This window comes from Mobula birostris, chromosome 32 (assembly GCF_030028105.1).
Source record: "Mobula birostris isolate sMobBir1 chromosome 32, sMobBir1.hap1, whole genome shotgun sequence".
Classification (NCBI taxonomy): domain Eukaryota; kingdom Metazoa; phylum Chordata; class Chondrichthyes; order Myliobatiformes; family Myliobatidae; genus Mobula; species Mobula birostris.
This window is the reverse complement of record NC_092401.1, coordinates 30,904,511-31,192,868: the sequence shown is the minus strand read 5'-3', so window position 1 is coordinate 31,192,868 and position 288,358 is coordinate 30,904,511. Positions and strand designations below refer to the sequence as shown.

The following is a 288,358-nucleotide window of genomic DNA, read 5'->3' as shown; positions in this document are numbered from 1 at the left end:
CTTTGGTGGAAAATTGAAATGTATACTACCTCAATGTTAGAACATAGTATGCACTGAGAAAGTAACTTTTTTGTCTTGATGAACAGAGGCATGAAACAACTTTCAACTTACTCATACTCATGTGGGAAGTGAACCAAAGGTGTTTCCGTTAGGTTTGCAGTAAGTGCTTTGGAGTAAAATTGAAATGTATACTATTTGTATTGTCTTAGTATTGTAAGCACTGAGATAACAACTTTTTTTATGTTGATGTGTAGAGCCATGAAACAACTTTCAAACTACTCATAATCATGTGGGAAGTTAACCAAAGGTTTTTCCATTAGGTTTGCAGTCAGGACTTCTGAGTACAATTGAAATGTATACTACTTTTATGTCAAAGCATTCTACTCACTGAGAAATCAACATTTTTTGTCTTTGTGTGCACAGGTGTGAAACAACATTCAGACATCTCAGAATCATGTGGGAAATAATCTCTGGTGTTTCCATTAGGTTTGCAGTAAGTGCTTTGGTGTAAAATTGAAATGTATACTATTTGTATTGCGTAAGCATTACATGCACGGAGATAACAACTTTTTTGTGTTGATGTGCACAGCCATGAAACAACTTTCAAACAACTCATAATCATGTAGGAAGTTAACCTAAGGTGTTTCCATTAGTTTTGCAGTAAGTACATTGGTTTAAAATTGAAATGTATACTATTTGTATTCTCAAAGCATTGTACGCACTGAGAAAACAACGTTTTTGTCTTGATGTGCAGAGCCATAATACAACTTTCAAACAACTCAGAAACATGTGGGAAGTTAACCTAAGGTGTTTACATTAGGTTTGCAGTAAGTACTTTGGTGTAAAATTGAAATGTATACTATTTGTATTATCTAAGCATTATATGCACTGAGATAACAGCATTTTTGTGTTGATGTGTAGAGGCATGAAACAACTTTCAAACTACTTATGATCATGTGGGAAGTTAACCTAAGGTGTTTCCATTAGGCTTGCAGTAAGTACTTTGGTGTAAAATTGAAATGTATACTATTTGTATTGTCAAAGCCCTGTATGCACCGAGAAAACAACTTTTTTGCCTTAATGTGCAGAGCCATGAGACAACTTTAAAATAACTCAGAAACATCTGGGAAGTTAACTTATAATTTATCGCTCTGGTTTGCACTCTGCACTTTGGTGGAAAATTGAAATGCATTCTACCTTAATGTTAGAATATTGTATGCACTGAGAAAGTAACTTTTTTGTCTTGATGAACAGAGGCATGAAACAACTTTCAAACTACTCATACTCATGTGGTAAGTTAACCAAAGGTGTTTCCATTAGGTTTGCAGTCAGGACTTTTGAGTACAATTGAAATGTATTCTACTTTTATGTCAAAGCATTCTATTCACTGAGAAATCAACTTTTTTGTATTTATGTGCACAGCTATGAAACAACTTTCAGACATCTCAGAATCATGTGGGAAGTTACCCTAAGGTGTTTCTATTAGGTTTGCAGTAAGTGCTTTGGTGTAAAATTGAAATGTATACTATTTGTATTGTCTAAGCATTGTATGCACTTAGATAACATCTTTTTTATATTGATGTGTAGAGCCATGAAACAACTTTCAAACTACTCATAATCATGTGGGAAGTTAACCTAAGGTGTCTCCATTAGGTTTTCAGTAAGTACTTTGGTGTAAAATTGAAATGTATACTACTTATATTGTCAAAGCATTGTATGCACTGAGAAAACAACTTTTTTGTCTTGATGTGCAGAGCCATGAGAGAACTTTCATACTACTCAAAATCATGTGGGAAGATAACCTAAGGTGTTTCCATTAGGTTTGCAGTAAGAACTTTGGTGTAAAATTGAAATGTATACTATTTGTATTGTAAAAGCATTGTATGCACTGAGAAAACAACTTTTTTGTCTGGATGTGCAGAGCCATAATACAACTTTCAAACAACTCAGAAACATGTGGGAAGTTAACCTAAGGTGTTTCCTTTAGGTTTGCAGTAAGTACTTTGGTGTAAAATTGAAAAGTATACTTTTTGTATTATCAAACCATTGTCTGCCCTGAGTTATCAACTTTTTTGTGTTGATGTGTAGAGGCATGAAACAACTTTCAGACATCTCAGAATCATGTGGGAAGTTAACCTATTGTGTTTCCATTAGGTTCGCAGTAAGTGCTTTGGTGTGAAATTGAAATGTATACTATTTGTATTATCTAAGCATTATATGCACTGAGATAACAGCATTTTTGTGTTGATGTGTAGAGGCATGAAACAACTTTCAAACTACTTATAATCATGTGGGAAGTTAACCTAAGGTGTTTCCATTAGGCTTGCAGTAAGTACTTTGGTGTAAAATTGAAATGTATACTATTTGTATTGTGAAAGCCCTGTATGCACCGAGAAAACAACTTTTTTGCCTTAATGTGCAGAGCCATGAGACAACTTTAAAATAACTCAGAAACATCTGGGAAGTTAACTTATATTTTATCGCTCTGGTTTGCACTCTGCACTTTGGTGGAAAATTGAAATGTATTCTACCTTAATGTTAGAACATAGTATGCACTGAGAAAGTAAGTTTTTTGTCTTGATGAACAGAGGCATGAAACAACTTTCAAACTACTCATACTCATGTGGTAAGTTAACCAAAGGTGTTTCCATTAGGTTTGCAGTCAGGGCTTTTGAGTACAATTGAAATGTATTCTACTTTTATGTCAAAGCATTCTATTCACTGAGAAATCAACTTTTTTGTATTTATGTGCACAGGTATGAAACAACTTTCAGACATCTCAGAATCATGTGGGAAGTTACCCTAAGGTGTTTCTATTAGGTTTGCAGTAAGTGCTTTGGTGTAAAATTGAAATGTATACTATTTGTATTGTCTAAGCATTGTATGCACTTAGATAACATCTTTTTTATATTGATGTGTAGAGCCATGAAACAACTTTCAAACTACTCATAATCATGTGGGAAGTTAACCTAAGGTGTCTCCATTAGGTTTTCAGTAAATACTTTGGTGTAAAATTGAAATGTATACTACATATATTGTCAAAGCATTGTATGCACTGAGAAAACAACTTTTTTGTCTTGATGTGCAGAGCCATGAGAGAACTTTCATACTACTCAAAATCATGTGGGAAGATAACCTAAGGTGTTTCCATTAGGTTTGCAGTAAGAACTTTGGTGTAAAATTGAAATGTATACTATTTGTATTGTAAAAGCATTGTATGCACTGAGAAAACAACTTTTTTGTCTTGATGTGCAGAGCCATAATACAACTTTCCAACAACTCAGAAACATGTGGGAAGCTAACCTAAGGTGTTTCCTTTAGGTTTGCAGTAAGTACTTTGGTGTAAAATTGAAAAGTATACTTTTTGTATTATCAAACCATTGTATGCCCTGAGTTATCAACTTTTTTGAGTTGATGTGCACAGGTATGAAACAACTTTCAGACATCTCAGAATCATGTGGTAAGTCAATCTAAGCTGTTTCCATTAGGTTTGCCGTAAGTGCTTTGGTGTAAAATTGAAATGTATACTATTTGTATTGCCTAAGCATTGTATGCACTGAGATAACAACTTTTTTGTGTTGATGTGTAGAGCCATGAAACAACTTTCAAACTACTCATAATCATGTGGAAAGTTAACCTAAGGTGTTTCCATTAGGTTTGCAGTCAGGACTTTTGAGTACAATTGAAATGGAAACTACATTTATGTCAAAGCATTCTATTCACTGAGAAATCAACTTTTCTGTCTTTATGTGCACAGGTATGAAACAGCTTTCAGACATCTCAGAATCATGTGGGAAGTTAACCTAAGGTGTTTCCTTTAGGTTTGCAGTAAGTGCTTTGCTGTGAAATTGAAATGTATCCTATTTGCATTGTCTAAGCATTGTATGCCCTGAGATAACAATTTTTTTGTCTTGATGTGCACAGCCATAATACAACTTTCAAACAACTCAGAAGCATGTGGGAAGTTAACCTAAGGTGTTTCCATTAGGTTTGCAGTAAGTACTTTGGTGTAAAATTGAAATGTATACTTTTTGTATTATCTAACCATTGTGTGCCCTGAGTTAACAACTTTTTTGTGTTGATGTGTACAGGCATGAAACAACTTTCAGACATCTCAGAATGATGTGGGAAGTTAAGCAAAGGTGTTTCCATTAGGTTTGCAGTAAGTGGTTTGGAGTAAAATTGAAATGTATACTATTTGTATTGTCTTAGTATTGTATGCACTGAGATAACAACTTTTATGTTTTGATGTGTAGAGCCATGAAACAAATTTCAAACTACTCATAATCATGTGGGAAGTTAACCTAAGGTGTTTCCATTAGGTTTGCAGTAAGTACTTTTGTGTAAAATTGAGATGTATACTACCTTAAAGTCAGAACATAGTATGCACTGAGAAAGTAACTTTTTTGTCTTGATGAACAGAGGCATGAAAGAACTTTCAACCTACTCATACTCATGTGGGAAGTTAACCAAAGGTGTTTCCATTAGGTTTGCAGTCAGGACTTTTGAGTACAATTGAATTGTATACTACTTTTATGTCAAAGCATTCTATTCACTGAGAAATCAACTTTTTTGTCTTTATGTGCACAGGTATGAAACAACTTTCAGACATCTCAGAATCATGTGGGAAGTCAATCTAAGTTGTTTCCATTAGGTTTGCCGTAAGTGCTTTGGTGTAAAATTGAAATGTATACTATTTGTATTGTCTAACCATTGCATGCACTGAGAAAACAACTTTTTTGTCTTGATGTGCAGAGCCATGAGACAACTTTCAAAGAACTCAAAAACATGTGGGAAGTTAACTTAAAATGTATCCCTCTGGTTTGCAATCTGCCCTTTGGTGGAAAATTGACATGTATACTACCTTAATGTCAGAACATAGTATGCACTGAGAAAGTAACTTTTTTGTCTTGATGAACAGAGGCATGGGACAACTTTCAAACTTCTCATACTCATGTGGTAAGTCAACCAAAGGTGTTTCCATTAGGTTTGCAGTAAGTACATTGGTGTAAAATTGAAATGTATACTATTTGTATTATCTAAGAATTGTATGCACTGAGATAACAACTTTTTTGTGTTGATGTGTAGAGGCATGAAACAACTTTCAAACTACTCATAATCATGTGGGAAGTTAACCTAAGGTGTTTCCATTAGATTTGCTGTAAGTACTTTGGTGTAAAATTGAAATGTATACTATTTGTATTGTCAAAGCCCTGAATGCACTGAGAAAACAACTTTTTTGCCTTGATGTGCAGAGCCATGAGACAACTTTAAAACAACTCAGTAACATGTGGGAAGTTAACTTATAATGTATCCCTATGGTTTGCACTCTGCTCTTTGGTGGAAAATTGAAATGTATACTACCTCAATGTTAGAACATAGTATGCACTGAGAAAGTAACTTTTTTGTCTTGATGAACAGAGGCATGAAACAACTTTCAACTTACTCATACTCATGTGGGAAGTGAACCAAAGGTGTTTCCGTTAGGTTTGCAGTAAGTGCTTTGGAGTAAAATTGAAATGTATACTATTTGTATTGTCTTAGTATTGTAAGCACTGAGATAACAACTTTTTTTATGTTGATGTGTAGAGCCATGAAACAACTTTCAAACTACTCATAATCATGTGGGAAGTTAACCAAAGGTTTTTCCATTAGGTTTGCAGTCAGGACTTCTGAGTACAATTGAAATGTATACTACTTTTATGTCAAAGCATTCTACTCACTGAGAAATCAACATTTTTTGTCTTTGTGTGCACAGGTGTGAAACAACATTCAGACATCTCAGAATCATGTGGGAAATAATCTCTGGTGTTTCCATTAGGTTTGCAGTAAGTGCTTTGGTGTAAAATTGAAATGTATACTATTTGTATTGCGTAAGCATTACATGCACGGAGATAACAACTTTTTTGTGTTGATGTGCACAGCCATGAAACAACTTTCAAACAACTCATAATCATGTAGGAAGTTAACCTAAGGTGTTTCCATTAGTTTTGCAGTAAGTACATTTTGGTTTAAAATTGAAATGTATACTATTTGTATTCTCAAAGCATTGTACGCACTGAGAAAACAACGTTTTTGTCTTGATGTGCAGAGCCATAATACAACTTTCAAACAACTCAGAAACATGTGGGAAGTTAACCTAAGGTGTTTACATTAGGTTTGCAGTAAGTACTTTGGTGTAAAATTGAAATGTATACTATTTGTATTATCTAAGCATTATATGCACTGAGATAACAGCATTTTTGTGTTGATGTGTAGAGGCATGAAACAACTTTCAAACTACTTATGATCATGTGGGAAGTTAACCTAAGGTGTTTCCATTAGGCTTGCAGTAAGTACTTTGGTGTAAAATTGAAATGTATACTATTTGTATTGTCAAAGCCCTGTATGCACCGAGAAAACAACTTTTTTGCCTTAATGTGCAGAGCCATGAGACAACTTTAAAATAACTCAGAAACATCTGGGAAGTTAACTTATAATTTATCGCTCTGGTTTGCACTCTGCACTTTGGTGGAAAATTGAAATGCATTCTACCTTAATGTTAGAATATTGTATGCAGTGAGAAAGTAACTTTTTTGTCTTGATGAACAGAGGCATGAAACAACTTTCAAACTACTCATACTCATGTGGTAAGTTAACCAAAGGTGTTTCCATTAGGTTTGCAGTCAGGACTTTTGAGTACAATTGAAATGTATTCTACTTTTATGTCAAAGCATTCTATTCACTGAGAAATCAACTTTTTTGTATTTATGTGCACAGCTATGAAACAACTTTCAGACATCTCAGAATCATGTGGGAAGTTACCCTAAGGTGTTTCTATTAGGTTTGCAGTAAGTGCTTTGGTGTAAAATTGAAATGTATACTATTTGTATTGTCTAAGCATTGTATGCACTTAGATAACATCTTTTTTATATTGATGTGTAGAGCCATGAAACAACTTTCAAACTACTCATAATCATGTGGGAAGTTAACCTAAGGTGTCTCCATTAGGTTTTCAGTAAGTACTTTGGTGTAAAATTGAAATGTATACTACTTATATTGTCAAAGCATTGTATGCACTGAGAAAACAACTTTTTTGTCTTGATGTGCAGAGCCATGAGAGAACTTTCATACTACTCAAAATCATGTGGGAAGATAACCTAAGGTGTTTCCATTAGGTTTGCAGTAAGAACTTTGGTGTAAAATTGAAATGTATACTATTTGTATTGTAAAAGCATTGTATGCACTGAGAAAACAACTTTTTTGTCTGGATGTGCAGAGCCATAATACAACTTTCAAACAACTCAGAAACATGTGGGAAGTTAACCTAAGGTGTTTCCTTTAGGTTTGCAGTAAGTACTTTGGTGTAAAATTGAAAAGTATACTTTTTGTATTATCAAACCATTGTCTGCCCTGAGTTATCAACTTTTTTGTGTTGATGTGTAGAGGCATGAAACAACTTTCAGACATCTCAGAATCATGTGGGAAGTTAACCTATTGTGTTTCCATTAGGTTCGCAGTAAGTGCTTTGGTGTGAAATTGAAATGTATACTATTTGTATTATCTAAGCATTATATGCACTGAGATAACAGCATTTTTGTGTTGATGTGTAGAGGCATGAAACAACTTTCAAACTACTTATAATCATGTGGGAAGTTAACCTAAGGTGTTTCCATTAGGCTTGCAGTAAGTACTTTGGTGTAAAATTGAAATGTATACTATTTGTATTGTGAAAGCCCTGTATGCACCGAGAAAACAACTTTTTTGCCTTAATGTGCAGAGCCATGAGACAACTTTAAAATAACTCAGAAACATCTGGGAAGTTAACTTATATTTTATCGCTCTGGTTTGCACTCTGCACTTTGGTGGAAAATTGAAATGTATTCTACCTTAATGTTAGAACATAGTATGCACTGAGAAAGTAAGTTTTTTGTCTTGATGAACAGAGGCATGAAACAACTTTCAAACTACTCATACTCATGTGGTAAGTTAACCAAAGGTGTTTCCATTAGGTTTGCAGTCAGGGCTTTTGAGTACAATTGAAATGTATTCTACTTTTATGTCAAAGCATTCTATTCACTGAGAAATCAACTTTTTTGTATTTATGTGCACAGGTATGAAACAACTTTCAGACATCTCAGAATCATGTGGGAAGTTACCCTAAGGTGTTTCTATTAGGTTTGCAGTAAGTGCTTTGGTGTAAAATTGAAATGTATACTATTTGTATTGTCTAAGCATTGTATGCACTTAGATAACATCTTTTTTATATTGATGTGTAGAGCCATGAAACAACTTTCAGACATCTCAGAATCATGTGGGAAGTCAATCTAAGTTGTTTCCATTAGGTTTGCCGTAAGTGCTTTGGTGTAAAATTGAAATGTATACTATTTGTATTGTCTAACCATTGCATGCACTGAGAAAACAACTTTTTTGTCTTGATGTGCAGAGCCATGAGAGAACTTTCATACTACTCAAAATCATGTGGGAAGATAACCTAAGGTGTTTCCATTAGGTTTGCAGTAAGAACTTTGGTGTAAAATTGAAATGTATACTATTTGTATTGTAAAAGCATTGTATGCACTGAGAAAACAACTTTTTTGTCTTGATGTGCAGAGCCATAATACAACTTTCCAACAACTCAGAAACATGTGGGAAGCTAACCTAAGGTGTTTCCTTTAGGTTTGCAGTAAGTACTTTGGTGTAAAATTGAAAAGTATACTTTTTGTATTATCAAACCATTGTATGCCCTGAGTTATCAACTTTTTTGAGTTGATGTGTAGAGGCATGAAACAACTTTCAGACATCTCAGAATCATGTGGGAAGTTAACCTATGGTGTTTCCATTAGGTTCGCAGTAAGTGCTTTGGAGTAAATTGAAATGTATACTATTTGTATTGTCTTAGTTTTGTAAGCACTGAGACAACAACTTTTTTGTGTTGATGTGTAGAACCATGAAACAACTTTCAAACTACTCATAATCATATGGGAAGTTAACTAAAGGTTTTTCCATTAGGTTTGCAGTCAGGAGTTTTGAGTAGAATTGAAATGTATACTACATTTATGTCAAAGCATTCTATTCACCGAGAAATCAACATTTTTATCTTTATGTGCACAGGTATGAAACAACTTTCAGACATCTCAGAATCATGTGGGAATGTTAATCTAAGGTGTTTCCATTAGGTTTGCAGTAAGTGCTTTGGTGTAAAATTGAAATGTATACTATTTGTATTGCCTAAGCATTGCATGCACGGAGATAATAACTTTTTTGTGTTGATGTGTACAGCCATGAAACAACTTTCAAACTACTCATAATCATGTGGGAAGTTAACCTAAGGTGTTTCCATTAGGTTTGTAGTCAGGACTTCTGAGTACAATTCAAATGTATACTACTTTTATGTCAAAGCATTCTATTCACTGAGAAATCAACTTTTTTGTCTTTATGTGCACAGGTATGAAACAACTTTCAGACATCTCAAAATCATGTGGGAAGTTAACCTTCGGTGTTTCCATTAGGTTTGTAGTAAGTGCTTTGGTGTAAAATTGAAATGTATACTATTTGTATTGCAAAAGCATTGTATGCACTGAGAAAACAACTTGTTTGTCTTGATGTGCAGAGCCAGAATACAAGTTTCAAACAACTCAGAAACATGTGGAAAGTTAACTTAATATGTTTCCATTAGGTTTACAGTACGTACTTCTGTGTAAAATTGAATTGTATACTATTTGTATTATCTAAGCATTGTATGCACTGAGATAACAGCTTTTTTGTGTTGATGTGTAGAGGCATTAAACAACTTTTAAACTACTCATAATTATGTGGGAAGTTAACCTAAGGCGTTTCCATTAGGTTTGCAGTCAGGCCTTTTGAGTACAATTGAAATGTATACTACTTTTATGTCAAAGCATTCTATTCACTGTGAAATCAACTTTTTTGTCTTTATGTGCACAGGTATGAAACAACTTTCAGACATCTCAGAATCATGTGGGAAGTTAACCTAAGGTGTTTCTATTAGGTTTGCAGTAAGTGCTTGGTGTAAAATTGAAATGTGTACTATTTGTATTGTCTTAGTATTGTATGCACTGAGAAAACAACTTTTTTGGTTTGATGTGCAGAGCCATAATACAACTTTCAAACAACTCAGAAACATATGGGAAGTTAACCTAAGGTGTTTCCATTAGGTTTACAGTAAGTAATTTTGTGTAAAATTGAAATGTATACTATTTGTATTATCTAAGCATTGTATGCACTGAGATAACAACTTTTTTGTGTTGATGTGTGGAGCCATGAAAAAACTTTCAAACTACTGATAATCATTTGGGAAGTTAATCTAAGGTGTTTCCATTAGGTTTGCAGTAAGTACTTCGGTGTAAAATTGAAAAGTATACTTTTTGTATTATCAAACCATTGTATGCCCTGAGTTAACAACTTTTTTGTGTTGATGTGTAGAGGCATGAAACAACTTCCAGACATCTCAGAATCATGTGGTAAGTCAATCTAAGCTGTTTCCATTAGGTTTGCCGTAAGTGCTTTGGTGTAAAATTGAAATGTATACTATTTGTATTGCCTAAGCATTGTATGCACTGAGATAACAACTTTTTTGTGTTGATGTGTAGAGCCATGAAACAACTTTCAAACTACTCATAATCATGTGGAAAGTTAACCTAAGGTGTTTCCATTAGGTTTGCAGTCAGGACTTTTGAGTACAATTGAAATGGAAACTACATTTATGTCAAAGCATTCTATTCACTGAGAAATCAACTTTTCTGTCTTTATGTGCACAGGTATGAAACAGCTTTCAGACATCTCAGAATCATGTGGGAAGTTAACCTAAGGTGTTTCCTTTAGGTTTGCAGTAAGTGCTTTGCTGTGAAATTGAAGTGTATCCTATTTGCATTGTCTAAGCATTGTATGCCCTGAGATAACAATTTTTTTGTCTTGATGTGCACAGCCATAATACAACTTTCAAACAACTCAGAAGCATGTGGGAAGTTAACCTAAGGTGTTTCCATTAGGTTTGCAGTAAGTACTTTGGTGTAAAATTGAAATGTATACTTTTTGTATTATCTAACCATTGTGTGCCCTGAGTTAACAACTTTTTTGTGTTGATGTGTACAGGCATGAAACAACTTTCAGACATCTCAGAATGATGTGGGAAGTTAAGCAAAGGTGTTTCCATTAGGTTTGCAGTAAGTGCTTTGGAGTAAAATTGAAATGTATACTATTTGTATTGTCTTAGTATTGTATGCACTGAGATAACAACTTTTTTGTCTTGATGAACAGAGGCATGAAAGAACTTTCAACCTACTCATACTCATGTGGGAAGTTAACCAAAGGTGTTTCCATTAGGTTTGCAGTCAGGACTTTTGAGTACAATTGAATTGTATACTACTTTTATGTCAAAGCATTCTATTCACTGAGAAATCAACTTTTTTGTCTTTATGTGCACAGGTATGAAACAACTTTCAGACATCTCAGAATCATGTGGGAAGTCAATCTAAGTTGTTTCCATTAGGTTTGCCGTAAGTGCTTTGGTGTAAAATTGAAATGTATACTATTTGTATTGTCTAACCATTGCATGCACTGAGAAAACAACTTTTTTGTCTTGATGTGCAGAGCCATGAGAGAACTTTCATACTACTCAAAATCATGTGGGAAGATAACCTAAGGTGTTTCCATTAGGTTTGCAGTAAGAACTTTGGTGTAAAATTGAAATGTATACTATTTGTATTGTAAAAGCATTGTATGCACTGAGAAAACAACTTTTTTGTCTTGATGTGCAGAGCCATAATACAACTTTCCAACAACTCAGAAACATGTGGGAAGCTAACCTAAGGTGTTTCCTTTAGGTTTGCAGTAAGTACTTTGGTGTAAAATTGAAAAGTATACTTTTTGTATTATCAAACCATTGTATGCCCTGAGTTATCAACTTTTTTGAGTTGATGTGTAGAGGCATGAAACAACTTTCAGACATCTCAGAATCATGTGGGAAGTTAACCTATGGTGTTTCCATTAGGTTCGCAGTAAGTGCTTTGGAGTAAATTGAAATGTATACTATTTGTATTGTCTTAGTTTTGTAAGCACTGAGACAACAACTTTTTTGTGTTGATGTGTAGAACCATGAAACAACTTTCAAACTACTCATAATCATATGGGAAGTTAACTAAAGGTTTTTCCATTAGGTTTGCAGTCAGGACTTTTGAGTAGAATTGAAATGTATACTACATTTATGTCAAAGCATTCTATTCACCGAGAAATCAACATTTTTATCTTTATGTGCACAGGTATGAAACAACTTTCAGACATCTCAGAATCATGTGGGAATGTTAATCTAAGGTGTTTCCATTAGGTTTGCAGTAAGTGCTTTGGTGTAAAATTGAAATGTATACTATTTGTATTGCCTAAGCATTGCATGCACGGAGATAATAACTTTTTTGTGTTGATGTGTACAGCCATGAAACAACTTTCAAACTACTCATAATCATGTGGGAAGTTAACCTAAGGTGTTTCCATTAGGTTTGTAGTCAGGACTTCTGAGTACAATTCAAATGTATACTACTTTTATGTCAAAGCATTCTATTCACTGAGAAATCAACTTTTTTGTCTTTATGTGCACAGGTATGAAACAACTTTCAGACATCTCAAAATCATGTGGGAAGTTAACCTTCGGTGTTTCCATTAGGTTTGTAGTAAGTGCTTTGGTGTAAAATTGAAATGTATACTATTTGTATTGCAAAAGCATTGTATGCACTGAGAAAACAACTTGTTTGTCTTGATGTGCAGAGCCAGAATACAAGTTTCAAACAACTCAGAAACATGTGGAAAGTTAACTTAATATGTTTCCATTAGGTTTACAGTACGTACTTCTGTGTAAAATTGAATTGTATACTATTTGTATTATCTAAGCATTGTATGCACTGAGATAACAGCTTTTTTGTGTTGATGTGTAGAGGCATTAAACAACTTTTAAACTACTCATAATTATGTGGGAAGTTAACCTAAGGTGTTTCCATTAGATTTGCAGGAAGTACTTTGGTGTAAATTTGAAATGTATACTACTTATATTGTCAAAGCATTGTAGGCACTGAGAAAATAACTTTTTTGTATCGATGTGCAGAGCCATGAGACATTTTTCAAACAGCTCAGAAACATGTCTGAAGTTAACTTAATATGTTTCCATCTGGTTTGCACTCTGCACTTTGTTGGAAAATTGAAATGTACACCACCTTAATGTCAGAACATTGTATGCACTGAGAAAGTAACTTTTATGTCTTGATGAACAGAGGCATGAAACAACTTTCAACCTACTCATACTCATGTGGGAAGTTAACCAAAGGTGTTTCCATTAGGTTTGCAGTCAGGCCTTTTGAGTACAATTGAAATGTATACTACTTTTATGTCAAAGCATTCTATTCACTGTGAAATCAACTTTTTTGTCTTTATGTGCACAGGTATGAAACAACTTTCAGACATCTCAGAATCATGTGGGAAGTTAACCTAAGGTGTTTCTATTAGGTTTGCAGTAAGTGCTTGGTGTAAAATTGAAATGTGTACTATTTGTATTGTCTTAGTATTGTATGCACTGAGAAAACAACTTTTTTGGTTTGATGTGCAGAGCCATAATACAACTTTCAAACAACTCAGAAACATATGGGAAGTTAACCTAAGGTGTTTCCATTAGGTTTACAGTAAGTAATTTTGTGTAAAATTGAAATGTATACTATTTGTATTATCTAAGCATTGTATGCACTGAGATAACAACTTTTTTGTGTTGATGTGTGGAGCCATGAAAAAACTTTCAAACTACTGATAATCATTTGGGAAGTTAATCTAAGGTGTTTCCATTAGGTTTGCAGTAAGTACTTCGGTGTAAAATTGAAAAGTATACTTTTTGTATTATCAAACCATTGTATGCCCTGAGTTAACAACTTTTTTGTGTTGATGTGTAGAGGCATGAAACAACTTCCAGACATCTCAGAATCATGTGGGAAGTTAACCTATGGTGTTTCCATTAGGTTTGCAATAAGTGCTTTGGTGTAAAATTGAAATGTACACTATTTGTATTGTCTAAGCATTGTAAGCACTGAGATAACATCTTTTTTGTATTGATGTGTAGAGCCATGAAACAACTTTCAAACTACTCATAATCATGTGGGAAGTTAACCTGAGGTGTCTCCATGAGGTTTGCAGTAAGTACTTTGGTGTAAAATTGAAATGTATACTATTTGTATTTTCAAAGCCCTGTGTGCACTGAGAAAAGAACTTTTTTGCCTTGATGTGCAGAGCCATGAGACAACTTTAAAATAACTCATAAACCTCTGGGAAGTTAACTTATAATTTATCGGTCTGGTTTGCACTCTGCACTTTGGTGGAAAATTGAAATGTATACTACCTTAATGTTAGAACATAGTATGCACTGAGAAAGTAACTTTTTTGTCTTGATGAACAGAGGCATGAAACAACTTTCAAACTACTCATACTCATGTGGTAAGTGAACCAAAGGTGTTTCCGTTAGGTTTGTAGTCAGGACCTTTGAGTACAATTGAAATGTATACTACTTTTATGTCAAAGCATTCTATTCACTGAGAAATCAACATTTTTGTCTTTATGTGCACAGGTATGAAACAACTTTCAGACATCTCAGAATCATGTGGGAAGTTACCCTAAGGTGTTTCTATTAGGTGTGCAGTAAATGCTTTGGTGTAAAATTGAAATGTATACTATTTGTATTGTCAAAGCATTGTAGGCACTGAGAAAACAACTTTTTTGTCTTGATGTGCAGAGCCATGAGAGAAGTTTCAAACTATTCAAAATCATGTGGGAAGTTAACCTAAGGTGTTTCCATTAGGTTTGCAGTAAGTACTTTGGTGTAAAATTGAAATGTATACTATTTGTATTGTAAAAGCATTGTATGCACTGAGAAAACAACTTTTTTGTCTTGATGTGCAGAGCCATAATACAACTTTCAAACAACTCAGAAACATGTGGGAAGTTAACCTAAGGTGTTTCCTTTAGGTTTGCAGTAAGTAGTTTGGTGTAAAATTGAAAAGTATACTTTTTGCATTATCAAACCATTGTATGCCCTGAGTTAACAACTTTTTTGTGTTGATGTGTAGAGGCATGAAACAACTTTCAGACATCTCAGAATCATGTGGGAAGTTAACCTATGGTGTTTCCATTAGGTTCGCAGTAAGTGCTTTGGTGTGAAATTGAAATGTATACTATTTGTGTTGTCAAAGCTTTGTATGCACTGAGAAAACAACTTTATTGACTTGTTGTGCAGAGGCATGAGACAACTTTCAAAGAACTCAGAAACATGTGGGAAGTTAACTTAAAATGTATCCCTCTGGTTTGCAATCTGCACTTTGGTGGAAAATTGAAATGTATACTACCTCAATGTCAGAACATAGTATGCACTGAGAAAGTAACATTTTTTGTCTTGATGAACAGAGGCATGAAACAACTTTCAACTTACTCATACTCATGTGGGAAGTCAACCAAAGTTGTTTCCATTAGGTTTGCAGTAAGTGCTTTGGAGTAAAATTGAAATGTATACTATTTGTATTGTCTTAGTTTTGTAAGCACTGAGATAACAACTTTTTTGTGTTGATGTGTAGAGCCATGAAACAACTTTCAAACTACTCATAATAATGTGGGAAGTTAACGAAAGGTTTTTCCATTAGGTTTGCAGTCAGGACTTTTGAGTACAATTGAAATGTATACTACTTTTATGTCAAAGCATTCTATTCACTGAGAAATCAACATTTTTGTCTTTATGTGCACAGGTATGAAACAACTTTCAGACATCTCAGAATCATGTGGGAAGTTATACTATGGTGTTTCCATTAGGCTTGCAGTAAGTGCTTTGGTGTGAAATTGAAATGTATACTATTTGTGTTGTCAAAGCTTTGTATGCACTGAGAAAACAACTTTTTTGACTTGATGTGCAGAGCCATGAGACAACTTTCAAAGAACTCAGAAACATGTGGGAAGTTAGCTTAAAATGTATCCCACTGGTTTGCAATCTGTACTTTGGTGGAAAATTGAAATGTATACTACCTTAATGTCAGAACATAGTATGCCCTGAGGAAGTAACTTTTTTGTCTTGATGAACAAAGGCATGAAGCAACTTTCAACTTACTCATACTCATGTGGGAAGTGAACCAAAGGTGTTTCCGTTAGGTTTGCAGTAAGTGCTTTGGAGTAAAATTGAAATGTACACTATTTGTATTGTCTTAGTATTGTAAGCACTGAGATAACAACTTTTTTTATGTTGATGTGTAGAGCCATGAAACAACTTTCAAACTACTCATAATCATGTGGGAAGTTAACCAAAGGTTTTGTCCATTAGGTTTGCAGTCAGGTCTTTTGAGTACAATTGAAATGTATACTACTTTTATGTCAAAGCATTCTACTCACTGAGAAATCAACATATTTGTCTTTATGTGCACAGGTATGAAACAACTTTCAGACATCTCAGAATCATGTGGGAAGTTAATCTAAGGTGTTTCCATTAGGTTTGCAGTAAGTGCTTTGGTGTAAAATTGAAATGTATACTATTTGTATTGCCTAAGCAATGCATGCACGGAGATAACAACTTTTTTGTGTTGATGTGTACAGCCATGAAACAACTTTCAAACTACTCATAATCATGTGGGAAGTTGACCTAAGGTGTTTCCATTAGGTTTGCAGTCAGGACTTTTGAGTACAATTCAAATGTATACTACATTTATGTCAAAACATTCTATTCACTGAGAAATCAACTTTTTTGTTTTTATGTGCACAGGTATGAAACAACTTTCAGACATCTAAGAAACATGTGGGAAGTTAACCTTTCGTGTTTCCATCCGGTTTGCAGTAAGTGTTTTGGTGTAAAATTGAAATGTATACTATTTGTATTGCAATAGCATTGGATGCACTGAGAAAACAACTTTTTTGTCTTGATGTGCAGAGCCATAATACAACTTTCAAACAACTCAGAAACATGTGGGAAGTTAACCTAAGGTGTTTCCATTAGGATTGCAGTAAGTACTTTGGTGTAAAATTGAAATGTATGCTATTTGTATTATCTAACAATTGCTTGCACTGAGATAACAAATTTTTTGTGTTGATGTGTGGAGCCATGAAACAACTTTCAAACTACTCTTAGTCATGTGGGAAGTTAACGTAAGGTGTTTCCATTAGGTTTGCAGTAAGTACATTAGTGTAAAATTGAAATGTATACTATTTGTATTGTCAAAGCATTGTATGCACTGAGAAAACAACTTTTTTGTCTTGATGTGCAGAGCCATAATACAACTTTCAAACAACTCAGAAACATGTGGGAAGTTAACTTAAGGTGTTTCCATTAGGTTTGCAGTAAGTACTTTGGTGTAAAATTGAAATGTATACTATTTGTATTATCTAAGCATTGTATGCACTGAGATAACAGCATTTTTGTGTTGATGTGTAGAGGCATGAAACAACTTTCAAACTACTCATAATCATGTGGGAAGTTAACCTAAGGTGTTTCCATTAGGTTTGCAGTAAGTACTTTGGTGTAAAATTGAAATGTATACTATGTGTATTGTCAAAGCCCTGTATGCACTGAGAAAACAACTTTTTTGCCTTGATGTGCAGAGCCATAAGACAACTTTAAAATAACTCAGAAACATGTGGGAAGTCAACTTATAATTTATCGCTCTGGTTTGCACTCTGCACCTACTCTGCTCAATATAAAAAAAACAAACAAAAATCTTAACCGGAAGTTAACTGCTATGCGGCCATTTAAGAAACTGCTACTCAGTACTAGTTCTTAAAGCAATAAATGCGAAAACAGTTCTTAAAGTGGTAAATTCAAACACAGTTCTTAGAATGGTAAATTCGAAAGTCCAAGAGATTTATACAGTCAATTAGGAGAGACTTTCCTGAAGTAAAGAATTTCTCCAAGACACAAAGTCACACCAGTGTCAGCGGGATCCTGCCTTGTCCGTAGGGTTCACAACAATGCAAATAAAATGGTTTAAAGGCACTGACCTTTACCTTTTGATACTAGATCCCGCACAGCCTTTTCTGCCACTTTTAGCAGAGGCTATCTCATGCAGATCACTCTTTCTTGAACGAATTCAATAAAGGTCGATCCTTTCAATTGTCGAACGACTCCTTCAGGTTCCTGTCTTCATTATCCAATACTACTGAAAAGATACATCAACAAACCAGGCAGAAATTGGTTAAACTGCCGGTCCAGCACTTTTGTGCCTCACAATAGAACATAAAACTCCGTTTTAAATCGAAATTGCGTCATAGGGCAAATACGCAGCGGAGCGGAGTATCTGACTAACGTTCTAACTGGAAAACCCACTGCGTCACCTCAGGGGTCTCCTTTTATACCCGTGGTGAACATGTCATCACGTGACCTCACATCGGCGGGAAAATTACATCGGGTGACCTCCAAAAGACCATTACATCATCCTCATAAGACAAACACAAGATATCCATGAAGTATGTAATAACTCCCTCCAAAAAAAATTTTTGGTCTTTTAAGAGCAAAATTTTAACATTTAACTATTTACAAAAAAAAAACAAATGTATAAAATTTACAACATATACAGTATCATCATACAGCACCCAACCAAACTAATATACAGTAGGAGTGTTACAAAGGTTAAAATATCACTCCATAAAATTTACATTGTACATTTAACATCTAGACAGACAATCAGCGATCACATTATCTTTACCTTTAATATGAATGACCAAAATATTATACTCTTGTAACATTAAACTCCAGTTTAATAATCTTTTATTTTTGTTTTTCATCTTACTCAAAAACACTAACAGATCATGATTGGTGTAAACTATGAATGGTTTCTGAGTAGTACCAACATACACTTCAAAATGCTGTAAATCCAAAACAAGAGAATAATAATTCCTTTTCTATTATTGAATAATTCCTTTGATAGGCATTAAATTTCTTAGAAAAGTAAGTTACCGGACAATCAACTTCATCACCCTCATCTCTTTGAAGTAACACTGCTACTGCAGCTTCACCACTAGCTAATGAAAATGGTTTTTCAGAGTCAGTGGATTTGAGCACAGGTTGACTGCATACTATAATTTTTAATTTATCAAAGGCCTCTTGACAAGGTTCTGTCCAATCAAACTTTTCATTTTTCTTCAAGAAGTTAGTTAATGGAAGAGCAATGTTCGCAAAATTCTTACAAAATTTCCTGTAAGATCCTACCATACCCAAGAATCTTCTAAGAGTTTTCCGACCAGTTGGAGTGGGCATTTCTAAAATTGCTTGAACTTTTGCCTGAACAGGAGCTAAATTTCCTTGACCCACAACATAACCAAGGTAGGTCACTGCAGCATGGCTAAATTCACTTTTAGCTAAGTTAATAGTTAAGTTAGAGTTTGAAAGTCTTTCAAATAGTTTCTCCACCGCAGTAATATGTGCTTTCTAACTATTATTTCCTGTAACTAAATCATCAATATAGGCATCTGTATCTTTTAACCCATGAATCGCAGAATTAATCATCTGCTGGAAAGTACCTGGTGCATTCTTCATCCCAAATGGAAGAACATTATATTCATATAACCCAGATGGGGTTACAAATACAGAAACCTCTCTACCTCTATCTGTCAATGGAACACACCAATAACCTTTTAACAAATCAATCTTTGTAAGGAACTTTGCTTGTCCAACTTTATCCACACAATCATCTACCTTAGGGATTGGATATGCATCAGTTTTTGTCACAGCATTCACCTTCCTGTAATCTGTATAAAACCTAATTCTATTGTCTGGTTTAGGCACCATAACATGTGATTATCTCCAATTCGAATTAGAGGGTCTAATAATATTATTCTCTAACATATACTTAATTTTTTGTTTAGCAAGTTCACATTTTTCCCTATTCATCCGATATGGATGTTGTTTTATGGGTTCTGCATCTCCAACATCTACATCATGCGTAGCTATGATGGTTCTTCTAGGAACGCCTGGAAATAAATCCCCATATTTAAAAATTAACTGCTTCATCTACTCTCTCTGCTCTGGCTGTAAATGAACTAATTTCTCATCAATATTTTCCAGAAATTTTGAGTCTGGTAACCTGGCAGAAATAATGTTGGGTTTAAAATGAGTTTCGGATGAATCACCTATTATGTTTTTAGAAAGATCAGACTCATTATTGACCACAACAGTCACAGTAGCAGCTTCTCTCCCATAAAATGGTTTTATCATATTTATATGACACAGCTTGTGTTGCCTTTCTCTGATCTGGAGTTTTAATCACATAATCCACATCATTTACTTTAGATTTAATCTCATAAGGAGCATGAAATTTAGCTTGTAATCGGTTCGTTTGCATGGGGAAAGGAACCAACACCTTATCCCCAGGCTTAAATGACCTCATTCTAGCATCTTTATCATACCATGTTTTCATCTTCCCTTGAGCTGATTTTAAATTTTCCTTGGCCAAGCTTTGTATAATCTTTCCTTAAATTTCAAAACATAATCCAGCAAATTAGTGTGTACCTCTTTGTTACAGGTGTCCCCCGCTTTTCGAATGTTCGCTTTACGAAACCTCTCTGTTACGAAAGACCTACATTAGTTACCTGTTTTCACTAACAGAAGGTGTTTTCACTGTTATGAAGAAAAGCAGCGTGCGATAAAAAGGCAGTGTGTGCCCCGAGCAGCCACTCTCCCCCGGATTCGGAACGGCATTCTCACCGGCATTGCTTAAACACGTACCTGTGAGCAGCCATTAGCAAGATGAGTTCTAAGGTATCAGAAAAGTCTAAAAGAGATTGTAAGGGTGTAACTAGACATAATTAATTGTGGTGAACGAAGTAAGGACAAAGTGAGTTTGGCTTGTGGAAGTTGACGAAGATGATGTTGAAGAGGTTTTGGCATCCCATGACCAAGAACTGATAGATGAAGAGCTGATGCAATTGGAAGAGGAAAGGATAACAATCGAAACTGAAGGAGTAATGATAAAGTACGACTTTAATTTTGAAAGGGTATGCCGGTTTAGGGCATATTCGCAAGATGGTTTGAGTGCTTACATCAAACTGTATGATCTGAAAATGCGTGAGGCTAAGCAGTCAAGCAAGCCTTCCACATCAACCACAGCAGATGACGAACCTCGACCTTTGACATCGAGGCAGGCAGAGATAGAAGAAGATGACCTGCCTGCCCTAATGGAAACAGACAACGATGAGATGACACCCCAGTGTCCCATCACCCCAACCCCCAGGCTGCGGACAGATACCGATTCGCGGAGAATGCAGCGCTAGCTGGGAGGTACACAGCACATCTTTAAGAAAAAAGCCGAAATAAACATGCTAATTAATTAGGTGCCGCCTGGCACGTAATTGTCGGCCCAGATCAGAGGCGATGCAATTGGCAATTGCTACCTTGATCTGATTGTATTTCCTTAGGCAATCCAAAATAAGTAAAAAATTTTATTAGAGCCGTTGTCACAGTTTTGTCTATAATATTCCTAAGAGATATTGTCTCGGGAAACCTAGATGCTGTGCACATAATGGTCAGCAAATATTGATGTCCAGTTTTAGTTTTTGGCAATGCGCCTACACATTCTATAATAATTTTGGAGAATGGCTCACCAAATGCTGGAATCAGTTGTAGTGGGGCCACTGGAGTAACCTGATTAGGTTTACCCACAAATTGACACGTATGACACATTCTGAAAAATGTCACCACATCTTTTCTTAAACTAGGCCAGTAAAAATGTTTAAAAACCTTGTTCATAGTTTTCTTTACAGCTAGATGACCACCCAAAGGAATACTATGAGCCATAGTTAAAATCTCATTTCAATAAACTTTTTTTAGGAACAACTACCTTGCGATTAACTTCCCGTTCCTCACTTGCAGGAATTGTTGGTGATCTCCACTTTCTCATTAATACTCTCTTTTCAAAATAATATCCTACTGCCACCTTCTCAATTTCACTATCTGGAAGAGCTTGTTCCTTTAATTTAACTATCTCAGGATCTCTGCCCTGCTCTGCTATCATCTCCTTCCAAGATAAAAATAAATCTTCATGGTCAGACTTGCTACCAAAATCCTGATCAAATAATGAAGGTAAGAAAGTTTCTGACACATCCTCAAAATTTGCATCCTGAGTTGAAAAGTCATGGGTAACAACCTCATCCTGTACCTTAGTCTTCCTAGCTATAGCTCGGGTTACAACACAGGAAGAATCTGTGTTAGAATCCCTCGTGTGGTTCCTCAGAAATAGGCTTTATTGTCAAATGTACTTCAGGAAAAACTTGTCCATTAGCTAAGTCATTCCCCAACAGTAGAACAACATCATTCACAGGTAAACTGGGTTGTAGTCCTATTTTAACATGCTCTGTAACTAACCCTGACCTTAAATTTACTCTATGTAAATGTACTGGCATAAGGGCACTCCCAACTCCTCTTATATAGTTTACCTCACCAATGTCACACTCATCACTAAACTTTCGAACACTGTCTAACATTAGTGATTGAGAAGCTCCGGTACCTCTAAGTATTCATATTGGTACAGTAGTGGATCCCTCTTTCAAGGATACAAATCCTTCGGTTGTAAAAGGTTCATATCCCCTCTTAACTTGGTCAGGCTCTGACAAAGCTTCATTGATACTTATCAAACTCTGTGGATTTACAGGTGTTTCAATTTGCTGCACACAAGCATCTGGGACTGCTTCCTTCTCTTCCTTTTTCAATCGAAAACAGTTAGCTATTACATGTCCAGGTTTCTTACAATAATTACAAGTAATACCAAAATGTCTTTCCTTCATACGTCTCCCTTCATCCTTACTTTTTTCACTAACTTCAGATTTAATTTCTGGTTTACCTTGACTCTCTGTGCTATTTTTCCTTTTAAAGGTTCTATCTGGAGAAAATTTATTCTTATGAATTAAAGTATACTCATCAGCTAATTTAGCAGACCCCTGCAATGTAGCAGTATCCCTTTCATTTAAGTATGTCCTTACTTCAACAGGAATGGTCCTTTTAAATTCCTCCAGTAAAATCCACTCTTTTAATTTATTATTCTCCCCATTCACATTTTTAGAGGAAACCCATCTCTCAAAACACACAGATTTCTTGTAGGCAAATTCCACGGAAGTTTTCTCCACAGATTTCTTCAAATTTCTGAATCTTTCTCTATACACTTCCGGGACCAACTCATACGCTTCCAATATATGCTGCTTCACAGTATCATAATCAAGCACTTGCTCAGCATTTAAAGCTGTATAAACTTGTTGTGTCTTGCCTTTAATTACACTTTGCAACATCACTGCCCATTGCTCTTTCAGCCACTTTAAACTCACAGCAACAATTTCGAAATTCTGGATATATTTGTCCACTTCTGTCTCACTAAATGGAGGAGCCAAAATAACCTCACGACTCGCTACAAGCTGTTTCTTAGAAACAGAATACTGATTTCCCATCCTTAAATTCTCCACCTCTAGCTCAAATTTCCTCTGGTTTTCAGCTTCTCTTTCTTTAAATTCCCTTATATTATTTTCCTCTCTTTCAGCCATTTCCGCTTTAAATCGTTCAAGCTTTATCTGTTCAAGATATAACTGCATTTCCAGTGTACTCATTGGAAACCTTCCGAACACCTCATCGTCAAACTTTCCCATTCTTATATAATGCTCAGCGATTTTTCTCTGAGTTACTGGCTTTGTTGTACCCTTCGTAATTCCTTTAATATGCAACCTTTTAGCAATCTCCAACACCTCAGGTTTTCTCGCATTCCCTAAAAACTCCGGGTCAGGCGAATCCATAAAGTCGTCAATATTCATTGCTGCTGAATGCCACCCAGACACCAATCAAACAAAATAATTGGGTATTTCCCTATTCCAAATCAGGTTGATACTTAAACAAGCACTTAAGCTCAAAATCGGAACATATCTGAATGAGCCCCCAAGTTTATGTCAGTGACCGGCAAAAATGAATATAGAATTAAATTGAGTCAAGTTTTATAAAATCAATCAAACATTTATTAAACTCTGCTCAATATATAAAAAAAACAAATGAAAATCTTAACCGGAAGTTAACTGCTGTGCGGCCATTTAACATACCGCCACTCAGTACTAGTTTTTAAAGCAATAAATGCGAAAACAGTTCTTTAGAATGGTAAATTCAAACATCCAAGAGATTTATACAGTCAATTAGGAGAGACTTTACTGAAGTAAAGAAGTTCTCGAAAACACGACGTCATGCCAGTCCCAGCTGGATCCTGCCTTGTCCGCAGGATTCACGACAACGCAGATAAAACAGTTTAAAGGCACTGACCTTTACCTTTTGATACTAGATCCCGCACAACCTTCTCTGCCACTTTTAACAGAGGCTATCTCATGCAGATCACTCTTTCTTGAATGAATTCAATAATGGTTGATCCTTTCAATCGTCGAACGACTCCTTCAGGTTCCTGTCTTCACTCTCTAATACTACTGAAAAGATACATCAACAAACCTGGCAGAAATTGGTTAAACTGCCGGTCCAGCACTTTTGTACATTACAATAGAATGTAAAACTCCGTTTTAAATCGAAACTGCATCATAAGACAAATACGCAGCGGAGCAGAGTATCTGGCTAACATTCCAAATGGAAAACCCACTGCGTCACCACAGGGGTCTTCTTTTATACCCGTGGTGAACATGTCATCATGTGACCTCACATCGGCGGGAAAATTACATCAGGTGACCTCCAAAAGACCATTACATCATCCTGTGACAAAAGAACCAGTTATCAGAAGATTGATGCTGATAAGAGGACAATGGGGGAACATGCAAGGTGCTAATAAGAGAGAGACGAGAGAGATTACCGAAAGGAGACACGGTTCCGAGTATTGTCAGAGACCGGTGGCTTTGAACCCTGAACTGTTTGAAGTTTGATGGACAGGCGATACCTCAGCAGGGAGATAAAGAGGGACAGGTTCGCTGAGGCAACAGACACACGACTCCACGAGGTAACGAGACCCTGGAAGCGGTGTACCCCCACAAGTTGGTGGGAGTTTTTGAGGTCTGGACGCGGGACCAGCCATAGACGCACAGGGTAGAAAGATACGGCCGGCAGGAACCTGATGTGTGTGTCCACCCTTGCCTGGGTGCCGTGTTCACCACAGAAGAACGGTCGTATCTGGAACGGAGAGGTCACAGTCGGTGACCCCAGAAGACATTACAAAGGGCTCGCCCGAAAGCTAACTGCGACCACTATCACCTCACTACCCTGAAACTCACTGTGACTACTATAAGCTCCACGGTCTGTGGTCTATGAATCTAGCTGAAGCATAACCATAGATCTGTTGTCTGTGGTTTGTGGTCTGTGATCACTGTCCCATCTGTTCGAAAAGTGTTCTGCGGTCTGTTGTCTGGATATTGGTCCCAGTGAATTTCAGGGGAGTGAACGCATTGTGGTCACTGTGAATTTGAAGGTACTGTGGGGAAAGTGGTCCGGATGAGTTTGGGAGTAGTCTCCCAGTGAGTTTCAAGTTAGTGTGGTGTTACACACCTCATGAATATCTGTTGTCTATGGTCTCTAGCTTAATCTCTACTACCATCCGGTAGTAGACTGAAACTCACTACCAACCCTGAAACTCATCCGGACCACTGTCCCCACAGTACCTTCAAACTCACAGGAACACAATGCGTTCACTACCCTGAAACTCACTGTGACCACCATCCCCACAGAACTCTGAAACTAACTGGGACCCCTATTCCCAGTCTACCAAAAAACTCACCTGGGACCACTACCCTGATACTCAATGGTAGAATGTCCTCACACTACTCTGAAATTCACTGTGACCACTCTCCCCTCACTACCCTGAAACTCACTTGGACCACTATCTCCACACTACCCTGAAACTCAGCCGCATTACTATCCCCACAGTACACTCACTGGGACCACAATGCGCTCAATACCCTGAAACTTACTGGGACCACTATCCCCACACTACCTTTAAACTCAGTGTGACCACTATCCATAAACTACCCTGAAACTCACTGTTGTATTCCCTATCTTTTGTTTTTGCATGAGCTTTGACTTATCTTGTCAGCCACAGTTGTACTATTTTGCCATTTGAGTATTTCTTCTCTTTTGGAATACACATGTCCTGCACCTTCCTCATTTTTTCCAGAGACGCATGCCATTGCTGCCTGCTGACATCATTGCCAGCAGCTCCTTCCAATTTACTTTGACCAATTCCTCTTTCATAACACTGTAATTTCCTTTACTCTACTGAAATACTGCTATGTCACAATTTATTTCTTCCCTATCAAATTTCAAGTTGAACTCAATCATACTGTGATCACTGTTTCCTAAGGGTTCTTTTACTTTAAGCTCCTTAAGCGCCTCTGGTTCATTATGTAGCACCCAATCCAGTATAGCTGATCCCCAGAAGGCTCAATGACAAACTGCTGTAAAAAGCCGTCTCTTCGGCATTCAGCAAACTCAGTGTCTTGAGATTCATTATCAACCTGATTTTCCCAATCAACCTGCATAATTATAATCTATACATACAAATAGTCTCCCATGACTATTATAATATTGCTCTTCTGACACGGCTGTTGTATTTCCTGTTGTTATCTGTGGTCCACCTCCCAGCCACTGTAATGCCATCAGGATCTACTTACCCTTGCAGTTTCTTAACTCAACCCACAAGGAGTGAACATCTTCTGATCCTATATCATATCTTTCTACTGATTTGATGCCATTCTTTACCAGTAGAGCCATGCCACCCCCTCTGCCTACCTTCATATCACTCCGATATAACGTGCAACCTTGGACAGTCAGCTCCCAACTACAACCATCCTTCAGCCACAATTCAGTGATGGCCACAACATTATACCTGGCAATCTGTAATAGTGCAACAAGTTCATCGACTTCATTTTTTATATTCCATGCATTGAGATATAAAACCTTGAGTACCATATTTGCTTCCATTTTTGATTTTGTATCCCTAATGTACTGATTCTCACGCTGTTGGCTGGAACTATGTCCCATCACCTGCCTGCCCTTCCTGACAGTCTAACTGTCTAACGCCGTCTTTACTTTTTTACCATCCGTCCTATCCTGAGTCCCTTCACTCTGGTTCCCATCTCCCCCTAAACCCTCCCCAACTGCTCCAACAAATCTGCCTGCAAGATTATTTGTCCCCATCAGGTTCAGTGCAACCTGTCATTTTTGAACACCGGCGTGAAGAACACACAAACACCATTTATTATTCCAGGTACAGTAAGAGAAAAACAAAAAAGAAAGCTTAATAGAAGCCAACCCAGAGTCAACATCTCCTCCGAGCCGAAACCTCCTTTGAGCCTGTCGCTCCTACTCTCGCCACTGGCCTACTCCCGACAATGGCCGCTCTGCTTGTCCCTCCTGCACTCTTATTTAGCTTGTGGTTCTCTGCTCCCGCCGCTGATGGGGCCTTTGTAATATTGACTCTTTATTCATTTCCAGAGATTCTGCCTGACCTGCTGAGTACCTCCAGCATTTTGTGTGTGTTGCTTTGCAGTTCCAGCAACTGCAGACTTACTTGTGTTTATGATCAGTCTCTCTCCTGTACGTTTCCTCATTGCCCTCCGAGATTCTGCTAACAGTTGTTTTATCTGTGAATTTACGGACAGTGTTGGTGCTGTGCTGAGCCACAAAATTACAGATGTAGAGAGAGTTAGCACACATCCTGAAGGTGTGCTAGTGGTGAACGTCAGTCAGTGAAGAGGAAATGTTATTTCGAATCGTCACTGACTGTGGTCTCCCAATGAGGAAGTCAAGGGACCATGACTGTAAAAGTGATCCCTGGATGGACTCTGTCTTTACTTCTTGCTGCCTTAGTAAAGCAGCTGGCATAATAAAAGCTTCTCTCAGTCCAACAGTCTCTCTCTTTCCACTCTGCCACAGGCAGGAAATGTAAAAACCATGACGGCATGTACCACCAGTCTCAAGGACAGCAGAGGCCTCACAGTTATAATATTATTAAACAGATCCCTCGAATGATAATGTGGACTCTTGACCTCACAAACTACCTTGTTCTGATCTTGTATCTTATTGTTTGCCTGTTCTACACTTTCACTGCAGCTCTTACACTTTATTTTGCATTCTGCTATTGATTTCCTTTGTTCTACCGCAGTGGAGTGTGCAGTGATTTGTGTGTATGCATGGTAGACAAGACAAGATTTCACAGTATCTTGGTACATGAGACAACAATAAGCCATTTCCAATTCCAATAACTGTTGCCTTCTGTTGGTTTTTAAAAGCTTCCCAATTCTCAAACTTCCCACTAATTTTTGCTCCATGTTATGCTTTGACTTCACCACGGTTGTGTTATCTTTCCATTAGACGACTTGGTCCCTTTTGGGATGCACATATCCTGTGCCAGGGACTGAGCCTCAATAGAGGGATATCATTTTAAAACGGACATGATGAGGAATTTCTTCAGCTGGAGAGTGGTGAATCTGTGGAATGCTTTGCCACAGGCATCTGTGAAGGCCAAGTCTTTATGTATATGTAAGGCAGAGGTTGATAGATTCTTGACTGGTCAGGGCATGAAGGGATCTGGGGAGAAGGCAGGAGAGAGGAAATGAGAAGAAAATAAGATCAGTCATGATGAAATGTCAGAGTAGACTCCAAATTGTTTAATTCTGCTCCATTGTTTTATTGTCTTAAACCATGACCTTCAGTTGTAGTCTCATCCAACCTCAGTGGAAATAGTGCTTGCATTCACTCTGTCCGTACTTCCGTACTACTCATAATTTGTTTACCCTTGTGAAGTTGCTCCATAATATTTTACATTCTCAGGAATAAAGTCCTAGCTTCTTCTACCTTTACCTGTAACTCAGGTCCTCCAGACCTGGCAACATTCTTCTAATTTTTTCTCTGAACTCTTACAACATTATTTACATCTTTCCAGTAGGTAGGTGACCAAAAATGCAGACAATACCCCAAACTGAGCCTCAGCAATGTCTTCTATAATTTCAACACAACTTCCCATCTCCTGTACTCAGTACATTAACTTAAGAAAGCCAATGTGCTTTTATCTACCCGTGACACCACTTTGAGGAGTTATGGATCTGTATTTCCAGATCTCTCTGTTCTACTGCACTTCTTTGTCCCCGACCACTTACTGTATAAGACATCCCCTGGTTGTCATCCCAAAGTCCAACACCTCATGTTTGTCTATCTTAAATTCCATCTTCTATTTTTCAGCGAGTTTTTCCAGCTGGCCCAGATCATGCCGCAGGCTTTTAATGTTCCCTTTCTTAACTTTGTTTAATCATTCACTGGGTTATTTATCTACAAAATAATCAACTTTTTATTTGAAAAATTGATCTATTACTCAACATGTTACTTTCTTTAACAAAATGCAATCATTGATGGAGAAGATCCTGAGAGGCAGGATTTATGAAAATCTGGAGAGGCATAATATGATTAGGAATAGACAGCATGGCTTAGTCAAAGTCAAGCCGTGCCTTATAAACCTGACTGAATTTTTTGACGATGTGACTAAACATATTGATGAATGTAGAGCCGTAGATGTAGTGTATATGGATTTCAGCAAGGCATTTGACAAGGTACTGTCACAATGGCACCGGCAGTGGGAGCAAGGGTGGACCCAAATGCAAGACACATCTTATGAGGTTACTTAGATTTAGTTTATTGCTCGATACCATGAGAGCTAGGCGGGAGCAGGAGTAGAGAACTGGACAAAAACTCAGGACTACTACTAGGTTGGGACTAGAGTCTGGGCTAGGACTCGTAATTAGATCCTAGAACTAGTGGAGACATGAAGTGGCTAGGGTATGGACTCCGAGCCAAAGACTGGGCAAAGACCCAGTACCTGGGTCTTGCCTCAGGCTCAGACCCCAGAACCAGGCAAGGACATGACATGGGCTAGGGAGAGGAGGAACACGGGAACACAGAGTCTCGGTCTCAGGGAGCAGGTACATGGAACCATGGACACATACACAGAACACAGAGTCGAGACCCCTCCTTGGGTACAGGACATAGGGCCTGGACACTCACACAAAACAGAGAGCCGGGACCCCTCCTTGGGTACAGGACATAGGGCCGGGACTCATGACCCTCTGCGGGGCAATGGCAAGACGGCCTGACTTACCCCACGGAGGCGAGGACAAGACAAGACAGAACATGACCCCCCGCAGGGCAATGGCAAGATGGCCTGACTTACCCCACAGAGGCGAGGACAAGACAAGACCACGTGCCTCCCAGGTGCCAGGGTCTGGAATGTCTCTGACCGGGTGCACGACATCCTGGTACGAGAGGGAAAACAACCAGAAGTCATGATACATGTTGGGACCAACGACATAGGCAGGAAGAGGGATGAGGTCCTGAAGTGCGAGTTTCGGGAACTAGGCAGAAGACTGAAGAACAGGACCTCAAGGTGGTGTTCTTAGGATTGCTGCCAGTGCTACGTGACAGTGATGGTAAGAATGGGAGGAGATGGCAGTTGAATGCGTGGCTGAGGAGTTGGTGCGGGGAGCAGGGTTTTAGATTTTTAGATCATTGGGATCTCTTCTGGGGAAGGTAGGACCCGTACAGATTGGATGGGTTGCACCTGAACTCGAAGGGGAGCAATATCCTTGCAGGTAGGTTTGCTAACATGGTTCGGAAGGGTTTAAACTAATTTGCGACGGGGATGGGACCAAGAGCAATTGAGCAGTGAAAGAAGTGCATGGAGTAAAGCCAGATCTAACATACAGAGAGGCTTTGAGGAAAGAGAAGCAGAATAAACGGTGTAAAGACAGTAAGGTAGAAGGGCTGAAATGTGTGTACCTCAATGCAAGAAGCATCAGGAACAAAGGTGATGAACTGAGAGCTTGGATACATACATGGAATTATGACGTAGTGGTCATTACAGAGACTTGGCTGACACCAGAGCAGGAATGGATTCTCAATATTCTTGGATTGCAGTGCTTTAAAAGGGATAGAGAGGGCGGAAAAAGGGGAGGAGGGGTGGCATTACTGGTCAGGGATACCATTACAGTTACAGAAAGGGTGGGTAATGTAGTAGAATCCTCTTTTGAGTCAATATGGGTGGAAGTCAGGAACAGGAAGGGAGCAGTTACTCTGTTGGGGGTATTCCATAGGTCCCCTGGTAGCAGCAAAGATACAGAGGAGCAGATTGGGAGGCAGATTTTGGAAAGGTGCAAAAATAACAGGGTTGTTAATAATGTTATTAATATTAACTTCCCTGATATTGATTGGCACCTGATTAGTTCCAAGGGTTTAGATGGGGCAGAGTTTGTTAAGTGTGTCCAGGACGGATTCCTGTCATAGTATGTGGACAGGCCGACCAGGCGGAATACCATACTAGATTTAGTACTAGGTAATGAACAGATCTCTCAGTGGGTGAGCATCTGGGGGACAGTGACCACTGCTCCCTGGCCTTTAGCATTATCATGGAAAAGGATAGAATCAGAGAGGACAGGAAAATTTTTAATTGGGGAAAGGCAAATTATGAGGCTATAAGGTTAGCACTTGCGGGTGTGAATTGGGATGATGTTTTTGCAGGGAAATGTACTATGGACATGTGGTCGATGTTTAGAGATCTCTTGCGGAATGTTAGGGATAAATTTGTCGCGGTGAGGAGGATAAAGAATGGTAGGGTGAAGGAACCATGGGTGACAAGTGAGGTGGAAAATCTAGTCAGGTGGAAGAAGACAGCATACATGAGGTTTAGGAAGCAAGGATCAGATGGGTCTATTGAGGAATATAGGGAAGCAAGATAAGAGCTCAAGAAGGGGCTGAGAAGAGCAAGAAGGGGGCATGAGAAGGCCTTGGCGAGTAGAGTAAAGGAAAATCCCAAAGCATTCTTCAATTATGTGAAGAAAAAAAGGATGACAGGAGTGAAGGTAGGACCGATTAGAGATAAATGTGGGAAGATGTGCCTGGATGCTGTGGAAGTGAGCGAGGTCCTCAATGAATACTTCTCTTCGGTATTCACCAATGAGAGGGAGCTTGATGATGGTGAGGACAATATGAGTGAGGTTGATGTTCTGGAGCATGTTGATATTAAGGGAGAGGAGGTGTTGGAGTTGTTAAAATACATTAGGATAGATACGTCCCCGGGGCCTGATGGAATATTCCCCATGCTGCTTCACGAGGCGAGGGAAGAGATTGCTGAGCCTCTGGCTAGGATCTTTATGTCCTCGTTGTCCACGGGAATGGTACCGGAGGATTGGAGGGAGGTGAATGTTGTCCCCTTGTTCAAAAAAGGTAGTAGGGATAGTCCGGGTAATTATAGACCAGTGAGCCTTACGTCTGTGGTGGGAAAGCTATTGGAAAAGATTCTTAGAGATAGGATCGATAGGCATTTAGAGAATCATGGTCTGATCAGGGACAGTCAGCATGGTTTTGTGAAGGGCAGATCATGTCTAACAAGCCTGATCGAGTTCTTTGAGGAGGTGACCAGGCATATAGATGAGGGTAGTGCAGTGAATGTGATCTATATGGATTTTAGTAAGGCATTTGACAAGGTTCCACACGGTAGTCTGATTCAGAAAGTTAGAAGGCATGGGATCCAGGGAAGTTTGGCCAGGTGGATTCAGAATTGGCTTGCCTGCAGAAGGCAGAGGGTGGTGGTGGAGGGAGTACATTCAGATTGGAGGATTGTGACTAGTGGTGTCCCACAAGGATCTGTTCTGGGACCTCTACTTTTCGTGATTTTTATTAATGACCTGGATGTGGGGGTAAAAGGGTGGGTTGGCAGGTTTGCAGATGACACAAAAGTTGGTGGTGTTGTAGATAGTGTAGAGGATAATCAAAGATTGCAGAGAGACATTGATAGGATGCAGGAGTGGGCTGAGAAGTGGCAGATGGACTTCAACCTGGAGAAGTGTGAGGTGGTACACTTTGGAAGGACAAACTCCAAGACAGAGTACAAAGTAAATGGCAGGATACTTGGTAGTGTGGAGGAGCAGAGGGATCTCAGGGTACATGTCCACAGATCCCTGAAAGTTGCCTCACAGGTGGATAGGGTAGTTGAGAAAGCTTATGGGGTGTTAGCTTTCATAAGTCGAGGGATAGAGTTTAAGAGTCGCGATGTAATGATTCAGCTCTATAAATCTCTGGTTAGGCCACACTTGGAGTACTGTGTCCAGTTCTGGTCACCTCAGTATAGGAAGGATGTGGAAGCATTGGAAAGGATACAGAGGAGATTTACCAGGATGCTGCCTGGTTTAGAAAGTATGCATTATGATCAGAGATTAAGGGAGATAGGGCTTTACTCTTTGGAGAGAAGGAGGATGAGAGGAGACATGATAGAGGTGTACAAGATAATAAGAGGAATAGATAGAGTGAATAGCCAGTGCCTCTTCCGCAGGGGACCACTGCTCAATACAAGAGGACATGGCTTTAAGGTAAGGGGTGGGAAGTTCAAGGGGGATATTAGAGGAAGGTTTTTTACTCAGAGGGTGGTTGGTGCATGGAATGCACTGCCTGAGTCAGTGGTGGAGGCAGATACACTAGTGAAGTTTAAGAGACTACTAGACAGGTATACGGAGGAATTTAAGTTGGGGGCTTATATGGGAGGCAGGGTTTGAGGGTCAGCAGAAAACTGTGGGCCAAAGGGCCTGTACTGTGCTGTACTATTCTATGTTCTATGTTAACACGCATGAACACCAGACAGTACCTATTTAGCTCCGGTGATGGAATGCCACCAAAATGCAGGCGGGGGTTGCAGACTAGGGCTAGAGGCAAGAGGGGCGGAGAAGGGATTCAGTCAAGGGGGTAGGACAGGAATCACAGACCGACAGGGCCAGGACTTGACTTAGAACTGGGAAACCGCCAGGGCCAGGACTCGACTTGGTGCTAGAATGCTGCCAGGGCCAGGACTCGACTTGGTGCTAGACTACTGCCAGGGCCAGGACTCGAATTAGGGCTAGACTGCCACCAGGGCCAGGACTCGACTTGGTGCTTGAATGCCGCCAGGGCCAGGACTCGACGGTGCTAGAATGCCACCAGGACCAGGACTCGACTTGGTGCTAGACTACCGCCAGGACCAGGACTCGAATTAGGGCTAGGCTGCCGCCAGGGCCAGGACTCAACTTGGTGCTAGAATGCCGCCAGGGCCAGGACTCGACTTGGTGCTAGAATGCCGCCAGGGCCAGGACTCGACTTGGTGCTAGAATGCCACCAGGACTAGGACTCGACTTGGTGCTAGACTGCTGCCAGGGCCAGGACTCGATTTAGGGCTAGACTGCCGCCAGGGAGAGGACTCGACTTGGTGCTTGAATGCCGCCAGGGCAAGGACTCAACTTGGTACTAGAATGCCGCCAGGGCCAGGACTCGACTTGGTGCTAGAATGCCACCAGGACCAGGACTCGACTTGGTGCCTCCGAGTAGTGGTGAGCTCTCGACTCGGTCTGGGAACAGTAGACAGCGGTTCTTGATTCCCACCGGTGGGTTAACTGACAGACCCACTTCGGTGAGGAAACTTTGCAGGCTTGCTTTAGCGGGGTAACTTGACAGGGTTGCTCCAGTAAGGAAAGGCTAATTACTGGCACTCGCTTCGTGCGGAGACTAGGCCTGCTCCGGCCAGATGACATTGGCATGCTGTACCTTGGTGACTTGCAGATGCTCTCCCACCGAATGGCTGAAAGCCGGAGACTATAAACTACCGGTTCAACCGAGCGTTAATTGCCTCTAATCACCAAAGTCGAGGGACATGGGAAAACAGGGAATCAACGGTCCTGATCGTAACGTAAACAATGTAAATTTAAAGGGACCCCGGTCCTGACCATGACAGGTACCCCATGCAAGGCTTATTGAGAAAGTAAAGAGGCATGGGATTCAAGGGGACATTGCTTTGTGGATCCAGAACTAGCTTGCCCACAGAAGGCAAAGAGTGGTTGTAGATAGGTCATATTCTACATGGAAGTCAGTATACCTCAGGGATCTGTTCTGGGACCCCTACTCTTTGTGATTTTTATAAATGACCTGGATGAGGAAGTGGAGGGATAGGTTAGTAAATTTGCTGATAACGCAACAGTTGGGGGTGTTGTGGATAGTGTGGAGGGCAGTCAGAGGTTACAGCGGGACCTATAAGATGAAAAAACTGGGCTGAGAAGTGGCAGATGGAGTTCAACCCAGATAAGTGTGAGGTCAAATATGATGCCAGAATATAGCATTAATGGTAAGACTCTTGGCAATGTGGAGAATCAGAGGGATCTTGGAGTCCGTGTCCATTGGACAATCAAAGCATCTGCTCAGGTTGATTGTGTGGTTAAGAAGGCTTATGGTGCATTGGCCTTCATCAGCCATGGGATTGAGTTTAAGAGCTGAGAGGTAATGTTCCAGCGATATTGGATTCACAGACATTGTGCCTTCTGATTCCCCAGTGGACTCAAAGTGAGTTGTCAGCGGGTTCTGGTGTCTGATTTTTATGTTGGCAGGAGGAATGAATTCCAGTAGCCCCCCTGGGTTCATCAATTGGTGAGAATGGTGTTAGATGCCCAGTGTTCGCCACTGCTGAGTCCAGAGTTCGAAGTCTTCTTGTTCGGTGACCAACATGTTCTTGGATCCATGCCAACGATCAATTCCGGGGGAAAAATTGGGGTTCTGGAAGTTGAGGCCCAGAAAGTGGAATATGTGGCAACACTTTGGGCAAGTCCCCAGCACAACATGACATGTGTTGGTTGTCAAAGCAAACAACTCATTTCATTATCTGTTTCAATGCATGTGTTACAAATAACCTTGAATCATGAATCTTGTTGAATTCTGGACTTCTGATCGAACTTTGTGGTCTGACGTGCACCTCCACACTTTCTCCTGCACTTCCTCCTTCCACCTCTCCCTCACTTACCCATACCATTCACAGTCGGCTGATCCCCACTGAATCTTCTACTTCGCTCTCCTCTGATCCACTCATCTCCTGATCCCTTCCCATTTGTCCCATTGTACTTGGGTAGTTCACCTTCTATCTCCATGTTCTGCCACTACTCATACAATTCTTTACATGGACTGAATTCTCGATCAAAGTTGCTTCTCTCCTTACCCTTGTTCACAAATTTTTTTCCAGTTATCTGGTGATTCAAAAGATTTAAAAATAAATTTCGAGCTTCAAGGTTGGATGTGAGAAAAGAACATAAGGAATAGGCCATCTGGGTCGTCAAGCCTGCCCTGCCAGTCAATAAGGTTATGACTGATCTGGCCCACCTGCCCACCTCCGCCCACCTGCCATTTCCTCAAAACCCTTAATTCCCCACCTATGCTAAAATCTCTCTCACCGTGTCTCAAATATATTTACTGAGGTTGCCTCCACTCCTTCATTTGGCAGAGAATTCCATAGATTCACAACTCTCTTGTGTTTTCTATGTTTCTCTGGGAAAAGCAGTTTCTCCTCATCTCCATCCTAAGTCTACCTTCCCAAATCTTGAGGCTGTGTCCCCAAGTTCTAGTCTCACCTACCAGTGGAAACAACTTTCCTGCCTTGATCTTATCTACCCCTTTTATAATTTTATATGTGTCTGTAAGATATCTTGTCAATTTTCTGAATTCCAGTGAGTACAGTCCTTGGCGACTCAATCGCACCTTATAGCCTAGTGCCCTCTTCCCTGGAACCTGGTGAACCTCTTCTGCACTGCTTCCAAAGCCAGTATGCTTCTTGCTTCAAGTATGGAGACCAGAATTGCATGCAGTACTCCAGGTGTATCTCACTTAACCTATCTATATCTCTCTGCAGACTCACTGTATCTGCTGCACAGTTTGCTTTTCCACTTAATTTAGTATCATCAGAAAACTTGGATACACTGCACATGGCCCCCTCTTCCAGATCATTAATGTATATCATGAAAAGTTGTGGGCCCAGCACCGACCCCTGCAGCACACCACTCACCACTGATTGCCCACCAAAGTAACACCCATGTATCCCAACTCTGCTTTCTATTAGTTAACCAATCCTCTATCAATGTTTATGTTGGCGCATGGCCAAGTGGTTAAGGCTAGTGATTTGAAGGTTGCTAGTTCAAGCCTTGGCTGAGGCAGCGTGTGTGTCCTTGAGCAACACACTTAACCACACATTGCTCTGCGACGACACCGGTGCCAAGCTGTATGGATCCTAATGTCCTTCCCTTGGACAACATCAGTGGCGTGGAGAGGGGAGACTTGCAGCATGGGCAACTGCTGGTCTTCCATACAACCTTACTCAGGCCTGCACCCTGGAAACCTTCCAAGGTGTAAATCCATGGTCTCATGAGACTAACGGATGCCTATATATATCAATGCTTATACAACTCTGTGCATCCTTATCTTATGGATAAGTCTTAGCGAATGCCTTCTGAAAATCCAAATAAATAACGTCCATATGTTCCCCTCTATGCTCTCGTTATATCAGAATCAGGTTTATTATCACTGGCATGTGACATGAAATTTGTTGACTTAGCAGCAGCAGTTCGATGTAATACGTGATCTAGCAGAGAGAAAAGAAATAATAAGTAAAATAAAAATAATAATAACAGTAAATAAACAGGTAGATCAATTGCATATGTTGAATAGATTAAAAAATGTGCAAAAACAGAAACACTGTATTTTTTTAAAAGTGAGGTAGTGTCTGAATGTTGCAGAAAAAATCTCAGGAGCAGCAGACAGAATAGATCAGACTGACCCAGAGAATAGTTTCAGACTAAAGGATTTTATTTACATGATATCATGGACAGCCTCCTTCCTCCTAAGTGTGGTGCTTAGGGGCTCTGCTTATCTTGCAGACACGCTTCATTATATAGGCGCAGTGTACGTGATGAAAAGCACTTAACAATAACATTGCTTGACTGTGAATTTAGCACTAGATTTTGACAAGCAGTGAGACTTTGAACTTAGGACTAGATTTCGACAAACAGGCAGATGACATAAATGTGGAGCCATAGAATTCTTAGAAACATAGAAACATAGAAAATAGGTGCAGGAGTAGGCCATTCGGCCCTTCGAGCCTGCACCGCCATTCAGTATGATCATGGCTGATCAACCAACTCAGAATCCTGTACCTGCCTTCTCTCCATACCCCTGATCCCTTTAGCCACAAGGGCCATATCTAACTCCCTCTTAAATATAGCCAATGAACTGGCCTCAACTGTTTCCTGTGGCAGAGAATTCCACAGATTCACCACTCTCTGTATGAAGAAGTTTTTCCTCATCTCAGTCCTAAAAGGCTTCCCCTTTATCCTCAAACTGTGACCGCTCATTCTGGACTTTCCCAACATCGGGAACAATCTTCCTACATCTAGCCTGTCCAATCCCTTTAGAATTTTATCAGTTTCAATAAGATCCCCCCTCAATCTTCTAAATTCCAGAGAGTATAAGCCTAATCGATCCAGTCTTTCATCATATGAAATTCCTGCCATCCCAGGAATCAATCTGGTGAACCTTCTTTGTACTCCCTCTATGGCAAGAATGTCTTTCCTCAGATTAGGGGACCAAAACTGCGCACAGTACTCCAGGTGTGGTCTCACCAAGGCCTTGTACAACTGCAGTAGTATCTCCCTGCTCCTGTACTCGAATCCTCTTGCAATGAATGCCAGCATACCATTCGCCTTTTTCACCACCTGCTGTACCTGCATGCCAACTTTCAATGACTGGTGTACAATGACACCCAGGTCTCATTTCACCTCCCCTTTTCTTAATCGGCCACCATTCAGATAATAATCTGTTTTCCTGTTCTTGCCACCAAAGTGGATAACCTCACATTTATCCACATTAAATTGCATCTGCCATGAAATTGCCCAGTCACCTAACCTATCCAAGTCACCTTGCATCCTCTTAGCATCCTCCTCACAGCTAACACTGCCGCCCAGCTACGTATCATCCGCAAACTTGGAGATGCTGCATTTAATTCCCTCATCTAAGTCACTAATATATATTGTAAACAACTGGGGTCCCAGCACTGAGCCTTGCGGTACCCCACTTGTCACTGCCTGCCATTCTGAAAAGGTCCCGTTTATTTCCACTCTTTGCTTCCTGTCTGCCAACCAATTCTCTATCCACATCAATACCATACCCCCAATACTGTGTGCTTTAAGTTTGCACACTAACCTCCTGTGTGGGATCTTGTCAAAAGCCTTTTGAAAATCCAAATATACCACATCCACTGGTTCTCCCCTATCCACTCTGCTAGTTACATCCTCAAAAAGTTCTATGAGATTCGTCAGACATGATTTTCCTTTCACAAATCCATGCTGACTTCGTCCGATGATTTCACCGCTTTCCAAGTGTGCTGTTATCACATCTTTGATAACTGACTCTAGCAAATTCCCCACCACCGATGTTAGGCTAACCGGTTTATAATTCCCTGGTTTCTCTCTCCCTCCTTTTTTAAAAAGTGGGGTTACATTAGCCACTCTCAAATCCTCAGGAACTAGTCCAGAATCTAAAGAGTTTTGAAAAATTATCACTAATGCATCCAGTATTTCTTGGGCTACTTCCTTAAGCACTCTGGGATGCAGACCATCTGGCTGTGGGGATTTATCTGCCTGTAATCCCTTCAATTTATAAGACCATAAGCCAAAGGAGCACAAGTCCGCCATTCAGCCCATCGAGTCTGCTCCACCATTTTATCATGAGCTGATCCATTCTCCCATTTACTCCCACTCCCCCGCCTTCTCACCATAACCTTTGATGCCCTAGCTACTCAGATACCTATCAATCTCTGCCTTAAATACACCCAATGACTTGACCACCACTGCTGCCGTGGCAACAAATTCCATAGATTCACCACCCTCTGACTAAAAAAATTTCTTCGCATTTCTTTTCAGAATGGGCGCCCTTCAATCCTTAAGTCAGGCCCTCTCGTACTAGACTCCCCCATCATGGGAAACAACTTTGCCACATCCACTCTGTCCATACCTTTCAACATTCGAAATGCTTCTATGAGGTCTCCCCTCATTCTTCTAAACTCCAAGGAATACAGTCCAAGAGCGGACAAACGTTCCTCATATTGTTAACCCTCTCATTCCCGGAATCATTCTAGTCAATCTTCTCTGTACCCTTTCCAACATCAGCACATCCTTTCTTAAATAAGGAGACCAAAACTGCCCACAGTACTCCAAGTGAGGTCTCACCAGCGCCTTATAGAGCCTCAACATCACATCCCTGCTCCTATACTCTATTCCTCTAGAAATGATTGCCAACATTGTATTCGCCTTCTTCACTACTGACTCAACCTGGAGGATAACTTTAAGGGTACCCTGTATGAGGACTCCCAAGTCCCGTTGCATCTCAGAATTTTGAATTCTTTCCCCATTTAAATAATAGTCTGCCCATTTATTTTTTCTGCCAAAGTGCATAACCATACACTTTCCAACATTGTAATTCATTTACCACTTCCCTGCCCTTTCTTCCAATCTATCCAAGTCTCTCTGCAGACTCTCCGTTTCCTCAGCACTACCGGCCCCTCCACCTATCTTCGTATCGTCAGCAAACTTAGCCACAAAGCCATCTATTCCATAATTCAAATCGTTGATGTACAATGTAAAAAGAAGCGGCCCCAACATGGACCCCTGTGGGACACCACTGGTGACTGGCAGCCATCCAGAATAGGATCCCTTTATTCCCACTCTCTGTTTCCTGCCAATCAGCCAACGCTCTATCCACGTATGTAACTTTCCCGTAATTCCATGGGCTCTTATCTTGTTAAGTAGCCTCATGTGTGGCACCTTGTCAAATTTACCTAACACTACTTCCCTACTAACATGTATTTCCCTCAGTTCCTCCAACTCACTAGACCCTCGGTCCCCTACTATTTCCGGAAGATTATTTATGTCCTCTTTAGTGAAGGCAGAACCAAAGTAATTATTCAATTGGTCTGCCATGTCCTTGTTCCTCATAATCAATTCACCTGTTTCTGAGTGTAAGGGACCTACATTTGTCTTAAGCAATCTTCTTCTTTTCACATATCTATAAAAGCTTTTACAGTCAGTTTTTATGTTCCCTGCCAGTCTTCTCTCGTAATCTTTTTTCCCTTTCCTAATTAAGCCGTTTGTCCTCCTCTGCTGGACTCTGAATTTCTCCCAGTCCTCAGGTGAGCTGCTTTTTCTGGCTAATTTGTATGTTTCTTCTTTGGAATTGATACTATCCCTAATTTCCCTTGTCAGCCACGGGTGCACTACCTTCCCTGGTTTATTCTTTTGCCAAACTGGGATGAACAATTGTTGTAGTTCATCCATGCAATCTTTAAATGCTTGCCATTGTATATCCACCGTCAACCCTTTAAGTTCATTTGCCAGTCTATCTTAGCTAATTCACGTCTCATACCTTCAAAGTTACCCTTCTTTAAGTTCAGAACCTTTGTTTCTGAATTAACTATGTCTCTCTCCATCTTAATAAAGAATTCCACCACATTATGGTCACTCTTACCCAAGGGGCCTCTCATGACAAGATTGCTAATTAACCCTTCCTCATTGCTCAATATCCAGTCTAGAATTGCCTGCTCTGTAGTTGGTTCCTCGACATGTTTGTTCAGAAAATCACCCCGCATACATTCCAAGAAATCCTCTTCCTCAGCACCCTTACCAATTTGGTTCACCCAATCTATATGTAGATTGAAGTCACCCATTATAACTGCTGTTCCTTTATTGCACGTATTTCTAATTTCCTGTTTAATGCCATCCCCAACCTTACTACTACTATTAGGTGGCCTGTACACAACTCCCACCAGTGTTTTCTGCCCCTTTGTGTTATGCAGCTCTGCCCATATCGATTCCACATCCTCCCGGCTAATATCCTTCCTTTGCATTGCATTAATCTCCTCTCTAACCAGCAATGCTACTCAACCTCCTTTTCTTTCATGTCTATCCCTCCTGAATATTGAATATCCCTGAATGTTGAGCTCCCATCCTTGGTCACCCTGGAGCCATGTTTCTGTGATCCCAACTATATCATATTCATTAATAACAATCTGCACTTTTAATTCATCCACCTTGTTATGAATGCTCCTTGCATTGACACACAAAGCCTTCAGGCTTGCTTTTACAACACTCTTAGCCTTTATACAATTATGTTGAAAAGTGGCCCTTTTTGATTTTTGCCCTGTATTTGCCGGCCTGCCACTTTTACATTTCACCTTACTACTTTTTGCTTCTACCCTCATTTTACACACCTCTGACTCTCTGCACTTGTTCCCATCCCCCTGCCACATTAGTTTAAATCCTCCTGAACAACAGTAGCAATTGATCCCCGTAGGACATGGGTTCCAGTCCAGCCCAGGTGCAGACCGTCCTGTTTGTACCGGTCCCACCTCCTCCAGAACTGGTTCCAATGCCCCAGAAATGTGAATCCCTCCCCCTTGCACCATTTTTCAAGCCAAGTATTCATCTGATATATCCTCCTATTTCTACTCTGACTAGCACGTGACACTGGGAGTAATCCAGAGATTATTACCTTTGTGGTCCTACTTTTTAGTTTATCTCCTAACTCCCTAAATTCACCTTGTAGGACCTTATCCCGTTTTTTTCCTATATCGTTGGTACCTATGTGCACCACGACCACTGGCCGTTCACCCTCCCACTCCAAATGTCCTGCAGCCACTCAGAGGCATTCTTGACCCTTGCACAAGGGAGGCAACATACCCTCCTGGAGTCTAATTTGTGGCCTCAGAAATACCTATCTATTCCCCTTAGAATCGAGTCCCCTATCACTATAGCTCTCCCACCCCTTTTCCTTCCCTTTTGTGCCGCAGAGCCACCCATGGTGCCATGAACTCGGCTGCTGCTGCCTTGCCCTGATGAGACATCTCCCCCAACAGTATCCAATCTGTTTAGGAGGGAGATGACCGCAGGGGACTCCTGCACTACCTGCCTACTGCTGCGCTGCTTAGTGGCCACCCATTCCCTTTCTGCCTGTGTAGCCTTTACCTGCGGTGTGGCCAACTCACTGAATGAGCTATTCACGACTTTCTCAGCATCGCGGATGCTCCAGTATGAATCTAGTTGCAGCTCCAGCTGCTCAATGCGGTCTGTCAGAAGCTGCAGCTGGACACATTTCCTGCACACATAGTTGTCAGGGACACAGGAAGTATCCCTGATTTCCCACATGCTGCAGGAGGAACAAACCACGGGGCCGATCTCAGTTGTCATGACCTATCCAATACGCTACAGCCTCGCTGCCTTCTTTGCTTCAAATAAAATACCGCTGCAGACCGTTCTCCTTTTAAGGGCACTTACCTGGCCTTACCTCACTTGGTATGAAGCTTGTCCTCAGCTTCTGCTCGCCGAAGCCTCTCAAACCAAAGCCTTCCTACTCTGTCTCCCACTACTCCGTCGCCCGCTACAACATCACCCGCTCCGTCAAACTGCTCTCTTTTAAATACTCCCACTGCCTCACGGACCGACTTGCATGCGCTTGCGCAGTCCTGTCTCGATCAACCGCCGAGAAAAACTATATCATATTCATTAATAACTATCTGCACATTCAATTCATCCACCTTATTACAAATGCTCCTTGCATTGACACACAAAACCTTCAGGCTTGCTTTTACAACACTCTTAGCCCTTATACAGTTACGTTGAAAAGTGGTCCTTTTTGATTTTTGCCCTGGATTTGCCGGCCTGCCACTTTTACTTTTCACCTTACTACTTTTTACTTCTACCCTCATTTTACACCGCTTTGTCTCTCTGCACTTGTTCCCATCCCCCTGCCACATTAGTTTAAATCCTCCCGAACAACAGTAGCAAATGCTCCCCGTAGGACACTGGTTCCAGTCCAGCCCAGGTGCAGACACTCCTGTTTGTACCGGTCCCACCTCCTCCAGAACTGGTTCCAATGCCCCAGAAATGTGAATCCCTCCCCCTTGCACCATTTTTCAAGCCACGTATTCATCTGATATATCCTCCTATTTCTACTCTGACTAGCACGTGGCACTGGTAGAAATCCAAAGATTACTACCTTTGTGGTCCTACTTTTTAGTTTATCTCCTAACTCCCTAAATTCACCTTGTAGGAGCTCATCCCGTTTTTTACCTATATCGTTGGTACCTGTGTGCACCACGACCACTGGCTGTTCACCTTCCCACTCCAGAATGTCCTGCAGCTGCTCAGAGATATCATTGACCCTTGCACCAGGGAGGCAACATACCCTCCTGGGGTCTTGTTTGTGGCCACAGAAATGCCTGTCTATTCCCCTTACAATTGAATCCCCTATCACTATAGCTCTCCCACTCCTTTTCCTTCCCTCCTGTGCCACACATTCTTGTTTAGACTTTAGCAAGGACTCTAGCTAAGTTCTAAGGCTTGCGACTAGGTTAACCCCTATATATACACAAAGATTCTTAAATTCTTTCACAATTCCCCCCTTGTTGATCCTTTCAGATCAACACTCCTCATGAGGTATTTCCTCCTCTTCTTCATAGGGGGGTTCATATCTCTCCGGGAAGAGTCTTTCTTTGCCAGGATGTACCTCTTCTCCCCACCAGTTTCCCCTACTGCGCATTTCTCTCCCCATCTGGGGTATCATAGAGACATGTGCAGGTCCAAGTAAGGCTTTTTTCAACTGGAAACAACACAATCATACTGCTCCACATACACAGCACCCTAAAACACATACCATTACCACTATAATTATCCCATGGGTAATCCAGCTTCCCCAGCCAGAAAACCTTCCCTCTGTTACTTCCCACCATTTCGTTCCTGAAAAAATATTCTTAAACTGTTTCCTTATCTTCCTAATCTCCTTAATCACTTATTTGACTTAGGTCAGTTATGTTTTCTGAGGCATCGGGAATATAAGTACAACATTTCTGCCCTACCACGGCGCATGTCCCTCCTTTTTCAGCTAAGAGCAGGCCCAGGGCCCTTCTATTTTGCAAGGCTACCATCCTAGGGGCAACCACCTCTGTTGTTAGGTCTTCCACTTGCGTCTGCACGTCAGTTAGGGCATCGGCAGAGTCATTGGCCAATTTCTCTAGAGCCGCTAACATATTAATAATTTCCCGTGAATTTCAGGTCACACCATATAAGGGAAATGTTATCATCCAAAACCTTTCACTTTCCGTTATCCCTCACTTACTTTGCCTTCAATAAGGGTGTTGCGATACATCTTTTATGGGATGCATAGAGGGCACTATATAGGCTAGATAACAGCAGCCCATCCAGTTTCCTGGGGGCACATTCCCACTTTCGCCTGGCAGCCTTGGAAGCCAGGGATAAGCTCTTTCCCCACATACCCAGTAAGTCCCATTAGGAGTATGCAGTGGAGGACCCACCCTCTGTTCAGCACAAGAGCTATTACCCAAAAATGTCCCATTTTCCCCAGCTGTATTACAATAACAAATTCTATTTCCAGTTTCGCAAACACGAGGAATTCTGCAGATGCTGGAAATTCAAGCAACACACATCAAAGTTGCTGGTGAATGCAGCAGGCCGGACAGCATCTCTAGGAAGAGGTACAGTCAATGTTTCAGGGCGAGACCCTTCGTCAGGACTAACTGAAGAAAGAGCTAGTAAGAGATTTAAAAATGAGAGGGGGAGGGGGAGATCTGAAATGACAGGAGAAGACAGGAGGGGGAGGGATGGAGCCAAGAGCTGGACAGGTGATTGGCAAAAGGGGTATGAGAGGATCATGGGCCAATCACCTGTCCAGCTCTTGGCTTCATCCCTCCCCCTCCTGTCTTCTCCTATCATTTTGGATCTCCCCCTCCCCCTCCCACTTTTAAACCTCTTACTAGCTCTTTCTTCAGTTAGTCCTGACGAAGGGTCTCGCCCTGAAACGTCAACTGTACCTCTACCTAGAGATGCTGCCTAGTCCGCTGCGTTCACCAGCAACTTTGATGTGTGTTGCTTCTATTTACAGTTTTCTGTGTATTTACTAACTCAAAGAAGGGTATCCTTTTCCCATCTGATGGGGTACAGAGGAACCATCCATTGAAACATCTACAATCCCCTTCACTGCCATCACAGTCCTTCATCATCTCCTGCCATTCTCTTGTTCTAACGCTGGAACAGGATGTGTTAAGTAGGTTCATAAACTGCACAGAAAGCATTTTGCTTCCGTTCAGGGGAACCCCTTCCACAGACATTCCTTGGGCGGCATGCTGAGGTATCTTTACACACACCCAACAAGAGTCCAACTCTTCACTTTGATGACTGGCATAAGTGTGACATAAAGACAAAAAGGTATTTTTGGACAAGGCCACACTAACTCCCCCAGTATCAGTCCCCACTAAAGCATCTGGCTTGTCAGCTTCATGCTTTCTTATCTTCCAACTCCTGGTGCGGTTTGCACCTAGTAGCGTGAATCAATTTTCCTTTTCCTTCAACCTTCACCGTAGTTTGGGTTGTTAGCGGTGTCACGTGACCAGCAACATTGAATATCAATTGAGCCAGGATTTATAAAAACAAATAAACATTCATTAAACTCTGATCAACAATAGTGAAAAATATTCAAGTGAATAATTTAACCCGAAGTTAACTGCTATACGGTAACTCTGGAACCGTTCCTAAAAGGGTAAATGTGAAAACAGTTCTTAAAGTAGTAAATTTGAACACAGTTCTTAGAATGGTAAGTTCGAATGTCCAAGAGATTTATACAGTCAATTAGGAGAGACTTTCCTGAAGTAAAAAATTCCTCAAAGACGTCACGTTACTGCTGATCCCAGCCGGAACCTGCCTTGTCCGTGGGATTCACGACGACGGAAATAAAACGGTTTAAAAGAACTGACCTTTTCCTCTGGCAAATACACTATCCTTCCTACTTTAGCAGGGGATATCTCAGTTGCAGGTCACTTTTACTTGAACGAAGATTCAATAAAGGTTGATCCCCTCCAAAACTGCCAAACAATATCAGCTTTACACGACTTGGCGAATTCCTGTATTTTGGTAAGGTCTTCATTCTCCAATACTAGTTACAATAGAAAGTAGAACTCCAATTTAAAACGAAACTGTGTCATTAGCCGCATAGGCAGCAAAATGGAGTATCTAACACAAAACTAAACTGAAAAATCTAACTGCGTCGCCAGGGGTCTCCCTTTTATATACCTGTTGAGAACAGGTCATCACGTGACCTCCGCAAGACCATTACATCATCCTTATAAGACAGTCACAAAATGTCCATGAAGTATGTAACACCCCCCTCCAAAAAAATTTGGTCTTTTAGGAGCAAAGTTTTAACAATTAACTATTTACAAAAAAAATACAAATGTATATAATTTGCAGCATACACTGTATTATCATACAGCATCTTGCAAACTAACATACAGTAGGAGTGTTACAAGTGTTAAAATACCACTCCACAAAAAAATTTTACATTGTACATTTAACATCTAGATTGACAATCAAAGGTAATTATCTTTACCTTTAATATAAGTTATCAAATTATTATACTCCTGTAACATCAAACTTTAGAGTTTGATTTGTTTCCTTAACCATTTTCTTTAACTGAGCCCAGACCTACAACATAACCAAGGGGAGTCACAGTGGCATCACCAAATTCACTTTTAGCTAAGTTAATAGTTAAGTGAGCTTTTGAAAGTCTCTCAAATAGTTCCTCCATCGCAGTAATATGTGCTTTCTAACTATTATTTCCTGTGACTAAATCATCAATATAGGCATCTGTATCTTTTAACCCATGAATCACACTATTAATCATACGTTGGAAAGGACCTGGTGCATTCTTCATCCCAAATGGAAGAACAGTATATTCATATAACCCAGATGGGGTTTCAAATGCAGAAATCTCTCTACCTCTATCTGTCAATGGAACACACTGATAACATTTTAACAAATCAATCTTTGTAAGGACTTTGCTTGTCCAACTTTATCCACACAATCCTCTACCCTAGGGATTGGATATGCAACAGTTTTTGTCACAGCATTCACCTTCCTGCAATCTGTACAAAATCGAATACTATTGTCTGGCACCATGACACACGGAGAACTCTAATTCGAATTAGGTCTAATAATATTATTCTCTTAAATATACTTAATTTCTTGTTCAGCCAGCTCACATTTTCCCTGTTCATCCGATATGGATGTTGTTTTATGGGTTTTGCATCTTCAACATCTACATCATGTGAAGCTACGGTGGTTGTTCTAGGAACATCTGGAAATAAATCTCTATATTTAAAAATTAACTGTCTCATCTGCTCTGGCTGTAAATGAGCTAATTTCTCATCAATATTTTCCAGAATTGTGGAGTTTTGTAATCTGGCAGAAATAATGTTGGGTTTAAAATGAGTTTCAGATGAATCATCCATTAAATTTTTGGAAAGATCAGACTCATTATTGAGCACAATAGTCATAGTAGCAGCCTGTTTCTCATAATACAGTTTTATCATATTTTATGACACAGCTGTGTTGACTTTCTTTGATCTGAGGTTTTTTATTACATAATCCACAACATTTACTTTAAATTTAATCTCATAAGGACCATGAAATTTTGCTTGTAATCGGTACGTTTGCACTGGGAAAAGAACCAACACCTTATCTCCAAGCTTAAATGACCTCATCCTAGCCTCCTTATCATCCCAAGTTTTCATCCTCTCCTGAGCCGATTTTAAATTTTCCTTGGCTAAGCTACAATCTTTATGTAATCTTTCTTTAAATTTTAAAACATAATCCAACAAATTAGTGTGTACCTCTTTATTAATCCACTGTTCTTTCAACAAGGCCAAAGGTCCTCGAACTCTATACACAAACACAAGTTTAAAAGGACTAAAACCTAATGATTCCTGTACTGCCTCCCATACTGCATAAAGTAGTAAATGTACACCTTCATCCCAGTCCTTTTCAATTTCCACACAATACATCCTAATCATAGTTTTGAGGGTAGAATGGAATCTCTCCAAGGCTCCTTCCGATTCTGGATCATATGCAGAGGAGGCAATCTGTTTTGCTCACAGTTTATAAACTATGTGCTGAAACAATCCAGACATAAAATTACTACCTTGATCAGATAGTATTTCCTTAGGCAACTCAAAAAAAGTAAAGAATTTTATAAGAGCCTTTGTCACAGTTTTGGCTGTTATATTCCTAAGAGGTATTGCCTCTGGAAACCTAGATGCTATGCACATAATGGTCAGCAAATATTGATGTCCAGTTTTAGGTTTTGGCAATGGGCCTACACAATCTATAATAATTTTGGAAAACGGCTCACCGAATGCTGGAATCGGTTGCAGTGGGGCCACTGGAGTAACTTGATTAGGTTTACCCACAATTTGACACGTATGACGCGTTCTGGAAAATGTCGCCACATCTTTTCTTAAGCTAGGCCAGTAAAAATGTTTTAAAACCTTGCTCATAGTTTTCTTTACACCTTGATGGCCACCCAAAAGCATACTATGAGCCATAGTTAAAATCTCATTTCGTTAAACTTTAGGAACAACTACCTGGTGATTAACTTCCCGTTCTTCACTAGTAGGAATTGTAGGTGATCTCCACTTCCTCATTAATACTCCCTTTTCAAAATAATATCCTACTGGCACCTTCTCAATTTCACTATCTGGAAGAGCTTGTTCCTTTAATTTGATAATCTCAGGATCTCTACTCTGCTCTGCTATCATCTCCTTTCGAGATAAAGACAAATCTTCATGATCAGACTTACCATAAGAATCTTCATCAAATAATGAAGGTAAGAAAGTCTCTGACGCATCCTCAAAATTCGCATCCCAAGTTGAACAGTCATGGGTAACAACCTCATCCTGTACATCAGTCTTTTTAGCCATAGATCGGATTACAACACAAGAAGAATCTGTGTTAGAATCCCCCAGTGGCTTCTCAGAAATAGGCTTTATTGTCAAATGTACTTCAGGAAAAACTTGTCCATCTGCTAAGTCATTCCCTAACAAAAGAGAAACATCATTCACGGGTAAACCGGGTTGTAGACCTACTTTAACAAGACCTGTAACTAACCCTGACCTTAAATTTACTCTATGCAAATGTACCGGTATAAGGGCACTCCCAATTCCTCTTATATAGTTTACCTCACAGATGTTACACTCATCAATAAACTTTAGAACACTGTCTAACATTAGTGATTGAGAAGCTCCAGTATCTCTAAGGGTTCTTATTGGTACTGAATTGGATCCCTCTTTCAAGGATACAAATCCTTTGGTTATAAAATGTTCATATCCCCTCTTAACTTGGTCAGACTCTGACAAAACTTCATTAGTATTTATTGAGCTCTGTGGATTTACTGGTTTTTCAATATGCCTCTAGGACTGCTTCCTTCTCTTTCTTTTTCAATTAAAACAGTTAGCTATTACATGTCCTGATTTTTTACAATAATTACAAATAAGACCAAAACGTCTTTCCTTCACATGTCTCCCTTCATCCTTACCTTTCTCACTAACTTCAGATTTAATTTCTGGTTTACCTTGAACCTCGGTGCTATTTTTCCTTCTAAAAGTTCTACCTGGAGAAAATTTACTCTTATGAATTAAAGCATACTCATCAGCTAATTTAGCAGACTCCTGCAATGTAGCAGTGTCCCTTTGATTTAAGTATGTCCTCACTTCAGCAGGAATGCTCCTTTTAAATTCCTCCATTAAAATCAACTCTTTTAATTTATTATACTCCCCATTCACATTTTTAGAGGAAACCCATCTCTCAAAACACATAGATTTCTCGTAGGCAAATACCAAGTAAGTTTTTCCCACAGATTTCTTCAAATTTCTGAATCTTTCTCTATAAGCTTCCAGAACCAATTCATAAGCTTTCAATTTATGCAGTTTCACAATATCATAATCAAGCACTTGCTCAGCATTTAAAGCTGTATAAACTTGTTGTGCCTTGCCTCTAATTACACTTTGTAACATCACTGGCCATCTCTCTTTCAGCCACTCTAAACTCAGAGCAACAATTTTGAAATTTTGGAAATATTTGTCCACCTCTGCTTCATTAAATGGAGGAGCCAAAATAACCTCACGACTAGCAACAAACTGTTTCCTAGAACCAGAGGACTGATTCTCGGACTTTAATTTCTCCATCCCTAGCTCAATCTCCCTCCTTTCACTTGCTTCTCTTTCTTCAATTCCCTTTTCCTATGGGCTTCTCTAGCCTCGAATTCCTTCTGTTTATTTTCAGCCTCTAACCGACTTCTTTCCAAATCAGCTTCTAATTGCTTTAAATTTATTTGTTCAATATGTAACTGCATCTCTAGATGACTCAATGGAAACATATCTAACACTTCTTCATCAAAAACACCCAACTCTTTATAGTGTGCCACGATTTTTCTCTGAATTACTGGGTTTGTTGTAACCTTCATAATTCCTTTAAGATCCAACCTTCTAGCAATCTCAAATACAACACCCTTTCTCGCCGTCGCTAATATCCATACTCAGTATACTCTTTACTGACTATGAATAGGGCCTCTCAAGTAACAGTTGCTCGATGGTCCAAGTCATCCACTGTTCTTTCTTAAAGTAACTTGTATCACTATTTAACAAATGAGTCCAGCGAATCCAGCTACACAGTTACCATCTGACATGGAAGACTACGTTGACTATGCCATGTAAGAACAATAATATGACTTGATGATACAAATTATTTCAAAGCAACACCTTTATCAAAGGCATTCTATACATACATAAAGAGCAAGAGCGTATAGGGAGAGGGTTGGACCAAAGCGGGAATAATTACTTGGATGCAGAGGATTTGCATGAGGTCCTTAATGAGTACCTCACATCAGTATTTACCAAGGAGAAGGACATAGAGGAAAGAGATCGGTGCTGAGAGTAATAATTTGCTGGGGCATTTCAAATTAAAGGAGGAGGTACTGACAGGCTTCTTAAAGAGCATTAAGGTGGATAACTCCCAAGCGCCTGATGGAATGTACCACAAATTATTGAGAGGCAAGAGAAGAGATTGCTAGGGTATTGACCACGATCTTCTTTTCCTCTCTAGCCACTGGTGAGGCCCTGCAGGACTGGCAAGTAGCTCATGTATTCATGAAGGCTTATTTCTTAGGCTGTTAGAGTTGGAAGCAAAATATTTAGTACAGATCTGCCACAAAGTAAAGGCAGTTTTCTTCTCACTCTCGAACTGCCATTTTTAGATGATTTCTCTGACAGTTAAGAAATGGGAGAAGCCCTCTTACTTCCTATAGATGCATGCTAAAAATTCCTTTCTTTGTCCAAAGAATTCTACAAACTCAGTTTTTTTCAAGATTGGTACCAAAACTTGTTGGATCTCAGCAATTTTTGGGAGTTTAGGAATAAGCAAAAAACTTTGCTTCTTTATAATCATTTATTTTGAAATTTAAATAAAGATACAGAGCATTTGAGCTTAGTAAGATACCTGAAAAGCAAAGCAGACAAAAAAAGATGAAGACGGCATCTTTAAAAAAAATCTACCAACTTTATACTCCAGATAACAGAAATTCCTCAGATAGAAATAATCTAGTGAACAGGTTACTCAATTAAAACAACTATAATACATGTGTAATGTGCTAATACTTAGTCAGTGAAAAATGAAAAGAGTCCAATATATTTCTTTTTTTTAAATTTTATTTTTATTTGGATAAGGAATTCACAAATATCATGTACATTTTTCACACACATAACCTTTTCCATTTTTTTATATGTATAAAACTACAATTATTTATACATTCTTAAGTACACATTGAGATGATATAAAAGGAAAATAAACATTTAAATAGATAATTATGTACTGTGGTAAATCTAACCTATTAGGCTAAGTAATGGAATTAGTTGTTAAGAAAAATAGTAATAATAGTTTCCATATAACCCTTCTGGACCATTTCCACTGGTCCAAAATGTTGTATATAAGCCTATGTATCAACCATTGTAGGTGTTTATATCCTAATTTGTTCATGCTTGCTCCTGCCCGCAGACATAATTATCCAATCCCTATGTACTTATTTACTTAATGTTTTCATTTTTTTTATCCCTTTCCCAAGTCTTTCCCTTTACTTGTGTTAATTCTCTATTTTCCAAAACAAAACAAAAAAAAAACAAACATTTAGACTGGGGTGCTTATGTTAGCAATATTACTGTGTTGATGAGAAGAGCAGTATAAATCATTAGGAGAGTCATCTAAAGTCTGCTCGCATTGGGGTTACATATTCATCCATTTGTTCCAGATTTGATGAAATTTTTCTTTTTGAGTTCTCAGGGAGTAAGTCAACTTTTCCATTTTAAATATTTCCAAGATAATTTCGTACCAATCTTCTAATGTAGGTGGTATTGGATTTAGCCATTTTCTAGTGATTGATTTCTTACTTGCCACTAAGAGGGCCTGCAGCAACTTTATATCTTCCTTCTGTTCAAGAAACAATACATGCCCCAAATAGAGCATCTCAAAGTTCAGAGGTATCTGGGACCTAAGTACCTTAACTAATGTTCTATGAATACCTTCCCAAAATAGACTTAATTTAGGGCAATCCCAAAAAATATGAAAATGATTTGCCTCCTTGGAGCCGCACTTTCTCCAACACATCACATTTGTATCTTTATATTTTTCCTGATATGGGGTCTTGAAGTATCTTATAATGTTTTTCCAATAATGTTCTCTCCAAGTCAAAGTATTAGTCGAGGACCATTGAAAGCTGCAGATTTTCTCCCAAGCCTCCTCTGAAAGTACCAACCCCACTTCTTTCTCCCACTTCTCTTTAATATACAGTGTATTTACATTTTTAGCATGGGAGAGTGCATTATATAATCGAGAAACTGATTTACTAAGTATTGAACTGCAAGCCGAATTCAGAATCTTGAAAAATTTTAATTCTACTGTTGATAGGTCTGTATATCTACAACTCTGGTTAACATAGTTTCGTACTTGAAGGTACCTAAAAAGGTCATTATGTTCTAGGCCATGTTTGTCCTGCAGGATTTGGAAACTTTGTAATACTCTTTTATCTATAAATGAGAGGTAGGTTGTAAGACCTTTCTTTATCCATAGCTCAAATCTTTTATCTCCTCGTTGGGAAGGAATTCGGTATCATATGCACACCACCTAAAGAGTTTTAACACGTTATTAATTCCACATGAATTAACCACCTTCTGCCATACTTTTAATGTAAGATTTATCCAACTGTTTTTAAATTTTTCCAACTGGTCCATCAATCCTTTCTCAGCTATTGAGGCCTGAAGAGGAAAGCTGTTAACTAATCCAAATTCTATTTCCTTCCATCTAGCCTTATATTCCCTATTACACCAATATAACAGAGGGGTTATCTGTGAGGCATAAAAATAATTTCTCAGGCAAGGAAGAACCATACCTCCTCCTTCCTTCCCTAACTGTAAGGTGTTATATCGAATTCTAGGTTTCTTTCCTTGCCAAATGAAGCGGGAAATCCATTTGTCCCATTCCCTGAATTGATTATCATCCACCTCCACCGGTAAAGTACGGAAAAGATACAATAACCGAGGAAGAATATTCATTTTTATAGTATTTATCCTTGAATTTAAACTTAAAACAGGGATAAGATTCCATCTATGCATATCTGCTTTTATCTCTGAGATTAATGGCCCATAATTTACCTGTGACAGTGTTGAAAGATCCTTCGGCAGTGTTATTCCTAAATATTTTAATGATTTAGCTTCCCACTTAAGATCATATGTATCCTGCAATTTTTGGATGGTGTATAATTTAGGGACATAACCTGCGTTTTCTTTACATTTATTTTATAACCTGATATTTTCCCAAAGTCATCCAACAGTGTAAACAATCCTATAAATGATTTTTCTGGTTCACTCAGATAGACCAAAACATCATCTGCGAATAACGCCACTTTCTGTTCAATCCCTGCCACCTTGATACCTTTTACGATTTCGCTCTGTCTTATTAGTTGGACAAGCAGCTCAATATATAGCGCAAAAAGGAGAGGAGAAATTGGGCATCCCTGTCTAGTGCCTCTCTCTAAGATGAAGGAGTCAGAGAGGTCCCTATTTATCTTAATTTGGGCTGTAGGGCTGTCATATAGAGTCTGAATTACTTTAATAAACTTTTCTTGAAAGCCGAATCTTCCTAACACTCTGTATAGGAATGCCCAACTAACCGAATCAAAAGCTTTCTCAGCGTCCAATCCTACTACCATTGTCTCTGTCTCGTTCTTATTAACCTGTTTCAATATGTGCAGAGTTCTCCTTATGTTGTCCTGTATTTGTCTTTGTTGAATAAATCCAGTCTGGTCTAAGTGGATTAGGCCAGGTAAAAGCTTTTCCAATCTGCGCGCTAATATAGATGTAAATAGTTTGTAATCTAAATTAAGAACACTAATTGGCCGATAATTGCCACATTCTAGTTTATCTTTACCCTCTTTAGGAATAACTGAAATAATCGCTTCTCTCCAGGAGGGTGGAGTTTCTCCTCTCTGCAAGATCCAATTAAAGGTGTTAATGGGGCTAACTGTGTCTTCAGGGACTTGTACCACTCTGAGGTAAACCCATCAGAACCCGGGGACTTTCCAGCCTTTAACCTAGAGATGGCCACGTTCAGTTCTTTGACAGTTACTGGTTCTAATAAACTTTCATTTTGTAAATCTGTAAGCTTAGGTAGATCTAAAAAATTCAATACACTATCTATATAGGGCTCATTGGGGGCCCGGGGTTGGGAGTACAGCTCTCGATAATATGTTTCAAAACTCTCTTGAATTTTCCCTATTGTACTCTCCACAAGCTTTGTCTTTGGATTCTTTATTTTATGAATTGTATTGTCTGCTTGTTTTCGTAATTTATATGCTAATAATCTAGCTGATTTACCTCCTACTTCATAATTCTTTTGTCTCAGGTAAAGAAAATTTCTTTGAGTTTCCAACGTATAAATATCGTCAATTTCACTTTGCAATTTCCTAATTTCCTGTTTTCGATTTGAATTACTTTTGTTGCTATCTACAACTTGAAGTTGTTTTAATTTTCCTTGAAGGTCTGCTAATTTTTGTGCATTGATTTTTTTCATGTGAGTGGTAATGGAAATAATTTTCCCTCTCAGTACAGCTTTTAATGTATCCCATAAGATCACTGGTGATGTTTCTCTCGTGTCATTAAGGTCTAGGTATTCTTTGATTTCTCCCCTTAATCTCTCCATTACTTTCGGGTTATTGAGTATATGTGAGTTTAGCCTCCATAGTGTTTTCCTCATTTTCCTTTCCAGGATTAGAGACATAGAGACTGGGCTATGATCCGACAGATCAATTGTTGCAATATTACAGTTTTTTATCCTGAGTCTATCTGTATTAAAGATAAAGAAATACTCTATCCTTGAATAGGCTGAATGAGGGAAAGAGTAATATGTATAATCTTTACTAGTCGGGTATAATTCCCTCCAGACATCTATAATTCCCAACTCCTCCATCAATGAATTCACTTTCCGAGTCAGAGGTTTATTCTGAGTAACTATTCTTGAAGAATCTAATATAGGATTTAATCTAATATTAAAATCTCCTCCACAAATTACTACCCCTTGAGAACTGACCATTAGGTCAAAAATGTGTCTATAAAATGACCATTCACAACCTGGAGGAGCATAAACATTCAGCAATGTTATTTCTGTACCTTCTATTCTTCTTGTGATTTTTATGAACCGTCCTTCTTTGTCTCTAGTCTCTGAAATATGTTCATAATTAAGAGTACTTGATATTAAAGTAGCTACCCCTCTTTTGTGACTCAATTTATATGATGAATAAAATACATGCTTAAAGCCCATCCTTTTTAATTTTCCATGTTCAGATTGGCTCATATATGTTTCCTGGAGGAAAGCTATTTGTGCCCTCTCTTTTTTCAATTTAGACATAATCTTATTTCTTTTAATTGGATTCAAAACCCCATTAACGTTATAGGAAATTATTTTTACCAATTCAGTTTGCATTTTTCTCTAGTAGAAAAAAAAACACTCTCCTTTTCTAACCAAACAGTAAGCAATCCCTTCTCAACAGTAAACCAAGACATATAACCACACCCTAGACATTTTTGAACGTGTAACATTTGAAAATTTTTCCCGACTTCCCACAGTGAGGCCTGAGCACCGACCCGCCTCAGTTCAGAGGGATAACCTCTATCTTCACCCTGTGTTAGAGGGCCCTCAGCAGTTTGAATAATCATAGAGAATTTTCTCCTATTTATGTCTCGACCAAATTGCTATCATTCAAGTTATTCCGCCTAGTTTATTTTCAGTTACCAGTTTTCATTTTACCTTTAAGTCCGATTTACTCTTTTCAGTCATTTCTCTTAATTAATCTGTGTTCTCTGTACATTTGCGTCTGAATATTTGCAGCTTTTCCTTGTAGTTTGACACTCTGGTTCGTGTGGAGCATCCTCGCCCCACTAACTGCCACGACTTCTGCCGAATCCTCTCCAGTAGCGACTCCGGTTGGGTGATAACTTTAATAGGTAGTCCCCGGTCCGCCAGGTCCAATGTTGCCTCCTCCACCGTAGCGTAAGTTTTTGTCCTTTCGTCGTAAAAGACTCTCAGCCGAGCTGGATACAGGGTCTGGAATTTGATGTTGTTTTCCTTCAGGATTCTCCGTGTTTCCGTATATTCCTTCCGTCTGGCAAGAATCCCCGGTGCGTAGTCGTGGTCTAAACTGATTTTACAGTTGTTCCACATGAAACCTTTATTTTGCCATGCCCTTTTAAGCACCTCTTCCTTCGTTCTGTAACTGAGAAATCTGACCAGAATCGATCTGGGCTCGGCGCCTGCTGGAGGCTGTGGTGCCAACACGCGGTGAGCTCTTTCTATCTGTAGGTCTTTTGCGGCCGGTATATCAAGGTTCTCTCTAAGTAGCTTCTCCACGAAGGGAATCGTCAATCCGGGTTTACCTTCAGTTCCTTCGGGAACTCCGTAAATCCTCACATTTTCCCTTCTCGAGCGGCCTTCTTGATCTATTAGTTTCCACTGGAGCTGGTCTTGCAGCTTCAGCATTTCTGCCATCACCTCCTCTGCGTTTTGTAGCTTCTCTTCATTTCCAACAATCCTCGCTTCAGCTTCATCTATCCGCGAGTTAGTTTTTACTATTTCTCCTTTAATATCTTCCAGCTGTTTGCTGTTATCTTGTCGGAACTCGCGAATCTCTCCGAGAATCAAGGACAGAGGCACCGATTCCCCCTCATTATCTCCGTCCTGGCTTGCCGTGGGGGAGCTAGGCCCGTCGCCTTGCTGCGTCTCTTTATGTTTATCAGCCTTCGGAGCGGACTTTTTAATCTTGTTCTTAGACATCATCCTTGCCCCTTTTATTAATATAGTTATGCAATATTAAGTATTTGTCTAAATTCGATTATGGGGCAGTTTACCTTTTTTTGTCGAGAGACCTTTTCCTTACGCCGCCATTCCCTTGATGACCCGGAAGTCCCCTCGAGTCCAATATATTTCAGGGCAGGTTTGCTGGAGTTGATTGGGAAGATCTAAACTAACTTGGCAGGGGGATGGGATACAGAGTGATAATGCTGAAGATATGGTGGTTGGTTTACAAAGGCAATGTGTTGTGAGAATCTGAGCAAGGAGAGGCCCTTGACAGGGCAAAACTGGAGTCAACTATCATGAGGATAGTCAGAGGCTTTTTCACAGGGCTGAAATGGCTGGCACAAGAGGGCACAGTTTTAAGGTGCTTGGAAGCAGGTACAGAGGAGATGTCAGGGATAAGTTTTTTAAGCAGGGAGTGGTGAGTGCATGGAATGGGCTGCAGGCGGCGGTGGTGGAGGCGGATACGATTGGGTCTTTTAAGAGACTCCTGGATAAGTACATGGAGCTTAGAAAAATAGAGGGCTATGGGTAACTCCAGGTAATTTCTAAGTTAAGGACATGTTTGGCACAGCTTTGTCAGCCGAAGGGCTCGCATTGTGCTATAGGTTTTCTATGTTTCTATATTTCAAGAGGATGAGTTGCAATGTAAAAGGTAGAATACAGGACTGGAGGTTTTATATTTGAATGCACACCGCTTACAGAAGAAGGCAGATGTAGTGCAGTCACAGAAGTATGTATGTTGTTGTAGACATCATTGAATCATGGCTGGAAGAAGATTATAGCTGGGAGTTCAGCGTCCAAGGATATACATTGTATTGAAAAGACAGGCAGGAAGGCAAAGGGGATGGTGTGGTTCTGTTAGTAAAAAAATGGAATCAAATCATTACAAACAAATCCAGTCCTGATTCAGGGTCTCAGCCCAAAACATTGACTATTTACTGTTTTCCATAGATGCTGTCTGGCCTGTTGAGTTCCTCCAGCATTTCGTGTGTACTACTCAAATCATTAGAAAGAGGCGACATAGGGCTGGAAGTAGTTGAATCATTGTGAGAAGAGCAGAGGAACTGTAAGTGTCAAAATATCCTGATGGGAGAATATTCAGACATAAGAATTTACTCTCCAAATTACAATGGGAGATAGAAAATATATGCCAGAAGGACAATGTTAAAACAGTTACAGGGCATTGCAATATGCAGTTAGATTGCAAAAATCTGGCTGGTGCTAGGTCCTAAGTAGGATAATTTCTAGAATGCCTACGAGATAACTTTTTATAGCAGCTCATGGTTGAGCCCACCAGGGGATGAGTGATTCTGCATTGGGGGTTGTGCAATGAACCAGAACTGATTAAAAAGCTTAAGGTAAAAGAACCGTTTGGGGAAAGTGATCATAACAGGATCAAATTCACCCTGAAACTTGAGAAGAGGAAGCTAAAATCAAATGTATCAGATTCACATGCATTCTTCTAAATTCCCATGAGTACATGCCCAAAGCTACCAAACATTCCCAAATGTTAACCTCTTCATTCCCAGAATCATCCGCATGAACCTCGTCTGGGCTCTTCAGTGACATCTCATCCTTTCTGAGATATGGGCCCCAAAACTGTTGGCTATACTCCAAGTGTGGCCTGACTAGTGTCTTATAAAGGGTCGGCATTATCTCCTTGCTTTTATATTCTATTCCCCTTGAAATAAATGCCAACATTGCTTTAGCCTTCTTTAGCATAGGGTCAACCTGTAAATTAACCTTCTGGGTGTCTTGCACAAGGAATCCTAAATCCCTTTGCACTTCTGATGTCTGATTTTGCTCTCCATTTAGATAATAGTCTACATTTTTGTTCCTTTCACCAAAATACATTATCATACATTTCCAAACACTGAATTCCATCTGCCACCTTTTTTTGCCTATTCTTCCAACTTGTCTGTCGTTCTGCAATCACATTGCTTCCTCAGCACTATCTCCCCCTCCAGCTATCTTCATGTCATCAATAAACTTTGCCACAAAGCCATCAATTTCATTATCTAAATCCTTGACAAATAATGTGAGAAGTAGCAATCCCTATACTGACTGCTGAGGAACACTACTGGTCATTGGCAGCCAACCAGAAAGGGACCCTTTAATTCCAATTCATTGCTTCCTACCTGTCAGCCATTCGTCTATCCATGCCACGATCTTTCCTGTAACATCTTAGGATTTTATTTTGTTAAGCAGCCTCATGTATGACATCTTATCTTGCCTTCTGAAAATCCAGTAAGTGACATCCACTGCCTCTCCCTTGTCCACCCTGCTTGTTACTTCCTCAAAGGTCTAACAGATTTGTCAGGCAAGATTCCCCTTTAGAGAAACCATGCTGACTTTGACTCATTTTATCATTAGTCTCCAAGTACCTCAAACCCTCATCCTTAATAATGGACTCCCAACATTTCCCCAACCATTGAGATTAGGCTGACTGGCGTATAATTTCTCTTCTTTTGCCTTCCTTCCTTCTTAAAGAGTGGAGTAACATTTGCAATTTTGCAGTCCTCCAGAACCATGCCAAAATCAAGTAATTCTTGGAAGATCATAACCAATGCATATGCTAATACCTTCAGAAACCTCTTTCTGAACTCTGGAATGTAGTCCATCTGGTCCAGGTGACTTATCCACCTTAAGACCCTTCAGTTTGTACTTTTTCCTTTATAATAACAATGGCATTCTCTCCTACCCCCTGACTCTTACAGACCTCTGGCACATTGCTAGTGTCTTCCACAATGAAATACTTATGAAGTTCATCTGCCATTTCTTTGTCCCCCATTACTACCTCACCGGCATCATTTTCCAGTGGACCAATATTATATGCCCTATCCTTGGCTTTTATGCAGTCCTTAACTTCCCTTGTCAGCCATGGTTGTCTAGTCCTGACATTTGAGAATGTCTTCTGTGGGACATATCTATCCTGCTCCTTGTGAGCTATTCCCAGAAACTTCAGCCACCTCTGCTCCGCTGTCATCCCCACCAGTGCCCTCATCCAATCCACCTGGACAAGCTCCTCTCTCATGCCTCTGCAATTCCCTTTATTCCATTGCGATACTGATACATCTGACTTATGCCTCTCCCTCTCAAATTCCAGTATGAATTCAATCATATTATGATCACACAACTCCTAACAGTTCCTTTACCTCAAGATCCCTAATAAAATCTGGATTATTACACAACACCCAATCTGGGATAGCCTTTCCCTGAATAGACTTAAAAGCAAGCTGCTTCAAAAAGCTATCTCATGGGCATTTCAACAAAATCCCTCTCTTGCGAACTGACACCAACCTAATTTTCCCAATCCCCTTGCATATTGAAGTCCCCCATTACAATTGTGACATTACCCTTATCACATGCCTTTTCCGGATCCTTCTGCTGTCTCATCCTCACATATTGGCTACTATTTGGAGGCCTATATCTGATTCCTACAATGGCATTTTTACCCTTGCAACTTCTTAACTCCAAAGATCTGACATTCTCTGACCCTATGACACCTCTTCAATTCAATTCCATCTCTTACCAACAGAGCCACATCACCACCTGTGTCTTCCTGCCTGGCCTTTCAATACAGATCATATCCTTTGATATTAAGCTCCCAACTATGGCCTTCTTTCAACCACGACTCAGTGCTGCCCACAACGTCATACCGACCAATCTCTAATTATGCCACAAATTCATCCACCTTATTCCAAGTACTACATGCATTTAAGTACCTTCAGTCCTACATTCTTCACCCTTTTGAATTTTGTCTCTTTGGTACAATCTAACTCTTTGCTCTGTCTGCATTTGTACTCAATCACTGGCTTGTCCTTCCTTACGTTCATATTACACCCATCATCTCAGAGTTGTTGGTGCGTGGAATGCATTGCCTGAGTCAGTGGTGGAGGCAGATACACTAGTGAAATTTAAGAGACTACTAGACAGGTATATGGAGGAATTTAAGATGGGGGGGGTTATATGGGAGGCAGGGTTTAAGGGTCGGCACAACATTGTGGGTTGAAGGGCCTGTACTGTGCTGTACTATTCTATGTAAATGAGTACTTATTGTTGAGGGGGTCAGCAACAGGGCTGTTGTCCACTATCTGATGTTTTCTCTTTCCTCTCTTGACAGTCACCCATTTACCTGTCTTCTGTAGCCTTGGGTAACTACCTCCCTGTAGCTCCTGCCTTTCATATCCTCATTTCCCCTAACAAGCCGAAGGTCATCGAGCTGCAGCTCCAGTTCCCTAGCACAGTCTCTAAGGAGCTGCATCTCGATTCACCTGGTGAAGATCTGGCCATCAGGGAGGCTGGAGATCTCCAGGAAATCCCACATCTGACACCCAGAACAGATCACTGGCTGTGCAGACATACTTCCTATTCTTTCAAGAGTTAAATAAGAAAAAGAAATAAGAAATAAACTTACCTACTTCCCTTGCCTCTGCCTGTTCTCACCGAAGCCTGCTGAGCCAAAATCTTACCACTCTGATGATGACTGCTCCGCTAGGTGGTACCTCTCATTTATGGAGGCTGTCTTTTTCAAGCTCCATCCTGGACCTGTGCAGGAACTCTTCTACTGCATCTGTGCCACCGTCCAATCAGCCTATGGTATTACAAGAAACATACTAGCATAGATAAAACAGTGGTAGAAGCAAAGAGTGGATATAAAAGGAACCTTTTCTGGTTGGCTGCCAAAGAATAGCGGTGTTCCACAGGAGTCTGTGTTGGAACCGCTTCTCGTTACATTTATATGTCAACGACTTGGATGATGGAATCAATTCCTTTGTTGCAAAGTTTGCAAAGATAGGTAGAGGGACAGGTAGTTTTGAGGAAATAGAGAGTCAACAGATGGACTTAGGCAGATTAGGAGAATGGACAAAGAAGTGGCAGATGGAATGTTGGGAAATGCATGGTCATGTACTTTGGTAGAAGAAATAAAAGTATAGACTGTTTCTAATTGGAGAGAAAATTCCAAAATCTGAGGTTCAAAGGGATGTGGGCATCATTGTACAAGATTTCTTAAAGGTTAAGTCAGTGGCAAGGACTGAAATTGATGTCGCTAATTTCAAGAGGACTAGAATATAAAAGCAAGGATGTAATGTTGAGCCTTTATAGAGCACTGGTGAGACCTCACTTGAAGTATAGTGAGTAATTTTGGGAAAGGGTGTGCTAATAATAGAGAGGGTTCAAAGGAGGTTCATGAAAATGATTCCAGGATTGAATGTTCTGTCCTCTTGAATGTTGAAAGGCCTCGATAGAACGAATATGGAGGGGATGTTTCCTATGGCAGGAGAGTCTCAGACCAGAGGACACAGCCTCAGAATAGAGGGATGTTCTTTTAGAACGGAGATGAGGAAGAATTTCTTTGGGGTGGTGAGTCTGCGGAATTTGTCATCACGGGCAGCTGTTGAGGCTAATTCTTTATATTTAAGGCAAATGTTGATAAATTCTTGATTGGTCAGGGCACAAAGGAATATGGGGAGAAGGCAGGAGATTGGGGCTTGTAATGTATTGTGTGAGTATTGGTAACATCGAAGTGCGTATGACGTCAGGATGTGGAGAAGTAAAAATGGAAGTCTGGTGAGTAAACGTGGTTGTTCAATCTACAGCGGTGTCCAAGTCACATCAACATTACATGGTGTCAGAAGAAATCGTGAAAAAAGAGGAAGGGAAGACACGTAAAAGATGTCACAGTTACAGCCACTGTCAAGTTTAAGCCAACGAGGTAATCTTGCTGAGAGCTGGAAAATATGGATCCAGAAGTTTGAGCTGTTTTGCATCGCTAACGGCGTAGCTGAAAAGACAGAGAAAGTGCAATGTGCTACATTTCTGCACGTGGTGGGAGAAGAGGCAATAAAGGTTGGTAACACTTTTGTCTTCCAAGATGACAAGCAAGATAAAATTGAAGTGTTGAAGAAAAAGTTTCAAGATTACTGCGAACCGAGAAAAAACCTACCGTACATCTGACACAAGTTTTTCACGAGGGCTCAAGGACCAATAGAGACCATAGAAGCCTATGTAATAGATTTAAAGAACAAGGCAAAAAACTGTGAGTTCAGACAACTGCATGACTCTTTAATACGTGACAGAATTGTATGCGGCATACGGGATGATCAAGTGAGAGGCTATTGAGAGAGGCGGATCTTACATTAGAAAAGGCGATTGATGTTTGCCGTGCCAGCGAGATCACGTCAAGTCAGGTTAAAGTGCTCAATGAAGAGATTGAAGTGCACAAAATAAATACTGTGAAAACTGACAAGAGTAGGACAAAGCCACTCCACCAAGCTACTATGAGGTGGCAAAGGATGCTTCTCAGGCTACAGAGGTACACTCTCACAGTCACCTATAAGCCAGGAAAAGTACTGTACATCGCTGATGCTTTGAGCCATGCTTACCTCAAAGAGCAAAAGGAAGAGTTGCTAGGAAGAGAGCTGGAGGTCAACTGGGTTACATCTCAGCTACCCATCTCTGAGGAGAAGTTGAACATGTTCAGGAAAGTGACTGCAGATGATCCTGGAATGCAAATGCTAAGAGACATTACAATGAATGGATGGCCAACAGAAAGATGTTCCAAAGGATATGTGGAAATACTGGACATTTAAAGAGGAAGCAACACACATCAAAGTTGCTGGTGAATGCAGCAGACCAGGCAGCATCTCTAGGAAGAGGTACAGTCGATGTTTCGGGCTGAGACCCTTCATCAGGACCGAGGAAATCAGCTATGCATCAGGATTAATGTTCAAAACGGCAAAACTCATCGTACCAAACCAAATGAGACAGGAAATGCTCAACAGAATTCATGAGTCACACCTGGGGATAGTGAAATGTAAAGAAAGAGCAAGGAACATTTTCTATTGGCCAGGCATGTCAATTCAGATAGAGAACATTGTGTCTCAGTGTGCTGTCTGTAACGAAAACAAAAACAGCAATCCGAGAGAGCCACTGCTTCCCCACCCACTACCAGGAAGACCATGGGAGAAGATTGGCACAGATCTCTTTCACTACAATGGTGCAGAATATCTGCTTTGTGTGGACTACTATTCAAAATATCCGGAGATCACCAAGTTAAGTGATACGTCCAGTCGAGGTGTCATTACCGCAATGAAGTCGACATTCGTAAGACATGGTATTCCAGATATTGTCATTAGTGACAATGGTCCACAATATGCCATTGGTGAGTTCAGAGGATTCTCAGAAAGCTGGGAATTTCAACATGTTACTTCCAGTCCTGGGCACGCTCAGTCTAATGGACAAGCAGAGAGAACTGTACAGACTGTCAAGAACATGCTCAAGAAGGCACATAGCAGCTTGAATACCGCAACTCACCGATTGAGGGTGTGAGGTTCTCTCCTGCGCAGCTGTCGATGGGACGTTGTCTGAAGTCCAGACTGCCAACATCCACAACTCTACTGACTCCTGAAGGTAATGTTCAAGTACATGACAAGCAAAAGTACAAGCAAATAAACCAAAAGATCTACCATGACAGACATACAGTACAGTTGCCAGATGTGCATACAGGTGAAAATGTCAGAATACAGAGAGGAGACACTTGGCAACCAGCTGTGGTTGTGAACAGACATCAGCAGCCAAGATCCTTCATAGTTTGCACGCCGGATGGAAGAGTCTACAGGAGGAACAGGAAGCATCTGCTGAAGACAGGTGAGAGGGAGTTTCCACGTACAGATGCACAGGACATTTCCACGTATACAGACATGGAAACAAATGACACCAAGAGTGATGCAGACCACAAAGACACAGAGGCCACTCGAGAGACTGACATTGATGAAGGACAAGCACAGTCACAGTGGTATCACACACGGTCTGGGAGACAAGTCAAACTTCCAGCTAGATACAGAGACTAGACATACATACAGTCTCACACAGTTTGAGGCAAAGTCACACATGTTATAAGTTACAAGGTGTGAAATAAAAAGTTTATTAGTCTATGTTAGTAAAAGAAAATACATTGTTGTTAGTATTGTAAGATACAATGCAGAATACAGTACAAGAAGGTAAGTTTTTTAGTTTATATCATGGTTGTTGCACTGTAAGAAGGGCATACCTAGAGGGATTGTTTTGGTAATTCACAGAGTTGTAGAAAAAAAATAAATCTTGAGAAGGGGGATGTAATGTATTGTGTGAGTATTCATAGCATCAGAGTGCGTATGATGTCAGGATGTGGAGAAGTAAAAATGGAAGTCTGGTGAATAAACGTGGTTGTTCAATCTACGGTGGTGTCTGAGTCACATCAATATTACAAGGCTGAGAAGAAAAATGGATCAGCCATGATGAAATGGCGAAGCAGACTCAATGGGCCAAATGGCCTAATTCTGCTCCGATATCATGGTTTTATATGTAATTGCTATACCATCTCCTGCCAGTAGGTGGGGACAAACCACATATTGTGAAAACTGCATGAGTTAGTTAAAATTAAAAATTCTAGTTCTTTTTACTGCCCTGGTTGCAACTACAATTTTAATCTTATGTTAATTCAACAAATATGGTGTAAAAAGTTTAAAAAAACAACTGATTCCAACAGATAGTTGGTTTATGAACTGAGGAAGTGTGTAGTGTGACTGCTAGCAAGGAGATGTGACGATAGGGCAAAGTTGCAGTCAACAGGATGAGTTGCAATGTAAATGCATGTAAAATTGAAAAGGATGAAATGACTGAGGGTGTTATATTTGATTGCATGCAGCAGTAGATGAACGTGTTGCACAGTTAGAAATGAATGAAGATTATAGCTGGGAGCTTAACACCTAAAGATACAAATTGTATCAGAAAGACAGGCAGATAGGCAGAGGGTGTAGGGTGGCTCTGCTGTTAAAAAAAAGAAATCAAGTCATTAGAAAGAGGTGACATAGGATCAGAAGATATTGAATTGTTGTGGGTAGAGCTAAGAAACTGTAAAGGTAAAAAGAACCTGGTGAGAATTATATGTCTGAACAGTAGCAAAGATGTCATCTACAGATTACAATGGGAGATCGAAAATGCATGCCAAAATAGCAATGTTATGATAGTCACGAGGGATTTCAATATGCAGGTAGTTTTGGAAAATCAATTTGGTGCTGTATTCCAAGAGGGGAAATTTCTAGAATGGCCGATGAGATGGCTGTTTAGAGCAGCTGCTCAGATTGGGTGTAGTGCAATGAACTGGAATTGATCAGAAAACTTAAGGTAAAGAAACCCTTGAGGGTCAGTGATTATAATATACTAGATTTATCCCTGCAATTTGAGAAGGAGAAAAAGGAGTGTGAAAAGACTAAATGGGATAAAATAATGTTCAAATATGTTCAGGAAGAGTCCTTAATCAGTAAAAAGAAGTCTCAATGAGAGAGTGTGCGATACTTGATCTGCTATTAGGGAATGAGACAGAGCAGATGACAGCAGTTTATGAAGGGGAGCACTTTGCACCTAGTGATCATAATGCCGTTAGTTTCAAAGCAAATATGCAAGAAGAAAATAAGTCTGGTTGACAGGTTGAAATTCTAAATTGGAGAAACACCAATTTTGATGGTATCAGAAATGATCAGTCAAGTGTGGGTTGGGACAGGCTGTTTTCTGGAAAAAGTATACTTAGTGGTGGGAGGCCTTCAAAAGTGAAATATTAAAGTACAAAGCTTGTATGTGCCTGTCAGAAGAAAAGGTAAAGAAAACAAATGTTGGTTTTCAATAGATACTGAAAGGCTCTGGTTAGGAGAAAAAGAGATGCAAAGCAGGAATAGGCAGATGGGAAGAAATTAGGTGCTTATGGAGTATAAGAAGTGCAAGAAAATACTTAAGAAAGAAATCAGGGGACTAAACTAAGGCATGAAATTGCTGTGGCAGACAAGATGAAGGAGAATATTAAGGGATGCTACAGATATGTTAAGAACAAAAAGGATTGAAAGAGGCAAAATTAGTCCTCTGTAAGATCAGAGTGGTAATCCATGTGTGGGGCCAAATGGGATGGGGGGGAATCTTAAATGAATTTTTTGTTTCTGTATTTACTCAGGAGGCAGACACGGTGTCTAGAAGTGAAGGAAAGTGGCATCAACTTCATGGATCAATACAAATTACAGAGGAGTTGTTTGCAGTCCTGTGGCAAATCAGTGTGGATAAATCCCTAGGGGCTGACAACGTGTTCCTTGGACCCTACGGGAGACAAGTGCAGAAATTGCTGGAGTCCTTGCAGAGATCATTCTTAGCTACAGGAGAGGTACCAAAGGATTAGAGGATAGCCTAAGTTGGTTCATTGTGTAAGAAAGGCTTTACTTATAAACCACGACATTATAGTCCAGTGAATCTGATCAATAGTGGGAAAGTTATTGGAAGTTATCCCAAGGGATAGACATGAACTGATTAAGGACAATAATCGTGGCTTACTGCATGGTAGATCATGCCTAACCAATCTTATAGAGTGTTTTGAGGAAATTATCAGGAAAGTTAATGAAGGCAAGGTAGTGAATGTTGTCTACATGGATCAGAGGGTGGAAGTAGATGGTTGCCTCTCTGACTGGAGGCCTGTGACTCGTGGTGTACTGCAGGGATCAGTGCTGTGTCCATTGTTGTTTGTCATCTATATCAATGATCTAGATGATAATGTGGTTGACTGGATCAGCAAATTTGTAGATGACACTAGTTAGAGGACGTAGTGGACAGCAAGGAATTTCAACCATGGTTTGAAGTGATCTGGGTTAGCTAGGAAAATGGGCTGAAAAATGGCAGTTGGAATTTAATACAGACCTGTGCAAAAATTAGGATCAACTAAGGTAGGTCTTACACTGTGAATGGTAAGGCACTGAGGAGTGTTGTAAGACAAAGGATCTGGGATTCAGTAACTGAGTTTTAAGGAAAGATAGAATAGCTTCACACTTCATTCCATGGGTACATATAAGATTGAGAGAAGATTTAATAAAGAAATCAAAAGAATGGGGGGTATAGATATGGTAAATGCAAGCAGGCTCTTTCTACTGAAGTTATGTGGGCGGATACCAGAGGTTATGAGTTAAGAGCGAGAAGTGTGAAGTTTAAGGGGAATGTGAGCAGAAACTTGTTTATTCAGAGGGTCATAAGAGTGTGGAACAAGGTGCCAGCATAAATGGTGTATGCAAGCTCGATTTCAACGTTTAAGCAAAATTTGGATGGTTGGGGTATGCAGGGCTATGCTCCCTATACAGGTTGATAATGTAGGCTGTTTAAATAGCTTTGGCATGATTTAGATGCTAATGTCTGTTTCTGTGTCATACTTTTCTATGACCATCAATCTAAAGTCAGATGTATCAAAATTTCAGTGGAGTAAAAGGGAATTACAGAGGCATGAGGGAGGAGCTGGGTAAACGCCAGCAGGGATGATGGCAATGTAGTAATGGCTGGAGTTTCTGAGAACAATTAGGAAGGTGCAAGATAGATATATCCCAAAGGGCAAGAAGTAGTCTGAAGGTGTGATGATATAACTGTGGCAAACAGAGCTAAAGAGGGGGAATATAATAGAGCAAAAATTAGTGAGATGTTAGTGAATTGAGAAGCTTTTAAAAACCAACAGAAGGCAACTAAGAAAAGGAAGTCATTACAAAAAGGAAAAGGTAGAACACAAAAGTAAGCCAGCCAATAATATTAAAGAGGATTCCAAATTTTTTTCAGATACATGAAGAGATGCGATTGTAGATATTGTCCTGCTGGGAAATGATGCTGGAGAGGTAGTGATGTGGGACAAGGAAATGGCGGATGAACTGAACAAGTCTTTTGCATAGGTTTTTACTGTGGAAGACACTAGCAGTATGTCAGAACTTCAAGAGAGTTGCAGGCAAAGGAGATTTAAGCTATTAATGAATACTTCACTTCGGTATCCACTATGGAAAAGGATCTTGGCGATTATAGGGATGAGGTGTTCTTTTCATGAAATTCTGCACCCTTTTATCTCCAAACATATCTTTGCTCTTTGCGACCAAAATGTTCTATTTTAACTTCATCAGTCCACAGGACTTGTTTCCAAAATGCATCAAGCTTGTTTAGATGTTCCTTTGCAAACTTTTGACGCTGAATTTTGGCCGCAATGAGCAAAGGTATGTTTGGAGAAAAAAGGGTGCAGAATTTCATGAAAAGAACCCCTCTTCAACTGTTAAGCACGGGGGTGGATCAATCATGCTTTGGGCTTGTGTTGCAGCCAGTGGCACGGGAAACATTTCACTGGTAGAGGGAAGAATGAATTCAATTAAATACCAGCAAATTCTGGAAGCAAACATCACATCGTCTGTAAAAAAGCTGAAGATGAAAAGAGGATGGCTTGTACAACAGGACGCTGATCCGAAACACACCTCAAAATCCACAATGGACTACCTCAAGAGGCGCAAGCTGAAGGTTTTGCCATGGCCCTCACAGTCTCCCGAGCTAAACGTCATTGAAAATCTGTGGATAGACCTCAAAAGAGCAGTGTGTGCAAGATGGCACAAGAATCTCACAGAACTAGAAGCCTTTTGCAAGGAAGAATGGGCGAAAATCCCAAGAATTGAAAGGCTCTTAGCTGGCTACAAAAAGCGCTTACAAGCTGTGATACTTGCCAAAGGGGGTGTTACTAAGTACTGTCCACGCAGGGTGCCCAAACTTCTGCTTCGGGCCCTTTTCCTTTTTTTGTTATTTTGAAACTGTAAAAGATGGAAATAAAAAAAGTGATCTTGCTTAAAATATTAAAGAAATGTGTCATTTTTAACTTTATGCCTTTTGGAAATCAGGTCATCTTTTACTGGCTTTGCTACTCACAGTAACAGAAATTTTGATTGGGGTGCCCAAATTTTTGCATACCACTGTACATGGAGCTTAGAAAAATAGAGGGCTATGGGTATCCCTAGTAGTTTCTAAGGTAGGGACATATTTGGCACAGCTTTGTGGGCTTCTTGTTTGAGATTGGCTCATAATATTGGACTGCAATAAAGCCTTTTTCTAGCAATGTAGTTAACAATTGAAATTAATCATTTAGAAACATAGAAAACCTCCAGCACAATACAGGCTCTTCGGCCCACAAAGCTATGCTGAACATGTCCTTGCCTTAGAAATTAGCTAGAGTTATCCATAGCCCTCTATTTTTCTCAGGTCTATGTACCTGTCCAGAAGTCTCTTAAAAGACCCTATCGTATCCGCCTCCACCACTATCGCCGGCAGCCCATTCCACACATTCACCACTCTCTGCATAAAAGACTTACCCCTGACATCTCCTCTGTACCTACTTCCAATGGTCTTAAAAATATGCCCTCTTGTGCCCTGGGAAAAAGCCTCTGACTATCCACACGATCAAAGCCTCTCATTATCTTGTACACCTCTCATCCTCCGTCGCTCCAAGGAGAAAAGGCCGAGTTCACTCAACCTATTCTCATAAGGCATGCTCCCCAGTCCAAGCAACATCCTTATAAATCTTCTCTGAACCCTTTCTATCGTTTCCACATCCTTCCTGTAATGAGGTGACCAGAACTGAGCACAGTACTCCAAGTGGGGTCTGACCTGGGTCCAATTTAGCTGCAACATTCCCTCTCGGCTCTAAATCTCAGTCCCACAATTGATGAAGGCCAATGGCGTATGCCTTCTTAACCACAGAGTCAACCTGTGTAGCAGCTTTGAGTGTCTTATGGACTCAGACCCCAAGATCCCTCTGATCCTCCACACTGCCAAGAGTCTTAAAATTAATGCTATAAGTCAACACTATTACAGTTTGGCGTGTTCCAGAGTTCAGAGTTCAATTCTAGTACCATTCTGTAAGGAGTCTCTATACGTCCTTCCCATAGAATGATTGAGTTTTCTCTGGGTGCTCTGGTTTCCTCCCACAGTCCAAAGACATACTAGTAGGTTAATTGGTCATTGTAAATTATCCTGCGATGAGGTTAGTGTAGGTTACATAGAAACATAGAAAATAGGTGCAGGACTAGGCCGTTTGGCCCTTCGAGCCTACACCGCCATTCAGTTTGATCATGGCTGATCATCCAACTCAGAACCCTGTACCAGCCTTCCCTCCATACCCTCGATCCCTTTAGCCACAAGGGCCATATCTAACTCCCTCTTAAATATAACCAATGAACTGGCCTCAACTGTTTCCTGTGGCAGAGAATTCCACAGATTCACCACTCTCTGTGTGAAGAAGTTTTTCCTCATCTCGGTCCTAAAAGGCTTCCCCTTTATTCTCAAACTGCGACCCCTTGTTCTGTACTTCCCCAACATCAGGAACAATCTTCCTGCATCTAGCCTGTCCAATCCCTTTAGGATGTTATATGTTTCAATAAGATCCCCCCTCAATCTTCTAAATTCCAACGAGTATAAGCCTAGTTGATCCAGTCAGGGATTGTCAGAGACGGACGGCTGAAAGCGACAGAAGGGCCTACTCAGTGCTGTATCACTCAATAACATAAGATAAATGAAATAAGTGGATACCTCACCATATCTGAAACATTAAAAATGAGGATTTTCATCTGCATGCTCCCATAAGAGCACTGGAGGAAATATAATAAAACATTTAAAATTTGCCCAATTACCATTTAGTATCCAGAGATACTTGTTTCATGAAGAGATCCTTTTGACCTGAGATGTTAAAGTTTCATAAGCTGATAGACTGTTGCTAAGCACATCCTGGGAATGATTGAGATCAGCGGAAGAATTATTTAGATTTTCAGACTTAAAGGAATCTTTCTTAACAGGCACTGAAAACAACACAAATAGTATAAAATAATGAAAACTTGTTAAGTAGTCTGACTGACGCCAACATGACTGTCCATATCCTTGGAAACTGAAGCTTAGCATTTGTACTGCAAAGCCTGTCCCATCATTCATCAACACAGGGATTCTGCAGAAGCTGGATATTGAGAATAACACATAAAAAAGCTGCATGAATTCAGCAGGTCAGGCAGCATCTAAGGAAGTGAATCTAAGGAAGTGAATCTAAGGAAGTTTGATGTTTTGTGCTGAGACCTTTATCAGAACTATTCAACCTGAAGATACTGGTCTGTTCCAGATTTCAGCTCTTGCATTCAATTCCCCCAGTCTTTCACAAAAGTATCAGCTTCTTCTCCAAATACCCTCGTGCTCAAACCTCCACTCCACTCGATCACCCAGTCTCTCCCACACTGGATAAAGAATTGCAAACATTCACCCTCCATAGAACTTTGAACAGAGTTATACAGCTCTTGTTACATGCACGTGCATTTCAACTCTTCGAGTGATAATGCAGAAAGTTTGAAGTTAATAACTCATCTCCTTCTTCCTTAGGCCACAAACTTATCAATCACCCCTGCTGTGGACCACTTCTGGAGGTCCAAGACGCCGACTTCTACAAAGAATGGATCTGTATGCTCCACGACTGCTGGACTAAGTGTGCAAATGTAGGAGGGGACTATGTTGAAAAATAAATGTGCTTGGTTTTCTAAATTGCCTCTTTCTACCTTAGGCCACAAACTTATCAATCATCCCTCGTAAATGTTATCAAGGCCAGGCTGCATGCAGGTATGGAGAGTTTTATTACTGTAGGGTTGTGAATGGAGTGGAACACTAAACTATCAACCACAAATTTTGATTATATCTTGGATCAAAATTAATTGAAGAATTACCTGAAGGCAGTCACAGATGGCTCTCTAAAACACACATTTTAAATTTTCAATGCTCAACTCGGATGTTCCACACTATAAGAAGGTCAGGTAATTATAAACTTTATTTGCTATTGTTCATAAGCTATTGCTTCTTCAATTGGATTTTACTGATGGCAGACGGAATACAGAGCAGGGAAGTGCATGGCCATGAAGTAATAAATGCTTAGACTATTTATATTTTTATATAAATGGGGAGCAAATTCAGAAATCACAGATGCAGGATGCCCTGAATGTTAAATTGCAAATTAGGTCGATGGTAAGTAAGCCAAATGCAATGCTAGTATTTATTTAAAGAGGACAATAATATAAAAGCAATGTTATAATGCTAAGGCTTTATAAGGCAATAGTCAGATCGCATATGGAACTTTCTGAGGGATTTTTGGCCCTTTCTCTATGTCAGGTATTGGAGAGAGATTTACAAGAATGATCTTGGGTATGAACCTAGAAGTGCAAGTTCATAGTTCCTTTAAAGTGACGTCAGAGGTAGATAGGATGGTGAAGAAAGCATTTAGTATGCTGGTTTTCATCAGTCAAGGATTTGAGTATACACTCAATGGTCACTTTATTGGATACCCCTGCTCATTAATGCAAATATGTATCAGCAACTCAATGCATTAAAGCATGCGCACATGGTCAAGGGGTTCAGTTGTTGTTCAGACCAAACATCAGAATGGAGAAGAAGTATAATGTAAGTGACTTTGACCATGGAATGAATGTTGGTGCCAGACTGGGTAGTTTAACTATCTCAGAACCGCTTATTCCTGGGATTTTCATGCACAAGATTGTCTAATGTTTACAGAGTGGTGCAAAAAATTAAAAGAAATCTGGTGACTGGGAGGTTTGTAGCAAAAATGTCCTTTATGGGAGTCAGGGGAGGATGACTAGACTGGTTTAAGTTGACAGGAAGGTGACGGTAACTCACATAACTATGCTTTACAACAGTAGTGTAGAAAATGTGTCAAATCTTGAACATACACTCAGTGGCCACTGTGTGTAGCAGTTAGGAAACTATAAAATAACATTTAAAACAGTAGTGAGGCCCCACCCTGATCAGAGTACAAGTAGAGTCTGGTCAGAATACCTAGTCTGCATGGACTAGGTGGGCCGAAGGTCTGGTTTCTGTGCCGCGGTGCTATATGACTCTATAATTGAGATGGTAGTCCAAGTTGCAGAGTTCCTCAGTGTTACTTGGAAATTCCCAAAATAAGAATGGAGTTGGTGAGTCAGAGAAATAAGGGCGGAAACAGCAGTGATCTCCACCAGTGAGGCAACAGAACTGAAAGCGATATGAGAATTAATCATGAGAACTGTGGGGGAGACTTTATTACATGTAGCATTTTTAAGTGCTTTTCCAGGAACAAGTTCTGGTTCAGGCTCAAGGTTCTAAAATTTTGCTCTAATTTCTGTACAGCTAGGAAAAATCACAATTCCCTAATGTTTCACGATTCCTCTCAATTTTGTAATGGGGGTTGTACAGAATATTTGGCTCCAGCCTTGGTCAAAACGTCAGATGAGTCTGATATTCACAATAACTGTCAAATCTGGATTGTGTCTCCCTTTGGTCCCAGACAGCCACCATAGTGATTGAAGAGCAAAACACTACATGTCATGGAAATCTGAAATGAAAATAAAATCCACTGGCAATCTTCAGAAGACCAAGCTAAGACTTTGGATTTCATTTTTTCAGGTCAATGACATTACATTTAAAAGATTGTGTCATTTTTCATGAATAGTTGTCACATTACCTGTATTTTTCTATATTCATCCCTCAGAGCATTACTCTCAAATTAGCAAAGGCAGAGTCTAAACAGGAACAGCCAGCTTATTTTTGTCAAGGGCAGATCCAGTCATTAAAATCCTTTGAAGAAGTAACAAAGTGTATTTATGACTGCAGAGCAGTGGATATGATTTAAATAGATTTTTCAAGGTCCCAAACGGTTCAGAAGGTTGGGGCCTATGGCATGTTGACAAACTGGATCCAAAATTGACTTGGCAATGAGAGTCAGAGGGTTATAGCAGTGGGTTGCTTTTGAGGTTGGATGTCTGTAACCAGCAGTGTCCTACAAGGATCACCACGATGTTCAAAGTAAAATTTACTATCAGGGTTGTGTGTGTGAGTACATAATTGTCACCACATACAACTCTGGCATTCTTTTTCTGCAGGCAGACTTAGCAAGTCTTTAGAACAGTAACTATAAACAGTATCAATGGTCATCAGACTGTGTAAATGCAGATATAAATAATGAACAATACATAACAAGCATGAAATAACAAAATAAAAGAGTCCTTGAAGTGAGACCATCGGTTGTGAGAACACCAGAAGTAGAATGAGTGTTCAAGAGCCTGATGGTTGAAACTGTTCTTGAACTTGGTGGTGCAAGTTTTGAGGCTCTTGAACCCCCTACCTGATGGCAGCAGTGAGAAAAGAGTAAAGCCTGGAGATGATGGATACTGCCTTTCTATGGCAACATTTCATGTAGATGTGCTCAATGGTTGGGAGGGTTTTACCTGTGATGTACTGAGCTGAATCCACTATGATTTGCAGGATTTCATGCTCAAAGGTATTAGTGTTTCCATATCAGTCCATAATGCAGGCAGTCAGCACACTTTCCACCACACATCTGTAGAAATTTGCCAATGTTTTTGATGACATTCTGAATCTCCGCAGACTGCTGAGGAATTAGAGGTGCTGTTGTGCTTTCTTTGCAATTATATTTATGTGATGGGTCCGGGACAGGTCCTCTGAGATAGTGACACCCAGGAATTTATAGTTACCAATCCTCTCCACCTCTGATCCACTAATGATTACTGGCTCATGAACCTCTGGTTTCCCTCTCCTGCTGTCTTCAATCAATTCCTTGGTCCATTGCTAGCAGTATTAGGACAACTGCTGCTGTTATATAGGGGTGTATTATAGACCACCTAATGGGGACCGAGAACTGAAGGAGCAAATTTGTAAGGAGATGGCAGATATTTGTAGTAAACACAAGGCTGTGATTGTGAGAGATTTTAATTTTCCACACATAAACTGCAAAACCCATTCTGTAAAAGGGCAGGATGGTTTGGAGTTAGTCAAATGTGTGCAAGATAGTTTTTTGGAGCAATACATAGAGCAATACATATGAGAGAAGGGGCAGTGTTGGATCTCCTGTTAGGGAATGAGATAGGGCAGGTGACGGAGGTATGTGTTGGGGAGCACTTCGGGTCCAGTGATCACAATACCATTAGTTTCAGTGTAATTATGGAGAAAGATAGGACTGGACCTAGGGTTGAGAATTTTGATTGGAGAAAGGCTAACTTTGAGGAGATGCAAAAGGATTTAGAAGGAGTGGATTGGGACAATTTGTTTTATGGGAAGGATGTAATAGAGAAATGGAGGTCATTTAAAGGTGAAATTTTGAGGGTACAGGATCTTTATGTTCCTGTTAGGTTGAAAGGAAAGGTTAAAAGTTTGAGAGAGCCATGGTTTTCAAGGGATATTGGAAACTTGGTTCGGAAAAAGAGAGGGATCTTCAATAAATATAGGCAGCTTTGAGTTAATGAGGTGTTTGAGGAATATAAAAAATGCAGAAAGAATCTTAAGAAAGAAATTAGAAAAGCTAAAAGAAGATACAAGGCTGCTTTGACAAGTAAGGTGAAAATAAATCCAAAGGGTTTCTACAGTTATGTTAGTGGCAAAAGGATAGTGAGGGATACAATTGCTCCCTTGGAGAATCAAAGTGGATGGCTATGTGCGGAGCCAAAAGAGATGGGGGGTGGATTTTGAACAATTTCTTTTCTTCGCTATGCACTAAGGAGAAGGATATTGAATTGTGTAAGGTAAAGGAAACAAGAAGGGTAGTAATGGAAAGTGTGATGAAAGTACACATAGACTAAGATGTTGACTGTCCTGTGCTATCACCAGTGGGATCAACAGTTGATCTGCCACCTGTCTTCAGGAGAGAGATAAGTAAGACAATGGGGCAGCATTTGGAAATGTTAATGAAGAGACGAGAGAGATTAACGGAAGGAGACACCGGTCTGGGTATTGTCAAGACTGGTTTGCTTTGAACCTGAACTGTTTGAAGTGATGGGCAGGCAATACCCCAACAGGGGGATAAAAAGGGATGGGTTCGCTAAGGCAACAGACACCACACGAGACACCACACGAGACACTACTCAAGACACCACACGAGACACCACTCACGACACCACGAGGTATCGAGACCCTGGAAGCGGTGCGCCCCCACAATTCGGTGGGAGTTTTGGAGGGCTGTTCACAGAACCAGCCAAAGACGCACAGGGTGGAAAGGTTCGGTCGGCGGGAACCTGGTGTGTGTGTCCACCCTTGCCTGGGTGCTGGGTTCACTGCAGAGGAACGATCGTATCTGAAAACGGAGGGGTCACAGTCAGTGACCTCAGAAGACATTACAAAGGGCTCGCCCGAAAGCTAACTGCGAGAAATATCAAAGGTCTGTTGAATCCGATTTTGAATATCAGCATTTGCTCTCTCTCTCTCTCTCTCTCCAATGGCATGCAATGGCATGACAGCGATTACTGCGAACTGAACTAAACTGAACTCTGTCACTTGTGATTGATCATTTTACCCCTAGACTGCGATAGAGCTTGATTGATCCTATTATCCCAGTTCTGTGTACATGTGTGTTTATTCATTGCTAACCTGTTGCATTTATATCCGTACTATTAGAGTACCGTATTGTTTATTTCTTTAATAAAACTTTCTTAGTTCCAGTAATCCAGACTCCAACTGAGTGATCCATTTCTGCTGGTTTGGCAACCCAGTTACGGGGTACGTAACAAAAGTATGAAATTAAAGAAGAGGAAGTATTGGATCTTTTAAGGAATATAAAAGTGGATAAGTCTCCGGGTCCGGACAAGATATTCCCCAGGACCTTGAGGGAAGTTAGTGTGGAAATAGCAGGGGCTCTGACAGAAATATTTCAAATGTCAGGAAGCAAAGAGTGGGAATAAACGGGACCTTTTCAGAATGGCAGGCAGTGACTAGTGGGGTACCGCAAGGCTCAGTGCTGGGACCCCAGTTGTTTACAATATATATTAATGACTTGGATGAGGGAATTAAATGCAGCATCTCCAAGTTTGCGGATGACACGAAGCTGGGTGGCAGTGTTAGCTGTGAGGAGGATGCTAAGAGGATGCAGAGTGACTTGGATAGGTTGGGTGAGTGGGCAAATTCATGGCAGATGCAATTTAATGTGGATAAATGTGAAGTTATCCACTTTGGTAGCAAAAATAGGAAAACAGATTATTATCTGAATGGTGGCCGATTAGGAAAAGGGGAGGTGCAACGAGACCTGGGTGTCATTATACACCAGTCATTGAAAGTGGGCATGCAGGTACAGCAGGCGGTGAAAAAGGCCAATAGTATGCTGGCATTCATAGCGAGAGGATTCGAGTACAGGAGCAGGGCTGTACTACTGCAGTTGTACAAGGCCTTGGTGAGACCACATCTGGAGTATTGTGTGCAGTTTTGGTCCCCTAATCCGAGGAAAGACATCCTTGCCATAGAGGGAGTACAAAGAAGGTTCACCAGATTGATTCCTGGGATGGCAGGACTTTCATATGATGAAAGACTGGATGAACTGGGCTTGTACTCGTTGGAATTTAGAAGATTGAGGGGGGATCTGATTGAAACGTATAAAATCCTAAAGGGATTGGACAGGCTAGATGCAGGAAGATTGTTCCCGTTGTTGGGGAAGTCCAGAACAAGGGGTCACAGTTTGAGGATAAAGGGGAAGCCTTTTAGGACCGAGATTAGGAAAAACTTCTTCACTCAGAGAGTGGTGAATCTGTGGAATCACCTGCCACAGGAAGCAGTTGAGACCAGTACATTGGCTACATTTAAGAGGGAGTTAGATATGGCCCTTGTGGCTACGGGGATCAGGGGGTATGGAGGGAAGGCTGGGGCGGGGTTCTGAGTTGGATGATCAGCCATGATCATAATAAATGGCGGTGCAGGCTTGAAGGGCCGAATGGCCTACTCCTGCACCTATTTTCTCTGTTTCTATGTTTCTAAATTTGCAGATAGCACCAAGATGGGGGTGTAGTGGACAGCAAGGAAGACTATGAGAGCTTGCTGCGCGATCTGAATGAACTGGAAAAATGGGCTGAAAATGAAAGATTGAAATTAATGCAGACAAGTGTGAGGCATTGCACTTCACAATAAATGTAGGTTTTATACAGTGAATGAGAGGACACTGAGGAGTGCCGTACAACAAAAGGATCTGGGAATACAGGTCCATTATTCATTGAAAGTGGTAGCATAAGTAGAGAATGTCATAAAGAAAGCTTCCTCCACTTTGGCCTTCATAAATCAAAGTAATGAGTACAGGAGATGGGATGTTATGTTGATGTTGTATAAAATGTTGGTGAAGCCTAATTTGGAGTACTGTGTGCCATTTTGGTCACCTACCTACAGGAATGATGTAAATAATGTTGAAAGAGTACAGAGAAAATTTACCAGGCTGTTGCTGGGACTAGAGGACCTCAGTCAGAAGGAAAGATTGAATAGGTTAGGACTTTATTCCTTGTAACACAGAAGATTGAGGAGAGATTTGGTAGGAGGTATACAAAATTATGAAGGGTACAGATAGGGTGAAGGAAACAGGCATTTTTCACTGAGGTTCAATGGGATTACAACTAGAGATCAGAGGTTAGGGTTGAAAGGTGAAAAGTTTAAGGGGAACATGAGGGGAAACTTCTTCATTCAGATGAACGTGAGAATGTGAAATGAGCTGCCAGCAGGAGTGGTGCTTGCCATCTCAATTTCAACGCTTAAAATAAGTTTGAATAGGTGCATGATGGTCGTAGTAGAGAGGGCTATGGTCCCTGTGCAGGTTGTTGGGAGTAGGCATTTTAATTAGTTCATCTATGCCAAATGGCAGCAAAGTTTCTGTAACTCTACCGTGGTAGGAGATAAAGGGTGGTAGTGGAGAGTTTGATATTCAGGTTAGAGGTCTGTGACCAGTATGCCACAAGAATCAGTGCTGGGTCCTCCATTGTTTGTCAATTTGGATGTGAATTTAGGTGGCATGATTAGTAAACTTATGTTTGACACAAAAATTGGTGGTATAATGATGAAGCTTGTCTAAGGTTTTAACAGCACCAAGTTCCACTGGGTAAATGGACAAAAGAATTGGAGATAGAATTTAACTCTGACATTTGGAGTAATATACTTGGAGATGTTAAACCAGGACAGGACTTGCATAATGAATGGCAGGGCCCCATGAATGTGGTAGAAAGTGGCAACAGAGGTAGGTAAGGTGCAGAGAAAAGTTTTGACATGCCTGCCTTCATCAGCTGGGGCACTGATTACAAGTGTTAGGATGTCATGTTACAGCTGCTGAGATGGCATCTGGAGTGCTGTTTGCAGACCTGGTCACCACACTATAGGAAAGATGTGATTCAGCTGGAGAGGGTGCAGAAAATATTCAGCAACATGTTGACATGTTGCCCTGACTGGAGGGCTCAAGTTATAAGGAGAGGCTAGATAAGCTGCAATTGTGTTCCATGGAAAAAAGGAGGCTGGGAAGGGACCAGTTTATAATTTCATGAGGGGCATAGAAAGAGTTGCTGGTGGTGGAACCACACCCTACCTCCTCCTCCCGCCACACACACCAGCTTGGGAAAAAAGCCAAAACAAGAGGGCATGTGATAAGGTGAAAAGAGAAACATTTTAAGGCGGCGGGCAAGGAAGTGGTGAGGATGTAGAATGAGCTATCAGATGAAGTGATAGAGGTGGGTAACATTACAGTATTTAACATCTTTTGCTGGGGATTATTTGTTCATATTTCCTTATGGTAAGTGTGCTAGTGTATAGAATAATCCCACTTCGCACTGATAATCTGTGCTCCCCACATAACCATCTCCATCACCTAGATTCTACTATTCCCTCCTCCACACTAAGAGTAATTTACAGAGACCACTTAGCCTATAACTTTGAAGTCTTCAAGAGTGGCCAGAGGTAAAAACAAGTAAACTGAACGCATATAGCATGATTGAACACTGATCAGGCTATGTTTAAATATCCAAGTTGTATTGAGTGTAGGAATGGGTTGAGCAAATGGTCATTGTTAGCCATTGCCAGTCCACTAATATTCCTTGGAATGAAACTGCCTAGTCTATCATGTGTAACTCAATCCTCAACTGTCGGTCTCGACAATGATCCCAGAATAGCATCAGTCCCCTTGTTGATAGAATCAGGTTTATTACACAATATTGTTTTGATGCAAGCAGGACACAGCAAGGGAAGAAGTGTTTTCATATTTACTTGCTCAAGGTTCTCTTGCATTCTCTCAAACAGTATACAATCTGACTTTTGAATTTTGTAATTCAATATCTTCCTTGAATATCTGATTTTGTTTATCTGTTTCTGTGCAAACTCTCAAGAGTTTGGTCTGTCTATGTAAAATTTATGTAAACTCGATCCCTACCCTAAACTTTCAGGGCAAGCTTTCACTCATTTCTTAACTTGAGCACTTTTTTCTTGGCTCCAAAGATATTGGTCATGTACATATACTCGAAATGCCCACTTATCCATTTATTAACTCTTTTCCATAGATGAACCAGGAAGTTGATTAAGTACACATTAGAAACACTGTCACATTGCTGCAAATGATGTTAACCTTTGATGTGCCACCTGAATGGTTACCATTATTTTACCTCAGATGGACAAACAACATTTTCTTCAATTTCATCTTTACATCTCACACAACCAGCTTGGAGGAAGTTAAAAGTAACACCCCTCCCATGAGTTCAACTGAAGTGCAATCTTCACCTAACTCAGGAACATTACAGCAAAAAACCGCATTTCCTCTCTCAGAAGTGACTTACTGCAATAACTAAAAAGGTGTTCTTTCCCCCTTCCTAACTCTCTCCCTCTACTACTCTCGCTAGTGTTCTCCTTTTGTCGCACGCAGGCTCTTTCCTGCTCGCTCACTCATGCTGTCTTGTGCACCCTCTTATTCTTTACTGTGTGTGCTCTTTCATGCTCTCTCTCACACTCTTGCCCCGTTGCCTCGCTGAGTGCTGAATGGCCGAATCCTGTCAGCTTTATCAAGTGAGAAAACCACAAGCTGTTCTTCTGTTTCCCAAGACCCACTCTGCTATAATAGCACTTAAACTTTGTCATTAGCTACAGATTACCCAATGGGTCAGTGAAGAGAGCAGTCTTATTAGTGAACAAAGAACTGACCATTACATCATCAAAACATAATGCAACAAATTCGTTGAAGGTGTTCCAATTACCTGACAGTAAATTGTAAAGTAAATTTGTTTTGGCCATAAACAGAATTGAGTGACATCAGTGTCTGCTGCTTCTTCTCCTACTTCTCAAGATGATTGCCCAAGGCACCGATTCTTCCTCGGCGTTCAATTAGTTGCCCACTTTTTACCCTTTCAGAGGTAGAGGATCAATTCTTGAGTTTATTCAAAGTAGATCAATATATTTTCTAGATATTAGGGGATTTGGGAGACAAGAAAGTGGCAAATGTTCAGGGGATATTTGTGTGGAGTTCTGCATAGGTACGTTCCAATGAGACAGGGAAGTTATGGAAAGTTATGGAAGTACGGAAACTGTGGTGTACAAAAGCTGTAATAAATCTAGTCAAGAAGAAAAGAAAAGCTTGGAAAAGTTTCAGAGAGCTAGGTAATGTTAGAGATCTGGAAGATTATAAGGCTAACAGGAAGGAGCGTAAGCAGGAAATTAGGAGAGCCAGAAGGGGCCATGAGAAGGTCTTGGCGGGCAGGATTAAGGAAAACCCCAAGGCATTCTACAAGTATGTGAAGAGCAAGAGGATAAAACATAGAAACATAGAAAATAGGTGCAGGAGTAGGCCATTCAGCCCTTCGAGCCTGCACCGCCATTCAGTATGATCATGCTGATCATCTAACTCAGAACCCTGCACCAGCCTTCCCTCCATACCCCCTGATCCCTTTAGCCACAAGAGCCATATCTAACTCCCTCTTAAATATAGCCAATGAACTGGCCTCAACTGTTTCCTGTGGCAGAGAATTCCACAGATTCACTACTCTTTGTGTGAAGAAGTTTTTCCTCATCTCGGTCCTAAAAGGCTTCCCCTTTATCCTCAAACTGTGACCCCTCATTCTGGACTTCCCCAACATCGGGAACAATCTTCCTGCATCTAGCCTGTCCAATCCCTTTAGAATTTTATACGTTTCAATCAGATCCCCCCAAAATCTTCTAAATTCCAACGAGTATAAACCTAGTTCATCCAGTCTTTCATCATATGAAAGTCCTGCCATCCCAGGAATCAATCTGGTGAACCTTCTTTATACTCCCTCTATGACAAGGATGTCTTTCCTCAGTTTAGGGGACCAAAACTGCACACAATACTCCAGGTGTGGTCTCACCAAGGCCTTGTACAACTGCAGTAGTACCTCCCTGCTCCTGTACTCGAATCCTCTTGCTATAAATGCCAGCATACCATTCGCCTTTTTCACCGCCTGCTGTACTTGCATGCCCACTTTCAATGACTGGTGTATAATGACACCCAGGTCTTGTTGCACCTTCCCTTTTCCTAATTGACCACCATTCAGATAATAATCTGTTTTCCTGTTTTTGCCACCAAAGTGGATAACTTCACATTTATCCACATTAAATTTCATCTGCCATGAATTTGCCCACTCACCTAATCTATCCAAGTCACCCTGCATCCTCTTAGCATCCTCCTCACAGCTAACACTGCCGCCCAGCTTTGTGTCATCCGCAAACTTGGAGATGTTGCATTTAATTGCCTCATCCAAGTCATTAATATATATTGTAAACAACTGGGGTCCCAGCACTGAGCCTTGCAGTCCCCCACTAGTCACTGCCTGCCATTCTGACGTGAAAGAATAGGACCTACCAAGTGTGACATTGGGAAAGTATGTATGGAACCGGAGGAAAAAGCAGAGGTACTTAATGAATACTTTACTTCAGTATTCACTATGGAAAAGGACCTTGGTGATTGTAGTGATGCCTTGCAGCAGACTGAAAAGCTTGAGCATGTAGATATTAAGAAAGAGGCTAGAGCTTTTGGAAAGCATCAAGTTGGATAAATCACCAGGACCAAATGAGATGTACCCCAGGCTACTGTGGGAGGCAAAGGAGGAGATTGCTGAACCTCTGGCGATGATCTTTGCATCATCAGTGGGGATGGAAGAGGTTCTGGAGGATTGGAGGTTTGCGTATGTTGTTCCTTTATTCAAGAAAGGGAGTAGAGAAAGCCCAGGAAATTATAGACCAGTGAGTCTTACCTCAGTGGTTGGTAAGTTGATGAAGAAGATCCTGAGAGGTAGGGTTTGTGAAGATTTGGAGAGGTATAATATGATTAGGAATAGTCAGCATGGCTTTTGTCAAGGGCAGGTCATGCCTTACGAGCCTAATTGAATTTTTTGAGGATGTGACTAAACACATTGATAAAGGAAGAGCAGTAGATGTAGTGTGTATGGATTTCAGCAAAGCATTTGATAAGGTACGCCATATAAGGCTTATTGAGACAGTAAGGAGACATGGAATCCAAGGGGACATTGCTTTGTGGATCTGGAAATAGCTTGCCCACAGAAAGCCAAGAGTGGTTGTAGATGGGTCATATTCTGCATGGAGGTCAGTCACCAGTGGAGTGCCTCAGGGGTCTGTTCTGGGACCCTTATTCTTCGTGATTTTTATAAATGACCTGGGTGAGGAAGTGGAGGGATGGGTTAGTAAGTTTGCTGATGACACAAGGGTTGGAGGTGTTGTGGATAGTGTGGAGTGCTGTCAGAGGTTACTGCGGGACATTGATAGGACGCAAAACTGGGCTGAGAAGTGGCAGATGGAGGTCAACCCAGATAAGTGTAAAGTGGTTCATTTTGGTAGGTCAAATATGATGGAAGAATATAGTATTAATGGTCAGACTCTTGGCAGTGTGGAGGATGAAAGGGATCTTGGGGTCCGAGTCCACAGGACGCTCAAAGCAGCTGTGCAGGTTGACTCTGTGTTTCAGAAGGCGTACGGTGTATTGGCCTTTGTCAATCGTGGAATTGAATTTAGGAGCCGAGAGGTAATGTTGCAGCGATATAGGACCCTGGTCAGACCCCATTTGGAGTACTGTGCACAGTTCTGGTCGCCTCACTTCAGGAAGGATGTGGAAGCCGTAGAAAGGATGCAGAGGAGATTTACAAGGATGTTGCCTGGATTGGGGAGCACATGAGAATAGGCTGAGTGAACTCGGCCTTTTCTCCTTGGAGCGACAGAGTATGAGAGATGACCTGATAGAGGTGTATAAGATGATGAGAGGCATTGATCGATCGTGTGGATAGTCAGAAGCTTTTTTCCCAGGGCTGAAATGGTTCCCAGAAGAGGACAAAGGTTTAAGGTGCTGGGGAGTAGGTACAGAGGAGATGTCAGGGGTAAGTTTTTTTACTCAGAGTGTGGTGAGTGCGTAGAATGGGCTACAGGCAACGGTGGTGGAGGCAGATACGACAGGGTCTTTTAAGAGCTTAGAAAAATAGAGGGCTGTAGGTAAGCCTAGTAATTTCTAAGGTAGGGACGTGTTCGGCACAACTTTGTAGGCCGAAGGGCCTGTATTGTGCTGTAGGTTTTCTATGTTTCTAAGGAGAAGTATACAGAAGGGTATGGATAACATCTACCTTGGTTTGAGGTCTTGATAACTAATCACTTCTCAACTGGTCAACCACTTTGTTTGATGATAGAAATGCCTTAGGTGATCTGAGAAATAACAAGACCCAGATTGACCATTCTCATACTGCCACCTTTACTCCAACTTGGTCCACATTGCTGTGAGTGATCTAACTTCTAGAAACATAAGGTTGAAGTTTGAGCAGAGATGGGAACTTTAAGTTCTGAAAGGTACGAATGAAGCAGACTGTCATAGCCCCTTGCAAAACAGGGAATAAATTTCCAGTGACATTGACCTCTCCCAACTCAGGACTTCAAGTCCAGGCAGCATCTTTGAAAATCTCTTCTGCACTCTTTCCCCCTTGACAATATCTTTCCCATCACAGGTGACCAAAACTGTATATAATATTCCAAGTGCAGCCTCACCGATATCTTACATAATTGTATCAAAATGTCCCTACTCCTAAATTAAATGCCCTTAATGATGGAGGTCATCGTGCTAAGTGCCTTCTTTACTATTCTTCAGAAAATAGACTAATGTTGATACTGGGGAAAAAAATTCAAAAATTTGAAGTGCAAAGAGAATTTGGAGTCCTCATGCAGGATTCCCTAAAGGTTAACACGTAAATTAAGTCAGCGGTAAGGAAGGCAAATGCAATTGCAGAATGGGCAAAAAAGTGACAGATGGAATACAGTGTTGGGAAATACATGATCATGCATTTTGGTAAAAGAAACAATAGTGCAGACTAAATGGGGAGAAGATTCAAACACCAGAGATGCAGAAGGACTTGGGAGTCCTCATGCAAGACACCCAGAAGGTTAAATTTACAGGCTGAATCTGTGGTAAAGAAGGCAAATGCAATGTTGGCATTTATTTCAAGGGGAGTGCAACATAAAAGCAGGGAGATAATGCTGACACTAGTCAGGCCACACTTGGTGTATTGTCAACAGTTTTGGGCTCCAAGTGTTGTCACTGGAGAGAGTCCAGAGGAGTATCACGAGGATGATTCTTGGAATGAAGGGGTTTACATATGAAGAGCATCTGGCAGCTTCGGGCCTCTACTCACTGGAATTTAGAAGAATGCAGAATGCGTGGGAATCTCATTGAAACCTAACAAATGTTGAAAGGACTAGATAGGGTGGATGTGGAGAGGATGTTTCCTGTGGTGAGTTTATCCAGAACTAGAGGGCACAGCCTTAAAACTGAGGGGTGATCCTTTAGATCAGTGGTAAGGAGGAATTTTTTTTAGCCAGAGAGTAGTAAATCTGTGAAATGCTCTGTAACAGACTGTGGTGGCAGCCAAGTCCATGGGTATATTCATGGTGGAAGTTGATTGCTTCCTGATCGATCAGGGCATCAGAGGATATGGTGAGGAGGAAGGTGGGTGTATAGTGTTGAGTGGGATCTGTGATCAACCATGATGGATTGTCGCAGAAGAACTGATGGGCTGAATAGCTTAATTCTGCTCTTATGTCTAATACTGTAATGTTAGCATTCATTTTGAAAGGAATAGAATATAAAAGAAGGGAACTAATGCTGAGGTTTTATAAAGCATTGATCAGACTGCAGATGAAGTGAGCATTTTTGAACCCCTTATCTAAGAAGAGATATATTGGCATTGGAGAGAGTCCAGAAGAGGTTCATGTGAATGATCTTGTGAAAAGGTTAATGCTTGAGTGTTTGATGCCTCTGTGCCTGTACTCGCTGGAGTTTAAAAGAATGAGATGGTATCTCATTGAAACCCACTGAATATTAAAAGGCTTTGATAGAGTGGTTGTGGAGAGGATGTTTCTTGTAGGGGGAGCATCTAGGACCAGAGGGCATAATCTCAGAATAGAGGGACATCCCTTTAGAGCAGAGATAAGGAGGAATTTCTTTAGCTACAGTGAGATGAATCCATGGAATTCATTGCCACAAATGGCTGTGGAGGCGAAGTCAATGTTCATATTTTATATGAAGGTTGATAGGTTCTTGACTAGTCAAGATGTTATGTTAGGTAAAATAAATCAGTCATGATGAAATGGCAGAGCAGAATCTATATGTTAAATGGCCTAATTCTGCTTAATGCCCAACTCTGCAGCCAATTTTAGTGAATTCTGCACTTGCACTCCCAGATCCCTCTTTTCTACAACACTTGTCAGTGTCCTGCCATTCAATATTCAAATCCAATCCTAGTTTGACTGTCCAAACTACCGTTTGCACATCACCTTATATTTTTCTAAGATGAAATTCATTTGCCATTCCTGAGCCCACCTCCCAAACTGATATCTTTGTACCTTCATCACCATTGACGGGACTCCTAGTTTAATATCATCAGTAACATTTACCTCCAAATCATTTACATAAATAATGAATAACAGAGGTCCCAATACTCACCCTGGGACATCCTACCAGTCATGTCACAGGCCTTCATTTGGAGAATTGACCTTCAACCATCATCTGTTTCTTATTACCGAGCTAATTCTGAATCCACATCACTAGTTCTCCCTGAATCCCATGTAACTTAACCTTCCAGATTAGCCTGTCATGTGGGACCTTGTCAAAGGCCTTTCTGAAGTACATATAGACAACATTCATTACCCTGGCTTAATATGTGCTTTAGCTAGCTCTTCAAAAACTCCAAAAGATTCATAGACATGACCTCCCACACACCAAAAGCACACTAATGATTGATCAGACATTGACTATCCGAGCTCATGTGCAAACTTGGCTTGTTAGCCACATAACTCAGCGGTGAGAAGGCCACCTTTCTTAAACAACATATCTCTCAGACACGAGGAATTCTGCAGATGCTGGAAATTCAAGCAACACACATCAAAGTTGCTGGTGAACACAGCAGGCCAGGCTTCTGCAGATGCTGGAAATTCAAGCAACACACGTCAAAGTTACTGGTGAACGCAGCAGGCCAGGCTTCTGCAGAAGCAGGAAATTCAAGCAACACACATCAAAGTTGCTGGTGAATGCTTCTGCAGATGCTGGAAACTCAAGCTTCGTCAGGTCCTGATGAAGGGTCTCAGTTCAAAACATCAACTGTACCTCTTCCTAGAGATGCTGCCTGGCCTGCTGCATTCACCAGCAACTTTGATGTGTGTTATCTAAGCTCAGTATGATTTGGGATCATCCAAAGCGGAAAGTTGGGATGTCTTAATTAACAGAACCCCATGGAACATGAGGGGAATACGCATAGTGCTTGCAAGTTGGAGATGACAGATAACTGGGTTGACACGTCGCAGGATTTTGAACAGAACATTACAATGAGGAGCCAATTTTCATGATTCAGCCCACATGGGGAGACTCTAATTGAGAACCAGGCCCACTGACTGGGACAAAATGCTGGTCCCTGTCTTCTCCAGTAGTCTTCTTGTTGCCAGGAATTGACCAATAGCATTTCTCTCACCTTAACACATTTCTGGCAACATCTCAAGATCAGTTGGTCTGCTGATGGAACCCTCCACCTCCACCTGTTGTTCAGGGAACAGCGGAGGATGGTATACGAGTTGACATACAACAGGGTAGACGAACGCTGAAGTGTGTTGTGTGCAAGCTCCTCCCAGATCAGGTTGTCACTCCAGGTGGTAGGGTTCCCTGAGGATAGACATCAGTGTGTTCTTTCCAGGTCCTGGTTGAACCTCTTTATTTGCCCACTGGTCTGTGGATGGAACACAGATGACAGACTGGCAGAGTCCCCAATGAGCTCGCAAAGGCCTTCCAAAACCTAGAGGCAAACTGGGGGCCATGATTGGAGATGATGTCCTGGGGAAACTGAGTCCTGAAGACATGCTGCAACATGAGGCTGGTGGTCTCTGAAGCTGATGGTAGTTTGGGAAGGGGTATGAGGAGGAAGGCCTCAAAGAATTGGTCTATGACCACCATGATTACTGTATTACCCTGAGGGCCAGTAACAAAGTCCATCAAAATGTGGGACCAAGGGTGAGTAGAAATGGAGAGAGGTTGAAGCAGTCCTTGAGGCTGTGCTCAGGATTCTTTATTTTGTGTCCAGACATCACATGCTAAGACAGATCCTCAGACATCTTTGGCCATGCTTGACCACCAGTAAAATCTCTTGACAAACTCTAGGGTATGAGACATTCCTGGATCAGAATCAGAATCAATTTTAATATCACCAGCATGTGTCGGGAAATTTGTTAACTTAGCAGCAGTTCAATGTAATGCATAATATAGAAGAAAAAAAATAAAGAAATAAATTACAGAGTAAGTATATTGAATAGATCAAAAATAGTGCAAAAACAGAAAAATATATATTAAAAAGTGAGGAAGTGTTCACAGGTTCAATGTCCATTTTGGAATCAGATGGCAGAGGGAAAGAAGCTGTTTCTAAGTTGCTGAGTGTGTGACTTCAGGCTTCTGTACCTCTTACCCAATGGTAACAATGAAAAAAAGGCATGCCGTGGGTCCTGGGGGTCCTTAACAATGGATGCTGCCTTGAAGATGACCTGGGTACTTTGTAGACTAGAACTCAAGATGGAGTTGACTAAATTTACGACCCTCTGCAGCTTCTTTTGGTCCTGTGCAGTAGCACCCTACCCCCCATACCAGACAGTGATGCAGCCTGTCAGAATGCTCTACGTGGTACATCTATAGAAGTTTTTGAGTGTTTTTTGTTGACATACCAAATATCTTCAAACTCCTGCTGTCTTGCTGTCTGTATAGCTGCATCAATATGTTGGGGCCAGGTTAGGTCCTCAAAGATCTTGACAGCCAGGAACTTGAAACTGCTCCCTCTATGAAGATTGGTATGTGTTCCTTCCTGAAGTCCACAATCAACTCTTTCATCTTACTGACATTGAGTGCAGGGCTGTCGTTGCAACAGCAACAGTTCATATATCTTGATCCAGTATGCCCTCTCTTCTCCATCTGAGACTCTACCAACAATGGATGCCAATAATAGCTTCTACCAACAATGGATGCCAATAATAGCTTCTACCAACAATGGATGCCCACCTAGGTTCGAAGCATGTCCCCATTTGAGCACTTACAAATCATCAGGTTTGGAATCAAAGATACATATGGGAGGACCATTATACGGGTCTGCCCCATATTGCCCTTGAGCTCGGCAGATTATCAAATCTATGTTCCAGCGGATGGGCACCACCATTCTGGCGCTGAGAATACTTGAAGGGTTCTTTTCCCCATTAGATGCTTTGAACTGTTGAGAGATTGCGTCTCCTTTTTGACTTTTTGAAACCTGGACAGTAAGTTATAAGGAATAAAGAATAGGGACCAACGTGCTTGCCTGGAATTCAGCCTCTTCATATCCTAGATGTAGGCTAGGTTTTTGTGGTCATTTCACACTACAGATGAATATGATCAAACCTGATCATTTGTAATTACTTAAATGGGGACATGCTTCAAACCTAGGTGGGCATCCATTGTTGGTAGAATCTATTGTTGGTATCCGTTGTTGGTAGAATCTCAGATGAAGACGAAAGGGCGTACAGGAGCAAGATATACCAACTGTTGCAACAACTAATGTTGTTGCAACGACAGCCCTGCACTCAATGTCAGTAAGATGAAATATCCAAACGTTGCCTCCACTCCTCCAGTGCCAGCTTAACAGCCAGCAAATCCCGATTCCTGATGTCATAGTTTGTCTCACCAGGAGAAAGACAAAGAAACATAGAGAACCTATGTCTTGTGTAGAAGGCACAGGAATGCAGTTTTGGGATCCAAAGCAGTTCATTAAAACAAGATGGTCCCTACTCCCATGTCTGATGCATCGAACTCCACCATGAAAGGTAAGTCTGTGTCCAGTGGAACTGGGATAGGTGCAGATTTGAACCTCTGTTTTAACTCTGCCAAAGCTGCCTCGGCGTCCTAGATTCCATCAGAGGCCTAATAGATTTCTTTGTGAAGTTGCTAAGCAGTGCCTCACTGAACAGAATTTGTGGATGAACCATTTGTAAAAGTTGGCAAAACCTAGAAATTGCAGGAGTTGTTTCATGGAGGTGGTTTACAGCCAATTCCACATATCTGAGGCCTTACTGTAATCGATTTGTTGGTTGCCAATAGATATAACAAACTCGAGGAAGGAGAATATTATTACATGGGATTTGTGGTTCTTGAGTTTGACAAATCATTGATTCTTTAGAAGATGTCGTAGAAGCTCTTGAACGTGTTGGACATGTTCTTGAGTCACCTGGGAGAAAGTAAGGAAATCTGATAGGTCAACGACAACTAAGTGATGTAGTGTCTCCCAGAGCACATCATTGATGAAGGCTTGAAATACTGATGGGGCATTTGTCAACCCAAAAGGCATGACCTGGTATTCGTAGTGGCCCAAAGAGGTGTTGAATGCTGTTTTTCATTCATCTCCCTCACGAATGTAGATTAGGTTGTAGGCTCTACCGAGGTCCAATTTGGAAAATATTGTAGCTCCCTAGAGAATCTCAAAGGCAATGTTCATGTTTTAACAGTGATTTTGTTTATTCCCCTATAGTCTATGCAGGGCCTGTGACCACTATCCTTCTTGGTGACAAAGAAAAACCCGACCCCAGTGGAAGATTTAGACGGTTGAAAAACCTACATGCCAGAGCTTCTTGGATGTAGTCCTCCATGGCTTTTCTCTCTGGAGGCAATAAAGAGTAGAGCCGATCCGAAGGAGGGCAATACCCAGTACCCTGTAGCAGATCGATGGCGTGGTCATGGTAAGGTGGTAGAGTGGCGGCCTGTTTCTTGCTGAAGACCTCCTGCAGGTTTGCATGTTCTGGAGGTACTCTAGACAAATCAGATGAACCGAGATTAGAAGTGGAAAGTTCAACAGGTAATTCAGCAGGCATGTTAGAAGTAGTCTCAGAAGTTGTTTCGGAAGTAAACCCAGGAGGTATTTCAATAGGTAACTTGGAAGGTGTCTTATGTTGCTTTTGGAGGCATTTCTTTTAGCTCTGGTTTGACCAGTGTAGAATGATGACAGTCGTCCAATTGACTCTCAGGTTGTTCAAAGGTTCAGAGATTCAAAGTACATTTATTATCAAAGTATGAATGCAGTATACAATCCTGAAATTCATTTTCCCCACAGACAGTCACAAAGCAAAGTCCCATGGAACCAATCCATTCAAAAAAAACACCAAACATCAAACGCTGCTCCAACCCATGTGCAAAAAAAATCACTCAAATAGCATAAAAAAAGAGCAACAAAACACAAAATCAAAAGGCATATTTCAGTACTGTTCTGCTCATTGTTCACTATCTGCAGGGTGCTCCAATTCAAAAATCGCCCAAAAGTAGTACTAAAAAAGAGTGACAAAAACTAGAACTAGAAACTAGAACACATCATAAAAATAAATTATAGTCCAAATCTACAATCTGTGTTGATTAAACTTTGCTCTGGGATCATCTGCTGGAGGAGATGCTGCAAATGGACCCTTGGTATAACCATATAACAATTACAGCATGGAAACAGGCCTTCTAGGCCCTTCTAGTCCGTGCCGAACATCTAGTCCTATCTACCTGCACTCAGCCCATAACCCTCCATTCCTATTCTGTCCATATTTTTTTTTAAATGACAAAATCGAACCTGCCTTTACCACTTCCACTGGAAGCTCGTTCCACACAGGTCTGAGTAAAGAAGTTCCCCCTCGTGTTACCCCTAAACTTTTGCCCCTTAACTCTCAACTCATGACCTCTTGTTTGAATCTCCCCTACTCTCAATGCAAAAAGACTGTCCACATCAACTCTATCTATCCCCCTCATAATTTTGAATACCTCTATCAAGTCCCCCCTCAACCTTCTACGCTCCAAAGTTTTGGTATGACCCTTTTAAATGTATCGCACTTGCCAACTGTTCCTTTGCAGTTAACTCAGTCAACCCAAGCTAGATCCTGTCTAATATCCTCCATTTTAAGAACTTAACCTGAAGAACTGTTCGCTCTGTTCCCATGATTATTATAAAACTAATAGAATTGTGATCGCTGGACCAGAAATGGTGCCAACAGCCATCTCAATTACCTGGCCTCCTCATTCCCTAACAGGATGTCTAGTATTCCTCCTTCCACACATTACATACATATATATAAATTTATCTTCTTTTGCATATTGGTTGTCTGTCAGCCTTTGTTTATGTCTAGTTCTTCAAAAATTCAATTGTATTTCTTTATTTTCCCATAGTTGCCTGCAAGAAAATAAATCTCAATGCAGTATATGGTAACATATACATACTTAGATAACTAATTATGATCGTAAATGACTTTGACATGGGTTGTGATTGGTTTTATGTGAAACCAAAGCCACCACATAGACCACGCAGCCAATTGACATGTGTCTGTGTGGTTAAGGTCCATGTGACTGCATGTGAAGTCCAAATTTCTTCCATACTTGCATCAGATTGAAGCTGGCAATCTGCTTGGAGAACAGCTGTAACCCTTCAGTTTAGAGCTGAGTTATTTTCTGATTGAGTGTGACTCCAAACAGTTCTGCTTTGAAAGCTTTATATATGTTCTATTTTGAGAGACAGGAAATGTGACATGATTGGCCGTTCCAGGCAATACACAAAATGAAACTTTTGCTGTGAAACCCTACAGATTGGTTTGAGACGGAAATGAAAACAGTAATAACAAATGACTTTACTTAATCTGATCCTTTTGTATCTTCAGAATAACAACACATGCATTTATGTAGCACTTCTAACATACAGAAACATTTCAAAGTCACAACAGAAACATAGAAACACAGAAAACCCTACAGATTACAGATCCTTAGACCCACAATGCTGTGCCAAACATGTACTTACTTTAGAAATTACCTAGGGTTACCCATGGCCCACTATTTTTCTAAGCTCCATGTACCTATCCAGAAGTCTCTTAAAAGACCCTATTGTATCTGCCTCTATCACAGTCACCAGCAGCCCATTCCATGCACTCACCTCTCTCTGCGTAATAAACTTACCACTGACATCCCGTCTGGAACTCTTTATGGTCTAAAGTTGTTGATCACAACTATTAGGAAAAAGGATAAAGAAGTTTTGCTTAAGAAACACATCAGAGTAATAGACTCATAGGAAAGTACAGCAGAAGCAGGCCTTTTGGCTCATGTAGTCCATACCAAACCATGTAGACTGCCTACTCCCATTGATAGTGGAGGATGAGGCTTTTCATTCTAGGACGAGGGAGATGTCTTCCTTTTTTAAAGAAAGGGGCTTCCCTTCCTCCACTATCAACTCTGCTCTTAAATGCACCTCCCCCATTTCACGCACATCTGCTCTCACTCCATCCTTCCGCCACCCCACTAGGAATAGGGTTCCCCTGGTCCTCACCTACCACTCCACCAGCCTCCAGGTCCAACATATTATTCTCCGTAACTTCCACCACCTCCAACGGGATCCCACCACTAAGCACATCTTTCCCTCCCCCCTGTCTCTCTGCTTTCTGCAGGGGTCGCTCCCTATGCGACTCCCTTGTCCATTCGTCCCCCCCATCTCTCCCCACTGATCTCCCTCCTGGCACTTATCCGTGTAAGCGGAACAAGTGCTACACATGCCCTTACACTTCCTCCCTTACCACCATTCAGGGCCCCAAACAGTCCTTCCAGGTGAGGCGACACTTCACCTGTGAGCCGGCTGGGGTGATATACTGCATCCGGTGCTCCCGATGTGGCCTTTTATATATTGGCGAGACCCGACGCAGACTGGGAGACCGCTTTGCTGAACACCTACGCTCTGTCCACCAGAGAAAGCAGGATCTCCCAGTGGCCACACATTTTAATTCCACATCCCATTCCCATTCTGACATGTCTATTCATGGCCTCCTCTACTGTAAAGATGAAGCCACATTCAGGTTGGAGGAACAACACCTCATATTCCGTCTGGGTAGCCTCCAACCTGATGGCATGAACATCGACTTCTCTAACTTCCGCTAATGCCCCACCTCCCCCTCGTACCCTATCTGTTATTTATTTTTATACACACATTCTTTCTCTCACTCTCCTTTTTCTCCCTCTGTCCCTCTGAATATACCCCTTGCCCATCCTTTGGGTCCCCCCCCCCCGCCTTTCTTCCTGTCCCATGATCCGCTCGTATCCCTTTTGCCAATCACCTGTCCAGCTCTTGGCTCCATCCCTCCCCCTCCTGTCTTCTCCTATCATTTTGGATCTCCCCCTCCCCCTCCAACTTTCAAATCTCTTACTCACTCTTCCTTCAGTTAGTCCTGACGAAGGGTCTCGGCCTGAAATGTCGACTGTGCCTCTTCCTAGAGATGCTGCCTGGCCTGCTGCGTTCACCAGCAACTTTTATGTGTGTTGCTTGAATTTCCAGCATCTGCAGAATTCCTGTTGTTTGCGTAGATAAATCCCTAGGACCTGATAGGGTATTCCCTCGGATCTTGAAGGAGACTAGTGTTGAAATTGCAGAGGCCCTGGCAGATATATTTAAAATGTTGGTATCTACGGGTGAGGTGCCGGAGGAGTGGAGGATAGCTCATCTTGTTCCGTTGTTTAAAAAAGGCTCTAAAAATAATCTGGGAAATTATAGGCTGGTAAATTTGACGTCGGTAGTAGGTAAATTATTGGAAGGAATACTAAGAGATAAGATCTACATGTATTTGGATAGACAGGAACTGATTAGGGAGAGACAACATGGCTTTGTGCGTGGTAGGTCATGTTTGACAAATCTATTACAGTTTTTCGAGGAGGTTACCAGGAGAGTGGATAAAACGAAGGCAGTGGATGTTGTCTACATCAGGAGTCTCCAACCTTTTTTGGCCAGCGGACTGGTTTAATATTGACAATATTCTTGCGGACCGGCCAACCGCGGTGAGGGGGTGTTCGAGTAGGGTTAAACTCACCTCAACATGTCTTTTACAATTAGGGTTGCCAACTTTCTCACTCCCAAATAAGGGACAAAAGTAGCAGTCAAATCCCGGCAACACACATCAAAGTTGCCGGTGAAGGGTCTCGGCCTGAAACGTTGATTGCACCTCTTCCTACAGATGCTGCCTGGCCTGCTGCGTTCACCAGCAACTTTGATGTGTGTTGCTTGAATTTCCAGCATCTGCAGAATTCCTGTTGTTTGAGTCAAATCCTGGGACACTTTACCCCAGGAAACATTACCATGACCATGAAGCCTTGCGCGGGCACTTGTGTGCTCATGCGTGACGTGCGCATGCGCGTAGGTGCCGGATTTTTTCCCCCACAAATCGCTTTTGCCTTCATTTTCCCGACTACACTGTACATACATTATTTCTACTTTATATAGGCCGTGTATTTATCATATCATTCCTGCTTTTACTATATGTTAGTGTTATTTATTTTCGGTTTGATGTGTTATTTGGTATGATTTGTTAGGTTATTTTTTGGGTCTGGGAACGCTCAAAAATTTTTCCCATATAAATTAATGGTAATTGCTTCTTCGCTTCACGCCATTTTGGCACAAAAGGTTTCATAGGAACGCTCTACCTTAGCGGGGGAAATATGGGTCAAACCAATTTAGCCCAATATACGGGATGTCCCAGTAAATATGGGACAGTTGGCAACCCTATGTTCAAGTTCAACAGTTTGTGACAGGGAATGAGGAAAGGTGCAGCTGACTCACATCGTTTCTTCAAGGCCCGGTAGCAAATGCTGGTCTACGTGGACTTCAGTATGGTCTTTGACAAGGTCCCCCATGGAAGGTTAGTTCGGAAGATTCAGTCACTAGGAATACATAGGCAGTAAATTAGATTAGACATTGGTAAAGTGGAAGAAGCCACAGAGTGGTAGTGGAGGATTGCTTCTCTGAGTGGAGGCCTGTGACTAGTGGTGTGCCACAGGGATCAGTGCTGGGTCCCTTGTTATTTGTCATCTATATCATTGATCTGGTTGATAATGTGATAAGTTGGATCAGCAAATTTGCTAATGATACAAACACTGGAGTTGCAGTAGACAGTGAGGAAGGCTTTCAAAGCTTGCAGAGGGATTTGGATCAGCTGGAAAAATGAGCTGAAAAATGGCAGATGGAGTTAAATACAGTCAAATGTGAGGTATTGCATTTTGGAAGGACAAACCAAGGTAGAACATACAGGGTAAATGGTAGGGCACTGAGGAGTGCAGTAGAACAGAGGGATCTGGGAATACAGATACAAAATTCCCTAAAAGTGGCGTCACAGGTAGATAGGGTCGTAAAGAGAGCTTTTGGTACATTGGCCTTTATTAATCAAAGTATTGAGTATAAGAGTTGGAATGTTATGGAGAGGTTGTATAAGACGCTGGTGAGGCTGAATTTGGAATATTATGTGCAGTTTTGGTCACCAAATTACAGGAAGGGTATAAATAAGATTGAAAGAGTGCAGAGAAGGTTTACAAGGATGTTGCCAGGACTTGAGAAACTCAGTTACAGAGAAAGGTTGAACAGGTTAGGACTTTATTCCCTGGAAAGTAGAAGAATGAGGGGAGATTTGATAGAGGTATATAAAATTATGATGGGTATAGATAGAGTGAATGTAAGCACGCTTTTTCCCATGAAGCTAGGGGAGGAAAAAACCAGAGGATATGGGTTAAGGGTGAAGGGGGAAAAGTTTAAAGGGAACATTGGGGGGCTTCTTCACACACAGAGCAGTGGGAGTGTGTGAATGAGCTGCCAGATGAAGTGGTAAATGCAGGCTCACTTTTAACATTTAAGAAAAACTTGGACAGGTACATGGATGAGAGGTGTATGGAAGGACATGGTCCAGGTGCAGGTCAGTGGGACGAGGCAGAAAAATGGTTTGGCACAGCCAAGAAGGTCTTACAGACATATGGAGACATTTCAGGTCAATAAGTGTTTCTTTGTTTGCAATCAACCCCAGTCTGACGCTCCAAGAACACCATTAATCTGAGCTGCATTTTAAAATCAGTCTATGATCCACATTCAGATCTGAAGACTGATTGCTGCTGAAATTAATATTTGCTATATTCCATTACTCCAAAAACCATCCTAATATGGCTAAAGAAATTCCTCCTCATCTCTGTTCTAAGAGGACCCTCAATTCTGAGGCTGTACCCTCTGGTCATAAACTCACCCATTATAAGAAACGTCCTCTTCACATCCACTCTGTTGAGACTTTTCAACATTCAATAGGTTTCAATAAGGTTCCCCCCTCATTCTTCTATTTTCCAACTAGTTCAGGCACAGAGCCATCAAACATACATTAACCTTTTCATTTCCAGAATCATTCTGCTGAGCCCCTCAGAAGCATCTCCAATGTTAGCATATCCTTTCTTAAATAAGAGGCCCAAAAGCTGCTCACAATACTTTAAGAGAGGATTGACAACCATCTTATAAAGCTTCAGCATTACATTCTTGCTTTTATATTTTCTCCAAACATACCTTCGCTCATTACGGCCAAAAAGTTCCATTTCAACTTCGTCAGTCCGCAGGACTTGTCTCTGATGCTGAATTTTGTGGTGAGGATGCAGGAAAAGTTTTCTTCTGATGACTTTTCTATAAAGGTCATATTTGTGCAGGTGTTGCTGCACAGTAGAACAGTGCACCACCACTCCAGAGTCTGCTAAGTCTTCCTGAAGGTATTTTGCAGTCAAATGGGGGTTTTGATTTGCCTTTCTAGCAATCTTATGTGCAGTTCTCTCGGAAAGTTTTCTTGGTCTTCCAGACCTCAACTTGACCTCCACCATTCCTGTTAACTGCCATTTTTTAATTACATTACGAACTGAGGAAACGTCTACCTGAAAACGTTTTGCTATCTTCTTATAGTCTTCTCCTGCTTTGTGGGCATCATTTATTTTAATTTTCAGAGTGCTAGGCAGCTGCTTAGAGGAACCCATGGCTGCTGATTATTGGGACAAGGTTTGAGGAGTCAGGGTATTTATAAAGCTTTGAAATTTGCATCACCTGGCCTTTCCTAATGATGACTGTGAACAAGCCATAGCCCTAACAAGCTAATTAAGGTCTGAGACCTTGGTAAAAGTTATCTGAGAGCTCAAATCTCTTGGGGTTCCCAATCTTTTGCATAGTGTTCCTTTCCTTATTTCACACTAAAATTGTACAAAACAAAAATAATACAATGCTTAAAATGTTGAAACAAATGTTTCATCTTTAACTTTATGACTTTTGGAGATCAGTTCATCTTCTACTCACTTAATTATTCACAGTAACAGAAATTTTGACTAGGGGTGCCCAAACCTTTGCATTCCACTGTAATAAGAACATAAGAAATAGGAGGAGGAGTAGGCCATCCGGCCCATCAAGCCTGCCCTGCCATTCAATAAGATCATGGCTGTATTCCATCTCGTCATCCTTAACAATTAACTCTAACATCTTCCCAACCACTGAGGTCAGGCTAAATGGTCTATAATTTCCTTTCTGCTGCTTTCCTCCTTTCTTAAAGAGTGGAGTGGCATTTGCAATTTTCCAGTCCTCTGGCACCATGCCAGATGATTGGAAAATGATTTATTTAAATTATCTTTCAATGATTTTTGAAAGGTAAGTTCTAATGCCACTTTTACAATCTCTAACACTGCCTCTCTAAGAACCCTAGGGTGCAGTTTATCTGGTCCAGGTAACTTATGTACCTTTAGATCTTTCAGCTTTTTGAGAACCTTCTCTCTTGTAACTCTAATTGCACCTACTTCTCTTCCTTCACACACTACAACGTCAGGCATACTGCTAGTGTCTTCCACAGTGAAGGCTGATGCAAAATACTTATTTAGTTCACCAGCCATCTCCTTGTCCCCCATTATTATTTCTCCTGCTTCATTTTCTGGCAGTCCTATGTCCACTCTCATTTCTTTTATTTTTAATATACTCGAAAAAACTTTTACTATTCATTTTGATACTATTTGTGAGCTTGCTTTCATATTTTATCTTTTCCCTTCTAATGATTTTTTAGTTTCTCTCTATAGGTTTTTAAAAACTTCTCAATCCTTTATCCTGCTACTAATTTTTGCCTTGCTTTATGCCCTTTCTTTTGCTTTTACAATAGTTTTGACTTCCCTTGTCAGTCATACTATTTTATCACTTGAGTATTTCTTCATTTTTGGAATGTGCTCTGCACTTTCCTCATTTTAACACTTGCAGTTTTTAACTCCACCCACAAAGACTCAATATTCTCTGACCCTGTGTCACATTTTTCTAAAGATATAATTCCATCTCTTATTAACAGAGCCACACCACCGCCTATGCCTTCCTGCCTGTCTTTTCAATACAAGGTATATTAGATTATATTAGATTAGATTAGATTAGATTATGAGGACATGCAGTCCTCTTTTATTGTTGTTTAGTAATGCATGCATTAAGAAATGATACAATGTTTTTCCAGAATGATATCACAGAAACACAAGATAAACCGACTGAAAACTGACAAAAACCACATAATTATAGTATATAGTTACAACAGTGCAAAACAATACTGTAATTTGATGAAGAACAGACCATAGACATGGTAAAAAAAAGTCTCAAAGTCTCTCGAAAGTCCCATCATTTCACGCAGACGGTAGAAGGAAGAATAAAAACCCTTCCTGCCATGAGCTTCCAGTGCCGCAAACTTGCTGATGCAGCATCTTGGAAGCACCCGACCACAGCCAACTCTTGAGTCTGTCCGAAAACTTCGAGCCTCCGACCAGCCCTCCGACACCGAGCATCGAGCACCATCTCTGCCGAGTGCTTCGGCTCCGGCCCCGGCAACAGGCAACAGGCAATAGGCAAAGCCGAGGATTTGGGGCCTTCCCCTCCGAAGATTCTCGATTGCACATTAGCAGCGGCAGCTAAGCAGGCATTTCAGAAGTTTCTCCAGGTGTTACCCCCTGCTTTTCACGTCCGTCTCCATCAAATCAGGATTGTGCACAGCCCCTAGTTAACACATACAATATCATTTTGGAGCGGCCGCGCGCGCTGCGTCAAGCCGCCATCATCTCCTCTCCCTCCTTTGATATATCCTTTGACCTTTGAGCTCCCAACCATGGCCTTCTTTCATTCATGGCTCAGTGATGCTCACAATGTACAACTGACCAATCTCTAATTGCACCATGTATTCGACCAATTTATTCCGAATGCGATGCGTATTTAAATACAGCACCTTCAGTTCTGCATTCTTTGCCCTTTTGTATTTTGCCGCTGTGATACAATTTAACTCTTTAATCTGTCTGCATTTGTACCCAACGATTGGCTTGTCTTTCCTTACATTCATGTTATATCCATCATCTTCCTGAGCTCTACCATACTGGATCCCATCCACCTGCCATATTATGTTAAACGATTCCCAACAGCTCTATTAAATCTACCCGCAAGAATATTGGCCCCCCTCAGATTCAAGTGCAGCCTTTCCCTTTGTACAGGTCCCACCTGCCTCAGAAGAGGTCCCAAGTCTTCAGAAATCTGAATCCCTGACCCCAGCTCCAATCCTTCAGCCACATATTTATCTGCCGCCTCATTCTATTCCTATTCTCACTGTCATGTGACAAAGGCAGCAATCCCGAGATTGCTACTCTTGAGGTCTTGTTTCTTAGCTTCGTTCCTCCCTCCCTATATTCTTTTATTCAGGACCTCCTCTGTCGTTGGTACTAATACATACCACGACTTCTAGTCGCTCACCCTCCGTTTCAGGAATATGAGGTCCTGCTAGCATGCAAGTGAAGGAGAATTCCAAGAGATTCTACAGGTATATGAAGAGAAAGAGGGAGGATAACAAGGCTCAAGATAGGTCTAGTTGAAAATCAGCAAGGTTATCTATTCTTAAATGGAGTTTGTGCATCAGTATGTACTTGGGAGACAGACACTGAGTTTTAGAACTGAGGCATAACAGGATTTATGTCATGGATCATATACTGATTAGAGAGGAAAATATACTTCAGATTCATATTCAGATGTATCATATGTACATTGAAACAACCAACAAGGATGTGCCATGGGCACTCGCAAGGGTCACCACATATTTTGGTGTCAAAATAGCAACCCTACTTTGCTAGGCAGACCAACATGGAATACAATAAAACGGAACACAGCAAGCAACAAAAGAACCACCGCCCCCTTACACTCTCCCTCCCTCCCCCCACACACACATGAACAGTTTATCAACTTCAGGACAGGCCTCCAATCCTCCATGTCTCCAGGCTTCAGCCATCAAGCTAGGGTCTGACAAGATGTTGCCTTGGACCCTGTGGGAGGCTAGTGCACAAAATGCAGGAACCTGGGCAGAGGTAGTTAAATTGTCCTTAGCCATGGGTGAACTGGAGAATAGTTATTTTTTCATGAAAGCTCTAAGAATAAACCTGGAAATTATAAGCTAGTGAGCCTGATTTCAATAGTGCATAAATTATGGGATGGTATTCTAAAGGACTGCATATATAAGTATTTGGATAGACTGATAGAAACATAGAAGACCTACAGCACAATACAGGCCCTTCAGCCCACAAAACTGTGACAAACATGTCCTTACCTAAGAAATTACCTAGGATTACCCATAGCCCTCTATTTCTCTGAGCTCCACATACCCGTCCAGGAGTCTCTTAAACGACCATCTACATGACTATCCACATGATCAATGCCTCTCATCACCTTATACACAGATTAAGGTCAGTCAACATGGCGTTGTGTGTGGGAGGTTATGACTACCTGCAAGAAGTGCATATGGCTGCAGCTCCTTACAGATTATGTTAAGCAGCTGGTGCTGGAGCTGGATGCACTCCAAATCACATGGGAGGCTGAGAATTGATTTGCAGAAGTTACAAGGAGGTAGTCACTCTGAGGTTGTAGGAGGGAGATTGTTAGGGAAAGGAAAGGTTGTTGAGAAAAATACTGTAGATCTACAAAAAGCCCCAAGCAGCATTTTCTTTTTTCGATATTGAGAGCACCACCTTGGATGTGCTGTCATTTATCTTTGTACCCAGACAAACATGCCCATCCTAGCATATGAGGTCAGATCTGATGGATGGTGGATGAGATCCACAGTGAGATCCAACGTCCAGGAAGGCGGTACTGCAAAACTCCATGGAGAGCAAAAGGCTGACAAGGCATAAGAGAAGTCATTGTCATCCACTTCAACCAAGGAAGACCCCAGTTTGTGATGCTTGTTTATTGCACAGAGGCTAGTAAAGTCAACCGGAAGAGTGAGCTGAAAACAATTTCTTCCTCTGCCCTTGGCCTCAATGACTCAATCTTTTTAATCTGGTTTCGTGCTTAAATCGGACAAACATCAGTTTGTTCCCACTCTCAGGGCCTGCATTCTTGAAAGTCCAGTTCATCAAATATTTAAAGCTACCACAAAACACCAGGTTGTACAGACAGTTCAAAAGCAAATTAAAGGCTGTGGATTATGGTGAATGTAGTCCAAAAAAATTATATTTAAGAGAATGGTTAGTAGTTTTGTTTGCTGCCTGTAAAGTGTTGCAGTGTCTCGCCAGCACCATCTTCACAGAGGAACAGATTTGTAGGCAGATTCCACAGCCTTTGACTCCTCCCCCTCCCCCTTAAGAATGCTACTGATCTGATCTGAGAAGGTTCTGATGCTGGTACCTGGAAAGCATGTACCATCCGAGAGTCTCATTCACATACTGAGAACCCCGAATCAATGAATCCCCGATCACTCTTCTCTTCTCTCTCCTCTTCTCTCCTCTTCTTCTCTCCTCTTCTGCCTCCTCCTCTTCTGAACCAGGCTCAGTGCCCAAGACCTGACTAGTGTGGCTTTCCCTGGTAGTTGATTCCTTCCACCCAGCAATATCTAAAATTATATACTTGTTACTGAGGGCAACAGTCACAGGGATATCATGTTCTCTTTCTCTTTCCCTCTCTTTCTTAAGTGTACGACCCCATCCCTTATACTCCTTCAGAGGTTCAGTTGTTCCCAGCTGCGTGTACAGCACTCTTTTCTGACCAGAGCCTCAATATCCCCAGATTTTTCTAATCCTGCCAGCCTTGCCCCTCACTCTAGCAGGAATACATTGGCCTCGAGCTCTCACTGAGACAGACAGCTAGTTAATGGTGGTATATGTCAGATGCTTACCTCTGGTCTGTTGGAAATAATTGTGATAGGCTGCCAGATATTACTTATTTAAATAGCAGGAATGTCTGTCCAACATAAATTAGTGTGATACTAGTGTAAACAGAAATAAGATCTGACCCGACTAGTACGTCAAGAGCAGGATGGTATTGGAAATAACAAATTAAAACCAAATGGGAAGACACAAAAGGGGAAATTCGCAACTCTGCATTTGCCAATAATGTAATAACAAAGTGAAATATCACAGTTGATGATGCTATCACAGTAATTTTCGCACATTGTGCAACTGTTCAGAACTTCTGTGTTATTTTCAAGAGATGTCATCATCATGGTAACAAGGTCATTTTCTCACATAGGGAGGCGCCTGATGACTTGACTGATATCAGAGGCTAGAAACAGCATAACTTTGAGACATCAAGTGATAAACTAAAAGTTGGATGGGAGTGGTTTTGAGGCAAAGATGAGGAGTCTGGAAGTTGAAGAATTTAATGTTCATTGAATTCTCCAACTTGCAGTAAACTGCTTCCCCCTTTCCCCCTCCTCCTAATCTACTTGGCCCCTCCTCTGACCTGCATATATAACCATATAACAATTACAGCATGGAAACAGGCCATCTCGGCCCTTCTAGTCGGTGCCGATCTCCTACTCTCACCGACCTGCACTCAGCCCATATCCCTCCATTCCTTTCCTGTCCATATATCTATCCAGTTTAACTTTAAACGACAACATCAAACCTGCCTCAACCACTTCTGCTGGAAGCTCGTTCCACACGGCTACCACTCTCTGAGTAAAGAAGTTTCCCCTCATGTTACCACTAAAATTTTGCCCTTTAACTCTCAACTCATGGCCTTTTGTTTGAATCTCCCCCATTCTCAATGGAAAAAGTCTATCCATGTCAACTCTATCTATCTCTCTCATAACTTTAAACACCTTTATCAAGTCCCCCCTCCACCTTCTACGCTCCAAAGAATAAAGACCTAACTTGCTCAACCTTTCTCTGCAACTTAGGAGATGAAATTCATGCAACATTTTAGTAAACCTCCTCTGTACTATCTCAATTTTATTGACATCTTTCCTATAATTTGGTGACCAGAACTGTACACAGTACTCCAAATTTGACCTTACTAATGCCTAATACAATTTCAACATTACATCCCAACACCTATACTCAATGCTCTGATTAATAAAGGCCAACATACCAAAAGCTTTCTTCACCAGCCTATCCACATGAGATTCCACCTTCAGGGAACTATGCACCATTATTCCTAGATCCCTCTGTTCTACAGCATTCTTCAATGCCCTACCATTTACCATGTATGTCCTATTTTGACTAGTCCTACCAAAATGTAGCCCCTCACATTTTTCAGCATTAAACTCCATCTGCCATCTTTCAGCCCACTCTTCTAACTGGCCACAACTCCACCTGTCTTAGTATCATCTGCATACTTACTAATCCAATTTACCACCCCACCATCCAGATCATTAATATATATGACAAACAACATTGGACCCAGTACAGATCCCTGAGGCACACTGCTACTCACCTTCCTCCAATCTGACAAACAGTTATCCACCACTACTCTCTGGCATCTTCCATCTAGCCACTGCTGAATCCATTTTACTACTTCGATATTAATGCCTAACGATTGAACCTTCCTAACTAACCTTCCATGTGGAACCTTGTCAAAGGCCTTACTGAAGTCCATATAGACAACATCCACCACTTTACCCTCATCAACTTTCTTAGTAATCTCATCAAAAAATTCAATAAGATTTGTCAAACATGACCTTCCACGCACAAATCCATGTTGACTGTTCCTAATCAGACCCTGTCTATCCAGATAATTATATATACCATCTCTAAGAATACTTTCCATCAATTTATCCACATGTGTGCATCTACCCATCACCCACACAACTCCTCCCATGGCTCCCAATTACACTCCCCAGCTCCCTCCCTTGGTTGCAGCTTCTTTCAGTCCTGTGCAGTAGCCCTTCCATACTAGAGAGTGATGCAGCCTGTCAGAATGCTCTCCATGGTACAACTATAGAAGTTTTTGCGTTTATTTGTTGACTTGTCAAATCTCTTCAAACTCCTAATAAAGTATAGCCACTCTCTTACCTTCTTTATGACTATATCGATATGTTGGGACCAGGTTAGATCGTCAGAGACCTTGACACCCAGGTTCTCCACTTCTGATCCCTCTATAAGGATTGGTATGTGTTCCTTCGTCTTACCCTTCCTGAAGTCCACAATCAGCTCTTTTGTCTTACTGATGTTGAGTGCCAGGTTGTTGCTGCAGCACCATTCCACTAGTTGGCATATCTCATTCCTGTACACCCTCTAATCACCACCTGAGATTCTACCAACAATGTTTGTATCATCAACAAATGTATAGATGGTACTTGAGCTATGTGTAGCCACACAGTCATGTGTATGTAGAGAGTAGAGCAGGGTCTAAGCACACACCCCTGATTGTCAGCGAGGAGGATATATTATCACCAATCCACACAGATTGTGGTCTTCCAGTTAGGAAGTCAAGGATCCAATTAACACTGCAATTAGTATAATCCTTGTTCTAGCACCTGCATTGGGCAAGTCCACTGTGTTGCTGTAACATATCCCTTCCAAAACATTGCCAAAAGCAATCCTAATGATAATCCATAATGAGATTTCTGGTGATATTTTAAGGCCTTTCACATTTCATATCATCTAGGACAGAGTGAACTTGACTATAGAGAGCAGTTATCTCCAAAGCTAACTGTATAAGTCTTCTCTAGGTTCCCATGCTGTTTTCTGTTTCCTGCTGGATCCGCTGATTCCTGTTGAACTTCAGATCCTGTCCTGGTTAAATAAAATCCAATTCAATACCAGAGCTAAACTTCCTTCATGTCAACTTCATTATTCTCACTCTATGAGCTTGAGTCATGATCAATAGATGGAAATGGAAATAGTCCTGTTTCCATTTGTGGTCTTTGCTTCTCCTAATCTGTTACTAAAAGTCAGCAAAGGAACTAAACACGCTTGTTATATAAGTCAATGCTGCTTTGTCTCCAAACAACGCACTTATTGTTGTATTTTCTGTTTAACTAATTTGTGTGTTCTTGTCTTCAGTTCTCACCTTTCTCCTCAATACCTAGATGATAGCTCAAAAAGAGGTTTTCATTGGGTTATCTGCTCAGAATTCCTATAATCTGAATTACAGGGATAGGTTGAATAGGTTAGAACTTTATTTGCTGGAGTCAGAAGGATGAGAGAAGTTCTTAGGAAGACAAAAGTATAAGGGTATAGATAGGGTGAATGCATGGAAGCTTTTTCCCCTGAGGTTGGGTGAGACAAGAAGTAGAGATCATAGGTTTAGGGTGAAAGGTGAGGTATTTAAAGGGAATCTAAGGGGGACTTCTTCACTCAGAGGGTGGTGTGAGTGTGGAATAAACTGCCAGTGGGTAGATACAGGCTCAATTGTGACATTTAAGAGATTTGGATAGGCACATAGATGAGGAGGGTATGGAGGATTATAGTCTGGGTGTAGGTAGATGGAACTAGACAAAAGTCCAAGCTGGCACAGACTAGATGGGCCAAAGGGCCTGTTACTGTGCTGTAGTTCTTTATGACTTTAATCCTTTTTTCTCAGCTGGACTTCAGACATGAACACTCCGTCATCTGCATTATTGATTGAAGTTCAGGAGCAGCCACCACCAGCATCCCTATGGTACATGTTGATAAATGCTGTGTGTTATTTGGTACAAATTTTGATATGTAGTGTACCAGTTGGAAAATACTTAAATAACAAATTAAATTGAGCCATGAAATATCCTTGGTGAGTAGGATTGGGGAGAATCCCAAGACATTTTATTTGTATATTAGGAGCAAGGGAGTAGTTAAGAAAAGGGTAAATGAAAAAAAGTTATGAAAAAATGAGAGAATATATGCGCGGATCCAGAAGTAATGGGGTATATTTGACAGAGTATTTTTCACCTATATTCACAAAGGAAAAGAAAAATGAATCATAGTAAGGTGTTGATATTTTATGGCATGTTAATATGAAGGAGGAGGATATGTTCCATGTGTGATCACTCGATTCAAATATGATAAGGTGATACGTATTGGTGGATCCTCAGGTGGATGCAGAGGCAACCTTTAATGAAGAATGACTGCGCATGACTTTGTTTAAAGTGGGGAGGATGATAGATTGGGGTCAGGATCCAATGTCATAGAATTCAAGACAACTAGAGACTTTCTCCACCTTCACTGCCATTGTTATGTGTCATCATTTCCCACCAGCTCTCCTGTTGAGATCTTGCTTGGATCACTCTTTGTCTGGAAACACCCCCTGGACCCAACCATTATGGGTGACTCTGCTAGGAGCTAAGTGACAGAGAGCTAAACTCCAGACGACATTGCTCTCGGGATCTCGGGAACTCACGAACCTTGGGTAAGATTCCGTGTATACAGAAACATGAAGGTGGATAAGCCTCAACGGCACAAGGAAATGATGAAGATGATTGAAGACGATGGGGCAGTGGATGGCGTCTACATGGACATTAGTAAAGCATTTAACAGGATACTCACGGTTGGCTACTAGAGAGGATTAAGTCATATGTGAGTCTGCGATGATTAACTTATTAGATTGCTTATTGAAGACAGAGATTGTGGTGGGTAGGTGTGCTTCTGACTTGAGATCTGTGACCAATGGTTTGCCAGAAAGATCTGTACAGTATAGAAGAGATTTGGATTCAAATGTAGATGGTCTACATAGTATACTTGCAGATGACACAAAAATTGATGGACATGTGTATAGTGAGGAAGGTTGTCAAAGAATGCACAAGAATATGGGTCAGTTGGTAATAATGGAAGAAAATGGCAGATTGAGTTTAAGTGAGATACGTTTCACAGGGAGTTCAAATGCAAGATGAAAGTATACAGAAAATGGCTGGATCCTTAGGTGTTTTGATGTACAGAGGGATCTTGTTTGCAAGTCCAAAACTCCCTGGAAGTGGCAACACAAGTAAATAGAGTGGTAAAACAAAGACATTCAATGTGCCTCCTCAAAATTACATCTGTGCTTTTATTTTCTAGTTTTCTTGAAGTGAGTGCTAACATCGCATTTGCCTTCCCCACCACAGACTCAACATGCAAATTAACCGTTAGGGAATCTTGCACAAGGATTCCCGAGTCCTTTGCACTTGAAAATTGTCAACCATTTCATTTCTTCTACCAAAGTGCATGACTATACACTTCCCAATACTGTATTCCATGTGCATTTCTTTGCCCATTCTCCCAATCTGTCCCAGTCCTTTAGTAACCTCACTACTTCTTCAAAACTACGTGCCCTTCCGATCTTCAGATCAACTTCAAACTTTCCAACAATGCCATTAATTCTATCAACATAATCAGTGACATATAACGTAAAAAGAAATCAGCCCTGACACAGACCCCTGTAGAATACCACTTGTCAACGGCAGCCAACCAGAAAAGGCTTCCTTTATTCCCACCTTTTGCCTCCTGCCAATCTGCCACTGCTTTATCCAGGCAAGAATCTTTCCTGTTCAGAAGGCTTTTGGAATGCAAACACTGAGTTCAAAAGTCAGGAAGTATTGTTACAAATTTGTAAAACTTTGCTTAGGCCACATTTGTAGTATTGAATACAGTTCTGGTTCCCTCACAATTGGAAGAATGTTGAGGCATTGGAGAGGGTGGAGAAGAGATTTATCAGTATGTTGCCTGGTTTAGAGGGTACGTGCTATCATGAAAAGTTGGTTCAACTTGGGTTATTTTCTCTGGAGTAGTGATGTCTGAGGGGAGATTGAATGGAGTTTTATAAGAGTATGAGAGGCATAGATAGAGTAGAGAGGGAGTATCTGTTCCCCAGGTTAGAAATGTCTAATACCAGTGGGCGTGCATTGAAGATGAAAGTGGGTAGGTTCAAAGGGGATGCCTGGAATGTGCTGCCTGATATGGTGGTAGAGGCAAATACATGAGACATTCAGATAGGTACATGTACGTGTGGAAGATGGAGGGATATGAACATTGTCTAAGTAGGTGAGATTAGTGTATTGTACTGTTGTATGTACTATGTTCCATGAAACTTTTTATTCATTTTAATGCACTTCAATCACATATCTCATCAATCTATTTCCTTTACAATAGCATTGGAGAGAGATAGGAACAGACAAGTTAGAAAAGCGTGTCCTCATAATCTAATCTAATCTAATTGGAGTAAGGGGAATTATGAGGCTATCAGGCAGGAAATTGGAAGCTTAAATTGGAAACAGATGTTCTCGGGGAAAAGTACGGAAGTACTGTGGCAAATGTTCAGGGGATATTTGTGTGGAGTTCTGCATAAGTACGTTCCAATGAGACGGGGAAGTTATGGTAGGGTACAGGAACCGTGGTGTACAAAGACTGTAATAAATCTAGTCAAGAAGAAAAGAAAAGCTTAGAAAAGGTTCAGAGAACTAGGTAATGTTAGAGATTTAGAAGATTATAAGGCTAACAGGAAGGAGTGTAAGAAGGAAATTAGGAGAACCAGAAGGAGCCATGGGAAGGCCTTGGTGGGCAGGATTAAGGAAAACCCCGAGGCATTCTACAAGTATGTGAAGTGCAAGAGGATAAGATGTGAATGAATAGGACCTATCAGGTGTGACAGTGGGAAAGTGTGTATGGAACCAGAGGAAATAGTAGAGGTACTTAATGAATACTTTAAATTAGCATTCACTGTGGAAAAGGATCTTGGTGATTGTAGTGATGACTTGCAGCAGACTGAAAAGCTTGAGCATGCAAATATTAAGAAAGAGGATGTGTTGGAGCTTTTGGAAAGCATCAAGTTGGATAAGTTGCCTGGACTGGATGAGATGTACTCCAGGCTACTGTGGGAGGCGAGGGAGGAGATTGCTGAGTCTCTGGCGATCATCTTTGCATCATCAATGGGGACGGGAGAGGTTCCGGAGGATTGGAGGGTTGCATATGTTTTTCCTTTATTCAAGAAAGGGAGTAGAGATAGCCCAGGAAATGATAGACCAGTGAATCTTACCTCAGTGGTTGGTAAGTTGATGGAGAAATTCCTGAGAGGCAGGATTATGAAGATTTGGTAAGGTATAATATGATTAGGAATAGTCAGCATGGCTTTGTCAAGGGCAGGTCGTGCCTTACGAGCCTCATTGAACTTTTTGAGGATGTGACTAAACACATTGATGAAGGAAGAGCAGTAGATGTAGTGTATATGGATTTCAGCAAGGCATTTGATAAGGTACCCTATGCAAGGCTTATTGAGAAAGTAAGGAGACATGGGATCCAAGGGGACATTGCTTAATGGATCCAGAAATGGCTTGCCCACAGAAGGCAAAGAGTGGTTGTAGATGGGTCATATTCTGAATAGAGGTTGGTGACCAGTGGAGTGCCTCAGGGATCTGTTCTGGTACCCTTACTCTTTGTGATTTTTATAAATGACCTGGATGAGGAAGTGGAGGGATGAGTTAGTAAGTTGCTGATGACACAAAGTTTGGGGGTGTTGTGGATAGTGTGGAGGGCTGTCAGAGGTTACAATGGGACATTGATAGGATGCAAACACAAAATACTCTGCAGATGCTGGGGTCAAAGCAACACTCAGAACACGCTGGAGGAACTCAGCAGGTCAGGCAGCATCCGTGGAAACGATCAGTCAACGTTTCGGGCCGGAACCCTTCGTCATGACTGAAGAGGGAAGGGGCAGAGGCCCTATAAAGAAGGTGGGGGGAGGGTGGGAAGGAGAAGGTTGGTCGGTTCCAGGTGAAAAACCTGTAAGGGGAAAGATAAAGGGGTGGGGGAGGGGAAGCAGGGACGTGATAGGCAGGAAAGGTGAAGAAGGTATAGGGGAAAACACAATGGGTAGTAGCCCTCACCTCTCAGTTCTGGTTTCCTCACTACAGGAAGGATGTGGAAGCCATAGAAAAGGTGCAGAGGAGATTTACAAGGATGTTGCCTGGATTGGGGAGCATGCCTTATGCAAATAGATTGAGTGAACTCAGCCTTTTCTCCTCGGAGCGACGGAGGATGAGAGGTGACCTGATAGAGGTGCATAAGATGATGAGAGGCATTGATCGATTGTGTAGATAGTCAGAGGCTTTTTCCCAGGGCTGAAATGGTTGCCACAAGAGGACAGAGGTTTAAGGTGTTGGGGAGTGGGTACAGAGGATATGTCTGGGATAAATATTTTACTCAGAGAGTGGTGAGTGCGTGGAATGGGCTGCCGGCAACGGTGGTGGAGGCGGATATGATAGGGTCTTTTAAGAGACTTTTGGATAGGTACATGGAGCTTAGAAAAATAGAAAGCTATAGGTAAGCCTAGTAATTTCTAAGGTAGGGACATGTCCGGCACAACTTTGTGGGCTGAAGGGCCTGGATTGTGTTGTAGGTTTTCTATGTTTCTATGTTTCTAATCATCTATCATGCAATAAGCAGATTTGGAAAGTAGGTATTGCCAACAAAGGATTTCCAGAATTCAGAGCATATGAGTAGAATCAGATGTTGCAGGATCTCAAGGGTGTACTCCAGACCTGAATTCATACGTAGGTTTAAAGTTAGTGGATTAATAGGTTGTGGGCCGTGGGAGGCAGGCTGAAGCTGGGTTTCTCTCCTCCCCCATTTGGGTGTGTCTGTGACTTCATCTGCTGAAGTTCTGCCAAGTGATCTCAGTGGTGTGAAAAGGAAGGGAGCAGTGTCTGAGTGAGATCACTGCCGAACAGTTACAGTTCAACACTTTTGAGAACACCATGCAATTGGGATACAGCTACCTGATGCTTGGTATGTTACATGAAATTGATCTCAGAAAGATTATTCTGTAACACAGTGTTTTAACATTTTTAGACATGTAAAGTTAGTATCTTTTTCTGCATGAATGATTAATTTTCTTGTTTGACCTTTCTCTCGCTGTCAATCTCATAAGCATATAATTCCCCTTGCCTCATCTGTTTAAGAAATCATTCCTTCCTTTTCTCTTAAAATATATTAGATAGTTAGACTTTGACATGGCTCTGCAATCTTTGGTGTGAATGTTTATGTCCTTACTCTTTGCTTCTTTTCTCTCTTCATTCCTTCATGCTCCCTTTTTTTTATTATTGTGGCTATATTTTTTCTCTAGCACCTCAAACCAAGATCACGGCATTTCTCCATACTCCATTTTCCACAGTTTTTATTGAACATGTGAATGTTCCACCAGCTGTCTGAACACTCCTGTGAACTAAAAATAGCAATCTTTTCATATGTACAGTGGTGGAAGTGACTGGGAAACAATGAATGCCGATCTGAGCAGTCTCCGAGAAGCCCACAGCTCTCGGGCAGCTGCTGTACACAGGCCACATTAAGCAGTTCTCACTCTCATTTTGATTGTATCTTATTGTAAAACATTCACAAAGTGGTCAATTTGAACTGTAAAATCTCATTTCTGAATACAAGAAATTTTTAGACTGAATTGTAAGTTTAAAAAACTATTTGATCCTATTTTGTCATTGGAATTGGAATAAATTGAATTCACACGACATGTATATTGGCTGGGCAATGTGTTGGTGTAAATGCTTAGAAATTATTTGTTAATTATCACTGGGTTGTCTCCTCTTGAGCATTTCACGCTGAATGGAGACCTGACAGAAGTTTATAATATTATGAGTGAGTGGCAGACATCGAACAAAGTCTTTTTCCTGGGTATAGAAGTCAAATACTAAAGGGCATAGCTTTATGATGATAGGGAAAACTTTAGAAGTGATTGCAGGGCAAGTTTTTTTAACAAACAGTCGTGAGTACCTTGAAAGTGCTGCCAGGAGAGGTGGTGAAAGCCAATACATTTAGCCACACTTGTGAACGTGAGGGATATTGATTATATGCAGACAGATGGGAGTAGATTGAATTTGCATGGTGGCCAGTCAAAGGGATTTCTCTGTTCTGTCAGTAACAGCAGCACCTTCTATACCCAGAGGATAGTGAAAATGTGAGTGAACCCTACATGTTTTGCTAGTTAATTGATGTAATGGCTCACATCTGACTGCTCAGCACATCAGACCGCTTTTGCTGAGGCTCTAGGTGATTCCTTGTGTGACTGCGGGGAACACATATTAAACATGACTGATTCCAGACCACCAGGACATCTGTATGTTCTCTTAATACAACTACTCTGTGGTACTTTTACCTCAGACCCCTTGTAAATATTTGTATGCACGTACTCATTGGCTGAGGCATTGAGTGTACATTTGGATGCCATATTACAGTTGTACAAAACATCGATTATATTTCGTTGGACTATTATGCATATTTCTGGATGCCACATTTCAGAAGAATTGTGGTATCAACAGAGAGAATGCAGGAGAGATTCACCAGGATATTGCCTGGCTTAGTGGGCTAGAGTTACAAGGAGAGAGTGAACTTCACTCTCGTTGAAGGCTGAGAGATGACCTTATAGAGATTTATAAAGTTATAAATGATTGAGAGGATAGATATAATCTTATTTACAGGGCCATGGAGTCTTGAAGAAAAGGAAATAGATTTAAGGTGAGGGAGAGGAATTTAAAGAATATTTAAGAGTTAGGTATTTTACACAGAAGATGCTGGTTGTCTGAAACAATATGGTAGAAGCAGATGCAATTACAATCTTAAAGTGATTCTTAGACAGCCCTTGGATAGGAAAGACTTGGAGGAGAATAGGCTAAATGCAATTAAGAGGAGATTTGGTAAAAATGGTTCAGCCTTCCCAACAATATCGACCCTAAAGCTTATCTACACTAATTGCATTTGCCTGCATTTAGCCTATTCTCCTCCAAGTCTTTCCCACCCAAGGACTGTCCAAGTGTGGTCTGGATAGATTGTTTAATGCCAAAGGGACGCTTGGTAAGTGAGAGGCTTTCAAAAGTCAAATATTCAGATTACTGTACCGAGTTTGTATGTTCCCATCAGAATAAAAGGCAGCGGTAACAGGCTTATGGAACCTTGGTTTTTAAGAGATATTGAGACCCTGTTTAAGAAAAAGACGGTGTATAGCAGATATAGGCAGACAAGAACAAATTAGGTACTTGAGGACTGTAGAAATACAGGATAACACTTCAGAAGGAATTTAGGAGAGGTAAAAGAGGCTGCTCGAGCAGACAGAGTGAGGGAGAACTGTGAGAGCTTCTACAGATTATTAATAGTAAAAGGAAATTGCAGGGGCCCTAGTAGAGATATCTAAAACATCTTCAGTGACAGGTAGGGTACCGGAAGATTGGAGGATTGATAATGTTATTCCGCTGTTTAAGAAAGACTCTAAAAGTCAACCAGAAAATTATAGGCTGGTGAGCCGGGCATCATTAGTAGGAAAGTTATTGGAAGATATTCTAGATATATGAGTATTTGGATAGACAGGGACTGGTTAAGGATAGTCAATATGGCTTTGTGTGTGGTAAGTCATGGCTAACCAATCTTATAAAGTTGAAGAAGGCAAGGCCTATGACAAGGTCAAGAAGTTCAATCACTTGGCATTCCAGATGAAGTACGAAATTGGATTGGACATTGGCTTCATGCAAGAAGCCAGCGAGTAGTTGTGGATGGTTGACTCTCTGACTGAAGGCTTGAGACTAGTGGGATGATTCAAGGATCGGTGCTGGGTCGCTGGTGCTGGTAGCTTGTCGTCTGTATCAATGAATTGGATGATAATGTGGTAAACTGGATCAGCAAGTTTGCAGATATCACCAAGATGTAAGATCACCAAGGGCTGTAGTGCACAGCAAGCGACAAAGCTTGTGGCAGGATCTGAACCAGCTGGAAAAAATGGCTGAAAAATGGCAGATAAAATTTAATGCAGACAAGTGTATGATATTGAATGTTGGGCGGACGAGCCAGCATAGGTCTCATATGGTGAGGGGTAGGGCACTGAGGATTGCGGTAGAACAGAGGGATCTGGGAATATAGTTCCATAATTCCTTAAAAGTGGTGTCATAGGTAGTTAGGGTCATAAAGAAAACTTCTGACAGATTGGCCTTCATAAATTAATATAATAAGTACAAGTGTTAGTATGTTATGTTGAAATTCTATAAATCATCTATAAATAATTTGGCATATTGTGTGAAGTTTTACTCACCTACCTAGAGGAAATATGTAAATAAGATTGAAAGATGCACAGGAAATTTACAGAGATGCTGCTGGGCCTCAAGGACCTGGGTTGTAGGGAAAGGTTTGATCCTAAAGAAGATAGTGCCAGTGGACAACGTGATCAACGGCAGCATCCTTCAGGCGATTCACAAAGCTACTTTTTTACTTCCCTTACATCTTCTTTTTCTATCAAATGTGGTTCTGCTACTGTTGGAGCCTGAGATCAAGACTTAGGTGGTGTGTTTTTGGGCGATTTGAGCAATCTGGCACTTCACTGTCTCTGGGGGTATTTTCGAGCAAAGCGTGTGGTCTTGAGGCCACAAAGCCTCACTCGAACTTTTTGTTGCTAATTGTGCGATTTGTGTGTTTCTTTTGTGCATGGGCGAGGTTTGATGTATATTCCTTGAGAGGGGGAATGCCATAATAGTATAATAATGTCTTATAGAATTTCAGCATAACATATGGACACATTGTTTCATGGCTGTTTGTGGAGAAGATGAATCTCAGGGTTGTATACTGTATTTTGATAATAAATGTACTTTGAATTTTTGAATCTTTATTCCCGAGGATATAACATAGAAACATAGAAAATAGGTGCAGGAGTAGGCCATTTGGCCCTTCGAGCCTGCACCTCCATTCAGTATGATCATGGCTGATCATCCAACTCAGAACCCTGTACCTGCCTGCTCTCCATACCCCCTGATCCCTTTAGCCACAAGGGCCATATCTAACTCACTCTTAAATATAGCCAATGAACTGGCCTCAACTGTTTCCTGTGGCAGAGAATTCCACAAATTCACCACTCTCTGCGTGAAGAAGTTTTTCCTCATCTCGGTCCTAAAAGGCTTCCCCTTTATCCTCAAACTATGATCCCTTGTTCTGGACTTCCCCAACATCGGGAACAATCTTCCTGCATCTAGCCTGTCCAATCCCTTTAGGATTTTATACATTTCAATAAGATCCCCCCTCAATCTTCTAAATTCCAGCAAGTATAAGCCAAGTCGATCCAGTCTTTCATCATATGAAAGTCCTGCCATACCAGGAATTAAACTAGTGAATCTTCTTTGTACTCCCTCTATGGCAAGAATGTCTTTCCTCAGATTAGGGGACCAAAACTGCACACAATACTCTAGGTGTGGTCTCACCAGGGTACATCCCTGCTCCGATACTCGAATCCTCTTGCTATGAATGCCAGCATACCATTCACCTTTTTCACTGCCTGCTGAAACTGCATGCCCACTTTCAATGACTGGTGTATAATAACACCCAGGTCTCGTTGCACCTCCCCTTTCCCTAATCGGCCACCATTCAGATAATAATCTGTTTTCCTGTTTTTGCCACCAAAGTGGATAACTTCACATTTATCCACATTAAATTGCATCTGCCATAAAATTGCCCACTCACCTAACCTATCCAAGTCACCCTGCATCCTCTTAGCATCCTCCTCACAGCTAACATTGCCGCCCAGCTTTGTGTCATCTGCAAACTTGGAGATGTTGCATTTAATTCCCTCACCCAAGTCATTAATATATATTGTAAACACTGGGGTCCCAGCACTGAGCCTTGCAGTACCCCACTAGTCACTGCCTGCCATTCTGAAAAGGTCCCATTTATTCCCACTCTTTGCTTCTTTTCTGCCAACCAATTCTCTATCCACCTCAATACCATACCCCTAATACCATGTGCTTTAAGTTTGCACATTAATCTCCTGTGTGGGACCTTGTCAAAAGCCTTTTGAAAATCCAGATATACCACATCCACTGGTTCTCCCCTATCCACTTTACTAGTTACATCCTCAAAAAATTCTATGTGATTCGTCAGACATGATTTTCCTTTCACAAATCCACGCTGACTTTGTCCGATGATTTCACCGCTTTCCAAATGTGCTGTTATCACATCTTTGATAACTGACTCTAGCATTTTCCCCACCACTGATGTCAGGCTTACCGGTCTATAATTCCCCAGTTTCTCTCTCCCTCCTTTTTTAAAAAGCAGGGTTACATTAGCCACCCTCCAATCCTCAGGAACTAGTCCAGAATCTAAAGAGTTTTGAAAATTTATCACTAATGCATCCACTATTTCTTGGGCTACTTCCTTAAGCACTCTGGGACGCAGACCATCTGGCCCTGGGGATTTATCTGCCTTTAATCCCTTCAATTTACGTAACACCACTTCCCTACTAACATGTATTTCCCTCAGTTCCTCCATCTCACTAGACCCTCGGTCCCCTACTATTTCGGGAAGATTATTTATGTCCTCCTTAGTGAAGACAGAACCAAAGTAGTTATTCAATTGGTCTGCCATATCCTTGTTCCCCATGATCAATTCACCTGTTTCTGACTGTAAGGGACCTACATTTGTCTTAACCAATCTTTTTTCTTTTCACATATCTATAAAAGCTTTTACAGTCAGTTTTTATGTTCCCTGCCAGTTTTCTCTCATAATCTTTTTTCCCTTTCCTAATTAAGCCCGTTTCTCTCAGTCCTCAGGTAAGCCGCTTTTTCTGGCTAATTTGTATGTTTCTTCTTTGGAATTGATACTATCCCTAATTTCCCTTGTCAGCCACAGGTGCACTACCTTCCCTGGTTTATTCTTTTGCCAAACTGGGATGAACAATTGTTGTAGTTCATCCAGGCAATCTTTAAGTGCTTGCCATTGCATATCCACCGTCATCCCTTTAGGTATCATTTGCCAGTCTATCTTAGCTAATTCACGTCTCACACCTTCAAAGTTACCCTTCTTTAAGTTCAGAATCTTTGTTTCTGAATTAATTATATCACTCTCCATTTTAATGAAGAATTCCACCATATTATGGTTACTCTTACCCAAGGGGCCTCTCATGACAAGATTGCTAATTAACCCATCCTCATTGATCAATGCCCAGTCTAGAATGGCCTGCTCTCTAGTTGATTCCTCGACATGTTAGTTCAGAAAACCATCCTGCATACATTCCAAGAAATCCTCTTCCTCAGCACCCTTACCAATTTGGTTCACCCAATCTATATGTAGATTGAAGTCACCCATTATAACTGCTGTTCCTTTATTGCACGCATTTCTAATTTCCTGTTTAATGCCATCACTACTACTGTTAGGTGGCCTGTACACAACTCCCACCAGCGTTTTCTGCCCCTTAGTGTTACGCAGCTCTACCCACATCGATTCCACATCCTCCCGGCTAATGCCCTTCCTTTCTATTGCGCTAATCTCCTCTCTAACCAGCAATGCTATCCCACCTTTTTTCTTTCATGTCTATCCCTCCTGAATACTGAATATCCCTGAATGTTGAGCTCCCATCCTTGGTCACCCTGGAGCCATGTCTCTGTGATCCCTACTATATCATATTCATTAATAACAATCTGCACTTTTAAATCATCCACCTTGTTATGAATGCTCCTTGCGTTGACACGCAAAGCCTTCAGCCTTGCTTTTACAACACTCTTAGCCCTTATACAATTATGTTGAAAAGTGGCCCTTTTTGATTTAATTGAGGTTAATTATGAGGTAAATGCAAGCAGGCATGCATTGAGGTTGGGTGAGACTACAACCAGAGGTCATGGGTGCTACGATACGCACCGGACTGCACCAGCTCCGGAGCTTAGGCACTCCGACTATCCAGAATATGGATAACTGGTGTGTCCCCTTTAAAAGATTCAGGCCCATTCTGATGACTAGTGACCATGTTTTGGCACCAGGATTTTAACATTTAGAAAGCATCTGAACTGAGTTTCAGTGCTCAACCATCAGTCCTACTTTGGATTCTCATTAAGCATTGAGTTTAGAACCCCGAACTCATCTCAGTCTCTGTATTGTGTCTTAATTCTAGTCTCGGATACTCCAGCACTTGGGTCCTGACCACCCTCGCCTTGGTCTCTGGTCACTGTGCGTTAAGGATGAATGTGAAATGATTAAGGGGAACATAAAGGGGTTTTTCTTCACTCAGAGCATGGTGAGAGTATGAAAGAAGCTCCCAGCAAAGTTCTGTCTGGGGTTTCAATTTTAACATTTAAGAGAAATGTTGATAGGTACATGGATGAAAAGTGTATGGAGGGCTATGATCAGGGTGCATGTCAATGGGATTAGGCAGATTAATAGTTCAATACAGACTAGATGGGCTGAAGGGCCTGTTCCTCTGCTGTAGTGTTCTATGACTCCATGACTCCAGACTCCATGTCTGATATGCACTGCAGTGGTTTCCACTGGGACAAATTGTCACTTGAGTGAGGTAGAAACTGGAACTGGCCAGGCTGTGCCTTTTGACAGCACCATTTGACAGGGTCACAGGGTTCAGGAAAGGGGAAGTATGGCAGAAACGGAAGTTGCAAAAAGTTGATTGATTTTCCTTTTACCAACACAAATTGATGTGACTGATGTGAGTTTGTTTCTGGATCCAGAAATTTGACTGTGTGATTTCACTGTGATGAGAATATACTCCATAGAACCAAGTTATTCCTTCCTCCTTGCAAGTGCACCCCACACGCTCTTTGAACCTTCATTAGTCAGAGTACAAGAGATTGCAAAGTCTGATCTCCCGGGCAATTATCCCAGCAGCAGAACACATATCACTTTGTGCTTGCAGTTTCGTTTGCATACCACCACCACAGAGAGCCTTTTGCAAGCAGTTGCTAGCTGGCCGAGATAATATACTGAACTGAGAGGATTTGACCTCTGACACTATTTTTTGTGACCATTTGGGACATTTCTTAGACAAACTGAATGTCAGCAGCCCACTTGTGAAAACACTGGATACAAGAGACAGAAGAAATTCTGCAGGTACTAGATCCAGATGTCAGCATTCTCCGGCAGGCACCTCCTACTTCCCTTAACCCTCCCGTCGGCAGCAACACAACCCCAGCTCTCTGCATTCTCACTGACTCCTTCGACTCCCATTCCCTCCCACCCTAACTCATCCCTGGGCCCCAGATCTCACATTTCCAGTTCCCTATTTACAACTTCCCAACTCTGCTTCTTGGTTCAGATTATGTGAAACTCTATTGTGTCAACCTACATGTCATCAATAACACAAAATACTCTGCAGATGCTGGGGTCAAAGCAACACTCACAACATGCTGGAGGAAATCAGCAGGTCAGGCAGCATCTGTGGAAACGATCAGTCAACGTTCGGGCCGGAACCCTTCGTCAGGACTGAAGAGGGAAGGGGCACCTGGAACCTACAAGCCTTCTCCTTCCCACCCTCCCCCTTCCTTATAGGGCCTCTGCCCCTTCCCTCTTCAGTCCTGACGAAGGGTTCCGGCCCAAAACGTTGACTGATCATTTCCACGGATGCTGCCTGACCTGCTGAGTTCCTCCCGCGTGTTCTGAGTGTTACATGTCACCGATCTTCAGTGTGCTTAGACTCATAAAATACACAAATACACAAATCCATCCAATATACTGTTGCTAGTTAGATCATTGTTCAGCCATTCCATCATGGCTCACTTATTCTCTCTCTTCCTGGAGAGAGTTCTCCTCCTGCCCCTATTCCCACCTGGTGTCTGGTCCTATCCCCAACTGTGTCTCTCTCTGTCCACCTTTCTACTCTCCTACTTGTGCTTCACGACCCTGATGCTTTTGAGATAATGTTTTGTTTCTATTGAAAGCTTGCCATTTAATCTGTTTCTGCTGTCCTTCCAAGCAATTCATTCCAGACTGAAACAGCTCCCCCATTAAAGAAATTCTCTTTATCTGTCCCAGTTATTATACTTCCATACCTACCAACCACAGGAAGGTGCCTCCCTCTATCCATTCTCCCAAAACGTTTGTGGTTTTGAACAATTTCATTAAATCTTCCCATAATGAAGTGCCGGTTTTCCATACAGGTCATTTCACAAAACAATTCCTTATCATTTATGCCAAATCTTTGCACACCCACCATGACCTTAGATTTGTTCATAAGAGCCAAAGCAAGTCAAATGTTGGTGACCATGTTGACGCAGAATAGCCTCCTGACTTGTGACATAAATTTGTGCTTAAGTGCTACCCTTATCTAGATGTTCAGTTACTGCTGAGAATATGGATCACAGCGATAAGATAGGTAATCATTGGTTTCTCCGATAGGCTGCTGAGAGGCCATTTTAAGACAATCACAGCTGTGTGGAGCAAGCCTTGATGGATGGAGTAAAGCACATTAGATATGTGTTCAGAACAAATTAGTAAGCCAGTAATGTTGAGGAAAGGTAAAATCCACCATTCTTCTGTTTTAAGCTCATTCCTGCTCATCCCCAATGTGAAATTGAGAAGTTACTCATATCTCAGTAATGTTAATCATATCTTATTGATGTAGTTCACTAGAAGAATAATATCAAAGTTAATGGGAAAAATTAAAGTTTTACATTATTGGAATTCAGCTTCAATGTTCATGTTTAGAACGAAGTTGTGATAAGATCTGGAGCCAAGTGACCCTGGTGAAACCCTGATTGAAGGCTCAAGTTTAATCCTACATCCCAATTATGTGCTGGTTGGTAAATTAACGGGCCACTGTAAATTTGTCCTAATGTGTGGGTGAATGGTAGAAACCGAGGGAAGTTGATGGCCTGTAGGGAGGGTTTTGAGCAAAGGGAATACTATAAGATTAGTATAAGTGTGTAGTTGATGGTGCAGACTCTGGTATTTTGGAATGGCATCTGTCTCAAACTTATGTATAACTGTACTTGTAACACAATGACTCAGTGCTCAGGCACTTAACATGCTGTAAGATTCTTAGGAAAGAAGCTGTGAAAGCACCAACACATGGAGTATCTTCACCATCTGAACCTCAGTTCATGGACTGTACTACCTCCTGGTGGGCATTGCTGAGTCCAACAAAAGTAGGTAATCAGACATTGAAAGAATATATTTGAAATTCTCACCTCATGGCTTCTCCTCTACCCTGTCAAGATGGTGCCAGCACATAATGCTTCCTCAGGTGATATCCTCCAGTTAGTCCACAAAACTATCTATTTCACTTCTTTTACATCTTTTATTTTAGATGTATTTCTGGTAATGTTAGAGCTTGCAATTTACAGTTCGTAGATCGATTGAGAGATCTCTGATGTCTCTGAGAAAATTCCAGGAGGCAAGCAGTCTCAAAGAGTAAAAGCTTAGAGATGGGGAGCGAACCTATGATCGACCCCCTTTAGTTGCTGATTAAAACTTCAAGAACATTGAGGCGAATACATTGGCAAGCAAGTATTCAGCGTCGACTACCCATCTCTCGCTCGTTAATGCTGGATAAGTGTCTGTGTGTGACAGACCTCTTGCTCACTGCTCCCAAAGAAAAGCCTCTATGTTTCAGTGGTGTCTCCCTCTCTCCCTTGAAGCTGTTGAAGGATGTTACCAAAATTATGCAATTTATGGTTGGACTGTGAACTGTAGTTCAAAATGGACTCTTTTGGTTATATGATTTTTATTATCTTCTGTGTTTTTACACATACTGACTTGTTGCTGTTGCTGTTTGATATGATTTGTTTTTTTTGTGTGAGGGAGGGTTGTGGTTTGAAGTTTGATGTTCTTGCTATTTGCACGATTTATTTTTGGCATGGGGGGTGGGTGATGTTCTTGTTGCTATTGTGCAATTTGTATTTTTTGCGGGGGTTGATGTTTTTCTTCAAATGACTTCCATTGTTTTCTTTGTTTCATGGCTATTGATCAGCCATGATCATAATAAATGGCGGTGCAGGCTTGAAGGGCTGAATGGCCTACTCCTGCACCTATTTTCTATGTTTCTATGTTTCTATTTGGAAAAAATGCTTCTCAGAATTATCACACATACTTTGATAATAAATGAACTTTTGAACCTTTGCCATTGAACCTTTTGATTCCATTCCTCTATGTTTGTTCATAGCTCCAATACCCTTAGACAATTTTTATTCACTTCTTTCTTCAAATTCAGTCTAACTACCACACATACACTTCACCCATGGGATCACCAAATCTGGTTCCATGTGCCCTTGACCTCTCTCTATAATGGTCCTCATTATTACCTTCTTTAATTATCAGGCACCAGCATCTACAGCCTTTGGGTACCCAGTTATCATCCGCCGCCCTCCAGCTTCATCTTCACCCTCCCCACCCCTAACTTGGATCTATCCACACCACTCCGTGCTTCCTTTCTCATTCCCTGCTTCCACCATCACCCACCTGTCTTTGTCTCCAAACTCAACCCTGGTCTCTCTCACTCATTCATCTGGGTCCTCACCTCCCGTTGGTCCACCAAAAATCACCAGCCCATGTCTCACCCCTCTCCCTCTCCTTTTTGTACTGGCCATTTCCCCTCTCAGACCTGATGCAGACTCCTGATCCAAAACGTTGACAGTTCCTTTCTCCACACTGATTCTGCTTGACACATTGAATTTTGCTTCAGTTTCCAGGATCTACCTTTGTGTTTCTCTTGTTTTACTCTGTTCGTCATCAAGCACATGACAGATCATCATATTGTTCATGTGCTATGTTCTATATTAATTTTCATGTTCCTGAATTGATCATTCCAAGTTCACTGTCATCTGTGTGAAGAAATTACTTTTCAGCTCACTTAGGTCACCTCTTCTTCTGATATTGTTGACCTAAGTTCAAAGATTCCACAGCCAGGCAAAATATTTGCCCTCCTTCCAGCTTATCGAACACTCAAGGAAATTTCCATTTCCATTTTCTATCACTCATTCTGCAACTTCCTCAAGAAAATAATATACAGACAGTGCCTAGTTCCCCTGTGGCCATTCCCCTCTGTCACCACTTTGAATTCTCTTGGTAGGGAAATGACCTATGGGTAAGCTGTAGTGAACAGATCTCTGGCATTAATTCTGGCTCTGTGGTTCAGAAGGGAAAGAGGAGAAGAGGATAGTAGTGGTGATAGGGAATTCAATAGTTAGCTGAACAGACAGGAGATTCTGTGGACATAAAGAAGACTCTCAAATGGAATGGTACCTCCCAGGTGACGTATTAGATCATTAACATTTTAGATTGATGGCGATTGACATCCTAGATTGAGTCCATAGTATTCTTATGGGGGATAGAGAGCAGCTGGAGGGCATAGTATGTTGGAAGCAACGATATAGCTCGAAAAAAAGGTGAGTTTCTGAAGAGCAAATATAGGGAGCTACGTAGAAAGCTGTCAAATACTCCTCATGTGTTAACCCCTTCATTCCCAGAATCATCCTCGTGAACATCCTCTGGACACTCTCCAATGACAACACAATAATCCTTTTCTGGTTGGCTGCCAGTAACTAGTGGTGTTCCACAGGTATCAGTGTTGGGACCACTTCTTTTTATGCTGTGTGTCAATGATTTAGATGATTAAGTAGGTGGCTTTGCTGCCAAGTTTGCAGATGATATGAAGATTGGTGGAGTAGAAGGTAGTGTTGAACAAACAGCAATGCTGCAGAAGCACTTAGCCAGATTAGGGAAATGGGCAAGGGAGTAGCAAATAAAATACAGTTTTAGAAAATGCATGGTCATGAACTTCGGTAGTAGAAATAAATGTGCAGACTATTTTCTAAATGGGGAGAAAGACAAAAATCCGAGATGCAAATAGTTTTGAGAGTCTTTTTGCAGAACACTCTGAAATTTAACTTGTAGGTAGAATTGGTGGTGAGCAGGGCAAATTAGAAAGGAATGACATAGGATCGGAAGGTGTAGCATCTCTATGGGTTGAGTTAAGAAATGGCAAGGTAAAAGGACCCTTGTGGCAGTTGTATACTGGCTTTCAAACAGCAGCCAGTATGTGGATTACAAATTACAGCAGGAGATAGAAAAGGTGTGTCAGAAGGGCAATGTCATGATAATCGTTGGGGTTTTTAACATGAAAGTGGATTGGGAAAACCAGGCCAGTACTGGACCTCAAGAGAGAGAGTTTGCAGAATCTCTATGGGATGGTTTTAGAGAAAGCTTGTTGTTGAGCCCACTTGAGGATCCGCTATGTTGGATTGGATGTTGTGCAATGATCTGGAAGTGATAAGATGTTTAAGGTTAAGGAACCCTTAGGGAACAGTGATCACAATATGATCAAGTTCACTTTGAAGTCTGAGAAGGAAAAAATAAATTCCAATGTGTCAGTATTTCAGTGGAATAAAGGAAATTACAATGGCATGAGAAGGGAACTGGCACAGGTTGACTGGAAAGGGACTCTAGCAGGAAGAACAGTAGAGCAGTAATGGCTGGAGTTTCTGTGAAAAATGGGGGAAGTGCAAGATAGATATATTCCAAATAAGGAGAAATTGTCAAATGGAAGAAGGACAAAACGGTGGCTGACAAGTGAAGTCAGAGCCAAAATAAAAGCAAAAAAGAGGGCATACAAGGAAGCCAAAGCCAGTGGGAAGATGGAAGATTGGGAAGCTTATAAAAACTTGCAGAAGGAAACTAAGAAGGTCATTAGGAAGGAAAAGATGAATTATGAAAGGTAGCTGGTGACTAATATCAAAGCAGACAATAAAAGCATTTTTAAGTATATAAAGGGTAAAAGAGGGTAGAAATAGGACTATTAGAAAATGATGCTGGGAATATTGTAATGAGAGATGCAGAGATGGCAGAGGAACTGAATGTGTATTTTGCATCATTCTTCACAGTGGAAGACATCTGCAGTATACTGGACATTCAAGAGTGTCAGGAAAGTGAAGTATATGGAAACTATGTGAAAATTACAACTGAGAGGGTGCTCAGGAAGCTTAATGGTCTGAGGGTGGATAAATCTCCTGGACCTGATGGAATGCACCCTCAAATTCTGAAGGAAGTAGCTGGAGAGATTGCAGAAGCATTAACAATGATCTTTCAAGAATCGATAGATTCTGCATTGTACCAGATGACTGGAAAATTGAAAATGTCTGTTATTTAAGACGGGTGGGAGGCAGCAGAAAGGAAACTATAGACCTGTTAGCCTGACATCAGTGGTTGGGAAGTTGTTGAAATTGATTGTTAGGGATGAGATTATGGAGTACCTGGAGGCACATGACAAGATTGGCCAAAGCCAGCATGGTTTCCTGAAAGGAAAATCCCGCCTGACTCACCTACTGCAATTTTTTTGAGGAAATTACAAGCAGGGTAGACAAAGAAGATGTGTAGATATGCTGTACTTGGATTTTCAGAAGGCTCTTGACAAGGTGCCGCACATGAGGCTGATTAGCAAGATCCCATGGAATTACAGGGGAGTTACTAGCATGGATGAAGCATTGGCTGATAGGCAGAAAACAGAGAGTGGGAATAAATAATATTCTGGCTAGCTGCCGATTACCAGTGGAGTTCCACAGGGTTGGTGTTGGAACCATTGTTTTTTATGATGCATGTCAATAATTTGGACTATTGGATTAATGGACTGGTGGCTAAATTTGCCGATGACACAAAGATAGGTGGAGGAGCGAGTAGTGATGAGGAAACTGAGAGCCTGCAGAGAGTCTTTGATAGTTTAGGTGAATGGGCAAAGAAGTGGCAAATGAAATACTACGTTAGACAGAGGTGGAAGAAATAAACAGGCAGACTATTATTTAGATGGGGAGATGCAAAGGGACTTGGAAAGTTTGTGCAGGATACCCTAAAGGTTAACCTCCAGGTTGAGTCGGTGGTTAAGAAGGCAACTGCAACGTTGGCACTCATTTCTAGAGGTATAGCATATAAGAGCAGGGATGTGATGTTGAGGCTGTATAAGGCACTCATGAGACCACACTTCGAGTATTATGTGCAGTCTTGGGCTCCTTATTTTGGAAAGGATATACTGACACTGGAGAGGATTCAGAGAAAATTCACAAGAATGATTACAGGGTTACAGCATGATGAACATCTGGCAGCTCTTGAAACATTTTTAAATATTGAAAGGCCTAGACAGAGTAGATGTGGAAAGGATGTTTCCCATGGTGGAGGAGTCCAGGACAAGAGGGCACGGCCTCAGGGTAGAGGTGCCTCCATTTAAAACAGAAATGAGGAGAAATTTCTTTAGCCAGATGGTGGTGAATTTGTTAAATTTATTACCACAGGCAGCTGTGGTGGTCAGGTTGTTGTATGTATTTAAGATAGAGCTTGATAGGTTCTTGATTGGACATGACATCAAAGGCAACTGGGAGAAGGCCAGGAAGTGGGGCTGAGGAGGGGAAAAAAAGGATCGGCCATGATTGAATGGCAGAATAGGCTCAATGGGCCAAATAACCTAATTCGGCTCCTCTGTCTTATGGTCTTAATGCGTTATGGAATTCATATTGCAGCAATATAAAACTCTGGTTAAAGCAGACTTGGAGTATTGTGTTCATTTCTGGTCGATCATTATAGAAAGAATATGGAAGCTTTAGGAAAGGCGCTGAGGAGATCTACCAGGATGTTGCCGAGGTTAGAGAACATGTCTTATGGGGATAGTTCAACGAGCTAGGGCTTCTCTCTTTGGAGTGATGGAGAATGAGATGAGACTCAATAAAGATATATAAGATGATTAGAAGCATAGATAGAGTGGACAGCCAGAGAATTTTTCCATGGGTAGCAATGACGAACACAGGAGGACATACATTTAAGATCATTGGAGGAAAGAATCTGGGGTCTTGTCAGAGATTAGGGTTTGGTTTAGAGAGCGTGTAACTGCCTATGGTAGTGGTGGAGACAGACATATTAAGGATGTCAAAGAAATTCTTAGATAGGTACATAAATAAAAATTATGGAGAGCTATGTGGCTTGGAAAGACTTAAAAGATTTGGCCTATACTGTGCTGTACTGTTCTAAGTCCTATATTCTCTCTTTCACTGGAAAATAGATCTGTTTTTACGTAAGGAGACCAGTATTCTTTGTGCTGTCTCTGTAAGGAGGTATTTTATTAGCCAGAGAGTAGTAAATCTGTGGAATGCCCTGCCACAGACTGTGGTGGAGGCCAAGACCATGGATATATTTAAGATGAAGCCGATCATTTCCTGATCGGTCAGGGCATTAAAGGATATGGCAAGAAGGGACGTGGATGGGTTTGAATGGGATCCAGAATTATCCATGATGGAACGGCTGAGCAGACTCAATGTCTAAATGGCCTAATTCTGCTCCTATGTCTTATGGTCCCATGGTCTAAGGGAGCTTATCAAATTCTACCAACCACACTTTTTATTACTCATAGATTATTGTACATTAAACAGAGGTAACCACCTGGTTTCATTACTTTGATTAGAATTATCTCCAAAAGCTCTTTTGATTGGTTGAAGGGAATGTGAGTGAGGCACTTATTGAGTACTTTGCTTCTGTATTTAGCAAGGAAAAGGATATGGAGGACCTGGAGATCAGTGTTGCATGTATAAATGTATTAGTATGTTTAGAGGTCAAGGACAAAGAAGTATTGGGCCCCCTAAGGTGGAGGGGCAAGTAGTGTTGAGGAAACAGGTAGGCTGCAGAAGGATCTAGACAGATTAGGAGAATGGGCAAGAAAGTGGCAAATAAAATATAATGTTGGAAAATGCACAGTCATACACTTTGGTAGTAGAAATAAATGTGCATGCTATTTTCTAAACTGGGAGAAAGTCCAAAAATTTGAGTTGCAAAAAGACTTGGAAGTCCTTTTGCAGAACACCCTAAAGGTTAAATTGCAGGATGAATCGGTGGTGAGGTAGGCAAGTACAATATTAGCATTCATTTCAAAAGGTCTTGAATACATGATCAGGGAAGTAATGCTGATGCTTTATAAAGCACTGGTGAGGCCTCACCTTGAGTATTGTGAACAATTTTGGGCTCCTCATCGAAGAAAAGATGTGCTGACATTAGAGCGGGTCCAGAGGCGGTTCACAAGGATGATTCTGGGAATAAAAGGGAATATGAGGAACGTGTGATAGCTCTGGATCTGTACTCACTGGAACTTAGGGGAGATCTGAAAGAGTTTAACAAGCGTATGAGAGGCATAGACAGAGTATCTGTTTCCCAGGGCTGAAATGTCTAATACCAGAAGGCATGCATTGAAGGTGAGAGGGGGTAAGTTCAATATGGATATGACTGGTAAATTTTTTACTCAAAGAGTCAGATGTCCATAATGCACTGCCTGGTACAGTGGTAGAGGCAAATACTTTGAAGGTTTTTAAGAGACGTAGGCACGTAAGGATATGGTCATGGAGTAGGTAGGAAAGATTAGTATTTGGGTGCTTTGATTTGCTTTTTAGCAACATTGTGAGCTAAATTGTGGAAACCATAGAAAGGGTGCAGAGGAGATTTACAAAGATGTTGCCTGGATTGGGGAGCATGCCTTAAGATGATAGGTTAAGTGAACTTGGAGCGACGGAGGATGAGAAGTGACCTGATAGAGGTGTATAAGATAATGAGAGGCATTTTTTGTGTGGATAGTCAGAGGCTTTTTTCCAGGGCTGAAATGGCTAGCATGAGAGGGCACAGTTTTAAGGTGTTTGGAAGTAGGTACAGAGGAGATGTCGGGGTAAGTTTTTTTATGCAGAGAGTGGTGAGTGCGTGGAATGAGCTGCTGGGGATGGTGGTGGAGGCAGATATGATAAGGTCTTTTAAGAGACTCCTGGACAGGTATATGGAGCTCAGAAAAATAGAGGGCTATGGGTAACCCTTGGTAATTTCTCAGGTAAGGACATGTTCAGCACAACTTTGTGGGCTGAAGGGTCTGTATTGTGCGGTAGGTTTTCTATGTTTCTAAATGGCTTGTTCCTGTTTCGTACTCTTCTATGTTTAATGCTCTTTGCTCTTTCCCGCTGTAAGGAGAATCAGCAAGCAATGATGAATTGTGCAGCCTTTAGACTCATAGTCAGAGAAAATCATGTTACAGAAACAAGCCCTTCTGACCAAATAGTCTGTGCCGAACTATTTAAACTGCCTGCACACAATTGATCTGCACCCAGACCATAAGACCATCAGCTATAGGAGCAGAATTAGGCCATTTAGCCATTTCATCATGGCTGATTCCAGATCCCACTCAACCCCAAATAACTGCCTTCTTGTCATATCCTTTGATGCCCTAACCAATCAGAAAATGATCAGCTTCTACCTTAAATATATGCACAGACTTGGCCTCCACCACAGTCTGTGGCAGAGCATTCCACAGATTTACTACTCACTGGCTAAAAAAAATTCCTCCTTACCTCAGTTCTAAAGGGTTATCCCTCAAATTTGGGGCTGTGCCCTCCAGTTCTCAATACCACACCATAGGAAACATCTTCTCCATATCCACCCAATTAGATTAGATTAGATTGAGGACACGCAGTCCTTTTTTATTGTCATTTAGTAATGCATGCATTCAGAAATGATACAACTTGTTCCTCCAGAATGATATCACAGAAACACAAGACAAACCAAGACAAAAAAACTGACAAAAAACACATAATTATAACATATAGTCACAACAGTGCAAAGCAATACCGTAATTTGATGAAGAACAGACCATGGGCACGTTAAAAAAAGTCTCAAAGTCTCTCGGAAGTCCCATCATCTCACGCAGATGGTTGAAGGGAGAAACTCTCCCTGCCATGAGCTTCCAGCACCGCAAACTTGTCGATGCAGCATCCTGGAAGCACCCCAACCACAGTCCAACTCTGAGTCCATCCGAAAACTTTGAGCTTCTGACCAGCCCTCCGACACCGAGCACCGAGCACCATCTCTGCTGAGCGCTTTGACCCCAGCCCTGGCAACAGGCAATAGGCAAAGCCAAGGATTTGGGGCCTTCCCCTCCGGAGATTCTCGATCGCACAGTTGCAGCGGCAGCAAAGCAGGCATTTCGGAAGATTCTCTAGATGTTCCTCTGTGCTTCTAGTCCTGATTGAATTTTTTCAGGATGTGACTAAACACATTGATGAAAGAAGAGCAGTAGATGTAGTGTATATGGATTTCAGCAAGGCATTTGATAAGGTACCCCCTGCAAGGCTTATTGAGAAAATAAGGAGGCATGGGATCCAAGGGAACATTGCTTTGTGGATCCAGAACTGGCTTGCCCACAGAAGGCAAAGAGTGGTTGTAGATGGGTCATATTCTGAATAGAGGTTGGTGACCAGTGGAGTGCCTCAGGGATCTGTTCTGGTACCCTTACTCTTTGTGATTTTTATAAATGACCTGGATGAGGAAGTGGAGGGATGGGTTAGTAAGTTTGCTGATGACACAAAGGTTAGAGATGTTGTGGATAGTGTGGAGGGCTGTCAGAAATTACACCGGGACATTGATAGGTTGCAAAACTGGGCTGAGAAGTGGCAGATGAAGTTCAACCCAGATAAGTGTAAAGTGGTTCATTTTGGTAGGTCAAATACAATGGCAGACTATAGTATTAAAGGTAAGACTCTTGGCAATGTGGAGGATCAGAGGGACTTGGGGTCCGAGTCAATAGGATGCTCAAAGCAGCTGCACAGATTGACTCTGTGGTTAAGAAGGCGTACTGTGTATTGGCCTTCATCAATTGTGAAATTGAATTTAGGAGCTGAGAGGTAATGTTAAGCTATATAGGACCCTGGTCAGACCCCACTTGGAGTACTGTGCTCAGTTCTGGTTGCCTCACTACAGGAAGGATGTGGAAACCATAAGTGTGCAGAGGAGATTTACAAGGATGTTGCCTGGATTGGGGAGCATGCCTTATGAAAACAGGTTGAATAAACTTGGCCTTTTCTCCTTGGAGCGACGGAGGATGAGAGTTGACCTGATAGAGGTGTATAAGATGATGAGAGGCATTGACCGTGTGGATAGTCAGAGGCTTTTTCCCAGGGCTGAAATGGTTGCCAGAAGAGGACAGAGGTTTAAGGTGCTGGGGAGTAGGTAAAGATGAGATGCCAGTTTTTTACTCAGAGAGTGGTGAGTGCGTGGAATGGGCTGCCGGCAATGGTGGTGGAGGTGGATACAATAGGGTCTTTTAAGCAACTTTTAGATAGGCGGAGCTTAGTAGAGGGCTATAGTTAAGCCGAGTAATTTCTAAGGTAGGGACATGTTCGGCACAACTCTGTGGGCTGAAGGGCCTGTATTGTGCTGTAGGTTTTCTATGTTTCTATTCAATCAGTTTCAATGAGGTTCCCCACTAATTCTTCAAAATTCCAGTGAGTACAGGCCTAAAGCTGCCAAACGTTCCTCATATGTTAACCTCTTCATTCCTGGAATCATCTTCGTAAACCTCATCTGGACTCCCTCCAATGACAAATAGTGGATGCATTAGTGATAGTTTTTCAAAACTCTTTAGATTCTGGACTAGTTCCTGAGGATTGGAGGGTGGCTAATGTAACCCCACTTTTTAAAAAAGGAGGGAGAGAGAAACCAGGGAATTATAGACCGGTAAGCTTGACATCAGTGGTGGGGAAAATGCTAGAGTCAGTTATCAAAGATGTGATAACAGCACATTTGGAAAGCGGTGATATCATCGGACAAAGTCAGCATGGATTTGTGAAAGGAAAATCATGTCTGACGAATCTCATAGAATTTTTTGAGGATGTAACTAGTAGAGTGGATAGGGGAGAACCAGTGGATGTGGTATATTTGGATTTTCAAAAGGCTTTTGACAAGCTCCCACACAGGAGATTAGTGTGCAAACTTGAAGCACACGGTATTGGGGGTAAGGTATTGATGTGTATAGAGAATTGGTTGGCAGACAGGAAGCAAAGAGTGGGAATAAACAGGACCTTTTCAGAATAGCAGGCAGTGACTAGTGGGGTATCGCAAGGCTCAGTGCTGGGACCCCAGTTGTTTACAATATATATTAATGACTTAGATGAAGGAATTAAATGCAACATCTCCAAGTTTGCAGATGACAGGAAGCTGGGCGGCAGTGTTAGCTGTGAGGAGGATGCTAAGAGGATGCAGGGTGACTTGGGTAGGTTAGGTGAATGGGCAAATTCATGGTAGATGCAGTTTAATGTGGATAAATGTGAGGTTATCCACTTTGGTGGCAAAAACAGGAAAACAGATTATTATCTGAATGGTGGCCGATTAGGAAAAGGGGAGGTGCAACGAGACCTGGGTGTCATTATACACCAGTCATTGAAAGTGAGCATGCAGGTACAGCAGGCGGTGAAAAAGGCGAATGGTATGCTGGCATTCATAGCAAGAGAATTCAAGTACAGGAGCAGGGTTGTACTACTGCAGTTGTACAAGGCCTTGGTGAGACCACATCTGGAGTATTGTGTGCAGTTTTGGTCCCCTAATCTAAGGAAAGACATTCTTGCCATAGAGGGAGTACGAAGAAGGTTCACCACATTGATTCTTGGGATGGCAGGACTTTCATATGATAAAAGACTGGATCGGCTAGGCTTATACACGTTGGAATTTAGAAAATTGAGGGAGGATCTTACCGAAACGTATAAAATCCTAAAGGGATTGGACAGGCTAGATGCAGGAAGATTGTTCCCGATGTTGGGGAAGTCCAGAACGAGGGGTCACAGTTTGAGGATAAAGGGGAAGCCTTTTAGGACCGAGATGAGGAAACACTTCTTCACACAGACAGTGGTGAATCTATGGAATTCTCTGCCACAGGAAACAGTTGAGGCCAGTTCATTGGCTATATTTAAGAGGGAGTTAGATATGGCTCTTCTGGCTAAAGGGATCAGGGGGTATGGAGAGCAGGCAGGTACAGGGTTCTGAGTTGGATAATCAGCCATGATCATACTGAATGGCGGTGCAGGCTCAAAGGGCCGAGTGGCCTACTCCTGCACCTATTTTCTATGTTTCTATGTTTCTACATCCTTTCTGAGATATGGGACCAAAAACTGTTAACAATACTCCATTCTCCTCACATCCCCATACCATCCAAACTTCACTTAAATCTTGAAATTGTGCTCGTATGTACCACTTGCACTAGCAGCTCATTCCACACTCCCACCACCGTCTGTATGAAGAAGTTTCCGCTCATGTTCCTCTTAACCTTTCCATCTTTCATCCTTTCAACCTCCAGTTGTAGTCCCACTGAACCTCAGTGGAAAAGCAACACCCACAAAACCGTGGAGGAACTCAGCAACACACACAATATGCTGGAGGAACTCTGCAGGCCAGGCAACATCTATGGAAAAGAGTACAGTCGATATTTCGGGCCAAGACTCTTCAGCAGGACTGGAGAAAAAATGCTGAGGAGCAGATTTTAAAAAGTGGGAGAAGGGGAGAGAGTAACACAATTTGAAGGAGAAGGGATGAAGTAAAGAGCTGGGGAGTTGATTGGTGAAAGAGATACAGGGCTGGAGAAGGGGTGTCTGATAAAAGAGGACAGAAGGCCATGGAAGAAAGAAAAGGGGGAGAGGAGCACCAGAAAGAGGTAATGGGTGGGCAAGGAGATAAGGTAAGAGAGGAAAAGGGGATGAGGAATAGTAAAAGAGGAAAGGGGAGGAATTACCGGAAGTTCGAGAAATCGATGTTCATGCCATCAGGTTGGAGGCTGTCCATACGGAATATAAAGTGTTGTTCCTCCAACCTAAGTGTGGCCTCATCATTACAAAGAAGGAGGCCATAGATAGACATAGCGGAATGGGAATGGGGAGAGAAGTTACAATGGGCGGCCGCTCTGAGATCCCGCTTTGTCTAGCAGACGGAACGTCTCCCAATCTACGTCGGGTCTCAATGTTATACAGGAGGCCATACCGGGAGCAGCAAACATAGTAAATGATCCCAAAAGACTCACAGGTGAAGTGCTGTCTCAACTGGAAGGACTGTTTAGGGCCCTGAATGGTAGTGAGCGAGGAAGTGTAAGGGCAGGTTCCGCTTGCCAGGATAAGTGACAGGCGGGAGATCAGTGGGGAGGGACAAATGGACAAGGGAGTCATGTAAGGAGTGATCCCCGTAGAAAACAGAAAGTGAGGCGGAGGGAAAGATGGGCTTGGTGGTGTGCTCCCATTAGGGATGGCGGAAATTGTGGAGAATTATGTGCTAGACATGGAGGCTGGTGGGGTAGTCGGTGAGGACAAAAGGACACCTTTTGGTAGGTTGGCAGGAGGATGGGGTGAGAGCAGACGTGCGTGAAATGGAAGAGATGTAGTTGAGGGCAGTATTGATGGTGGAGAAAGGGAAGCTCTTTTCTTTGAAGAAAGAGGACATCTCTTTTGTTCTGGAATGAAAAGCTTCATCCTGAGAGCAGATGCAGCAGATTCAGAGGAATTCAGAGAAGGGATGGGAGAAGGTATATTCCAGGTAGCTGTGAGGGTCCATGGGTTTGTAATACAAGTAACAGGGTTGGAGGAGGTCAGCTATGCTCTTTTCCGTAGATGCTGCCTGGCCTTCTGAGCTCCTCCAGCATTTTGTGTGTGTTGTTTGGATTACCAGCATTTGCAGATTTTCTCTTGTTTGTAAGGAACTTGGTAGCTTAGGCAGCACTTATGGAAAAGTTGACATTTTGGGCCAAGACCCCTCTGCAGGACTGAGAGGGAAGGGGTGAGATGCTTGAATTAGGTGGGGAGAGGGGAAAGAGGATTGCTAGAATGTGATATGTGAAGCCAGCTGGTGGGAAAGGCCAAAAGCTGGAGAAGAGATAGGGGTGGTGAGTGAACAATAGGAGAAAGGGAAGTGGGAGGGAATCCAGGGGGAAGTAATAGGCAGGTGAGAAGAAGTAAACAGTCAGAGTGGGGAATAGAAGGGGGGGGGGAGAATTTTTTTCACCGGAAGGAGAAATCTATATTCATACCATCAAGTTGGAGGGTACCCAGGCAGAATATAAGGTGTGCTCATCCACCCTGAGGGTGGACTCATCTTGGCACAAGAGGAGGCATGGATTGACATGTCGGAAAGGGAAGGGGAATCAGAATTAAAATGTTTGGCCACTGGCAAGTCCTGCTTCTGGTGTATAGTGCAGAGGTATTGGACAAAGAGGTCCTCCAATTTACAAAGGGTCTCACCAACATAAAAGAAGCCCTATTGGAAGCACTGGACACCATAGACAACTCCCGTAGATTCATGGAAGAACTGTTACCTCTCCTGGATGGTCTGTATGGGGTCCTGAATGGAGGTGAGGGAAGAGATGTATGGGCAGAGGTAGCACTTAGACCTCTTACACGGATAAATGACTGGAAAGAGATTACTGGGGAGGAACAAATGGACAAGAGAATCACGAAGGGAGCAATCCCTGTGCAAAGTGAAGCGGGGGAGGTAAAGATATACTTAGTGGTGGGGTTCCTTTGGAGATGGTGGAATTTGCAAAAGATATTGTGTTGGATATGGAGGCTGATGGAGCAGTAGTTAAGGACAAGGAGAGTCTCTATCACCTTTACAACACCAGAAAGATGTAATGAACACAGATGTATGGAAAATGGAGAAGATGCAAGTGAGGGCAGCATCAATAGCAAAGGGAGTGAAACCCCAATTTTTAATGAAGGAGGACATCTCAGATGTCCTGGAATGGAAAGCCACATCCTGGGAACAGATGAGACCAAAGCGAAGAAACTGAGACAGGAACAGTATTTTTACAGGAGATACTGTCAGGAGAATTATAGTCAAGACAACCATGGGAGTCAGTAAGTTTATAAAAGATGTCAGTTGATATTTTGATTAAGAGATGGAGACAGAGAGATCAAGAAAGGGGAGGAAGGTGTCAGAGATGGCCCAAGTGAACTGAAGGGCAGGATGGAAATTAGAGGCAAAATTGATGAAATTGGCAAGCACAGCCTAGGTGCACAAAACAGCGCCAATGCAATTGTCAATATAGAGAAGGAAGTGTTAGGGGGTATGACTGGGGAAGGCTTTGAACATAGACTGTTCTACATAGCTGAAGTGAAACACTTCACACTTGTCTGAAGTAAATTCGACTTGCAATTTCTCAGCCTATTTTGCCAGCTGATGCAGATCTCACTACAGGCTCTGATAATCTTCCTCACTGTCCACTACACCCTCAATCTTGGTGTTGTCCACAAATTTGCTGATCCAGTTAACCACTTTATCATCCAGATCATTGACGATAAACAAACATAGATGAGAAACAAACAATGGAGCCAGCACCAGCCCCTGAAGCACTCCACTAGTCACTGGCCTCCAGTCAGAGAGGCAATTACTGTATGTACTAGCACTCACTGGCTTCTCCCACAAATCCAATGTCTAATCTATTTTACTACCTCATCTTGAATGTATATTTTTCTACTACTTACAAATCAATTGGATGTCACTGGGTAGTCCATATCTGTTTTTCATCATGATTTGCCCCTGAGTTTAGGAGGCATGTAAGAATTGTCTACATAACAGAGGATTTGGGGTCACAAGGGGCCAACCCAGGTAAGAGGGACAGATTTCTTTTTCTGAAGACCGTCAGTGAAATGGCTAAGTCTTAACCATTATGGTTAAGTAGCCTCATGACCACTTTTTCTAGAACTCATGTTATTTCAACTCCACTTATTATGATGTGATTTTTTGTCCATACTCAAGATTATTCTTTCAGTGATTTATCCATCACTCTACATGGAGACACAGGGGCTACAGATGCAGGAATACGGAACAACATAGAAAACAATGGAGGAACTTAGTGGGCAATCTGTAACTCAGATGAAGGGTCACAAACTGAAATGTTGACCGTCCATTCCTCAGAGTATATAAAGCTCTTCATAAAACTCTAGTTAGGCCACATCCGGAGTATTGCATAGAGTTCTGGTCACCCCATTATAGGAAGGATGTCAAGGCTTTAGAGAGGGTGCAGAGGCTGTGGGGAGATCATATAGAAGTCTATAAGATTACAGGAGGCATAGACAGAGTTGACAGACGGTATTTTTTTTCCTCAGGGTTGAAATGTCTAAGGGTTGAAATGTCTAAGGCCAGAGGGCATGCATTTAAGGTGAAAGGGAGTAATTTCAAAGGAGATGTAAAGGCTAGTTGTTTACACAGAGAGTGGTGCGTGTTGGGAATGCACTGCATGGGGTAGTGGTAGAGGCAGATATGTTAAAGTCTTTTAAGAGAAATTTAGATTGGCACATGAATGTGAAGAAAATGGAATGATATGGACATTGTGCAAGCAGAACAGATTAGCTTGGTCAGCCATTGACTTCTACTTTAATTGGTTTGACCCAACTCTGGGCCTAAGGACATATGCTATACTGTTCTATGCTCTATGCTCTGCTGCTTGGATAAGTTTTTTGTGTACAACATCGACCTTACAAACTCAGCAGGCACTTTAAGATATCCAGTGGTAGATTAAAGAAACAAAAGTTGGCTATATTTTAATGTATTTGTCATTGTTTCAGGCTATTTCAGTAGCCTTGAATACTTCTACCCTTGAAACTGCATGATATTCCAAACCTCTCCTTTGCTCACTTAAGCAAAGAAACCTTATTGCTACAGATATCGAAACAATCTTACAGTGTAAATACTTCAGGCTTTAGGTATTGCTAGCAATGCTGGAATATATAACTATAGCTAAATATTCTTGAAAAGCTGTTGGTTCAATCATTCCCCTCTTTGAAATGGGGGTTTTGCCATTCAGGCAGTTAGTAGAATTTCGAAGAGGTTAAGCTATTGCTGAATGATTATGGCTATACTTCACATTCAAGGTCAAATGTGATGTTCAGGGGAATATTATGGTTGTGATATTATTCAGCCTAGCTGGTTTATGTCAACATGTCAAAGTAATTTTATTGATCACATCTTTGCAGAGTCACACAGCTTTTCTCTAAATTTAGTCAATTAGTAAAGCATTAACCATGTTTCCTTTCCTTATTTGTAGTTCTGTAGGAGTGGAATGAAGTATGAAATGGATTCTTACCAAGTTTTTTCTGGTTTCTTTTAGTGATTTACTTCAGTCACGTAAGGATTCAAGTTGTACCCAATCAGTGTCCGAATGGATACATTCAACAGAGTAATATTAGTGGCTGTATTGGTGAGTCAGAATACAACATTTTCACACAAAGAATCTCTTTACTGTTCATTCTCCCTGCACCCGTCAGCCAAAGCTCAGAAAAAGAAATAAACAACTTTATTTTCCTGGGCTATTCACAACTAAAGAATCTCCTGATTCTGAAATGAATGGGAGGCTGTGGTGTCCAAACACATACATCTATACAGTGATTTTGGGACAGATATCACAGAAACACTGAAGCAGGAATGTAAGTCAGGTCCGCCATTCGATATGATCATGACCTATCATTCACTTTCAGTGCCCCATTCCTGCTTCCTCTCCTCTTGATCCCCACAGCCCTAAAAAAATCTAACTTCTGGAATATATTTCATGTTTAGGCTTCAACATGTTTCTACAGCAGGACATTTCACAGATTCAGGATTCTCTCAGAGCAGAAATCTTTCTTCCTCCCTGTCTTAAGTAAATACATTATTACTCCTGTTCCTAGACTCCTTAGCCATCAGGAACATTCATACTGTGCCTTATCTTCCAGTCCTGTTAGCATTCTCATTCTTCTAAACTCTGGTGAGTATGTCACTAATTGATACAACTCTCCAGGCATCAGCCCTGTGCCCTGTCATGTTAGGAATCTGTCCAGTGGACCCTTGGTGAATTGTTTTCATAGTTAGAACATCCGTCCTCAAATAAGAAGACCAGATCTGTACACAATACTTCAGGTGCAGGCTCATCATGGTTTTGCACATCTCTACTTTTAATACTGGAGTTCCCTGTAACAAAGGTGAACAGACCATTTTTTGACCTATCACCTGCTGCATCTGCATGAAGACATCCAGGTACTGTCGTAACTGTTCTTTTCCACCATTCAGATAATCTGCCTTCCTGATATATTGCCTCCAAAGTGGATAACTTCAAATTATTCATATTGTACTGCATCAGCCTAGTATCTAGGCACTCCCTCTTCCTGTTAATTAACCTTGAGTCTTCTGTATCCTCTAGGCTGATATTCCCACCCAGCTCTGTGTTATCTGTAAAACTAGAGAAAGTACTATTAATTCCTTCATCCAAATCATTAATTTATAGTAAGTAACTAGGGTTCCAACAATGATCTCTGTGGTTCTTAACCCAGTGATTGCCACTCAGAATAAACCATGTTTATTTCTGTTTCTTGTGGGCCAAATATTTTTAAATTTAGATCAGTACCCTGCCCTCATCCCATGTTGACTTAATTCTTGTGGGATATTAGCAACAGCTTTCTGGAAGTTTCAATACACCACATCCACTGGTTCTCCCTTACACATCCTCAGTTTTTACAGATCCCCACCGAGTTTGTCCAATACCGTCATTCTTCAAGTGCCCTGTCATTGATGTCAGCCTAACTGTTCTATAAGTTCCTGTTTTATCTTGCGAGGGTAACATTCGCTCTTGTTAATTAAAACTGTTCCAGAACTAAACAAAGCTGGAAAGTGATCACCAATACTTTGGCCAACTTTAGTGTCACTTCCCAAAGTACTTGCAATGCAGTCTGTTGGGCTCTGGGAATTTAAAAGTCTTTAATCCTTTCAATATTTTGAATACTATTTTCCACAAATACTGAGTTTGTTTAGTTCCCTCCTTTCATTAGACCCTGTGTTCCTTAATATATCTGGGAAGTTGTTGCATGAGAAGGGATAGGATCAGGCATGATCAGCTAAGGAGTATGACAGGTGGCTGACTTTTGCTCCTAATTCATACATTTTTGAGCTTTTATTAAACCTTGAATCATTTTCTCTTCAATTCAGATGAAAATGAGTGCTCTGTAAAGAACAGTGACGGTGTTGTAGAAGCTTTATGTGGTGCAAATACCGTTTGTTACAACGCAGAGGGAAGCTTCTATTGTAAATGTAGGGAAGGATATATGAACTCAAACATTAAAAGTAACTTCACAGAGTGGGAAAACTGCATAGGTGAATAATAACACCCATAGTTTTGGTACTTCGTGCTTTACTTTTTGAAGCATTCCGAAGTTTCCCTTGACCTTAAGCATGGGTCGGTCAGAAGACATCTTGTTGTTCTTTTCAGGTATAAAGTGGCAGTACTCAAAAATCAAGCCTCCTACAGCTATTTCAATGTTGCTGCAATGTCTCTGCCAATGGCCCAAATACAAGTCTCATTCCCCCGTTTTCCCCAGCGATTTAAATGAAATCTCCAATTGATACAGTTTTTCTTCATATCCCCTCGCCCCAGACCTTGAACAATCTACTCATGGGAGGTTAATAAGCTTCCCTCTATTCATCTCATCTGATCCTGTTGTGGACTTTTCTGTCTCTAGGACTAAAAGCTAAGAAGTGATTTCCATCTGTTGAATCAAGTAATTCAATCAGATGAAAAATGATGGCAGATTTTTCAAATGAGAGTCAGAATCAGGTTTAATATCACCAGCATATGTCATGAAATTTGTCGACTTTGTAGCAGCAGTACAATGCAATACATGATAATAGTATAGAAAAGCTGTTAAAACTACTTTATACTTTATACTTTATTGCCGCCAAACAATTGATACTAGAACGTGCAATAATCACAGCAATATTTGATTCTGCGCTTCCCACTCCCTGGATTACAAATATTAAGTATTAAAAATATTTAAAAATAGTAAAAATTAGTAAATATTAAAACATTAAATCATAAATCATAAATAGAAATTAGAAAAATGGAAAGTAAGGTAGTGCAAAAAAACCGAGAGGCAGGTCTGGATATTTGGAGGGTACGGCCCAGATCCAGGTCAGGATCCGTTCAGCAGTCTTATAACAGTTGGAAAGAAGCTGTTCCCAAATCTAGCCGTATGAGTCTGCAAGCTCCTGAGCCTTCTCCTGGAGGGAAGAGGGATGAAAAATCTGTTGGCTGGGTGGGTCGTGTCCTTGATTATCCTGGCAGCAATGCTCTGACAGCATGTGGTGTAAACTGAGTCCAAGGACGGAAGGCTGGATTGTGTGATGTGCTGTGCCGTGTTCATGACCTTCAGCAGCTTCTTTTGGTCTTGGACAGGACAACTTCCATACCAGGTTGTGATGCACCCTAGAAGAATGCTTTCTATGGTGCATCTATAAATATTAGTGAGGGTTTTAGGGGACACGCCAAATTTCTTTAGTTTTCTCAGGAAGTAAAGGCGCTGGTGGGCCTTCTTGGCAGTGAACTCTGCTTGGTTGGACCAAGTCAGGTCATTTATGATATTGACCCCGAGGATCTTAAAGCTTTTGACCTGTTCCACTTGTGCACCACCGATGTAAATTGGGTCGTGCGGTCCGGTGCTCCTTCTAAAGTCAACAACCAATTCCTTCATCTGCTGACGTTGAGGAACAGGTTATTGTCTTCGCACCATACCACCAAGTTCTTAATTTCCTCTCTGTACTCAAACTCATCATTACCCGAGATGCGGCCTACAATTGTTTTGTCATCAGCAAACTTATATATTGAGCTTGATGGAAACTTGGCTACACAATCATGGGTGTACAGTGAGTACAGCAGGAGGCTGAGTACACAGCCTTGTGGGGCACCGGTGCTCAGAGTGATTGTAGAGGAGAGCTTGTCCCCTATTTTACCAGCCTCGGTCCTGTCTGTGAGGAAGTTGAAGATCCACCTGCAGATCTGAGTACTAAGGCCCAGGTTCCGGAGCTTAGGAATCCGTTTATTTGGAATGATGATATTAAAGGCAGAGCTGTAGTCAATGAAAAGGAGCCTTACGTATGCGTCATTATTCTCCAGGTGTTCTAAGGAGGAATGTAGGGCCAGAGAGATGGCATCTGCCGCTGACCTGTTGCTCCAGTAGGCGAATTGCAAAACATCGAGGTTGACTGGTAGGCTGTGGTTGATGTGTGCCATAACCAGTCTCTCGAAGCACTTCATGGTGATTGATGTCAGAGCCACAGTTCGATAGTCATTCAGGCATGCCACCTTGCTCTTCTTCAGCACTGGGATTATCGATGCCTTCTTAAAACACAATGGGATCTTAGACTGAAGCAAGGAGCAGTTGAAGATGTCAGCAAACACTCCAGCTAGCTCGCTTGCACAGGCCCGGACAACCCGTCCTGGGATGCCATCTGGGCCCATCGCCTTCCTTGGATTTATCTTCAGGAAGGCCCTTCTAATGTCCTCCTCGATGACGATGAATCTCGATGCCACCAGGTCCGATTCGTCCGGAGGGAGCAGAACGCTCCTCTTCTGTTCGAATCTTGTGTAGAATACGTTAAGTTCGTCAGGAAGAGAAGCGCCACAGTTATTGATATACCCAGCCTTTTCTTTGCACCCAGTGATCTCATTTAGACCCTGCCATAGTCTACTGGCATCCCTCTGGCTAGCCTGGGCTTCCAACTTGGCTCGATACTGCCTCTTGGTGCCGTTAATGGCTTTCCGGAGTTCACGCCTGGATTCTGTGTCACGCCTGGTATCCCCGAACCTAAAAGCCGCAGATCTAGCCTTTAACAGGGACTTGACCTCATAATTCATCCAGGGTTTCCGGTTAGGGAATATTGTTAAATTAAATAATTAGTGCAAAAAATTGGAAATAAAGAAGTAGTGAGGTAGTGTTCATGGGCTCAATGTATATTCAGAAATCGGATGGCAGAGAGAAAGAAGCTGTTCCTGAATCACTGAGTGTGTGCCTTCAGGCTTCTGTACCTCCTTCCTGATAGTAGAAGGGAGAAGAGGGCGTGTCCTGAGTGGTGGGGGTCTATAACAATGGACACTGCCTTTCTAAGGCACCTCTACTTGAAGATGTCCTGAATACTGTGGAGGCTAGTGTTTGTGATGGAACCGACTAATTTTAGAACTTGCTGCAGCTTACTTTGATCTTGTGTAGTAGCTCCTCATGCCCATCACAGATGGTGATGCAGCCAGTTAGAACGCTCTCCACAGGACATTTGTAGAAATTTGCAAGTGTTTTTGGTGACATACCAAATCTCTTCAAACTCCGTCTGAAATATAACCACTGTCTTGCCTTCTTTATAACTGCATGGATATAAAACCATAAGACATAGAAGCAGAATAAGGCCATTCAGCCAATCAAGTCTGCTTCGCCATTACATCATGGCTGATCGCGGATCCCACTCAAACTCATCCTACCTTCTCACCATATTCTGTAAGACCAGGTTAGGTCCTTGGAGATAGTGACAGCCAGGAACTGGAATGAGATCAGTTTCTCCACTTCTGACCCTCTTTGAGGACTGGTGTGTGTTCCTTCGTCTTACTCTCTCTGAAGTCTGCAATCAGTTCTTTGGTCTTACTGATGTTGTGTACAAGGTTGTTGCTGCGACAACACTAACTAGCTGATCTACCTCACTTCTGTATGCCTTTTCATCACCATCTGAGATCCTGCCAACAATAGTTGTATCATCATCGGACTAAGGAAACTGGCATGGAGTCAATGGAAATAAGGCAAACAAGCAGTGAGGACATGGAAACTACACATATTAAGGAGGAGGAAGTGCTTGCTATCTTGAGGCAAATCAGAGTCAATAAATCCCCAGGATCTGACAGGGTATTCCCTCGAACCTTGAAGGAGACTAGTGTTGAAATTGTAGGGGCCTTGGCAGATATATTTAAAATGTCGGTATCTACGGGTGAGGTGCTGGAGGATTGGAGGATAGCTCATGTTGTTCCGTTGTTTAAAAAAGGCTCTGAAAGTAATCCGGGAAATTACAGGCTGGTAAATTTGATGTCGGTAGTAGGTAAATTATTGGAAGGAGTACTAAGAGATAGGATCTATATGTATTTGGATAGACAGGGACTTATTGGGGAGAGTCAACATGGCTTTGTGTGTGGTAGGTCATGTTTAACCAATCTATGAGAGTTTTTCCAAGGAGGTTACCAGGAAAGTGGATGAAGGGAAGGCAGTGGATGTTGTCTACATGGACTTCACCTAAGACCTTTGACAAGGTCTCGCATGGCAGGTTAGTTCGGAAGATTCAGTTGTTAGGTATACATGGAGAGGTAGTAAACTGGATTAGACATTGGCTCAATGGAAGAAGCCAGAGAGTGGTAGTGGAGGACTGCTTCTCAGAGTGGAGGCCTGTGACTAGTGGTGTGTCACAGGGATCAGTGCTGGGTCCATTGTTATTTGTGATCTATATCAATGACCTGGATGATAATGTGGTAAACTGGATCAGCAAATTTGCTGATGATACAAAGATTGGAGGTGTAGTGAACAGTGAGGAAGGTTTTCAAAGCTTGCAGAGGGATATGGACCAGCTGGAAAAATAGGCTGAAAAATTGCAGATGGAGTTGAATAAAGACAAGTGTGAGGTATTGCACTTTGGAAGGACAAACCAAGGTAGAACATACAAGGTAAATGGTAGGGCACTGAGGAGTTCAGTAGAACACAGGGATCTGGGAATACAGATACAAAATTCCCTAAAAGGGACATCACAGGTAGATAGAGCCGCAAAGAGAGCTTTTGATACATTGGCCTTCATAAATCAAAGTATTGCATATAAGATTTGGAATGTTATTGTAAGGTTGTATAAGGCATTGGTGAGGCCGAGTTTGGAGTATTGTGTACAGTTTTGGTCACCAAATTACAGGAAGGATATTAATAAGGTTGAAAGAGTGCAGAGAAGTTTTACAAGGATGTTGCCGGGATTTGAGAAACTAAGTTACAGAGAAAGGTTGAATAGGTTAGGACTTTATTTCCTGGAATGTAGAAGAATGAGGGGAGATTTGATGGAGGTATATAAAATTATGATGGGTATAGACAGAGTGAATGCAAGCAGCTTTTTCCACTGAGGCTAGGGGAGGACATGGGCTAAGGGTGAAGGGGGAAAAGTTTAAAGGGAACATTAGGGCTGGCTTCTTCACCCAGAGAGTGGTGGGAGTGTGGAATGAGCTGCCAGATGAAGTGGTAAATGCGGGCTCACTTTTAACATTTAAGAGAAACTTGAATGAGAGGAGTATGGAGGTATATGGTCCAGATGCAGTTCAGTGGGACGAGGCAGAAAAGTGGTTCAGCACAGTCAAGAAAGGCCAAAAGTCCTGTTTCTGTGCTGTAATGTTATATGGTTCTACTGAGAGGCAACAGTTTTCTAGTGGTTCATAAAGCAAGAAATGCAGCAAAGTACTTTATTATTGGCATTTTTTCTGTGGTTATATTGTGGTAAACTATCACTGCAAACAATGAAGAAGTGAGCAAAGGTGGGGTTGACTTGCAGGTTGAGGCATGTGGGTGCAATGCAAATTCGGAGCATTGCAAGTTTGAGGAGAAGTGGTCTTAGCAGGGTCGGGGAATGTTCTAGACGGAGTCAGAATTGGAGCGAGCGGAGCGGAGAAATTTTGGAGAAGCTACATAGCCCATCCACCTAAACTGCGAGCGAGTTTGGATTGATCTAAGTTCCGGGCTGATTTGGTAAGGTCGGGTAGGGGAAAGAACATGGTGGCAGGATCCAGGCACAGAGCACACTGTATTGGTAAGGCAGGGCCTGTGTCCTGTGCAGAGGATGACCCAGTGTTAGAAAATTTAACCACAGCCCAGATGGACTGAAAAGGCAGGGTTTCAGGACTGGAGGCAAGGGTCGGGCCAGTTTTGTTTACTGCTTCAAGACATTTGCTTCACTCTCCATGGAACTGAGGCTGTGTAACTACTCCCTCTGCTCTGGGCTTTGTGTCTGTGAGCTTCACGGTGATTTGCCCTGCTATGTGATGAACCGAGGCTGCAGCTATGAGCTTGGCCTGGCTGTCATGGTATTTACAGGTTTATTCATAAAGGAGCTTCCTATTTTTCTTCCCAGGCAAAACATTTTCTTCCAATACTCTGCCTGCAAAATTAATTCCATTTCTCAATGCATTGGACTCAATGTGATATTACATTCAGGAAAAGATTTCTGGGCAAATACGTGCACTCTAAATGAAGCAATAGACAAATTTTTAGATATGAAGGAGAGGTAACAATTCAGCCGTGTTCTTACAGAACAATAGAGCAGGTATGAAGGGCCTATTGACCTACTCTTGATCTGTTTCTCAACTTTTGCACCCTCATACAATAATTCTTTAATCTTTATGAAATTTTCCCTGTTCTTCTGCCTCTTAAGTTACTCTTAAGACCGTAAAGAATGATACCATTAAGAAAATCCTTGACTTCAAGTACCTCGGATCAAGAATGATGAGTTCAGAGGAGGACATAACGATACGGAAGGTGCTGGCGTGTAGGGCTATGAACGACATGAAGGAAATCTGGAAGTCAAAACTGACTAGAGGGCTTAAAAAGAGGATTTCATAGCATTTATAGAGTCCATTCTCACGTACGAATGTAAGACGTGGATACTCACCAAGACTATGTGAAAGTCTCTTGATGGTTATTATACATAAATGCTCTGGATGGCTCTTGACGCGAGTTGGCAATAGCACACGACGAACGTTGAGCTCTATGATGACCAACTGATGCTCACCACTAAAATCGAGGCGAGAAGACTGCATCTAGCGGGGCACTGTCTACGCCACCCTGAGCTACCTGCCAGCCTAGTCATCATATGGGAGTCCAGGCATGGCAGGATGAACACTGGGCACCCTCCCAAGACTATGGTCAACACGCTCGAGAAGACAGCTGCGCGGCTAATGTAGCTGAACTGAACACACTGATGAGGGAGAGCGAGAAGTGGAGAGTGCGTCATCGTGCCCGACACCAGCCCCCTAGGCCTGAGTCGATGTAGTAGTAGTAGTCTGCTTCTTAACATCGGCACTATCTTTGTTATCCAATTAATATTCCATAATCATATCAATTAATTATTCAGGTTAAATAATCTTCCTTTCTGTTCCATTCCAACCCTGCATCATGGACCTCAGCTTCACATAGTGAAACCTGAATGAAGCAATGTGGCTCTCAACAACAACCAGGGCATCTGAGAGAAATGGATGCAGTCTTTTACCCATGAAGAAGCTTTGTTTCAGTGACGAGATCTTGCTGGAGCCGCTCATGGGGATGTTTGTCTTTCTGTCCCATATGCCAACAATACAGGTGATAATGATCTCTCAAAGCACGTAAACCCTTGAGTGGAAGAGCCTTACTGTGGCTCACTGAAAGCCTCCGACCAGCCTGAGATGCCAGGTGAGGCTGCATGTTAAGTACCATCATCACAGGGATGCTTCAGAACTTCCCTGGTCCTTTGGACAGCTGGTGGTTATTCTCTCACAATTACATATCGTCCAATTCATAAAGTCATCTCATTATAAAATAATGTTCAGATTGGACCCTTTCCTTAATCCACTTAGTTGGCAGCAAATCTCCTGGCACATTTTGACATCCACTGGATGTGTCAACACTCTGTTAAGAAAACTGGCATGGGGATATTTCTCAGCGAGGAGAAAAGATCACTGCAACCCAGAATAAAGAATACATACTATAAACATACGCAAACATGAGGAAACTGAACAAAGCTGGAAAGTGATAACCAATACTTTGACCAACTTTAGTGTCACTTCCCAAAGTACTTGCAATGCAGTCTATTGGGCTCTGGGAATTTAAAAGTCTTTAATCCTTTCAATATTTTGAATACTATTTTCCACAAATACTGAGTTTGTTTAGTTCCCTCCTTTCATTAAACCCTGTGTTCCTTAATATATCTGGGAAGTTGTTGCATGAGAACGGATAGAATCAGGCATGATCAGCTAAGGAGTATGACAGGTGGCTGACTTTTGCTCCGAATTGATACATTTTTGAGCTTTTATTAAACCTTGAATCATTTTCTCTTCAATTCAGATGACGATGAGTGCTCTGGAGGGAAAGACATTGTAGAAGCTTTATGCGGTGCGAATGCTGTTTGTTACAACACAGAGGGAAGCTTCTACTGTAGATGTAAGGAAGGATATATGAACTCAAACAATGGAAGTAACTTCACAAAGCAGGAAAACTGCATAGGTGAGTAATAACACCCATATTTGACGCATTCCAAAGTTTTCCCTTGACCTTAAGCATGGGTCGGTCAGAAGACATCTTGTTGTTCTTTTCAGGTATAAAGTGGCGGTATCAAAAATCAAGACTCCTACAACTATTGCAACGTTGCTGCAATGTCTCTGCCAATGGCCCAAATACAAGTCTCATTCCCCCGTTTTCCCCAGCGCTTTAAATCAAATCTTCAATTGATACAGTTTTTCTTCATATCCCCTCACCCCAGACCTTGAACTCTCTACTCATGGGAGGTTATTAAGCTTCCCTCTATTCATCTCATCTAATCCTCTTGTGGACTTTTCTGTCTCTAGGAACAAAAGCTAAAAAGTGATTTCCGTCTGTTGAATCAAGTAATTCAACCAGATGAAAAATGATGGCAGATTTTTCAAGATGAGAGTCAGAATCAGCTTTAATAACACCAGCATATGTCATGAAATTTGTTGGCTTTGTAGCGGCAGTACAATGCAATACATGGTAATAGTATAGAAAAACTGTTAAAACTACTTTATACTTTATACTTTATTGCCGCCAAACAATTGATACTAGAACATACAATAATATTTGATTCTGTGGTTCCCACTCCCTGGATTACAAATATTAAATATTAAAAATAGTACAAATTAGTAATATTAAAAATTAAATTATAAATCATAAATAGAAAATAGAAAAATGGATATGTAAGGTCGTGCAAAAAAGGTCTGGATATTTGGAGGGTACGGCCCAGATCCGGGTCAGGATCCGTTCAACAGTCTTATCACAGTTGGAAAAAAGCTGTTCCCAAATCTGGCCGTACGAGTCTTCAAGCTCCTGAGCCTTCTCCCGGAAGGAAGAGGGACGAAAAGTGTGTTGGCTGGGTGGGTGGTGTCCTTGATTATCCTGGCAGCACTGCTCCGATAGTGTGCGGTGTAAAGTGAGTCCAAGGACGGAAGATTGGTTTGTGTGATGTGCTGTGCCGTGTTCACGATCTTCTGCAGCTTCTTTCAGTCTTGGACAGGACAACTTCCATACCAGGTTGTGATACACCCTAGAAGAATGCTTTCTATGGTGCATCTATAAAAATGAGTGAGGGTTTTAGGGGACAGGCCAAATTTCTTTAGTTTTCTCAGGAAGTAAAGGCGCTGGTGGGCCTTCTTGGCAGTGAACTCTGCTTGGTTACCAAGTCAAGTCATTTGTGATATTGACCCCGAGGAACTTAAAGCTTTTGACCTGTTCCACTTGCGCACCACTGATGTAAATTGGGTCATGCGGTCCGGTACTCCTTCTAAAGTCAACAACCAATTCCTTCGTCTTGCTGATGTTGAGGGATAGGTTATTGTCTTCGCACCATGCCACCAGGTTCTTAATTTCCTCTCTGTACTCAAATTCATCATTACCCAAGATACGGCCTACAATTGTTTTGTCATCAGCAAACTTATATATTGAGTTTGATGGAAATGTGACGACACAATCGTGGGTGTACAGTGAGTACAGCAGGGGGCTGAGTACACAGCCTTGTGGGGCACCGGTGCTCGGAGTGATTGTAGAGGAGAGCTTGTCCCCTATCTTTACAGCCTGGGTCCTGTCTGTGAGGAAGTTGAAGATCCAGCTGCAGATCTGAGTGCTAAGGCCCAGGTTCAGGAGCTTAGGAATCCGTTTATTTGGAGTGATTGTATTAAAGGCAGAGTTGTAGTCAATGAAAAGGAGCCTTACGTCTGCGTCTTTATTCTCCAGGTGTTCTAAGGAGGAATGTAGGGCCAGAGAGATGGCATCTGCCGTTGACCTATTGCTCCGGTAGGCAGATTGCAAAACCTCGAGTTTGACCGGTAGGCTGTGGTTGATGTGTGCCATAACCAGTCTCTCAAAGCACTTCATGGCAATTGATGTCAGAGCCACAGGTCAATAGTCATTTAGGCATGCCACCTTGCTCTTCTTCGGCACTGGGATTATCATGGCCCTCTTAAAACACGAGGGAATCTTAGACTGAAGCAAGGAGCAGTTGAAGATGTCAGCAAACACTCCAGCAAACTCGCTTGCACAGCCCGGAGAACCCGTTCTGGGATGCCATCTGGGCCCGTCGCCTTCCTTGGATTTATCTTCAGGAAGGCCTTTCTAACGTCCTCCTCGATGACGATGAATCTCGATGCCACCAGGTCCGGTTCATCCGGAGGGAGCAGGACGCTCCTCTTCTGTTCGAATCTTATGTAGAATACATTAAGTTCGTCAGGAAGAGAAGCGCCACAGTTATTGATATTCCCAGCCTTTTCTTTGCACCCAGTGATCTCATTTAGACCCTTCCATGGTCTACTGGCATCCCTTTGGTTAGCCTGGGCTTCCAACTTGGCTAGATGTTGCCTCTTGGCGCCCTTCATGGCTTTCAGGAGTTCACGCCTGGATTCCGTGTCGCGCCCGGTATCCCCGGACCAAAAAGCCGCAGCTCTAGCCTTTAAAAGGGACTTGACCTCATAATTCATCCAAGGTTTCCTGTTAGGGAATATTGTTAAATTAAATAACTAGTGCAAAAATTGGAAATAAAGAAGTAGTGAGGTAGTGTTCATGGGCTCAATGTGTGTTCAGAAATCGGATGGCAGAGAGAAAGAAGCTGTTCCTGAATCACCGAATGTGTGCCTTCAGGCTTCTGTACCTCCTTCCTGATAATAGCAAGGAGAAGAGGGCGTGTCCTGAGTGGTGGGGGTCTATAATAATGGAAACTGCCTTTCTAAGGCACCTCTACTTGAAGATGTCCTGGGCACTGTGGAGGCTAGTGTTTGTGATGGAACTGACTAATTTTAGAACTTTCTGCAGCTCACTTTGATCCTGTGTAGTAACCCCTCATGCCCATCACAGATGGTGATGCAGCCAGTTAGAACGCTCTCCACAGTACATTTGTAGAAATTTGCAAGTGCTTTTGGTGACATACCAAATCTCTTCAAATTCCTTCTGAAATATAACCATACGCAAACATGAGGAAACTAAACAAAGCTGGAAAGTGATCACCAATACTTTGAGACCAACTTTAGTGTCACTTCCCAAAGTACTTGCAATGCAGTTTGTTGGGCTCTGGGAATTTAAGAGTCTTTAATCCTTTCAATATTTTGAATACTATTTTCCAGAAATACTGAGTTTGTTTAGTTCCCTCCTTTCATTAGACCCTGTGTTCCTTAATATATCTGGGAAGTTGTTGCATGAGAATGGATAGGATCAGGCATGATCAGCTAAGGAGTATGACAGGTAGCTGACTTTTGCTCCTAATTCATACATTTTTGAGCTTTTATTAAACCTTGAATCATTTTCTCTTCAATTCAGATGTCGATGAGTGCTCTGGAGGGAAAGACATTGTAGAAGCTTTATGCGATGCGAATGTTGTTTGTTACAACACAGAGGGAAGCTTCCACTGTAAATGTAAGGAAGGATATATGAACTCAAACAATGGAAGTAACTTCACAGAGCAGGAAAACTGCGCAGGTGAGTAATAACACCCATATTCGACGCATTCCAAAGTTTTCCCTTGACCTTAAGCATGGGTCGGGCAGAAGACATTTTGTTGTTCTTTTCAGGTATAAAGTGGCAATACTCAAAAATCAAGCCTCCTACAACTATTTCAACGTTGCTGCAATGTCTCTGCCAATGGCCCAAATACAAGTCTCATTCCTCCGTTTTCCCCAGCGATTTAAATCAAATCTCCAATTGATACAGTTTTTCTTCATATCCCCTCGCCCCAGTCCTTGAACTCTCTACTCATGGGAGGTTAATAAGCTTCCCTCTATTCATCTCATCTAATCCTGTTGTGGACTTTTCTGTCTCTAGGAACAAATGCTAAGAAGTAATTTCCATCTGTTGAATCAAGTAATTCAATCAGATGAAAAATGATGGTAGATTTTTCAAAGTGAGAGTCAGAATCAGGTTTAATATCACCAGCATATGTCATGAAATTTGCTGACTTTGCAGCGGCAGTACAATGCAATACATGATAATAGTATAGAAAAACTGTTAAAACTACTTTATACTTTATTGCCGCCAACCAATTGATACTAGAACATACAATAATATTTGATTCTGTGCTTCCCACTCCCTGGATTACAAATATTAAATATTAAAAATATTAAAAATAGTAAAAATTAGTAATTATTAAAAATTTAAATTATAAATCATAAATAGAAAATGAGAATTGGAAAGTTAGGTACTGCAAAAAAACTGGGAGGCAGGTCTGGATACTTGGAGGGTACGGCCCAGATCCGGGTCAGGATCCGTTCAGCAGATTTATCACAGTTGGAAAGAAGCTGTTCCCAAATCAGGCTGTACGAGTCTGTAAGCTCCTGAGCCTTCTCCCGGAGGGAAGAGGGACGAACAGTGTGTTGGCTGGGTGGGTTGTGTCCTTGATTATCCTGGCAGCACTGCTCCGACAGCGTGCGGTGTAAAGTGAGTCCAAGGATGGAAGATTGGTTTGTGTGATGTGTTGTGCTGTGTTCACGATCTCCTGCAGCTTCTTTCAGTCTTGGACAGGACAACTTCCATACCAGGTTGTGATGCACCCTAGAAGAATGCTTTCTATGGTGCATCTATAAAAATTGGTGAGGGTTTTAGGGGACAGGCCAAATTTCTTTAGTTTTCTCAGGAAGTAAAGGCGCTGGTGGGCCTTCTCGGCAGTGAACTCTGCTTGGTTGGACCAAGTCAGGTCATTTGTGATATTGACCCCGAGGAACCTGAAGCATTTGACTTGTTCCACTTGCGCACTACCGATGTAAATTGGGTCGTGCGGTCCGGTACTCCTTCTAAAGTCAACAACCAATTCCTTCGTCTTGCTGATGTTGAAGGATAAGTTATTGTCTTCGCACCATGCCACCAGGTTCTTAATTTCCTCTCTGTACTCAAACTCATCATTACCCAAGATACGGCCTACAATTGTTTTGTCATCAGCAAACTTATATATTGAGTTTGATGGAAACCTGGTTACACAATCATGGGTGTACAGTGAGTACAGCAGGGGGCTGAGTACACAGCCTTGTGGGGCACCGGTGCTCAGAGTGATTGTAGAGGAGAGCTTGTCCCCTATTTTTACAGCCTGTGTCCTGTCTGTGAGGAAGTTGAAGATCCAGCTGCAGATCTGAGTGCTAAGGCCCAGGTTCCGGAGCTTAGGAATCCGTTTATTTGGAATGATGGTATTAAAGGTAGAGCTGTATTCAATGAAAAGGAGCCTTACGTATGCGTCTTTATTCTCCAGGTGTTCTAAGGAGGAATGTAGGGCCAGAGAGATGGCATCTGCTGTTGACCTGTTGCTCCAGTAGGCGAATTGCAAAACATCGAGGTTGACTGGTAGGCTGTGGTTGATGTGTGCCATAACCAGTCACTCACAGCACTTCATGGTAATTGACCTCAGAGCCACAGGTCGATAGTCCTACAGGCATGCCACCTTGCTCTTCTTCGGCAGTGGGATTATCATTGCCTTCTTAAAACATGAGGGGATCTTAGACTGAAGCAAGGAGTAGTTGAAGATGTCAGCAAACACTCCAGCAAACTCGCTTGCACAGCCCGGAGAACCCGTCCTGGGATGCCATCTGGGCCCGTCGCCTTCCTTGGATTTATCTTCAGGAAGGTCCTTCTAACGTCCTCCTCGGTGACGATGAATCTCGATGCCACCAGGTCCGATTCATCCGGAGGGAGCGGGACGCTCCTCTTCTGTTTGAATCTTCTGTAGAATACGTGAAGTTCGTCAGGAAGAGAAGAGCCACAATTATTGATATTCCCAGCCTTTTCTTTGCGCCCAGTGATCTCATTTAGACCCTGCCATAGTCAACAGGCATCCCCCTGGTTAGCCTGGGCTTCCAACTTGACTCGATATTGCCTCTTGGCGCCCTTAATGGCATTCCAGAGTTCACGCCTGGATTCCGTGTTGCGCCTGATATCCCCGGACCTAAAAGCCTCAGCTCTAGCCTTTAAAAGGGACTTGACCTCATAATTCATCCAAGGTTACCAGTTAGGGAATATTGTTAAATTAAATAATTAGTGCAAAAAATTGGAAATAAAGAAGTAGTGAGGTAGTGTTCATGGGCTCAATATGTATTCAGAAATCGGATGGCAGAGAGAAAGAAGCTGTCCCTGAATCACTGAGTGTGTGCCGTCAGGCTTCTGTACCTCCTTCCTTATAGTAGCAAGGAGAAGAGGGCGTGTCGTGTGTGGTGGGGGTCTATAATAATGGGCACTGCCTTTCTAAGGAACCTCAACTTGAAGATGTCCTGGGTACTATGGAGGCTAGTGTTTGTGATGGAACTGACTAATTTTAGAACTTTCTGCAGCTCACTTTGATCCTGTGTAGTAACCCCTCATGCCCATCACAGATGGTGATGCAGCCAGTTAGAACGCTCTCCACGGTACAGTTGTAGAAATTTGCAAGTGTTTTTGGTGACATACCAGATCTCTTCAAACTCCTTCTGAAATATAACCATACGCAAACATGAGGAAACTAAACAAAGCTGGAAAGTGATCACCAATACTTTGACCAACTTTAGTGTCACTTCCCAAAGTACTTGCAATGCAGTCTATTGGGCTCTGGGAATTTAAAAGTCTTTCATCCTTTCAAAATTTTGAATACTATTTTCCACAAATACTGAGTTTGTTTAGTTCCCTCCTTTCATTAGACCCTGTGTTCCTTAATATATCTGGGAAGTTGTTGCATGAGAAGGGATAGGAACAGGCATGATCAGCTAAGGAGTATGACAGGTGGCTGACTTTTGCTCCTAATTCATACATTTTTGAGCTTTTATTAAACCTTGAATCATTTTCTCTTCAATTCAGATTACGATGAGTGCTCTGGATGGAAAAGTGTTGTAGAAGCTTTATGTGGTGCCAATACTGTTTGTAACAACACAGAGGGAAGCTTCTATTGTAACTGTCAGGAAGGATATATGAACTTAAACAATAAAAGTAACTTCACAGAGTGGGAAAACTGCACAGGTGAGTAATAACACCCATATTTGACGCATTCCAAAGTTTCCCCTTAACCTTAAGCATGGGTCGGTCAGAAGACATCTTGTTGTTCTTTTCAGGTATAAAGTGGCAGTACTCAAAAATCAAGCCTCCTACAACTATTTCAACGTTGCTGCAATGTCTCTGACAATGGCCCAAATACAAGTCTTCCCGTTTTCCCCAGCGATTTAAATCAAATCTCCAATTGATACAGTCTTTCTTCATATCCCCTCACCCCAGACCTTGAACTCTCTACTCATGGGAGGTTAATAAGTTTCCCTCTATCCATCTCGTTTAATCCTGTTGTTGGCATTTCTGTCTCTAGGAACAAAAGCTAAGAAGTGATTTCCATCTGTTGAATCAAGTAATTCAATCAGATGAAAAATTATGACAGATTTTTCAAAATGGGAGTCAGAATCAGGTTTTATATCACCAGCATATGTCATGAAATTTGCTGACTTTGTAGCTGCAGTAGAATGCAATACATGGTAATAGTATAGAAAAACTGTTAAAACTACTTTATACTTTATTGCCGCCAAACAATTGATACTAGACCGTACAATAATCACAGCAATATTTCATTCTGTGCTTCCCACTTCCTGGATTACAAATATTAAATATTAGAAATAATAAAAATTAGTAAATATTAAAAATTTAAATTATAAATCATAAATAGAAAATAGAAAAATGGAAAAATAAAAAAATTGCAAGCCAGTATAAAGAATACATACTATTTACTTACGCAAACATGAGGAAATCTGCAGATGCTGGAAATTCAAGCAAAACACAGAAAATGCTGGTGGGACGCAGCAGGTTAAGGCAGCATCTATAGAAAGAAGTACAGTTGACATTTTGGGCCGAGACCCTTTGTCAGGGCTAACTGAAAGAAGAGATAGTAAGAGATTTGTAAGGAGGAGGGGCAGATCCGAAATGATAGGAGAAGACAGGACGGGGAGGGATGGAGCCAAGAGCTGGAAAGTTGATTGGCAAAAGGGATACAAGGCTGGAGAAGGGTGAGGATCATGGGATGGGAGGAGAGGAGCACCAGAGGAAGATGGAGAGCAGGCAAGGAGTTATAGTGAGAGGGACTGAGGGAGGAAAAAAAAGAGAGAAAAAGAAAGAAATCTCTTACTAACTCTCCTTTCAGTTAGTCCTGATGAAGGGTCTCAGCCCGAAACATCGACTGTACTTCTTCCTATAGACGCTGCCTTGACCTGCTGCATTCCACCAGCATTTTGTGTGTGTTGCTTGATATTATTCACATGTCTACTTCATATTGATTAGAGAAAATAATGAATGTTTCCAAATTCCAGTGTGTGAGCCAAATACTATATGTTTTAATACAGTGGGATCTTCTACTGCCTTTGCAAGAAAGGATTCATCCCAGCAGGACTAACTAACTTCACAACTAACCGACTTTCCCTTGGTTTGACACGCTAACGGGCAGTCATCTGTTGCTCATGTCTGTAGCCGCCTCTTCCACCATTTGGTATAGTCGTATCCCCGCTTGGTAAAATACCCTCAGTTTAGCAGGGTACGGGGTTTGGAATTTAATCTTTTCTTGCTTTAATATTCGTTTTGCTTCAGAATATTCCTTCTGTTTCTGTAGGACCGCCAGTGGGTAATCATGATCAAAGTATATTAACTTCCCATTCCAAAAAACCCTCTTCTTACCCCAGGCCATTGGTAGAATCTCCACCTTGCTTTTGAATCGAAGGAATTTAAGTACTATTGAGCGTGGTTTACTTTCTCTGTCGCTGGACAAGCGAATGATGCGCCCTCTCAATTTCAATCTCCATAGTCCCGCACAGCTTGTCTACAAAGTCCATCAGTCTAGCAAGAGGATTCGAGTACAGGAGCAGGGAAGTACTACTGCAGTTGTACAAGGCCTTGGTGAGACCACACCTGGAGTATTGCGTGCAGTTTTGGTCCCCTAATATGAGGAAATACATCCTTGCCATAGAGGGAGTACAAAAAGGTTCACCAGATTGATTCTTGGGATGGCAGGACTTTCATATGATGAAAGACTGGATCGACTAGGCTTATATTCGTTGGAATTTAGAAGATTGAGGGGGGTTCTTATTGAAACGTATAAAATCCTAAAGGGATTGGACAGGCTAGATACAGGAAGATTGTTCCCGATGTTGGGGAAGTCCAGAACAAGGGGTCACAGTTTGAGGATAAAGGGGAAGCCTTTTAGGACTGAGATGAGGAAAAATTTCTTCACAGAGAGAGTGGTGAATCTGTGGAATTCTCTGCCACAGGAAACAGCTGAGGCCAATTCATTGGCTATATTTAAGAGGGAGTTAGATATGGCCCTTGTGGCTAAAGGGATCAAGGGGTATGGAGGGAAGGCTGGTACAGGATTCTGAGTTGGATGATCAGCCATGATCATACTAAATGGAGGTGCAGGCTCGAAGGGTCGAATTGCCTACTCCTGCACCTATTTTCTATGTTTCTATGTTTCTATCATCAATAATCCCTCTGCTCCTTCAGGGACATTATAAATCCTTATATTTTTCTGTCGCAATCTTCCCTCCTGGTCAAGCAATTTAGTTTCCTGTTGCTTTAATATTTTTATCTTCTTACTTAGTATCTGTTCGATGTTTTGCACGCGATCTTCCACCTTCTCAATTCGAGTCTCTGCCACCGCTATCTTCTGATTGACGTTGGCGAGCTCTGACTTTAACCTTGTAACCATGTAACAATTACAGCATGGAAACAGGCCATCTCGGCCCTTCTATTCCGTGCCGGACTCTTATTCTCACCTAGTCCCACCGACCTGCACTCAGCCCATAACCCTCCATTCCTTTCCTGTCCATATATCTATCCAATTTAACTTTAAATGACAATATCAAACCTGCCTCAACCACTTCTGCTGGAAGCTCGATCCACACAGCTACTGCTCTCTGAGTAAAGAAGTTCCCCCTCATGTTACCCCTAAATTTTGTTCTTTCAACTCATGTCCTCCTGTTTGAATTGCCCACTCTCAAAGGAAAAAGCCTATCCACGTCAACTATCAATCCCCCTCATAATTTTAAACATCTCTATCAATTCCCCCCTCAACCTTCTACGCTCCAAAGAATAAAGACCAACTTGTTCAACCTTTCTCTGTAACTTAGAAGATGAAACCCAGGCAACATTTTAGTAAATCTCCTCTGTACTCTGTCAATTTTATTGACATCTTTCCTATAATTCGGTGACCAAAGCTGTACACAATACTCCAAATCTGGCCTTACCAAAGCCTTGCACAATTTCAACATTACATCCCCACTCCTACACTCAATGCGCTGATTTATAATGGCCAGCATACCAAAAGCTTTCTTCACCACCCTATCCACATGAGATTCTACTTTCCGGGAACTATGCACCATTATTCCTAGATCCCTTTGTTCTACTGCCTTCTTCAATGACCTACCATTTACCATGTATGTCCTATTTTGATTAGTCCTACCTAAATGTAGTACCTCACATTTATCAGCATTAAACTCCATCTGCCATCTTTCAGCCCACTCTTCTCAGTGGTCTAAATCTCTCTGCAAGCTTTGAAAACCTACTTCATTATCCACCTATTTTAGAATCATCTGCATACTTACTAATCCAATTTACAACGCCATCATTCAGATCATTAATATATATGACAAACAACATTGCACCCAGTACAGATCCCTGAGGCACACCACTACACACCATCCTCCAAACTGACAAACATTTATCCACCACTACTCTCTGGCGTCTCCCATCCAGCCACTGCTGAATCCATTTTACTACTTCGATATTAACGGCTAACGATTGAACCTTCCTAACTAACCTTCCGTGTGGAACCTTGTCAAAGGTCTTACTGAAGTCCATATAGACAACATCCACTGCTTTACCCTTGTCAACTTTCTTTGTAACCTCATCAAAAAATTCAATAAGATTTGTCAATTTTTCTTCTTTACCAAAGAAAAGAAATTTTTCAAAATCTCCCCCAGCTCTTTTGGCTCCGCACATAGCCATCCACTCTGATTTTCTAAGGGACCAATTTTATGCCTCACTATCCTTTTGCTATTAATATAACTGTAGAAACCCTTTGGATTTATTTTCACCTTACTTGCCACAGCAGACCCATACCTTCTTTTAGCTTTTCTACTTTCTTTCTTAAGATTCTTTTTACATTCTTTATATTCCTCGAGCACCTCATTTACTCCAAGCTGCCTATATTTATTGTAGATCCTCCTCTTTTTCTGAACAAGTTTTTAACATCCCTTGAAAACCATGGCTCTCTCAAACTTTTAACCTTTCCTTTCAACCTAACAGGAACATAAAGATCCTGTACCCTCAAATTTTCACCTTTAAATGACCTCCATTTCTCTATTACATCTTTCCCATAAAACAAATTGTCCCAATCCACTCCTTCTAAATCCTTTCGCATCCCCCAAAGTTAGCCTTTCTCTAATTAAAAGCTCAACCCTGGGTCCAGTCCTATCCTTCTCCATAATAATATTGAAACTAATGGTATTGTGATCACTGGACCCGAAGAACTCCCCAGCACATACTTCCATCATGTGCCCTATCTCATTCCCTAACGGGATCCAACACTGCCCCTTCTCTAGTTGGTACCTCTGTGTACTGCTGCAAAAAACTATCTTGCACATATTTTACAAACTCCAAACCATCCAGCCCTTTTACAGAATGGGCTTCCCAGTCAATGTGTGGAAAATTAAAATCTCCCACATTCACAACTTCGTGCTTACTACAAATATCTGCTCCTCCAAGTCTCGGTCCCCATTAGGTGGTCCATAATACACCCCCATAAGCATCACTACATCTTTCCCATTCCTCAATTCCACCCACATAGCCTCCCTAGACGGGTCTATTAATCTATCCTGCCAGAGTACCCCTGTTATATTTTCTCTGACAAGCAATGCAACACCTCTTCCTCTTGCCCCTCTGATTCTATCACACCTGAAGCAACGAAATCCAGGAATATTTAGTTGCCAATCACACCCGTCCTGCAACCATGTTTCACTAATAGCTACAATGTCATTTTTCCAGGTATCAATCCACGCTCTAAGCTCATCCACCTTTCTGACAATGCTTCTAGTATTAAAATAGATGCATTTAAGAAACTCTCCACCTCTTATTCTTTGTTTATATAATTGAGTTGCTGTTTTATATCTTTTTGGACTTCTCTTACCTCTTCCAAAATCCTCATCATATTTGCCGCTTCACCTGCACGAAGCCCAGCATCAGCCTCGCCGCCACATGCACGTGTAGGACAGTTGCGCGCTGCACCTCTCTCTTTCATAGGCTCCGCGGTGGTGCTTCTTTTATCTCCATTCTTTTTCCCCATTCTTGCCCCCCTTATCAATTCAGATATTTTCGAAAGGTCTTATATTTGATGGATTAACGAGGGAAAATATGCGTTTTTCCAGAGGAGCTGTTGATTTAAGCTGCCATTCTGAATGATGACATCACCGGAACCGTTCCAAAATTTTTCAACGCTCGGACCTGTCCAAAACATATGAATTAGTGTGACCACTCCATTCATACATCTATCACAGTAAGGGGAAATATCTGCGTAGAAACGAGATAGTTTGTCTTTAGACATATGAACTCTATGCACCACTTTGAATTGTAATAAAGAATGACGAGCACATAATGATGAAGAATTAAGCAATTTTAAAATAATCTTCCAGCTCTCTTCAGATATGAAAATCTGTAAATACTTTACCCAGGCTCCTTTAATTTTATCTAAAGAAGCCTTTTTCAGTCCCAACAGCAGACTTTAAATGTAAGATATTGAAGTGTTGTCAAAGGGTTTCAGGTTAAAAATTGTATCTATTATATTCCTATCTGGACTTGTAGGAAATGTATGTAATTGAGATCTTAAAAAATCTCTAATCTGTAAGTATCAAAAAAAGTGGTTATTGGAAAGGTTAAATTTCGTTGAAAGTTACACAAAAGAAGAGAGATTCCCTTCATCAAACAAATCCTGAAATCGTTTAATACCCAATCTATCCCATTCTTTAAAAGATAAGTCAATTATAGATGGTTTAAAAAAACAATTAGAAAAGATGGGACTCGAGAGGGAGAATCTCAATAAACCAAAATGTTTTCTAAACTGTAACCAAATCCTCAAAGTATGTTTGACCACCACATTGTCAGTTAATTTATTTAAAGATGAAGGAAGCGAGGATTCAAGTAAAGAAATAACGGAAAATTTCATAACAGAGTTGACTTCCAAAGAGACCCATATAGGACAATTCTCATGGTTAATGTAATATATCCAGAATGTAATATTTTGTATATTAACTGCCCAATAATAACCTAAAATTGGGTAAGGCAAAGCTTCCATTCTGTTTGGTTTTTTGAAGGTGAGCTTTATTTGTTCGAGGTTTTTTATTCTTCCATATATAGGAAGAAAGGATTGAATTCAAAGAGTCAAAAAAGAGATTTAGGAATAAAAACAGGCACAGCTTGAAAAAGGAATATAAATTTAGGTAAGATATTCATTTTAATAGAATTAATTCAGCCAATCAGTGATAAAGAGAAAGATGACCAATTAGGAAGTGTTTTTAAGCATAATTCATTAAAGTTAAAAAAATTTCCTTAAATACATCTTTATAATTCTTAGTAATTGTTACTCCTAAATACGTAAATTGTCTTCTTAAAATTTTAAAATGAAGGTTAATATCAGTTGGTATTAAATAGTTTAAAGGAAACAATTCACTCTTAGGTAAATTTAATTTATATCCTGAGAACTGATTAAAATTAGTCAGTAAACGGAGCACAGATGGTAGAGATAGTTGTAACATTAGATATAAAAAGCAACAAGTCATCAGCATGAAGTGACTCTTTATGAATAGTACCTCTCCTTAAAATACCAGGTATCTCTTTAGACTCTCAAAAAGCAATTGCTAAGGGTTCCAATACCAAATCAAAAAGCAGAGGGCTCAAAGGACAACCTTGTCTAGTCCCACATTGGAGTTTAAAGGGTTTAGAATTCTGAAAATTAGTAAGAACCTGAGAGGAGGGAAATAAATAAAGTAATTTAATGCAATGAATAAAATTAGGTTTAAAATTAATTTCTTCGAAGGATGTAAAAAGATAATTTCATTCAACTCTGTAAAAGGGCTTCACCGCATCCAAATATATCACACATTCTGATATTTCCTTAGATGGAGAATGCATAACATTTAAGAAATACTGTATATTAAAATGGGAATATTGATTTTTAATAAATCCTGTCTAATCATCCGAAACTATAGAAGATAATATTTTCAAGTATGCGAGCCAACACTTCAGATAAAATTTTAGCATCAAAATGGAGTAAAGAGATAGGTCTATACAAAGAACATTCAGTAGGATTCTTATTCTTTTTATGAATAAGTGAAATGAAAGCTTCGTAAAAAGACTGTGGTAACCCTCCTACCTTAAAGGAATCTGTCAGAGTAGAACATAAGTGTGGTATAAGCAAAGAAGAAAAAGCCTAATAAAACTCTCCAGAGAATCCATCGGGTCCTGGGGATTTCCCAGAATGCAATTCTCAAATAGACTGAGCAATTTCCTCCTGGGAAATAGGTTGATCCAATTGCCTATGATTGTCTATCGAAAGATTAGGAATATTTAATTGATCTAAAAAATTATTCCATAAGACAAAGAAGCAGAAGTCGGCCATTCGGCCCATCGAGTCTGCTCCGCCATTTTACCAAGCATCAACTATACCACATTTAGTTTGAAAGGATTGGATAAACAGAGCTGATTTACTAAGTGTGGCTGGTTTAACAGACAAGCGATCTAATAGTGGATCTAGCCAGCAGTTAAAATCTCCTCCCATCTGCTGTGATGGAAATGAGACAGATTCTTTGGGTCTCAAGGCAAGGATTCTGGACACACAGTTTTAACAATAAGGAGTTTATTTACAAGGAGAGATGAGCTTGGGGACAACACAAATGGCTACAATATTTGCAAAAACGCGCTTAGAATAGACGAGCATGGGAAAAGTCGGGTCGGCAGTACAATACACGGGAAAACGGTGTGGGGGTAGAGTACAGGTACATATACAAGCAAGGGAAAAATAACTACGATACCTACCACTCCTTGACTATGGACAGGCATGGTTCTCTGCTACAGGGACAACAATAAACGCCCCCAAAACCCTATTTAATGCACAACTCACCAACAGCAGAGTGGTCCCTCGGAGATAGCGAAAAGGAGAGCGAGCCAAGGCCATATAGCACCCTTATAGGCCAGTGGGCTGGAGGTTTCAGCCCAGGTGATTCACCGGGGGGCCAACAGCTTGGTGCTAGATGGGTTAATCCAATTAAGGTGGCCAATGGTTAAGTGTGCATTGATTAGTTGGGAGGGGTGAAATGTTGACTGGCATGTGGTGTGCCTTCCGACCAGGTAAAGGACAGTGCTGAGCCATGACAGGCACGGCTCTCTGGATACTCCATCACAAGACAGTAAGTACACAAATCTGGCAAAAATGAAAATAGACATTCAAAAAATCCTGGATCGTCTACGTTGGGGGCATATACATTAGCAAAAACAATCACTTTACTGTCTAAACTCCCTGATACAATAACAAATCAACCATTAGGATCTGAAATAACTTTATGCTGAACAAAGGAAACTGTATTATCTACAAAAATCGAAACTGCACGTGATTTTGCATTAAATGAAGAATGGAATTGCATACCCTTCCACCGAGTAAAAAAATGTAAGCTATCACAGCTGTGCATGTGCATTTCTTGTAAGTAAATAACGGGTGCTTTTAATTTTTTAATATAAACTAACACTTTGTTCCGTTTAATGGTGTGATTCAGCCCTTTCACATTCAAACTAAATTTAGTATTTCGAACCATTTTAAATACCAATCATGTAATTAAAAGATCTGGCCATAAATTATTGAAACTAGAAAGCAAACCATAGGGTAAGGTAGTCTAACAGACAATCATATAATCAACCCAACACAGCTCCCAGAGAGAAATAGGCCCGAGTCTCTCCCCCACCCAAAGCCAGAATGCTGACCAGCGAGCTAAAAAGTTCCCTCCCCAAAAAATCCTGTTGACAGAAACTCCGGTCCTTCAAGGTCAATTATGTCCCTACCAAAACACAACATAAAAAGAAAAATAACTCGGTATTTGAAAATATAAAAGGATCAATTTAAACAAATTCAAAGAAAGATATTAAAATAAAGCCTCAAAAAGGGATATAATAAAAAGTACCAAAAACAATAAAACAATATGTGAACAACCAAAACACAAGCTTATTGAAACCTTATTTCAAATTCATATTAACAGAAGAAAAAATTGATCAAATAAGAAATATAACAGTTTTAGACTTCAGCCTTCAGAAACTCTTTTGCGTCTTCAATTGACTTTATTCTTTTTCACAATCTGTTCTTCAAAATGCTCAGATGGGTGGGAAAATGGGATGGTTTAAATCCTTTACTGTAAAGTTCTGACATAACTTCTTTATATTTCATATGATCAGTCATAACTTCAGGCAAATAGTCCTCCACAAATCTGACCTTGTAACCATGGAAATCGATCATTCCTTGTCAACGGGTATGGCGAATTAAAAGGTCCTTAATACGAAATTCATGAAAACTTAGAATGACCGACCTGGGTCTCGCTGCCAACGACAGTAGCTTCGAAGTCGGCGAGCGATATGCTCGTTCAAGCTTAGGCTCAGAAGTGAACAAAACAGGGAATAACTGTTTCAGAAAGTTTGAAAGAAAGTCAGGAAGTTCAGAAAGAACCTTCAGTTGATTCTTCAAGACCCAGAATTCACAGATTATTTCTCTTATTTCTATTTTCTAGGTTGATGATCCTTTTCATCAATTTTTCATTGAATAGGGATAACACTTTGCAGAGTTTAATTGCGTCTTCAACATCCTCTTCAAGTGTCAACAGTATTTTCCTGAATTCAGTTCTTATGCTCAATTAAAGTTTGTTAGATTGTATCCAATTTGCCATTAAGTCATTGAAACTCCTCAGAAAATTCCGATTTTTGCCATTTAAGGAAGTCACTGATTGTATCCAAAGTGACTGGGGATTCATCTTCTGTTTCCCTTTCTTTTGCAAAAGCTTTTGCTTTTTTTTTTTCCCCAGCCATAGTAGAGCAGTATTGAAGTATTATAATAAAGTTTAAAAAAAAACTGGTAGGAGACAATAAAGAAAATACAGTAGGAGCAATCTAAGATGATGTTACTCTATCAGAGACTTCTAAGTGATGTTTCAACAGGTGCATGGATGTAAGGATGATGGAGGGATATAGACAGGGTGGAGATAGGAGGGATTAGTAGATAGGAGCTATATACCTGTAAGAGTCAGTGTGTCAATAGACTGCTTCCAGAGTTGAAGACAAAGATCTAGAAAGGGGAGAAAGATGCCAGAAATGGACAAAGTAAGTTTGAGAGCAGGGTGGAAGCTGCAAACAAAGTTGACGAGCACAGAATGGGTGCAAGAAGCAGTACCAATGCAATTACTAATGTAGCATAAGAAGAGTTAGGAAGTGATGCCAGTGTAGGCTTGGAATATAGACCGTTCCACATAACCAATGAAAAGGCGGCATAGCTGAGACCCATGCGGGTGCCCATGACTACACATTTGGTTTGAAGGAAGTGGGAGTAGGCGAAGGAGAAATTGTTGAGGGTGAGGACTTGGAAGCATAAATTGAGAATATATGTGAACTTGGAAGCGTAAATTGGAAACAGATGTTCTCAGGAAAATGTACGGCAGAAATGTGGCAAAACTTCAGGGGATATTTGCGTGGAGTTTTGCATAGGTACATTCCAATGAGACAGGGAAAGGATGGTAGGATACAGGAACTATGGTGTACAAAGGCTGTTGAAAATCTAATAAAGAAGAAAAGGTTCAAAAGGTTAAAAAAAACTAGGTAATGATAGAGATCTAGAAGATTATAAGACTAGCAGGAAGGAGCTTAAGAAAGAAATTAGGAAAGCCAGAAGGGGCCATGATAAGGCCTTGGCAAGCAGGATTAAGGAAAACCCCAAGGCATTCTACAAGTATGTGAAGAGCAAGAGGATAAGACATGAGAGAATAGGACCAATCAAGTGTGACAGTGGAAAAATGTGTCTGGAACCGGAGGAGATAGCAGAGGTACTTAATGAGTACTTTGCTTCAATAATCACTGCAAAAAGGATCTTGGCGATTGTAGGGATGACTTACAGCAGATTGAAAAGCTTGAGCATATAGACATTAAGAAAGAGGATGTGCTAGAGCTTTTGGAAAGCATAAAGTTGGAAAAGTCACAGGGACTGGACAAGATGTACCCCAGGCTACTGTGGGAGTCAAGGGAGGAGATTTCTGAGCCTCTGGCAATGATTTTGCATTATCAGTGGGGACGAGAGAGGTTCCAGAGGGTTGGAGGGTTGCAGACGTTGTTGCCTTATTCAAGGGAGTAGAGATAGCCCAGGAAATTATAAAACAGCAGGTCTTACTTCAGTGGTTGGTAAGTTAATGGAAAAGATTCGGAGAGCCAGGATTTATGAAGATTTGGAGAGGCATAATATGATTAGGAATAATCAGCATGGCTATGACAAAGGCAGGTCGTGCTTTATGAGCCTGATTGAATTTTTTGAGGATGTGACTAAACACATCGATGAAGATAGAGCAGTAGATGTAGTGTATGTGGATGTCAGCAAGGCTTTTGATAAGGTACGCCATGCAAGGCTTATTGAGAAAGTAGAGACATGGGATCAAGGGAATCTTGCTTTGTGGATCCAGAATTGGCTTGCCCATAGAAGGCAAAGAGTGATTGTAGATGGGTCATATTCTGCATGGAGGTCGTTAACCAGTTGTGTGCTTCAGGGATCTGTTCTGGAAACCCTTCTTTTCGTGATTTTCATAAATGACCTGGATGAAGAAGTGGAGGGATGGGTTAGTAAATTTGCTGGAGACACAAAGGTTGGGGGTGTTGTGGATAGTGCGGAGGGCTGTCAGAGGTTACAGCGGGACATTGATAGGACACAAAACTGGGCTGAGAAGTAGCAGATGGAGTTCAACCCAGATAAGTGTGGGATGGTTCATTTTGGTAGATCAAATATGATGGCAGAATGTAGTATTAATGGTAAGAGTCTTGGCAGTGTGGAGGATCAGAGGGATCTTGGGGTCCGAGTTCATCGGATACTCAAAGCTGCTGCGCAGTATGACTGTGTGGTTAAGAAGGAATATGGTGCATTGGCCTTCACCAACTGTGGGATTGAGTTTAAGAGCTGAGAGGTAATGTTACAGCTCTATAGGACCCGAGTCAGGTCCCAGTTGTAGTACTGTGCTCATTTCTGGTCACCTCACTACAGGAAGGATGTGGAAACTATAGAAAGGGTGCAAAGGAGATTTACAAGGATGTTGCCTGGGTTGGAGAGCATGCCTTATGAGAACAGCTTGAGTGAACTCAGCCTTTTTTCCTTGGAGTGGTGGAGGATGAGAGGTGACCTGATTGAGGTGTACAAGATGATGAGAAGCATTGATTGTGTGGATAATCAGAGGCTTTTTCCCAGAGCTGAAATGGCTAACACGAGAGGGCACAGTTTTAAGGTACATGGAAGTAAGTACAGAGGAGTTAGAAATATAGAAACATAGAATACCTGCAGCACAATACAGGCCCTTCGGCCCACAAAGCTGGGCCAAGCATGTCCTTACCTTAGAAATTACCTAAGGTTACCCGTAGTCCTCTAATTTTCTAAGCTCCATGTACCTATCCAGGAGTCTGTTAAAAGACCCAATCATATCCACCTCCACCACTGTCAACGGCAGCCCATTCCACGCTCTCGCCACTCTGTGTAAAAAACTTTACCCTGACATCTCCACTGTACCTATTTCCAAGCATTTTAAAGCTATTCCCTCTCATGCTTGCCCTCTCAACCCTGGGAAAATGCCTCTGACTAGCCACACAATGTCGGAGGTAAGTTTCAGGTATATTTCTAAGTTGTGTAAATGTTTGGCATAGCATTGTGGGCTGAAGGGCCTATATTGTGTTGGAGGTTTTCTATGTTTCTATGTAGGACCAATTCTGCTAAACAGAGCAGAGTGGTGTTTGAGGGGAATTGGTTAGTTCTGTTGTCTAGAAAAATGTGAAGAGTTTTAAGGCCCTCCTGACAGGGATGGAAGTGTATAAGGACTGGACATTCACAGTTAAAATGAGACAGTTTTGTCAATAAAGCATTACGTACCCTGTAACTTGGTTGCTAAACCAGCAGAAATGGATCACTCAGTTGGAATCTGGATTACTGGAACTAAGAAAGTTTTATTAAAGAAATAAACAATACAGTACTCTAATAGTAAGGATATAAGTGCAACAGGTTATCAATGAATAAACACACATGTACACAGAACTGAGTTAATAGGATCAATCAAGCTCTATCGCAGTCTAGGGGTAAAATGATCAATCACAAGTGACAGAGTTCAGTTTAGTTCAGTTCGCAGTAATCGCCGTTGTGCCATTGGGGGGAGAGAGAGAGAGAGAGAGAGAGAGCGATTGATGATATTCAAATCGGATTCAACAGACCTTTGATATTCCTCGCAGTTAGCTTTTGGGCGAGCCCTTTGTAATGTCTTCTGAGGTCACCGACTGCGACCCCTCCGTTTCAGATACGATCATTCCTCTGCGGTGAACCCGGCACCCAGGCAAGGGTGGACACACACACCAGGTTCCCGCCGACCGTCTCTTTCCACCCTGTGCGTCTATGGCTGGTCCCGCGAAACTCCCACCGACTTGTGGGGGCACACCGCTTCCAGGGTCTTGTTACCTTGTGGTGTCGTGTGTGGTGTCTATTGCCTTAGCGAACCTGTCCCTTTTTTATCCCTCCTGTTGGGGTATCGCCTGTCCATCACTTCAAACAGTTCAGGGTTCTAAGCAGCCGGTCTTGACAATACTCAGACCGGTGTCTCCTTCCGTTAATCTCTCTCGTCTCCTCATTAACATTTCCAAATGCTGCTCCATTGTCTTACTTATCTCTCTCTCCTGAAGACAGGTGGCAGATCAACTGATGATCCCACTGGTGATAGCACAGGACAGTTTACATCTTAGTCGATGTAAGGGTAAAAATTACAAGCATGAATACATTATTAGATACACACAAATATACATCTTCATCAGCTATTTGGCTAATACAGAGAATTTTAAGTTGTCAACACCTGACAGACAGTCAGCAATCACATTTTCTGTTCTTTTTATATGTGTTATTTTAATAATCCTCTCAAACCAGGCTCCAACTTAGCAGACTTCATAGTGGCCGAAAACACTAAATGAATTGTGATCAGTGTAACTTCTCAGTGGTCTTCGCCCCGGACACAGATCACAAGCGTCGTCCCATACCAATTTAGCATTCTTTGGCAAGGGCATAGTATGAGGGTGGGTACTATCCGCAAAGTTGTTTTTTTTTCTGCAAAATTTCCGATAGTACCCCACCATCTCCAAGAACCTTCTCTGGGCTCTCTTGTCTGTCGGGGTGGGGACTTCAGCGATAGCCCGCACCTTAGCTTGCATCGGAGCCAGCTGCCCCTGTCCTACCACAAATCCCAGATAAGTGACTTTTTCGTGGCCGACTTCACTCTTTGCGAGGTTCACTGTCAGGCTGGCTTCAGTCAGCTTTTTGAACAGCTCCGCCCATGTGTTACTCCAGACCACTATATCGCCAATATACACTTCTAGTCCGTTTGTCACTGAATTAATCATTCTATAGGGGTGCTGCTCACTAGGCTGACCTGATGTGACAACAGCTCCATGTCCCAGCGCTTTGCATCGCCTCGTGACATCTAGACCTACGTGCGTGTGCCGGTTAATTAGCTTTATCAATGGCCAGCTTTGTTCGGGGTTTAGGTGAGAGACCTTATCAGCAAAACGGGTCAAAACAATAGACATCTCCCATCTGGTCAGCACCACACCTATCTTTTCAAAATGGGTCCTCCCCTTATCAGGTGGCACCTTAGCCTCATTAATTTTCATGATATCGCCAGCTGGATCTGTTCTCTGATCGTGGTGGGCTTTTAACATGTTACTAGCCTCTAACTGTGTTAACTCACGTCTGCAATAGTCAATAACATCCTTCCTCCTGTGCAGCCAGTAAACCTCTTTCATGATTCCGCCAACTGTTTCCCTCCCCCCAAAATGTCCACCGAGGGGTATCTTGTGGGCCAGGTTAAGAATCTCATCCCCATAAATTTTTGGCACCATCCCCTATTCCTCATCCGCGGGTACGGTACTTGGTCTCCCTTTCTTCCGTAGCACTCCCTCCTTCACATAATAGCCTACTGGCTCTCTTTTTAATTCTGCTTCAGAGAGAGCTGTCTCCGCCGAAACCATCACCTCCTCGTCTCGCTCCTGCGCCTGTACAAATTCCTTCCTGGCAAATGCTAAGTCTGCCTCAGCTCCCTCACTTCCTCCTGTTTCACTATGCTCCTTCTTTTCACTTTCTACCTCTTCCTGGTACAAGGCTGGTAGAAACGTCTCAGCTAAATTTACTTCGGCAGTCTTTCTGGACACACGCCGAGTCACTGCGCAAACGGGATGAGCCTGTGAGTCCATGGGCGGGGCCTCAATGCTGGCAGGCTGACCTGTCATTCTCACTGCTGAGAACACAATTCCCCCGGCGAGGTCATTACCGAGCAAGACTTCCACGCCTTTCATCGGTAATTCGGGCCTCACCCCGATCGTGACTAGTCCAGAGACCAAGTTGCTTTGTAGGTGTATCTGGTGCAAAGGGACTGCCTCAGTCCCTTTCCAATGCCTTTTCTGACCCTGACTTTCCCAGTCTCGGTCTCTGAACTAAAGTCTAACACACCCTTTAATATCAATGACTGACACGGTCCCGTGTCTCTCCAGATCCGTACTGGAATTGGGTTTAACCCCTCTATCACCAACACCAATCCGGCCGAGATAAACCGCTCGCACCCTTCCTGAACTTTGGCAGACCTTTCCTCTCCTAGCGGTTTGTTTACCAGCTCAATACAGCCAGTCGAAATCACCGTTTTTCCTTTCCCCATCTCCTTCTTTGGCGCAAAGCACCTGGACGCAAAGTGTCCGACTTTCCCACAATTATAACAGACGACCCCAGGAGACATCCTACCAGACTGCTTCTGGTCCACCTTATCCTTCTCACTAGTCCCCGGCTTACTTACTGACTTTTCTGCCGGACTCTAGCCACCGTCCTGACTACCCTTCTGGTAGCCTTTACTCAGGGCAAACTTCATTTTATGCGTCAACGCGTACTCATCCGCTAACTTAGCAGTTGCAGCTAACGTGGCTGCCTCTCTCTCATCTAGGTAGGGTCTCATGCCTTCAGGGACACAACCTTTAAACTGCTCAATCAGGATCAGCTGTAGCAGTCTGTCATAATCCCCATTTACCCCCTTCAAGGCGCACCAACGCTCACAATATGTCTGCATCTCATGGGCAAACTCTAAATGCGTGCAGTGCCACTGCTTCCTCGCATTCCGGAACCTCTGCCGGTATGCCTCCGGGACCAACTCATAAATCCTGAGGATGGCCTCTTTCACCACCTCATACCTCTGGGCATCTTCCGCGGACAAAGCTGAGTAAGCTTGTTGGGCTTTTCCTTTAAGTACACCCTGAAGCAAAACAGCCCACTTATCCGTCAGCCAGTCCTGACTTGCAGCAACTTTTTCGACATAGAGAAAGTACTGATCCACATCGGTATCGTCAAATGGGGGAACCAGCCTAACCTCCTGGGTCGCCCTGAACCCTCCACCTTGGTTCGGCATGGGCCCCTGCTCTGCCCTCAACTTTAACCTCTCCAGCTCGAATTCCCTTTCCCTCTGCCTCTCTTCTTGCTCCCATTGCCTCTCGCTTTCTTGCCGTTCTAACTGTTTCTCTTCGTGTTCTAGCTACCGTAACCGGAACTCGTGCTCGAGTCTCAGTTTTTCAATCTGCACCTGTACTGCGTCTTCACCAGGTTTTCCAATAGATATCACCTCCAGCTTCCCTTCGGGAAACACACCTTTAGATACATAGTGCTCTAAGATAGCTCTGTGTATCTCCTCTCTCCTCATTGTCGACTTCCCCTTAACAAGATTCAACCGTTTGGCCACAGCTGCCAATTCCGCTTTCATCTCGTCTAATCCTGTTGTGGACTTTTCTGTCTCTCGGAACAAAAGCTAAGAAGTGATTTCCATCTGTTGAATCAAGTAATTTAAACAGATGAAAAATGATGGCAGATTTTTCAAAATGAGAGTCAGAATCAGGTTTAATATCACCAGCATATGTCATGAAATTTGTTGACTTTGTAGCAGCAGTACAATGCAATACATGATAATAGTATAGAAAAACTGTTAAAACTACTTTATACTTTATTACTGCCAAACAATTGATACTAGAACGTACAATAATCACAGCAATATTTGATTCTGTGCTTCCCACTCCCTGGATTACAAATATTAAAAATAGTAAAAATTAGTCAATATTAAAAATTTAAATTATAATTCATAAATAGAAAATAGAAAAATGGAAAGTAAGGTAGTACAAAAAAACCGAGAGGTAGGTCTGGATATTTGGAGGGTACGGCCCAGATCCGGGTCAGGATCCCGTCAGCAGTCTTATCACAGTTGGAAAGAAGCTGTTCCCAAATCTGGCTGTATGAGTCTTCAAGCTCCTGAGCCTTCTCCCGGAGGGAAGAGGGACGAACAGTGTGTTGGCTGGGTGGGTCGTGTCCTTGATTATCCTGGCAGCACTGCTCGAACAGCGTGCGGTGTAAAATGAGTCCAAGGACGGAAGATTGGTTTGTGTGATGTGCTGTGCCGTGTTCACGATCTTCTGCAGCTTCTTTCAGTCTTGGACAGGACAACTTCCATACCAGGTTGTGATGCACCCTAGAAGAATGCTTTCTATGGTGCATCTATAAAAATTAGTGAGCGTTTTAGGGGACAGGCCAAATTTCCTTAGTTTCCTCAGGAAGTAAAGGCGCTGGTGGGCCTTCTTGGCAGTGAACTCTGCTTGGTTGGACCAAGTCAGGTTATTTGTGATATTGACCCCGAGGAACTTAAAGCTTTTGACCTGTTCCACTTGCCCGCCACCGAGGTAAATTGGGTCGTGCGGTCCGGTACTCCTTCTAAAGTCAACAACCAATTCCTTCGCCTTGCTGATGTTGAGGGATAGGTTACTGTCTTCACACCATGCCACCAGGTTCTTAATTTCCTCTCTGTACTCAAACTCATCATTACCCGAGATACAGCCTACAATTGTTGTGTCATCAGCAAACTTATATATTGAGCTTGATGGAAACTTGGCTACACAATCATGGGTGAACAGTGAGTACAGCAGGGGGCTCAGTACACAGCCTTGTGGGGCACCGGTGCTCAGAGTGATTGTAGAGGAGAGCTTGTCCCTATTTTTACAGCCTGTGTCCTCACTGTGAGGAAGTTGAAGATCCAGCTGCAGATCTGAGTGCTAAGGCCCAGGTTCCGGAGCTTAAAAATCCATTTATTTGGAATGATGGTATTAAAGGCACAGCTGCAGTCAATGAAAAGGAGCCTTACGTTCGCGACTTTATTCTCCAGGTGTTCTAAGGAGGAATGTAGGGCCAGAGAGATGGCATCTGCTGTTGACCTGTTGCTCCGGTAGGCGAATTGCAAAACGGCGAGGTTGACCAGTAGGCTGTGGTTGATGTGTGCCATAATTGGTCTCTTGAAACACTTCATGGCAATTGATGTCAAAGTCACAGGTCGATAGTCATTCAGGCATGCCACCTTGCTCTTCTTTGGCACTGGGATTATCATGGCCTTCTTAAAACACGAGGGAATCTTAGACTGAAGCAAGGAGCAGTTAAAGATGTCAGCAAACACTCCAGCAAGCTCGCTTGCACAGGCCCGGAGAACCTGTCCAGGGATGCCATCTGTGCCCATCGCCTTCCTTGGATTTATCTTCAGGAAGGCCCTTCTAACGTCCTCCTCGATGACGATGAATCTCGATGCCACCAGGTCTGATTCATCCGGAGGGAGTGGGACACTCCTCTTCTGTTCAAATCTTGTGTAGAATACGTTAAGTTTGTCAGGAAGAGAAGCGCCACAGTTATTGATATTCCCAGCCTTTTCTTTGCGCCCAGAGATCTCATTTAGACCCTGCCATAGTCTACTGGCATCCCTTTGGTTAGCCTGGGCTTCCAACTTGGCTCGATATTGCCTCTTGGCGCCCTTAATGGCTTTCAGGAGTTCAAGCCTGGATTCCGTGTCGCGCCCGGTATCCCCGGACCTAAAAGCCGCAGCTCTAGCCTTTAACAGGGACTTGACCTTTTAATTCATCCAAGGTTTCCGGTTAGGGAATACCCAGATTGTCAATATAATATTGTTAAATGAAATAATTCGTGCAAAAAATTGGAAATAAAGAAGTAGTGACGTAGTGTTCATGGGCTTAGTGTGTATTCAGAAATCGGATGGCAGAGAGAAAGAAGCTGTTCCTGAATCACTGAATGTGTGCCTTCAGGCTTCTGTACCTCCTTCCTGATAGTAGCGATGAGAAGAGGGCGTGTCCTGAGTGGTGGGGGTCTATAATAATGGACACTGCCTTTTTAAGGCACCTCTACTTGAAGATGTCCTGAATACTGTGGAGGCTAGTGTTTGTGATGGAACTGACTAATTTTAGAACTTCCTGCAGCTTACTTTGATCCTGTGTAGTAGCCCCTCATGCCCATCACAGATGGTGATGCAGCCAGTTAGAATGCTCTCCACAGTACATTTGTCGAAATTTGCAAGTGTTTTTGGTGACATGCCAAATCTCTTCAAACTCCTTCTGAAATATAACCACTGTCTTGCCTTCTTTATAACTGTAAGGATATAAGACCATAAGTCATAGAAGCAGAATAAGGCCATTTAGCCAATGGAGTCTGCTTCGCCATTACATCATGGCTGACCCCGGATCCCACTCAACCTCATCTTACCTTCTCACCATATTCTGTAAGACCATGTAATGCCCTTGGAGATATTGACAGCCAGGAACTGGAACGAGATCAGTTTCTTCACTTTGGACCCTCTTTGAGGACTGGTGTGTGTTCCTTTGTCTTACTCTGTCTGAAGTCTACAATCAGTTCTTTGGTCTTACTGATGTTGTGTACAAGGTTGTTGCTGCGACAACACTAACTAGCTGATCTATCTCACTTCCGTATGCCTTTTCGTCACCATCTGAGATCCTGCCAGCAATAGTTGTATCATCATCGGACTAAGGAAACTGGCATGGAGTCATTGGAAATAAGGCAAACAAGCAGTGAGGTCATGGAACCTATACATATTGAGGAGGAGGAGGAAGTGCTTGCTATCTTGAGGCAAATCAGAGTCGATAAATCCCCAGGATCTGACAGGGTATTCCCTCGAACCTTGAAGGAGACTAGTGTTGAAATTGTAGGGGCCTTGGCAGATATATTTAAAATGTCGGTATCTACGGGTGAGGTGCCAGAGGATTGGAGGATAGCTCATGTTGTTCCGTTGTTTAAAAAAGGCTCTGAAAGTAATCCGGGAAATTATAGGCTGGTAAATTTGACGTCAGTAGTCGGTAAGTTATTGGAAGGAGTACTAAGAGATAGGATCTATATGTATTTGGATAGACAGGGACTTATTAGGGAGAGTCAACGTGGCTTTGTGTGTGGTAGGTCATGTTTAACCAATCCATGAAAGTTTTTCAAGCAGGTTACCAGGAAAGTGGATGGAGGGTAGGCAGTGGATGTTGTCTACATGGACTTCACCCAAGACCTCTGACAAGGTCCCGCATGGGAGATTAGTTCGGAAGATTCATGGAGAGGTAGTAAATTGGATTAAACATTGGCTCAATGGAAGAAGCCAGAGAGTGGTAGTGGAGGACTGCTTCTCAGAGTGGAGGCCTGTGACTAGTGGTGTCCAAAGTGATCAGTGCTGGGTCCATTGTTATTTGTGATCTGTATCAATGACCTGGATGATAATGTGGTAAACTGGATCAGCAAATTTGCTGATGATACAAAAATTGGAGGTGTAGTGAACAGTGAGGAAGGTTTTCAAAGCTTGCAGAGGGATTTGGACCAGCTGGAAAAACGGACTGAAAAATGGCAGATGGAGTTTAATACAGACAAGTGTGAGGTATTGTACTTTGGAAGGACAAACCAAGGTAGAACATACAAGGTAAATGGTAGGGCACTGAGGAGTGCAAGTAGAGCAGAGGGACCTGGGAATACAGATACAAAATTCCCTAAAAGTGACGTCACAGGTAGATAGAGTCACAAAGAGAGCTTTTGGTGCATTGGCCTTCATAAATCAAAGTATTGAGTATAAGATTTGGAATGTTATTGTGAGATGGTATAAGGCATTGGTGAGGTCGAATTTGGAGTATTGTGTACAGTTTTGGTCACCAAATTAAAGGAAGGATATTAATAAGGTTGAAAGAGTGCAGAGAAAGTTTACAAGGATGTTGCCGGGACTTGAGAAACTGAGTTACAGAGAAAGGTTGAATAGGTTGGGACTTTATTTCCTGGAACGTAGAAGAATGAGGGGAGATTTGATGGAGGTATATAGAAATATGATGGGTATACACAGAGTGAATGCAAGCAGGCTTTTTACACTGAGGCTAGGGGAGGACATGGGCTAAGGGTGAAGGGGGAAAAGTTTAAAGGGAACATTAGGGCTAGCTTCTTCACCCAGAGAGTGGTGGGAGTGTGGAATGAGCTGCCAGATGAAGTGGTAGATGCAGGCTCATTTTTTCTATTGTTCTACTGAGAGGCAACAGTTTTCTGGTGGTTCATAAAGCAAGAAACACAACTAAGTACTTTATTATTGGCATTTTTTCTGTAGTTAAATTGTGGTAAACTATCACTGCAAACAATGAAGAAGTGAGCAAAGGTGAGGTTGAGTTGCAGGTTGAGGAATGTGGGTGCAATGCAAATTCAGAGCATCACAAGTTTGAGGAGAAGTGGTCTTAGCAGGGTCGGGGCATGTTCTAGACCGAGTCAGAATCGGAAACAGAATTGGAGCGAGCGGAGCGGAGAAATTTTGGAGAAGCTTCACGGCCCATCCGCCTAAACTGCGAGCGAGGTTGGATTCATCTAAGTTCCGGGCTGATTTGGAAAGATCAGGTAGGAGAAAGAACATGGTGGCAGGATCCAGGCACAGAGCACACTGTATTGGTAAGGCATGGCCTGTGTCCTGTGCAGAAGATGACCCAGTGCTGGAAAATTTAACCACAGCCCAGATGGACTGAAAAGGCAGGGTTTCAGGACTGGAGACAAGGGTCAGGCCAGTTTTGTTTACTGCTTCGAGACATTTGCTTCACTCTCCATGGAACTGAAGCTGTGTAACTACTCCCCCTGCCCTGGGCTTTGTGTCTGTGAGCCTCACGGTGATTTTCCCTGCTATATGATGAACCGAGGCTGCAGCTATGAGCTTGGCCTGGCTGTCATGGTATTTACAGGTTTATTCACAATGGAGCTCCCTATTTTGCTTCCCAGGCAAAACAGTTTCTTCCAATACTCTGCCTGCAAAACTAATTCCAGTTCTCAATGCATTGGACTCAATGTGATATTACATTCAGGTAAAGATTTCTGGGCAAATAGGTGCACTCTAAATGAAGCAATAGACAAATTTTTAGATATGAAGGAGAGGTAACAATTCAGCCATGTTCTTACAGAACAATAGAGCAGGTATGAAGGGCCTATTGACCTACTCTTGATCTGTTTTTACTTTTTACACTCTCATACAATAATTCTTTAATCTTTATGAAATTTTCCCTGTTCTTCTGCTTCTTAAGTCACTCTTAAGACCGCAAAAATTGATACCATTAAGCAAGTCTTTGACTTCAAGTACCTCGGATCAAGAATGATGAGTTTGGAGGAGGATATAAAAATACGGAAGGTGCTGGCGTATAGAACTATGAATGACATGAAGGAAATCTGGAAGTCGAACCTGACCAGAGGGCTTAAAAAGAGGATCTTCATAGATAGATAGTGAGAGAGAGTCCACTCTCACGTACGGATATGAGATGTGGACACTCACCAAGACAATGTGAAAGACTCTAGATGGTTGTTATACACAAATGCTCCGGATGGCTCTTGATGCGAGTTGGCAATAGCACATGACGAACGTCGAGCTCTATGATGACCAACTGAAGCTCACCACTAAAATCGAGGTGAGAAGTCTGCATCTAGCGGGGTACTGTCTATGCCACCCTGAGCTACCTGCCAGCTAGTCATCATATGGGAGTCCAGGCATGGCAGGATGAACACTGGGTGCCCTCCCAAGACTATGGTCAACACGCTCGAGAAGACAGCTGCGCGGCTAATGTAGATGAACTGAACACACTGATGAGGGAGAGCGAGAAGTGGAGAGTGCGTCATCGTGCCCGACACCAGCCCCCTAGGCCTGAGTCGATGTAGTAGTAGTAGTAGTCTGCTTCTTAACATCCGTACTATCTTTGTTACCCAATTAATATTCCATAATCTTATCAATTAATTATTCAGGTTAAATAATCTTCCTTTCTGTTCCATTCCAACCCTGCATCATGGACCTCAGCTTCACATAGCGAAACCTGAATGAAGCAATGTGGCTCTCAACAACAACCAGGGCATCTGAGAGAAATGGATGCAGTCTTTTACCCATGAAGAAGCTTTGTCTCAGTGACGAGATCTTGCTGGAGCCGCTCATGGTGATGTTTGTCTTTCTGTCCCATATGCCCACAATACAGGTGATAATGATCTCTCAAAGCACATAAACCCTTGAGTGGAAGAGAAATTAATATCTCCTTATTGTGGCTCACTGAAAGCCTCCGACCAGCCTGAGATGCCAGGTGAGGCTGCATGTTAAGTACCATCATCACAGGGATGCTTCAGAACTTCCCTGGTCCTTTGGACAGCTGGTGGTTATTCTCTCACAATTACATATTGTCCAATTCATAAAGTCATCTCATTATAAAATAATGTTCAGATTGGACCCTTTCCTTAATCCACTTAGTTGGCAGCAAATCCCCTGGCACATTTTGACATCCACTGGATGTGTCAACACTCTGTTAAGAAAACTGGCATGGAGATATTTCCCAGCTGGGAGAACAGGGCACTGCAACCCAGAATAAAGAATACATACTATTCACACACGCAAACATGAGGAAACCGAACAAAGCTGGAAAGTGATCACCAATACTTTGACCAACTTTAGTGTCACTTCCCAAAGTACTTGCAATGCAGTCTATTGGGCTCTGGGAATTTATAAGTCTTTAATCCTTTCAATATTTTGAATACTATTTTCCACAAATACTGAGTTTGTTTAGTTCCCTCCTTTCATTAGACCCTGTGTTCCTTAATATATCTGGGAAGTTGTTGCATTGGAAGGGATGGGATCAGGCATGATCAGCTAAGGAGTATGACAGGTGGCTGACTTTTGCTCCTAATTCATACATTTTTGAGCTTTTATTAAACCTTGAATCATTTTCTCTTCAATTCAGATTACGATGAGTGCTCTGGAGGGAAAAGTGTTGTAGAAGCTTTATGTGGTGCCAATACTGTTTGTAACAACACAGAGGGAAGCTTCTATTGTAACTGTCAGGAAGGATATATGAACTTAAACAATAAAAGTAACTTCACAGAGCGGGAAAACTGCACAGGTGAGTAATAACACCCATATTTGACGCATTCCGAAGTTTCCCCTTAACCTTAAGCATGGGTCGGTCAGAAGACATCTTGTTGTTCTTTTCAGGTATAAAGTGGCAATACTCAAAAATCAAGCCTCCTACAACTATTTCAACGTTGCTGCAATGTCTCTGCCAATGGCCCAAATACAAGTCTCATTCCCCCGTTTTCCCCAGCGAATTAAATCAAATCTTCAATTGATACAGTTTTTCTTCATGTCCCCTCGCATCAGACCTTGAACTCTCTACTCATGGGAGGTTAATAAGCTTCCCTCTATTCATCTCATCTGATCCTGCTGTGGACTTTTCTGTCTCCAAGAACAAAAGCTAAGAAGTGATTTCCATCTGTTGAATCAAGTAATTCAATCAGATGAAAAATGATGGCAGATTTTTCAAAATGAGAGTCAGAATCAGGTTTCGTATCACCAGCATATGTCATGAAATTTGTTGACTTTGCAGCGGCAGTACAATGCAATACATGATAATAGTATAGAAAAACTGTTAAAACTACTTTATACTTTATTGCCGCCAACCAATTGATACTAGAACATACAATAATATTTGATTCTGTGCTTCCCACTCCCTGGATTACAAATATTAAATATTAAAAATATTAAAAATAGTAAAAATTAGTAATTATTAAAAATTTAAATTATAAATCATAAATAGAAAATGAGAAATGGAAAGTTAGGTACTGCAAAAAAACTGGGAGGCAGTTCTGGATACTTGGAGGGTACGGCCCAGATCCGGGTCAGGATCCGTTCAGCAGACTTATCACAGTTGGAAAGAAGCTGTTCCCAAATCAGGCTGTACGAGTCTGTAAGCTCCTGAGCCTTCTCCCGGAGGGAAGAGGGACGAACAGTGTGTTGGCTGGGTGGGTCGTGTCCTTGATTATCCTGGTAGCACTGCTCCGACAGCGTGCGGTGTAAAGTGAGTCCAAGGATGGAAGATTGGTTTGTGTGATGTGTTGTGCTGTGTTCACGATCTCCTGCAGCTTCTTTCAGTCTTGGACAGGACAACTTCCATACCAGGTTGTGATGCACCCTAGAAGAATGCTTTCTATGGTGCATCTATAAAAATTGGTGAGGGTTTTAGGGGACAGGCCAAATTTCTTTAGCTTTCTCAGGAAGTAAAGGTGCTGGTGGGCCTTCTTGGCAGTGAACTCTGCTTGGTTGGACCAAGTCAGGTCATTTGTGATATTGACCCCGAGGAACCTAAAGCATTTGACTTGTTCCACTTGCGCACCACCGATGTAAATTGGGTCGTGCGGTCTGGTACTCCTTCTAAAGTCAACAACCAATTCCTTCGTCTTGCTGATGTTGAAGGATAAGTTATTGTCTTCGCACCATGCCACCAGGTTCTTAATTTCCTCTCTGTACTCAAACTCATCATTACCCAAGATACGGCCTACAATTGTTGTGTCATCAGCAAACTTATATATTGAGTTTGATGGAAATGTGACGACACAATCGTGGGTGTACAGTGAGTACAGCAGGGGACTGAGTACTCAGCCTTGTGGGGCACCGGTGCTCAGAGTGATTGTAGAGGAGAGCTTGTCCCCTATTTTTACAGCCTGCATCCTGTCTGTGAGGAAGTTGAAGATCCACCTGCAGATCTGAGTGCTAAGGCCCAGGTTCCGGAGCTTAGGAATCCGTTTATTTGGAATGATGGTATTAAAGGTAGAGCTGTATTCAATGAAAAGGAGCCTTACGTATGCGTCTTTATTCTCCAGGTGTTCTAAGGAGGAATGTAGGGCCAGAGAGATGGCATCTGCTGTTGACCTGTTGCTCCAGTAGGCGAATTGCAAAACATCGAGGTTGACTGGTAGGCTGTGCTTGATGTGTGCCATAACCAGTCACTCAAAGCACTTCATGGTAATTGACGTCAGAGCCACAGGTCGATAGTCCTACAGGCATGCCACCTTGCTCTTCTTCGGCAGTGGGATTATCATTGCCTTCTTAAAACATGAGGGGATCTTAGACTGAAGCAAGGAGTAGTTGAAGATGTCAGCAAACACTCCAGCAAACTCGCTTGCACAGCCCGGAGAACCCGTCCTGGGATGCCATCTGGGCCCGTCGCCTTCCTTGGATTTATCTTCAGGAAGGTCCTTCTAACGTCCTCCTCGGTGACGATGAATCTCGATGCCACCAGGTCCGATTCATCCGGAGGAAGCGGGACGCTCCTCTTCTGTTCGAATCTTCTGTAGAATACGTGAAGTTCGTCAGGAAGAGAAGAGCCACAATTATTGATATTCCCAGCCTTTTCTTTGCGCCCAGTGATCTCATTTAGACCCTGCCATAGTCAACAGGCATCCCTCTGGTTAGCCTGGGCTTCCAACTTGACTCGATATTGCCTCTTGGCTCCCTTAATGGCATTCCAGAGTTCACGCCTGGATTCCGTGTTGCGCCTGATATCCCCGGACCTAAAAGCCTCAGCTCTAGCCTTTAAAAGGGACTTGACCTCATAATTCATCCAAGGTTATTAGTTAGGGAATATTGTTAAATTAAATAATTAGTGCAAAAAATTGGAAATAAAGAAGTCGTGAGGTAGTGTTCATGGGCTCAATATGTATTCAGAAATTGGATGGCAGAGAGAAAGAAGCTGTCCCTGAATCACTGAGTGTGTGCCGTCAGGCTTCTGTACCTCCTTCCTTATAGTAGCAAGGAGAAGAGGGCGTGTCGTGTGTGGTGGGGGTCTATAATAATGGGCACTGCCTTTCTAAGGAACCTCTACTTGAAGATGTCCTGGGTACTGTGGAGGCTAGTGTTTGTGATGGAACTGACTAATTTTAGAACTTTCTGCAGCTCACTTTGATCCTGTGTAGTAGCCCCTCATGCCCATCACAGATGGTGATGCAGCCAGTTAGAACGCTCTCCACGGTACAGTTGTAGAAATTTGCAAGTGTTTTTGGTGACATACCAGATCTCTTCAAACTCCTTCTGAAATATAACCATACGCAAACATGAGGAAACTAAACAAAGCTGGAAAGTGATCACCAATACTTTGACCAACTTTAGTGTCACTTCCCAAAGTATTTGCAATGCAGTCTATTGGGCTCTGGGAATTTAAAAGTCTTTAATCCTTTCAAAATTTTGAATACTATTTTCCACAAATACTGAGTTTGTTTAGTTCCCTCCTTTCATTAGACCCTGTGTTCCTTAATATATCTGGGAAGTTGTTGCATTGGAAGGGATGGGATCAGGCATGATCAGCTAAGGAGTATGACAGGTGGCTGACTTTTGCTCCTAATTCATACATTTTTGAGCTTTTATTAAACCTTGAATCATTTTCTCTTCAATTCAGATTACGATGAGTGCTCTGGAGGGAAAAGTGTTGTAGAAGCTTTATGTGGTGCCAATACTGTTTGTAACAACACAGAGGGAAGCTTCTATTGTAACTGTCAGGAAGGATATATGAACTTAAACAATAAAAGTAACTTCACAGAGCGGGAAAACTGCACAGGTGAGTAATAACACCCATATTTGACGCATTCCGAAGTTTCCCCTTAACCTTAAGCATGGGTCGGTCAGAAGACATCTTGTTGTTCTTTTCAGGTATAAAGTGGCAGTACTCAAAAATCAAGCCTCCTACAACTATTTCAACGTTGCTGCAATGTCTCTGCCAATGGCCCAAATACAAGTCTCATTCCCCCGTTTTCCCCAGCGAATTAAATCAAATCTTCAATTGATACAGTTTTTCTTCATGTCCCCTTGCATCAGACCTTGAACTCTCTACTCATGGGAGGTTAATAAGCTTCCCTCTATTCATCTCATCTGATCCTGCTGTGGACTTTTCTGTCTCTAAGAACAAAAGCTAAGAAGTGATTTCCATCTGTTGAATCAAGTAATTCAATCAGATGAAAAATGATGGCAGATTTTTCAAAATGGGAGTCAGAATCAGGTTTAATATCACCAGCATATGTCATGAAATTTGCTGACTTTGTAGCTGCAGTAGAATGCAATACATGGTAATAGTATAGAAAAACTGTTAAAACTACTTTATACTTTATTGCCGCCAAACAGTTGATACTAGACCGTACAATAATCACAGCAATATTTCATTCTGTGCTTCCCACTTCCTGGATTACAAATATTAAATATTAGAAATAATAAAAATTAGTAAATATTAAAAATTTAAATTATAAATCATAAATAGAAAATAGAAAAATGGAAAAATAAAAAAATTGCAAGCCAGTATAAAGAATACATACTATTTACTTACGCAAACATGAGGAAATCTGCAGATGCTGGAAATTCAAGCAACACACAGAAAATGCTGGTGGGACGCAGCAGGTTAAGGCAGCATCTATAGGAAGAAGTACAGTTGACGTTTTGGGCCGAGACCCTTTGTCAGGGCTAACTGAAAGAAGAGATAGTAAGAGATTTGTAAGGAGGAGGGGCAGATCCGAAATGATAGGAGAAGACAGGACGGGGAGGGATGGAGCCAAGAGCTGGAAAGTTGATTGGCAAAAGGGATACAAGGCTGGAGAAGGGTGAGGATCATGGGATGGGAGGAGAGGAGCACCAGAGGAAGATGGAGAGCAGGCAAGGAGTTATAGTGAGAGGGACTGAGGGAGGAAAAAAAAGAGAGAAAAAGAAAGAAATCTCTTACTAACTCTCCTTTCAGTTAGTCCTGATGAAGGGTCTCAGCCCGAAACATCGACTGTACCTCTTCCTATAGACGCTGCCTTGACCTGCTGCATTCCACCAGCATTTTGTGTGTGTTGCTTGATATTATTCACATGTCTATTTCATATTGATTAGAGAAAATAATGAATGTTTCCAAATTCCAGTGTGTGAGCCAAATACTATATGTTTTAATACAGTGGGATCTTCTACTGCCTTTGCAAGAAAGGATTCATCCCATCAGGACTAACTAACTTCACAACTAACCGACTTTCCCTTGGTTTGACACGCTAACGGGCAGTCATCTGTTGCTCATGTCTGTAGCCGCCTCTTCCACCATCTGGTATAGTCGTATCCCCTCTTGGTAAAATACCCTCAGTTTAGCAGGGTACGGGGTTTGGAATTTAATCTTTTCTTGCTTTAATATTCGTTTTGCTTCAGAATATTCCTTCTGTTTCTGTAGGACCGCCAGTGGGTAATCATGATCAAAGTATATTAACTTCCCATTCCAAAAAACCCTCTTCTTACCCCAGGCCATTGGTAGAATCTCCACCTTGCTTTTGAATCGAAGGAATTTAAGTACTATTGAGCGTGGTTTACTTTCTCTGTCGCTGGACAAGCGAATGATGCGCCCTCTCAATTTCAATCTCCATAGTCCCGCACAGCTTGTCTACAAAGTCCATCAGTCTAGCAAGAGGATTCGAGTACAGGAGCAGGGAAGTACTACTGCAGTTGTACAAGGCCTTGGTGAGACCACACCTGGAGTATTGCGTGCAGTTTTGGTCCCCTAATATGAGGAAATACATCCTTGCCATAGAGGGAGTACAAAAAGGTTCACCAGATTGATTCTTGGGATGGCAGGACTTTCATATGATGAAAGACTGGATCGACTAGGCTTATATTCGTTGGAATTTAGAAGATTGAGGGGGGTTCTTATTGAAACGTATAAAATCCTAAAGGGATTGGACAGGCTAGATACAGGAAGATTGTTCCCGATGTTGGGGAAGTCCAGAACAAGGGGTCACAGTTTGAGGATAAAGGGGAAGCCTTTTAGGACTGAGATGAGGAAAAATTTCTTCACAGAGAGAGTGGTGAATCTGTGGAATTCTCTGCCACAGGAAACAGCTGAGGCCAATTCATTGGCTATATTTAAGAGGGAGTTAGATATGGCCCTTGTGGCTAAAGGGATCAAGGGGTATGGAGGGAAGGCTGGTACAGGATTCTGAGTTGGATGATCAGCCATGATCATACTAAATGGAGGTGCAGGCTCGAAGGGTCGAATTGCCTACTCCTGCACCTATTTTCTATGTTTCTATGTTTCTATCATCAATAATCCCTCTGCTCCTTCAGGAACATTATAAATCCTTATATTTTTCTGTCGCAATCTTCCCTCCTGGTCAAGCAATTTAGTTTCCTGTTGCTTTAATATTTTTATCTTCTTACTTAGTATCTGTTCGATGTTTTGCACGCGATCTTCCACCTTCTCAATTCGAGTCTCTGCCACCGCTATCTTCTGATTGACGTTGGCGAGCTCTGACTTTAACCTTATAACCATGTAACAATTACAGCATGGAAACAGGCCATCTCGGCCCTTCTATTCCGTGCCGAACTCTTATTCTCACCTAGTCCCACCGACCTGCACTCAGCCCATAACCCTCCATTCCTTTCCTGTCCATATATCTATCCAATTTAACTTTAAATGACAATATCAAACCTGCCTCAACCACTTCTGCTGGAAGCTCGATCCACACAGCTACTGCTCTCTGAGTAAAGAAGTTCCCCCTCATGTTACCCCTAAATTTTGTTCTTTCAACTCATGTCCTCCTGTTTGAATTGCCCACTCTCAAAGGAAAAAGCCTATCCACGTCAACTATCAATCCCCCTCATAATTTTAAACATCTCTATCAATTCCCCCCTCAACCTTCTACGCTCCAAAGAATAAAGACCAACTTGTTCAACCTTTCTCTGTAACTTAGAAGATGAAACCCAGGCAACATTTTAGTAAATCTCCTCTGTACTATCTCAATTTTATTGACATCTTTCCTATAATTCGGTGACCAAAGCTGTACACAATACTCCAAATCTGGCCTTACCAAAGCCTTGCACAATTTCAACATTACATCCCCACTCCTACACTCAATGCTCTGATTTATAATGGCCAGCGTACCAAAAGCTTTCTTCACCACCCTATCCACATGAGATTCTACTTTCCGGGAACTATGCACCATTATTCCTAGATCCCTTTGTTCTACTGCCTTCTTCAATGACCTACCATTTACCATGTATGTCCTATTTTGATTAGTCCTACCTAAATGTAGTACCTCACATTTATCAGCATTAAACTCCATCTGCCATCTTTCAGCCCACTCTTCTCAGTGGTCTAAATCTCTCTGCAAGCTTTGAAAACCTACTTCATTATCCACCTATTTTAGAATCATCTGCATACTTACTAATCCAATTTACAACACCATCATTCAGATCATTAATATATATGACAAACAACATTGCACCCAGTACAGATCCCTGAGGCACACCGCTACACACCATCCTCCAAACTGACAAACATTTATCCACCACTACTCTCTGGCGTCTCCCATCCAGCCACTGCTGAATCCATTTTACTACTTCGATATTAACGGCTAACGATTGAACCTTCCTAACTAACCTTCCGTGTGGAACCTTGTCAAAGGCCTTACTGAAGTCCATATAGACAACATCCACTGCTTTACCCTTGTCAACTTTCTTTGTAACCTCATCAAAAAATTCAATAAGATTTGTCAATTTTTCTTCTTTACCAAAGAAAAGAAATTTTTCAAAATCTCCCCCAGCTCTTTTGGCTCCGCACATAGCCATCCACTCTGATTCTCTAAGGGACCAATTTTATGCCTCACTATCCTTTTGCTATTAATATAACTGTAGAAACCCTTTGGATTTATTTTCACCTTACTTGCCACAGCAGACCCATACCTTCTTTTAGCTTTTCTACTTTCTTTCTTAAGATTCTTTTTACATTCTTTATATTCCTCGAGCACCTCATTTACTCCAAGCTGCCTATATTTATTGTAGATCCTCCTCTTTTTCTGAACAAGTTTTCAACATCCCTTGAAAACCATGGCTCTCTCAAACTTTTAACCTTTCCTTTCAACCTAACAGGAACATAAAGATCCTGTACCCTCAAATTTTCACCTTTAAATGACCTCCATTTCTCTATTACCTCCTTCCCATAAAACAAATTGTCCCAATCCACTCCTTCTAAATCCTTTCGCATCCCCCAAAGTTAGCCTTTCTCTAATTAAAATCTCAACCCTGGGTCCAGTCCTATCCTTCTCCATAATAATATTGAAACTAATGGTATTGTGATCACTGGACCCGAAGAACTCCCCAACACATACTTCCATCATGTGCCCTATCTCATTCCCTAACGGGATCCAACACTGCCCCTTCTCTAGTTGGTACCTCTGTGTACTGCTGCAAAAAACTATCTTGCACATATTTTACAAACTCCAAACCATCCAGCCCTTTTACAGAATGGGCTTCCCAGTCAATGTGTGGAAAATTAAAATCTCCCACAATCACAACCTCGTGCTTACTACAAATATCTGCTCCTCCAAGTCTCGGTCCCCATTAGGTGGTCTATAATACACCCCCATAAGCGTCACTACACCTTTCCCATTCCTCAATTCCACCCACATAGCCTCCCTAGACGGGTCTATTAATCTATCCTGCCAGAGTACCGCTGTTATATTTTCTCTGACAAGCAATGCAACACCTCTTCCTCTTGCCCCTCTGATTCTATCACACCTGAAGCAACGAAATCCAGGAATATTTAGTTGCCAATCACACCCGTCCTGCAACCATGTTTCACTAATAGCTACAATGTCATTTTTCCAGGTATCAATCCACACTCTAAGCTCATCCACCTTTCTGACAATGCTTCTAGTATTAAAATAGATGCATTTAGGAAACTCTCCACCTCTTATTCTTTGTTTATATAATTGAGTTGCTGTTTTATATCTTTTTGGACTTCTCTTACCTCTTCCAAAATCCTCATCATATTTGCCGCTTCACCTGCACGAAGCCCAGCGTCAGCCTCGCCGCCACATGCACGTGTAGGACAGCTGCGCGCTGCACCTCTCTCTTTCATAGGCTCCGCGGTGGTGCTTCTTTTATCTCCATTCTTTTTCCCCATTCTTGCCCCCCTTATCAATTCAGATATTTTCGAAAGGTCTTATATTTGATGGATTAACGGGGGAAAATATGCGTTTTTCCGGAGGAGCTGTTGATTTAAGCTGCCATTCTGAATGATGACATCACCGGAACCGTTCCAAAATTTTTCAACGTTCGGACCTGTCCAAAACATATGAATTAGTGTGACCACTCCATTCATACATCTATCACAGTAAGGGGAAATATCTGCGTAGAAACGAGATAGTTTGTCTTTAGACATATGAACTCTATGCACCACTTTGAATTGTAATAAAGAATGACGAGCACATAATGATGAAGAATTAAGCAATTTTAAAATAATCTTCCAGCTCTCTTCAGATATGAAAATCTGTAAATACTTTTCCCAGTCTCCTTTAATTTTATCTAAAGAAGCCTTTTTCAGTCCCAAGAGCAGACTTTAAATGTAAGATATTGAAGCGTTGTCAAAGGGTTTCAGGTTAAAAATTGTATCTATTATATTCCTATCTGGACTTGTAGGAAATGTATGTAATTGAGATCTTAAAAAATCTCTAATCTGTAAGTATCAAAAAAAGTGGTTATTGGAAAGGTTAAATTTCGTTGAAAGTTACACAAAAGAAGAGAGATTCCCTTCATCAAACAAATCCTGAAATCGTTTAATACCCAATCTATCCCATTCTTTAAAAGATAAGTCAATTATAGATGGTTTAAAAAAACAATTAGAAAAGATGGGACTCGAGAGGGAGAATCTCAATAAACCAAAATGTTTTCTAAATTGTAACCAAATCCTCAAAGTATGTTTGACCACCACATTGTCAGTTAATTTATTTAAAGATGAAGGAAGCGAGGATTCAAGTAAAGAAATAACGGAAAATTTCATAACAGAGTTGACTTCCAAAGAGACCCATATAGGACAATTCTCATGGTTAATGTAATATATCCAGAATGTAATATTTTGTATATTAACTGCCCAATAATAACCTAAAATTGGGTAAGGCAAAGCTTCCATTCTGTTTGGTTTTTTGAAGGTGAGCTTTATTTGTTCGAGGTTTTTTATTCTTCCATATATAGGAAGAAAGGATTGAATTCAAAGAGTCAAAAAAGAGATTTAGGAATAAAAACAGGCACAGCTTGAAAAAGGAATATAAATTTAGGTAAGATATTCATTTTAATAGAATTAATTCAGCCAATCAGTGATAAAGAGAAAGATGACCAATTAGGAAGTGTTTTTAAGCATAATTCATTAAAGTTAAAAAAATTTCCTTAAATACATCTTTATAATTCTTAGTAATTGTTACTCCTAAATACGTAAATTGTCTTCTTAAAATTTTAAAATGAAGGTTAATATCAGTTGGTATTAAATAGTTTAAAGGAAACAGTTCACTCTTAGGTAAATTTAATTTATATCCTGAGAACTGATTAAAATTAGTCAGTAAACGGAGCACAGATGGTAGAGATAGTTGTAACATTAGATATAAAAAGCAACAAGTCATCAGCATGAAGTGACTCTTTATGAATAGTACCTCTCCTTAAAATACCAGGTATCTCTTTAGACTCTCAAAAAGCAATTGCTAAGGGTTCCAATACCAAATCAAAAAGCAGAGGGCTCAAAGGACAACCTTGTCTAGTCCCACATTGGAGTTTAAAGGGTTTAGAATTCTGAAAATTAGTAAGAACCTGAGAGGAGGGAAATAAATAAAGTAATTTAATGCAATGAATAAAATTAGGTTTAAAATTAATTTCTTCGAAGGATGTAAAAAGATAATTTCATTCAACTCTGTAAAAGGGCTTCACCGCATCCAAATATATCACACATTCTGATATTTCCTTAGATGGAGAATGCATAACATTTAAGAAATACTGTATATTAAAATGGGAATATTGATTTTTAATAAATCCTGTCTAATCATCCGAAACTATAGAAGATAATATTTTCAAGTATGCGAGCCAACACTTCAGATAAAATTTTAGCATCAAAATGGAGTAAAGAGATAGGTCTATACAAAGAACATTCAGTAGGATTCTTATTCTTTTTATGAATAAGTGAAATGAAAGCTTCGTAAAAAGACTGTGGTAACCCTCCTACCTTAAAGGAATCTGTCAGAGTAGAACATAAGTGTGGTATAAGCAAAGAAGAAAAAGCCTAATAAAACTCTCCAGAGAATCCATCAGGTCCTGGGGATTTCCCAGAATGCAATTCTCAAATAGACTGAGCAATTTCCTCCTGGGAAATAGGTTGATCCAATTGCCTATGATTGTCTATCGAAAGATTAGGAATATTTAATTGATCTAAAAAATTATTCCATAAGACAAAGAAGCAGAAGTCGGCCATTCGGCCCATCGAGTCTGCTCCGCCATTTTACCAAGCATCAACTATACCACATTTAGTTTGAAAGGATTGGATAAACAGAGCTGATTTACTAAGTGTGGCTGGTTTAACAGACAAGCGATCTAATAGTGGATCTAGCCAGCAGTTAAAATCTCCTCCCATCTGCTGTGATGGAAATGAGACAGATTCTTTGGGTCTCAAGGCAAGGATTCTGGACACACAGTTTTAACAATAAGGAGTTTATTTACAAGGAGAGATGAGCTTGGGGACAACACAAATGGCTACAATATTTGCAAAAACGCGCTTAGAATAGACGAGCATGGGAAAAGTCGGGTCGGCAGTACAATACACGGGAAAACGGTGTGGGGGTAGAGTACAGGTACATATACAAGCAAGGGAAAAATAACTACGATACCTACCACTCCTTGACTATGGACAGGCATGGTTCTCTGCTACAGGGACAACAATAAACGCCCCCAAAACCCTATTTAATGCACAACTCACCAACAGCAGAGTGGTCCCTCGGAGATAGCGAAAAGGAGAGCGAGCCAAGGCCATATAGCACCCTTATAGGCCAGTGGGCTGGAGGTTTCAGCCCAGGTGATTCACCGGGGGGCCAACAGCTTGGTGCTAGATGGGTTAATCCAATTAAGGTGGCCAATGGTTAAGTGTGCATTGATTAGTTGGGAGGGGTGAAATGTTGACTGGCATGTGGTGTGCCTTCCGACCAGGTAAAGGACAGTGCTGAGCCATGACAGGCACGGCTCTCTGGATACTCCATCACAAGACAGTTAGTACACAAATCTGGCAAAAATGAAAATAGACATTCAAAAAATCCTGGATCGTCTACGTTGGGGGCATATACATTAGCAAAAACAATCACTTTACTGTCTAAACTCCCTGATACAATAACAAATCAACCATTAGGATCTGAAATAACTTTATGCTGAACAAAGGAAACTGTATTATCTACAAAAATCGAAACTGCACGTGATTTTGCATTAAATGAAGAATGGAATTGCATATCCTTCCACCGAGTAAAAAAATGTAAGCTATCACAGCTGTGCATGTGCATTTCTTGTAAGTAAATAATGGGTGCTTTTAATTTTTTAATATAAACTAACACTTTGTTCCGTTTAATGGTGTGATTCAGCCCTTTCACATTCAAACTAAATTTAGTATTTCGAACCATTTTAAATACCAATCATGTAATTAAAAGATCTGGCCATAAATTATTGAAACTAGAAAGCAAACCATAGAGTAAGGTAGTCTAACAGACAATCATATAATCAACCCAACACAGCTCCCAGAGAGAAATAGGCCCGAGTCTCTCCCCCACCCAAAGCCAGAATGCTGACCAGCGAGCTAAAAAGTTCCCTCCCCAAAAAATCCTGTTGACAGAAACTCCGGTCCTTCAAGGTCAATTATGTCCCTACCAAAACACAACATAAAAAGAAAAATAACTCGGTATTTGAAAATATAAAAGGATCAATTTAAACAAATTCAAAGAAAGATATTAAAATAAAGCCTCAAAAAGGGATATAATAAAAAGTACCAAAAACAATAAAACAATATGTGAACAACCAAAACACAAGCTTATTGAAACCTTATTTCAAATTCATATTAACAGAAGAAAAAATTGATCAAATAAGAAATATAACAGTTTTAGACTTCAGCCTTCAGAAACTCTTTTGCGTCTTCAATTGACTTTATTCTTTTTCACAATCTGTTCTTCAAAATGCTCAGATGGGTGGGAAAATGGGATGGTTTAAATCCTTTACTGTAAAGTTCTGACATAACTTCTTTATATTTCATATGATCAGTCATAACTTCAGGCAAATAGTCCTCCACAAATCTGACCTTGTAACCATGGAAATCGATCATTCCTTGTCAACGGGTATGGCGAATTAAAAGGTCCTTAATACGAAATTCATGAAAACTTAGAATGACCGACCTGGGTCTCGCTGCCAACGACAGTAGCTTCGAAGTCGGCGAGCGATATGCTCGTTCAAGCTTAGGCTCAGAAGTGAACAAAACAGGGAATAACTGTTTCAGAAAGTTTGAAAGAAAGTCAGGAAGTTCAGAAAGAACCTTCAGTTGATTCTTCAAGACCCAGAATTCACAGATTATTTCTCTTATTTCTATTTTCTAGGTTGATGATCCTTTTCATCAATTTTTCATTGAATAGGGATAACACTTTGCAGAGTTTAATTGCGTCTTCAACATCCTCTTCAAGTGTCAACAGTATTTTCCTGAATTCAGTTCTTATGCTCAATTAAAGTTTGTTAGATTGTATCCAATTTGCCATTAAGTCATTGAAACTCCTCAGAAAATTCCGATTTTTGCCATTTAAGGAAGTCACTGATTGTATCCAAAGTGACTGGGGATTCATCTTCTGTTTCCCTTTCTTTTGCAAAAGCTTTTGCTTTTTTTTTTTCCCCAGCCATAGTAGAGCAGTATTGAAGTATTATAATAAAGTTTAAAAAAAAACTGGTAGGAGACAATAAAGAAAATACAGTAGGAGCAATCTAAGATGATGTTACTCTATCAGAGACTTCTAAGTGATGTTTCAACAGGTGCATGGATGTAAGGATGATGGAGGGATATAGACAGGGTGGAGATAGGAGGGATTAGTAGATAGGAGCTATATACCTGTAAGAGTCAGTGTGTCAATAGACTGCTTCCAGAGTTGAAGACAAAGATCTAGAAAGGGGAGAAAGATGCCAGAAATGGACAAAGTAAGTTTGAGAGCAGGGTGGAAGCTGCAAACAAAGTTGACGAGCACAGAATGGGTGCAAGAAGCAGTACCAATGCAATTACTAATGTAGCATAAGAAGAGTTAGGAAGTGATGCCAGTGTAGGCTTGGAATATAGACCGTTCCACATAACCAATGAAAAGGCGGCATAGCTGAGACCCATGCGGGTGCCCATGACTACACATTTGGTTTGAAGGAAGTGGGAGTAGGCGAAGGAGAAATTGTTGAGGGTGAGGACTTGGAAGCATAAATTGAGAATATATGTGAACTTGGAAGCGTAAATTGGAAACAGATGTTCTCAGGAAAATGTACGGCAGAAATGTGGCAAAACTTCAGGGGATATTTGCGTGGAGTTTTGCATAGGTACATTCCAATGAGACAGGGAAAGGATGGTAGGATACAGGAACTATGGTGTACAAAGGCTGTTGAAAATCTAATAAAGAAGAAAAGGTTCAAAAGGTTAAAAAAAACTAGGTAATGATAGAGATCTAGAAGATTATAAGACTAGCAGGAAGGAGCTTAAGAAAGAAATTAGGAAAGCCAGAAGGGGCCATGATAAGGCCTTGGCAAGCAGGATTAAGGAAAACCCCAAGGCATTCTACAAGTATGTGAAGAGCAAGAGGATAAGACATGAGAGAATAGGACCAATCAAGTGTGACAGTGGAAAAATGTGTCTGGAACCGGAGGAGATAGCAGAGGTACTTAATGAGTACTTTGCTTCAATAATCACTGCAAAAAGGATCTTGGCGATTGTAGGGATGACTTACAGCAGATTGAAAAGCTTGAGCATATAGACATTAAGAAAGAGGATGTGCTAGAGCTTTTGGAAAGCATAAAGTTGGAAAAGTCACAGGGACTGGACAAGATGTACCCCAGGCTACTGTGGGAGTCAAGGGAGGAGATTTCTGAGCCTCTGGCAATGATTTTGCATTATCAGTGGGGACGAGAGAGGTTCCAGAGGGTTGGAGGGTTGCAGACGTTGTTGCCTTATTCAAGGGAGTAGAGATAGCCCAGGAAATTATAAAACAGCAGGTCTTACTTCAGTGGTTGGTAAGTTAATGGAAAAGATTCGGAGAGCCAGGATTTATGAAGATTTGGAGAGGCATAATATGATTAGGAATAATCAGCATGGCTATGACAAAGGCAGGTCGTGCTTTATGAGCCTGATTGAATTTTTTGAGGATGTGACTAAACACATCGATGAAGATAGAGCAGTAGATGTAGTGTATGTGGATGTCAGCAAGGCTTTTGATAAGGTACGCCATGCAAGGCTTATTGAGAAAGTAGAGACATGGGATCAAGGGAATCTTGCTTTGTGGATCCAGAATTGGCTTGCCCATAGAAGGCAAAGAGTGATTGTAGATGGGTCATATTCTGCATGGAGGTCGTTAACCAGTTGTGTGCTTCAGGGATCTGTTCTGGAAACCCTTCTTTTCGTGATTTTCATAAATGACCTGGATGAAGAAGTGGAGGGATGGGTTAGTAAATTTGCTGGAGACACAAAGGTTGGGGGTGTTGTGGATAGTGCGGAGGGCTGTCAGAGGTTACAGCGGGACATTGATAGGACACAAAACTGGGCTGAGAAGTAGCAGATGGAGTTCAACCCAGATAAGTGTGGGATGGTTCATTTTGGTAGATCAAATATGATGGCAGAATGTAGTATTAATGGTAAGAGTCTTGGCAGTGTGGAGGATCAGAGGGATCTTGGGGTCCGAGTTCATCGGATACTCAAAGCTGCTGCGCAGTATGACTGTGTGGTTAAGAAGGAATATGGTGCATTGGCCTTCACCAACTGTGGGATTGAGTTTAAGAGCTGAGAGGTAATGTTACAGCTATATAGGACCCGAGTCAGGTCCCAGTTGTAGTACTGTGCTCATTTCTGGTCACCTCACTACAGGAAGGATGTGGAAACTATAGAAAGGGTGCAAAGGAGATTTACAAGGATGTTGCCTGGGTTGGAGAGCATGCCTTATGAGAACAGCTTGAGTGAACTCAGCCTTTTTTCCTTGGAGTGGTGGAGGATGAGAGGTGACCTGATTGAGGTGTACAAGATGATGAGAAGCATTGATTGTGTGGATAATCAGAGGCTTTTTCCCAGAGCTGAAATGGCTAACACGAGAGGGCACAGTTTTAAGGTACATGGAAGTAAGTACAGAGGAGTTAGAAATATAGAAACATAGAATACCTGCAGCACAATACAGGCCCTTCGGCCCACAAAGCTGGGCCAAGCATGTCCTTACCTTAGAAATTACCTAAGGTTACCCGTAGTCCTCTAATTTTCTAAGCTCCATGTACCTATCCAGGAGTCTGTTAAAAGACCCAATCATATCCACCTCCACCACTGTCAACGGCAGCCCATTCCACGCTCTCGCCACTCTGTGTAAAAAACTTTACCCTGACATCTCCACTGTACCTATTTCCAAGCATTTTAAAGCTATTCCCTCTCATGCTTGCCCTCTCAACCCTGAGAAAATGCCTCTGACTAGCCACACAATGTCGGAGGTAAGTTTCAGGTATATTTCTAAGTTGTGTAAATGTTTGGCATAGCATTGTGGGCTGAAGGGCCTATATTGTGTTGGAGGTTTTCTATGTTTCTATGTAGGACCAATTCTGCTAAACAGAGCAGAGTGGTGTTTGAGGGGAGTTGGTTAGTTCTGTTGTCTAGAAAAATGTGAAGAGTTTTAAGGCCCTCCTGTTAGGGATGGAAGTGTATAAGGACTGGACATTCACAGTTAAAATGAGACAGTTTTGTCAATAAAGCATTACGTACCCCGTAACTTGGTTGCTAAACCAGCAGAAATGGATCACTCAGTTGGAGTCTGGATTACTGGAACTAAGAAAGTTTTATTAAAGAAATAAACAATACAGTACTCTAATAGTAAGGATATAAGTGCAACAGGTTATCAATGAATAAACACACATGTACACAGAACTGAGTTAATAGGATCAATCAAGCTCTATCGCAGTCTAGGGGTAAAATGATCAATCACAAGTGACAGAGTTCAGTTTAGTTCAGTTCGCAGTAATCGCCGTTGTGCCGTTGGGGGGAGAGAGAGAGAGAGAGAGAGAGAGAGAGAGCGATTGATGATATTCAAATCGGATTCAACAGACCTTTGATATTCCTCGCAGTTAGCTTTTGGGCGAGCCCTTTGTAATGTCTTCTGAGGTCACCGACTGCGACCCCTCCGTTTCAGATACGATCATTCCTCTGCGGTGAACCCGGCACCCAGGCAAGGGTGGACACACACACCAGGTTCCCGCCGACCGTCTCTTTCCACCCTGTGCGTCTATGGCTGGTCCCGCGAAACTCCCACCGACTTGTGGGGGCACACCACTTCCAGGGTCTTGTTACCTTGTGGTGTCGTGTGTGGTGTCTATTGCCTTAGCGAACCTGTCCCTTTTTTATCCCTCCTGTTGGGGTATCGCCTGTCCATCACTTCAAACAGTTCAGGGTTCTAAGCAGCCGGTCTTGACAATACTCAGACCGGTGTCTCCTTCCGTTAATCTCTCTCGTCTCCTCATTAACATTTCCAAATGCTGCTCCATTGTCTTACTTATCTCTCTCTCCTGAAGACAGGTGGCAGATCAACTGATGATCCCACTGGTGATAGCACAGGACAGTTTACATCTTAGTCGATGTGTACTTTTGTCCCCCTCTTTCATCACACCCCTCCCCTTTAAGGATTTGTACCAGGGTAAAAATTACAAGCATGAATACATTATTAGATACACACAAATATACATCTTCATCAGCTATTTGGCTAATACAGAGAATTTTAAGTTGTCAACACCTGACAGACAGTCAGCAATCACATTTTCTGTTCTTTTTATATGTGTTATTTTAATAATCCTCTCAAACCAGGCTCCAACTTAGCAGACTTCATAGTGGCCGAAAACACTAAATGAATTGTGATCAGTGTAACTTCTCAGTGGTTTTCGCCCCGGACACAGATCACAAGCGTCGTCCCATACCAATTTAGCATTCTTTGGCAAGGGCATAGTATGAGGGTGGGTACTATCCGCAAAGTTGTTTTTTTTTCTGCAAAATTTCCGATAGTACCCCACCATCTCCAAGAACCTTCTTTGGGCTCTCTTGTCTGTCGGGGTGGGGACTTCAGCGATAGCCCGCACCTTAGCTTGCATCGGAGCCAGCTGCCCCTGTCCTACCACAAATCCCAGATAAGTGACTTTTTCGTGGCCGACTTCACTCTTTGCGAGGTTCACTGTCAGGCTGGCTTCAGTCAGCTTTTTGAACAGCTCCGCCCATGTGTTACTCCAGACCACTACATCGCCAATATACACTTCTAGCCCGTTTGTCACTGAATTAATCATTCTATAGGGGTGCTGCTCACTAGGCTGACCTGATGTGACAACAGCTCCATGTCCCAGCGCTTTGCATCGCCTCGTGACATCTAGACCTACGTGCGCGTGCCGGTTAATTAGCTTTATCAATGGCCCGCTTTGTTCGGGGTTTAGGTGAGAGACCTTATCAGCAAAACGGGTCAAAACAACAGACATCTCCCATCTGGTCAGCACCACACCTATCTTTTCAAAATGGCTCCTCCCCTTATCAGGTGGCACCTTAGCCTCATTAATTTTCATGATATCGCCAGCTGGATCTGTTCTCTGATCGTGGTGGGCTAGCCTCCAACTGTGTTAACTCACGTCTGCAATAGTCAATAACATCCTTCCTCCTGTGCAGCCAGTAAACCTCTTTCATGATTCCGCCAACTGTTTCCCTCCCCCCAAAATGTCCACCGAGGGGTATCTTGTGGGCCAGGTTAAGAATCTCATCCCCATAAATTTTTGGCACCATCCCCTATTCCTCATCCGCGGGTACGGTACTTGGTCGCCCTTTCTTCCGTAGCACTCCCTCCTTCACATAATAGCCTACTGGCTCTCTTTTTAATTCTGCTTCAGAGAGAGCTGTCTCCGCCGAAACCATCACCTCCTCGTCTCGCTCCTGCGCCTGTACAAATTCCTTCCTGGCTAATGCTAAGTCTGCCTCAGCTCCCTCACTTCCTCCTGTTTCACTATGCTCCTTCTTTTCACTTTCTACCTCTTCCTGGTACAAGGCTGGTAGAAACGTCTCAGCTAAATTTACTTCGGCAGTCTTTCTGGACACACGCCGAGTCACTGCGCAAACGGGATGAGCCTGTGAGTCCATGGGCGGGGCCTCAATGCTGGCAGGCTGACCTGTCATTCTCACTGCTGAGAACACAATTCCCCCGGCGAGGTCATTACCGAGCAAGACTTCCACGCCTTTCATCGGTAATTCGGGCCTCACCCCGATCGTGACTAGTCCAGAGACCAAGTTGCTTTGTAGGTGTATCTGGTGCAAAGGGACTGCCTCAGTCCCTTTCCAATGCCTTTTCTGACCCTGACTTTCCCAGTCTCGGTCTCTGAACTAAAGTCTAACACACCCTTTAATATCAATGACTGACACGGTCCCGTGTCTCTCCAGATCCGTACTGGAATTGGGTTTAACCCCTCTATCACCAACACCAATCCGGCCGAGATAAACCGCTCGCACCCTTCCTGAACTTTGGCAGACCTTTCCTCTCCTAGCGGTTTGTTTACCAGCTCAATACAGCCAGTCGAAATCACCGTTTTTCCTTTCCCCATCTCCTTCTTTGGCGCAAAGCACCTGGACGCAAAGTGTCCGACTTTCCCACAATTATAACAGACGACCCCAGGAGACATCCTACCAGACTGCTTCTGGTCCACCTTATCCTTCTCACTAGTCCCTGGCTTACTTACTGACTTTTCTGCCGGACTCTAGCCACCGTCCTGACTACCCTTCTGGTAGCCTTTAGTCAGGGCAAACTTCATTTTATGCGTCAACGCGTACTCATCCGCTAACTTAGCAGTTGCAGCTAACGTGGCTGCCTCTCTCTCATCTAGGTAGGGTCTCATGCCTTCAGGGACACAACCTTTAAACTGCTCAATCAGGATCAGCTGTAGCAGTCTGTCATAATCCCCATTTACCCCCTTCAAGGCGCACCAACGCTCACAATATGTCTGCATCTCATGGGCAAACTCTAAATGCGTGCGGTGCCACTGCTTCCTCGCCTTCCGGAACCTCTGCCGGTATGCCTCCGGGACCAACTCATAAATCCTGAGGATGGCCTCTTTCACCACCTCATACCTCTGGGCATCTTCCGCGGACAAAGCTGAGTAAGCTTGTTGGGCTTTTCCTTTAAGTACACTCTGAAGCAAAACAGCCCACTTATCCGTCAGCCAGTCCTGACTTGCAACAACTTTTTCGAAATAGAGAAAGTACTGATCCACATCGGTATCGTCAAATGGGGGAACCAGCCTAACCTCCTGGGTCGCCCTGAACCCTCCACCTTGGTTCGGCATGGGCCCCTGCTCTGCCCTCAACTTTAACCTCTCCAGCTCGAATTCCCTTTCCCTCTGCCTCTCTTCTCGCTCCCATTGCCTCTCGCTTTCTTGCCGTTCTAACTGTTTCTCTTCGTGTTCTAGCTACCGTAACCGGAACTCGTGCTCGAGTCTCAGTTTTTCAATCTGCACCTGTACTGCGTCTTCACCAGGTTTTCCAATAGATATCACCTCCAGCTCCCCTTCGGGAAACACACCTTTAGATACATAGTGCTCTAAGATAGCTCTGTGTATCTCCTCTCTCCTCATTGTCGACTTCCCCTTAACAAGATTCAACCGTTTAGCCACAGCTGCCAATTCCGCTTTCATCTCGTCTAATCCTGTTGTGGACTTTTCTGTCTCTCGGAACAAAAGCTAAGAATTGATTTCCATCTGTTGAATCAAGTAATTTAAACAGATGAAAAATGATGGCAGATTTTTCAAAATGAGAGTCAGAATCAGGTTTAATATCACCAGCATATGTCATGAAATTTGTTGACTTTGTAGCAGCAGTACAATGCAATACATGGTAATAGTATAGAAAAACTGTTAAAACTACTTTATACTTTATTACTGCCAAACAATTGATACTAGAACGTACAATAATCACAGCAATATTTGATTCTGTGCTTCCCACTCCCTGGATTACAAATATTAAAAATAGTAAAAATTAGTCAATATTAAAAATTTAAATTATAATTCATAAATAGAAAATAGAAAAATGGAAAGTAAGGTAGTACAAAAAAACCGAGAGGTAGGTCTGGATATTTGGAGGGTACGGCCCAGATCCGGGTCAGGATCCCGTCAGCAGTCTTATCACAGTTGGAAAGAAGCTGTTCCCAAATCTGGCTGTATGAGTCTTCAAGCTCCTGAGCCTTCTCCCGGAGGGAAGAGGGACGAACAGTGTGTTGGCTGGGTGGGTCGTGTCCTTGATTATCCTGGCAGCACTGCTCGAACAGCGTGCGGTGTAAAATGAGTCCAAGGATGGAAGATTGGTTTGTGTGATGTGCTGTGCCGTGTTCACGATCTTCTGCAGCTTCTTTCAGTCTTGGACAGGACAACTTCCATACCAGGTTGTGATGCACCCTAGAAGAATGCTTTCTATGGTGCACCTATAAAAATTAGTGAGCGTTTTAGGGGACAGGCCAAATTTCCTTAGTTTCCTCAGGAAGTAAAGGCGCTGGTGGGCCTTCTCGGCAGTGAACTCTGCTTGGTTGGACCAAGTCAGGTTATTTGTGATATTGACCCCGAGGAACTTAAAGCTTTTGACCTGTTCCACTTGCCCGCCACCGAGGTAAATTGGGTCGTGCGGTCCGGTACTCCTTCTAAAGTCAACAACCAATTCCTTCGCCTTGCTGATGTTGAGGGATAGGTTACTGTCTTCACACCATGCCACCAGGTTCTTAATTTCCTCTCTGTACTCAAACTCATCATTACCCGAGATACAGCCTACAATTGTTGTGTCATCAGCAAACTTATATATTGAGCTTGATGGAAACTTGGCTACACAATCATGGGTGAACAGTGAGTACAGCAGGGGGCTCAGTACACAGCCTTGTGGGGCACCGGTGCTCAGAGTGATTGTAGAGGAGAGCTTGTCCCTATTTTTACAGCCTGTGTCCTGTCTGTGAGGAAGTTGAAGATCCAGCTGCAGATCTGAGTGCTAAGGCCCAGGTTCCAGAGCTTAAAAATCCGTTTATTTGGAATGATGGTATTAAAGGCACAGCTGCAGTCAATGAAAAGGAGCCTTACGTTCGCGACTTTATTCTCCAGGTGTTCTAAGGAGGAATGTAGGGCCAGAGAGATGGCATCTGCTGTTGACCTGTTGCTCCGGTAGGCGAATTGCAAAACGGCGAGGTTGACCAGTAGGCTGTGGTTGATGTGTGCCATAATTGGTCTCTCGAAACACTTCATGGCAATTGATGTCAAAGCCACAGGTCGATAGTCATTCAGGCATGCCACCTTGCTCTTCTTTGGCACTGGGATTATCATGGCCTTCTTAAAACACGAGAGAATCTTAGACTGAAGCAAGGAGCAGTTAAAGATGTCAGCAAACACTCCAGCAAGCTCGCTTGCACAGGCCCGGAGAACCCGTCCAGGGATGCCATCTGTGCCCATCGCCTTCCTTGGATTTATCTTCAGGAAGGCCCTTCTAACGTCCTCCTCGATGACGATGAATCTCGATGCCACCAGGTCTGATTCGTCCGGAGGGAGTGGGACACTCCTCTTCTGTTCAAATCTTGTGTAGAATACGTTAAGTTTGTCAGGAAGAGAAGCGCCACAGTTATTGATATTCCCAGCCTTTTCTTTGCGCCCAGAGATCTCATTTAGACCCTGCCATAGTCTACTGGCATCCCTTTGGTTAGCCTGGGCTTCCAACTTGGCTCGATATTGCCTCTTGGCGCCCTTAATGGCTTTCAGGAGTTCAAGCCTGGATTCCGTGTCGCGCCCGGTATCCCCGGACCTAAAAGCCGCAGCTCTAGCCTTTAACAGGGACTTGACCTTTTAATTCATCCAAGGTTTCCGGTTAGGGAATACCCAGATTGTCAATATAATATTGTTAAATGAAATAATTCGTGCAAAAAATTGGAAATAAAGAAGTAGTGAGGTAGTGTTCATGGGCTCAATATGTATTCAGAAATCGGATGGCAGAGAGAAAGAAGCTGTTCCTGAATCACTGAATGTGTGACTTCAGGCTTCTGTACCTCCTTCCTGATAGTAGCGATGAGAAGAGGGCGTGTCCTGAGTGGTGGGGGTCTATAATAATGGACACTGCCTTTTTAAGGCACCTCTACTTGAAGATGTCCTGAATACTGTGGAGGCTAGTGTTTGTGATGGAACTGACTAATTTTAGAACTTCCTGCAGCTTACTTTGATCCTGTGTAGTAGCCCCTCATGCCCATCACAGATGGTGATGCAGCCAGTTAGAATGCTCTCCACAGTACATTTGTCGAAATTTGCAAGTGTTTTTGGTGACATGCCAAATCTCTTCAAACTCCTTCTGAAATATAACCACTGTCTTGCCTTCTTTATAACTGCAAGGATATAAGACCATAAGTCATAGAAGCAGAATAAGGCCATTCAGCCAATGGAGTCTGCTTCGCCATTACATCATGGCTGACCCCGGATCCCACTCAACCTCATCTTACCTTCTCACCATATTCTGTAAGACCATGTAATGCCCTTGGAGATATTGACAGCCAGGAACTGGAACGAGATCAGTTTCTTCACTTTGGACCCTCTTTGAGGACTGGTGTGTGTTCCTTTGTCTTACTCTGTCAGAAGTCTACAATCAGTTCTTTGGTCTTACTGATGTTGTGTACAAGGTTGTTGCTGCGACAACACTAACTAGCTGATCTATCTCACTTCCGTATGCCTTTTCATCACCATCTGAGATCCTGCCAGCAATAGTTGTATCATCATCGGACTAAGGAAACTGGCATGGAGTCAATGGAAATAAGGCAATCAAGCAGTGAGGTCATGGAACCTATACATATTGAGGAGGAGGAAGTGCTTGCTATCTTGAGGCAAATCAGAGTAGATAAATCCCCAGGATCTGACAGGGTATTCCCTCGAACCTTGAAGGAGACTGGTGTTGAAATTGTAGGGGCCCTGGCAGATATATTTAAAATGTCGGTATCTATGGGTGAGGTGCCGGAGGATTGAAGGATAGCTCATGTTGTTCCGTTGTTTAAAAAAGGCTCTGAAAGTAATCCGGGAAATTATAGGCTGGTAAATTTGACATCGGTAGTAGGTAGAAACATAGAGTACTAAGTGATAGGATCTATATGTATTTGAATAGACAGGGACTTATCAGGGAGAGGCAACATGGCTTTGTATGTGGTAAGTCATGTTTAACCAATCTATGAGAGTTTTTCAAGGAGGTTACCAGGAAAGCAGGAAGGTGGATGAAGGGAAGGCAGTGGACGTTGTCTACATGGACTCCACCTAAGACCTTTGGCATGGCAGGTGAGTTCTGAAGATTCAGTCGCTAGGTATACATGGAGAGGTAGTAAATTGGATTAGACATTGGCTCAATGGAAGAAGCCAGAGAGTGGTAGTGGAGGACTGCTTCTCAGAGTGGAGGCCTGTGACTAGTGGTGTGCCACAGGGATCAGTGCTGGGTCCATTGTTATTTGTGATCTATATCAATGACCTGGATGATAATGTGGTAAACTGGATCAGCAAATTTGCTGATGATACAAAGATTGGAGGTGCAGTGAACAGTGAGGAAGGTTTTCAAAGCTTGCAGAGGGATTTGGACCAGCTGGAAAAATAGGCTGAAAGATGGCAGATGGAGTTTAATACAGACAAGTGTGAGGTATTGCACTTTGGAAGGACAAACCAAGGTAAAACATACAAGGTAAATGGTAAGGCACTGAGGAGTGCAGTGGAACAGAGGGATCTGGGAATACAGATACAAAATTCCCTAAAAGTGACGTCACAGGTAGATAGAGTCGCAAAGAGAGCTTTTGGTACATTGGCCTTCATAAATCAAAGTATTGCATATAAGATTTGGAATGTTATTGTGAGGTTGTAGAAGGCATAGGTGAGGCCGAATTTGGAGTATTGTGTACAGTTTTGGTCACTAAATTACAGGAAGGATATTAATAAGGTTGAAAGAGTGCAGGGAAGGTTTACAAGGATGTTGCCGGGACTTGAGAAACTGAGTTACAGAGATAGGTTGAATAGGTTAGGACTTTATTTCCTGGAACATAGAAGAATAAGGGGAGATTTGATGGAGGTATATAAAATTATGATGAATAGACAGAGTGAGTGCAAGCAGGCTTTTTCCACCGAGGCTAGGGGAGGACATGGGCTAAGGGTGAAGGGGGAAATGTTTAAAGGGAACATTAGGGCTGGCTTCTTCACACAGAGAGTGGTGGGAGTGTGGAATGAGCTGCCAGATGAAGTGGTAAATGCGGGCTCACTTTTAACATTTAAGAAAAACTTGGATGAGAGGAGTATTGAGGGGTATGGTCCAGGTGCAGTTCAGTGGGACGAGGCAGAAAAGTGGTTCGGCACAGCCAAGAAAGGCCAAAAGTCCTGTTTCTGTGCTGTAATGTTCTATGGTTCTACTGAGAGGCAACAGTTTTCTGGTGGTTCATAAAGCAAGAAATACAACTAAGTACTTTATTATTGGCATTTTTTCTGTAGTTAAATTGTGGTAAACTATCACTGCAAACAATGAAGAAGTGAGTTAAGGTGAGGTTGACTTGCAGGTTGAGGCATGTGGGTGAAATACAAATTTGGAGCATCGCAAGTTTGAGGAGAAGTGGTCTTAGCAGGGTCGGGGAATGTTTTAGACGGAGTCAGAATCGGAACCAGAATTGGAGCGAGCGGAGCGGAGAAATTTTGGAGAAGCTACATAGCTCATCTGCCTAAACTGCGAGCGAGGTTAGATTGATCTAAGTTCCGGGCTGATTTGGAAAGGTCAGGTAGGGGAAAGAACATGGTGGCAGGATCCAGGCACAGAGTACACTGTATTGGTAAGGCAGGGCCTGTGTCGTATGCAGAGAATGACCCAGTGTTAGAAAACTTCAACACAGCCCAGATGGACTGAAAGGACAGGGTTTCAGGACTGGAGGCAAGGGTCGGGCCAGCTTTGTTTACTGCTTCGAGACATTTGCTTCACTCTCCATGGAACTGAAGCTGTGTAACTACTCCCCCTGCTCTGGGCTTAGTGTCTGTGAGCTTCATGGTGATTTGCCCTGCTATGTGATGAACCGAGGCTGCAGCTATGAGCTTGGCCTGGCTGTCATGGTATTTACAGGTTTATTCATAAAGGAGCTTCCTATTTTTCTTCCCAGGCAAAACATTTTCTTCCAATACTCTGCCTGCAAAATTAATACCATTTGCATTGGACTCAATGTGATATTACATTCAGGAAAAGATTTCTGGGCAAATAGGTGCACTCTAAATGAAGCAATAGACAAATTTTTAGATTTGAAAGAGAGGTAACAATTCAGCCGTGTTCTTACAGAGCAATAGAGCAGGTATGAAGGGCCTATTGACCTACTCTTGATCTGTTTCTCAACTTTTTACACCCTCATACAATAATTCTTTCATCTTTATGAAATTTTCCCTGTTCTTCTGCTTCTTAAGCTACTCTTAAGACCGTAAAGTATGGTACCATTAAGAAAATCTTTGACTTCAAGTACATCCGAACAAGAATGATGAGTTCGGTGGAGGACATAAAGATACGGAAGGTGCTGTCATGTAGGGCTATGAACGACATGAAGGAAATCTGGAAGTCGAACCTGACCAGAGGGCTTAAAAAGAGGATCTTCATAGCAGTCATAGAGTCCATTCTCACGTACGGATGTGAGACGTGGACACTCACCAAGACTATGTGAAAGTCTCTTGATGGTTGTTAGACATGAATGCTCTGGATGGCTCTTGATGCGAGTTGGCAATAGCACACGACGAACGTTGAGCTCTATGATGAACAACCGATGCTCACCACTGAAATCGAGGCGAGAAGAGTGCAACGAGCGGGACACTGTCTATGCCACCCCGAGCTGCCTGCCAGCCTAGTCATCATATGGGAGTCCAGGCATGGCAGGATGAACACTGGGCACCCTCCCAAGACTACGGTCAACACGCTCGAGAAGACAGCTGCGCGGCTAATGTAGATGAACTGAACACACTGATGAGGGAGAGCGAGAAGTGGAGAGTGCGTCATCGTGCCCGACACCAGCCCCCTAGGCCTGAGTCGATGTAGTAGTAGTAGTCTACTTCTTAACATCCGTACTATCTTTGTTACCCAATTAATATTCCATAATCTTATCAATTAATTATTCAGGTTAAATAATCTTCCTTTCTGTTCCATTCCAACCCTGCATCATGGACCTCAGCTTCACATAGTGAAACCTGAATGAAGCAATGTGGCTCTCAACAACAACCAGGGCATCTGAGAGAAATGGATGCAGTCTTTTACCCATGAAGAAGCTTTGTCTCAGTGACGAGATCTTGCTGGAGCCGCTCATGGTGATGTTTGTCTTTCTGTCCCATATGCCAACAATACAGGTGATAATGATCTCTCAAAGCACGTAAACCCTTGAGTGGAAGAGAAATTAATAGCTCCTACTGTGGCTCACTGAAAGCCTCCAACCAGCCCAAGATGCCAGGTGAGGCTATATGTTAAGTACCACCACCACAGGAATGCTTCAGAACTTCCCTGGTCCTTTGGACAGCTGGTGGTTATCCTGTCGCAATTACATATTGTCCAATTCGTAAAGTCATCTCATTATAAAATAATGTTCAGATTGGACCCTTTCCTTAATCCACTTAGTTGGCAGCAAATCTCCTGGCACATTTTGACATCCACTGGATGTGTCAGCACTCTGTTAAGAAAACTGGCATGGGGATATTTCTCAGCTGGGAGAAAAGGTCACTGCAAACATGCGGAAACTAAACAAAGCTGGAAAGTGATCACCAATACTTTGACCAACTTTAGTGTCACTTCCCAAAGTACTTGCAATGCAGTCTATTGGGCTCTGGGAATTTAAAAGTCTTTAATCCTTTCAAAATTTTGAATACTATTTTCCAGAAATACTGAGTTTGTTTAGTTCCCTCCTTTCATTAGACCCTGTGTTCCTTAATATATCTGGGAAGTTGTTGCATGAGAAGGGATAGGAACAGGCATGATCAGCTAAGGAGTATGACAGGTGGCTGACTTTTGCTCCTAATTCACACATTTTTGAGCTTTTATTAAACCTTGAATCATTTTCTCTTCAATTCAGATGTCGATGAGTGCTCTGGAGGGAAAGACGTTGTAGAAGCTTTATGTGGTGCGAATGCTGTTTGTTACAACACAGTGGGAAGCTTCTACTGTAAATGTAAGCAAGGATATATGAACTCAAACAATGGAAGTAACTTCACAAAGTGGGAAAACTGCACAGGTGAGTAATAACACCCATATTTGATGCATTCTGAAGTTTTCCCTTGACCTTAAGCATGGGTCGGTCAGAAGACATCTTGTTGTTCTTTTCAGGTGTAAATTGGCAGTACCCAAAAATCAAGCCTCCTACAACTATTTCAATGTTGCTACAATGTCTCTGCCAATGGCCCAAATACAAGTCTCATTTCCCCGTTTTCCCCAGCGATTTAAATCAAATCTCCAATTGATACAGTCTTTCTTCATATCCCCTCACCCCAGACCTTGAACTCTCTACTCATGGGAGGTTAATAAACTTCCCTCTATTCATCTCATCTAATCGTGTTGTGGATTTTTGTGTCTCTAGGAACAAAAGCTAAGAAGTGATTTCCATCTGTTGAATCAAGTAATTCAATCAGATGAAAAATGATGGCAGATTTTTCAAAATGAGAGTCAGAATCAGGTTTAATATCACCAGCATATGTCATGAAATTTGCTGACCTTGTAGCAGCAGTACAATGCAATACATGATAATAGTATAGAAAAGCTGTTAAAACTACTTTATACTTTATTGCCGCAAAACTATTGATACTAGAACATACAATAATATTTGATTCTGTGCTTCCCACTCCCTGGATTACAGATATTAAATGTTAAAAATAGTAAAAATTAGTAAATATTAAAAAGTTAAATTATAAATCATAAATAGAAAATAGAAAAATGGAAAAATAAAAAAACTGCAACCCAGTATAAAGAATACATAATACTTACATACGCAAACATGAGGAAACCTGCAGATGCTGGAAATTCAAGCAACACAGAGAAATTGCTGGTGGGACGCAGCAGGTTAAGGCAGCATCTATAGGAAGAGGTACAGCTGACATTTTGGGCCGAGACCCTCTGTCAGGGCTAACTGAAAGAAGAGATAGTAAGAGATTTGTGAGGAGGAGGGGGAGATCCGAAATGATAGGAGAAGCCAGGAGGGGGAGGGATGGAGCCAAGAGCTGGAAAGTTGATTGGCAAAAGGGATACAAGGCTGGAGAAGGGTGAGGATCATGGGATGGGAGGAGAAGAGCACCAGAGGAAGATGGAGAGCAGGCAAGGAGTTATAGTGAGAGGGACCGAGGGAGGAAAAAAGAGAGAAAAGGAAAGAAATCTCTTACTATCTCTTCTTTCAGTTAGTCCTGATGAAGGGTCTCAGCCCGAAACATCGACTGTACCTCTTCCTATAAATGCTGCCTTGACCTGCTGCATTCCACCAGCATTTTGTGTGTGTTGCTTGATATTATTCACATGTCTATTGATTAGAGAAAATAATGAATGTTTCCAAATTCCAGTGTGTGAGCCAAATACTATATGTTTTAATACAGTGGGATCTTCTACTGCCTTTGCAAGAAAGGATTCAACCCATCAGGACTAACTAACTTCACAACTAACCGACTTTCCCTTGGTTTGACACGCTAACGGGCAGTCATCTGTTGTTCATGTCTGTAGCCGCCTCTTCCACCATCTGGTATAGTCGTATCCCCTCTTGGTAAAATACCCTCAGTTTAGCAGGGTACGGGGTTTGGAATTTAATCTTTTCTTGCTTTAATATTTGCTTTGCTTCAGAATATTCCTTCTGTTTCTGTAGGACCGCCAGTGGGTAATCATGATCAAAGTATATTAACTTCCCATTCCAAAAAACCCTCTTCTTACCCCAGGCCATTGGTAGAATCTCCACCTTGCTTTTGAATCGAAGGAATTTAAGTACTATTGAGTGTGGTTTACTTTCTCTGTCGCTGGACAAGCGAACGATGCGCCCTCTCAATTTCAATCTCCATAGTCCCGCAGCAGCCTGTCTACAAAGTCCATCAGTCTAGCAAGAGGATTCGAGTACAGGAGCAGGGAAGTACTACTGCAGTTGTACAAGGCCTTGGTGAGACCACACCTGGAGTATTGCGTGCAGTTTTGGTCCCCTAATATGAGGAAATATATCCTTGCCATAGAGGGAGTACAAAAAGGTTCACCAGATTGATTCTTGGGATGGCAGGACTTTCATATGATGAAAGACTGGATCGACTAGGCTTATATTCGTTGGAATTTAGAAGATTGAGGGGGGTTCTTATTGAAACGTTTAAAATCCTAAAGGGATTTGACAGGCTAGATACAGGAAGATTGTTCCCGATGTTGGGGAAGTCCAGAACAAGGGGTCACAGTTTGAGGATAAAGGGGAAGCCTTTTAGGACTGAGATGAGGAAAAATTTCTTCACAGAGAGAGTGGTGAATCTGTGGAATTCTCTGCCACAGGAAACAGCTGAGGCCAATTCATTGGCTATATTTAAGAGGGAGTTAGATATGGCCCTTGTGGCTGAAGGGATCAGGGGGTATGGAGGGAAGGCTGTTACAGGATTCTGAGTTGGATGATCAGCCATGATCATACTGAATGGAGGTGCAGACTCGAAGGGTCGAATTGCCTACTCCTGCACCTATTTTCTATGTTTCTATGTTTCTATCATCAATAATCCCTCTGCTCCTTCAGGAACATTATAAATCCTTATATTTTTCTGTCGCGATCTTCCCTCCTGGTCAAGCAATTTAGTTTCCTGTTGCTTTAATATTTTTATCATCTTACTTAGTATCTGTTCTATGTTTTGCAAGCGATCTTCCACCTTCTCAATTCGAGTCTCTGCCACCGCTATCTTCTGATTGACGTTGGCGAGCACTGACTTTAACCCTATAACCATATAACAATTACAGCATGGAAACAGGCCATCTCGGCCCTTCTAGTCCATGCCGAACTCTTATTCTCAACTAGTCCCACCGACCTGCACTCAGCCCATAACCCTCCATTCCTTTCCTGTCCATATATCTATCCAATTTAACTTTAAATGTCAATATCAAACCTGCCTCAACCACTTCTGTTGGAAGCTCGTTCCACACAGCTACCACTCTCTGAGTAAAGAAGTTCCCCCTCAGTTACCCCTGAATTTTGATCTTTAACTCTCAACTCATGTCCTCTTGTTTGAATCTCCCCCATTTTCAATGGAAAAAGCCTATCCACGTCAACTATCAATCCCCCTCATAATTTTAAACACCTCTATCAATTCCCCCCTCAACCTTCTACGCTCCAAAGAATAAAGACCTAACTTGTTCAACCTTTCTCTGTAACTTAGAAGATGAAACCCAGGCAACATTTTAGTAAATCTTCTCTGTACTCTGTCAATTTTATTGACATCTTTCCTATAATTTGGTGACCAAAGCTGTACACAATACTCCAAATCTGGCTTTACCAATGCCTTGTACAATTTCAACATTACATCCCCACTCCTACACTCAATGCTCTGATTTATAATGGCCAGCATACCAAAAGCTTTCTTCACCACCCTATCCACATGAGATTCTACTTTCTGGGAACTATGCACCATTATTCCTAGATCCCTTTGTTCTACTGCCTTCTTCAATGCCCTACCATTTACCATGTATGTCCTATTTTGATTAGTCCTACCTAAATCTAGTACCTCACATTTATCAGCATTAAACTCCATCTGCCATCTTTCAGCCCACTCTTCTCAGTGGTCTAAACCTCTCTGCAAGCTTTGAAAACCTACTTCATTATCCACCTATTTTAGAATCATCTGCATACTTACTAATCCAATTTACAACCCCATCATTCAGATCATTAATATATATGACAAACAACATTGGACTCAGTACAGATCCCTGAGGCACACCATTCCCCAAACTGACAAATAGTTATCCACCACTACTCTCTGGCATCTCCCATCCAGCCACTGCTGAATCCATTTTACTACTTCGATATTAACGGCTAATGATTGAACCTTCCTAACTACCTTCCATGTGGAACCTTGTCAAAGGCCTTACTGAAGTCCATATAGACAACATCCACCGCTTTACCCTTGCCAACTTTCTTTCTAATTTCATCAAAAAATTCAATAAGATTTGTCAATTTTTCTTCTTTACCAAAGAAAAGAAATTTTTCAAAATCTCCCCCAGCTCTTTTGGCTCCGCACACAGCCATCTACTCTGATTCTCTAAGGGACCAATTTTATGCCTCACTATCCTTTTGCTATTAATATAACTGTAGAAACCCTTTGGATTTATTTTCACCTTACTTGCCAAAGCAGACGCATATCTTCTTTTAGCTTTTCTATTTTCTTTCTTAAGATTCTTTTTACATTCTTTATATTCCTCGAGCACCTCATTTACTCCAAGCTGCCTATATTTATTGTAGATCCCCCTCTTTTTCTGAACAAGTTTTCAACATCCCTTGAAAACCATGGCTCTCTCAAACTTTTAACCTTTCCTTTCAACCTAACAGGAACATAAAGATCCTGTACCCTCAAAATTTCACCTTTAAATGACCTCCATTTCTCTATTACATCCTTCCCATAAAACAAATTGTCCCAATCCACTCCTTTTAAATCCTTTCGCATCTCCTCAAAGTTAGCCTTTCTCCAATTAAAATCTCAACTCTGGGTCCAGTCCTATCCTTCTCCATAATTATATTGAAACTAATGGTATTGTGATCACTGGACCCGAAGAACTCCCCAACACATACCTCCATCACGTGCCCTATCTCATTCCCTCACAGGGGATCCAACACTGCCCCTTCTCTAGTTGGTACCTCTATGTACTGCTGCAAAAAACTATCTTGCACATATTTTACAAACTCCAAACCATCCAGCCCTTTTACAGAATGGGCTTCCCAGTCGATGTGTGAAAAATTAAAATCTCCCACAATCACAATCTTGTGCTTACTACAAATATCTGCTCCTCCAAGTCTCAGTCCCCATTAGGTGGTCTATAATACACCCCCATAAGCATCACTACACCTTTTCCATTCCTCAATTCCACCCACATAGCCTCCCTAGACGGGTCTACTAATCTATCCTGCTAGAGTACCGCTGTTATATTTTCTCTGACAAGCAATGCAACACCTCTCCCTTTTGCCCCTCTGATTCTATCACACCTGAAGCAACGAAATCCAGGAATATTTAGTTGCCAATCACACCCCTCCTGCAACCATGTTTCAATGCTACAATGTCATATTTCCAGGTATCAATCCACATCCACAATCATGGCCACAGAGCCATTAATACCATCATCTAAATCATTGACAGAACATGAAAAGAAGTGGTCCTAACAGAGACCCCTGTGGACCACCACTAGTCACAGGCGGCCAATCAGAAAAGGCCTCTTTTTATCCTCCTTGCCTTCTCTTTGCCTCCTGCCATTTGGTTAATGCTGTATCCATGGACGTATCTTTCTCATAATACCATACACTCTTATCTTGTTAAGCAGCCTCATGTGTGGCATCTTGTCAAAGGCCTTCTGAAAATCCAAGTACACAATATTCACCAATTCTCCTTTGTCTATCCTGTTTGCTATTTCGTCAAAGAATTCTAACAGATTTGTAAGGCAAGGTATTCCCTAAAGGAAACCGTACTAGCTTTGGCCTATTTTAACATCTGCCTCCAAGTCCTTAACAACCAACTCAACATATTCTCAATCACTGAGGTCAGGCTTATTGGTGTATAATTTTGTTTCTTCCTCTTCCCTCCCTTCTTGAAGAGTGGAGTGACATTTGCAATTTTCCAGTACTCTTGAACCATTCCAGCATCATGTGATTCTCAAAACATCATAACTAATGCTTCCTCAATCTCTTGCATTATGATCAGAGATTAAGGGAGCTAGGGCTTTACTCTTTGGAGAGAAGGAGGATGAGAGGTGTACTAGATAATAAGAGGAATAGATAGAGTGGATGGCCAGCGCCTCTTCTCCAGGGCACCACTGCTCAATACAAGAGGATATGGCTTTAAGGTAAGCAGTGGGAAGTTCAAGGGGGATATTAGAGGAAGGTTTTTTACTCAGAGAGTGGTTTGTGCGTGGAATGCACTACCTGAGTCAGTAGTGGAGGCAGATACACTAGTGAAGTTTAAGAGACTACTGGACAGCTATATGGAGGAATTTAAGGTGGGGGCTTATATGGGAGGCAGGGTTTGAGGTTCGGCACAACATTGTGGGCCGAAGGGCCTGTACTGTGCTGTACTATTCTATGCTCTATGTTCTTTAGTTTCCTTTTTCAGAACCCTGATGTGTAGTTTATCTGGTCCAGGTGACTTCTCTACCTTCAGACCTTTCAGCTTCCCAAGCACATTCTCCATAGCAACTACACTCAATGCCGCTCCCTGATACTCTCAAACTTCCAGCATTCTGATAGTGTCTTCTGCAGTGCAGACTGATGAAAGCACGCAATCCAGAATAGCTGATCTCCTGGTGGATTCAACCACAAGCTGCTCTAAAAAGCCATCTGTATGCCCTCTACAAATTATCTCTCTTAGGATCCAACTACGATCTTCTTTCAGCCGTGAATCAATGATGCCCATAAAATCATACTTGCCAATCTCTAACTGTACCACTAAAACCTTCAATTCTGTATCCAACACCCTTTCTGATTTTGTCCTCTTCCTATACTGCAACTCATCCCACTGACTCCAATTTTGCCTGTCATCTGTTGTCCCTCCCGACAGTCTCATGGGGCAGCCCTATCACTCTGGTTACCAAATTAGTTTAAAACATCCCCAGCAATTCCAGCAAACCTGACCACAAGGATATTAGTTCCCTTACATTCCTCTTGTACAGGTCATACCTTCCCCAGAAGAGATCACAGTGATCCAGAAATCTATAATCCCGCACCTATTTCTCAGCCTCGCATATATCTGCCAGATCATTCTACTGTGGCACATGGCACAGGCAGCAATCCAGAAACTGTTATCACTGGAGTTTTCAACTTTCTACCTAGCTACCTAAATTCTCTCTTCAGGGCCTCCTTGCTTTTCCTACCAATGTTATTTGTATCAATATGTAACAAGACTTTTGGTTGTTCACCCTCCTCCTTTAGAATGTCATGGACCCAATCCAAGATGTCCCTGACCCTGGCAGCTAGGAGGCCACATACCATCTGAGGGTCTCCATTACATACACAGAATCTCATAACTGTAACTATGGAGTCTGCTGGCACAACTGCAGTCCTCTTCTCCCTCCTTCCCTTCTGAGCCACAGCACCGGAGACCCAGTCGATGTGGCTCCCTCCACAGTAGGCAGATCGACTCAACAGTATGGAAAATGATAAGCTTATTATTGAGAGGAACGGGCACAGGGGAATTCTGCACTGGCTGCCATTTCTCTTCCCTCCCCTGATAGTCACCCATTTTCCCACCTTCTGCAACTGCTATCTATCATCTCAGTTTCCCATATGGTCATCAAGCTGCATCTCCAGTTCCTTAACACATTCTCTGAGGAGTTGTAACTCGGAGCACTTAGTAGAGATGTGGTACAGGCTGGAGGTCTCCCAGAATTTCTTATATCTCACATAACTCAGCCCCTAGAGCTATTCTCACTGCTCTAACAATGTACTCATGGACAAAAAAATGAAGAATGAAGATGAAGAAACTTACCGGATACTTACCTTGCCCAAGCCTAATGAGCTCTCCCACTCTAACACTGGCCCACTCACACAATGGCCACTATGCTTGGCCCTGCCTTGTTTTTATTTGTCTTTGCTAATGCATAAGGCCTCCTGCACTGATCTGACTGCAACTGCACTACCGAAGTCCTGTGAAAGCTCCTTTATTTAACTTCCACACTTCTGACCCGTGTAAGGCTTCCTGCGCTGATCTGTCTGCAACTGGTAGGTACTGTGCGGCCCTGTTCTATATTTGACATTAATACAGCCTGACCATCAAGCACCTATTTTTACTCTAATCCTACCCACACCCACTAAACTCTTCCCATATTTCTATTAGCTCCCTACTCCCCTCCTCAAACATTCTACAACTCAGCTACACATTGGGAGGAATTTAACCGACCATGTGGGAGCATCCAGAGGGAATGCACAGAGATATAGGAGGAAATATAAATTGCACAGAGAAATCACCAGAGGTTAGGATCCAAACCGGATCACTGGTGCTGTGAGGTATGAACTCTCACTTTCTAATAAAGCTTTATGTCAGCATAAGATGATCAGGGAGGACATGGTTTGATATCCTCTGTGAAAGCTGGCATATTCAACATTGTTGTTGGCATAGCACATTTGTAGCATCAGGCTTTCTACTCTAATTTCCCTTTGATTGCTGGTTCATCCACTTCTTTTACTTTTAACAGATTCACATTCCAACAGTTCATCACTTCAGGTAAGAGCTTATTTTGAAGTAATCTCTGATTTAATTTGTAAGCACAGTTGTGGTGACAGGTTTTAATTAATTTTCTTATTTGATTTTCCAAAACCTATCTTGAGCAGGTTTACAATGAAAAGATGCTCTGCAGTTTAAAAGCTCCTGCATCAGTCTCAGGACCTTTATTTGCAGGCCAATTAGTTTACCTTCAGTGATGATCAAAATATTGAACTACGTAATCTTTCATTTAGTGAAAAAGAATATTCAGACTCTATCAGCTTGTATTTGTTGAGGTGAGGTATTGTCTAATTTCTGGAGGTGGTGAGATGAACTGTTCATGAGGGTAGTACATTTGATGTAGTGTACTTAGACTCTAAATTTTTTGACAAAAATAATGTTGCAGGTAAGTACAAAATATAACAAAGAGTAACGTTTGCGAGGCAAGTTTAGGACTACAAAACTGTAACCGGTAGGTTCCACAGGATCAGTATTCAGTTTTGAGATTTTTATGATATACAAATTATTTTTAGCAAAATATAGTGGGCAACAATTTTCCCTCTAAGGTGGTGTGTGTGCGTCGAGGGCGGGTGGTGCGCGCGCACACACACATCTCTTGCTACTTAGTGCACAGAGGAATTTAAACTATGCTCAAAAGGTTATCACCCTCTATCTTGTTGGCATATTAAGTATACTTCACGATCACATTTCATTTCCCAGTTTCTGATGTGGACAGTGTTGACAATGTGGAGTTTGCGATGATCTATCTGTAGATTTTAGAACTGGCTTATTTATACTGTTTTTATTGAAGAATTAGTAAGCACATGTTGTTGTCACTAGGCAAAAAGTTGCAAAACACCAGATCTTGTGCATACACTAATCATTACAAATTGGAGGGAACATTGGTCGACAAGTTAATTTAGATTACAGATGACCCATCAAATGGCTATGGAGAAGAGTTGGTAACTTCTGGAGGATGTATGCAGGGTGGTCAGCTGGGCAGAAGAGTAACGATGGGATTTACTCTAAAAGAGTGTGAAGCAGTACATTGGGTGGGAGAGAGGCAAAGATACAACAAAGCAAGAAAATATACAGAAAATGAAAAGGTATTGAGTGATGGAGAGAGCAGTGGGACCTCGAAGTGCATGCCCACAGATGTTTAAAGATAGATAAAGTGGTTAAAAGGGCACTATTTTCTGTCCCAACAGGATATCAGTTCATTTGCTGACCAGTTTTTCATGAACTTTTCAAAGTCAAGCAAGACAAATTCAACGGAATTCTACAAGTCAATTTCCAACTTCCTGGAAAGAATGGAAAATTATGCAATTACTGCTGCCCTGAAATTACATCACAATGAAATAAAAACAATCTCTTCTGAGAGTTATGGTAATGTAGGAGTCTTTGTTCTGAAGCTTTGCTTTAGCCATTCGTTTCCCCCAATTGGTTTCTGATGTATAGTTCACACCCATTGCTTAACAAAACTGTTTGTTACATACCCCGTAATGGGTTTAAAGAGCCAGCAGAAATGGAACACATCTGGAGTCTGGTATTGCTGTTAACAAAAAGCTATTTTATTAGTAACTACATAATAATAATATAAAACCAGATAAATCAAACAGGTTAGCAGAACTGTTGCATATACAGATGCAAAAATATAGAACCCAAACTTCTTCAAGCTTAGGGGGTAATTGGATAGTCTTATGATAGTAGGTAAGCAAAGTCAGTTTAGTTCAGTTCATGATACTTAGTTGAGTAGAATTGAGGAGAGACAGAGAGATAGGTGTTTAGTTCTCCAGGTAAGCCGATGCTGTCGATCCTCCGTTGAAGAAGGAGACTGTCTTCTGTGGTAAAGCTATCGACCCAGGCAAGGGTTGGACACACTGATAACTTCCCACCGGTCACCCCTTTTCCACACTGCGAAAGCCACTGATCGATTCTCCCAATCAAACCTCCAAAAACCCACCCTTCTGTGGGCACACAAAGCTCACCCAGTGTCCGAATCTGTGTGTGTCCGTCATTCAACCAGCTGACCCTATATTTATCTAAGCATGCTGAACACCAGCTGTCCATCAAATATCACTGCCCTCAGTCACCATGGTGACTCACAGCTGCTCGTTGCTCTCTCTCCAAATCAGTTGCATTCTCCCTCTCTTTTTAAAGGTACAGTCCATAAGGGATCATTCAGGATATCATCACATGTTGGAGTATAACAATGAGGTGGAAAGCGTTGTACGCTTTGGACCAACAGTCTTTCCCTGGGTAGCAATGTCAAAATGGCTTAAAGAGTAATTCTTCCAGTTGCTGCTCATGGGATCTCATTGTCAGTGTGCTGTAGATTGGTAATTGGTTCATTTTATAAAAGTAATCAAATGAATTCCACAAAGGGACCTCGACTTCTTAGAAATTAGTAATAAAAAGTAAACTTGATAGAAATGTGTCCTTTGTCTTAAATATCCAATATAGTAACGGATATGCTTTGAACTGTTTCTGTAGTTCTGTTCCTCTAAAAGTCAATGTTAGTGTATGGCACAATCAATAGGAATAACAGGACATATTTTTCTCCATTATCCCATGTTTTAATTGGAAATTCCCCTCAAAGTTCTCCTCACTCCATTTATCACAATGTTAAATTGGTGGTGACTTATCACAGGTCTCTTAATAAAGGAAATAGTTTGAAACAACGATGCTCTGAAATACTCAGTAGGTCTGACAATATTTGCATTGAGAGAAACAGTTTAGAACATACTAAAATATATGCTAATGTTTCAGGTTGGTAAACTACATCATACCAGGCAAAGATTTAAAGTAAACATGCTTTATAATATTGAGAATGTGTGGAGGCAAGAGAAACTGTTCCTGTGCTATACTTCTCTAGGATTCTGTGATTCTATAAATCAGCCATGGTGGAGCAGACTCAATGGGCTGAATGACCTAATTCTGCTCCTATATCTTATGGTCTTATTCTAATAGTGTGGGTGAAATAGATTGGTAATGGTACAAATAAAGCAACTAGAGACTGGAAGATACACAGTTTGGGAAGGCAAAATATTTATCTTAAAATTTAACTATTACAAATGTTGTATGAAAAGAAAACCTCTCCCATTACAGCCCTTAAAAAGTAATTTACAATTTAAAGAACTTGCTCCATCTGTAGCAAATCTGATAAAAGTGAGTTATTAGAGAAAGGTTTTTCAAATTCTCATTGAATGAAGTAATGAGAGTAACCCAGAGTGGGGAGAAGGGAGTTCTGTACAGAAGAAGGATTGATATGTTTTATAAAAGTTTGTAGTGATTTTCTCCCTAAAAATGTGACAAGTTACTAATGCTGTGAAACATTTTCTTCCTGTTACTAATTCTGTTGCTGATATTCCTGCTTCCATAGAAATCGTTATGCAAGCAATTTGGAATAACACATTCCCTAAGGATAATAGGTTAAAGTTATCCACTACCAAAAACAGCCTGGACATTGGCTGGAGCAGTGTGACAGGAAACGGGAACTTCGGTGAGTCTAAACTTGGATCCTTTTATAGTCTTTTGCCACTTCATAGAAGCCAAACTACTGCTTTAGTTGTAGATTCCTCTCTGTCACAGGGTCAAGGCTTCTTTGTTCTTACCTAATTCATAACAATAATGTGCCAAAATTCTATATATACTAGTTAAAGATAGTTTTAAAAAAAGCATAAATAACAAATTCATTCAAAAAGGATCCATGAGTTTGTGTCGGGTTTCGGTCGGACTCAAGTGCAGACCGATGAATACTTTTTCACCAGGATTTATTAGGGAGAACAAAGGCAACAGTCTTTCAAAAACAGAAAGCAGGCACGAATCCGAAATGGCAGGCAGAGGTCTTACCAGGGAAGGCAGTCAGGCGAGGACAGACAATCCAGAGCTCACAGGCAAAAATCAGGTGTACAAACGGGCAAAATCCAAAACACAGAATCAGGCAAAATCGGTTGGCAGAAGCCGCAATGACAGACTAGAACGACACAGGTCAGAACTGGGACAAACTGGCAGAGAATGTCTGTCTGTCTCTATCTATCTTGTTTTACGGCGGTTGGCATCCAGCTTAATGGTACATTACCGCCACCTTCTGCTCCGGAATGTGCACTAGACATACATTCTAAATCCCTTCACCCAATCGCGCGCACACACACACACACACACACACACACCTACACTTCACCTTCCCATCTTTGACCATCCTAGTACCCTATTCCTGATTATCCGTCATATCCTATAAAAAAAACCCCTGTACCCCTTAAAAATGCTAAAAATACCCAGACCTGTGCTCTCTCACCCATGCCCAGCAACCCTTTTAACGTGAATTCCTGCACCCCCAACTCCCTTAATTTAATTCTCATCATTTCTCTGTATCCCATACTTTCTGCAATACAAAACTACATGTTCTACTGAAACAACAGGAATTCTGCAGATGCTGGAAATTCAAGCAACACACATCAAAGTTGCTGGTGAACGCAGCAGGCCAGGCAGCATCTGTAGGAAGAGGTGCAGTCGACGTTTCAGGCCGAGACCCTTCGTCAGGACTAACTGAAGGAAGAGTGAGTAAGGAATTTGAAAGTGGGAGGGGGAGGGGGAGATCCAAAATGATAGAAGACAGGAGGGGGAGGGATAGAGCCAAGAGCTGGACAGGTGATATGCAAAAGGGGATACGAGAGGATCATGGGACAGGAGGTCCGGGAAGAAAGACAAGGGGGAGGGACCCAGAGGATGGGCAAGAGGTATATTCAGAGGGACAGAGGGAGAAAAAGGAGAGCAAGAGGAAGAATGTGTGCCTAAAAGTAAGTAACAGATGGGGTACGAGGGGGAGGTGGGGCCTTAGCGGAAGTTAGAGAAGTCGATGTTCATGCCATCAGGTTGGAGGCTACCCAGACGGAATATAAGGTGTTGTTCCTCCAACCTGAGTGTGGCTTCATCTTTACTCCTCTACTGTAAAGATGAAGCCACACTCAGGTTGGAGAAACAACACCTTATATTCCGTCTGGGTAGCCTCCAACCTGATGGCATGAACATCGACTTCTCTAACTTCCGCTAAGGCCCCACCTCCCCCTCGTACCCCATCTGTTACTTATTTTTATGCACACATTCTTCCTCTCGCTCTCCTTTTTCTCCCTCTGTCCCTCTGAATATACCTCTTGCCCATCTTCTGGGTCCCCCCCCTTGTCTTTCTTCCCGGACCTCCTGTCCCATGATCCTCTCGTATCCCCTTTTGCCTATCACCTGTCCAGCTCTTGGCTCCATCCCTCCCCCTCCTGTCTTCTCCTATCATTTTGGATCTCCCCCTCCCCCTCCCCTCCCCCTCCCACTTTTAAACCTCTTACTAGCTCTTTCTTCAGTTAGTCCTGACGAAGGGTCTCGACCTGAAACGTCGACTGCACCTCTTCCTACAGATGCTGCCTGGCCATGTTCTACTGACTCCTCTTCCTGACATTCCTCACTCAATCCTGTCTGGTGTTTCCCTATCACTTTCAATGTTTTGTTTAATGCACAATGCCCCAGCCTTAACCTAGTCCACACAATTTCCTCTCTTCTGTTTCCATTACCTACCCTAGTACTTGCAACACTCTTTTGTATTTGATATAAATGCCTCCCTTTCCCCTCCCTGTCCCATCTTCCTTGCGACATTTGTTTGACTTTTTCCCAGATTACACACTTAACCTCTGCTTTACTGATACTAATGTACATTTCCACATTTTCTTTCTTTAACGCCCTCTTTGCCAACTCATCCACCCTCTCATTCCCCTTCACCCCTACATGTGCTGGAACCCATAGAAATTTTACCTGACCTCCCTGATTTGCAATTCTTGTAACTAACTGAAGGACTTCATAAAGTGCATCTTGCCGACTGTTTGTGTGAAAAGACCTTAAACTTGCTAGAACTGAGGATGAATCTGAACATATCAATGCTTTGGCCTGTCTGGCTTTCTGCACCCATTGCAACGCAACCAACACCACCAGCATCTCCACTATAAACACCCCTAACTTATTAGATGTTCTTCTGCTGATTCCAATTTCTTTTGCTGGTACAACCACCCCAAACCCTGTCACTCCTGTTTCAGGTTCCTTCGCACCATCTGTATAAATGTGAGTATAATCACTATACTCTTCCATCACATGACAGTTAAATGCATTTACCAAATCTGTTTTATATCTTTCTTTCCTTTTTACCTCTAACAAATGCCAGTCTATGCCAGGCCATACAAGCTTCCATGGAGCTACAATCGGATAAACTACTGAAGGACTTATCCTCAGATCAAACACTCCACATTCTTTCGCGATATCATTCCCTACCCGACTAAAGGTATCCCTCTGAAACCTCCCATTTTCCCAGCACTCCTGCAACACTCCTTTAGCAGGGTGAGAATCATTGTGTCCCTGCAAGTTAACCCAGTAGTTTGCCATCAGTTGCATCCTTCTTAGTTCCAAAGGCATTATTCCCATTTCTACCTGTAGGGCTGACACTGGTGACATTTTAAAAGCCCCACTGCACACTCTCAAGGCCTGAGCCTGAATCACATCCAGTTTCCTTAGAAGAGACCTAGCTGCTGATCCATATACTATATTTCCATAGTCCAACACAGATCTCACTAAAGCCACATACATTCTCTTCAAAGCTGAACAACTTGCTCCCCATTCCCTACCAGTCAAACATCTCATCACATTTATTACTTTTTTACATTTTTCCTCAACTTTCCTGATATGGTCTGCCCATATTAATCGTGAATCAAATATAACTCCCAGAGATTTAAATGATGCAACCCTTTCTAATTCAACCCCATACGTCCTTAACTTCTTCCCTACCTCAACTCTTTTCCTGGTAAAAAAATACAGTTTGAGTTTTATCTACTGAAAATCTACATCCCCAATCATAACCCCACTCCACCACTTCATCAATTGCTTCTTGTAGTTTCTTGATTATATGGTCCATGTTCCTGCCTCTTTTCCACAAGGCCCCATCATCCGCAAACAGTGACCTACCTATATCCATTGGTACCTTTGTGAAGACATCATTGATCATAATGATGAAAAGTAACGGGCTAATCACACTACCTTGAGGTGTGCCATTTTCCACTATACACTATTTTGATAACTCTGATCCAATCCGAACTTGAATTTTTCTACCAAACAAAAAATCTTTAATCCAATTAAGAACTCTCCCACCAACCCCCATCTTGTGCAGTTTAATTAATAATTCTTCCTTCCACATCATATCATAGACTTTTTCAATGTCAAAGAACACTGCCACTACTGACTCTCTATTTGCCTGGGCCTTCCTTATTTCAGTCTCTAACATTATCACTGAGTCCATGGAATTCCTTCCCTTTCTAAAACCACTCTGATAACTTGCCAGCATTCCCCTTTTCTCAAGCTCAAAAGTAACCTTTCTGTTATCATCCTTTCCATTATCTTACATATACTTGATGTTAATGCAATTGGTCTGTAGCTAGTGGGCTTTGATGGATCCTTGCCAGGTTTCCTTATTGGAATTACTACTGCTTCTTTCCATGCACTTAGTAATCTTCCCTCCTCCCACACTCTGTTATAAAAATGCAGCAACTTCTGGAGTGCTCCTTCTCCTAGATTTTTTAGCATAACATAGCATATCAGATCTTTCCCTGAGGAGGTTGGTCTCGATCTCTTTATTGCTCTCACCATTTCTGCTAATGTGAATGGATCATCAATTATATCATCTGTTCCTTCCCTCCTGTTTAACACACCTGGGTTTTGGCTTATTATTCTTTCCCTTCTCCCTTCTTCAGACAAATTTTCTGAACTGTGTATCAGTACAAATGACTTGGCCATGATCTCAGCCTTATCCCTACTGGAAATTGCAGTTTCCTCCTCAGATATCATTACTGGATATTCCCATTCCCTTCTATCTCCTCCCATCCTCTTAATCATTCCCCATATTTGTCCCACAGGTGTTGTTCTTCCTATCTTGTCGCAAAAACTCCTCCAACTTGCCCTTTTAGCTTGACGTATAGTTCTTCTCACCACTGCCTGTGCCTTCTTATATTGAACCAAATGCTGCATATTATGGGTTCTTTTAACTAGCCTGAATGCTCTATTTCTGTTTTTTACAGCCTGACAACATTCCTCTGTCCACCATGGTACCAGTTTCCTATTCATCCTATTTTTACTCCTGGGTATAGATCCTTCTGCTGCCATGATAATTGCTGAAGTCACCTGACTGTTTAATTCATCTACATTTCCAGAAATGTCAATCTTTGTCAACCCTTCTTCACTCAACTTCTGGAACTTACCCCAATCTGCTTTTCCAAACACCCACTTTGGGGTTCCGCCACCTGGTCTTACTTCAACTCTTTCAACCACTGAACATAAAACTGGGTAGTGATCACTGCCTACTGTTGAAGCAGTCCAAACTCCCCAGTTACTAATGCCAGCCAAGGTATTAGACACTAACGTAATATCTAACACTGACTCAGTTCCTGTTGTTATATCTACCCCTGTGCCTCTACCATCATTCATACACACCAAATCCCTTTCTTCCATCAAATCTTCAATTACCTTTCCATTTGGATCTGTAATCTGATCCCCCCATATTGTGCTATGAGCATTGAAATCTGCACACCACACTACTTTATGCCTGTTTTGTCCTTGTATCTTTAATAGGCTGTCCAAATCCAACCTTTTACATGGATTGTAGTAGTTAATTATAACCACTCCCTCCCCTCTCTCCCACACTTCCACCACTATGTATTCCTGATCATCTTTTTCCAGTACCCTATATGGTATACCTTGCTTGATTAACATAGCACAACCCCCTCCTCCCCCTAGATTTCTATCTTTCCTTATCATTGTATACCCATATACCACAAAGTCTAAAGTTGGTTTCAACCAAGTTTCCAGAATACACACCACATCCGGTTTTACAACCATTTCTTTAATAAAGTGCTTGAATTCCTGGCTATTGGCCAGTAAGCTCCTTGCATTCCATTGTAAAAGAATCATCATAATTAGTATTAACCAACACATGACACTTCCTGGCTTGACTGATTACTGAGGTTCTCCCTCACTTCCTCCCATGTCAGTCCTACTAACCCTAAATGGTTTACTGCTGCTTTTACCACCAGCTGAATTTTGTCACTTTTTGACTTTACCTCAGCCGTACTATTAATCGCTCCTGCAATGAATGTTACTAGAGCCTTTTTGTCTACATAAATCCTGTCATTTGTTCTTTGTTGCATCTCTCGTATCCCTATTGCTCCCTGTTCATTAGGAGTATTATTCTGTTCTCTTGACATTCTTATAGCTTCTGCATAAGTGATCTTTCTTTTCACTTTTATTTCTTGAATTTTAGTCTCCCGTCTCACAACCGCACACCCACTATATGCCAAATTATGAGCTCCTCCACAATTGCAGCATTTTGGTTGAACTCCTGTTCCGCACTTTCCATATTCATGATCACCCCCACATCTAGCACATCTCCTCTGCCTTTTACAGTTTTTAGCTATGTGTCCAAACCTTTGACAATTATAGCACCTCAGTGGCTTTGGCACATACACCCTTACTGGGTAACTCATGAAACCCAGGAACACCTTCCTTGGTACTCTTTTCTTCTTCAAATTTAATCAATACTGATTCACTTTCCTTTTTCACTCCCTCCTTTGTTGTTTTCAGTCTTTGAACATTCATTACTTTCCCTCCTTTGATATTCCTCTTTAACTCCTCCATATTTATACTCATTGGTACCCCCATGATCACTCCTTTACAACCACTATTTTGTGCTCCCACCCTCCCAGTATATTCCACCTTGCATTTTCCTATATTTTAGCTTGAGTGCTTTCTCAAGTTGTTCCTCATTCACACATCTTACCAATAAGTTGCCATCATTAAGGACATTTGCAAATACTATTTCCCCTATCTTATTTGTCAGAGTTGTTCTTAGCTCAAATGGGTTAATTTTCTTCATATGTCCCTGAGCCTTCTCATTAAACCTAATTATGACAACACCTCCTCTCTGAGCTTGTTCATCTTCCTCACTTTCAGAGCTTTCTCCACTATCATTTCTTATTCTTTTATTCCCTTTGTCTTGGTTTTTATTCATCTGACCACTCGCTACCTCCTCATTCCCTTTACTTCTCCCTTCACAATAATCCACCTCTCCCCAGCTGCCTACCTCTGGTCCCAAGTCTCTATCCCTCTCCTTCTCCTTCTCCACTTTCTTTCCCTCAACCCCACCTCTTATCTTGTCCACCATTACCAGACCCACACAACCCCCTCCCAGCAATTTCCCTTCCTTCCCCACTCTCTTTCCCTCAACAGGTTCCAAACCACATTCACACATCAAGCAAAACACAGCCAGCCCTAGCAGGGAATGCTAGTCAAGGCAGGGTTTAAATGGACAGGGTAATGAGTGAAAATTAGACACAGGTGGGTGCAAATGAGGAGACAAGCTGGTAATTGGAGGAAGTCCAAAAAGGAACGGGGCTGGGCCAGAACCCACATGGCCAGGTGAAAGAAAACAGAAATTAAAGACTATCATGATCCAGAGCTACCAGCAGAGGCCCTTCGACCCAGTGTTCAGGCCAGATCCTTAACAGTTTGCAACAAATACAGGTTGCTGCATTTCATACAACGTTCATAAAATATAAATGCCTGCATTGATAGATTCAGAGTAAATAATAAGAGGTTATCTTAAGTAAGCACATAAGTAGCTATTCTTTTGTACTTGGTTTGATGTTGAGAGCTTGTCTAAAACTGGTTAGTTCTACAGTATTTTGTCCACCAGTGAGTGTTTACATTTTAAGCTTGGACTTCTTGTTGACAGAAATCAAACTAAAATTAATTTCAAATATCCAACACACACAGTATCATTTTCAGGATAGAAATGGGATTTCTTCATATGGTATTTTTGGAACTAGCTCTCTAAGAGGACAGTGGAAGATCAGACTGACCAGTTCCTGTAAAGACATTGCTGTTTGCTTGTGTTTCTGTGGGGCATATATCTTGTTCTCATCCTTACTTACTGTCTACCATATAAATAACTTACACAGTCCTTGAAGATCAAATCTTCACACAGAGGAAATCTTCCTTCATGTAATGCATTTCAAATTTGCTAAATAGTAAAAAATCACAATAGATCAGGTTGCTCAAACCTGTGCATCCATAAGGCAGTGTGTACCTTCAACGGCAACAGAGATATCTACCACCACTTCATACTCCTGACTTGACTTCTGCCAAACAAGTGCATCAGTTCTGGCTCACTTCAGAGTGTAGACTGTAGAGGGAATGCCAGGAGCAGTACAATGTATCAGACTAATGAAGCTGTAGAACATTAGCCAAGAAATCCCCCAAGGGGATCTTATCTACTACACCTAGTCATAAATGAGAAGGGACATTTAAATAACTAACATTCACATCTTCTATGATGGTGAGGCCCAATAATTATGTACTAAAAATGAGGCTGTGCTATTTGCATTATTCTTATATGTAAGTAGCAAGTAGATGGTCCATCTTAGCTTCTCCTGAGATCCAATTGCTTTCAAGAAACAATTACTCATGAGCAAACTGCCATTCCTGATTTGGATTTTACCAAGACCATAAGACCATAAGACATAGGAGCAGAATTAGGTCATTCAGCCCATCAAGTCTGCTCTACCATTCCATCATGGCTGATCCTGAATCCCACCTAACCTATACACCTGCCTTCTCACCATATCCTTTGATGCCCTGACCAATTGGAAACTATCAACTACCACCTTAAATATACAAAGGGATGGCCTCCACCGTAGTTTGTGGCAGATTCACTACTCCCTGGCTAAAAAAAAAATCCTCCTTGCTTCTGGTCTAAAAGGTCACCATTCAATTTTGAGGCTGTGCCTTCTAGTCCTGGATACCTCCACCAGAGGAAACATCCTCTGCACATCAACCTTACCTAGTCCTTTCAACATTCAGTAGGTTTCAATGAGATTCTACCCCACCCCCACATTTATCTAAATTCCAATAAGTTCAGGTCCAAAGCTGCCAGACATATGTCAAACCTTTGGTTCCTGAAATCAGCCTTGTGGGGCTCTATTCACTAGAATTCAGAATTAAGAGTGACTTCATTGAAACAAATCGAAAATTGAAAGGCCTTGTTAGAGTGAATATAGAGAGGATGTTTCCTATGGTGGGAGAGTGTAAGAGCAGAGGAAACACACTCAGAATAGTACGAAAAACTTTTAGAATGGAGATAAGGAGGAATTCCTTGAGCCAAAGTGTGGCGAATCTGTGGAATTCGTTACCACAGACTGCTGTGGAGACTCTCATTGGGTATATTTAAGGCAATAGTTGACAGATTCTTGATTTGTCAGGGCTTGAACGGATACTGGGAGAAAGCAGGAGATTGGGTCTGAGAGGGAAAATGGATAAGCCATGATGAAATAGTGACGCAGATTCTATGGGCCAAATGTCCTAATTCTGCTCCTATATATAATGTTCTTATATTCTTATTGTTCAATCTTATTTATAATGAGGCTGCTCATACCTGCACAAAGCAGCACCTAGACAGCATTCAGTGACAAGTAACAATGACCACCTCCAGTCTCACCACCTGGTTTGGTGGTCAATGCAATTAACATCACCTGACAAAATGTTCAACCTTACTGAAGTCACCATGGCCCAGAAACTCAACCAGTCAGCTCAATAAAAACCATGGGGTAAATAACAGTATTGTGACTTAATCTGCATGAGGGATTGAATAGCCTACCCCTGTTTCTATTTCTTGTATTATTCAGATTTGCTACAATTTCATCAGAACAGATTCAAAAAGGAAAAGAGCATCATATTGATCAGCACCATTCATGGGAAGTTTCTGGTGCATAGATTCCGCCTGGGTCCTGAATACTGAGAGCACCTCCAATCTTAATTGAGATATTGAGAATAAATCTCATCTAATAATGTATATTGAGGAGGTTCCTTCCTGCTCAGTTCTGTTAGACGTTCATTGGAAAAGATTCAGACATTTCATTTCCAGTTTTATACATTTTCCTAATTCAAAGAACATTTAAACTTTGCATTCTCTGTCCCTAACTCTCTGAGAATCAAAATGGTCCTCTGCTGACAATTGTACTGGATATTGGTTTCCCATGCTCCTGAATGTTTCACCACATGAGCCGTTTTGACCAATCAACCCTGTCCCATGTTGCTGCTGTTATTCATGAGACATGTCCAGAAGTGCAGTCATTCTCAGCAGAATGACAATGTTATCCGAAGAGTGTTTGATGCCTCTGGGTCTGTATTCACTAGAATTCAGACGAATGAGGGGTGACCTAATTGAAATCTATCGAATGGTGAAAGGCTTTGATAGAGTGGATGTGGAGAGGATGTTTTCTATGGTAGGAGTGTCTAAAACCAAAGGTTTCAAAGCTACATTTAATGTCAGAGAAATGCATACAATATACATCCTGAGATGCTTTTTCTTCGCAACCATCCACGAAAAACAGAGTGCCGCCAAAGAATGAATGATAGTTAAATGTTAGAACCACAAAGTCCTCCCCAGCTCCTCTTCCTCCCACGTGTAAGTGATAGCACGCAAAAAAAAGCACTGGCACCCGCCACCGAGCACTCAAGCGTGAACAAAGCAACAGCAAAGATACAGACCTGCAGTACGCCAAAGACTACTTGTTCACCCAATATGCAAAATGCCACAGGCTCTCTCTCTCCCTAATAAGGGAGAAAGAGATATCTCCGTTTCACAGCGAGATGGAGACATAACAAACAACTCGCTGGTTTAGGATGTTAAGAGTCTATTGCATCGCTTTTTCCGAGCACTGTGCCCAAAGATCTGGGTCTCTGGGCACACAGCCTTAGATCTTCCATCTCCCATGACACACCGATCTCCTGCCTAGACACCAACCTCCGATTCCCCCATTTACAGAGCCATGAAATCTTGAACCATTGAAACTGCTAAGTTTTGATAATGCTTTTGGTAAATCTTTGGTAATACTTTCAACTGACAAACAAATATATTTCACTAAAATTAAATAGACAAAGCCCTTCTGAAGGTTTTTATCTGCATATTGCTCAAATTAACCAAGGAATTTCCTGAAGAGTTGGCATCTCTCCTCCTGAATCCCGTTGTTATGACACTAAGGGTAATTTGCTCAGTTTTTAATTTTCTTTCTGCAGATGTTGCCGCTGTTGTTCTTATATCCTACAAAGATCTGGGCTCCCACATGAAACCGACTCTTTTGGAAGCCAGCAACAAGGAATCCAAGCTGCAACTAAAATCCGAAATTGTTACTGTTGCAGTAACAAACAAGAACACGAAAGATCTTCCTGAACCAGTCAATCTTACCATTGAGAACATGGTTTGTTCAATAGCAAAATACTACAGATGCTGGAAATCTGAAATATAAGCAGGTAGTGCTGAAGATCAGGCAGTCAGAGGGTCTGAGCATTATTTCCTCAGAAGGTATTCCTGCAAGGTCATTGGATCTGAAATTCAAGGATTTTTAACCCAGCAAAGTTGGAGGAGTGGCAGTGTGAGGATGATGAATAATAGAATCATAGAGTACCACCACATAGAAACAGGACTTTCTCCCCAACTAATCCATGCCAACCTGTTTTTTTCTGCCTATGTCCCAACCACCTGCACTCAGACCATAGCCCTCCATGCTTCTCTTCCACGTATATATCCAAATTTCTTAAACATTTCAATTGAACCTGCATCCACCAATCCTACTGGCAGTTCATTCCACATTCTCAACACCCTCTGAGTGAAGAGGTTATCCCTCATGTTCCCCTTAAACATTTCACCATTCACTCTCAACCCATGACTAGTTCTAGTCTCACTCAACCTCAAGGGAAAAGAACTTGAATGTACTTACACTATACCCCTCATCATTTTGTACACTTTTATCAAATTGCCCTTCATTCTCCTATGCTCCAGGGAATAAAATCTTAACCTATTCAACTTTCTTTATAACTTAGGTCCTTAGGTCCTGGCAACATCTTTGTAAATTTTCTCTGTACACTTTGAATCTTCCATTAGCTTTGGTTATGTAGCTGTAGGTTGGTGACTAGAACTGCATAGATTACACTTTTTGTGTAAAAAAGTTAACTTTCAAATTCCTATTGATATTACATCTTTCCCTTCTCAGCTTAAATCTATACCCTGTGGTTCTTGATTTCCCAACCCTGGGAAACAACCATAAGGTATAGGAGCAACACACATCAAAGTTGCTGGTGAACGCAGCAGGCCAGGCAGCATCTGTAGGAAGAGGTACAGTCGACGTTTCAGGCCGAGACCCTTCATCGGGTCTCGGCCTGAAACGTCGACTGCACCTCTTCCTACAGATGCTGCCTGGCCTGCTGCGTTCACCAGCAACTTTGATGTGTGTTGCTTGAATTTCCAGCATCTGCAGAATTCCTGTTGTATAAGGTATAGGAGTAGAATTAGGTCATTTGGCCCATTGAGTCTGCTCCATCATTTCATCATGGCTGATCTATTTTTCCTCTCAGCCCTAATCTCATACCTACTCCCCATATCCCTTCATGCCCTGACCAATTAAGAATCTATCAACTTCTGCCTTAAATATACATACAGATTTTGCCTCCACAGCTGCCCTTGGCAATGAACACCACATATTCACCACTCTCCAGTTAAATAAATTCCTCCTCATCTCCATTCTAAAAAGACGCCCCTCTATTCTGACGCTGTGTCCTTTGGTATTAGACTCTCCCACCATAGGAAACATTCTCTCCACATCCACTCTAACAAGGCCTTTTTCACCATACGATAGGTTTCAATGAAGGCACCCCTCATTCTTCTGAATTCCAATGAATACAGCCCCAGAGGCATCAAATGCTCTTCATATGACTGTTTTACCCAAGCAAGAATCTTCCCTGTAATACCATGTAGCTTGTTAAGCAGCCTCACAAGTGGCACCTTGTCATAGGCTTCTGAAAATACAATTGCACAACATCCACCAATTCTCCTTTGTCTACTCTGCTTGTTATCTCTTCAAAGAGTTCCAACAGATTTGTCAGGCAGGATTTTTTCATGAAGAAGTCATGCTATGGCATGTTGTATCCTGTGCCTCCAAGTGCCCCAAAACTATATCTTGAACAATCAACTCCAACACCTTCCCATCCACTGAAGTCAGACTAACTGGCCTATAATTTCCATTCTTCTGCCTCTCTCCCTTCTTGAGGAGTAGAGTGACATTTGTAATCTTCCAGTTTTCCGCAACCATTCCAGAATCTAATGATTGTTGAAAGATCATTACCAATTTCTCAGCCACCTCATTCAAAACCCTGGGATATACTCCATCTGGTCCAGGTGACTTATCTACCTTCAGACCTTCCAGTTTCCCAAGAACGTTCTCCTTAGTAGTGGCAACTTCACACAATTCATGACCCCTGACACCTGGAGCTTCCAGCATAATGCTAGTGTCTTCCACCATTTCCTTGTCCCCCATTACTATCTCTCCAGCATTGTTTTCCAGCAGTCTGATATCCACCCTCGCCTCTCTTTTACACTTCATATATCTGAAGAAATTTTTGGTATCATCTTCAATATTTTTGGCTAGCTTACTATCTTGCCTTTAGAATACTTCTTCCTCTTTGGGTAAAATATATACTGTGTCTTCTGAATTGCTTCCAGGAATTCCAGCCATTGCTGCTCTGCCGGCATTCCTGCCAGTGTCTTTTTTTTTCTAATCACTTCTGGCCAATACCTCTTTCTTGTCTCTGTAATTTCTCTTACTCCATTGTAATATTGATACGCCTGACTTTATCATCTCCTTCTTAAAATTCAGGGTGAATTCGATTATATTATCACTTGTCTGTAAGGGTTTTTTTTTTACCTTCCTCTCTAATCAATTCTAGTTCAATGCATAACACCCAATCTAGAATAGCTGATCCCCTAGTGGGGTCAACCATAAGTTGCTCTAAACAGCCATCCTGTAGGCATTCCAGAAATTCCCCCTCTTCGAATCTAGCACCAAACTGATTTTCCCAACTTTCCTTTATATTGAAATCCCCCACGAATATTGTAATATTACCCCTTTGGCGTGCACTTTGTACCTTCTGTTGTAATTTGTAGACCATGTCCTTACTACTGTTTAGGGTCTGTATATAACTCTCATCAGGGTCTTTTTACCCTTGCAGTTCCTTAGCTCTATCCACAACAATTCAACACCTTCTGACCCTATATTACCTCTTTCTAATGATTTGATTTCATATTTTAACAGCAGAGCCACACCAGCCCCTTTGCGTTCCTGCCTGTCCTTTTGATACAAAGTGTATGCTTGGGCATTTATCTCCCAGCTATGATCTTCTTTCAGCCATGATTCCGTGATGCCTACAACATCATAAATGCCAATCTGCAATTGTGCTACAAGTTCATCTGCCTTATTCCATACATACACACATTCAAATATAACACTTCCAGTCCTGTATTCACCCTTTTGATTTTGTCCACCTTTTACTTTGCAACTCATTCTGTTGACTGCAATTTTGCACTGTCATCAGCCTCTCCATGCTATGAGTCCCACTACACATTGCCTCTGTTTGTAAACCGACTACCTCATTTGAAGTTATATGCTTATTATTGAAGGGAACAGCCACAGGCCTAGTCTGCACTGGCTGTGCATTTCCCCTCTTTCTCCGGACAGTCACCCAGTTATCTGTCTCCTGCAATCTAGGGGTGACTACCACCCTGAAGTTCCTGTCTATCACTTCCTCGTTGTCCCTCGAGATTTTATACAGGTTAATGTTAAACAAAGGATCTGCTCCCCTTTTAGGGAATGTAGGGATGACTCTTCAAGAATAGCTTAACTGGTCTTTTCAGATTGTTGCTTGTGGGAGCTTCCTGCACAGCCATTTATCCTACAACAATAAATACACCTCAAAGGCTCTTCAAAGGACCCAAAAGGCTATGGAATACCTTTTAAACACTCCTTGCAGGCAAATTTAAATTTTGTTAAAATTCCAAGCCAAAACCATGAAATACAATATATGCCAATTTGTTCAATGGAAGGAGTTAATTACTGTCATTTTTTTTTGTCTTTTAACAGCTTACTAATGAAACAGCAAAATGTGTCTTCTGGAATGGATCAGCTAGTGCCTGGTCTGAACATGGCTGCGAAGTGCTCGAGTTCAACGTGACACAGATAGTTTGCAGCTGCAAACATCTGACAAGCTTTGCTGTGCTTATGGCCTTGAGTGAAATAGAGGTACACTCTACATGGTGTGTTGAGGGTGCGTGAATGGGAAGTGCGGTGCATTAGGAACTTGGCCACAGAGCTAGAGGGCAGTGAGAAGAGATCACCATTCAGGAGTCAACATCCCCACAGGTCTGATAATCTTACTCCATACAGTGGCAGCAAGATTCAACAGGAAATATATTAATCCTCTGATATTGCTGTCTTTCAAACAGCGGCCCAAAGTTGCTTTGTCCTAATGTAGAGCAGCCTTGGCACTGATTACACTACAGCCAAACACATCATTTACCAAAGTCACCTAAGCACAATCGAAGAATACTTTGGAAAGGTTGTGTATTTATATGTACCAAGGTATTTCAAAGACAATTAACCAAGCACCACAAAAAGAGATAACATGATAAGTGACCAATAGCTTGGTTCTAGAAAGAGGATTACTAGACAAAAGGTTGTAAGAGCTGGAAGTCTTTACATCACTAGCATTCTCAGTTATCTTATACCTTTTGGCTCCAACAAACCTCATTCCTTCCTCGAAACAGTATAGATTGTGCCAGCAAAATGATCTATGGAGATACTCTGCAGTTTAATTTCACTTTCATTGTCAGAATTTAAATGCAATAGAAATTAAATATTTTTCATCAGCAGCAGTGCAGTACATTATAAAACTTAAATTAACATAAATTTCAATACAGTTAAGTGTGAGGTGATGCATTTTGGAAAGTCAAACCAGTGTAGTTATTAAACCATGAATGGTAGGGCAATAGGGAGTGCAATGGAAAAGAGGGACCGATGAATACAAGTGCTTAGTTTGCTGAATCTGGTGTCATAAGTAGACATGGTGGCGAGAAAGGTATGTAGCACACTAATCTTCATCAGAGGTCATTGAATATAGGAAATGGAACATGATTCTGGCTGGCTGTGCACTGTGGTCAGCAGGATATGGGCTGATCATAGTACTGGCTGGCTGGGCACTGTGGTCAGCAGGATATGGGCTGAACATAGTACTCGCTGGCTGGACACTGTGGTCAGCAGGATATGGGCTGAACATAGTACTCGCTGGCTGGGCACTGTGGTCAGCAGGATATGGGCTGAACATAGTACTTGCTGGCTGGACACTGTGGTCAGCAGGGAATGCTTGGACCAAAGGGTCTATATCTGTGCTGTATTGCTCTGTGACTCAAAATTGTACATAACTTATAAAACAAAATAAGCAACATTAGTGCAGGAAACAGAAAAGTGTGTTAAGCTCAAGCTTGATTTTTCTGATATGAACATAGAAATGAGAAATAGGAGCAGGAGTAGGCCATCTGGCCCATCCAGCCTGCTCTGCCATTCAATAAGATCATGGCTGATCTGGCCATGGACTCATCTCCACCTACCTGCCTTTTCCCAATAACCCTTAATTCCCCTACTACGCGAATATCTACCCAACCTTGTCTTAAATGTATTTACTGAGGTGGGCTCTACAGCTTTATTGGGCAGAGAATTCCACAGATTTACCACTCTCTGGGAAAAGTAGTTCATCCTCATATCCATCCTAAATCTACCCCCCAAATCTTTAGGCTATGTCCCCTAGTTCTAGTCTCACCTACCAGTGGAAACAACTTTCCTGCCTCTGTCTTATCTATCCCTTTCATAATTTTACATTTCTCTAATATAATATACCCTCTCATTCTTCTGAATGCCAAGAAGTACAGTCCCAGGCAACTCACTCTCTCCTCATAGTCTAATCCCCTCATCTCTGGAATCAACTGGTGCACCTCCACTGCACTGTCTCCAAAGCCACTATATCCTTCCTCAAGTAAGGAGACCAGAACAGTTCACTGTACCCCAGGTGTAGCTTCACCAGTGCCCTGTACAGTTGAAGCATAACCTCTCTGTTCTTAAATTCAATCCCTCTAGCAATGAAGGCCAACATTCTATTTGGCTTCTTGATAGCCTGCTGCACCTGCAAACCAACCTTTTGTGATCATGCACAAGCACATCCAAGTCCCTCTGCACAGCAGCATGTTGCAATTTTTTACCATTTAGATAATCATCTGCTCTTTCATTTTTCCTTCCAAAGTGGATGACCTCACATTTACTAATATTGTACTGCCAGACCCTTGCCCACACACTTAACCTATCTGCAGGCTCTCTGTATCTTTTGCACAATTTGCTTTTCCACTTAATTTAGTATATCAGCAAACTTAGATACACTACACTCAGTCCCCTCTTCTAGATCATTAATTTATATCATGAACAGTTGCAGGCCCAGCACCGCTCACCACTGATTGCCAACCAGGGTAACACCCATGTATCCCAACTCTGCTTTCTACTTGTTAACCAATCTTCTCTCTGTGTTAATACATCACCTCCAACTCTATGCATCCTTATCTTATGAATATGTCTGTTATGCGGCACCTCATCAAACACCTTCCAAGTAAATAACGTCCATCTGTTTACCACAACCACGGATTCGGCAGCACGGTAGATACGGCAATTGCACTTGTGAATTTGCACGTGTCAGCTAATTATTATTTAATCGTGGCAGTATTTAACTCCATACTTGTCATGTTGTTGAGACTTGGACAGAACGTAGCAACACTTCATTGCTGTTTGCATTCGACCTTCCTTGAGATATTGGACTTTCAAATCAACTGACTCTGAAGACTCGCGGTACTCATTTAATGTTTATATGTTCTTTTCAGCTGCAGCGTAGGATTCGTTTTCCTTTTGAGGGTTTTAGTTAATGGCCCTGTTTGGCCTAGCGTTTATTGTTTTATTTTCCCTTTAACACTGTTCGTATTAAAGTCTGTGAACTATCGACCTGCTTCAGTGTCTCTCACTCCGCACTTGGACCATATCCGAACCTGGTAACAGCAAGTCTTGAATGACAAAGATGGACCCAGCAGAGAGAGAGCAGCTGACCTTGGCCGTGAGATTCATTGGTCAGGTAGGAGACAAGCTACAGGCAATGGAATCTATTCTCAGTGAAGTTACAGAGGCAACGAGGCAGATAACCTCGTGCCGACGAGCCCAGTCTCACTTGGAGGAACAGGTATCGTCCCTAGCCACAACAGTTCAATAGCTAGCATCAGCTGGCAGCCATTAACGTTTTTGACATCTCAATTCAGCAGCTTCAGGCCGCCTCAGTCGCACTCCCAGCATCTCACAGGTCCTCCTTTTCTGCTGCCCCAACAATCTCTGCTACTAATGCTCCCTTTCCTGCACCTGGACCAGATCCGACTCCCATGACTGTTGAAGAACCGAGTATTCCACGACCAGGCAGATATTCTGGTGATCCCGATGGTTGCAGGAATTTTATTACTCAATGCGAGCTGACATTCCAAGCCCAGCCTGGTAGTTTTGGTGATGATGTGCAAAGATTGGTGTAGGTGGTCAATCTTCTTGATGGACCTCCACTCAGCCTGTTTAATGCTTTACGGGAGCAAGGATACCCCGCAGACCAGTCGTTCTGATATTTCGTGGCGGAGTTAGAGGGCTTGTCTACCAAGGGCATATGGGTGGAGCTGAGAAACAGGAAAGGTATGACCACATTAATGGGGTTGTATTATAGACCACCCAATAGTCAGCGAGAATTAGAGGGGCAAATCTGCAGAGAGATAGCAGATAACTGCAGGAAACATAAAGTTGCGATAGTAGGGGATTTTGATTTTCCACATATTGATTGGGACTCCCATACTGTTAAAGGTCTAGATGGGTTAGAATTTGTAAAATGTGTTCAGGATAGTTTTCAAAATCAATATATTGAGGTACCAACTAGAGGGGTTGCAATATTAGATCTCCTATTAGGAAATGAGTTAGGACAGGTGACGGAAGTGTGTGTAGCAGAACACCTTGGTTCCAGTGATCATAACATGATTAATTTCAACTTGATCATGGATAAAGATAGATCTGGTCCTCAGGTTGAGGTTCTAAACTGGAAAAGGGCCAAATTTGAACAAATGAGAAAGGATCTAAAAAGCGTGGATTGGGACAGGTTGTTCTCTGTCAAGGATGTGATTGGTAAGTGGGAGACCTTCAAAGGAGAAATTTTGAGAGTGCAGAGCTTGTATGTTCCTGTCAGGATTAAAGGTAAAGTAAATAAGAATAAGGAACCTTGGTTCTCAAGGGATATTGGAACTCTGGTAAAGAAGAAGAGAGACATGACATGTATAGGAAATGGGGAGCAAATAAGGTGCTTGAGGAGTATAAAAAGTGCAAAAAAATACTTAAGAAAGAAATCAGGAGGGCTAAAAGAAAACATGGCGTTGCTTTGGCAGTCAAGGTGAAGGATAATCCAAAGAGCTTCTACAGGTATATTAAGAGCAAAAGGATAGTCAGGGATAAAATTGGTCCTCTTGAAGATCAGAGTGGCCAGCTATGTATGGAACCAAAAGAAATGGGGGAGATCTTAAAAGGGGTTTTTGCATCTGTATTTACTAAGGAAACTGGCATGGAGTCAATGGAAATAAGATAAGCAAGTAGTGAGGTCATGGAACCGATAAAGATTGAAGAGGAAGAGGTGCTTGTTATCTTGAAGCAAATCAGAGTAGATAAATCCCCAGGATCTGACAGGGTATTCCCTTGGACCCTGAAGGAGACTAATGTTGAAATTGCAGGGCCTCTGGCAGATACATTTAAAAAGTTGGTATCTACAGGTGAGGTCCTGGAGGACTGGAGGATAGCTCATGTTGTTCTGTTCTTTAAAAAAGGCTCTAAAAGTAATCCGTGAAATTATAGGCCAGTAAGTTTGACGTTGGTAGTAGGTAAATTATTGGAAGGAGTACTAAGAACTACAAGTATTTGGATAGGCAGGGACTTATTAGGGAGAGTCAACATGGCTTTGTGTGTGGTAGGTCATATTTGACCAATCTATTGGGGTTTTTCGAGGAGGTTACCAGGAAAGTGGATGAAAGGAAGGCAGTGGATGTTATCTACATGGACTTCAGTAAGGCCTTTGACAAGGTCCCGCATGGGAGGTTAGTTAGGAAGATTCAGTCGCTAGGTATACATGGAGAGGTAGTAAATTGGATTAGACATTGGCTCAATGGAAGAAGCCAGAGAGTGATAGTGGAGGATTGCTTCTCTGAGTGGAGGCCTGTGACTTGTGGTGTGCTGGGTCCACTGTTATTTGTCATCTATATCAATGATCCCAATGATAGTGTGGTAAATTGGATCAGCAAATTTGCTAATGATACAAAGATTGGAGGTGTAGTGGACAGTGAGAAAGGTTTTCAAAGCTTGCAGAGGGATTTGGACCAGCTGGAAAAATGGGCTGAAAAATGGCAGATGGAGTTTAATACAGACAAGTGTGAGGTATTGCACCTTGGAAGGACAAACCAAGGTAGAACATACAAAGTAAATGGTAGGGTACTGAGGAGTGCAATAGAACAGAGAGATCTGGGAATACAGATACAAAATTCCCTAAAAGTGGCGTCACGGGTAGACAGGGTCGTATGGTGAGGTTGTATAAGGCATTGGTGAGGCCAAATTTGGAGTATTGTGTCTAGTTTTGGTCACTAATTTACAGGAAGGATATTAATAAGGTTGAAAGAGTGCAGAGAACGTTTACAAGGATGTTGCCGGGACTTGAGAAACTGAGTTACAGAGAAAGGTTGAATAGGTTAGGACTTTATTCCCTGGAGCGTGGAAGAATGAGGAGAGATTTGATAGAGGTATATAAAATTTTGATGGGTATAGACAGAGTGAATGCAAGCAGGCTTTTTCCACTGAAGCTAGGGGAGAAAAAAAACAGCGGACATGGGTGAAGGGTGAAGGGGGAAAAGTTTAAAGGGAACATTAGAGGGGTCTTCTTCACACAGAGAGAGGTGGGAGTGTAGAATAAGATGCCAGAAAAAGTGGTAAATGCGGGCTTACTTTTAACATTTAAGGAAAACTTGGACAAGTACATGGATGAGAGGTGTATGGAGGGATATGGTCCAGGTGCATGTCAGTGGGACTAGGCAGAAAAATGGTTTGGCACAGCCAAGAAGGGTCAAAAGGCCTGTTTCTGTGCTGTAATGTTCTATGGTTCTATGGTTTTTCATCTTCCAGTATGGGGTCAGGAGGCGGCCCACCGACTCTTGGACCTGCGCCAAGGCAGAGGAATGATGAGAAATAATGTAGTCAAATTCTGTACCTTGCAGTAGAGACAGGATAGGATGAGAGATTTCTCATCTGACCACCGTCATTCCTCGACCTCTCCCCCTCCCTCACCACCCAGCCCACGGAGGAGCCCATGCAAGTAGGATGCATGCATCTATCTCAGATGGAACGAGAGTGGCATCAGAGGATAGGTTCCTGCCTCTACTGTGGTGATCCAAAACTCCAGGACACTTCCAGGTGGCATGTTCCAAGTGACCAGTAAAAAAGATTACCCGTCAGCAGGGAGGGGAACCCTGATGGGTCGGTTCTCTCTTCAGTCAGCTTCACCAATTCTGTAATGCTCGCAGCTTCCTTGTCATGGAGGTCTTAGACCCATGAACTTAAGGTGTTTATTGACTCCGGTGCAGCCAGGAATCTTATGGAAATCTCTCTCGCTCAAAGATGGGGAGTTCTAGCTCAGGAATTAAGAGAAAAGATCAACACCAAGGTGCTGGACGGTCAACCTCTGGGAACCAGCCAGATAAACCTTTCCACCCAACCCCTCCAAATGGTGCTCAAATCAACCATCATGAAGAAATATCTTTCTATCTGGTTAATTCAACTGAACTGCCACTGGTACTTGGTCTCCCCTAGTTATCCCGACATAATCCATGGATCGATTGGTCTCTGAAGGTACTCCAGGAATGAGGACCAGCATGCTTGTCTACCTGTCTGGGTCCAGCTCAAACTCCATTCCATGAATCCCCTCCTGTGTCAGCTAAGGATATGGGCCCATCTGGGATTCCAGCTGAATAGGCGGATCTCCTTGAGGTTTTCAGTAAAAGAAAGGCCACCACCCTGCCCCCACACTGGCCATACGACTGTGCCATAGACCTCCTACCTGGCACTAGTCCTCCCCGGGGCCGGCTCTTTTCCCTCTCTCGTTCTGAAACGGTGGCCATGGAGGGATGCATTAAAGAGGCATTGAGCATGGGGTTTATCCATCTGTCAACCTCGCCGGCAGGAGCGGGCTTCATTTTTGTGAGCAAGAAAGATGGGAATCTCCATCCCTGCATCGATTATCGGTCCCTGAACAGCATCACTGTGAAAAACCGCTACCCTCTTCCCTTGCTGACATGTGCATGTGAATATCTCCAGGCAGCAACAATATTTTCCAAAATTGATCTGTGCAATGCTTACAGTCTGATTCGCATAAGAGAAGGGGATGAGTGGAAAACGGCTTTCAGCACCTCTAATGGCCACTATGAATACCTGGTAATGCCTTTTGGTCTGGCCAACAAGGCTGTATTCCAGGCCTTGGTTAACGATGTTGAACTAGTTTGTGTTTGTGTGTTTAGATGACATCCTTACCTATTCCCACTCTCATCAGGAACACGTCAAGCATGTCTAGAGAGTACTCAAATGCCTTCTTGAAAATAACCTGTACATCAACCCTGAAAAATGTGAATTCCATAAAGACCAGGTGCCGTTTCAGGGCTATATACTTACCCCATCCAGTGTTCAAATGGACCCTAATAAAGTTCAGGCAGTTGCAGAGTGGCCCAAACAGTCTACAGTCAAACAGGTACGGCACTTCATGGGGTCTGTGAACTTTTATCACCGCTTCATCCAGAATTTCAGCTCTATCGCAGCTCCAATTAATGCACTCACCAAGAACACCTCGGCAGGACTCCATTGGACGGACGATGCCGACCAAGCATTTTCCAAGCTAAAGCGACGTTTCACCACTGCCCCGCTGCTGCAACACCCAGACCCATATCAGCCATTCATTGTCGAAGTGGATGCATCCGATGTAGGCATTGGAACTGTCCTCTCTCAGCGCTCGTCTGCGGATAGCTGGCTGCACCCTTGTGCTTTTCTTTCCCGTCACTTGACTCTAGCCAAGAGGAATTACGACGTTGGGAACCGGGAGCTTCTGGCTGACAAGGAGGCCCTGGAGGAATGGCAACACTGGCTGGAGGGGGCAGAGCATGCATTCTTGGTCTGAACAGATCACAAGAACCTCTCCTATATTCAGGGTGCTAAGAGACTCAACTCTCGTCAAGCACGGTTGGCTCTCTTCTTCACACGGTTCAATGTTGTCCTCATTTATCGTCCCAGCTGCAAGAATACAAAGGCCAATGCTCTCTCCCAGCAGTTTGATGGATCTGAGGAAAATGCTGATCCAGATCCCATTCTTTCTCCCTCATGTATCACTGCTCCGGTTATCTGGGGAATAGAGGCAGAGGTGAGGGCTGCCTAACAATCAGCTTCATTTTCCCTTTAACACTGTTCGTATTAAAGACCGTGAACTATCAAACTGCTTCAGTGTCTCTCACTCCACACTTGGGTCATATCAGAACCTGGTAACACTGTTCCCTTCTAACCACTGCACTTGGTATATCATCAAAGACCTCAAGTAAGTTTGTCAAACAGGACCAGCCTTTGCTGAATCCACACTGCGTCTGCCTGATGGATCCATTGCATTCCAGATGCCTTGCTATTTCTTCTTTAATGATAGCTTCAAGCATTTTCCCAACTACAGTTGTTAAACTAACTGGTCTGTAGTTACCTACCTTTTACCTACATCTTTTTTTGAACATTTGCTGTCTTCCAATCTGTCAGGACCTGCCCAGAGTCTAGAGAATTTTGGTAAATTATCATCAAAGTTTCTACTATAACTTCTGCCATTTCTTTCAGTACCCTGGAATGTTTTCCATCAAGACCAAGGGACTTGTTTATCTTCAGGCCCACAAGCTTGCTCAGCACTACCTCTTTAGTGATAGCTAGTGATACCTCTCATCACATCCATAACATCTCTCTTTGGTGTGTTAGATGTGTCCTCCACCATGAAGACCAACACAAAATGGCATTCAAAGACTCAGCCATCTCCTCATTAGCCAATATCAATTCCCCCTTCTTGTCCTCCAAGGGACCTACGTTCATTTTAGCCACAATTTTCCAATTTCTATAAATACAAAATCTTTTAATATCTATTTTTCATATTTCGTGCTAGCTTATGTTCATAATCTAGCTTCCATTTCTTTATTGCTTGCTTAGTGGTTCTTTGTCACTTTTTAAGATTTTCTCAATCTTCCAGTTTCCCACTACCCTTGGTGAATTTGTATCCATGAGCTTTTAGTTTGATGCCTTCTTTTATTTCCTTGGTTATCCAAGACTGGCTCTCACCACCCTTACTGTCCTTGCTATTAACTGGAATATACTTTGAGCACTGTGAAAAATCTCTTTGAAAGTCTTTCACTGTTCTTCAACCATCCCACCATATAGCCTGTGTTCCCAGTCTACACTAGCCAAATCCTCCCTCATCCCATTGTACTCTCCATTGTTTAGGCATAATACATTGATTTTAGATTGAATTATTGCACTCTTCATTTGTATGAGAAACTCAATCATACTGTGATCACTCTTTCCAAGAGGATCCCTAACTACAAGATCACTAATTTTACCTGTCTCATTGCACAGGACCAGATCTAAGACAGCATGTTCCCTTGTAGGTTCAGTAACATCCTGTTCAAGAAAGCCATCACAGGTGCATTCTATGAAGTCCTCCTCAAGACTGTCTCAACCAATTTGATTCACCCAATCTATGTGCAAGTTAAAGTCCCCATGATAACTGCTGTTCCATTGTTAAATGCCTCAGATACTTCTGTTTACTGCCTGTGCCACTGTAATCATATTATTCCATGGCTGATAGACAACTCCCACCAGTGATTTTTTTTCCCATTTACAATTGCTAATCTCTACCCAGATGGATTCAGCATTCTGCTCCTTAGTTCTTATATCATCCCTCACTATTGCCCTGCTCTCATCTTTAATTAAGAACACTAGCCCGCCTCCCTTACCTTCCTGCCTATCATTCAGTATTACCTGATATCCTTGGATATTTAATTCCCAATTCTCTCCGCCCTGCAACCACCTTTCTGTAATGGCCACTAAATCAGACCCCTTTGTACAGATTTGTGCCACGAGTTCACTGACCTTGTTTCGAATACTATGGGCATCCAGATAAAGTGCCACCCCCCACCCTTGAATGGCTCCCTGAACTACAGTGCCACAGTTAGGGTGTTCATCCTGCCTACATCTCCCACTCTCATCCACACAGGGAGCAGGTAGTATATCTCAGACCTGTTGGATAGGCTCAAGGGCTGAGGCTTCTCCAGCATTGCCTCTCGGATCCCACTACCCTCCTCACTCGCAGTCACACCCTCTTGGTCTCAACCGCAGACCGAATTTGAGGCAGTTAACCTAATGGGTGTGACTACCTCCTGAAACAGAGAATCCAAGTAACTCTCCCCGTCCCTGATGTGCCGCAGTGTTTGAAGCTCAGATTCCAGTTCATCAACTTTGAGCCTGAGCTCCTCAAGCAGCCAACACTTGCTGCAGATGTGGTCACCAGGAACCACAATGGAGTCCACCAGCTCCCACGTCTTGCAACTACAGCACATCACCTGATCCTGCATCATCCCTACTTTATTTAATTAGCTGTAATTTAGTGACTTCTTATTCAACCACAATAAAAGCCTTTCCTGCTACTCACCTGTGCCTCCTCGCCAAAGCCCTGTGAGCCAAAGCCTCAAGTTCCCACTCCTACACTGGTCCCCTCACACAATGGCCACTCTACTTTGACCCTGCTTTACTTTTATTTGCTCCTGTGAATCGTGAGTTATCTGGTCCACCACTAATGACCTGAGCCCCGGGAAATACTATTTTTTTAAACTCTTCTCCCTGAACTGTGAGAAGCTCTCTCTCTGTGAACCGATTGGTCTGCCGTTGATGATAACAACAACTGGGGGCTTAGGCAAGGAGCTGTAGTTGACCTCAGACCACCACTCTACCAGCCCAAACCTGCTGCATCTAATGAGATCATGGGTTATTTTCTACCTCAACATTATGTTCCTCATTGCCCTTAATACCTGTAACAGAAGTTTATCCACGTCTGTCTCAAATGTAGTCAGCAGCTCTTTCTGCTGTTTCTGTTGTGTAGTGTTCAAAGTGAAATTACTGTGAATGGAATGAATGAAATTAGTGTTTAGAATACAGAACAGTACAGCAAAGGAACATGCCTTTCAGCCTACCATGTCTGTACTGACTATGTTGCCACTATAAACTGCATATCCACCTGCACATGGTCCATATCCTCCCATTACCCATTCACATGTTTGAGTTAACTGCCCTTCAATGATGCTATTATTTAAACTGGTTCTTGTTTCTTCTTAGGCAGATGATGGCTTCCGTCTGCATATGATCACTATTTTTGGCATTTCTTTTTCTCTGGTGTGCCTTTTGATTTCAATCCTCACCTTCAGCCTGTGTCGTTCCATTAAAAGTATCCGGACAACTATCCATACACACCTTTGCATCAGCCTCTTTTTAGCAGATTTTCTTTTCATCGTTGGAATAGACAAGACCAAAGACACGGTAAGTGAAAATAAATATTGGTATCTTCTCCGAGCACAATATTTGAAGAACTGGCCATCTCTGTGTACAAGACCAGATTGATCAATTGCCCGGGATAATCCATATCACTTTTTTTCATACAACATTCAACAAATGCATTCATTTGTGTTTACTGATAGAAATTATTCCTGAAGTTAATAGTGAATGTAGTTCCTTAAGGTTGTAGGTTGTCATAGCAGAGAGAGCTAGGTAGTGGGGCTCCCAATAATTTGCATCTCAAATAGACTTTGACAACCAAATCCAGCTCCTGGCCTTCACATGTAGCTTAGCTCCTAAACCCAGCAGAACTGCGGAAGGGACAAAAGGGACAATGGCTCCTTAAAACTAATCACTTTGAGGAGATGGGGCTTGTTAGCCGTGGTTGGAAACTCATCCAGGGGAAGGAAACTTCTGATCTCAAACCTCTGCTGCCTTGCAGCTATACCCACTCATGAAGAAGGCTTTGGGGATAAACCCCGAGGAAAAATCCAGAGCTGGAGTCTTTAAGACTATGTTGAGTTCAATGCTGACTGGCAACTCTTGCGACACCGCTGATACCATACTATATCAGTCTCTGCCCTTCTTTTGGAATCGTCAGCTGCACAGAGAGGGGAAGCATGCTACATATTGCTCTCCACATTGTACTACCCTGGCTAGCATTTCACATAGACAGCTAGGACATAATATCCATACCCTTGACCAACAAAGGAACTCAAAAAATAGTGAATGAGATAAAGGGAATTTCCATGCTGCCCTATCTAGTCATTATCATACTACCACTAGCCATTAGCCATCTGGTTCATTTGATTGCATTAGTGACCACGTTTTAAAAGTGTTCCATTGACTTTCAATCCTTTGTGACTTCCAAGGTTATGAAAGACATGGTATCTCTGCTGAGAAATTCACTTGCAGTCATTTGCTCTTTTGAACTCCATGCAAATGAAAATCAATTTCTTTTCTCCCAGTCTGATTGTGGTAGCACCCAAAGAGGCTGTGTCCATGTGCATTGAGCTATGACTCAATAACTAATTGCACTGAAACCACTTTGGAATAATCTTGCATTCCAATGGATATTCAATAAGTCTTTTGCGGAATTCTCTTATATGTTTCCCTTGTTAGATAGACAATGCAACACCATTACCTGTACAAGAATCTGCTTGGATCATTGTGGTGGAACTTAGATCAGGGTATGCAGAAGTAACCTGGCTGTAATTCGCTGGACTACCTGCCCTTCATACAGCAGCGTTGAAGAGGGTCCCAGTGAGGCAGCTGTCTTTTATTCTTCAGCACATCCTACCACGCATTCCCCACCTCCCCACGTACTGTCCATAGTCCCATTCTTCAGCCCAGCCCACACAACATTCATCACCTGCCCACCATACTCACTGCCATCCCTGCTCAATAATACCCAGCCCCTGAAACCACATGCAAGCCCTTACAGCTGTCCCACACAACAGCCCTGCACATACTGACCCCACACAAGCTGACTCCACACACCGAGCTCACACAGTGACCCAGCACCTGTGGCCAGTGTCTGAACCTTTTCTGTATATTACTCTGGATGGTGGATGGGTAGTTACATGCTCCTGTTGGTTATTACCTTGTTGCTCTTTTGCATCCCCTCCACAGACTGTCTGTGCTGTCATCGCAGGATTCCTCCATTATCTCTTCCTGGCCTGTTTTACCTGGATGCTTCTGGAAGGAATCCAGCTTTACCTCATGGTGGTGCAAGTCTTCAATGCAAAGAGTCTTCAGGCAAAGTACATGTGTTTGTTCGGCTATGGATGCCCTTTGATAGTGGTTGGCATTTCAGCTGCTGTGTATTATGAAGGATATGGAACAAACGAATAGTAAGTGTGGACAAACTATTTATTTCTCTGTTCGTGCAGTTTTAATGATTAGAATCAGGTTTATTGTCATTAACAAGTCGTGTTTTGTGGCAGCAGTACAGTGTAATCATAATAAATTACTGTGTTAAAATAAAAACAAATAAATAGTACAAAAGCTGAATAATCAGGTAATGTTCATGGAATCATGGACTGTTAATAAATCAGATGGTAGAGAGGAAGAAGCTGTTCCTATAATGTTGTGTGTGAATCTTCAGACTTCTATACTTCTGTGCATCTTTGCACTGTGTGAGAAAACCAGAAGACCCAGAGAAAACCCACACATTCCATTGGGAGGATATACAGAGAAGCCTTGCAGAACAGCACTGGAGTTGAACTCCAAACTCCAAACATCCCAAGCTGTAATAGCATCGCTCTAGCCACTACAGTACCACAGTGCCCACTTGTGCCTCTTCTACCAGTCAGTAACTGACCTTTCACCTTAGTACCATTTTTCACAAATGGTGTCCATTGCTTTACTCTCTTTCTCTCTCTTTTGGTCAAAGGCCCGGGCTAAATCTTCTCCAGTGGCACCATCTGAATCTGCATACCTGCCTCGGTCACATCCACGCTAATCAAACCTGTAGTACCTAATTTACAAGGTGTGACTGACTCTTGGAAGAAAGCATCATGGAGATGTTCCCCTTTCATAAGAGACTAAATTGATCCAAGCTGGTAATGCAGTTTATCAACTCTGAGCCAAGAAAAAGTCACCTGGACCTCATGGAATCGGTCTTGGGATGCTCAGTGGGGAGGGGGTTGGCAAAGGATTTCTGCTGTCTTGATTGTGATCTCTGTTTCATTTTCAGCAACATGCAAGTTGCTAGAAGACTAGAGAACAGCCTATATGTTCCTCTATTCTAAAGGCCTGTAGAGACAAACTAGGAAATTATAGAATAGTGAGCTTTAAACCTGCAGTGGGAAAATTATGGAAAAGATTCTTAAAAACATGATTTAATCACATTTGAAAAAGCATAGGGTTGTTGAAGATAGTCACCGTGGCTTTGTGCTGAAAATGTCCTGGCCTACAAATTTGAAGTGATGAAGATGATTGAGGCTGTGATGGAGGAAATTCTCCTCATCAGTTGAAGCATTGTGTACAAAAGTCAGGAGGTTATGTTGCAGCTTTATCACATTTTTGAGAAGTTTAGGGTGGTGCGGTAGCGTCGTGGTTAGCACAACACTTTTACGGTACAGGTTCAATTCCTGCCACTGCCTGTAAGGAGTTTGTACGTTCTCCCTGTGGCTGCGTTGGAACAGTTTCCTTCCACAGTCCAAAGACGTACTGGTTCATAGGCTAATTGATCATTGTAAATTGTCTTATGTTAGGCTAGGATTAAATCGGGGGTTGTTGGGCGGCGTGGCTCAAAGGGCCTGAAGGGCCTATTCCATGCTGCATCCCAATAATTTTATTTATCAAAATTCAAGTCCTCCTGGTGGATGACTTTGTCAACTGGTGCAAGCTGAATCATCTGCATCTCAACATCAGTAAGACAAAGGAGATGGTGATGGACTTTAGAAAGCCTAACCCTACATTGTAAAGTGAGGGTGGAAGCAAAAAGTACTAAGGAGAAAAGTAAGAGTGGCAGGCCGACAAACCCAGGGCAAGCATTAAAAAGGGCCACTTTTCAACATAATTGTATAAGGGCTAAGAGAGTTGTAAAAGAGCGCCTGAAGGCTTTGTGTGTCAATGCAAGGAGCATTGGTAATAAGGTGGATGAATTGAAAGTGCAGATTGTTATTAATGATTATGATATAGTTGGGATCACAGAGACATGGCTCCAGGGTGACCAAGGATGGGAGCTCAACATTCAGGGATATTCAATATTCAGGAGGGACAGACATGAAAGAAAAGGAGGTGGGGTGGCGTTGCTGGTTAAAGATGAGATTCACGCAATAGAAAGGAAGGACATAAGCCGGGAAGATGTGGAATCGATATGGGTAGAGCTGCGTAACACTAAGGGGCAGAAAACGCTGGTGGGAGTTGTGTACAGGTCACCTAACAGTAGTAGTGAGGTCGGAGATGGTATTAGACAGGAAATTAGAAATGTGTGCAATGAAGGAACAGCAGTTATAATGGGTGACTTCAATCTACATGTAGATTGGGTGAACCAAATTGGTAAAGGTGCTGAGGAAGAGGACTTCTTGGAATGTATGCGGGATGGTTTTTTGAACCAACATGTCGAGGAACCAAATAGAGAGCAGGCTATTCTGGACTGAGTTTTGAGCAATGAGGAAGGGTTAATTAGCAATCTTGTCGTGAGAGGCCCCTTGGGTAAGAGTGACCATAATATGGTGGAATTCTTCATTAAGATGGAGAGTGACATAGTTAATTCAGAAACAAAGGTTCTGAACTTAAAGAGGGGTAACTTTGAAGGTATGAGACGTGAATTAGCTAAGATAGACTGGCAAATGACACTTAAAGGATTGATGGTGGATATGCAATGGCAAGCACTTAAAGATTGCATGGATGAACTACAACAATTGTTCATCCCAGTTTGGCAAAAGAATAAATCAAGGAAGGTAGTGCACCCGTGGCTGACAAGAGAAATTAAGGATAGTGTCAATTCCAAAGAAGAAGCATACAAATTAGCCAGAAAAAGTGGCTCACCTGAGGACTGGGAGAAATTCAGAGTTCAGCAGAGGACGACAAAGGGCTTAATTAGGAAGGGGAAAAAAGATTATGAGAGAAAACTGGCAGGGAACATAAAATCTGATTGTAAAAGCTTTTATAGATATGTAAAAAGGAAAAGACTGGTAAAGACAAATGTAGGTCCCCTACAGACAGAAACAGGTGAATTGATTATGGGGAGCAAGGACATGGCAGACCAATTGAATAATTACTTTGGTTCTGTCTTCACTAAGGAGGACATAAATAATCTTCCAGAAATAGTAGGGGACAAAGGGTCCAGTGAGATGGAGGAACTGAGCAAAATACATGTTAGTAGGGAAGTGGTGTTAGGTAAATTGAAGGGATTGAAGGAAGATAAATCCCCAGGGCCATATGGTCTGCATCCCAGAGTGCTTAAGGAAGTAGCCCAAGAAATAGTGGATGCATTAGTGATAATTTTTCGAAACTCGTTAGATTCTGGACGAGTTCCTGAGGATTGGAGGGTGGCTAATGTAACCCCACTTTTTAAAAAAGGAGGGAGAGAGAAACCGGGGAATTATAGACCGGTTAGCCTAACATCAGTGGTGGGGAAACTGCTGGAGTCAGTTATCAAAGATGTGATAACAGCACATTTGGAAAGCGGTGAAATCATCGGACAAAGTCAGCATGGATTTGTGAAAGGAAAATCATGTCTGACGAATCTCATAGAATTTTTTGAGGATGTAACTAGTAGAGTGGATAGGGGAGAGCCAGTGGATGTGGTATATTTGGATTTTCAAAAGGCTTTTGACAAGGTCCCACACAGGAGATTAGTGTGCAAACTTAAAGCACACGGTATTGGGGGTAAGGTATTGATGTGGATAGAGAATTGGTTAGCAGACAGGAAGCAAAGAGTGGGAATAAACGGGATCTTTTCAGAATGGCAGGTGGTGAACAGTGGGGTACCACAAGGATCAGTGCTGGGACCCCAGTTGTTTACAATATATATTAATGACTTGGATGAGGGAATTAAATGCAGCATCTCCAAGTTTGCGGATGACACAAAGCTGGGTGGCAGTGTTAGCTGTGAGGAGGATGCTAAGAGGATGCAGAGTGACTTGGATAGGTTGGGTGAATGGGCAAATTCATGGCAGATGCAATTTAATGTGGATAAATGTGAAGTTATCCACTTTGGTGGCAAAAATAGGAAAACAGATTATTATCTGAATGGTGGCCAATTAGGAAAAGGGGAGGTGCAACGAGACCTGGGTGTCATTATACACCAGTCATTGAAAGTGGGCATGCAGGTACAGCAGGCGGTGAAAAAGGCGAATGGTATGCTGGCATTTATAGCGAGAGGATTCGAGTACAGGAGCAGAGAGGTACTACTGCAGTTGTACAAGGCCTTGGTGAGACCACACCTGGAGTATTGTGTGCAGTTTTGGTCCCCTAATCTGAGGAAAGACATCCTTGCCATAGAGGGAGTACAAAGAAGGTTCACCAGATTGATTCCTGGGATGGCAGAACTTTCATATGAAGAAAGGCTGGATGAACTGGGCTTCTACTCGTTGGAATTTAGAAGATTGAGGGGGAATCTGATTGAAATGTATAAAATCCTAAAGGGATTGGACAGGCTAGATGCAGGAAGATTGTTCCCGATGTTGGGGAAGTCCAGAACGAGGGGTCACAGTTTGAGGATAAAGGGGAAGCCTTTTAGGACCGAGATTAGGAAAAACTTCTTCACACAGAGAGTGGTGAATCTGTGGAATTCTCTGCCACAGGAAACAGTTGAGGCCAGTTCATTGGCTATATTTAAGAGGGAGTTAGATATGGCCCTTGTGGCTACGGGGATCGGGGGTATGGAGGGAAGGCTGCTGGCAGGGTTCTGAGTTGGATGATCAGCCATGATCATAATAAATGGCAGTGCAGGCTCGAAGGGCTGAATGGCCTACTCCTGCACCTATTTTCTATGTTTCTATGTTTCTATGTTCTCTGTTACTATTGATGGTGAAGACGTGGATGTGGTGAGGACGTATGAGTACCTGGGAGTGTACCTGGATGACAGACTTGAGTGGAGTATCAACACGGAGGCTGTGTACAAGAAGGGCCAGAATCACTTCAACTTCCTGAGCAGACTGAGGTCCTTTGGAGTATGCAGGCCTCTCCTTCACATCAACACAGGTGCTGCCAGCAGACTCAATGTAAAGATTAGAAAGGTTGGATTTGTTGTAGGATTCAAACTGGACATACTGGAGACTGTGGTAGAACAAAGGACCCTACAGAAAATGCTGGCAACTCTGGACAATGTTTCTCAATAAATTCAGTATCATCCATAAAAGTTTACGAAAGCTACCTCCTACCTTCTCATCTAAGTCATAAACATATTACAAATAACTGATGCCTGTGATAAACCACTTGTAATAGATTTTCAAGTAGAGTAATATCTATCCACTTCAACCCTCTGCTTCCTATCACCAAGTCAACTCTGCATCCAGTCTACACATATGTCTGTGCATACCATGTGGGGCCTTCTCGGATGGTCGTCTAAATGCCATTTGGGCAACATCTACCGTTGTCCTTTGTTAACTCCTCAAAAATCTCAATCAGATTAGTGAAGTAGGATTTCTCACAGTCAATGACACCTGACTGTCTCTAATCAGCTCCTGTCTTTCCATATTCACATGCATCCTGTCTCTTCACATTTCTCCAATACTCTGACCATTCACCTAAGGCTTACTGGCCTGTAGTTACTTGACTTACCCCTACTTGCTCTTCTTAAATAAAGGCAACAAAGCAATTGCCTTCCTGAGTGCTCGCTGTACCTAAACATGTTTCCAGTGATTTATCCACAAAGAAACCCTGGTCACTCTAACAGGCCCAACTTTCTCCTGAAGGAAAACAACAGGAATTCTGCAGATGCTGGAAATTCAAGCAACACACATAAAAGTTGCTGGTGAACGCAGCAGGCCAGGCAACATCTCTAGTAAGAGGTGCAGTCGACGTTTCAGGCAGAGACCCTTCGTCAGGACTAACTGAAAGAAGAGTGAGTAAGGGATTTGAAAGTTGGAGGGGGAGGGGGAGATCCAAAATGATAGGAGAAGACAGGAGGGGGAGGGATGGAGCCAAGAGCTGGACAGGTGATAGACAAAAGGGATACGAGAGGATCATGGGACAGGAGGTCTGGGAAGAAAGACAACGGGGGGGGGGGACCTTTTTCTCCCTCTGTCCCTCTGAATATACCCCTTGCCCAACCTCTGGGTCCCCCCCCCCCCGTCTTTCTTCCCGGACCTCCTGTCCCATGATCCTCTCGTATCCCTTTTGCCTATCACCTGTCCAGCTCTTGGCTCCATCCCTCCCCCTCCTGTCTTCTCCTATTATTTTGGATCTCCCCCTCCCCCTCCAAGTTTCAAATCCCTTACTCACTCTTCCTTCAATTAGTCCTGACGAAGGGTCTCGGCCTGAAACGTCGACTGCACCTTTCTCCTGAAGGAAGTCACACATAAGCTCTTTCCAGCATGGGAGCAGATAAGTTTAAAGAGGATGATTAGGAAGACTAACAGATATGAAAGTTGCAGTGGAATGAAAAGTATAGGATCACTGAATAGAGAGTAACACTGCTGAAAATAATCAACCCCTTCCCAAACCAGTAACCCCTCCAGTGCATTCTCCAGGTTGTAACCCAAACTGTCAGTGCACAATAAGATCAATACCAAACTGGATTTGGCAGCAATTTCCATCACTGGAATAGTCAGCCACTGCCTAAGCTCATGTATGGAACACTGTCATTTGAATAGTAATGTTACTGGTGCAACTGGTGCAAATGCGTGTTCATGTGTAGGTATAAAGTGAAGAAAAATCCTCTTTGTGATTTGAAAACCAATATTTTTTCCTTCTTTCCCCAGTTGTTGGTTGGACCTAAAATCAGGCTTTCTGTGGGCTTTTCTGGCTCCAGTTTGTATAATCATTCTGGTAAGTTGTAAAAGTATGAAGATCCGTTTGAATCAGATACATATGAGGTGATGCATTATGGGAACATTTACAAGGGCTGGACATGCACCATGAATGGTAGGCTTTTAAAATGCACTACTTCTAAGGCAAGGCTTAGAAAGGGCAAACTTTTAGTAGTACCTGTTGGGATTATGAATTACATGATTGTTTCTGCCTCTATCATTGACCCTTGTTGAGTTCCAAGGTGCAGTCCTTTCTCCTCCTACCTGCTGGCCCATGGATGTGAGAGTTGTACTGTCCACACTCTCTCCTAAACCTTTCTAAAGATCAGGGTGGCAAAAGTACTTACATGGCCAGAGTTACTGAATATTCTCCAGTTATGCTCTGCACTAACCTTGGCGATTAAGAGAGCAACATAGAGCTTGGTGATATGATAGTTCTTCAAAGATCATGAGCAAAATTTCTGTCATATTGGTTTCCATACTGATTCTTTATACCATGTCCATTAATAACTTTAAATCACAATACAATATGATAATGTTTGAAATTATTTCCTTGCAACTGCTGGAACACCTATTACTATGTCTTCTAAAAGTCATCGTGATTAAGCTTCAGGTGTAGCTGTTTTTCCAGAGGAAGGTGTTTCCATGGAAATGTGAATAGACTAAAGATCACGCCAATAACATTACATATTATTACAAGTATACTTATCAGATTCAGAATCTGGTTTATTATCACTGACAAGTCATGAAATCTGTTGTTCTGCCGCAGCAGTACAGTAGCATATACTAAAAAAACTATAAGTTACAATAAGAAAGATAAAAAAAAGTAGTGCAAAGAATCTACATAGTGAGGTAGTGTTCATGAGTTTGTGGACTGTAAAGATGCAGTTAACTATCTTATTGTATATTATTACAAAAACTATTACCTATCTCACGTATTCCCCTTTCATTGACAGTTGAATGGAGGATTCTTCATTATTACTGTGTGGAAACTGGTTAATAAGTTTTCAAGTATTACTCTTGAATATGGCCGGTTGAAGAAAATCAGGTGAGAATATCTGGTACATGAGATGGTGACTTACATGGTTTTCACGTGCATCCAGGCATTTCCTGTTATTTAGGACCATACAAATGGGTTGACAATTTAAATATTTAAATCCTTTCTTCCACAATTTACTTGAAGCTGTTAGTGTTCACAGATCTAGCTCATCTGATTTAGGACCCACTCACTAATAGCTGAACTTTCCTCAAACTTGTCAAACCAAAAGGATAAAAGCATCAAGTAAGATAGATTGCCTAAAGGCTGCAGGTAGAACAGCTGACTCCAGGCTTGTGGGTTAGCCAGTAAATGAAAGGGGAAGCATATGATTCACCCAGTCATAATTACTGTACCAATTATACTGTAAATCGAGGTCATTGGATGTGTGTTCATGGATTGGCTTTCTCTGGTTACTGCTTTGGTACGAGAAGTACAGAGCTTTGCATTATTCAGTTTGAAATCATGAACCAAAATTACTTAGTAAGACCAACATAAAAACTTCCTTCTTTTCAGTAAATCATCTGGATTCTGGGTGCCACAAGTCACACCTAGATTTATTGATTGCCTTCTTTATCTGTTGCAGTCTCTGTAATGAAGGCTTCAAAGTTTTGTTGGATGCAAAATTCAAGAAATTAGCCAAGGGATCACAAATAATTTTAAAGAGCTGCCAGAAGCGGGGCAGGGGAACGTTTATATTGCATCTGTAAACTGTACTAAGTGGTGCTTAGGAAAGAATTAGATGGTGCCTTACATTCAGTTCCCTCATACCTCTTATTTTAGGATCTTTACCTTCACTGCTGTTGCTCAGCTCTGCCTCCTGGGATGTGTATGGATATCTGGCATGTTGTACTTCGACAAGAAAATGATTGTTATGGCCTACATCTTCACTGTGTTCAACAGTTTCCAGGGAATGTTCATCTTCATCCTGCATTGCCTCCTTCATAAACAGGCAAGTACCCCTCACTTAGAGGGGAGAGTCATCCTCTGCCAAGAGTGTTCCCTTCTCCATGTCATCACTTTGTAATTCCCATTGTCAAGTGTATGGGAAAAAATGTACAAATTCCTCACCATATTGTCTTACAGGTGAGGGATGAATATACGAAATTCTTCCTTGGTGTTTGCTCTCTGAAGAAAACTTCAAAGTACTCTGAGTTTTCAACCTCTACTACACAGGTATGATCACAATGTTTCATGCTGTGTTCAACACGGGGCGGGGTGGTGCTATAGGAGTAACCAATCAGCCATCCTTAATATATAGCAAAAACTAAAGACAGTGTATTGTGTACTTCCGATCTAATATCAGCAACAAAGTTTATGAAGTTTTGTTAAAAAATTTCACTATTGTCATTCAGGGAAAGAAATCTGCTCACCTTATCTGATCTGGCTACAATCTCTCAAATCTAGTTAACTCCTAATTGCTATCTGAATTTGTGGGCAATTAGGGATAGACAATAGACAATAGACAATAGGTGCAGGAGTAGGCCATTTGGCCCCTCGAGCCAGCACCGCCATTCACTGTGATCATGTATCCAGTTCCTGCCTTATCCCCATTACCTTTGATTCCGCTATCTTTAAGAGCTCTATCCATCCAGAGACTTGGCCTCCACTGCTCTCTGGGTGAAAAAGTTTTTCCTCAACTTCGTTCTAAATGGCCTACCCCTTATTCTTAAACTGTGACCTCTGGTTCTGAACTCACCCATCAGTGAGAACATGCTTCCTGCCTCCAGTGTGTCCAATCCCTTAATAATCTTACATGTTTCAATCAGATCCCCACTCATCCTTCTAATTTCCAGTGTATACAAGCCCAGTCGCTCCAATCTTTCAACATATGACAGTCTTGCCATCTCGGGAATTAACCTTGTGAACCTATGGTTCACATAGGGATGGACAATAACACCATAATATTCCCAGCAACACCACATCCTGTGAATGGATCTACATGGAAATATAGATATGCTTTGCAATGCTTTAAGAACAGCATCTATAGATCACCTTCTCCACAAGAGAATTCCAAATTCCCACCACACTCTCTGCCTTCATTGGACAACTTTATTAATTTTACCCACAAGAGGGGTGTGACTAGATCTTGTGCCGAATCTCACATTCCCAAATTGCAGGAACACTTTGCCCAGTTATTTTGTAACTTTCATTAAGCCAATCCAGCTTCCTAAATTTCAAACTATACAACCCTATCTTCTGTAATTTTTCTGTCATTTGTTAATTAATTGTGCACTGCCTATCTCTACTGCTGATCACCAGGTTACAACAGGATTCATTCTTCAGAACCGTTCATAGCACAAACTGTATGCAAGTCAGAAATGAACAAAAGTTATGGGAGAGAATCAGAGGAGCAGCACTGGTGGAAGAGTTAGCAAGCACAGGAAGATGGACTAAGTATTTTCACTGCTCCAGGCTCTGTTCACCTCCACTCAGCCCCTGGCTGTTTTGGCTTGGGGGTGGGAGGGAGGATCAGTGTCATGTGGCAATGTTGCAGTCCCCATTCCCACCCAAAGGAAGGTTCCTACAGCCTCGCAGCAACTGATCTATCTGCATTCCTTCCACTGTTCTACCAAAGGCTCACTTGTATAGATGTCCATAAGTCAGGACATTTGTACCTGGGAGGATCAGTATTTTCTTCCTAAACTGTGGTGCTCAAACATTTGCCAGTAATCCAGGTGTAATTCTGAAATATAGTCACTGTTGCTAAATTGGAACTACAAAGACATTTTATGTGCATCAAATTCCCACAAATAGTGAAAAGAGAGAAAACAGATAGTCCAAGTTTGTAAGAATAATTGAAAGATGAATGAGTTCAATGTCCCAGCATTTATTAATTGCCTCATTGTGAAATATGTATGCCATAAGGTCATAAATTTGTAGACTTATCATCTACTCTAGACTTGAGCATAATATTTAGAGTGCAACACTGCAAGAGGCTGTCTTGTAGGAAAGGTGTCAAAATGAGACCAAGCTCCATAGAAGTTCAAAGCTCAAGGTAAATTTATTATCAAAATACATATGTGTCACCACATACAACCCTTAGATTCATTTTCGCGTGGCATAATAAATGCATAATAGAATAATAATCATATTAGAATCAATGAATGACCACACCGACTTGAGTGTTCAACTGGTGTACAAAAGATAACAATCTGCAAATAGATAAAGAAAGAAATAATAATAAGTAAATAAATAAGGAACATATATCAAGAACATGGGATGAAGAGATTGAAAGTGAGTCCATAGGTTGTCATGGGGCAAGTGAAGTCACAAGCCTGATTCAAGAGCCTTTGGTTCAAGAGCCTGATAGCTGAGGGTTATTAACTGTTTGTGAGCCTGCTTGTGTCAGTCCTGAGGCTCCTAACCCTCTTGATGGCAGCAGTGAGGAGAGCATGAACTGGGTTGTTGGGTTCCTGATGACAGATGCTGCTTTCCTGTGACAGTGTTTTGTACAGATGTGGTCAATGTTGGGGAGGGGTTTACACGTGATGGACTGGGCTCTATCCACTACTTTTTGGAGGATCTTCCATTCAAGGGCATTGTTGTTTCCAAACTAGGCTGTGACGCAGCCAGTCAACGCACTCTTCACCACACATCTATAATGGCTTGGCAAAGTTTTAGATGTCATGCCAAATCTTCTCAAATTTCTAAGGAAGCAGACTCTGCCATTTTTGTTTGTAATTACACTTATGAGTTGGGCCCAGGACAAGTCAGCCGAAATTATAACACCAAGGAATTAAAAGTTGCTGACTTTCTCTACCTCTGATCCTGTGAGAACTGGCTCATGGGCCTCTGTTTTCTTCCTGCTTAAGTCAATAATCAGCTGACATTGAGTAAAAGCTTGTTGTTGTAGTGCCACTCGGTCACATTTTCAATGTCATTCTTATATACTGATTTGTCACCACCTTTAATTTGGCCTACAACAGCATACTTGAATATGGCATTGGAGCTGTGCTTAACCACACAGTCATAAGCGTAAAGCAAATAGAGCAGAGGGCTAAGCACTGTGGTGCACACACCTATGCTGATGGAGATTGTGGAGGAGATGTTGTTGCCAATCCAAACTGATTGAGGTCTGCAGGTGAGGAAATCAAGGATCTAATTGCACAAGGATGGATTGAGGCCGAGAAGATCACAAAACACTATTTCAAGGAGGATCACAGGTCAGGGGACCAGCAATTATCCTTCAACCAGCATCATTAAAAAAATAATCCTGGCCATTATTGTTTGTGGATGCTTTCTGTGCACCAATTCACTGCCACTGCCCCTACAAACCACAAGCAAATAGGAACACAAGTAGGGCATTCAGGCCCCCAAGTGTTTCCCACCATTCAATTTGATCCCAGTTGATCTATGCTGGCCTCAACTCTTCCTTGTGCCAGTCACCCATAACCATCAATTTCTTGACCTTCCAAATATTCATATATCTCCCCCTTCAATTTTCTGATAATTTGGCCTCTACATACTTATGGGCAAAGAATTCCACAGGTTGACCACCCTTTAAGGAAAGAGGTTTTTCCACACCTCGGGTTAAACCCCTTATTCTGTTGCTATATCCCCCGGCTTTTCAACTCCCCCTCTAGGGAGAACATCTCAGCATCTTCCCTGAGGATCTTAGCTGTTTGAATGAGGTCACCCCTCTTTCTTCCAAACTCCAAGAATACAAAGCCAACCATCAAGCCACTCTGGATAGGACTTCCCAGGAATTAGCTCAGTCACTGTCCAAAGATACTATACATTTTTCTCAGTAAAGGGGCTGAAGTATAGTGCAATATTCGAAGGCATGGACTCAGAAACACCATGACTGAAATAAAACCTCTATATTCTTCAACCTCAACCCCCTTGCAGTAAAGATAGTAAACATGATACTTACCATCTTAATTGACTTCTTGGAGCAGTCTACTGACATTTTGCTCTACATGCTCTGGAATACCTCGATCCCTCTGAACCCATTTTCAGTCTCTCTTGATTTAGATAATAATCCAACTTTTGATTCCTCTTACTGAAGTGTGTGACCTCACACTTCCCTACACTCAGTCTATTTGCTGGATTTTCACATGGTCATTCAATATCCTGCTTCATGATCAGAAACTTCTAAAGTATTGCACTGGCTGTGAGGTATTTGGGAAATACTGAGTTCATGGAAGATACTTCATATAAGCCACAGCTTTCTTTCACTAGCAAAGCAACTGTTTACAGTAAAAACTACACAATTATATTGAGCAATACATTTTGGGTTTGCATGATGGATTTGCGAATGAGAAACTCTGTGTGTAAACTTTATGCCCCAGAGCTGAGTGAGGTGTTCCATACACATGAGATTTCAGTGAGAGGCACAGGAATAATCATATTTGTGTGCTTGGATTAAAGAGGTTGAAAACAGTGCCAGAATAAGGAGTGAAGGCCTGTAGCTGTTCCCATTAAATGGACTGTTCGTACCTTCACCTGTCCTTAACTGGAATATTACCATTTGTATCTGCCAGTCAAGAGAACTTTATTCCTCCAGATTAATTATTGAAAGTTTGATCTTTCAGCATTGATGAGCAAGACATTCTCCTGTGACTATTGAATATGTGGGGTCACCATTGCCATACACCACCACATCTGCACCAAACCATCCTCATCCTCTACTAAACCCCAACGACCAAGTTCATTGCTCACCTGTTCTCTCAGGTTGCCCCAGTTAATTTCATACTGTTCCACCGGTGTCTCTGCCCTTTCCATCACTCTACCCTCTGCCTCTTCCACTGCTGCCCATACTCTCGCTCTCACACCTTCCTGCATTCTTCCCCACACACTCCCCTCATGACCTCCTCATGCTCCTCGACACTCTCCTGCACTCTCCCTTGCACACTACCCTTAATACTTCCCCACACATTCCCCTATATACACCAACTCACATTCCCTCTAATGCTCCCCCACACCCTCCTCCCGTATAAACTTGAACTATCTTCTCTTTCATTCACTATCATACATCTCCACCACAAATCCACCCCACACGCTCACACCCACAGATTGTGCACATGGCTACCATATGTGGCACTCACACAATCCTCACACACTGAGACACTCCTTCCCCTCACCCACTGCATCACACATTCTCCCCAAATATCCCTCGAGAATTGAGATGCCTCCTGACAGCCCGACAGGTTTATATTAGTTCTCATCAGCTTGTAAGCTGAGTTGTGCAGTTGCTATCAGGGCTCATACAGTGTACTTCGTGTGTTCGAATATTACCCAAACTGGCATGTATAGGACAGACTGTGTGTTGAATTTCAGCTCCTGACAGTCTCATCTGTTTTCTTACAGAGCCTAAAAATCACACACGAGACAGGGATGTGAATGACAAGACGTGAGCCTGCAGCTGCTTACAAAGCGCAAGAGAGCACAGGAGCAGCATCGCACTGACTTACTTTGCTTGGCACTGTCATCGGAGAATGCCCCATCACTGTCGCCATCTTTCTCTTTCTTACCTCCATTGCACTGTAGAAATTTGTACAAACTTCAGCAAGGGAAAACTTTGCTGTCTGAGAGTTTGGTTGTTTCAGCTCTCTGTTTCAAATCACCTTACCCGTAACTTGAGTTCATCAGGTTCCTAAAATAGGACTAGACTATACAATAACCTGTGCAACAATACCAGTCTGATTCCTGGGGAAAGCAAGGAATTCCCTTACATTTCAAGCACTATCACGGGCAGATCTGATGAAGCTCTCTTTGAATTTAAGTTTGGTGAATGTCTAACTGGTGGTGTTTGGACAGAGGTTGGAAAGGTGTCACAACTTCAGGTTCAGCCCTGAGAAGGTGAGGAAGGAAAGGATTGGCATTCAGCTGGTATTGGAAGGAGTTTGCATTGGTAAAGAATTCCTGTGGATGTGTGGGATATTTTGTGTTGAGTTATTGTTCAATAGTCAAGCACGCTTCATCCACTATCCAACCACACCCTTGCTCTGACCCTTGAGTGTCTGCTAACCTATTTAAACCAGTTCATATAAAAGCAGCTCCTCATTTGGCTTTTGGATGCTACTGCTTTGGTGACACAATATTATGACCATCATAGCCAGTCATAATGGGGGACTTTCAAGAGCCAGCAAAAACACATTGCAGATTCACACTGACGATGCCATCCCCTGACTGGCTCTGGTATGTCTGAGTTTCTGTTTAACAGTGTCTAACAAGAGTGACAATGGGTTAAATCTGACAGGAATATTCTGGCTCTTGCCACCACTAGGCAAGAAACCAGAGTTGGCCCAGATTAGGATGGAGTAGAAATTCCTCAGCAGCAAAAGACAACAAGGTCTCCACTGCCAGTTAGAAGCAGCTGCTGCATAGGAACAACATCTCCTCCTGATTCCTCATGTCAGCATCAGAAAGCAGATCACTGGGGCAATAATTTGCAACTATCCTCTCAGGCATATTGAATATGCACAGAGTAGTTCACAAAGGGATTTCCCATCATCACATTCTCAAAGACAGCTGGGGATTGAACACTGAATTTTGGGCTTGCCCAAGACTGATTAATGAAACAGCAGCCAAAAGTGAAACATGGACATGGTTCATGTCTCCCCATGGCCCAAGTTTGATAGTAACTGCTGCAGATGAGACAAATGCTGTTCACTTTGTTCAAGAAGCAGGATGGTATGCTGGTAAATCTGTTTGTACTCTATTATATAGTACACTGAGTGTGGAAATAAATAACTTCTGAAAAATGCAATGCTTTGATTTAATAAAAATATCAAATTATCTGTAGTTCCTGTTAATATGTTTATTTTCAAAGGTTCTTAAGTGCTTCTAATAACTGAGCAAATAACTGAGGGTGGAATTGAAATTAAAACTAATTTTAATCAAACTAGATCTAAAATCTCTCCCTTCCTAATTGCCAAGGATATCTCATGGCCACTTTTAGCCCCCCTATCTTGATTGGTGCTTGTAAAGTAATGAGTTCTATATAGACAGGATGGATTATCAAAATCTTTTCCACAAGATGAAGGAATCTGGAAATAAAGGGCATGGATATAAGGTGATGGGTTGAAAGTTTAATGAGACCTGAGGAGTAAGTTTTGCCACACAAAGGTAGTAGTGATCTATAAGACCATAAGATATAGGAGCAGAAGCAGGCCATTCGGCCTATTGAGACTGCCACGACATTCAATCATGGGCTGATCTAATTCTTCCAGTCATCCCCACTCCCCTGTCTTCTCCCCATATCCTTTGATGCCCTGGCCAAAAAGAACCTATCTATCTCTGCCTTCAAGTCACCCAATAACTTGGCCTCCACAGCCGCTCGTGGCAACAAATTCCACAGATTTACCACCCTCTCACTGAAGTAATTTCTCTGCATCTCTGTTCTAAATGGGCATCCTTCAATCCTGAATTTGTGCAGTCTTGTCCTAGACTCCCTTACCATGGGAAATAACTTTGTCACATCTAATCTTTTAACATTTGGAATGTTTCAATGAGATCCCCCCCTCATTCTCCTGAACTCCATGGAATACAGTCCAAGAGCTGCCGAACATTTCTCATATGGTAACCCTTTCATTCCTGGAATCATTCTCGTGAATCTTCTCTGAACCCTCTCCAATGTCAGTATATCCTTTCTAAAATAAGGAGCCCAAAACTTCGCACAATACTGCAAGTGTGGTCTCACAAGTGCCTTATAGAGCTTCAACATCACATTCCTGCTGTTATATTCTATACCTCTAGAAATGAATGCCAACTTTGCATTTGTCTTCTGCACCACCAACACAAACTGGAGGTTAACCTTCAGGATGTCCTACACAAGGACTTTACATCTCTACATTTTGACTTCTCTCCACACCTAAATAATACTCTGCCTACTTATATCTTCCACCAAAGTTCATGACCATACACTTTCCAACATTGTATTTCATTTGCCACTTTGCCCATTCCCCTAAACTATCTAAGTATGTCTGTGGGCTCTCTGTTTCCTCAACACTACCTGCTGCTCCAGTTATCTTTGTATTATCAGCAAATTTAGCCACAAATCCATTGATCCCACACTCCAAATCATTGATGTACATTATAAAAAGCAGCAGTCCCAACACCGACCCCTGTGGAACTCCACTGGTAACTGTCAGCCAACCAGAATCAGATCCCTTTATTCCCACTCTCTGTTTTCTGCCAATCAGCCAATGCCCTAACCATGCTAGTAACTTCCCTGTAATTCCATGGGCTTTTATCTTGATAAGCAGCCTCATTTGTGGCACCTTGTCAAAGGCCTTCTGAAAATCCAAGTACAGCACATCTACTGCATCTCCTCTGTCTATACTGTTTGTAATTTTCTCCAAGGATTACAGTAGGTTAGTCGGGCAGGATTTTTCTTTCAGGAAACCATGCTGGCTTTGGCCTATTTTGTCAAGTGCCTCCAGGTAGTTCGTAATCTCATCTCTAATAGTCGATTCCAACTACATCCCAACCAGTGATGTCCAGCTAACAGGTCTATAGTTTCCTTCCTACTACCTCCCACCCTTCTTAAATAGCAGAGTAACATCTGAAAATCAGGTACAATGCCAGAATCTATCGATTCTTGAAAGATCATTGTTAATACCTACTTAACCTCTCCAGCTGCTTCCTTCAGAACCCAGTGGTGGATTCCATCACGTCCAGGAGATTACTTCACCCTCAGGCCGTTAAGCTTCCTGAGCACCTTCTCAGTCATAATATTCACTGCACATAATTCACTTCCCTGACGCTCTTGAATGTCCAGTATACTGCAGGTGTCTTCCACTGTGAAGACTGATGCAAAATAGGCATTCAATTCCTTTGTCATCTCTGCGTCTCTCATTACAATATCTCCAGCATCATTTTCTATTGGTCCTATATCTACCCTCAACTCTCTTTTACCCTTTATATACTTAAAAAAGGTTTTAGTATCTTCTTTGATATTAGTCACAAACTTCTTTTCATAATTCATCTTTTCCTTCCTAATGACCTTCCTAGTTTCCTTCTGCAAGTTTTTAAAAGCCCCCAACCCTCTATCTTCCCAGTAGCTCTGGCTTCCTTGTATGCCCTCTCTTTTCCTTTTACTTTGGCTCTGACTTCACTTGTCAGCCACTGTAGTGTCCTTCTTCTATTTGAAAATGTCTTCTTCTTTGGAATATATCTATCTTGCACTTCCTCCATTTTTCACAGAAACTCCAGCCATTGCTGCTCTGCTGTCCTTCCCGCCAGTGTCCCTTTCCAGTCAACTTTGGTCAGTATCCCTCTCATGCCATTGTAATTTCCTTTATTCCACTGAAATACCAACACATTGGAATATAGTTTCTCCTTCTCAAATTTTCGAGTGAGCACGATCATATTGTGATCACTGTTCCCTAAGGTTTCCTTAACCTTATCACTGCCAGATCATTGCACATCTAGAATGAGCTGCCAAAGTAGGTGGTGGAAGCAAGTACAATTACAATGTTTAAAGGGCATCTGGAAGGTTCTTAGATAGGATTGGAGTGATAGATATGGACCTGATGCAGGTAATTGATGATGAAAGGCATTGATCATATGGATAGTCAGAAGCTTTTTCCCAGGCCTTGCCTTATTTGCCTGATGCCGGCCCCCTAGGCCTGAGTCGACATAGTAGTAGTTTTTCCCAGGGTTGAAATGGCTAACACGAGAGGGCACAATTTTAAGGTGCTTGGAAATAGGTACAGAGGAGTTGTTAGGGCTAAGTTGTTTTTTTTTTCTTTTTTTTTTTACACAGAGAGTAGAGAGTGCATGGAATGGGCTGCTGGCAATGGTGGTGGAGGGGAATATGATAGGGTCTTTTAAGAGACTCCTGGATAGGTACATGGAGCTTAGAAAATAGTGGGCTATGGGTAGCACTAGGTAATTTCTAAAGTAAGTACATGTTCAGCACAGCATTGTGGACCAAAAGGCCTGTATTGTGCCGTAGATTTTCTGGGTTTTCTATGTTTTAAGTAGGGTCCATGTACTGTAGATCATAGTTGGTATGAAAGAGATGGGCTGAAAGGACCATGGTTCTGTGCTGTAGAATTCTATGATCTACAGTGCTAGTTGAAAGATAATTATTAGCCTGACAACAGGAGCTCCATGCTTTTTATTAACTAAGTACCACACAATTATTAACTTGAGTAGCAAATAATTTCAGGCCTTGTCTGATGGACACTGATAAAATATATTATCATCGAACACCTTACGAACAGAAGCAGCATTCACACATCTGATGAAAGGTATAATCGTGGTCAATTCAAGCAACCAACACCACCTACTGCTCCTTGCCTTCATGCATCATGATGATACTGCAGTTTCTCAAATTAAACAAACTAGACAGTGGTTCTATGATTTGAAATAGTGTCCATCATTACAGTGTTTGGCCATTAACACTCTCCCAGGCAGATCCTTCCCAAGTCCAGTCAGCCATTGCTTGTCCAGACCATTCTATATGTAATGGAGCATCATTATTGAGTGACAAACCCATTTAATAATTTTCAGCAAAGAATGAGAAGAAATACATGGAGTAAATATTCTGAACATTAGCAGAAATCCTGCTTTATTTGAAAGCTACTTAACCATAGAAAGAGACGAGACTAACAAGGTACATTTAACAGGTATTTATGGAACTCAAGGTTATAGCTTTGTTCACTATAGCAGTTCTAAAGAGTAGTAGCAATAATAATAGAATATATAATCAAATCCTTCTGTATTTTAAAATGAAAAATATTGAAATCAACATTTCTCATATTTAAGTCTAATCTATGTTAATTAGCTATGCAAATGGAAGCACAAAGGTGATTATTAAATGTCTGTATTTATATCATTAATAACTACTTGCTTTCAACCCAAAAGTAGTGCTATGCAACATCACAATTTGGGTTTGGCTGCGCAATTTTAAATTGTTACAGGAGGTCCAAACAGTTTGATACATCAGAATATAACTACCAACTCAAGATCTTCAGAGTGGTGGAAGAAGTGCCTTGCACTCCTTCATTTTCCTGATATTCCTTTGTACTAGCCAGTTTATACCATAGGGTAATAATGGGCATTGATGTTGAGTTTGAGCTAAACTTTCATTGTGTTGTCTCTGCAACTGTAGGGGATACAACATAATAGCTCAAATGGATTCCTGTGGTTCTGTAAACCTCCATGGTTCTGCAAATTGCATTACGTAGAATCGTTTGGAACTGCTGGACATTGCGATGTCATTAAAGAATATTTTCAGATTAACTAATATTGTAATATCAAGTAAATGGCAGTTAATTTGTGCACAACAGAACAACGTGGTAAACAAAAATCAAATCTTGATTGCCCAGTTGGTTCACCTTTGCACATAACAGGGGACCACTCTCATTTATCTGAGTCTCCGGGTTAAAGTCAGAAGATCTTATCTGCAATAATGTTGGGGTAGAAATGGTTGGTGGTGGAGCAAAGGAAGGTACAGGTTTTGATAAGGAAGGCTTGTTAGGGTTATATAAAGACAGATGGGATGGGATAGGATAGAATGGAAATCAAAAAGTTAATCTAAGAAGGTAGGACTATGGTTTCTGTAAGGTTAGGATGAGTTATGGAGGCTGCAAGTGTTTAGGTTTAAGACAGTATTATATGTGTCAATAAAGTAATATTGGAGATACTCTTCCGGCGGACAGCAAAGATAATGTACATGTGAGAGGAAAGCTTAGTTTGTGTACAGGATGATTGCTGTGTAGTGGAGGGTTGAGCTTGGGTAGGGGAGGTTAGAATTGAGGCGGGTAATGATTAGGGAGGGTTAGTTCAAAGGATTCGCCTCTATCATGATTTTGTCTGCATTGAAGGGGATGACAGAAGGGAGTACAGACGACCAGGTAGCCGTGACTATCAGTCAAAGACTAATTATTTCCTACAGAGTTAAACTTTTGGTATGGCAGTTGATGTTAAAGAGAAGACAGAAGAGACCAGAGTTAAAAGCAGACGCAGTAGAGAGTGAGAACGGCTGAATGACCCAAGCTCTGTGTAAGTGTAGTGAAGTTGCAACAGCTCGAGATACAAGGGTAAAATGGGAAGGGTAGTTACATCAAAGCAAGAAGCCAAAGAGAACTTCAGATTCTCAGCTGTAAGTAACGACGTTTGTAGTTGATTTGAAATTGTTGGATTCTTGTGAATTCTGCAAGCCCTGAAATGAAATGAAAAGGAAAATTTATTAAAAGGCTGACTCTGCCTTCTATGAACCTTGATTTGTTCACAACAAAATAGTTCACATGACATTAGGAGCTGATAGTATCATAAAATATTTGTTGGGTCATTTGAAGACCGAAACATTCCCAGCTGTGATGTATACTGCTGAGTGGAAGAATGTTAGAGATATCTGTCTCTGAGCAAAGCCACTGGATGACAATTTACCAACTCGCTGCAGAGGACAGTGCAAAGAAGAGGCAGTAATGGACCAGAAAGGGGTGAGAGAGCTGTGAAATGAAGATGAATGTCTCCACTAGCAATAGTGGTCTTTCTGGAGTTTAGTCTGTGCTCCCAGTGTGGTCAATGTCCCAGGAGTTTCACAGAACATCCCAACAGAACACAGATCAATCCCAAGAATACTGTTCCTCCATTAGCATGAAGGTTTTACACGTCCAGAACAAGTCTTTCTGTCACAATGGGTGGGGGCTTTGGCTTTGGGTGGACCCAAATGCAAGACAAATCTTGTGAGGTTACTTAGATATAGTTTATTGTTCGATACCATGAGAGCTAGGCAGGAGCAGGAGTAGCGAACTGGACAAGGACTGAGACTACGACCAGCCTGGGACCAAGGGTCTGGGCTAGGACTCGGGATCAGCTCCCAGAACTAGAGGAGACATGAAGAGGCTAGGGTATGGACTCCGAGCCAGAGACTGGGCAAGGAACCAGTACCTGGGTCTTGCCTCGGGCTCGGACCCCAGAACCGGGCAAGGACATGACATGGGCTAGGGAGAGGAGGAACATGGGAACACACAGCCTCGGTCTCGGGGAGCAGGTACATGGAACCATGGACACATACACAGAACACAGAGTCGGGACCCCTCCTTGGGTGCAGGACATAGGGCTGGGACTCATGACCCTCCGCGGGGCAATGGCAAGACGACCTGACCTACCCCACGGAGGTGAGGACAAGACACGACAAGACATGACTCCCCGCGGGGCAACGGCAAAACGGCCTGACTTACCCCATGGAGGCAAGGACCAGACAAGACAAGACCAACACAAATGAACACCAGACAGTACCTATCTAGCTCCGGTGATGGAACTAGACCGAAGTGCAGGCGGGGGCTGCAGACAAGGGCTAGAGGCGAGAGGGGCAAAGAAGGGATTCAGACAAGGGGGTAGGACAGGAATCACAGACCGCCAGGGCCAGGACTAGACTCAGAACTGGGAAGCCGCCAGGGACAGGACTTGACATGGTACTTGAACGCCGCCGGAGCCAGGACATGGACGTGGTACTTGGATGCCGCCGGAGCCAGGACATGGTGCTTGGAACCTCCGGGTAGTGCCGAGCTCTCGACTCGGCCCGGGAACAGTAGACAGCGGCCCTTGATTCTCTCTGGCGGTTTAACTGACGGACCCACCTTGATGAGGAAACTTTGCAGGCTCGCTTCAGCGCGGTAACTGGACAGGGTTGCTCCGGTGAGGAAAGGCGAATTACTGACACTCGCTTCGGGCGGAGACACGGCTTGCTCCGGCCAGATGACATTGGCACACCGTGACTTTGCAGACACTCCCGCACTGAAGGGCTGAAAGCCGGAGACTATAAACTACTGGTTCAGCCGAGTCTTAATTGCCTCTAATCACCAAAGTCAAGGGATACGGGAAAACAGGGAATCAACGGTCCGGATCGTAACATAAACAAGCTAAATTTAAAGGGACCCCGATCCGGACCATGACACTTTCTGCCCCGTATACACCTCATTTTTCTGCCAAAATGCAAAACCCTCTAAACATTGGCCCTCCACCCTAGCTTCGCTCCCTCTCCCCTTCACTGACCTACTGACTGCAGTATCTACAAATGTATTACTGGTGTCCACAGCCCTCACCTTCCAGTTGGTGCCCTTCCTGGTGTCGACACTCATGCCTGTTGAGATGTTGCTAAGACGGTTCCATAACTCTGTGCGAACCTGTTGAGAGAAGGCAAGAAATTAAAAAGTGTAGATGCTAAAAGGTCTCAATATAGCCAATATCAATTCTCTCTGGAGTATTGGACTCACATTCCATAAATATAACTTTGGTCTTCACTCCACCACTTTCCCAACACTCAGGTTACCATCCCTTCCAGCGCCTTCACACGCTGGTTCCATGTCAGTATGAATTACCCTTCCCTGGACATCATAAGACCATAAGATATAGGAGCAGAATTAGGCTATTTGGCCCATCAGATCTGCTCCACTATTTCATCACGGCTGATTCATTTTGCCTCTCAGCCCCAATCTCCTTCCTTCTCCCTGTATCTCTTCATGCCCTGACCAAGCAAGATTCTATTAGCCTCTGCAGCTCCACAGCTGCCTATGGCAATGAATTCCACAAATTCACCACTCTCTGACTAAAAGAATTCCACCTCATTCCTGCTCTAAAAGAATGCCCCTCCAGTCTTAGACACTCACACCATTGGAAGCATCCTCTCCAAATAGACTCTATCAAGACCTTTTACCATTCGATAGGTTTTAATTAGATTACCCCTCATTCTTCTGAATTCCAGTGAATACAAGAATATCTAGTGAATCAGAAGTGGAGAGAGTGAGCAGTTTCAAGTTTCTGGATATTAAGATCTCTGAGGATCTAACCTGGTCCCAACATAACAATGCAGTTATAAAGAAGGTAAAAAAGCGGATACATGTCAGTAGAAATTTGAAGAAATTTGGTATGTCAACAAATACACTCAAAAACTTCCATAGATGTACTGTGGAGAACCTGTCAGAATGCTGCATCACTGTCTGGTATGGGGGGGGGGGGGGGGGCGTGTCTTCACAGGACCAAAAGAAGCTGCAGAGGGTTGTAAATTTAGTCAGCTCAATCTTGTGTACTAGCCTACAAAATACCCAGGACAGCTTCAAGGAGCAATGTCTCAGAAAGGCAGTGTCCATTATTAAGGACCTCCAGCACCCAGGGCATACCCTTTTCTCACTGTTAGAAAGTACAGAAGCCTGAAGGCACACACTCAGTGCTTCAGGGACAGCTTCTTCCCCTCTGCCATCCGAATCCCAGGTAGACATTGAACCCTTGGACACTGCCTCAGTTTTTTAAATATATAGCATTTCTGTTTTTGCACAATTTTTAATCTATTCAATATACATATAGTGTAATTGATTTAGTTATTGATTTATTTATTATTATATTCTGTTATTTTCCTTCTATATTATGTATTGCATTGAACTGCTGCGGCTAAATTAGGAAATTTCATGTCACATGCCGATGATATTAAACCTGACTCTGAATACAGGCTCAGAGCCATTAAACGCTCTTCATGACAAGCCATTTATTTCTAGTATCATTTTCATGAATTTCCTTCAAACTCTCTCCAGTTTTTTTATATATATCCTTTGTAAGATAAGGGGCCCAAAACTGGTCAAATAATCATTAGGGAATCCTGCACAAGGACTCCAAAGTCCCATTGCACCTTGGTTTTTTGTATTCCCTTTCCATTTAGAATATAGTCAACCCTTTCATTTCTTCTACCAAAGTGTATGACCATACACTTACCGATACTGTATTCCATTGGCCACTTCTTTGCCCATTCTCCTAATGTGTCAAAATCCTTCTGTAGCCTCCCTATTTCCTCAAAACTATTTGTCCCCCCCACCTATCTCTATATTGTCTGCAAACTTTGCAACAAAGTCATCAAGTCCATCATCCAAATCATTGACATACAATGTAAAAAGCATCGATCCCAACACAGTACTTTGTGGAACACCATGTGTCACTGACAGCCAACTAGAAAAGGCTCCCTTTATTCCCAGTCTTTTCCTCCTGCCAATCATCCACTGCTTTATCCGTGCTAGAATCCTTCCTGTAATACCATGCTTGTTAAGTAGTCTCATGTGTGCCTTCTGAAAATCCAAGTACACAGCATTAACTGATTCTTCTGCTTGTTATTTCTGCAAAGAATTCAAAAGATTTGTCAGGCAAAATTTTCTTTTGAGGAAAATTTTGAGGATTCTCTTGTCAATTGCCTCCAAGTATCCTAAAACCATATTCCTAACAATTGACTCTAACACATCTTCCCAACCAGTGAGGGCAGAATAAATGACCAGAAGTTTCCTTTCTTCTGCTTCTGCCTCTTCTTGAAGAGTGGGGTGACATTTGCAAATCTCCGGTCTTCTGGAACCCTTCCAAATAATGTAATTTCTGAAAGAACATTACTAACACCTCCACAATCGCTTCAGCCATCTCTTTCTGAACCCTGGGGTGTAAACCATCTAGGTGACTATGTGACTTACCTACCTTCAGAACTTCCTGTTTCCCAAGAAACTTCTCTTGTCATGTTAACATCACACATTTCATGACCCCTGACACCTGGAACTTCCACCATACTGCTAGTGTCTTCCACAGTAAAGGTTGATGCAAAATACTTATTCAGTTCATCCGCCATTTCCTTGTCACCCTCCACTACTGTTTTCCAGCATCGTTTTCCAGTGGTCCGATATCCATGTTTTTGCCTTTCTCTTATACTTTCTGTATCTGAAAAAAACTTTTGATATCTTCTTTAATATTATTGGCTAGCATACTTCGTATTCCACCTTTACCTTCTTAATGACTTTTTTAGTTGCCTTCTGTTGGTATCTAAAGGCTTCCTAATCCTCTAACCCCATTAATTGTTGCTCTATTATATGCTCTTTCTTTAGCTTTTACTTTGGCTTTGACTTTTATTGTTAGTCATCGATGAGTCATCTTGCCTTTAGAATACTTTTCCTCCTTGGTATGTATATATCCCATGCCTTCCGAATTGCTTCCAGAAATTTCATTGCTCCTCTGCCAGTGTTCTTCTCCAATCAGTTCTAGCCAACTCCTCTCTCATGCCTTGGTAATTTCCTTCACTCCACTGTAATACTGATACATCTGATTTTAGCTTCCTCTTCTCAAATTTCAGGGTGAATTTGACCCTATTATGATCACTTTCCCCAAAGTGTTCTTTTACCTTAAGCTCTCTGATCAACTGCAGTTCATTACACAACACCCAGTCCAGAATAGCTGATCCTCTGGTGAATAGCTCAACCACGAGCTGCTCTAAAAAGCCATCTCATAAGCATTCTAGATATTCCTCCTCTTGGAATTCCAAACCAAACTGATTTTTCCAATTTACCAGATTAACAAAAATGCATGCGAGGATATAGGACCCCCTCAGGTTCAGGTGTAACCCTTCTCTTTTGTATAGGTCATTCCTTCCCCAGAAGAGATCCGGACGATCTATAAATCTGAACTCCTGCTCCCTGCACCAGTTCCTCAGCCACGCATTCACCTGTCAAATCGCCCTTTTCATACCCCTACTGGCAGCAATTCAGAGATTACCACTCTGGAGGTTCTGTTTCTCAGCTTTCTACCTTGCTTCCTAAAACCCCTCTTTCGAACATCCTCACCTTGTCTACTCATGTTGTTGGTGCCAAGGCTTCTATATATACCAAGACTTCTGGATGCTCAGCCGTGCCCTTGAGAATGTCACGGACGTGATCTGAGACTAAGCAAACTCCTATCGACACTGCAGTCCTCTTCACCTCTCTGCTCTTCTAAGCCACAGCACCAGACTGTGGTCCCACCCTCCCCTCCCCTCAGTAAATTGTTCCACCTTAATAGTATCTAAAGTTGTACACTTATTATTGAGGGAAGCAGACACAGGTGTACTCTGCACTGGTTGTGTGTTTCCCCTTCTTCTCTTGACTATCACCCAGTTACCCATTTCCTCCATCTTAGTTGTAACTACCAACCTGTAGCTCCTGTCTATCGCCTCCTCATTCACTGGTATGAGTTGAAGATCATTAAGCTGCAGCTCTAGTTCCTTAATATATTCACTCAGGAGCTGTACCCACTGCAGATGTGCTTACCTCAGAAATCTCCCAGACTTCCAACATCCCACACAGAGTAGAAAATACTACCATTCTCACTATACTATGAACTAATGGATGCGGAATGAACAAATAAGAACAAAGAGTGTAACTTATTAGACAATCTACCTCAACGAAGCGTGATCTTGCCAAAACCTGACGAGCCACAGACACTTTAAAGACTGGCACACTCAAAAGAATAGCTACTCCTCTTGCAGTTGAATTGTTCTTATTGGCCTTGACTAATGAATCCCCTTTTTGGATTGGTTGCTCCTCAACTCAGAGAAATTGCCACAAAACTGCCTTTAAAATCTCAGGTGTTGCCCTGATCAAAAAGCAGCTCCTTTTCATCCTTCATTTACAAGGGGCATGGTACTTAGCTTGGAATGTAGGCAAGCAGTGAGCTATTTTAGTAACCTAACAGAAACATCTCTAACCATCTACAATCTTCTGTACAATGAAATCCATTTTCATCCCAGTCCAAGTGACCAACCCTTTTTGCTATGTGAATATAACCCAGGTTAATTAAACCCAAAGATAGTTGGATGCATCAGCAAGGGAGATGAGGTTGAGTACAGGTCTACTGTAGGAAACCCTGTCACATGGTGTGAGCAGAATTATCTGCAGCTTAATGTGAAAAAGACTAAGGAGCTGGTGGTAGACCTGAGGAGAGCTAAGGTACCGGTGACCCCTGTTTCCATCCAGGTGGTCAGTGTGGACATGGTAGAGGATTACAGATACCTGGGGATACGAATTGACAATAAATTGGACTGGTCAAAGAACACTGAGGCTGTCTACAAGAAGGGTCAGAGCCGTCTCTATTTCCTGAGGAGACTGAGGTCCTTTAACATCTGCCGGTCGATGCTGAGGATATTCTACGAGTCTGTGGTGGCCAGTGCTATCATGTTTGCTGTTGTGTGCTGGGGCAGCAGGCTGAGGGTAGCAGACACCAACAGAATCAACAAACTCATTCGTAAGGCCAGTGATGTTGTAGGGATGGAACTGGACTCTCTCACGGTGGTGTCTGAAAAGAGGATGCTGCCATCTTGGTCAATGTCTCCCATCTACTACATAATGTACTGGGTGGGCACAGGAGTACATTCAGCCAGAGACTCATTCCTCCGAGATGCAGCACAGAGCGTCATAGGAAGTCATTCCTGCCTGTGGCCATCAAACTTTACAACTCCTCTCTTGGAGGGTCATACACCCTGAGCCGATAGGCTGGTCCTGGACTTATTTCCTGGCATTATTTACATATTACTATTTAACTATTTATGGTTCTATTACTATTTACTATTTATGGTGCAACTGCAACGAAAACCAATTTCCCCCAGGATCAATAAAGTATGACTATGACTAAGATGTAATGTTAGAAAGATGAAAACGAAGTTTACGGATTTTAAAAAAATTTGGGAAAAAGCACAATGTGAGGGTGGGTCGGGCTGGACACAGCCACGGACAAGGAGAGAAACGCAGCAACAATTACAAGCTGAAGACATAATGTGTTAAGATTGGAATTAATAGCGAGTTCCTTTACCCTACGAACTTGAATACCTCAGGATGAAACCCCTGGAGGAGAGACAATAGCGATAAAAGATTTATTGATGCTCCGGCTATAATACACAGCAGCTTTAACGAGACAATATCAGCAGAGACGAGTGTCCAAAATGCCTACTGTGTAGTAGGTAATTAGTTCTGCAAACTCATACCACGGCATTTGGTCAAGTTGTTGTACAAGTTTGTGAATTGACTTTCTGTGGATGATCAACTATTTCATCCAATGAACCAAGAAAAAAGATGGTGAGCCACCCAAGATGACAAACCGGCTCTGGACGAAATGTGTAATGATGCAGAGGATTTAATATGGTTAGATGTACAAGCTTATTTTCATTCGAAGAATCCAAATTTGATTTTCTGCAAGAACTGTGTATATATAATATTTGAATTTGAATTTAAATGTAGCTATACTGAAAAGGAACTGAAACTGAAGTTAACTATAATACCTGAGAATAGGAATTATATTTGGTTTTCTAACTAACTAGGGATAGGTAAAAAGGAAAGTTTAGTCTGTAAACTTTTAAATTGGGATTAACACTAGATCTAACTAGTTTGAGAGATTAGAATATTAAAAGGATTTCACTGATTCAAATTAAAAAGGAATTTGTTGTGATTTGATATCTAAGATTTGGAACCTAAACAGAATGTTAGAATTTTGAAATGTTCTTGCTCATAAATATTTTGTACATAGTTTTTTTTTCTTATAACCAAAACTTATCTCCAGAAGTATGTGGTTTCTATTCACTGCCTCCTTCTAATACCTGGATTCTTCTAATGGCCAACTAGCACCTAGTGTAATTTGATTTTCTCAAAGAGTGTGGTGACTAGTCACACACGATAAGACGGGTGCTGCACAAGTGTTACATAAACAACCCCGTTGCCTTTACTATCCACAAAGTTGTTACTAACTCCTAACCTTAGAATTTTCACCATGGGTTGAGTGTTAAATATTGCCTGTGACAGTGGACAAATTTTCATCTTCTTTTCATGCACTTTGTGACTCCTTTAAAACATAGCAATGCACTCCGTCAACCAACGGTGTATTCAAGATGATGACCATCTGTCTCAGAGACAACAATGTCATCAGTGCGCTGTTGTGGGCTGCATCAAAAGCGGTGATGAATCAGCATACAGGAGGGAGATTGAAAATTTGGCTCAGTGGTGTAATAACAACATCCTCTCACTAGGTGTTAATAAGACCAAGAAACTGACTGTAGACCAGGAGAGGGAAACAAGAGCCAGTCTGTGAGCCAGTATTCAGAGGATCAATAACTTTAAATTCCTGGGTGTTATTATCTCAGAGGACCTGCCCTGGATGCATCATATAAATATATTTGCAAAGCATGACAGTGCTTCTACTTCCTTAGGAGTCTGCAAAGATCTGGCATGTCATCAAAAACCTTGGCAAACTTCTATCGGTGTGTCTTGGAAAGATTGCTGACTAACTGCATTATGGCTTGGTATGGGAACATCAATGCCTTTGAGTGGAAAATCCTACAAAAGGTAGTGGATTCAGCTAGTACATCACTGGTAAAACCCTCTCAACCACTGAGCACATCTACATGAAATGTTGCCATGTAAAGCAGCATGTATCATCAAAGATCCTCACCACCCAGGTCATGCTCTTTTCTCACTACTGCCATCAGGTAGAAGGTAGAAGTGCCTCAGAACTGGCACCATCAGGTTCAAGAACAGTTACTACCCCTCAGCCATCAGGCTCTTGAACAAAGGTGGATAACTACAGTCATTCTGTTTCTGGTGCTCTGACAACCAGTGCTTTCACTTTAAGGATTCTGTCTTTTTATTGCATCCTCATTACTTAATTGCTTTTTGTTTATACTTGCATTTGCATAGCTTGCTGTTCACTCATCCTGCTTACAGTTACTGTTCAATGGATTTGCTAAGTATGTCCGCAGGAAGAAGAATCTCAGATTTGTATGTGTTGACATGTATGTACTCAGATAATAAATTTTACGTTGAAGTTTGGAGCTGGGGTTGTCATCTTTATTATAAGTGTTCCATCTTCCATCCATGTGTCAGATTGATACAGCACAGATAAAGACTGTTTGGCCCATCCTGTCTATGCCAATCATCATGTCTGTTCATACAAATTCCACCTGGCTGCATTAATACCATTTCCCTCTATGCCCTATATCTCTAAGATGCCTCTTAAATGTTGTCCCTAGCCCATCCACCTCTGTTAGAGACCAGCTACTCTGTGTAAAACATCGCAGATCTCCTTTAAACCACCTCCCTATCCCTTTAAAAATTTAGCTGCCCCTACTAAGGGAAATAGTTTCTAGCTATCTGCCCTATCTAGGCCTCTCATCATTTTATATACCAGCTCCTAATGACACTGTAGACATTTTAGGAATATGTGTCTTTCCCCAGCACCATTGTCAGTGATCCTGCTCCTGGACTCAGAGTCATAAAACACTACAGAACAGAAACAGGCCTTTTGGCCCAACTATTCTGTGTCAAACCATTGGTCTGCCCCGTCCCATTGAGCTGTCCCCAGACCATAACCCTCCATATCCCTCCCTTCCAATGTCCCTATCCACATTTCTTATGAATATTAAAATCAAACTCACATCCACCACTTGTGCTGGCAGCTTGTTACGCTCTCAGCACCCTCTGTTCCCCTTAAACATTTCACCTTTCACCCATAACCTATGATTTCTAGTTGTAGTATCACCCACCTAATTGGAAAAAGCCTGCTTTATTTTACCTCATCTGTATCACTCATGATTTTATGTATCTCTCTTTCAAATCTCTCCTCAATCTTGTATGTTCAAGGGAATAAAGTGCTAACCTATGCAGACTTTCTCTCTAACTCCTTATAAATTTTCTCTGCACTCTTTCAATCTTATTTACATCTTTCTTGTAGGTAGCCAACCAAAACTGCACACAACACTTGAAATTAGGCCTCACCAATGTCTTATACAATTTTGACATAACATCCCAAATCCTGGGCTCAATACATTGATTTATAAAGGCCAATCTTTCAAAACCTCTCTTTATAACCATCTCTACCTGGGATGCTACTTTCAAGGGATTTTGGATCTGTATGCTTAGATCCCTCTGTTCTAGTGCACTCCCCAGCGCCCTACCACTCACAATTTAAGACCTACCCTGCTTGGTCCTCGCAAAGTGCAAAACCTTACACTGGTCTGCACTAAATTTCATCTTCCATTTATCCAGCTGGGGAGGAGCAAGGAAAGATGTCACGAGAGGTTTTAGTAGATATATACATATATATATCTACTAAAACCTCTCGTGCCATCTTTCCATATATATCTCGAGAGAGAGAGAGAGAGAGAGAGCGAGCCTGATGGTCCCCGAGCTGAGAGGCTTGGCGAAGCAACATGGAAGATTTTCACTGGTCTCCCACTCTTATTATTGCAGGATCCATCTCTCTCCCCCTTGGTGGTGAGAGAAAGCCTGTCTGAGATACTGAAGTAACACACATCAAAGCTGCTGCAGCAGGCCAAGCAGCATCTGTAGGAAGAGGTGCAGTCGTCGTTTCCGGCCGAAACCCTTCGTCAGGACTAACTGAAGGAAGAGTGAGTAAGGGATTTGAAAGTTGGAGGGGGAGGGGGAGATCCAAAATGATAGGAGAAGACAGGAGAGGGAGGGATGGAGCCAAGAGCTGGTCAGGCCACAGATGCTGCTTGGCCTGCTGTGTTCACCAGCCACTTTGATGTGTGTTGCTTGAATTTCCAGCATCTGCAGAATTCCTGTTGTTTGAGATACTAAAGTGCTGGGTTATGGACTGCAGTTTTGATGGACTCTTGAAATCTTAAAATTCAGCTACAGATTGGCATCTGTTGTCAGCCCCCAACCAACACATATTCCACTCTCCCCTCCTACTCCCCCCTCTCACAGTCCCCCACCCTGCTCTCATGACTATATCCCTTCCCCACACGAAACCACCACGGTGGGCTTCACAGCTGAACAGGTGAGAAGACAGCTGAAACGTCTCAACCCAAGCAAGGCTGCAGGACCGGATGGTGTCAGTACCAGGGTGCTCAAGGCCTGTGCCCCTCAGCTATGTGGAGTACTTGACCATGTATTCAACCTGAGCCTGAGGCTCCGGAGGGTTCCTGTGCTGTGAAAGACGTCCTGCCTCATCCCTGTGCCGAAGACGCCGCGCCCCAGCGGCGTCAATGACTACAGACCAGTGGCATTGACCTCCCACATCATGAAGAACCTGGAGAGACTTGTTCTGGAGCTGCTCCGGCCTATGGTTAGACCACACTTAGATCCCCTCCAGTTCGCCTACCAGCCCCGACTAGGAGTTGAGGGTGCCTTCGTCTACCTACTGAACCGTGTCTATGCCCACCTGGACAAGCCAGCGAGCACTGTAAGGGTCATGTTTTTTGACTTCTCCAGTGCGTTCAACACCATCCGCCCTGCTCTGCTGGGGGAGAAGCTGACAGCGATGCAGGTGGATGCTTCCCTGGTGTCATGGATTCTTGATTACCTGACTGGCAGACCACAGTACGTGTGCTTGCAACACTGTGTGTCCGACAGAGTGATCAGCAGCACTGGGGCTCCATAGGGGACTGTCTTGTCTCCCTTTCTCTTCACCATTTACACCTCGGACTTCAACTACTGCACAGAGTCTTGTCATCTTCAGAAGTTTTCTAATGACTCTGCCATAGTTGGATGCATCAGCAAGGGAGATGAGGCTGAGTACAGGGCTACGGTAGGAAACTTTGTCACATGGTGTGAGCAGAATTATCTGCAGCTTAATGTGAAAAAGACTAAGGAGCTGGTGGTAGATCTGAGGAGAGCTAAGGCACCGGTGACCCCTGTTTCCATCCAGGGGGTCAGTGTGGACATGGTGGAGATTACAAATACCTGGGGATTCAAATTGACAATAAACTGGAATGGTCAAAGAACACTAATGCTGTCTACAAGAAGGGTCAGAGCCGTCTCTATTTCCTGAGGAGACTGAGGTCCTTTAACATCTGTTGGACGATGCTGAGGATGTTCTCCGAGTCTGTGGTGGCCAGTGCTATCATGTTTGCTGTTGTGTGCTGGGGCAGCAGGCTGAGGGTAGCAGACAAAAACAGAATCAACAAACTCATTCGTAAGGCCAGTGATGTTGTGGGGATGGAACTGGACTCTCTGACGGTGGTGGCTGAAAAAAGGATGCTGTCCAAGTTGCATGCCATGTTGGACAATGTCTCCCATCCACTACATAATGTACTGGGTGGGCACAGGGGTACATTCAGCCAGAGACTCATTCCTCCGAGATGCAACACAGAGCGTCATAGGAAGTCATTCCTGCCTGTGGCCATCAAACTTTACAACTCCTCCCTTGGAGGGTCAGACACCCTGCACCAATAGGCTGGTCCTGGACTTATTTCCTGGCATAATTTACATATTACTATTTAATTATTTATTGTTTTATTACTATTTAATTATTTATGGTCCAACTGTAACGAAAACCAGTTTCCGCCAGGATCAATAAAGTATGACTATGAAATATGATGTTGTGGCCATCTCTGAAACTTGGCTGCCATTGGGAGCTGAACGTCCAAGGATACACGATGTTTCGGAAAGATAGGTTAACAGGCAGAGGGGGTGGTGTGGCTCTGTGTATAAGAAATAATATTAAATCATTGGGAAGAGATGACATAGGATTGGAAGGTGTAGAGTCTCTATGGGTTGAGTTAAGAAATGGCAAGGTTAAAAGGACCCTAATGGCATTTATATACAGGCCTCCAAACAGCAGCTGGGATGTGGATTACAAATTACAACAGGAGATAGAAAAGGCATGTCAGAAGGGGAAGGTCATGATAATCGTTGAGGATTTGAACATGGAAGTGGATTGGGAAAACCAGCAACACACATCAAAGTTGCTGGTGAACGCAGCAGGCCAGGCAGCATCTCTAGGAAGAGGTACAGTCGATGTTTCGGGCCGAGACCCTTCGTCAGGACCCTTCAGCTGCAACTTTGATGTGTGTTGCTTGAATTTCTAGCATCTGCAGATTTCCTCGTGTTTAGGAAACCCAGGTCAGTACTGAATCACAAGAGAGAATTTGTAGAATGTCTAAGAGATGGCTTTTTAGAACAGCTTGTTGTTGTGCAATGATCCGGAGGTGATAAGAGAGCTTAAGGTTAAGGAACCCTTAATGATCACAATACGATCGAGTTCACATTGAAATTTGAGAGGGAAAAAATAAAATCCAATGTGTCAGTATTTCAGTGGAATAAAGGAAATTACAATTGCACAGTGGAAGACATCTGCAGTATACAGGATATTCAAGAGTGTCAGGGATGTGAAGATTGTGCAGTGAAAATTACGACTGAGAAGGTGCTCAGGAAGCTTAATAATCTGAGGGTGGATAAATCTCCTGGACCTGATGGAATGAACCCTTGGGTTCTGAAGGAAGTAGCGAGAGAGATTGCTGAGAGATTAACAATGATCTTTCAAGATTCAGGCATTGTACCGGATGACTGGGAATTTGCAAATGTTACTCCACTACCTAAGAAGGGTGGGAGGCAGCAGAAAGGAAGCTATAGGCCTGTTAGCCTGACATCAGTGGTTGGGAAGTTGTCGGAATCGATTGTTAGAGATGAGATTACGAACTACCTGGAGGCACATGGCAAGATAGGCCAAAGCCAGTATGGTTTCCTGAAAGGAAAATCCTGCCTGACAAACCTACTGAAATTTTTTGAGGAATTTACAAGCAAGGTAGACAAAGGAGATGTAGTAGATGTTGTGTACTTTGATTTTCAGAAGCCCTTTGGCAAGGTGCCACACATGAGGCTGCTTAGCAAGATAAGAGCCCATGGAATTACAGGGAAGTTACTAGAGTGGGTGGAGTATTGGCAGGTCAGCAGAAAAGAGAGAGGGAGTAAAGGGATCCTATTCTGACTGGCTGCCGGTTACCAGTGGAGTTCCACAGGGGTTGGTGTTGGGTCCGCTGCTTTTTACAATGTATGTCAATATTTAGAATACATTATTAATGGATTTGTGGCTAAATTTGCCAATGATACAATGATAGGTGGAGGAGCGGGTAGTGTTGAGGAAACAGAGCCTGCAGAGAGACTTAAATGATTTAGGGAATGGGCAAAGAAGTAGCAAATGAAATACAATTTTGGAAAGTGCACTTTGGTGGAAGAAATAAATGGGCAGACTATTATTTTGATGGGGAGAGAATTCAAAATACAGAGATGCAAAGAGACTTCAGAGTCCTTGTGCATGATACCTTAAAAGTTAACCTCCAGGTTGATTTGGTTGTGAAGGAGGCGAATGCAATGTTGGCATTCATTACTAGAGGTATGGAATATAAGAGCAGGGATGTGATGTTGAGACTCTTAAGGCACCCGTGAGACCACACTTGGAGTATTGTGTGCAATTTTGGGCTCCTTATTTTAGAATGAATATACTGACATTGGAGAGGGTTCAGAGAAGATTCACGAGAATGATTCCAGGGATGAAAGGGTTACCGTATGAGGAATGTCTGGCAGCTCTTGGGCTGTATTCCATGGAGTTCGGGAGAATGAGGGGGGACCTCATAGAAACATCCCGAATGTTAAAAGGCCTGAACAGATTAGATATGGCAAAGTTATTTCCCATGGTAGGGGATTCTACGACAAGAGGGCATGACTTCAGGATTGAAGGACGTCCTTTTAGAACAGAGATGCAGAGAAACTACTTTAGTTAGAGGGTGATAAATCTGTGGAATCTGTTGCCATGAGTGGCTGTGGAGGCCAAGTCATTGGGTGTATTTAAGATCGAGATAGATAGATTCTTGATTAGCCAGGGCATCAAAGGGTATGGGGTGAAAGCAGGGGAGTGAGGATGACTGGAAGAATTGGATCAGCCCGTGATTGAATTGCAGAGCAGACTCGATGAGCTGAATGGCCTACTTCTGCTGCTATATCTTATGGTCTTATCGACTCTATATCAAGGTGTCTTTGGGGGCTTTTGCTATTCCTTGCATGGTGGGGGGTGCTTCTGCTAGTGCAAGTGAGAGGAAGGGGACGGAGAGGGTCAATGCTGCTTATGCGTGGGAAGTTAGGGTGGGCTTTGGGGTTCTGATACTCCTATCATTCATTCTTTGGGGTTTCTTGTTTCGTGGATGTCTTCGAAGAGTAAAATTTCAGGTTGTATACTGTATATATTCTTTGATATTAAAATTAACCTTTTGAGCCATTTGGTCCCGATCCCACTGCAAGCTTTGATAATCTTCTTCACCGTCTACTACATCCCCAAACCTTGTGTCACCCGCAAATTTGCTGATCCAATTATCCACATTATCATACAGATCACTGATATAGATGACAAATGACAGTGGATGCAGCACAGATCCCTGTGGTATGCTACAAGTCACAGAAGCCCTGTCAAAGGAATAACCAACCACAACCACACTTGGTCTTCTTCCATACAGCCAATGTTGAATCCAATTTACTACCTCATCTTGACTGAACTTTCTCGATCAAACTCCCATGTGGAACCTTCTAAAAGGCCTTGCTATATCCATTTGTCTTCATTAACTTTCCTGGTAGCTTCCTCAGAAAATATATAAGATTGGTTAGACATGACTTACTACACACAAAGGCATTTTGACTGTCCCTAATCAGGCCCTGCCTATCCAAATGTTTACTTATCCTGTCCCTTAGAATACCCTCAATAACTTATCTACTATGGATGTCAGGCTCACTGGCCTACAATTTTCAGGTATATTCTTAGAGCCTTTCTTAAACACTGGAACACCATTATCTATCCTCCAGTCCTCTGGTAAATTATCAATGGCTGAGGAAGTTTTAAATACCTCTGCTAGGATTCCTGTAATTTCTGCAGGACCCAAGGGAACATACTGTCTGGTGTGGATGATCTATCCCCCCTAATTTGCCTTAGACAGCAAACACCTCCTCCTCTGTAATCTGTATAGGTTCCATGAACTCACTACTGCATTGCCTCACATCTATAGACTCCATCTCCCAAGTAAATACAGATCACATAATTCATTTAAGATCTTCCACATCCCCTTCAGCAACATGCATAGATTACCACTCATGTTTCAGAGAACTAATTTTGTCCCTTGCTTATCCATTTGCTCTTAATACATCAATAGAAACCCATAGGATTCTCTTTCACCTTGTCTGCTAGAGTAACCACAGTCCTGCCCCTCATTAATCTTCTTTTAGCCCTCCTGATTTCTGCCTTAAGTGTTCCCTTGTATTTCTTACATTCGTCAAGTAACTCACTTGTTCCTGCCTGTCTATACCTGCTATGCAACGCCTTCTTTATCTTAAACTGGGCCTCACTATTTCTTGAAAACCAAGATTCCCTATACCTGTTATGCTTGTCTTTTGTTCTGACAAGAACGTATAAACTCCGTACTTTGTAGGCTTCCCACTTACCAAGTATACCTTTGCCAGATAACAATCTGACCCAATCAACACTTGCCAGATCTTTTCTGATATCATCAAAATTGGCTTTTTTTCCAATTTAGAGTCCCAACTGAGGACCTGACCAATCCTTTTCTATAATTACCTTGAAACTAATTGCATTATGATCATGAGAGGCAAAGTGTTGCCCTACACACACTTCTGTCATATGCCCTGTCTCATTTATTGCACTTTCTCTCATTTGGAATTTGATGTACTGATTAAAGAAACTTTACTGAACACATTTGACAAACTGTTTCCCTCTAGCCATTTTACAGTATGGGAGTCCCAGTCAATATGTGGAAATTTAAAATCTGCTGCTATCACAAATTATGCTTCTTGTAAGAGTCTACAATCTCCCTGCAAATATGTTCCTCTAAATTCCATGGAATTTTGGGTGGTCTATATTATGATCCTATTAAAGTCATTACGCCGTTCTTATTCTTTAGTTCTACCCATA

At 41.8% G+C, this 288,358-nt stretch overlaps 1 protein-coding gene across 4 annotated transcripts; it reads left to right on the top strand.

Moving 5' to 3' along the window:
- Positions 1 to 113,918: 113,918 nt before the first annotated feature.
- Positions 113,919 to 265,675, top strand: LOC140191217 (adhesion G protein-coupled receptor E3-like). Of its 4 annotated transcripts, XM_072248398.1 has the most exons (20): positions 113,919 to 114,031; positions 140,913 to 141,002; positions 150,697 to 150,855; positions 154,168 to 154,326; positions 157,654 to 157,812; positions 182,239 to 182,397; positions 185,725 to 185,883; positions 210,443 to 210,601; positions 218,743 to 218,771; positions 219,959 to 220,136; positions 222,133 to 222,252; positions 232,902 to 233,083; positions 236,795 to 236,953; positions 248,246 to 248,446; positions 250,094 to 250,314; positions 256,843 to 256,909; positions 257,847 to 257,938; positions 258,710 to 258,878; positions 259,013 to 259,102; positions 264,239 to 265,675. In XM_072248398.1, exons 1-20 carry the CDS (start codon positions 114,001 to 114,003, stop codon positions 264,269 to 264,271), a joined length of 2,616 nt encoding a protein of 871 aa, XP_072104499.1. In that variant the 5' UTR covers positions 113,919 to 114,000; the 3' UTR covers positions 264,272 to 265,675. The 4 variants fall into 4 exon arrangements, with proteins under 4 accessions (XP_072104499.1, XP_072104500.1, XP_072104501.1 ...); XM_072248399.1 differs by lacking the exon at positions 140,913 to 141,002; XM_072248400.1 differs by lacking the exon at positions 157,654 to 157,812.
- Positions 265,676 to 288,358: the final 22,683 nt, after the last annotated feature.

Bases quoted from the DNA above. Each gene is read 5' to 3' on its own strand.
- LOC140191217 (XM_072248398.1), top strand. From the start codon at position 114,001: ATGCAATTGGGATACAGCTACCTGATGCTTG. The intron at 182,398-185,724 runs GTGAGTAATAAC...TCTTCAATTCAG, and splicing joins AGAGCGGGAAAACTGCACAG to ATTACGATGAGTGCTCTGGA. The intron at 218,772-219,958 runs GTAAGAGCTTAT...CTGTCCCAACAG, and splicing joins CCAACAGTTCATCACTTCAG to GATATCAGTTCATTTGCTGA.